This window comes from Dermacentor andersoni, chromosome 1 (assembly GCF_023375885.2).
Source record: "Dermacentor andersoni chromosome 1, qqDerAnde1_hic_scaffold, whole genome shotgun sequence".
In the NCBI taxonomy this organism is placed as follows: Eukaryota; Metazoa; Arthropoda; class Arachnida; order Ixodida; family Ixodidae; genus Dermacentor; species Dermacentor andersoni.
Window position 1 is genome coordinate 69,724,147 of NC_092814.1, and position 288,358 is coordinate 70,012,504.

Here is a 288,358-nt window from a genome sequence, read left to right on the forward strand (position 1 = left end):
CGACCAGGAAGCACCAGTGAAACTCGCAATGACACTAAATTGCTGTAGCGGTCATTCTTGGTTCATCGCACGAGTCGTGTCTGAATGATCAACGTTTCTCAACACCGACTTCGTCCTTCGCATTAACTTTTGCATCGCTTCTTGAAGGGTGCCAATAGGTTGTTCTTAATCGACTGTCACCTTGTCCCTTGAACAAGTCGCGCAGCTTTGCCGAAACGTGAGGCTTTATTCGCGGTGAGACTGAGGTAACAGCTGCTTATCGATGTGGAAAGCAACGAAGCCGCGAGGACGTCTAGATCTGTGAAAGCACGTTGGGTGCATCGATGGGCTGCTCGGGCGTGCATCTATATACCCTGCGCACAATGCGCCAGCCTTCTGTGTTGATCACCGCTTTGAAGAAGCGAGATGGCGAGATCCTCGTTCACACGCTGCTCGTGCTAAACCTTATCTTCGTTTCTATAGCTGCGCGTTCCTATACATTGCGCCTCCAAGGAAGCCGTGCCATGGTGTAGCGCGTAAAAGGCCGCCTTCTTGAACTCCCCCGTCGCCGTCAGCTGCTTGCTCCCACCACGTTGCAGTGAGCCGAAGAACCTGTCCACTGGACTTAGCGCGTCTGTTTTCTCGGTGGCTGCAGCTTCGACCATTCGATCGGCTTTCTCATGCCGTGACAAATTAAAGCAGCAGAGACCCCCGCAGTTTCGTGAAAAGTACGAGGAAAAGGAGAGATGCGAAAACGAACAAAAAAGAAGTGGCGAAGAAAACAAAGATGCTTGCTGTCCTGCCGAAGGTCACGAACGAGCGGTCGTTATTTATACTACGGGGTTTTCGCGTGGACATACCAGGCACACCTGGCCCAGTGTCTAAGCGGTGGCGGAAAAATAATTCAGGTTGTCGAAAAGGCCTCACCTCAGGAAGCCCAGAAACGCTCAACGTGTGCCAGCGCGGAAAGCGAGAGAAAAAAATGCTGAGATTCTTGTGAACGGCCTTTCGACACTCGACATCGGTTGCATGGCCGTCCGTTACGACAGCCATCGCTGAAGAACGAGGATCGCGGACAAAAAGCATTAACCCGACAGACTCTCCGGGGGACCGAGATTTATACTTTGCCGCAAGACAGAGTTGAGCGTCTAAAGCGGCACCGACACTTTGAGCTCTATAGGAGCAAAATCATACTTCAAGCTGGGAGCACTTTTCATCTCACCCTCACAGCATTGTTGTTTTCGCTTCTCTGATTTGATTTCCTGGATAATTTCACTGTCACAGCAAAACTTATGGTTCTCTCAGACAATATGTGCAATCCTTGTAGAAAGTGTGCTTTGATACAAAATTTTTGCGTTTGTTCTATACTTCCATTTAAATTCAGTGATATTTAATATGTTATTTTTTTTTCAATCAGCAGTAGCATTCACTATGTGTTTACCTTTAAATGTACGCATGTATGTTTACGTATGCGTGTAGGCTTCGTGTGGGCCACCCATACGAGCAGTATTGACCAGCGGTCTCCATACATGTCCGTGAATGCAGATGCGTCGCTTTATGAGTATTACGGCAAACAACCAGTTTTCCCGCTTCATCGATTTTTGGCGCTAACCGAGGCTTGCGCGCGCTCTGTTGCTAGCACGGGCCTCTGTAAGTAATCGTACCAGCGAACTTCCATGTGTGGAGTCGCGCTTACGAGGGACTTGGGCAAGGCGCTACAAAATCGGAACACGAAACGAATATGTGAGGCGCACTGCGTGATCATTTCGATACTGCCTCCCTGTTGTGTCCCGTGCGCGCCTTTCGCAAGTGCCAACCCTGTAGTTTTATCGTGCATGAATAACCACATTAGAAGCTTCAATGAACTAATGGCTGTAGTGTTAGTATTATTGCCAGGTGGACTTGCTTCATTCTTATTTTTCACAAAAAGAAAGTGGAAACCGAAAGCAAGATTGAGCATTCTACATTGGGGCGTATGTCGCGGATTACCGCACAGTAAGGTTCGCACGAGTTGGTTGACATTGTCCGAGGTTGCTCGCATGCCAAGCACTTTATCCGTCTGTAAGCAGAATAATTTATATTTCACTTTCAAGTTTCTGTTTTCTGTTTTTAATGTGTTGGACCAAGGATAGATGTAAAAGCATAATTATCTCAAGAAATCGATGCAGTTTAACGTTTATTAATTAAAGGACGTCATTTTACACAATGGCGGGAATTTTAAATTGCTACCGACTGAAGAGATTAACAGTGCTTGAGCGAGTGATGTTGCTGGAGTCAATGTTTTCACAAGGAGGTTTCTCTTGGTCACTGCAACAGCTGCTATAGTTTCATTGGAAGTGTTTATGTACGGGTAACTCAATCTTCCCCGGCATCAATGGGGGAGGAGGGGGATAATGAGCTGGTGCGCAGAGTAGGGTGTGGAAAGTCGAAGTGATCCAATGAACAAGAAATGTGAGCAAAGGCGAGAGGGGGTTATGTTATTTTTCTGTCCTCCCCCCCCCCCCCCCCTCCCCTATATATTTGGGTTTGAGTAGACCAATTCATCAGTCGTACTGGTCGTCTCGGTTAAATCGGTTGAGATAAAATTCAAAACATCGACACCATCGATGCCTGCTGGCCGGGCTTGCAGTTGTATATGCGGTGCTTCAGCTCATAAATTAGGAAACTCTCCATCAATGGTTTTTCTGCTACTACAACTCAGCCCCGCAGAGCTTACTCTGTTCGCTGTACCGTGAATCTCGCGAACAGTTTGTTTCGGCCATGAGAGAAATTCATCGAACACATTGTATTTCAATGGCTACCAAGTCACTGCGGTGTCATCGGAATTGACTGAGCAAACGCATTCGCTGGGCCTCCCCATGACAGTGCCGATCGCGTTGTTTTCTCGTTTTCTATATAATACGGTTGCAGCGACGAAGCATCACGCGCTTGCCAGCGTGCTTGCATGCGAGCTTACCTTGCCCCAATGGCATTCGGTCGATATTATAAACGAGGGCCTTTGTTGCTTAGGTAACGACCTACAGCTTTGCCTTCTGTGCTGCTTACCATGGTGTGGCTAAATTTTTTTGTCGTCTACGACTTGGAGTGTCATTTCCGCATCCGTACACCTCTACATGGCTGATGGTCCCGAATGTAAAGTTTGTGGGTGCAAAGAGGTGATTGTGCACCTTCTCTGTGACTGTCCTCACTTCAGTGAGCAAAGAAGAGCGCTCTCCACCAGGTTTGATGCACTTGGCAACCGTTCCTTCACAGAAAGCAGAGTACTCAGATACTGCATGGCCCCTAAGAGCATCCCTGTGTTGCATCGTATAGGACTGTGCCGTATCAATGCCTTCGTTGCACTCTGTTGCGGTAGACTGTGAACATTAATTGTTAGGCGCTTCATCGCGTGTGCACGGACCCTTAATCTTTTTTTTTGTTTTTTTGACATCTTCTTTCTTTCTCCTCATCTTTTCCCTATACACTTGTCTGTGTTGAGTGCAGGCGTCCAGACCCTTACTCCCATTAAAAGCTATGTCTTTCATTTCCTTCTCTCTTTTCCCCCGCTATCTCTTTTATCTTAATGCATCTGTGAAGATCTAATTTAGCCGGAAAACAACAGCGTCGAAAAGGAATGATAGCAAGAACTACTGGACGACGCGCTGCTGCCGTCCAGTTACTGCCCTGTTTTCCAGTTGCTATGCGTTAACCGTCCCGAGTACGTACCGTTTCTAGCAGCGTATTTTCTTATAATTTTATAATGTGGACGCACATTTGTTAGTTGCGCTTTGAAATTCATAGTAAAAACCTTCACCTTAGTATTGCCTCTGTTTAAACGTGTGCCACTTGCACAGCTGTACGCGTGCGCAAGAACAACTAACGCCACACTCACACACAAAACAACCTCTAGGAGGAATTCAGGATAATGAGTGATAGAAAACTTACAAATATGCGTGTACATACTACGATGCTGCGGTTTCTTCACCCATGAATACTGAATTCTTTTCCGGCTAAAAATAGATCTTCGAAAACGAATTTCGTGACTGTGTGGTGACCGAAGCTCCAAGATAGTTTCAGACTTCTTTACAATTAAAGGTAGGCAGAGAGAAGAAATGAAAGGCAGGAATGGTAAACAGACCGCCTCCCCCGCCCCCAGGCGGTAAGCTACCCTGCAAAGGGAGAATGGGATAAAGAGTCGAAAAGAAAACAAGAAAGAAGGAAGAGAAAGACCACCGTAGCTGCACTCATTCGTGATAGTGCATACAGATTCTGTAAACGTCTACAGAGACCTGTCGACCTAAATGTGAAAATTAGCTCCTTTTTACAGCTGTAATTAACCGTGTTGACTCTAAATTGGTTCTGATGTTGGGCAACAGGTCTTCACACGGTGCTTCTCGCATACAGTGTCGTCAGAACGGTCTCAGTCTGTTCCCCGGACGCGGCAAAGAGCTACACATGCGCGCTTGCGAACCACAGCGCACGCTGAAAAATCGGAGAAATAAAACGGTTGCTTGCGCAGGGGGGAGGAGGGGGGGGGGGGGAGTGCAGCCATTTCGCGCGAGGGAGAAGTGCGCTTGTACATATACGCACCGGCGGAGCATATCTCGTCTTTCTTCCGAGACGCGCTCCCCTCGACGCTTCGCCTCATCGGAAAAGTGCGACCACGAATGACGTTCTCTTTCAAGTCACGTAGCACAACTCCCCCGTTCGTCCTGCCTCGTTCTTGCCTTTTTCTCTTGATCCTAATGTAATAGTCTAATCACATACTGCTTTTAAAACCGACGCATGTTTTTTGAAAACTTGCCGCATATCCGCAGTCAGTTATGGCTTTCTTCTTGGATCTTGTAATTCCGGATTGCATTTTTTTTTCTGTTCCCCTCCATGCTCAAATCGTGTCTCGCTATATAGATATATTTTCCGAGAGTGGGCGAGAAACTAAAAGAACGAAGAAAAAAAAGGGGGCGGGGTGGAGGGGGAGCAGCAGGCAGCGGAGAGAGACAAGAAGCGCGTAGCCGGGTGAAAACGCCAAAAAAAAAAAAAAAAAAGCCGCAACGGTATACGTTATTGTAAAGTTTCTTCGAGTTGCGCCATTAAGTGAGAGATGGCTTTCGGAGCTGACGTAATAACTCTCACGCGCGCACGCCCTATAGAACAGTGATTTTTCTGTCCCTCCGTTTTTTGTACGTTTGTCCTGGCGTTCATTTTTCTCTCTCTCCGCTCCCGGAGGGACGTGGCGGCGCTAGCGCGGCGCTTGAGAGCCGCCGGCGGGGAGGATATGAAACGACCGGCATCTATGAAATTGGTAATGTGCACCAAAACGTACGTGTCACATTCCTCTATCCATTTTTTAAGTGGCTTCGGGTGCGCACGCGTTCGCCAGAGTGGATTTCGCGGCGCCAGCTTCCGCGCTCGCGAGCCGCGCGCCTATAGGAAGGGGGGGCGCGCTTCGAACAAATTTAATGCCCTTAAGCTGCAGCTATTTGCTTTTCGGGATTTTCGTTATTACGCGCCTCGTTCCTCGCTTTGTTTATTTGTTTGTTCTTTGTTTCCGTGCGATATAGTTGCCCGCTTCGCGCGCGCTGCGTTCCTCGTGTGTGGCAACGTGTATCGTTTTGTTTCGTTTTTTTTTTTTTTTTTCCGGGCGAGTTCTTTGATTGTCAGGCTGTGGTGAGATTTGGCCGCGATCCCGATAGCTGCCCTTCCCGGAGCACACGGCGCGGCCCGGCGCCGTACGTGCTCTCGGGCCCGGTGCGCTTGAAAACGGCGTTTAATTGAGTTAGGCTCGCGGGCCTTCGAGCTGGGCGCACAAATAAGTGGCAAGCAGCGCACTTGGTACTCGCGCTTGAACAGCTGGGGCCAAGCCACGTGTGGAGCGCATAAATGTCTGGGAGCCGAGTTTGCGTGCCCATTACGCACCCTCGCTATATTCCGAGGCAGCGCAGCCGCTGAGGTGTTCGCGCGGATTCTCCCTCCTCCGTTGACGACGCGCTCCACGGACGTCTCGCATACGCAGTGTAAAATGCATTTGTTGCTGCCAGCCGGCGCCAAGCAACCGTCATTCTCTTGTCGAAGCGCATCAGCAGTGGAGTGTGTGGGCGGCTGAGGTTGCGCAGCCGCGGTCGTGTGTTCAAGGGCAGTGCCCACTGGTTTACGTTTCTTTTTTTTTTTCCCCTCAAGGACGTGTGTATGTTAGCTATTCATGAATGCGTAACTTTTGTTAATAGCAGCGACGCCCCTTTGCAACCACGTTCGCATAGAAAACTGCTAACTGGTGTCGATGTAAGGACACGCAACTTGGGGGAACGGCAGCCCTTTCACAAGCAACAGTGTCGTTATAATATCCATTGATCACCGTGCAGCTGCAACAACGGCAGTTTGCAAGCGAGGCCGCGGCGTTTCCTTAGCCTTTCATTTTAGTCAAGTCCGGCAACTGCGGAGCTTTGCGTCAAACAGATTGAAAGAGGGAACAAGTACTTCATTCTTCAAAGCCTTGGCAGTGATAGCTATACGCTGCTATCACACATTTAAGGCCAATTTGGCTGAGCTGTTAATTTCACCGCACTCATTGGCGCTATGAAGTACGTAATTATTCTGGGTTCATCATACTTCAGGGCAGATAAATACCACCATAACAAGAGCTCCGTTTTGACACGCAAGATAAGAAAAAAAGAAGAAAAAGAGCGAGGGTGGATGTGTGTGTAGGGGTGAGGGGTCGGGGAGGGACCACGGAATGACCCAATAGGTCGCGAACGTATGCATTATTGAAACAATTTCATCGTTACGATCTATGGCTGGATAACACCTTGAAATAATAATAAATGACATTGCATATTCGCGGGTAAGTTGGCATTTGTTGGCGTATCTGAGCATGACTGAGAATTCGAGAATAACATCTGGTGGGAAATGTGTTTTTTCTAAGGCACCTAGAATATGTTATATTGCGGAGGTGCGGGACAACAACGGAAAAATGAGGCTGTCACAATACACTGGCATTGCCTACTTTTCCTTCTCTTCCTTCCTTTTCCTTTCTTTTCCTTCCTTTTTTTTTTTTGGGGGGGGGGGGGGGGTAGCTTGCGAGTATAGCACACTACGCGAACAAGGGTCAGAAGAAACACACCACGAAGGAAACGATGACACTTGTCTTCCAACTAAATTGTATTCCACAACAGTATAGGTTTATAAACGCAAAAAACAAGAAACAGAGAAAAAAAAGGGGCACTCTAAGACGACGCGGCCAAATGCATGTTGCTGACTTTTGTATGGAGCAAGTCACACTATTTCTTTATTCCGCTTAATTACATAATTAGTCAAGATTAATCATTCACATTCGGAAGCAACGCAGTTAGGCAAAAAATTTCGATTATAATGTTGTAGAGCGCTTTGCAAAACATCCGATTAAACAGCTTCTTACTTTCTATCTATTAGGTATTTCCCGCTTACTGCAAATTCCCGCGAAATAAAACAATATACCACGTGACATGTTCGCTTGCGCGCCGTCATTACAGCGCTCCCAAACGTTTCGCGTAGAAACGGACATAGCATTCAGCCAGGTGTGCTGCAGATGCGTCTGCTTATCGATATCATAGACTGCCGCGAAGAAAGCACATCGCTGACGTAAATCGCGCAGCCAACGCCTGCGTCACTGCACTGTCGCCTTTTAAGCGGCAGCACATCCGGCTAGACGCTACGTTCGTTTGTGCGCCGAACCTTTGGGAGCGCTGCAATCACGGCGCGCAAGCGGTCATGTACCGTGTTATCTTATTTTTTATTTCGCGGGCTTCTGCAGTGAGCGGAAGAACACTAATACTTAATAGATAGAAAGTTAGGAACTGTTTCATCGGACGTTTTTAGGACCGTTCTACAACTTTCTAATAGGAATTTTTGGTCTAACCTCGTTGCTTCAGAAGGAGGTCAAGTAATCGTGACTAATTATGCAATTCCATAGAGTCCTCCATAAAGAAAGCAACAAAATCCCAATAAAGAAAGGCGTCAGGCAGGCAGATACGATCTCTCCAATGCTATTCACAGCGTGTTTACAGGAGGTATTCAAATACCTGGATTGGGAAGAATTGGGGATAAGAGTTAATGGAGAATACCTTAGTAACTTGCGATTCGCTGATGATATTGCCTTGCTTAGTAACTCAGGGGACCAATTGCAATGCATGCTCACTGACCTGGAGAGGCATGCAGAAGAGTGGGTCTAAAAATTAATCTGCAGAAAACTAAAGTAATGTTTAACAGTCTCGGAAGAGAACAGCAATTTACAATAGGTATACAGTGAGGCACTGGAAGTGGTAAGGGAATATATCTACTTAGGGCAGGTAGTGACGGCGGATCCGGATCATGAGACGGAAATAATCAGAAGAATAAGAATGGGCTGGGGTGCGTTTGGCAGGCATTCTCAGATCATGAACAGGAGGTTGCCATTATCCCTCAAGAGAAAAGTGTATAATAGCTGTGTCTTACCAGTACTCACCGACGGGGCAGAAACCTGGAGGCTTACGAAAAGGGTTCTACTTAAATTGAGGACGACGCAACGAGCTATGGAAAGAAGAATGATGGGTTAAGGGATAAGAAAAGAGCAGATTGGGTGAGGGAACAAACGCGAGTTAATGACATCTTAGTTGAAATCAAGAAAAAGAAATGGGCATGGGCAGGACATGTAATGAGGAGGGAATATAACCGATGGTCAAAGCAGAAAGCTGGGCTAGTTGGTGTGTCATGATTATTCAAAAGAATAGCGCAAAGTAGCAGGGACAATGACAGAGAATACGACAGGACGAGCGCTAAACATCAACTGGTGTTTGATGTTTAGCGCTCGTCCTGTCGTATTCTCTGTCATTGTCCCTGCTACTTTGCGCTATTCTTTTGAATAATCATAACCGATGGTCATTAAGGCTTACGGACTGGATTCCAAGGGAAGGGAAGCGTAGCAAGGGGTGGCATAAAGTTAGGTGGGCGGATGAGATTAAGAAGTTTGCAGGGACAACATGGCCACAATTAGTACATGACTGGGGTAGTTGGAGAAGTATGGGAAAGGCCTCTGCCCTGCAGTGGGCGTAACCAGGCTGATGATGATGATGAATTATGCAATTAAGCCGAACACAAAAAAAGTGTGACTTACTCCATACAATAGTCAGCAACATGTATTTGATCGCTTTGTCTTAAAGTGCATGGGCATATATTTAATATCGGGCTAAAGTTAGCGGGGACACCCTGTATACATCAACTTTCCATCTAACTGGGGTATGTCGACGGCAACCTAAGTCCACTTTCCCAGAGGCTGAACAGTAGAACTCGATACTACTCGAAGAGACCCCGCGGCGTCACCGCCAGCGCTACACTCTTATACAAAATTACACCCTTTGGGTCGTATCTTGCCCTGCAACAATGACGCTGATAACGCGCAAGGCGTTCGTGACTTGGAAGTACCGGACTCGCAGCGTTGAAGAAAGGAAATGCGGGCAAGACAGGTGACGATTATTGCTGTGGTACAGGATACGACCCAAAGGGCGTAAACTTTTTCAAGAGCGTATATCTGTGGCGTAGCGATTAATTTTTTCAGGGGATGGAAGGTGGTCGAGGGAGGGGGGGGGGGCACAAGGGCGGGACAGGCGGCATTCCGGTACACGAAAATTTTGGGGGGAGGCGGGGGGGGGGCCACCCCCCTCTTCCTTGGCTACACCCCTGCTTTGGATGTTCTTGTTCGCCCTCAGGGTTACTTGAAGTGCACGCTAAGCGAACTTCTTTTCAGTCACTGAAGAGCAACGTGGGGCTGCATACACAAAGCGCTTTGTTCGCCAGAGCGGCTCGTAGTAACAGGCCCTATTTGTCCGCTGAGCACCGACCAAAGGTCCTTTCGGTTCACGGTGTATTAGATAACTTACGCGAATTCCATCGCTCGATTTGAAGTATTTCTGCGTGGCATTACTCCAGAGGAGGCATGCTTGTTTGGTGAGTTAGACGCAATGTCTAATGTTTTGCTGGCACATCCAAATCAGATGGCTCTAGCAGGTGATCATGTGCTTCCTACTACTCCAATTTTAGTTATATCTGTATGGCCTAAGGTGCTGTGAGTGATGAAAAATTACTCGAAATAAAAAATGAAATAAAAAATTCTGAATATTGAAAAAGTGAAAAAGAAACAAATAGTGGATGGTGTAATAATACATTAAGGCGCGAGGTTTAAAAACAAGTTAAAAACGCACTCCGTCAGTACTTGGAGGCTAAGTCACAAATAAGTACAATAACATCCGTGTTTTCTTTATATATGTATACATGATACGACTTGTATGCTCTGTCACTCCTGTGTGATGAGTGACCGTCTTGTAGGTATCAGAGAGAACGTTCGGTGCTGGTGCCCGAATATAGACACTCTCTGTGCGCCTGTGATTGTGTGTGTGCAATGCTTGTTGATATTCTTGCGTTTCCTTTTTTATTTTTACTTGAGTAATGAATTTGGGATTTGGGGATAGCCGGCTTTAACGCGCAGCTGCTTTCCTATCTTTCTACATTAGAACAAACAAAAAATTACTCATAGCACATAACGCCCTTCTTGCAATGCGTGTAGAAGGCCACGGTCTAAGGATAGTAACCAAAGAAAGCGCACGATTTCTCATTATTGTAAGCTTGACGCACAGTTCTCGGCTCTGCTGGGCACAAAGCGGACAAGTTAACAGCACATGTCAGGGCCGGTATTTTGTCGCGATGCCTTTTCCGATTCTATGCTTTTTCAGGCTTTTCGCGCTTGGCCAGTGGTCAGAGCGACGGTCTGCCCACATTATCAACAGGATCAGGAGGCCGTGTGTGGTGGATGATAAGAATAGCATAGAATAAGGCATAAGGCATCGCTACAAAATAGCGGCCCAGATGTCGACGAAACATGCGATCTTGTATCTTATCAACAACAAATCAGTTGCTGTCCTACATAAGAGCAGAAAAATAGCTGCTTCAAAGTGGGCATGCAGTGGAATTCGTCTTTAGAAATCGCAAGGACTTTCTTCACGAAACTTCTCTGACGTAAGCGCCGTTCCTGATTCGTCGAATCTTTGGCTATAGTCTCGTTGCCGTCTCGCTGGCTACTGGGCAGAGCTCACGCACTGATGACTCACTGTGCACACGCATGACAAGCTGTGGGAGTGCGGCCACTGATTGGTGGCTCGGATTGGTAGCTTTAAAGAATATCTTATTGGTCTTTTCAGGTACAAACATCGCGCAGCATAGTTGAAAAGAAAAATAAATACGTATACCCGAAGTTCTGCGTTCGACGTTCTGAAACTGAGCGCCTTAATGCTCTCTATCTCTCTCACTTTTTTTTTCTATTTCATCTGTTTTTGACTCGCGCATTATCCGACAACTTATGACCCCTCACTACCACCGGGCTTGGAAGGAATCAATATTGATCCTGCCGTCTTTCCCGTAACCTAATAGTTTGCCTCGAAATCTCGTTTTGCCTGTAAGCGCCTGATGATTGATGTAAGAGATTTTCACTAAAAATTATTCTTTTTCTTTTCTCCCTCTAACATGTCAGACGCGCGCTTTTCCGTGCGTGTGTGTGGATGCGTCCTCTAAATACGTATACGTATATAAAAAATGGGGGCAATACACAAAGTGAGGACGACCTCTGAACGATAACAGCATTGTATTTGGGAAAGGGGGGGGGAACAATCTTGGTTCTAATGCGGTTCATATTTTACAAGCCCTAGCGTGGTCCCGCCCCTTCCCGATCAATCCCCTCGAGTATGTGGACGTGCTGCCTCTGATGGACTGCCGGCTCTTCTTTCCCGAATAGGAAAGCGAGAGAGAGAGCGAGAGAGAGAGAGAGGTTGAGGGGTGGGAGAGGGGTGGGAGAGGGGATGCAAGCTCTCTGCAAAGGCCTTTCGACCACGGGGACTAAGCTCTAGCCGGAGAGTGAAGGGCGTCTTCCGTCTTGGGAATCGTCGGTCGTTTTATTTATTTGATTATTTATTTAATATAACCCTATGCAGACGAATCGTGCCTCGCAGATACGAATACGAATAAGAACATTCATTTGTAGCCTCTTTTAATCAGCTCGAGCAAGCGTAGATAATCTTCACGCGTGCACACGCGCGCACACGCGCACGCACTCACTCTCTCTCTGTCCTACACACGCACACGCGCGCGGATAGCGACCTTCTTTTCTTGCTAAAATAACCCGCGCTCGCGCGCTTAAACACATTTCACTGAAGCCGAAGGTGATCACATACAAAATTTCTCACTAACTGCTTGCTTCGGCATTGCTCGTGGTGCGCTCATGAAGGGCGAATGCCAGAACTTCGGCAAACAATGAAGTGTTGTTGCTTAAAAGAAGTTTTATGCCTAATGAGTCCACGTCACTTGAGGCTAATCAGTGGCTATGGCGTTTTGCTGCTAGAGCCAGGCTGAGCACTAGGTCCCGGGTTCGATTCCCGGCCCCGGCAGTCCGCGTTCTGCCGGAGGCGCACAATGCAAAAAGCGCCCGTCTACTGGGCTTGGGGTGCACGTTAAAAAAACTGCATGGGTGCTCAATAACAATAGGGAACCCTGTTACGCGCCTTCCCTCATAACCAAATGTGCAGTTTCGCGAAGTTCAAGCCTATGTTATTTGGAGCGGTGACGTAATAATAATAATTTCTTTATCCACTTTAGCAGAATACAAGACCAGGCCTGCCAAAGCCACAACAGCTGGTCGCGCACTGCCCAGCAGCTGACGACATCGCCGCTGAGCATCACTCTCACATAGAAAAATAAGAATACAGACATAAGAAATGCAATACCAGACATGAGCAAAACGAGAACAAGCTGAAAGCAGGAGCCAACGTTTCGACAAGCGGACTTCTCTTTTTCAAGGCGACATGTTGCATGTAAGAGGGTCGGTGTCGTACTCTGTATATTTGCGGCGGGTACTTGAAGTTTGGGTAAGGAGCTTAGCTTAGGCTTTAAAACGATTAGAAGCACCAGCGATCATCAGAACAGGGCCATAAGCTTTTATGAGAGTTGTAAAGCTACGCTCGCTTTTTTTTTCTTCTCCATATATACACTATAGACTTTGGATCTTTAGTTTTTGTATTTGAGAATGTCCTCCATCAGTTTAACCATCTTCCTCGACACATAGGGACTTTGACCCATCGCCTTCGAATGGAAGTGGCATGCATAAATTTCTGTACAGCATACGCCGCTCCACTTTTCCGGACTGCTACTGCATAGCTATGACATCTAGAATGTTTACCTCTATTCTTGAATGCCCAACATATACTGCGCAGGAAGAAGTACATTAACGAATAAAACTGGTGAGACTTGACAAGCGCCCCTCTAATATTAGACAAAATATACTCGGGCCACGGTCGACGAGTGAACTGCATCAAAGCTGTAAGCACTTCCTAAATAACTCCTTATGAGACGCAGTTTTAGATAATGACTTGTGATAAGTGTGACTATAGGGCAATGTGTGCACTGATGCCTATTAGAGAGAGAGAAAGGCTAAGGAAAGACAGGGAGGTTAACCAGAGATTATCTCCGGTTGGCCTATTATATTTTGTAGACTGTATTCGAACTGACTTAATCCTTTGTGCCTTCCTTGTATAGAGGGCTCCTTGACCAAGGGTAAAGGATGTGAAAGACATCCTGTATTTGCGTGTTTGCTCGGACACCAATTAGGGATTGATTAATATGTGTGAATCTGCGTCGTGGCCGCCACATCTTCTTTTTAAAGCGATGCTTTATTTACCTACCCTCCCTCCATGGCTTGCCCCCCCCCCCCCGCCCCCCCACATCTGTCTTTACAGTACACACACACCTCTCAGCGAATAAACCTTGATATTCAATGACTACTTCGTTTTCTTAACTCTTCTTTTTTTTCGGCTACCCTTCTCCTGGGCACTCGGTAAACGCCACTAGGTATGTGTCCACTCTTGGCCGATCCCACTTAATGGGTATCTGTCGCTGTCACGTGGGAAGTATGTAAGCCCTTAAGCCTATATTTAAATAAGCTTCACTTCACATATACTCCAACATGTGCGTTGTATCTGTGTAATCTTTATTTAATTTAATATTTATTTATTTAGTCTTTTGGTGCAGAACAGAAAAACTGAGCAGCTTTGAAACTCTCTGCTTGGTTATAACAGAACAGAACAAAAAGGGTGTCATCCTCAGAGCACCACCTTGGGTAAGTATTAACTGCTTATTCCCCACACTTATTCTCACCAATGGCAGTCGTTTGGAACGACTTGAAATTGCAGGAAATCGTCCCATGCCCGGCCCGGCCCCTCTGATATTCCCTGTGAGCGTTTTCTTATCCTTCCGATAGGCTCCGTGATTCCAAATGCAGCGTCAACTTGAACGTGTTGAAAATGATGACTATAGCCAATAAAGAACGGGTGCCACTGAATTCACGCTGGATACTGCTGGACTTGCTTCGCCAAGTTGTAAATATGAACGCGCATGTTTTCTTGCTATATAGACATGCCTCACGCACAAAGCGGGTAAGCTTTTTTTCATAGTATTATGGCGCGTTTGCAGACTGGGACGCCTCTAACGCCAGCTTTACTTCCTTCTGGCCTGAGCGCACCCTTCACGTAGGTTCTAAGACACAGCTCCGCGCTCCAACCTGTTTTTTTTTTTTCCCCTGTTTCTTCATGTTCTTGTTCTTCGTCTTCCTGCCTTCCTCAGCCACTTCAGTGCAGGAACGGCGCATTTCTATTCCCAGAACAATAATTCGCCATTTGTAACACCCAGACCGGAGAGGTGGGGTTGTGTGAAAATTACTAAGGCTTTTGCCGATTTATTCCTGAGGGAAAAGATTCGGACGACGTGGTACGATGATAGCGACCATGAAATATTACTAGCCCTGGAGGCAAACCACTTCAGTTACTCGGCGCCTTTGATTTTCTTGAGTGTCAGGGGCTCGCTTATTTTGCTTTGCTTTCTGATCCGTTACTCTAGAGGCGCGATCGATCGTGCGCTCGCTGGTGCTTCTTCTGCCCGAGTCAACGAGGAACTCTTCGGGTGTATAGTGTATCTTTTTTACTTCCAGCGTATATTAATCAAATGATCTTGGCACGCTTCGAAGCGGGGCTCGCAGACAGCAGCGACCATAGCGGGTGATTTCGCGTACTTCTTCAAAGTGAGTTTCTCTTTCTCGCTCTCTCTTGATTTCAGAAATCGTCCCGAAACATCATGAACCGTTGGCCGCCATTCACTATAACGACAGGTTCTCCCAGTGTCCACATTTGTTAAGCGAGTGTAACACGCAAGACTTTGTATAGTTAGAGGACGATTTCCGTATAGAAATGCGAAGTCAACAGTGCCTCTATCTTGAATGACACGATTTTCCTGTCGGCAAGCGATCCTATACTGTCAACTCGCACTTTTTTTTCCCCCGAGTCTACTTTTTTCTTGAGGGCCAGGTGCTGCAAGTATTGCGATGATTGCCCCCCCCCCCCCCTTTTTTTTTTGTTTACATCAAAGCTGTGCTTCTCGTACCGTGCTAATACTTTCTCTGAATACACCGAAAGTGGAACAATTTTAGGGAGAACATTTGAGCCTACCATTTCAGGACTCTTACTCGACGACGAAGAAAACAATCTTTTAAGAAAGTACGATTCTTAAATTTGATCTGACTTCATTCTTTTTATCTTTTCAAAATTTCTCAATAGTGCTTATTTTTGTACTCGTACAATGTTTTTCTTAAATTGCCCGATTCTTGGTCAATACCCCATAGTGGGTAGGAGCCATTCTCGGAGGTAAACAACAACCACCACCACAAGAACGTATACATCCGCACAGGAGATTTTAAACAGCCACGTGATAGCTTAAAACTAGCGGTAGTACAATGCATCGAATTAAAAGGTGCTTCCAGTGTCTCCCCTGAGCTTGCAAATGCGGATCTGCTATCGACTTTGTATCTCAGCTACGAACTGATATCAAGCACATCTTCAGTTACTATCAGCCACGGACGAAAAGCCTGTTGCCGGTTCATTTCTGTACAGCATTTGCACTGTCAGCTTCGTTGCTTAAGAAAATTCTCTCTGGCTTTATGACTGCTACTTGGGACCACCGTGCACCTGCTGCAGCAGACCTATTTGAAATAATTTGGCGTTTATTGAAAATAATGGGGCACCCCAATCAAGTGAGCAATAAATACAGTGGAAATATGCTAAGAGCAAACGCCCCTCCCATACCGCCTTCTTTCTTTATTCCTTTCTTTCTTTTTGTTTATCTCGTTCTTACCTTCCGAGCAGATTTCCTTTCTTTTGAAGAAAACTATGGCAGTATGGCAAACAATGCACTATGCATTTTCCAATGCATTACTGGAAAAGACGTACATCAATTGCATAAAAATCGCCACATCGTTGAATAGTTATCAGATGTTTCACTAATTAACTTTCTAATTATTCAATACAAGCTAAAACAGCTGCCGGGCAGTAGTGAAGTTATATAAACTTGGGTGGAAATGCTCCTCCAAGATTAGATCCCCCCGTAGCTTGTACCATGTTCCTCTTCCCCCTCGTCCTCCTGAGACCACTGGATTCCGAGATATCTATCTACAGAAATGATGATTATAACACAAGAATGATAAAAGTGCATTGGCATTCCAATAGGAGAAGGAGGCTTTTTTCAAAAGGTGTATGAAGATAACCGCTCCAACCCGACGACCTCTGTCCCTATCGCACCGACTGGCCCACATCTTGTAGAGCCGGACGCTACCACCCGGCAAGCAGACCGATGTATGCTGCTATAGCAGACACCTCGGAACCCTGCACCTTTACCGAAGGGTATACTTAGGGTGCCACAAATGTTGATACATTAGTACCGCGCCGGAGAGCTGCACTCACAGAGGATGTGCTGACGAGACGGCGTACCCATAGACCGAGAAGAAGACGGCAGAAGAGGAAGAATTCTCTTTAAACAACGCCACAGGTTGTTTGCATTACGTGCACTGCTGGTCAGCCCAGCTGCTCAGCATCTCGTCTGGGACTGCAATCAGCCTGCATAGAAAAAGCATCGACCACTTAGGTACCCGAATCATCTCTCTTAAAGAGTGGGTTCCTCGCAGGAACGACGTGCGTGCAAGAGCGACGCTAATCTCCCTGTGGGAATTAGCGCATTCGGCTGGCGTCGACCACCGGATGTAGAGTGCGTGGCTTCTCTTTTAAAGCGAAGCTTTCTTTGCCTCTTCTCCGGGGTTTGGCTTTCGTCGCCGTTTCCTCGTCAGATATATTTGTGAGTATATGTAAACAACTTGTATCACTGGGTATATGCTGGCTGGTGTCTTGCCGCGTAGACGACTTGAACCAATGGGGACGTTGCCCGAATGGACACACATACGGCACTACACATGTGCGAATAATGGCTATGTGCGACTCGATGTGTTCTTGGACGACAATCCTCCAGAATGGATTTTCTACTGGGACACAAGGGGTATAGAAACCCTAAGCCTTTAAGATGTGTGTCGTACTTTGCTGTGCCACCTCCCCCCCCCCCCCCCCCTCCACGCCTCTCATCAACATTCCTTGTTCTTGTTCTTGTTCCCTAGTGAAATGGAGCAACCCACTCGGGGGAATCGGCCATGAATCAGGCGGTGAAAAAACTGGTAGAAATTTTTTTTGATAGATTGGGGTGGAATGAAGTAAGTATCTTGCAAATGGGATTTAAAGTGTCTACTGTTAAAGATATGAATCATCAATTATCTATCATCAATTATCTAAGTATTACATTAAAAATATGTGAGCATAATAACTATTAAGAAGAATTCTAGCGTGCAATTCTTTTTGTCTCACGCAGAAAGTTGCAGAGGGCTTCACAAACGTTCCTGTGGCTGTAACCCATTACAGAAGCCCCAAAAGAAAGAATTACTGCAGGAAGCGTCAAATTCAAGCCGAGATTTTGGAAGGGTTCTTCTAAACATCTTTTCCTTTGAATAATGAAACGGTGGCTCCATCGCCTTCTTTCTCGTCAGGCAGACAGCCATGCCGGCGACGAGGCTGTGCTGGTGTCATATTTTACTGCTGCTACCTGGCTTGCTCAAACAATATAAACTTCGCGTCATATAGATTCCAACGTTGCCTTGTATCTGCGTGTTTCTTTTTCCTCTATTCTTTGACACCCTTCCCTCACAGAGGCCACAGTCTGTCTCAATAATGTGTTGCAAAAATTTTGTCATATTCCCCCAGAAAGCGATCCTTCTAAAATCTTGACTATGGTTCCTTATGCGACCTGAGGTTGTGCACATTAAGCACAGTGCTATAGAATCCCAGCTCTCAAAATGAAGGGTTTGTTTGTTTGTTTGTTTGTTTGTTTGTTTGTTCATATATATATATATATATATATATATATATATATATATATATATATATATATATATATATATATATATATATATATATATATATATATATATATATATATGAAGCTGGCTACAAAGCAACGCGTAAAATAAATTTTCGTTTACATTATCTGTACAAACATTTCCTTCATTATCGTTTCGTTCGATTAACATTTGGTTTAAAATTTGCGCCAACATCAAAGAAAGCTTCGCTTAACACTGATTCCCACGTTAGGATGCCATCCGCCGAACTTAAAAAAATATATATTTTTGGCCACATGCAATAGGAGTAGTTGAAAGCTGAACGAAAACATCTAAGCTTTACTAGCACGGCGTTTTGTAGTATATAGTGTTGCTAAGCCCTCGCGAACTGTGGAATACTGTTGCACATCCTTTTCTCCCCTACTTCAATGGCAATGTTTCACACTTGATGATTACAGAAACTCTCCCGTCGGAGTCGTGGGAAATGGAAAACCCGTTAGCGCCACCACCAACGCGTTCCTAACGGTGAATGGCAGCTGCACCTGTTGCTGCACTCTTTCCCCGTCTCCGGCATTTGTATTCGTTCTGCACGCCGATGCGAACCGCGGCTGCATACTTCAATCGCGCCACTTTTCTCATACGTTTTCCCGACGCCTAATTTCGCGTGTTATCGTTGCTTTGGTGAATGTCGGAGAGTTCGGATTTCCGCGTATCCATGACGCCAGGAAAGTAGCTTCTCGAATGGATCAAAGTGTGCAAGGACTTGGCACGGCACATCCTCCGCCACGCCGTCGCAGCAGCGCCACAGCCCGGACAGATACATACGTCCATCGGGCGTGCGCTTTGCCCGTCACGCTCCGGCAAAGCGACAGAGAGGGGCGCCATAGCGTTCGACCTGTGTCCCCGAGCAAGGGCGGTGCCTCGTCGGCTCTGGGTCGGCCGCGAAAACTGTGAGGCCAGACCACCGACGTGGATCTCGGCGGCCTAGGGCTCGCAGCGCCCACCGCTGAGTCCGTGAGCGGCCGAACAGCCTCGTGCCATACTTTCGTGCACCTGTCGGCGGAACGCGTGATCACCTCGGGTTCGTGCGCGCAGGCGGCGTCGCCACGGCGACTTACCCGGGGCCCCGCGCTCCGTGAGCCGTTCGGCGCGCACCGCGCCCAAAGCGGCGCGCAGATGGCGAAGCAGGCACGCGCGGTCACGACGGACCGGCCGCTCCACAGTCAGCACCTCATTGCCTCGCGTGAGGCGGCGTTGCTTCGCGCGCCGACAAGCAGGACGCCCTGCCGGACGCGTCCTGTACCCTCCCCTCCGGTGCGCGAGGAAGGCGACCCTCGGCTTGCCGAAGACGCCGCGGCCAAGATAGTGTTCCGGAGAACACTGCATCGCCGGCAAGCGCTGTGGTCTTAGTTGTCGCAATACAGGCAGTGGTGAAAGCATTGTGTTTCCCTCTTGCGATGCTGGGACGTATGCGTGCTCCTCTTTGACACAATAGCGCAAGCTACTGGCAGCGTGAGCAGAATTGTTGTTTGTGCGATGCAGTGAGGTATGCTCGCGACAATCTGAAGCTTGGAGAGATTAGGGCGGACGTCCTCCGCAGTTTACCCACAGCTTTGGAGGACGGGAATTGCTATATGAGCACCACCATGATCCTGTGCCATATACGGAATGTAGCCTCTGCACCTTCAGGAATTCTTCTCGTGCTCGAGTAAACTGGTTGTCTGTCACTCATCTGCGAAGTTATTGAAATTAATGCGAAGTCATTACATTCTTCTCTTTTTCTTTTCTTTTTACAGCGAAGCTGTTAAGGGGTACATTCCCCGCTATCGTGTCCGCGTGTAGAAAAAAAAATCCTGAAGATAGTGCAATGCCGGGCCGACCCACGGCGGAGGGGCAGTTCTACATTAAGGGACCCATATACACAACTTCGCTGGTCATCCTTCTTCACAGTGGAAGGGCACTGTTTTTTTTTTTTCAACATCTTCTTCCGCAACACTGTGCTAAGTATGACGTTGTATGTGCCTGGCACACTGTGTGTGATGATGTGGCGCCGTAATAGACTGCATGGGCGACTGCGCCCACACAATTCTTCCAATGTTCACTCGTAGCTTCTGTGCTTCTTTTCTCTCGTGTTTCGTACCCCATTTCCCCAACCGGAGGTATCCTCCAGTAAACATCCCTGTCTTTCTTTTGCTTTTATCTCTCTCTATTGTTGTTCGTACAAATTCTGTGTCCAATACTTCTGGATACATACATATATTCCGTCTGTGTAGGTTTGTATTGTGCCTCCTCCCGTAAAAAAAAGAAGAATAAAAGAAGAGAGAGAGAGAAATAAGACGAAGAAACCGTTCTTTTTGCAAAAACTTGCACCCATTGGGGCTTATCTGGTCCCTCAACAATAATTTTCATCTATCTTGCGTGCGCTTCCTGTCTTCAACGTTGTGCTCCCGGTACTTTAGATCACAAACGGCATAAGTGTGACATAGCACTCCCGACGGGAAAGTTGCAAGCACAGTGTGTGAAATAAAAGAAGTGTACGTAAGATTGATGATGATTATTTTTTGGACTCCCTAAGGGTGAAAATTTTTTTAGAGTGGATGTCTGCGCGCGTTATCAATCCGTACATAGCAATGACTTCACGCGGACACACAGGAGCCTTAATTTCTTTTTATCAGTGAGACAGTGTGTGACGCAATGCACGGAGATCGTGGGCGAAATATTGTGAAAATGGGGAAATCTTCCAATTGAATCAAACGCCGAATATCCATAATATGCTGCTTTCCAATATCACGTACAGAAGCGAATAGCCCAATCTTGACAGGAAGCAGAGAAAGAAAGACGGTGGAAGAAAAGATCAGCAAAGCTGATTTTATATTCCTCAATCACGCAGAGCTCTTTAAAGTAAAGGTGAACGAGTAAGAAGTGAAAATTAACCACAGTTTTGTCAGTATCTATCTATCTATCTATCTATCTATCTATCTATCTATCTATCTATCTATCTATCTATCTATCTATCTATCTATCTATCTATCTGTCTATCTATCTATCTATCTATCTATCTATCTATCTATCTATCTATCTGTCTGTCTGTCTGTCTGTCTGTCTGTCTGTCTGTCTGTCTGTCTGTCTGTCTGTCTGTCTGTCTGTCTGCCTGTCAATTGATTGATTGATTGATTGATTGATTGATTGATTGATTGATTGATTGATTGATTGATTGATTGATTGATTGATTGATTGATTGATTGATTGATTGATTGATTGATTTAACACATGGGTGCAGAAAATGCCGACCGCTGCTCACAACGCAAAGAAGTTGCAATGCTGATAAACCGAGATAATAAGTCTGAAGACAGCAAGAAACTGGGCACACGTGGGTTTACCACCAGTTGCTGTAAGAGACAACTGCTCCATGTTCTCTTTAGGCAGTCATTCCTTCTGCCTTATCAAGGATGCAGGACTACAGCCAAAAGTAATTTCTTGATAATAAAGGTTGTACTATGAATTTCTGCGAATTTCAGATTTCGCTGCCAGCTATTGGAACTTGACATTTATTACCACTTGCATAGGTCTTTGTTTCATTACACTCCAGTTATCGTGAAACACCCGTGTACGCTCGCATTCGATCATATACGCGACTGTTGGAAAACATTAAACGCCGAAATTTCAAATTTGAGAAATTCGTATATTAGCTCACGTTCAAGATTTAAATTATTCGCATAAACGGGTAATCTTCGCCCAAGTGGTCTTCGCCCAAGTGATCTTCGCCCAAAAGTGGCGTGCGAAAGGAAATGTTAACCGTCTGTTAATTTTACTTGCCATGCAACTTCCAGCTAGCTGTCACGGTTTGTTAGTGTCTTTCTACTGCGACGCTCTTTCTATACCCTCCTTTCTAAAGAGCATGGCAGGCGTAGTGTCAGCTAGATGTCACCGCATATACCAATACATTGCGTTTTGTGCAGACGTAGTGAGCTGGTTGCTTAAAAGCACACGAATAATGTCCATGAATGATCGCATGACAGATATGACTTGTCTATCTGCATCTAGTACCTCATCAGCAGCTGTCGTGCGTGTCAGAGCAGGGGCAACAAGCTGACTCCTTGACAATATGTGTAGGTATACAAAAATGCAGGCCATTGATCCTAAAAGCCAGGATAGCCGGCTTCCGTATATCCGGCTTGCCGTCAACGACGCCTGATAATGATGTCACGAAGATAGCAAATACGGTGGATCTCTATGCCTCTTTCATACCAACCGTAGTCCGCCTGGAAGACGGTAGGGGACGACATCGACGACGCCGGAGAAGTTCAGTGGCATCTCTGTGGTTAAATTTTCTTAACAATTTTTATAGAGATAGCGAACTTGTTCTTAAATCGGGGGGACAGTCTTTGGAAGTGGCGTCATGAGTAGCCAACACCGGACACATTCCGCTGAGCTTGTACGTACAGCCTTCACGTGTCCAATCTTCAGGCGCTCGGGGCACTGAAATGGTTCTGGAATGAATGGGAAAACTGTAGGCCGGCAGTGGCAGACCTTGACATATGCGGTGACAGAGTCCCCTCTACATATAACCTAGACACAGCGCGTGTTCTCCAGGCAGCCAATATGCACGACGCACACTTTCGGTAGCAGGCTATGTGATTATAAGGAGGTCCGCGTTCTGTACATCTACGTCAATACCACAGATGACGCTGGCTGTCGTGACACCATCCTCAGGTATGATACACCAAATATTGATGTTGCTCAGCTGCGTTATACTGCGCAGAGTTCCCAAGGTGCTGTTGTATATATGACGTCAATGACCAGGATGTCCTTTTTTTTTTTCTGATGTTAGGTCTCACATCCGTAATTTAATTCTACACGATATTTTTTTTTTAATGAATATACATGGCTTGCCTGTTCAGGACGCGCAGATCGTTCGTAGTTTCCTCTGGCACGAACAAAATGGCATGTGGTTGAGCCATGAACTTAAAGGCAGACACATACTCGATGCCGAGGATGTTTGAATAATTCTTCTCTTGGCCTTGCGATGCAAGACGGTCTCGATTTCATCGTCCGAGGAATCACCGCCTAAGGTGGAGAAGAAATCGGCATCCTTGCTGCCGCTGGTAACGTTTACCCGTTGCCTTGAGGCTGTTCCCGCGGAAGATTGCGAGCTTTGCGGGGTCTCGAAGGGCTGCAAATCCACCACTACAAGACGGGAAGAGTCCCTTCTGAGCTATTGCACCGAAAAAGAAAGACAAACGCGAATATCTCCTGACGTACTTGGGTGCGTTCTGCTATAAAAGCTCTTAGTCAATGATTATGAGAACCATAAAGGAATATATGGGCAAGAATGAGACTCCCGGACAGATGTAAGTTTTCTACATGTCTTTAATAAATTGTGCTAATCGATATAAAAACTGAAAATGCGCTTAAAATGGGACCAAAAGATGAAGTTGCTCGTCGATAACATAACGCTATGCCACACTTCATCTTCCAACCGCCATTTCGTCCGGCGTTCTCCAGGGGCTCCGTCTTGAGCCCTCTATTGCTCCTCTAGTCGTTAACGACTTGCCATCCCAAATAACGTCAGAAATCAGATTGTTCGTAGCTGACCTTGTGCTGTACAAAAAAAAAAAGAAAAAGATATTTCAAGCGGTCGTCATAGTGCACTTCAACATGACCTCGGCCGCATATCGTGTTGTTGTGTGCCATGTCAAATAAGTTTAAATACTAACAAATGCAAAACCAAGACTTTTAGCCGCAAGCACTCAAAGTTTCCCTTTACTTATTTCCTTAAGAACAATGTGTTATCCAAGTCTATTTTTGTGTGCGGAAGCTCCAGTCGGAAGCTTTTGTGGACTTTCATTAAGCAAAGAGGGCTCAAATACGCGAAATACAGCCAAATCCGTGACATCACGATCTCGCCACGGGCGCAGCTATTTAGGTGTGAGATTTTAAGAAAAATTTTTATGAGAACTCTAGAATATAGAGTTAGAGCATCACTCTACATTGATTTTATGTTTTTCTTGGGTTTGCTTAAATATGCAACTGCTACCATCGCTATTTGACATCGCTCGTAATGGCAGCTTTCGCCTGGCATCAATAGCGTCTTACGGATGCCGGATTTAAACCGCGATAGTGTCTCGTAATGCTGCTCAAAAGCAAGCAGTTGTTCATGCCATTACATTCGTGCATTAGGTTTCCACCAATCGCAAACAAGTGGGGATCCAGTTAGAGGTGAAGCATGGAAACGCGCCAAGCTTTTTGCCTCCTTCAGCCGGTGGCAGTAAAGAACAAGACAGCCGGTCCTCCTCCCTTCGTGCGACAAGCGTGTTTTACAGCGACCATCAGTATCGCACCACAGCCAACGCCCTCCGTGTAACCGCCCACGAAGGTTGCAGTCAGGTGGCACTGAATAAGACTTTCGACTAGCGCATCGACGCTTCAGCAGACGGCATGATAAAGAAAGCGACCGAAAGACCTGACCCTCAAGCATCATCAAGCGTCCCTCGCCTCCCGGGTGACGTCTAGCCGTGCCGCCGCCTTCGCGCATCTTTTCGCCTGTCCTTTCTCGCTACCGGGGTGCCGCATTGTTCTCTAGTTCGTTACCGCTTTTTTCTTCCTCCCTCGTTGTCTCTCTCAGCGCGATGCACCAGACAGAAAAATGCCGATGGGCGTTCGCCACCCAAGTTGTCTCCTGACAACGCTGTCGTCTTCGCGGGCTTCTAGGCGCGCAAAAAGAAGGAAAGAAAACCAAAGAAAGCGGGAGAGAGCTAGAAGTAACTTCAACGGGAGAATAAAGCCCCCCTCCCCTCCTCACATTTCTGTACCCTCTGGATCCAGAGCGAGAGAGAGAAAAAATGTCAGGCATGGGTCGCCCAGGCGTTCGCCAGTATGTACGCGTTCTTGATGCTCTATGGGCGAAATATTCCTTCTCTCCGGAGACAGGAGAAGAAAGAAAGAAAGAAAAAAGAAATAACCAAGTATAGCAGTGTGTGATGCCGTCTGCTATTTTATACGTGGCGGCTTTTCTGTCAGTCTTTCCTTCTTGAGCCCCCTCGTCCGCTGGCTTTCATTCCTGGCCGCGCGCTCGTTTTATTCGACCGGCTGGGCACACGTTTTGATGCGGCTTGGCCTAAAACATCGGGAAGACATGTTGTTTCCGACGAAGCGTGACAACACGCGATCATCTACGACCGCGCACGCGGGAGCTTTCTCGCCCCTCCCTGCCCCCCGTGCCCCCCCCCCCGCCTCCCGCACGCACGCACGCACGCACGCACACCTTCCTCAACGATCGTGGGGAGCAGCAGCGGAGGGGGCGGAGGGCTGCGGGGCGCGTCGCCTCGCTCTTCAAACCTAATAACATAGAACGCGCCGCTGGGCGCTGCACAAACAGACGGGGCGATGAACTAAGAACGGGCCTTCACGAGAAGCATAAAAGCGGCAGCGATATTTACGTCGATCTGCTTCTGTCTTGACGCACGATACAATGTTTTCGCACCCAAGAAGCTGCCTGTACGGCAAAACCTTTCATCTTCGCTTTTGCCGCGCTAGCAGCTCGGGCTAAGTTCGGAAACGCGGTCGTGGTGGCAACGTTGCAGACAGCGGGGAAAGAAAAAAGAAAAAAACAGCGTCTTTTAAATGCCGCGCACGAGTCTGCCTACGGTTAGCCAAGATTTAGCACGCGGTCGTGTAAAACGAGGAGCGCTATATATTACAACAAGCTCGCACCGGAATATAAATGATGCCGTTTTGATATGGCATATGAAATTAAGCCGTCACGTTGAAATGCAAAACAACGTTCGAAGGCTTTCGTTTTTCTACATTCCTTATGTTTTCTTTTTTTTTTTTACCTGGTGTATCGCATAGTGCCACATTCTACATCTTTATTTTTTAAGTAAATAGAAATGAACGAAAGCTAAAAAAATAATATTTGGTAACCTTTCAAAGAGGTAAGCCTGCTATCACTTTCATAGTTAAGGTAAAATGTCCGTTTTTTTTTTTTTTTTTCAGTAGTTACTTTCCTTTTCGGTAACGGCAGCATAGGAATGATTCTTCGGCATTCCGTTTACGAAAGACGATTTTAATCTTTTTAATTTACGTTTTTTTGTCCTTTACTATTGCACACGCTTACAATGTACTCGGAGGTTTTGATTATCATGTATGCTTGCAGTCAATGCCACCCCCCACCCCCCACCCCCCAGAGCATGGCTATATCTATATACAGGGTGTTCCAGCTAACTTTAGCCAAAGTTTAAAACATATTCAAATGCCACGTAGCTGGACAGAACAAAGGTAATGTTGTTTGCCGTCGCTTGGAGATAAACTATTTTTTCATTCCGCATAATTAGATAATTAGATAAATTAATCTTGATTAATCAATCACATTCTCAAATATTGTAATTAGATTAGAAGTGTCAATGACAAAACTGTAGAAAGACATGAAAACCTCCCAATATAGCTTTCTATTGCTCAATACGTGCTACATAAAAGTGTTTTTCCGAGCGTGAAACAAGCCCGCATAAACACCCAAAGTTACTCGAGCGGCCAGCCGCGCGGCAATGTTGCGTGCATTTGCGGGCTTCTTTCACGCTTGGAAAAGCATTTTTATGTCGCACGTATATGGAGCAACAGAAAGCTGTATCGGGAGGTTTTTCATGTCACTCTACAATTTTCTCATTGACATTTTTCATCCAATTGTAATACTTGAGAAGTTGATAATGTAATTAAGACTAATTATATAATTAGGCGAACTGAAACATGTAGTGTGAGTATTTTCAGGTGACGGCAAACAACATTACCTTTATTCTGTCCAGCTACGTGGCATTTGCATATCTTTAAACTCTGCGTAAGGTTAGCTGGGACACCCTGTATATACTTGGTATGGAGTTGACGCTTGGATGTGTCGCGTTGTGTCGGATGTCCGGTTCTCACAGCCCAGTGAGATTTGCCCATCTATTTTTCTGTAAAATCACGAAACATCCATCAACATAATATTTTAGTGAAATTACATAAAAAGTGGGAAACAATATGTAAGAAAACCAGATAGTGATTTAACTGAAATTGTCATACTTTGTTCTGTATTGTTTTTTCCTTTCACATCTTTTTTAGTGCCTTGTTTAACAGACATATAAATAAAATGAAATACAACGTATTGGTTATACTCAATAATATTTTAACTGAAGTTCGATTATGAGTTTTAATTTAAACTTAGTGGCCAATTCGTTATAACCTCCAAGTTACACGAAGAAAGTTCACTTGACACTCGGTTCATTCTATGTATGAAGCAAATAAAAAAAAAACTCGATCAGAACACAACAAATAATTCTGTAAGGACTTGCTTAATCTTTTTGTACGCAATGTAACTATGTATTGTATATAAACAGCCTCGTCCAGGTGCTGCCGAAGATCATCACGTGACGAGGAGCTGGTGCGGAAATTTCTAGGTATGGCGTATGCATAGCCAGCCATTTTTCGTTTCTATACATCCACACGAGTCCTCCCCTCGCGGTAAGATTAACCTACTTTTCAGCTCTGTAATGGTTCACTCTGTACCATTCTCGCTATTTCTTTTAAGTACCGCTTTAATTAAAAGCAGCAGCTTTGTACTCAGCGGCGGCCCTGTGGACAATCCTGTGTCGGTGACATACTGAGATATATGTTTTTGGCAACTTGCGGTGAGAAGCTTGAGATGTTGCAACCAACGTTCTTCAGATGAGTCTGCATCACTATACACATCACTATCTGCAGCACGACTCACAAACCCTAAGTGCTATCCGCCTTACAATATATACTTACGTTTCATTGCATTTGCAAACACGTAGATGTGCAGCCAATGTGGTACAAAGCGTGCATTTGCTAACAAAATTTTCAGTCACTTCCATTCTTAGATATATCTTTACACAAGCTTTGTTTGTTTGTTTCCTTGCTTGCTTGCTTGCTTGCTTGCTTGCTTGCTTGCTTGCTTGCTTGCTTGCTTGCTTGCTTGCTTGCTTGCTTGCTTGCTTGCTTTATGTATTTGCGTGTTACTTTCTCGTTTTGTGTGTGTGTGTGTGTCTTCATCTATTCCTCAGGTTACTCGCCCAATCATATCTTCTAAAGAAAATAGATTGTATTTTTTCTACCATGATTCACTTTGCGGCAGTTGCGTGCACGTTATGAGCAGAAAGTAGCGATTGTTACCGAGCAACTTCCACTTCAACTGAAATATTATTTTGCTAATAAAAAAATTTTATGCGTCACGTATTTCCCAAAATCATTCCTTTCTCACCGCAAGCACCGCAAAACGAACTGCAGCTTGTTACAATCTGCGTTCTTTGCATTCGGCTCAGCCTGATGAAATTTGGCTTTATTCATTTTAACCAATCGTAGTTTTCTAGCGTACTTTTCTCCTTTCTGCAAGCAAGCTGATAGCGACTTCCTTATCTTAAAGCAGAACTGAACCACTAATAAGAGAGCTGCAAACATCCCTTTCACCATTTAAAGACTAGGAACCGTTAATCACTGAATAAATATTTGTTTTCAGCGGCGCAAGCTTATTTACACTAAATACTTAAAGTAGGAAACGTTTGCAATGGGTCGCCCTTGGACTTTTCATTTGCGCGCGCACTATATGTGTTCTCGCAAGTGTTTTAATGCGGTTTCTAGAGCCGGCCGATCTCCGACACATGTGCACCCACACAATACGTCCTAGCATTAACCAATAGAACTAACCAATATGTGTATCCACCAGCAGCGAAACTCAACTGGTCTACCGGGAAGCTATCACTTGACTTTGACAACCATCTTCCCGTGGTTTCTGGCCAATATGTTTGTATGCTATTGTTTTCTGCTAGTACGTATCCATAAGGGTGCATAGACACGTCACTGCACTCCGTTCGTTTGTCTTTTATGCCTATTTCTCGTGCAGCCTCTAACTTCCGGTTACCAAGCTACGTTGCGTCTCTCCCTGACGATCCCATCCTCTCCATCTATTTCATCCTCCGAAGTAAATGTTGCTTCATACAGTGCAGTATTTGGACAAATTATACAGGCAAAAAAAAAAAAGAAGAGAGAAATTAAAAGTATCTGTTCCTCTCTTTTCGCGCTTCCCCCTCTCCCTGGGTAGGATAGCACACAATGGCAGACCTTTTTAACCTGCCTAATTTCATTCTCTCTCTCTCTCTTACATATTAAATATAGACAACGCATGTCGTTAAATTCCTGCAAATAAGAGCTGACGCCGACAAAGCAGGGAACTAAATACAGCAAATCAGTTAAGATATGGAACCCTCATTTATCGCATTAAATACTCATAGATAAGTAGAGGGAAACGCAGACGGCTACGGCTTCTGTGAATGTGACGGGGTATTGGTCGTGCCGATAGTTTCCACTACCGACGCAATCTCTATATGTGACTGAAAGGCGTAAAGTACGCGTTTTGGCTGACCTAAACATTAAACCGATGTTTGGGGTTGCTCATTTTGTGATAGCATACGCCTTTCTGTAAGTCATTCATAATCATGGGCGATACTCGTATGTATATATATATATATTGCGTTGGATTTTGTTACCCTGCTATTCACCCATAAAAATGCATTTACTCAACTACGGGGAGTGGCGAGGACTCGTCTCTGCGCCGCAATAAGACTCGCGTGTATACATACGAACTGTACAAGACGCCCATCAAGCGGCACGAAACAAGGTGCACGGCGCGCCTAGGCGTTCAGATTTATGGCACGGCTTCTAGAGCACAGCGGCCACTCCCTCTGATTAGCGAGACTCCCTTTCGAAACGCGAGAACGCGTTTTATATACAAAAACACTGCGCAACTTCTCGTGCGCGTAGCAGGAGGTCGCCATTACGCGGTCCACGCTCGCTGCAGTCCGTGCGGATGCGTTTTCACGGCGTGTATACCTGAGCGGGTCACACAAAAGCGCGCTCAGCGGCGACGTCTCGCGCGGATTGATCGATAGGTGCCATTTTGACCCGCGAGAGAGCTGTCAGCCGGAAGAGGAGCCGTATTTTGCGCCGACGCGCCGCTGGATGAAGAACGACGGGCGAACACACGGGCCGCCGCGGGGGCCGCGCCGCAAGTGACAAAACTCGGCGCGGGGCGCCCGGCAATCAGCGGCGGTTGCGTGGAAGCGCACCAATTAAGCCCCGCGCCGAGATTGCGGGACCCGAGCGAAGGGGGGACGACTCTCCCGGGCCACAACTCGTTCCGAAGGGAGCGCGTCAACCGTAACGCCCACAAGGCGCGCGCATTCCCGGGGGCGCCGCACGCGCTCTCGCGCTCCAAGAACCCCGGCGGGGTTCTCTTTTCCTCGGGACGGCTTGTTTCTAATTAGGCTCGGATTTTGGGCGCCCACACACAAAGCGGAGACGCAAGAGGGATGAAAAATGCCACCTCCGCCTCTCGGCGTTGGCTGCTCGCCGCCGCAGAGCTCGCGCAGCCCTGGCGCGGGAGGAAGCCGGGGGGGGGGGGGGGGGGGGGGGGGGGGGCGTTTAGCGACAGCCACACATCATCGCTCAGGCGGCCGCTGCCAGCAGCTCTGTCTGGCCTGCGGCCTGTGAGGCGCGTCCTGCAGCGGGTGAAACAAGCCCCCGGGCCTGCAATGCGAGCAGCACAAGTAACCCCTTCCGTCTGGAAGGGCCTTTCCGTTGTACCCCAGTTGCGGTGCAAGGACTCAACCAGGTGAACCGCTGCGTAGCTGACTTCAGCGGTACAGTCACCTGGTAACACGGTTTAGTTCCTCGCTAGTTCACTTACAGACTCGGTGTGTACCTATCTGGGTGCACGCGGATAGCGCTACTTCTTTCCCTTCTTTTTCTTTTCACGCCCCGCTTATCCGCTTCCTCATCATTGGACAGTAAACCGGACGTGCGTCTGGTTAACATCCCTGCCTTTCATTGCTTCTCAGTCTCTCTCTTTCTCTCTCTCAGCCTAGATTCACAAAAATAGTGTAAAGTAGCAGTGCTTCGGAATTCTACGCACCGTTATCGGCGGCGTCATTATACCAGATGATACGACAACAAGACAACGAAACAGCCTTCAACTCTCCAGCCACGTGCGCGAGTATACGCTGGAAAGGTCTACCTGTGTGTCACGATGTGTGTATGCGTGCGTTTGCGCGCGTGTATGCATGCGCAGCATGCGGTATAGTTTAGATGCTTAACGAGCGCAAGGGCCTCGGCGCCTCTCGGCGAATACAAGGAGTGCTTGCGTCCGCCTCTGCGTGCCCATCCGAAGCAAACTGCTTCGCCGGCGTCGAGCTAACGAGACACCTCGTGACTGTCACACCTCGCAGGGTACTTCACGTGCGTGTGCGCTATCAATTGAGCACTCGCGGAAACGTATGTCCCAGAAGTAAGTGGCACGCTTCTCGGTAAAGCATGGTGAGTCAAGGCAGGCTGAGGACCAGAGGACTGACGGAAAAAAATTGGTTGAGGGCAGACTCGGGAACTGGCTGAACGTAGTGCGCTCGTGTGTTCTAATTTTAGTTCCCTCTCACGTAAGCTGTCTTCTGCGGCGCATTTATTTTTATTCTTCCGTGGGCACTAGCTTTCAAACTTCACATAAGTACGGCAATCGATCAACTGGCTCGTATCGGTGGACGAAGTGAAGGTCTCGGAGAGGTCCTGTGAGTAACCCAGTTTTGTGATCATCATTAAGTAATTTGCACTCCAAGGGCTTGTCTTCGTGCACAAAAAGCTCAAGAGGAAGACGTTGGAAGATGGTTCTGCTCGGGGAAAGCAAATATTGTACGTAGCCCGAGATTAAATCGTGTTGAATATCATGCTAGGCGCACCCGCTTCAATGTGACATGGTATGTTCAGAAGTGCAGAGAAAGGGAGAAGTTGGTGTATGTACTTCCATGACTGTAGCATCGCGGCAAAACCACGACACAGAAAGAGAAATCGATGACCCAGACCAGTGAACATTCTTATCGGAACAACGAAGAGCATACTACAAATGAAATAAGTCGTCACGTGATTGGCACCCTCGAGTTGATTATACATGAATGGCGGTCAAATTGAGCGCTCATAACATCGAATATCCGCGTGCCTGAAACAGAAATAAATGTAAAAAAACATGGAAGGCCAAAACGTATCGTAAAGCAACGACACTGAACGTCAATACAACTCTCTCTCTCTCTCTCTATCTCTCTCTCTATCTCTTTCTTAATATCAGAAACTCTCACGATGACACCCGCCGTGGTTGCTTAATGGCTATCGTGTTGGGCTGCTAAGCACAAGGTCACGGGATCGAACCCTGGCCATGGCGACCGCATTTAGGGGGGGGGGGGGGGGGGGGGCAGAAATGCGAAAACACCCGTGTACTTAGATTTAAGTGCACTTTAAAGAACCCCAGGTGGTCCAAATTTCCGGAGTCCCCCACTACGGCGTGCCTCATAATCCGATCGTGGTTCAGGCGCGCAATTGCGCGCTTTGCGTTTGTGAAAAATGTTGCCCTCATCTATCGGTCCGGCAGTAGCATTTGTTCTCTTTTGGCTGTATGCTGACTCAAGTCACAATTGCAATGCATACTCACTGACCTGGACAGGCAAAGCAGAAGGGTGGGTCTAAAAATTAATCTGCAGAAAACTACAGTAATGTTTAACAGTCTCGGAATAGAACAGCAGTTTACGATAGGTAGCGAGGCACTGGAAGTGGTAAGGGAATACATCTACTTAGGGCAGGTAGTGACCGCGGATCCGGATCATGAGACTGAAATAATCAGAAGAATAAGCATGGGCTGGGGTGCGTTTGACAGGCATTCTTAGATCATGAACAGCAGGTTGCCATTATCCCTCAAGAGAAAAGTCTATAACAGCTGTGTCTTACCAGTATACTCACGTACGGGGAAGAAACCTGGAGGCTTACGAAAAGGGTTCTACTTAAATTGAGGACGACGCAACGAGCTATGGAAAGAAGAATGATGGGTGTAACGTTAAGGGGGGGGGGGGGGGGGTAAGAAGCGAGCAGATTGGGTGAGGGAACAAACGCGAGTTAATGACATCTTAGTTGAAATCAAGAAAAAGAAATGGGCATGAGCAGGACATGTAATGAGGAGGGAAGATAACCCATGGTCATTAAGGGTTACAGACTGGATTCCAAGAGAAGGGAAGCGTGGCGGGGGGCGGCAGAAAGTTAGGTGGGCGGATGAGATTAAGTTTTCAGGGACAACATGGCCACAATATGTCTATATAACAGATATTATCTGTAGATTTCATATTCCTGCAGTAGAAAGGTACTTAAATTATTGTTCCCCGAAAGTTAAATGTCGAAAGCTTCTGGCAGACGAACTCCTTGTGTTCTGCCTTTTTCGAAAAATTAAATGTACTTTGCGGTGAAACCTGCGCGAGTTTTATGACACCTTTTCACTTCTGCTTTCAGACACCTATGGATCAGAGTAAAGGAAGTGTGTGTGTGTGTGTGTGTGTGTGTGTGTGTGTGTGTGTGTGTGTGTGTGTGTGTGTGTGTGTGTGTGTGTGTGTGTGTGTGTGTGTGTGTGTGTGTGTGTGTGTGTGTGTGTGTGTGTGTGTGTGTGTGTGTGTGTGTGTGTGTGTGTGTGTGTGTGTGTGTGTGTGTGTGTGTGCGCGTGTGTGTGCGTGCGTGTGTGCGTGTGTGCGTGCGTGCGTGTGCGTGTGCGTGTGTGTGCGTGTCAGTTTTTATTTTGCTTCCACTCTTGCCTATTCTTCTCCTCACTATACTTTTTCCTATTGTGTCGTCCTTTTACCTCCATCCCACCTGCTGGTCGATGTGCGGGAGCCATTCGTCGACTGGCACTTTGTGCGGCGGCCCAGCACGATTTTTCTTTACCGTCGTTCTTGTTACGATCACACATATAAGGTAAAGAGAGTGCCTATATGGGTGCTTTTTTTTATTTACAAAATTCCCGCAACGCCGTAATGGCGTTACTGCAGGAGGAAGGGGGGGGGGGGGGGAAGGCGCATATACAATGTCGACATAGTTTAAACGCATTGCTAGAATAGAATACGAAAACAGAATGTAGAATGCAGAATATAGCAATAATGGCGTATCACTGCGCATTTAGTAGAATACGCAAATGGTAAGCCGATGGAAAATTGTTATGCCCATGTCACAAATCCCAACAATGAAAGGAAGACACTATTATCGGTTATGTTTAATGTGTCTTCAGGGAGTCAGTTCCATTCTCCAATTGTTTTTAAAGAGGAGTTAGCAAAACTAGTGGTTCTGAAAGAGTATTCTTGCACTCTATTCGCGTGCTGACAATGCTTTGAACGTTACTTTGGCGCCAAAATATATTCGGTTTTGCTAATTCCTCTTTGATTGTAACATATACTGTGCAAAAATTTTTATCGCAGTCACGTCATGGGTTGACGCTGCTCCAATAAGCGTCCCAACCTGAATCTGTCCGTTCGCGCGTCGCCGGCTCTATAAAAGGCGCATTTGTTTACATCACTCACGATCTAGTCTTCGCTTCTTCACACCATGTGCCCGGGACACAAAGGCCCTCGCGATGAGCACCAGTGCGGGAGCATTGGGCGTGAGGAAGTTTATGAGCGGCGGTGACGCGCTCGGCACGCGCGTCCCAGCGGCGGTCCGCGGTGCCCGCAGCCCAAGAACCGCCTGATTGCACGTCCATCTGTCGCTGTTCGCTCGCCAGGGAGCGGCGCCGCCGCTGTTGTGGTGGTGGTGCGGGGGGGGGGGGGGGGGGGGGGAATGGGAACGCGCCCCGGCGAGCGATCCAAATTGGCAAGCGCAACTCCGCACACCCCGGGACGACCGCGCGCGCTTCCGGGTGGCGCCAGCGCGGCCTCTCAGCGCGTCCAAAAATCGACCGCTAATTGGAGGCGCACGAGGACTGCGCTTGGCCCGATTAACATGTCACTGCTGGGACGTCCTAATCGGTCCCCGTAGGATCGGCCCCGTCTCCGGCGATCCCTTGGCGCTCAATCGGGCCCGCCGCAGAAGTGCAGCGTCACGGGCTTCACGCCCTTCCCCGAGGCTCCATGAATCTTCCCGATGGCGGTCGTGATCACAGGGCGGGCTTTTCACGGCTCTGTGCCGATCTGCGTTCGGCGTGAACGCGGGACTCGCGGGCGCGTGTGTCCATGAAAACGCCCCTCGCACGCTCCACAAACTGCCGCCCCGCTGCCGGTGGGTCTCGAGCGGCGAGTGCCGCGGTGAACGCCCCGCGACCTCTGCGATATACCGGCGGCTGCTGCCCGGCCCTACAACACAGCGCCGACACCTGTGCTGCTCCCGCCCGGCCCTACCACCGATGCTTCGACGACGACACCTGCCTCCGAGATCGGCTCCGTCGCTCGAGACTGTTATACCAATTACTCGAGTGGCTCAGGAAAACAACGACGTCTTTAAGAAACATTAGACATTAAGGTTTCAATTAAAGGAAATAGAAGAAAACGTATTTGCCATCTACCGACGAGTTCGAGGCAGCTTCTGTGGAACGAATCGGTTAAAGTTGTGGATGGTACGCCTAGATGTGCAAGCTTTCGCAAGGAAAACAAGCACAATAACAAGTGCAGGTAGTTCCTTGATGATGAAATGAATGAAATGATAGAATTCGTTACCATTGTAACAGGAAATGATAAGTGTTTGAGTGCAGTAACGGAGACAGGCGAGCTGGCGCACACATACGTTGCCAACAGAAAAAAACGTTTGTAGAATTTGTTGGGTTACAAGGGTGGTTCAGAGTCGTTTTAAGCTGCTTTTCCACTCGCCATGCGCGTAGAACCGCTCTTATAAGACGGAGGTCATGCCTCTATCCTGTGACAGACAGCGGAACTTTCCTTCAGAAAATACACATCACGCGCATTATATTACACCTCGACGAATACAAGTGAATGATAACTGCTTGCTGCATACAGCCTGCCAAACTGATAGATCATGTACGTCGCTCACTACTGCTACTTTAATCAAATTTATAAGGCCGGTATATTGTCGACGGATGATACCACATACGTGTCGTTTACAAATGTAGTTTAACTTCTCAAAACAACACACGAGCCAGGAAGACGTCGTATACTGCGAAGCTCTGTATTAACTCTGACTAACCGCAGTCCTGTGACGTGCAGAGAAAACACGGTACACTAGCGTTTCTACAATCCACCCCTATAGGCCGGGAGTAAGCTCAGATGAAGCTTTGAATTAAGCTTGGAAAATGTGAAAAAAAGAAAATGTCACTGCGCGTTGCGGGCTTGCATAGTATCACTTTCAGCTGTGCATATAACGACAGGAAACAAAATAAGCGAAACCAAAAGCTTTCTTCAGCCTTCAGCGCTGGCCAGTCGTCTGTCAGTTTCGACCATGTCGGCTCCTTATTTGCTGATGTGGGGGACTGGTTTACACGCTGGGTACAAGGGTTTATAGCTTAGCTTGCATGCTTAACATGTATTCGCAGTTTTCTTTAAAGTGCTTCGTGAACGCCATTTGCTGTTCTATCCTGTGATCTGGCCTTTTAAATTCGTGTTGTCCCAGGAAGTTCGAGCCGACTCATTCTTGCGAACAACGTCGACATGTACTAGTGCAGCGAGTGGAAGTCACGGCGCGACGCAGCCCCGGTCACCAACCGCTATCGTGGCGGAAGGCAGCTACCGATAGGCGAAGGCCTACCACTGTCGGCCATCACTGCGACATGGCTTCAAGCTGGAACCATCAGTGACCCTCACTATGTCCGGTTAGTCGCGAACTCATGTTATACGACCACCTACACTTGTACTACTGCAACCGACGCGGGACGCAGATATGTCTGATCAATCAAGCTCAGTGAAGAAGGTTAAGCTTGATGAAAACCCTGACGCCGCTAATGAGGAAACATCTACTCAATCACTCAGGTATTGAATGGGACGACGACGACGAGATATACGCGCGAGTGGCACACAAGAAGAAAGAGCTGAAGGAATTCCTGTAGTCTTTTGGCCAATCGAAAAGAATGGGAGTTTTTGGAAAGTAAACCCGAACGTTGTCGCCTCCGAGGTAGTTGCGGCGGCTAGAGAGGAAGTGAAATCCTTCAGAGAGAACAAAGATGAAAGCTCTTCGATTAATGTAAGTTCACTCCTTTCCATCAAAAGACTATGGGCCCTTGGTCAAGTAGCTGGCTTGCCTGTAAAGGCATCTGTATCAGAATCTTACACAAGAAACGTGGGAAAGATACAGCACGTCTCTTTGGAGTATACTGAGGAACAGCTTGTGGAACACTTGAGAGACACCGGGGTAACCTTTGGCCGGCGACAGATGTGATACTATCGACAAGGTTATGGCGCGGTGGAGACACGCCCTCTGCGTAGTGTGATTCCCTAATTACGTTACGATTGACCGATGCCTGGCAGACTATTCCTCGATTTTACGAGTCACCGAGTGGGGGAATATCCGGGTCCAGCCATCAGTTACAACTGCCAGAGATTTGGCCATTTAGCGAAGAACTGCAGGGGAACGAGACGCTGCAAAGTATGTACAAAATACCACCATTACAATGACTGCAAGTGGGTACGACAACCAAAGTACGCGTATCGCAATGGGTTCCCACATAGCGTCGTTTTCTGGTTCTCTACAGAAAAAGGCAGCATCACGACAACGACAACGCGAGCTTTTTTACGGACGCATACCTCACCGCGAAGCTGCCCTTCCCAACTTAGACACCATGAATCCAGTGTATCAAAAGAGGAGTCTGGAGATTAGCCACCAGCAAGGTACGTCTACGTCTAGCTACGCATAGTTTATGAAGAATTCAGGTGCGTGGACACAGACCTCAGATCACCGACCTGAACCCCACCCAGATCACTCACGTGAACCAAGTGATTCTGCAACGCATGTACGTGGCGCCTGGCAACACCCAAAGGGAACATTTGAATCAGCAAACGAGAGAACTGACTCCACCACTAAGTTTCGCGATACATTGAACAACAGTAAAGGAACAGTGCAACCAGCAAGAGAGAATACAGGCGGCATCACGACAACGCGAGTTTGCTTACTGGCGCATACCTCACCACGACACTGTACCTCCCAACTTAGACACCGTGAACCCAGTGTACCAAAAGGAGAGTCCGAAGATCACCCACTAGCAAGATACGTCTACCTCTAGCTATGCTAAGGTATACAATGAACAACAGTAAGAAAACAGTGCAACCAGAAAGAGAGAAAACACAAGCGAGTTCTGCCCCTTCCATTGAGAAACTAATACTTCCCATCTTTTCCGAGTCCTAAGAGCTATACTTGCCGCACTTCCGCAAGGTAACGGAAATCCAAGTTTCATGTAATGCAGGAACTTCAACAGCGCTTTAGTTGTCCGCATTGAAGTTGCAGTGTCAGGCCACGGGCCGAGAATAGCGCGTCCTCCGACACTGGTTGCCTGCCAACGCTGGCTAAGGAATTATCTAATGTCCTTCGCTCCAGCATATATGCTGGGCAATTGCATAATACCCGTTCCAGCGTTTCAGGCGTCTGACAGTGTTCGCAATCAGGACTGCTCGACTGGCCTTTGAGGTGTGCGTACCAACGGGTGAAAGCAACGCGCAGACGAATGCTGTGTAGCAATGACGCTTTGCTCCGCGTAACCTTCGGGGGCAAACAGAATTTGCAGTCTGGGTCTGTCATGAACAACTGTGGATGTTGTCAGCGTGAGCTCTGTATGTCTTTGTACGGTCCTGCATGAGTTCCTTGGTCATTGAGTTGGTGTCAGGTCGCGAGTAGGCAAGCCACACTTCATCAGAGGAAGAGAACGCAGATTTTGCTTCATTGTCAACGAGTTCATTGCCAGTCACACCACAATGACCAGGCACCTATTGAAATATGATCACCTCGCTGGGGACTGAAATCGGTGCACGTTAAATAAACCCAGATGTTCAAAATTATTCCGAAGTTCCCCACTAGGGCGTGCCTAATAATCATATCGTGGTTTTGGCACGTAAAACCCCCGCATTTAATTTAATTTAATTTAATGTAATTTAATAATGTTTTTCAGCTTATTTAAAGAGAATTGTCATCAATCATGGGCGCGTCAACAGGCAAAAATCTCCTGAGAGAAACGTGGCTTTGCACTTGAATTGAAATCTACATTGCGGGCGGGGCGATGACAATCCCAACGACGTGGGAAAGAAAATTCTGTCGTACACAGGTGGCAGTGGAAAACAGCTGCGACTGCGTGGACAACAGTCGAGCAAACTACTTTCAAACGCGTGAGGCCATGCCAAGGAGATGACTGATAACGCGAGTGTTATCACCGGAAACCAGTTGGCTTTGGTGAATAACGAAATGCACTCAGCAGCAACGATTCCGGGCTGCTGGATCTTTCCTATCGCCTAGAGCGCCCTTTCTTTTTCCTCTTCTCGTCACGCCAGCCAATGAAGATAGCGCAGCGAAAAAGGCGAGAAACCGAGGTCACCGCCGGTTTTGAGCAGGACGTTTCCGTGCGCGCTGATAAGTTCCATATTTCATTGCGACACGAGCGAGAAAGCGCGTCGTCTCCCTCCTCCCCTCCCCTCCCCCCCCCTCCCTTGTCCGCGGGGGGTGTCTTACCGGGGGCAGGTGGGGAGGCCTCCCTTCTTTAACGCTTGAGCGCGGATTCGTAATCCTCCTCGTGCCTTCCGCACGCCGCCGCCGGCAGCAGAGGCGCCGAATCCGGCGGTGCAACTCCTGCGGGAGCCATCATTACGCCCGCCCGGGTGTGCTGCGGCAGCAGGCGTCCATGAGTCGTCGTGTAATTCATGCGGCCGCGGAAGGAGCGTCACGAAGCACGCCAAGTTGGCCGTCGGTCACGAGCCGTGCCGACGCTTTGGCGCTACTGGACTGCGACGGGGGCATCATGCCTTCGAATTCGATATATAGCCATCAAATTCGAATTCACGATCCGCATGCTGCTCGTGCCGCTGGCTGTCCGGCTGCGCCGCCACCTTCTTGCGGTGGCGTTTTGCCACGCGCACTGCGCACGTCCCGGCTTCCTTCGCTTGGTTAGATTTTTTTTTTCTTTATCGGGCCATTGTGGCATCGGCTTTGCCGCTGGTCGTTCATAGAGAGCCATCGAGAAGCGGCAAACGGTTTCGAAACAAAATATGCAGCTGTGGTCGCCACTTTATGCTTGTGCATTGTTGTGCGAATAACTCTATTGGAAAAGTGATAGTTAAGTCAGACTGCTACTCAGAGAAGCTGAAGGTTGACTTGGGAATTGCCGATCAATCCCGAATCTGGAAGCTGTAATCATGAATTGCCCGTTTTATTCATTCGCTCTCAATGGACTCCTCCCCCCTCTTGTCAAAAGTTTAAAGCCTTCTCCGCATGTGACCGAAGCTGTTGACGGGTCATGTATTAATGGATCTGCTGTATCGTTGGTGGCGCTCACAGGTTGAAGACAGTTGGAACTGTCTTCCCAAATGCTGTATTTGGACAAATGACAACACTACATAATGCGTGCAACACGGCCTAAATGTAGTTTTTCTTACGAGTACAAGAAACTTTAAACTTTTGACGCGGATAACATACATGTATAGTTTCTCAGTGTTTTCTTCCATTTAGCGTATACCAGTACGCGGCATACTATGACGTTAGTGCAGCATTGTGGTTATGTGAAGAATAGCCGACAGCGCAGCTGCACACGTCATCGCATGTGTCGTGCTGGACGACTTCCTTTATCATAATACGTCGTCGCAACCTTATGCTCGAAGACAACTAGCGCTGTGAAAAAAAAAAAAAAAAGAAAACGTTGTTTTACTTTAATACGAAGCATTCATAGCGACACTAAAGTACACGAAGTAAGATTCGTAGTTTTGTCGGCCCCACAAATCGCAACAAACGTACCCTAACTAATTAAATAAACAAACACGTGCTCATGCGCGCACAAACATGAACATATCTCACTGGATGACCGCAAGCACTCGCTGACACAACGCTGGTGTGATGAAGAGCGCCTGCAGCGGGTGAGGTGAAGGGGATAGGGCGAGCGCTTCGTACTGCCTGTCGCTTGACCGCATCTCCGAAACTTGATATTACACGACCATCAGCACTAGGTGCGCAGTAAGACGGCACACTTGAAGGCACCGACTCACCCTTAGTCTTAGCACCCGCCGCCGATAACATCCAAGGTACGGCTCGCAGGCCGCGTATGCACTCAGCCGCACGGACACCCATGCGCAGCCCCGGCCGGGCTAGAGGAGGAGACGCGCTCTCACCTCCCCTAGCGCGCGCTTGATTACGTAACCTCCAACATTGGGCAGAAGAATGGAAAGAAGAATGGAAAGAAGAACATGGAAAGAAGAATGATAGGTGTAACGTTAAGGGATAAGAAAAGAGCAGATTGGGTGAGGGAACAAACGCGAGTTAATGACATCTTAGTTGAAATCAAGAAAAAGAAATGGGCATGGGCAGGACATGTAATGAGGAGGGAAGATAACCGATGGTCATTAAGGGTTACGGACTGGATCCCAAGGGAAGGGAAGCGTAGCAGGGGGCGGCAGAAAGTTAGGTGGGCGGATGAGATTAAGAAGTTTGCAGGGACGGCATGGCCACAATTAGTACATGACCGGGGTTGTTGGAGAAGTATGGGAGAGGCCTTTGCCCTGCAGTGGGCGTAACCAGGCTGATGATGATGATGATGATGATGAACATTGGGCGCGCGGGAAGAGTGCGCGCATCCAGCCGCTATCCTTCTCGGCTCACCATCGCATGCTTTCCCTCGCACCCGCAGCATCGGCGTAGGGGGAGCGATAGGATCTTATCGCAATTGGACTTTATACGGAACATCACGATGATGGCGGCGACGACGACGGCAATAATTCGCCTGCGGGGTCCGTATAATTGTCATTGCAGTAAAGGGTTTTCAAATAGCAATAGTCGCTCCTCAGTATAACTTATTGGGATACATAACACTGCCTGTGCGCAAAGTTGTGAAAGCTACTCAATTATTTATGCCATTTAGTTGCACCTTATCTTCGATCTAGGGGTGAATGCCAAAGAGCCCATTTACCATGCTTTAGGTGCACCTTAAGTTACCCCCTATGATCAAAATAATACGAACCCTCCTCTAGGGCGTCTTGCATTACACATGATTTGCTTTGGGACCGTTAATCAACTTTTTATTCCCTATACCCTCTTTCCACAGCATAAAGTAGCGAGCCTGTATTTACAATGAATAACCTCGCTATTTCCCTCTCTTTTTCTTCTTCCTTTTTGGAATGTTAAAGCCGATAGCTTAAGCTCCACCTGTTTGTATCAATACTAAGAAGCTGTTAATCAGTTCCACTATGATGCACATAACGTCTGAATTGGAAACCATCGTGACATTGCAGCTACCCGTAAGATCCTACCGGAAAGACCCCTCAAGGGTTGTTGTTGTTACGAGGCAGTCGATTGGACTAGCTGGTCAGCTGGGTGCCTGCCTTCTTTTTCGTCCCTTGCTGTTAGTGATGTTACAGAATCCTAAGAACGCGTCGTCGTAATCATTAATGTTCAACGTTCACCACCCTGTGGCTTGCGTCTGTGGGGACCCGCCGTTTTAATTGCCGTCTTCGGTATAATCTGTGCACGTGTACGAATTTCGCAATGCTAACTTGTCTACTCATTGACAGCCACGATGATTGATTGACAAGGAAGTGGAGAAACTAAAAATACGTCGACTGGGCTAAAACACCTATTTCGTTGTTTGTTGAATTGCGCTGAGGCAGAGAGAGAGAGAAAGAGAGAGAGACAGAGAGTTGGGGGGGGGGAGGGAATGTTAATAGAAGGAAAGAAGTCGGGTAGCTGGTGTCCCACTGCAGTCACAAATATGATGAAAATTCTCAGCGCTTTCTGACACACCGGTTGCCTAAGGGAATCTCAACAGCGCTTTTGTGGCCTTCTTGCAGACGCAATATGCGAGACCGTAATCCCAAGATCTTGTCTAACAAGAAGGGTATTCCGTCTAGCTGGTTTAGAGTAGTGCGAGGGGCAAACCTTTCCTTTTCAAAAGGATGGTGTCGCTACAATGGTTAAAGGACACGTTGCTCTTTAAACAGCAACTCTACAATTTTGTAGACCCCATGAAAATCCATGAATCGAGTATACGAACCTACACGAGTAAATGCCTCTACATTTATTTTCCCTTATGGCATATTCGACTGCACGGTTTAGAGCACTCTTGGGATAACGAGCGGGTCAAATAGCGATAATCAGGCTCTGTTATCATCATTTGAGCCTACGTATTCGCGCCGAAAAACCTTATTATCTGCTACCTTAGAGGATAGTTCAAGCGATGTCAGAGCGCTCTGAAACGACCAGTTGAATATGGCATTATACGTGCAGGTTTTCATTTCTTTGTTTTTAATTTGAGTGGTTGGAATGCCTTACAGAGGGCACTGATTGATTATAATGCACTGAAAATGCGCGACTTTCTTCGCCATTCTCCAATTCGGTATATATATATATATATATATATATATATATATATATATATATATATATATATATATATATATATATATGTTGCGAAGGTGTTTATTAGTCACCAGCATTTGGGCCAACTGTCAGAGCACGGCCCGGACTGCTGGAGAGGATGGCACACTATAGCGTTCCTCTGCTTCACCACAATTATCCCCGGGAACGTGAAAGGAGCCGTCCGGCGACCTAACAGCTCCTCACTATGAGTGGTTCATAGTAGGGCTTGGGGGGCTCGACGTTTACAATGTCTCCTCCACGACGGCGCATGTCCGAAGACACTTCAACGGGTTCGATCACGTAGTTGACGGAGAATGCGCGTTCTACGATACGGTAGGGCCCTTTATACTTGGGTACTAGTTTTGAAGAGAGACCACGTGCAGCGGAAGAAACCAAGAGCCACGCAGCGCTTCAGTAAGGAAGGTGGGCGCAGAAGTGGTGTCAGCGCGAGTGCTCTTTTGGCGCTCTTGGTCATTGGAGGTAAAGACCCGTGCGAGATCGCGGCACGCTTCAGCATGTCTTGCGTGTCAGAAATGGGCGCTGTTAAGGCTGCCACAGTTGTTACGGGAACGGCGTTTCGGCGGCCTTCAACAGCGTCTGCTTGAACCAGGTTGACTATAAGAGAAGGTTCGGCAGGGAAGACGAAGTGATGTAAAAACAATAACAGAAGTTTAATACATCATTACGGGTGGGCAGTGCGCTCCAAGACGAAAAAAGTACAGAAACGTTCGGCATGCGTGCTCCTGCACGCAAGGGCAGAGATGTGTCTTCACGGGGCGGCTCGCTGGCCTTCTTATACCCGCCACCATCCGGGCAACCTCATTCTCTCTTGGTAGACGGCCTTGTTAGGACACGTCGGGTCAACCCACACAGATTAATACGGAGAGAAACCACTCCCGGGTGTAGAGGGGCTGAACATAGCACAAAGGAAAGTAGGGTTTGTACTGGTGCATAATCCCGTCGCACACACCCGACGGGCAAGTCTTTTCATGTTGACGGGCGTGACGATTAGGCACGTCGTGTCTCAGGCATTTGGAATCCATTCTATCCATTGCCGCACAAAGTGAACCACAACAGCCTACATTCAGATGCATCCGACCGGCATGGTAGAATTGTGTCCATGGTGGGCGACGGGTACCGACCGTACAGTAAGAAAAAAAGGTGAAATGCCGGTGGTGCTCTGAGTAGCGGTGTTGTACGAGTAGGTTACGAAGGGCAGAATGACGTCCCAATTTGTGGGATCAGAGGTGACGTACGTGGCAAGCACGTCGCCGAGCGTACGGTTGAAGGGTTCTTTAAGACCATTGGTTTGAGGATGGTACACTGTAGTTGTGCACCGATCAACGTGGCACTCTTTAAGAATGGCTTCAGCAACTTCGGACAGGAAGACACGTCCGCGATCACTGAGCATTTCCTGAGGTGGCCAATGACGCAGGATGAATCGGCAAAGCAAGAAGGATACAACATTACGCGCTGTAGATGCCGAGAGGGCGGCAGTTTAGGTGTATCCCGTGAGGTGGTCGACTGCCACAATGACCCAGCGGTTGCCAGCCGGTGCCAGGGGAAGGCGCCCATACAAATCGATGCCGACATGCCCAAGCGGCCGGGTAGAGCCAAGTAAAGGTTGCAGAACGGTTGGCAAGCGGCGGGGTGAATAGAGAGCTATATAGTTCAGCGAGATAGCGGGCCAGCGGACCCAGCGGGCCAGCGCAGACGCCATTGCGAATGTTGTACCGCGCATGCGCAGTGGTGTCTACGCTGGCCTGCTGGACCTGCTCGTCCGCTGGTCCGTTGTCACGCTGAGCTATAACTCTAATATTTCCGACGCTGACAATTCGGGGCAACAGCGAACGAACTTCTGAACGTGGCTGTACATCCCTCGCCAGTATAGTACTGCTGTCGAAGGCATTGATAAGTTTTGAAAACTCCTGAGTGTGCACGCTGTGGATCGGCGTGGAACGCTGCGCATATTTCGGAACGCAGACTGCGAGCTACTAGTAACAACCACTTGCGCCATTGGGGGTTATATTTGCGTCGGTGAAGAAAGTTGTCCCGAATGGCAAAATGGTGAGATTGACGACGCAACGTGCGAGTGGTTGGTTGGGCCGATGAACCAGAAAGCAAGTCTGTAATGGAGGCAATCCAATGGTCTTTGCGCTGCTCAGTAACGATGGTGGTAAGGCCGAGTGAAGAAATGACAAACTGGGATAGTGAGCAGCAGGCATTGTCGCCAGGCAAAGGAGAGCGCGAGAGGAGCTAGGCATCACAATGCTGGCGTCCGTTGCGGTACAGTACGCGGGTATCGTAGTCCTGCAGGCGAAGAACCCATCGGGCAAGACGGCCTGAGGGATCCTTCAGGGACGACAGCCAACATAGTGCATGGTGGTCCGTGACTACATCAAATGGACGGCCGTATACAAAAAGGCCGGAACTTAGTAAGAGCCCCAGATGATGGCCAGGCATTCATTTTCATTCACAGTTTAATTTGTCTCAGCTTTCGTAAGCGTGCGACTTGCATAAGCCACAATATATTCAGAAAGCCCTTGTCCGCACTGGGCAAGAAAAGCACCAAGGCCAACACCGCTGGCATCTGTGTGTACTACGTCGGTAGGGGCTGTCGGGTCGTAATGGCGCAAAATTGGCGGAGACGTTATCAAACGGCGCAGCTTTGTGGACGCCTTATCGCACTCGGACGACCACGAAGTGAGGGGCCCGTTGTTTTAAGTAGCTTCGTCAGGGCCGATATGATGGCGGCGAAATTGCGAACGAAGCGTCTAAAATAAGAGCAGAGACCTATTAAAACTGTGCAGTACTTTGAAAGACGTTTCGACGGAGGGTATTCGGCGACGACCAGAAGTTTGGCTGGGTCGGGGAGAATTCCATCCTTGGATACGACGTAACCTAGAATTGTCAGCTGCCGAGCTACGAATCGGCACTTTTTTAGGTTTAGTTGTAGGCCAGCGTTTGTTAAACGCCTCAACACACACCGGAACCATTGAAGGTGCGTGATAAAGTCAGGAGCATACACAACATCGTCGTAAAGATAGCGCAAGCACGTGTGCCACTTCAAACCGCGCAGAACAATGTCCATCATGCCTCAAAAGTTGCGGGCGCGTTACAAAGTCCAAAAGACAATACGTTAAATTCGTATAAGCCGTCGGGTGTGAGAAAAGCTGTCTTTGGCCGATCGGGGTCTGCCATGGGTACTTATCAGGGCACTGAGCGCAAATCTAGAGATGAAAAGAATTCGGTGCCTTGTAGACTGTCGGTCACGTCGTATATGCGCAGGAGCGAGCGTAGACGTCCTTGCGAGTGGCATTGTTGAGGCGCCGGTAGTCCACACAAAACCACACAGAACCATCTTTCTTCGTAACAAGGACGGCAGGTGATGCCCATGCATTGTTGAAAGCACGTATCCCCTCGCGATGCAGCATGTCGTCGATTTTGTCTGTTGAGTACGCGACGTTCCAGGAGATACGCGATACGGACATTGACGCAATGGCGGTTGCGAGCCAGTGCCGATGCTATGTGTAACAGTTGGACCAAGGAAGATTGTCCTGCATCGAAAGGAGACAGAAATTCTTCTAAGAGACACAAAAGCTGAGGCCGCTGGACCGGTGTATGGTCATCGGCAATAGAAAAACCAAACACATCACTAGGTGATAGGGCACACGTAGAAACAGCACTGCGCGCACTGAAACTAGCACAGTAATCGTCATCGGGCACGTCCATAACTTGCGCGTCTTCGATAGCTTCTATTGCCAAGACATTCCCCTCGGAGCAGCATCGCAGGGTATGAGAACGAGTTGCAAACAAAAACGGTGCTGTAGCCCTGTGTGATGTCCACTGTCGCAAAAGGTTGCAGCAGACCTTTCCGAGTGAGAAAGCGGTCAGATGGAAACAGTAGTGCAACAGCGTCTGAGGTTCCGCTGCAGTGCATGGGTACGACCGTTGACGCGCCCGGAAGAACGTAGGTGTTGGCTTGGACAAGTAGTTTCCTCCCAGCCGAGGATAATCCAGCCAAGGGTAACGTCATGAGAGCAAGAGGAAAGGATGATGAATTCTATGGCGTATAGGACGTCGTCAATGACAACACGAGCAGTGCAAGCCGCTAAGGGGTGATTCTGCTGAGCACTGGCTGTGCGGAGGGACATCCCCGAAAGCGGCGTCCTGACTTTCAGAACGGCGAAGCTTAGCGTCCATAACACATACGATGGCTCCTGTGTGCACGAGTGCAGATGCGCGAAAACCGTCAACAAACACTTCGATTACGTTCGAGGGACTGCGTTGAGGACTTTCACATTTCGACGGTGTTGTAGCCTATGCCTCTTGGACTGCGACGGTTAGTTTTCCGCGTCCCGAGTGACGGGACTCGAGTGAAAGGCGGGTAGTTGGCGGCGGGCGCAGCATCGGTGACATAGCCGACGGGTAGTCGTAATATGGACGGTTGGCCTGGCTTGTCACGGGTGGTGTGGTGCTAGGCGGCTGCACAGGCTTACAATAACGTGCGATGTGACCGGCGTGACTCTCCACCGCTTTTCATTGAAGAAGGGTGATTTCCCCATTGCTCATTTGCAACTCTACGGATCACATTGAGACGCGGAGATAGTGATGTCGCAATAGAGTCCACAGCTCGTCGCCACTGTAGACGGTAGTCAATAATGACACCCAAAAAGCGCTTGTGCTTCAATTGACGAAGGCAAGATTGATCAAGGTCTACCTTCAGCCGCGCATACCGATCAGGCTGCACGATGCACTAGTGACGAGTCGAATAATGTACCAGCTCCCTTTAATTTCCCACTCGCTATCACAGCTGGAACGACTTGAGGTTTTGCACAGAAAGGGCCTAAGGAGGGCTCTTGGCGTTCCGCAGACTGATCCTAACAATGCAGTACTTTATGAGTCTATCGAGACCTCTTAGCCTAGTCGCTTCACAAAGGTTATTGATGCAAATTGGCCGCCTCAAACAGACGATAGCCGGGCGAGCCCTTCTACAGGGCCTTCGTAAGAGATCTGAGTCCCGTGCATACTTGGCCCTTAATACTCTTGGTTGCCTGTGTCTTGACACTAGAGGTCGAACTACGAGGTTGAAACCACCTTGGTCATTCACGAGCCTCGATTGTTCGTTGACAATTCCTCACGTTCGCGCTAAGCGGAGTTCTCCTTTGGCGGCAACGCGTTCGCTCGTACTGGAACATCTTGAGACTGCATATGCACGTCATCTTCAAATTTTTACTGATGGCTCTGTGGTCAAGGTCAGAGGATCTAGTGCAGCTGCTTTTCACATTCACTCTTTGAAGTATGATTGGTCGGTTCGCTTCACTGCAGTCGTGTTCTCCACAACGGCTGAAAGCCTTGCCATTGATGCAGCTCTAAAGAAGCCACGGTTTTGTACGCCTCAACCTGTTGTCATTCTCACAGATTCAAAATCCGCCCTTCAAAGGTTAGAGCACGGGTTGCCTACTGATGCCTTATGTCTTAGCTCCCTACGCTCGGTGCACAATCTCCATATCAAAGGCTTCTCCATACGTTTCCAATGGGTGCCCTCGCACATAGGTATCATAGGCAAAGAGATGGCGGACAGCCTCGCCCATAGAGCGCTGTCTGGGAATCCATTGAGAAAAGAGAGAGAGAGAGAAAGGCAAAGGAAAGACAGGGAGGTTAACCAGAGATTATCTCCGGTTGGCTACCCTGTACTGGGGGAGGGGAAAGGGGATGCAATAGGTGAGAAAGAAAGAAGGATAAAAAAAAGGAAAAAAAAAAAAAAAAAAACCTAAGCACACACACGCACGTACACACGAACTATTTCTGTGGGCACTGTCACGCAACCCGCAAAGGCATTCCTAGTCTTACGCAGTGTCACCGTACAGTCCTGCGCCACACAGTGTACTGTCACAATTTGTCAGAAAGTCCCGTGTCTTTCAAGTATCGCAGCAGCGCCTTCATAGCGGATCGCGCTGATGTTCGCGTAGGCCAGGTTCCAAGGATCTTGCTTTCTGTCATTGGGCGCTTGTCCAGTTTGTCTAAGGTGGCTGAGAGGACAGTTCTTTGTGGGTTAAAACGAGAGCACTGACAAAGAAGGTGCTCGATCGTTTCGTTGCACCCGCAGAAGTCACACAGTGGGCTGTTGGCCATTCCGATAAGGAAAGAGTAGGCATTTGAAAATGCTACTCCAAGCCATAGACGGATAAGAAGGGTGCAGTCACGTCGTGGAAGCTCGGGCGGAATATGGAGCTGTAAATTAGGGTCCAGTGTATGGAGGCGTGCACTTGTGAAATCGGATGAATTCCACTGGGCTAATGTCAGGTCACGCGCAAGTGCGGCAAGTTTTTTCGCTGCGTCGGCTCTCGAAAGAGGAATGGCAACGGAGTTGACGCCGTCATGGGCAGATCGGGCAGCTGCGTCTGCTCGATCATTGCCATGTATGCCACAGTGACTAGGCAACCACTGATATATTATATCGTGTCCTTCGTCAACTAGTCGATGGTGGACTTCTCTGATCTCTGCGGCGAGCTGCTCATGGGATCCATGGCGCAGTGCTGAGAGTACACTCTGCAGGGCTGCCTTGGAATCACAGAAGATTGACCATGCGTGGGATGGTTCCTCCTTAATAAAATGAAGAGCCGCACGCATGGCTACCAGTTCAGCAGCTGTCGTTGAGGATACATGTGACGTCTTTAGCTGTATCTTGACGGATCTTCTTGGTATCACCACAGCGGCAGCTGCGCTTGCAGATGTGACTGAACCGTCGATGTAAACGTGTACGCGGCCACTGTGCACCTCATGTAAAAGTTCTAACGTGGTCTCAAGAGCACAAGAGACTCTTCAGAGAAGCGGTGTTGTGCCACTTCAGTTCTTTGTGGAGCTCACCTCACAAGCCATGCGTGACCAAGGGTCTCAAAAGAAAGCAAGCCACTTTACTGCTCCGCATTCGCACGGGCTCTGCTCGTACCCCTGCGTGGATGTATAAGATGGCCTGGCGTTGTCTCCATTATGTTCAACGTGTGGTGTGTGCGGTGACATAGAACATTACCTTATGTGCTGTACTCTGTATAACGAGGAAAGGAGTGTGTTATTCGGGTCCCTCAAGAAGACAGGAATTCCTCACAGTTCTCTTCAGGACATTGTTTTCGCGCGCGGTAAACAGTTGTGTAGGAAGGAGGTTTCTCGCCTTCTTTTAAATTACCTGCATGACACGGATTTGGCTTCCACATGGTGACCTTAGGAGTGACTATTTGTAGTTGTGAGGTCTGTGTGTGATTTATGTAATTTATGTATTTTAAGTGTCGCTACGGTGGAGCAATTGCCGGCAGCAACTGCAAGGCTAATCCCACCAGTAGCCTACAAGCACTCAACTCAACTCAACTCAACTCTCCACCACTTGTAAAGGTGTTAATTAGGCACAAGTGTTTGGACCGACCGTCAGAGGAAGGCGAGGGTTCTTAATATACATATGAGCTTCATTGAAATATTTTAGCTCTCAGTTTGATGTTTAGTTGAGGAGCATGCATAAAGCAAGCAAGAAGGAAAAAATGTAATTCACGCACTAATTTGATCTTGTGAATTACGAGGATACAGTGCTACAAAGAAAATCAAGCCAATACACCGAGGAGGAGGATCGTTTGTTAGTTTCCTGTGCACATTTCGCTAAAATATACCCCCCTTCTTTCGATAGCGATTTTAATTCAGGAGACGTTCATGTCCCTGCAGTGCAATTTTATTCAATAAGCAAGGGTCTTGTTTTGCAGTAAAGCAGTCAAAATTACGTAGATTTGGTGTGTATTCCAAAAATAGGTGGAAGAGAGGGGGATAAAAAACAAACAAACAAAGATACCCGGTCGGCGCCACCAGAGCTTAGAAGGTAAACAGTTAACGCTAACGACTTCTTAACGAGTTGTCGCAATTACACCCTAATGCAGCACTCCAAAGTGTAGAGTTTATAACCCACCTTGATACGACCGCCTGCGTTTCGGACAGTGTTAATTGACTCATATATTTAGCCGTATAACTTATAATGAGTGCAACGTTATAACATAGAAATAAATTAATTATCCTCGTTTGGCTTGCACACAACCATTGCTGTGGCTACAATCAAAGTGCAAGAGGAGCCATATTTACGCGCGAAGTGTTTGATCGTTTCCTTCTTCTTGCTGTTATTCGTTTATCAGTCTGCTTAAACTCTCGAACGCATGCTTGAAACTTGGATCTCCTATATACCGTGGTAGCGGTTTCAGACCTACGAGCATCGAGAGGTCCTGATATCGTCCCCCGGACTCATTTTGCCGGCTCTCCGCTTTCCCGCGTCCCGTAATGGAGAATCATTAACTCCTCCGAGCCGCGCCCGCGACCGGCCACGTTTGCGCGGCTAAAATCCAGGCCCGTCGGAGACAGCCTCGCGGCGCTCGGCCCTCGCACGAGCGGCGAGACAGATTACGCGACTTCTCGGTCGGGCGTCGCGGGGCGCAGACACGAGGCGAGGTGTAGCGCGACGCGTCCGCCGAGACTCGGGGCCGCATCAGTCATCCGCTGCCTGATGGGCTCATCAACATGGGCCTGCAGGCCAGAGCATGGCTCCGGCGGCGCCCCGTTAGAGCCGGCGCGTTAGCGCTCGCACGCTAAGCGTCCCGTGGAGACAGCGCCCGCGCTGCTGCTGGCGCGGCTGAGCCTGCGCGCTGCTAGATGGCTCCTCCGATGCGATACGACGCGGCTCCGCGTGGTGTCACGTCTCGCCGCTGCGCCTTTTCAAACTCCACTCGGCGAAGAGCGCGGTGTTCCGCTAATGGCGCCGCAATACGCTGGTGCCGAAAATCTTCGGACGCGCTCGCAGAAGTTCGGCGAAAAACCAGTGGCCCCCTGTGTATATGGCAGTTCCTTTCACGGCGTGCTCGTCGCATGATAGTGGGCTATGCACAGCCGTTTGGAAGCCTCCCGTTTCCTTGCTTTCCGCCTGCTTAGCACTCGTAGTTAGCATGCGTACACATAAGCCTCTCTTTCCATGCGGAAGTCGTAAACAAGCGCTGCAGGCACGTGCGTTCGCAGTTTTTTTTTTTTCCTCTCTGTACACACGTCGGAAATGACAGTGCGCAGCGTTCCGGTGTATAAGAAGCAAAAGCTTATGCGCCTTGCGTGAAGATCGAGTTACCCGTAGTTGCTAGTTAATATCACTTCGTAAACGTTTGCCATCACCATCCGAACAAGTTTTTACTCAGTCGTAGTCCCCACTGACGCGGCCAAGGAAAGCGTCACTATGTGTACTAAATGTACTACAAGTGACTGCATCTCGTAAACTTTGTTTGTTCTCAATTCACTCCTGAAAAGAGAAGCTCGTCATATTCGCTATTCTAAATACTAACACGTTACTTTTCCCAAAAAGCACTACCTTCCTAGTAAGCGCAGGTCGTAAAATGATGGTTAATACTTTTCATTACCTGCTGAAGCTAGAAAAAAGCACTAACTTAGTACTAACTAAATACTGCCTCGGTAGTGCAGTTACTGACGCAACTGAAATATAATTACCAACAATACAAAGGGGCATATTCAATTTATAAGTGTTGCTTGCATTGTCATATGAAGTCGATGGTATTGTAAATTCATAAGAAAACAAGATAATAAATATATGTAAGAAAGAGGACCGCGTCCTTTCGCTATATATTAAGGCAACAATTAATCATATTTATATGCGTACTGTTTACCAGGGACATTAGGGCGCACTGATTGTACTACACATCTCCAAGCAACGATACACAATAAACACATACAGAACGACAAAGGTGCTGCGCGACACTTACTGAAAGAGCAACTTCAAAAGTATTTATAGCCATATTGTTTGAGGGAGCACATGTTGCATTGGTTAGCACCTTTATATGTGTATTTGGTGAAATAATCAGAGCTTTGTGCACACATTTCTAAAGTCTACTGTCTGCGTATATATGTGCTGCGACGTCGCACATAACGTTACGTAATACAGCTTATCTCAATTTTGCATAACACTGTCACAATCACACCATAATAGGCCACGGCCAGACGAGGTAGCATAGCTTAGTAGTCAGTAAAAAAAAACTACTAAGGAGCTTTTCTGGCTAATGAAGTCAGCACGTACTAGCTGTATACTAGGCACTGGCTAGGGCAGAACAACTGAGAAGGTAGTAAAATAGATAGTAATCTAGTGAACCCGTCCCTTTACTAGCTATTTACTAAATTTATTTTTAAGAGTGAAGGGCTCCGACGGAAGTAGCATCATTCGATAGTGCTGGGCGAAAAATTGACTAACCTTCCGATTCATCAATTAAAGCTTTAATCGCGACTAACTTTTTCGATCCCGATTAATCAGTTCAGCTCACACGACCAAAGTCAGGCAAGCGCCGGCACTGACGCCCCCGCTGCTCTTGCTGAAGACCAAGGAATCGGGAACGAGTTCCGACTGTATGCCTGTCGTGGCGGCTTAGTGACTTAGTACCTATGGCATTGCCCTGCTGAGCAAGAGGTCGCGGGTTTGACTGCCTGCCGCGGCGGCCACATTTTCGTAAGGCGAAATTCAAGAACACTCGTGTACCGGGTATCGGGTGCACGCTAAAGAACTCCAGGTGGCCGAAAATAATCCGGAGTCCCCCATTACGTTGCGTCTCATAATCAGATCGGGCTTCTAGCTCGTAAAACCGCAGAATCTAATTTAATTTCAAAATTCCAACAGCGCCCACACATGCGCGCTGCACTTGCGGCAAAATCTGTCGAAATGTTTAGTTTTCCCATTCATTCCTCTTTGCGCTGCATAGAACACGTGTGTGCGGCGCTTTTTCTTAGCCAATAAAAGGTGAGATAACCGGAGGCATCTCACTCTCTTTCGGCGCTGAACGAGGGAGGAGGCGTGGCCAATTGTCTAGAGTGTGGTCAACTTGCGCAGAGTGCCGTTCAAGTAATAAAGGCAATTGTCGATTCAAATAGCGCGTTTTCTTCTTATGTTTTTTTTTACTTTCTCCAAAGTGTATGGATGTTGCAAATCACCGGCTTTGATGGGTTTCGCTTATGTGCGTAAATCCAGAAATCCGATTAATGGATTAATTAATCAAATGAAATGCACCGATTAAGTGGCTTAAGTTTATTATTCTACGCCCAGCACTATGATTCATGGACTCAAGACGCCGGTACCATAGCTTTCCGTACTAGGGTTATTAGAGGGAATCCGCAATTGTTCAACCACCGTAGGGATCGTGAGCAGCACATAAATTTCTTCTGCGATTTGCAACAGTCACTTTGTTAAAGCACGTTGCGGCTTCTTTTTTTTTTTTTTAATTGATCCCTGTAAGCGAATTATATCGCATACTCGTCTCAGAGCATCGTTATAGAGTCGATGGCTGTATTGTGCTGACCTGTCGCGTAATTTAGAGCTTGTATGTTAAACCTTTACGCATGTCATTATGGAGGCCGTTAAATCATCTAGATTATATTTCGGCAGTAACGATCAGAAGAAGCAATTAATGACAATATTCTAAATAATTATTTTGTAACGTTGTTAGATCAGCCTAAAAAAAAGCTTAACTTGAGAAATAACAAACTCATTGAAGCCACAAGGGCGAAACAGAGACAAATCAATGCAAATCCCATTATTAACCCCCATATGCAGGCACTTCAGCAATAATTTTATTTTAATGTAGTATTCAGTGCAAAACTCGGTATAGGATTCAGCTTGTCATCGCAGTTGACTACTACACGTGTGCTTTTAGGAGAAGTACAATCAAGTAAGCAACACAATTTCGCTCACGGCTGTTGCAAACCCCACGAGATATGGGCACTGTTAAACAGATCACAAAGGACAAAGCCTTCGGAACTGTTGCGGGCACAGTCGATATCGCACCGTGTGAAATTGATATTTCGAAAAAAATATATATATGTAGAAAGGAGATGGGGCAGGGGAAGGATGTTCGATGTTTTGGGGATTGGCGATAAAATGGAATATTACTGTAGTCGCTATTACGACCGTGCGTGGAGGCTTGCAAATTATGGAGTACTAAGGAGGGTCGTGCGCGAGAAAATAATAGGTGCAAGCCCAACGATGCACTTACCTCGTTACAACAAAATTAGGCAGTCATCTGAGTCGTTCTATTGCTTTCGGTGGAAATTTCGAAGAAAAAAAAAAAAAGAAAGGTGTAACTCTCTGAGGAGCTAGCTCTCTGAAAAACCGATCCCTTGAAAGCGGGAACACGTGAATTAATAACAACACGTGAATTAATAACAAGCTTGAGGAAAAGAAAAACGAAGGAATGTCAACCGTAGAGATGATGTTAACACTGAGTAAACAATGCTGCGTACTGAGTACAGTGTGCTGAGGTAACCGTCAGCTAAAAGAACACACAAGTATACGCGGATTAGATATGTCTAGGTCTCCCACGCTGCACCTCCACCAAGGGCACGATTGCTGGAGCGCGTGTCTGCCCAATGGACGATTACCGCTCCGGCAAAGCTCTAAGAGTGTAGTTTCGACTGTCGACCCGCCACGAACATCACCCGCTTTCCACGATTCATATTTCACGTCCAGAGAGTGCTTTTTTACAATCTCTATTACATCTTGAGGGCGCCATTCCATCAGGTTTGGTCTCACCAATGTAGCGAGCGTACCAGCATGGACTTTGTTAAGACCTAGCTGTGGTGCCTCTCTCTAGGCCCGGAGTTTCTGAAAGGTCACGTATATCCCTCATGTGGCCTTAGGCAATTGGCCCTATCCCATATTCTTCCTACAGAATATGCCGCTTCTCTCTCCCTCTCTCTCTCTCTCTTATATATATATATATATATATATATATATATATATATATATATATATATATATATATATATATATATATATATATATATATATAGTAAATGGATTTTTCAAGGGACCAAACGTATTTAGACAGATGAGAAGCACAATTTGCGGCTTTGGTTTATTTACCCAATAGTTTCTGTCGCTGGACCAACCTTTCTTTTCTCTTTTTTGTCTTTTCCTTCTTTTTTGCATGTCTGTCTTTCTCTAGCTAAATACATAGACTGTTGTGGAAATTTGCTGTATCCTTTGAAACAGGTCGGTCCACCGACCGAATCTGTTGGCTAAACAAATCTAAGATAACCGCGATGTTGTGCTTCTCATCTCTTTAAGTACGTTTGGCCCATAAAAAAATCCATGCATATATATATATATATATATATATATATATATATATATATATATATATATATATATATATATATATATATATATATATATATATATATATATAAAGGTGCCTCGAGCGGCCAGTCGCGCAGCAATTTTACGTCCATTTGCGGGCTTCTTTCACGCTCCGAAAAACACTTTTATGAAGCAAGTATTGAGCAACCGCAAGCTTTATCGGGGAGTTTTTCATGTCGCTCCACAATTTTCTCAGTCATACTTTTCATCCAATTATAATATTTGAGAATCTCCAAGCGACGGCAAGTGGGGCTCCACAAGAGGGCCACACGGAGTTCCATCGTACAATAAAGTTTATTCTTCTCTTCATAAAGGCTCTTATCAAATTCATGCACTTGTGCGGTCTAGATTTGAGACTTTGAAGAGTCTTTGCTGTTCACGTTCACTCATCACGATCTTCATTCTCTCTCTCTTATCTCCCTTCTCCCTTTCCCTATGTTGAGTAGCAGGTCAGAACTTTGATTCAGATCGACCTATCAGCTTTTCTATCATAATAAATGTCTCTCTTTCTATTTTCTTTGGAACAGCCTACTGCAACGAACGATGACCTGCCCACTACTAGTTTCCCCCTTTTTGTCAAGTTCAACTAATCACCTATACGTGGTGCTGGAGGAGATATTAACGCTTGACTTTTGTTTCGGTGGTGCGTAAGATACGAGTTCATTTACATTAAAGCTACAAAAAGTCACGCATTGTCAGGCGGCACTTCTCCGGAATAAATTCTCAAATTTAGACATGCCAGAAATCAATTTATCAAAAAAAAGCTGAATATTGAAATCCTACTAAAGAAACATAGCACACTTCTTTTTCTGTCTCAGATTCAGTCTACATCTGCCATAGATTGCCATGACAAATATGACATCTCTACGCCGTTACTAAAACTACAGAGGCGACGAGAGAAAACAGCTATTTCAGCGTGTACAGCTATCGAGACTGTGCCAACATGGTGTCTAACCTATCTCTGAAAGAACACGCTTTTATTCAACCGCCACGCACCCGCCAATAACATATCTCTCTTTTTGACATCTTCGCGCATTAATACAGCACCGGTTACTCCTTGTCTCATGAACAAGAAGTGTTATATAAACATATAGGACTCGATGCACTTATGTGCTACATATTTTGCAAGCGTAAAACAAGTTTGTATGTGCGTTTGGGGGTGGTCGCGTTGGAGGGAGAGCATGGAAAGCACACTCATCAGCATTAAAACGTAGCGCTCCAAATAACACCGCAACCATCACGAAGTTGCACCGAAATTCTCCCGTCTCATTCATCCGCGGCAACATCTCAGGGCGTCTTTTATTTCCCCCTCCCCCCCCCTTTTTTTTTCTTCGAGGAGATGATAATCATAAGGGGGCTTGTCTCAAAGCTCCACCTCGGCGTCATGGAATGGGTAACTGTAAGGTTACCTAGATAAACAAGGTTATCTAGGGACCTTCGGTAGCTGGAGAATAATTATGAATGGTTCCGTAAAAGGGGCGGGGGGGGGGGGGGGTACACCTAAATCTAAACGCACACAAGTACCTCTGCATTGCGCTACCATCTGGATGCGGCTGCAGAGAGCAATGACACACTCGACTTGTCGCTTTCGGAAGCTCTAGCGCGCTCTCGCGGTGCGGTTTCCATTCGGCTAGTCGAAATCGAGCGCTCGGGACCTGTTCGCCTGATTCGTTCAGAGCTCCGCGCTCTACCTCATAGCGCTCGGAGCGGGGAGTGCGATCGAGATCCGATAGAATCCCGATGACATGACTCCTCCGATTGTTTAGGGTCAATTGAAAGGTCGGATGAGGCAGACCATCTCTCCCTGCAATCTTGAGAGAGCTCCGCGTCACTTCAAACTGAGTCGGAGCGTGGTAGGAACTACATGTAAGTCCAATGTGCACAATAAGTGAAATTGGCTGATTTGAGCGCAGCAGGACATCGCCATCATTACTGAGCCACTACGGCGCGCTATGAAATGAATAAAGGAAGGGCAAGGAAGAAGCAACAAAGTAACATTATGCACTTTCAGTGCAAATAATGGTTGTTCCAACGACTGGACTGCTCATGTCTGCGCACTACGGAAACACGTCGACAGTGTCAGATTTCAAGGCCGCTAAAAGCTGGATGCTTTCACTGGTACTTCTAGCGAAACAATTGAAGGATACGTCTACATACTGATCCTTCCAGAGAAGACAACAGCGCCTAAAAATTCATCTTGTTATTTTATCCTTGTCACGCTTGAAGTCTATAGTGACCCTTCTTTTACGCTTCCAACTCATATTGAATAGCACTGGATGCCGTAAGGTGCAAAGACCGTAAGTGAGCAGCTCAGGCCGCGCGATGGAGACTGGGCTGATTTTGCTGTATGTTTTGCCATTGCGTCTTTTTCAGTCTATTTAAATCCGTACGAATGAAAATTGAAATGAAATGCTGGTGTCTCAGCGAAAAGTCGCACCATGAGATTTACAGTTCGGGGTCAGTTTCCGTGAAATGCCTGATATTGTCGTCACGCGTCTGTGATTTGCGAGAGCGAACTTGATTTCCGACAGTCTTTCGTTATACACCGCGTTACGCCAAGCGTCTGGTAAACATGCGGAGGACCTGCGCCGCGTGGGGTTGTCGATGCGTGCAGCCGCGATCGCGAAACGAAAACAAATGACATGTGCTGCCCTCTCGGAGCGTTCTCGCCATTACAAATGAGGCTGCCGGTAAGCTCGACGAACATGGCTTTCTTCGCGTTCTTTTTTGCGTGCTGCAGAAGGGGACGCAGCCGCGGCGCAGAGAGCATCGGCGGGGTGAATAAAATGCGGCGACTGTCCTTCGTCCTGCCTCGGCTTATTTATCTGCCACCGCGTTTAGAAAGCCGGCAACGCTCCGCTGTCTCAGCCTGGTTGGCGACGGGGTCGTGCAGGCCACCGAGTGCGGGGCCCCGTGCCGGGGCTGCCCGGGGTCGGTGCCGCTCGCCGCAAACGGATGGCGGGGGCTCGCAGGGACCGCCAGAAGCGTCGCGGGACCACCGGGCGCTCGAGCGACGGGGCCGATTACTTCTCGTTGAAAGGTGCCGGCCAACCTGACGGACCAGTGCGCGCGCGTTGCGGCTAGCGACCCCAGGAAGCGATGAAGACGCCGGCAGCCGTGCTGACCTTGAGCCGAAGCTGCTGACAGTAACGGATTGTGCTGTTACCAAGACGCCGGCTACCTGCTGCTCGGGCCTGAGCGCCGGGGCGCTCGCGGTGATAAATCGAAACTTGGACTGACCCCGACGGGGACGGCCCAAAAGTAGCGCTCCGGGCAGCGCCGGACCATTTCTCTCCGGCAGGAACGCGCGGCGGCGGCGGTGGTCCGCGCTGCTCCACGGCGACAGGCTGCGGGACAACGCCTCCGCCGGGGCTCGCTCGACACGACGCCGGAGGGCTTCACGTCGCGAGGCGGTGCTCCCCTCGCGTCCGCCGCCGGAGATCTCCGCCTTTTTTGATTGCGTCGGCATCGTGCTTTGTTTGTCGGTGCGCAGTGCGACGGGATTGATGAGGGAAGAAAAACGAAAGTGAAGGAGTTCTCGTTCCAAGCCTGCGAGCACTAGGAAAGGCGGCAGCCGTCGCCGGACGCCGTGCCTTACATCTGTGCCGACTCGCGCCTTCGCTGCAACCGCCTCGCCAAGGAACCTCGCGGTTGTTGAACTGAGTTATGCTTTAAGCATGCCTTTGTTTCAATGGCGGCAACCATTATGACGAACGAGCACTAAGGAGCATTCGCGTAATGCCATCGCTAGGTCTGTCATCGCAATGCCGCTGAGAAAGTTAAAAACAAATAAACAAAAGGAACTCGAGCATTTTACAGCAGAGGTGTTATATGCTAGGTTCTGGCGGTTTGTGTGCGTAGGCAAGAAAGATAGCGGCCACCGCAGAGCTAAAAGAGCTAAAGCATAAAGCAAAAGCGTATCGCCGGGTATTCCCCAGATCCGTTTAATCGCGAGAAGTGTCGAAACGTATTGTGATAAAAAATATCGCAATAAAACGTAGTAAAACCGGAATATACACTGTTTAGTATGGATTTCGGTTTGACGTCACAGGCTCTATAAGCAAACCACGTAATCTTATATCAGTTCCCTTCCACTCGTGCAATGGGTAGGCCGCGTGCAGTGAAGACTGCAGAAGAATAGAGTGCCTACGAAGAACACCGTCGTGAACAGAACCGGGAATGTGCGCGGCGACGGCACATAATACAGACGAAAATCCTGCCGCAAACACCAAGCGTACGCGCCTTTGGTTGTGTCAACCCTACCCACTCCACTCCCATCGCGATTGTGGGTGATTTCAACATAGACGTGTCTCGGTCAGAGGGAAAGTGGTTCGTGGCGTTTCTCTTGGACACGCTCGGCATTCAATGTTACACAAACATCAGTGTGCCCACGACACGTCATCGGTCGTGTATAGACCACCCATTGGCCAAGAAACTTTCCAGTGTCGCCACCGTATATCATAGCGATCATAAGGCGTCAGTCACCTTGGTGACCAAATAATAAATAAAAAGAAAAGCAAACAAAAGAAGGTTAAAAATAAAATAAAAGTATTGAGTATGCAATCTAATAAAACAACAACAAAAATCGTGAAAGAACGAAATTGTGATATGTGCCTTTTATTTTCAATCAATATATTTGTTATCAACATATTTATCACCATATATACAGCTCCGCTCGTCATCCACCTTCACAGACTGGAATGGATCTAAATTTTTTGCTTATGAGAGCTAACGACATGCAATGGCGATAGCCCTAGGTGAACTCACGTTTCCTACTGATAAGTGCCTTTACAAAAACACTTTACAAGGTTTTTATCATATTTACAGCGCGTTGACAAATTGTTGAGGTGTGCATAGAGACTTCCTAATCGACATCCACAAGCGTTGCCAGGTTACTATTCATCACACGGAGGCGGGGGCTGCACACCCAAATAAATCAGCCTTTTCAGTGTAGTGCATATCTGTAAAGCCAGAATGTGGTCTTCCGCGAAGCAGTTGCAAGTAAGTCCTCACCGCACGCGCGTCGAGTTGCGTAACATGCTTTCACTATTCCGTCGCTCCCAAGGAAGTGCAGTGGTTAGAACACCTGGCTCGCCACCCAAAAGACACAAGTCCGAACACCACTAGGAGATGAGGATTTGATGGCAGAGCAACTGATCGCATTGCGCAAATACCGATTTGTGTCTTGTTTGCGCCTATGGAGGTGGCTTCGCGTGATAACAAAGCAGCTTGCAGATGCGCTCCTGTGTACATTCCATGAGACGCAAGCCTTGAAATATGGATGACAGGATCCACAATGCCACGTTCGTCATTGAGAACGTCCTCTCCGAATAGGCGCTGAATAAGTATGCAACATATTGGTATACATAATGGTCGTAAATGTCAAGATCCGCATTTACAAAGTACTTACGCTGTAGCCATGGGGCGTAGCCAGGATGGCCGGGTGGTGGGGTGGGAGGGTGGGGGTAGTTTCTGTGTATCCCCGTAATTTCGGTGATACCCCGCAATTTCTGTGTACCAGGGACGCCTGGCATAAAATGACGTGCGACAACACCCACCTGCCCCGCCCCCATTTCCCGGTTAAATGCGTGCACCCCCCCCCCTCCTCTTCCCCCGAAAAAAAAATAAAAAATCCTGGCTACGCCACTAGCTGGAGCATCATGATCGATCGTCCTTATCGAGCGTATTTTAAGCGACGGCTTGTCAATGACAAACAGCTTTTACAGAGCTGACGCCACAGTGCTGAATGAATGAAACGCGAAAATGCCCGACCGTGGCATTTGATACATTTTGTCCCCTGTATTTGAGCGTTCACAATTCTCAATCATGGGCAGTTTAAGCAAAGAAGTGCGATTGTCGTTGAGCTAATAAAATGTTTTTCACTATCTTCTGACATACAGTGAGCTAGAGAGAAAGAAAGACAGGGAGCTTAACCATGTTGCTACTGGTGTGGTATCCTGCAAGGGGTACAAGAAGGAAAAAAAAAAACGTGAAAAGAAGTTACGGACACGCGCACACGGCAGCGTTTGCATCGCATTCGAAGGAAGTCGCACAACCCAGACGTCTTTAAGAATTGCGATTTTGTTGTAGTAGCGTTCTACGAACATGGCGTGCCAATATGTTTCGTGAGCACAGTCCGCAAGCACAGAACGCCTTTGGATGCCAAAAGAACGTATATGTGGCAGAAGACATGTTCAATAGCGATGTCTCAACGGCAGATGGTGCATGAGGCATTCATGCCAGTAAGAAAAGTCGGCGTTTGTAAACGCGGCGCTGAACAGCAACCGAAGTAGGCTGTCTATAGCAACGACATAGACCAGACGCCAAAGAATCCAACAAATGTGACATACACTGATTATGGTGTTTCATTTATGGGGAACTGTGCTTGAAACAAATTACGCCAGAAGAACCACTGAGGAGTGATGAATTTTTTTTTTTTTGCGAGGGACGGGCGGACGGGAGGGCACAGCAGTGAGGAAAGACAACGACCACAGTATGCAAGGCGGGACATCCACACTTGTTTTTATTCTTGGTTCTTACACCATAGAATTCACATCTTTCAATCAAAATGCAAACAACAATTGCGATACTTATGTACAGCATGAATTAGAAGACAAGACATGTCACGAAGCGTGGTTTAAATTGTTGAGTCATCATACAGGACAAACCGCGCACTTTAGAAACCCCTGTTTTGCAGACATCTTGCTCGACTTGTATAGCGCGCTGCTTTCCTTGTGAGGAGAGCGGCTTGCACGGTCGCACATACGCGTATTTATTACATTTGTAACATTTTCTTTCTGCCTTGTATATGCGCAGCCGCAAGAATATGTGTGTACCTAAAGAATTGCGAATGAGAACTACGGAACCGCGTGATTTTTTTCGCTCCCAGTACTCCCCCTTTTTGTGCCTTTTCGTTTCTATTTCAGGAAACGGCTCTGCGATGGTTCCGTTAACGCATATACCGAGGGCCAGGATTACCAGACATTTTCTTTCGCAAGAACTATTGGCCATTGACTCACTTCTTGGTCAGCGCCTGGTTCGCTGTCACATTTGAACGACAACCATGCTTATGCAACCGTTTCGCCTTATGCATGCTTTTTTTGAATATGGACCCATGATCCAATTTGCTGAGTGAAATTATTCACGCAATATAACGCGCATACTTGCCCCTTACCTTACAGCGTTTAATGCTTAATTTCAAGTGGAGAGAACCGTTTTACTTCAGTCACAACTTTGGCATCGACGCTCATTAAATAAATATTGCAATCGTTCCAGTTGCACTCGTCATACGTTATCCACGTTTAGTAATACGGCCTTCGATTCGAGAGTATGTTCCTAAGCAGGAACCATTGGTGCCAAGGCTGCCGCATTAGTGCTGGGAAGTGATAGACTGAACGAGACGACTGCCAAGGTGCCGGAGAGTCACGAACCGCCATTTACGCAGGAACAAAAAATTACGCCTTGGGAATCTAGCCTTTGTCATGCACCATCATAGCTGCTCGACACAAAAATGGGCAAATAAGTTTAACTCCGTCCTTTCACTACAACGGCATGGAACGCATTTACGATGCCTGTGCCGGCATGGCGTCAGCTGGAGTCGTCGTCGCGTCGATGACCATGCTGCAATCGCGGACACGGTATATGCACCCCGAGGCTACCGACTGATGCGGACGCACCAAGTTCACTGGTGTACGAAGCCCGGTACATGTACAAGGAACAAAACGATTCACACAACAAAGGCATCCTCGCCGTCAATTAATGCGCCCGCAGATATGGAAGCTCGAATACATTCAGCACCATGCGCTTCAGTTTTCTGCTACTTGTTTTTTTTTTAACGCACCTTTATGCGAGACCATGTTCATTTATTTACAAGCCTAAGCGTAAAGAAAAGTCTGCACCAACAGACACCACAACGAATAAGTTTTTTGAAGACACAAATGATTTCTCTCGTGCCAGCATGCCGTAGTGTACAAACAGCACTGAACTCTGCCTACTGCTCAGAAAATGAGATCATCCTACAAAACAGGGGTCAATGAGAGATGCTCTGCAAAAGCCAGATATCACGTTCGGTGGCCACAGACTCCCGAAAAGGAGCCCGAGAGCTTCAGCCACACTTCTTATGACACGGTTCACTTGCCTACGCACACACGACAATTGCACAGTTTCGCACACTTCGTAGGCGACGTGAAAGAAAATCTTTTGGTTCCACATTGTGCGCAGCGAAATGCCTCCTCGTGTTAGAAAACATTCTAGTCTCCCCATATATGACATCACTTGGACCGCCATCGCATATCTTCGCTTCGTCACTCACAAAAAAGAAAAAAAAAAAAAGAAAGGCGAAAGAAAGCGTTCGCGCACACAGGCATTGCATTCAGACTTTTAAAAAAAATTGGGGCAAGTAAATAAGTTACAGAAATAAAAGTCTTCATTTATATATATATATAATATATATATATTTCATTCCAAACAGCAGACATTTCTTATGTACACAGTTTTACATTTAAATACCAGTTATCTCCTCGACGAAAAAAAAAGGGGGGGGGGGGCATTTCATCAAAACGCCAGGTGCCTGAAGCTTTACGCGGCTGGTGGGTGTCAGGCAGTACGCAAGCATACACGCACAAATCACATCGAACAGATCAGCGATGCGCTGTCCGCCAGGGGCCGGCCACCGCCGCCGCCAGTCCGCCCTGCGTGGCATAACCCGCTCGAAAGACACGACCAGCCGCGCGCCACAGACGTTACGAGCACATGGCTTGTCGCCGCCGTTGATAGCGCCGTCTCGGGGAACACGTGAGGGCGCAGCTCTCCTTTGGTTCGCGGCGCTTACGTGCGCGGCGTTCCGGATGAACCCCTTCCGTTTCTCACTGCGATACGCTCGGACAAGACAGATGGGACTCTCCGAGCGCTTTGTTCTTGCGCACGTTCTGTGCTTATCGCGAGAGCGAGTTTCGTTTCCCGCTTCCTCTCGAACTGCGGCAGCCTTACACGCTTTTCTCTTTTGTTGTTGTTGCCGTTTGCCGACGACCTAATGCCAAGTCGCTAATTAGCCCTAGCCGCAGCCGACCTTGCTTTCAAATATCCAGCGAGGCCACGCACCGCTCACCGGAGACATTCGGGATAGCGGCCACGCGTATTTGGTGAAAACATCGCGTGGAGCACAATAGCCGCGTTGTTGCGCTGTGAAGAGCTGTGAAGGTACTTTCAGAGAGAGAGAGAGAGAGAATGCAGCGATCTTGTGTTGAGAGCAGAGATGCGAGGGAGTCGGAAGCACCATCGCATGCTTGACACTGGCTCGAACCGAGCAAGGAAACTTGAAATTGAAAACATTTTTTTTTTTTCGTCCCACTTTTCGTGACCGTTATGTTTATGCATTCCGCCGATTCTTAGCTCGTGTGGGCCAACTAGAAAACATTAGAGGACCAGACTGCGAAATGAGAAATTCCATATTATGTAATTTGTTCTGCAAGGTTTCTCAAATAAATAGGGAAAGGAAAGACACCGCGAGTCATGAACTATTCTATCTTCTCTAAGCACAGAAATAGCGTAACTTGACAGCTCAGCGAACAACGCTGCTGCTGCCCAAAAAAACCCGTGTGCACTATTTCTTCCGTCATTTGAACGAAAAACAAGAAAAAAAAATAAGGAAAATGATGCCCTCCCCGACGCCTTTACATTAGGCACATACTTCTTTTGTTCGGTGAACATTGCACAATTCCAAAGAGCACAAATACAGTCGTGTCCAAGTACAGTTCACGCGTGTCGTCATAGTCCGAGAGGAAGTTCGTAGTTGCAGGGGCACTGGCACAAGCACACACACACGCCTTTCGCCGCAGCGGGAGCGGAGGCCGCCGAGGTGGACACGGCGGCAGCGAAGCGCGTCGACGGTCGCCGGAACGACCGGGGCCCTTCCGTTTCTCGGGGCGCTGTCGGGTGGCTCCGTGATCGGTGCACCCGTTCGCACAGTCTATAAATAATGGCCGCAGCCGATAAATAGGCCGTCGTTACGAGCGGAAGCCGCCCGGCGGGGAAGTGGGCGCCGCGTCGCTGGCGTCTGGCGTGGTGGCCGGCGAGCCCGCGGCCGACGGGCTGTCCTTCTTCGGGTACACGTAGGGCGCGTAGCGGTACAGTCCGAGCGAGTGCAGGGTCTCGGTGTGCGACGCCGCGGGCCGCATCATGGGCGGGAAGAGCGCGCCGCCCGCAGCCGCAGCCGCGGCGGCCGCGGCTGCCGCTCCGCCGCTCAGCACCGAGGCCAGGTGCGGCGGCAGGGCAGCGCCTGCAGCGGCCGCCGCCCACTGGGACCACAGCTGGGCCGGGATGCCCGCGGGCGGAGGGGCGCGCACGCCGAGGGCGTACAGCGACGGCTGCGCGTACAGTTCCATTCCGGGCGGCTTCCAGAGCAGAGACGCCCGCGCCACGGCCGCGGCCGCGGACGGTGGGCCCAGGCCGCCCAGCAGCCCCTTCTCGTGCAGGTAGGCCGCCGTCTCGGGGTCGCCCCCGTTCTCCAGGAAGGTGCGCAGGGGCGTGCGCGCGAACGGGTGATCTGTGATCAGCGATTCCATCGTCTCCCTGCATGCGAGGTTGCCAGCGTTAGTCTCTGGCCTGCCAGTTCGCTCGAAGATGAGCCGCCATCGAGCGCGGCAAACGGAACACCGGACACCGGCTATGTACACTGGTGGGGCCCCTACCCGTGCTTGTATACACTCTCTACACTTCACACGACACTCGTCGCAGTTTTTGGTTTTATATCGTAAAGCCAGGCATATGCAATTACGTGGTATTGTCAGAGACACAGTAATTTAATAAAGATGAACTCACACAGGGGCTATATGGCTATTTCTGTCCTGCCACCGAGCATGACGTGACTCAACGGTACCGAATGGCGCCGCGAGCCTCTTGTCGGCGGGGTGCACCGCTCTGCACGTCGTGATCTTGTGCTGGTGATTTACGTAAAGACTAAGTACTCAGACTGAATTAACGAGTCGCTCCGTCGTCAAAATGTACCTTCAGTAACAAAGCACTTGGGGGAAAAAAAAGCAGGAAACGCGAAAACGGCACCCTTGGCTATAGCAGCCGCCACTTATCTTGCCTACTTCCGGACTCCAGGTCATACGCTATTCGATCGCACGATGATACGTATAGATTTCAGATGATACACTTTCTGTCTTCGGGTACATGAATATGATTTTCGTCTCCATTGCTTTAACTGTAATTCCCGTCCACTGTTTTCCTCCGTTCTTCCCCCAATGCTAAGTCACCCTGGCCAGTATTCAACACTACCGTAAGGATCGCACTTCTATACCCAACTTCGACGAGCTGCGGCCCTTACACGGGACCGAACCACTTCGGTCCCCTCTAAGAGCCGCTACTAAATAGCTCTAGATACTATATGCCGCTACTAGATGGCTGTCGTCATCTAGTAGTGGCACGCGGAAGTACGCAGCACGCGAAAATTCGCCGGTGCGCGCACGCGGCATCGGGGCACCGAACACCATTGCTCCTGCGCTGGAAATTTTTTTGCCCCAAAATTTTGGCTGTCAAGTTGGGAGTGCGGCCCTTACACAGGGCGACCCTTACGCGAGTGTATGCGGTACTTTTCTCATTTGTACACGCGTGTTTTCCTTCTTAAAAGGAAGCCCACTACTTGGCACCAAACGGATTTCCGTTTTGTTTCTGCTTGCTAAACTGTCTTCCAATTGTCCAAGCCTCGCATTTCATACTTCGTAGGTTCATTACCAATCATAGTTCATGACATGGATCTTTACTATCCCTAACGCCGCACTCAGCATTCACCGAGAAGCGCTTCACCATGAGCAGACAGATACAGATTTTTTATTTATTTACTGATTTATTTATTTGTAGCGCTACAGACTACATCTGGAAATTTCTTTCCCAGCACTATATGAATACCCGCTGGATCTCATAAGTGGTTTTGAGGCGATGGTATAGGCGCTTCAATCAACAAAGCTGACAATGATGGGCCGCCCGAACCGGCGGGATCAATCGCAAAATCACAAACACGTGTTTCGGCAGGCTGTCGACTAGCTCAGCGCTGAGCACGCCGTGCTCGCGCCCCGGTTCAACGAACGCGCTCGTTGACAAACTGCCAAACGTGCCGTGCAGTCGGGCGGCGAACGTATAGGCGCGCGGTGCATTCCTCCGGGGCGAGCGGCGGGAAAGAAGCGCCGCCGGTAGGGTCCTCCCGCGATTTGCTGTCAGCGGTCGCCAGCGAGCGCCGCTATCAAACGGACGGCTTCTCGGCATCGTAGCGCCGCGCGTCTATATACGAGGAAGGCGGCCTCGGCAAATGCCGCTTGTAATCTCAACAACTAGCGTTTATCGGACGGCGCATCTACACTACATCTTGGGAACTTTTAAGTTGTATCCCTGTGGGGAAAGTGGCTCAGTCGCGGCCGCCCTCTAAAAACACGAAACTGCGAGGAGGGGAGCCGGGAGGAGAGGCATATAAATTGGAACAGATGTCGTGCGGCCGCTTTGCCCTTTCCCTTTTTATAGGATCACGTGCGTGTCCTTCGAAGGCACGTCAACGCGTAGTTGACGATTCCGCGGCCTGCCCAAGACTTACCAAGAGCCGGGCGGAATACCGTGATTTATTTTACAGCGGCCTTCGAGCACGGCGACACGCAGCGTCCGCGCGCGCACGCGGCGCGCCCGCGGACGGGGCCAGCCGCAGGCAGCGCCCTCGTGCGAGCCACGGCGCAGAGCGAGCAGCCGGCAACTGCGCGATCGCCCTCCGGGGGCGCGCTTCACGGCCCGGCGGCGGCACGACCTGTCTTTTCCCGGGGGCCACGTGCATGCTCCTGCAGCCGCAGCAGCGCGTTTAGCCGACATTTCGTGCCGTGTCGGCTTCATCGACCTGCACAGCGGGTAGCCCACCACAACAACGGCCCAGCGGCCGAGGCTCGCAGGTCTCGCTGGTCACCCCCGTCGACCACGCTTTGTGTATTTTTAGCTGTCCGCATTTTTCTAAACACTGAAGCTCGGTACGCAAGCCGCTTTCGGTCGGACCTATAGCACGGCGTCTGCCCTAACCCCTTACATGTGCACACACTAGCGAAAACCTTCAACTCTGTAAGTTTTGAATCTGAACACTATACACAATATAGCAAGTTTTCGTCTCAGTGCTTCCACTGAATAAAGTATAAGCGAGATCCTTACCTTTCAAGTTCTGTAAGCCGCGACGAATCTCTGAAGCCTTTTGCAAACGGGTTGCTGTCTATTTTTAATTTCGTTATCTGAAAGGAAACAAGAGAGACCTTTGTTTACCAAGACACACTAACAAATCGGCTAGTGATGTATCGACAAAACGGAATGATGCAAGGTGAACATTTACCGTATCCTCCAATTTTAGTGACTTACTTTGCCTCATCATACTAACACGTTAACATGATTTACACTTGTCATTTTAGGTAGCCTGCTAGTGTGCATTTCAACTTTCTAATTGAACTCTATATATTTGCGATACGTTTTCAAGAGCAACTTTTTTAACTTTTCCACGTGCAGTTGTTGGGGAGGAGTGCTAAGAGTGTACTTACCAGCTGATTTTGGTACGCCGTGACAGCTGTGAAGACCGTCTCGGGAAACACGTACGTCCGAAACTGTTCAGCTTCGAGATCGTTAACGGGAACATTCGGGGCGTTATGCCGACGTTTGACCAGATGTATACGGGGTTGATACTTGTGCATGGAGTTCAGGACAATCTGGAAACAGACATAGAAATTACAGTTGACACATATCCTTGCAAGCTACAACATGCCAAAATACATGGTTTCCGAAACGCAGCTTCGGCGCAATAACTAAGTGAAGCACGTCCACTATATAAATAGTTGCCGCTAATTTCAACAACCTTGTCAGATAGCAGCAGTAAGATATTGCTTTCTTTTACTGCTTCTCATCTTTCGTTCTCTCTCTCTCTCTTTTAGGCAGAACACGCAAGACAGCCCGACGAGACTACGGCTTCCAGAACACGCTCTTGAGTAAGGCTGTTATTTGATTGTGTACTTTTGTATGTGAAGAAACCAGACGCCGACGAGCCAGAGAGTCACGCTTCGTTATTTCTCCCCTCCCTTCTCCCCCTTTTTATTAACACTGTCTCCCCCTTTTTATTAACACTGTCCCTCGAAGAAAGCACTAAAAGAGTAGAGACATTCGATCCTCCTTGTTAAAAACCCAATGAAGCATATTCAGTCAGTCAGTCAGTCAGTCAGTCAGTTTATCAACTTATAAACCAACGCGACAAGTGCTTGCTCTCATGTTATCAGTCTTCAGGCGCTAGTAAAAGAAACGATAATCTGTGTTCTGGAAGACGCTTGTTCTTTTTTTCTCGGGTTTACGAAACGTAAGCGGCGTTTTCTTTATCCTACTGCACCGCACCCCCTCTTCTTGGTGTAAGTACCCGACCACCACATCATCGTTTTGTCTGTGTAGCTGACAACAGCAAAGTGCCAGCTGTGATGACTGTCAATATTACTTTTAACTTGTTTTGGCAACTAATCATTCCCGTTACCGAACGTGCTCTTCGTTCAGATGTTAAAAAGAAAAACGTTGTGGGAGAGGGGAGCCCAGCGACACACATCCCGGCTGCGGAGTCACGCGTAACACAGCAGTAGGTGCCGGCTGAAGACGGTGTGTGACTCACACCGAGGCAGCACACAGCGTATGCCCTTCGCTCGTCAGCTTCTCTGGATAGCTGTCGAGCGTTCTCCTCACAACGCAGCCCACAAGCTTAATCTGCAGGCGTTGTCAGTGTGGCAAACTATAAACTGACCAACAGATTGCACCCACGGAGACGAATGTACTCAGCGCTGAACACGAAGAATATATTTTCAGAGCTCATATGTTGCTTGCTGCGTGACAACTTCTGTTTTATTGTTACTAGTGCTAAGCCTACAGAGAACAACCGTGCTTAGCTTAAGCCAAGTCTTCGTCAAGTCGCATGCCACTCACAGAGACAAAAGTTTCGGTTCCACACTCGTCCGTTTTGCCTACCATATGCGGGCCGTTACCGCTTCTGTGGTATTAAAGCGAGAAGAATTTTCGAGGTGCGAACCACCCATCTGATGACCAAGAGCTGCTCCATCAGCGAAGTGAAAGCGCCAAGGTGTCCATAGACTTCGGACTGGCACAGCCTATACTAAATGCGTCTTGTACAAGATAGGACAAACCGACATCGCTGTGCGCTGTTGTGAGGAGGCTGAAGAAGACATAGAACATCTGCTCTTACAATTTCGTATATACGTGTTTCGCGTATTCGCTGACATTATCGCGCTCCTGTGGTTCTTGTGTGTGTGTGTTTGTGTGCACTGTGTTTTCCACCAGCGAGGACCGCCGTGCGTACGTCAACGTGAACACTCGAACACTTGTGAATAGATCAGAAACAATTGTTTTTGTTGTGTGCAAGTGAACATTCAAACTGTTGTTACTGTAATCATTTCACTATATTTTGTTTGAGGTTTTATTAATTTTTTTATTTTATATTATTTCTTTATTTTATTTCTTCAGCTCATCTATGAGTTAGGAGGAGTCGCTGGCGCCGTCTAATAAGCGCCAACATCTTCTTGCATGCAGCTAATAATATTTTTTTTCATGAGCAATGGCATCCATCAGTGGTGGTACTAAATAACACCACGTGCCTTCATTGCCATGCTGCCGCGCAAATAATTCTCTCGTGCTCAAGGCACGGAGCTATACGCCAGCTACACGTTTTCCTTTCGCCGGCTTTGTCGAACGCATGAGGTCAGCATGCGACTCGCACATCGCACAAAAAAAAAGCTCCCTGTTACGTTTCGCCTACAACGCGCGGTAATGCCGGCGCGGATGCAACGGACGCCGGGGCTTTGTTCAAAGCGGCGGACATTTTGGCCCGTTCAACGACGCCGCAACGCCTACCCGCCAAGCGTGTCCAGGCGTGTTTCAGTGCCACGTGTCTTCGTGTGTGCGTGTGTGTGTGTGTGCCCTCGCTTGTCAAAGCGCGGCAGCCGGGGAGCGGAGTTCCCCGAATGAGGGGCCTGGAGGTCTCTCGGCTCAACCGCCCGCGCCGTCGTGGGCCCCTGCTGCGCCGTCCCGTGACCTTCATCCCGTGACCTTCCCTCCTTCCCTTTTGGACCGCGACGCCGAGAGTATAAGAGCAGCTGCCCCCGGACGCCAGGGGAGAGGCTCCGATTTGTACTGTTGAGTTACGTGCTCTCCCGTCTCTCCAATTCGGTCGACCTGACCGGCCGCTCTTTTGCTATGTTAGAATAAACAAGTTGTTCTGTTACCAGTCTTCTCATGCTTTGCCGGGACCTTCGGATGCTTCCAGTGCCCCAGGCCGCCAGGCCAACGCTACCCTTGGGGCTTGCGACCCATTGGCAATAACGGGCGTCAGCACCGAGACCCCAACAAATCGTGCCAGCGGTACGATTACAACATCTGGTTGCCAGCGGTGAGATCGCGACAACGGAGGCCAGCAGCGAAGAGATGCGGTTGACTGTATGCTGAGCAGCACAACGACCATCCGGGAGCAGCGCAACGAGCCCTGTGTGATGACTGGTTGCCTGCAGCGGAACGACTGCGCTGAAGTCTTGGCTGCGAGGTTTGGTGAGTGCGGGACTTTCTTCTTCTGAGTTTTGCCAGGCTTTTGTTAGTGTTAGAAACAGAGCTGGTAATTGGGGTTGTCGTTGCTGCCGGGTTAGTTTGCGGCAAGACAATAGTAGGCAGTAGAGAAAGCAGCATTCAGAGCAGCCATGGATTTGAAGTCGTTGCGCAAACCGAAATTGCTGGAGCTTGCGAGAGAGTTGGGTCTGGATGTCTCAGACAAACTCAGAAAACCAGAACTGCTAAGGGCTATTCTTGAGTTAGAAGCTGAGGATGACGAGCTGTCGGAATGCCTTGAGACCATTGAGGAGAGGGAGGCGCAAAAAGAGAAACAGGAGCGCGAACTTAAAGAACAAAAAGAGAAACAGGAGCGCGAACTTAAAGAACAGAAAGAGAAAGATGAGCGCGAACGTAAAGAGCAACAAGAGAAAGAAAGAGAGCGCGACCGTCAACACGCTTTGGAAATGAAGCGTCTCGAGTTAGAGATGGAACGCGCTCGTAATGGAAGTCAGGCACACGGTGCAGGAGAACGAGTATTGTTCAAAATGACTGACCTGATGCGGCCGTTTAAGCTTGGAGAGGACATTGGTTTGTTCCTGGTTAACTTTGAGCGAACGTGCGAGAAGCAGGGGTTCTCTCGGGAAACGTGGCCACAGCGCTTGCTCACTTTGCTACCCGGCGAGGCGGCCGACGTAGTCGCTCGCTTGGAGAGAGAGGAGGCAGAGGATTTCGACAAAGTGAAATCGAGTCTGCTAAAAAAGTACCGGCTGTCAGCGGAGGCGTTCCGTCGGAAGTTCCGGGAAAATGAGAAAGGCAGAAGTGAGTCGTATACAGAGTTTGCCTACAGGCTAATGTCAAACATGCAGGAGTGGCTCAAAGAAGAGAAAGCGTTTGGTGACCACGAGAAAGTTCTGCAGTGTTTCGGGCTAGAACAGTTTTATAGTCGGTTACCTGAGAACGTGCGGTACTGGTTCTTGGATAGGCCAGACGTTAGTACGGTGGCTAGAGCCGCTGAGTTAGCCGAGGAGTTTGTGACGCGTCGGGCTCGCGGAGCTAAGGACGGTCAAAAGGGTGAATTTGGCTCCAAGTTTGAGAGGCCGAAGTTCACACCCATGAGAGCAAAGGGGGATACACGTAGTGCGGATGCGAGTGAAAGCAGTCCGACCGAACGTAAGGAGACGGCGGCAACCGAAGCCGAACGCAGAAAGCGGTTCGAGATGAGGCAAGCGCGCGTTTGTTATACGTGCCAGAAGCCGGGTCACTTTTCGGCGCAGTGTCCAGAAACAAAAACACAAGTCGTGTTTTTGTCTATATGCAGCACTGACGAGAACATGAAGCTTCTCGAGCCTTACATGCGAGACCTCCTCGTGAACGGGAAAGAGTGCCGAGTGCTTCGCGATTCCGCAGCTACAATGGATGTAGTTCACCCCTCTTACGTAGAACCCGATATGTTCACGGGCGAGTGCGCATGGATCAAGCAAGCAGTGGAAGCTCATAGCGTGTGTCTGCCGGTAGCAAAAGTGCTTATTGAAGGACCTTTCGGAGCACTTGAGACGGAGGCCGCAGTGTCATCTATGCTGCCCCCCCAGTACCCGTACCTATTTTCGAACAGGTCCGATCACCTCCTGCGCGAGAAGGGGCTTTTGTTTGGGGAGGCTAGCGTTCAGGCCTTAACCAGATCGAAGGTTCGGGAGCTCGCTGCAAAGGCGGTAGTTGCGGGGCCGACGTTGTTGAATGATGAGAAAGGGTCAGAGGCGCAGCAAGCTGGTATTCAGAGCACGCCCGAACGGGATAAAATTGAGCCTGTAGCGTTAAAGGCAGCAGATACTGGAGAGGAAATTCCCGACACGGGAAAGTTAGAAGAGCTGTCTCCAGATTTGCTCATCGCACCTACGTCAGACGGACTTAACAGGTTGCTAAAAGTCAGCCGGTCGGCTTTGATAGCCGAGCAAAAGAAGGATGGCAGCCTAGAAAACATACGCTGCATTATCAAGGAAGGTATCGCCAAGAAAAATGCTCGCTTTGTGGAAAGAGGTGGGGTCCTGTACCGGAAGTATCTAGACCGCAGAGGAGTGGAGTTCGATCAGCTGATCGTGCCTCAATGCTATCGTCAGGATCTGTTGCGCTTGTCGCATGGGGGTTCGTGGTCCGGACACCTAGGAGTTAAGAAAACTAAGGACCGTCTCTTGCAGGAGTACTATTGGCCAGGGTGTTTTCGGGACGCAGACCACTTTGTGAAGACATGCGACACCTGTCAGCGGGTGGGCAAGCCAGGGGACAAATCGAGGGCGCCGTTGAAGTTGGTGCCTATCATTACGGAGCCTTTTAGACGGCTCGTTATTGATACAGTGGGACCTCTGCCGGTAACAGCCACGGGGTACCGACACATTTTGACTGTGATCTGCCCAGCGACAAAGTTCCCTGAAGCAGTGCCGCTTAAAGAACTCAGCTCAGTTGAGATAGTCAATGCACTACTGTCCATATTTGCGCGAGTTGGTTTTCCTGCAGAAATCCAGTCAGATCAGGGTACAGTGTTTACTAGCGCTTTGACGACAGCCTTTCTCGAAAGGTGCGGGGTAAGGATGTTACACAGCTCAGTGCACCACCCCCAGTCGAATTCCGTTGAGAAGCTCCACTCCGTCATGAAGCGCGTGTTGAGAGCATTGTGTTTTGAACATCAAACTGACTGGGAGCTGTGTCTGCCTGGAGTGATGTTTGCTTTAAGAACCGCGCCGCATGCGGCTACGGGGTTTTCGCCAGCTGAACTGGTGTACGGTCGCTCGCTGCGATCTCCGCTTCGCATGCTTCGAGAATCATGGGAAGGCAGGGGCGACGACCCAGTCGTGGTAGAGTACGTGCTTAAGCTCCTCGAACGCTTAAGAAGGGCACAGGAGTTGTCAGGTGAAGCAATGGCAGAGGCCCAGCAGAGGGCCAAGGTTTATTATGATCGGACAGCCAGGGCCCGTCGTTTTGAGGTGGGCGATGAGGTCATGATATTGCGCACATCGCTAAAGAACAAACTCGACGTGCAGTGGGAGGGCCCAGCACGGATTGTTCAAAAACTGTCGGACGTTAACTACGTGGTGAGTCTGCCAGGAAAGCGGAAAGCACAGCAAGTTTACCACTGTAATCTGCTCAAACCCTATAAGCAACGGGAAGCAGTGGTGTGCATGATGGTAAACGTGCCCGAAGAGCTTCCGGTCGAGCTTCCGGGACTAGGCTCAGTGACGAACAGGAAAGACACCGATCAAGTCATTAGTGACTTAATAAGTAAAGCATCGCTGTCGCCTGTGCAGAAAACCGAACTACACCAGCTCTTACAAGAGTTTCAAGGTCTGTTCTCTGAGAGGCCTGGTAGGACTTCTGTCCTTACTCATGACATAGAACTTACCTCCCCAGAGCCAGTACGATCCAAGGCGTACCGGGTGTCACCCCGCCAGAGCGATATTATGGAGGCTGAGGTAAAGAAAATGCTACAGCTCGGTGTTATTGAAGCGGGTGAGAGTGATTATACCTCCCCTTTGATTTTAGTTGAGGTACCGGGCAAGGAACCTCGTCCTTGCGTCGACTACCGCAGGCTTAATTCCATCACTAAGGATCAAATTTATCCGATCCCTAACATCGAGGAGCGCCTTGAGAGAGTGAGTAGCGCTCAGTTTATTTCCACCCTAGATCTTGTCAGGGGTTATTGGCAGGTTCCACTTACAGAAGAGGCTAGTAGGTATGCGGCGTTCATTTCACCAATGGGGACATTCCGTCCTAAAGTTTTGAGTTTTGGTTTGAAGAACGCGCCATACTGCTTTTCAAGCCTCATGGATAAAGTGTTGCGGGGACAGCAAGAATTCGCTTTACCGTATCTAGACGACGTAGCGATATTCTCCGCATCCTGGCCTGAGCATATGGCGCACTTGCGGGCAGTGCTAACCCGCCTGCGCGATGCGGGCTTGACAGTCAAGGCTCCCAAGTGCCAGTTAGCACAGGCCGAGGTTGTCTACCTCGGACACGTGATTGGTCGGGGTCGTCGCCGCCCCTCTGAAATAAAGGTAGCCGCTGTGCGAGACTTCCCGCAACCGCGTACGAAGACCGATATTCGGTCGTTCTTAGGTGTCGCCGGCTACTATCAGAGGTACATCCCCAGGTACTCTGATATCGCGGCATCCCTAACGGATGCTCTAAGAAAGACAGAGCCGCAAACAGTCGTCTGGGACGAGACAAAGGAAAGAGCTTTTAGCGCCCTAAAGAGCGCCCTAACAAGCCAGCCTGTGCTACGATCGCCCGACTACACAAAAGGGTTCGTTGTTCAGTGTGATGCTAGTGAGCGAGGCATGGGCGTTGTACTGTGCCAACGGGAAAATGGAGAAGTAGAACACCCCGTCCTGTATGCTAGTCGTAAGCTGACGAGTCGTGAGCAGGCGTATAGCGCCACCGAGAAAGAGTGTGCGTGTATCGTGTGGGCCGTTCAGAAATTGTCATGTTACCTAGCTGGCTCGAGGTTTATCATTGAAACGGATCACTGCCCTCTCCAATGGCTGCAGACCATCTCTCCCAAAAATGGCCGCCTCCTGCGCTGGAGCCTCGCTTTGCAACAATATTCCTTTGAGGTGCGTTACAAAAAGGGGAGTCTCAACGGTAACGCCGATGGCTTAAGTCGAAGCCCCTAACGTGGGAATCAGCCTCAAAATTGCTTGTTACTGATGTTTTTCTTCCTGAGGCAGGATTTTTAACCTATTGCTTTTGTGTAGTGTTTCAAAGTGATGATGTGCTTTTTAGTGCAATTTTTCCGATTTGTGGACGCGTTCTGAGTGCTGCTAAACTACTGTAAGGAACTAGGCAGCAGTATAAAAGGGGAAAGAGCCTGGCAGGGCTTAGTGAGGGTTGTGCCGTGCTTGCTGACTGAGCGGTTGACTTTTGGCGTGGTTCTAACGCTTGCCGGAAACGAGAACAAAAATGTCAACTCTCCCGAAGTCACTTTGCAGTGTCCTGTGTGCACCTGAACGTGAGAACGAGGCCTTCTCTGTGCGCTGCGCTCAAGAAACGCCCAGGGACGCCCAACTTCGGTTATGAGCATCATCGAGCGACATCCCTCCGGACAGCGGATGCAGTCCCCTGACCATCGGGATCTCCTTCCCCCGGCGGGGCGGTCTGTTACGTTTCGCCTACAACGCGCGGTAATGCCGGCGCGGATGCAACGGACGCCGGGGCTTTGTTCAAAGCGGCGGACATTTTGGCCCGTTCAACGACGCCGCAACGCCTACCCGCCAAGCGTGTCCAGGCGTGTTTCAGTGCCACGTGTCTTCGTGTGTGCGTGTGTGTGTGTGTGCCCTCGCTTGTCAAAGCGCGGCAGCCGGGGAGCGGAGTTCCCCGAATGAGGGGCCTGGAGGTCTCTCGGCTCAACCGCCCGCGCCGTCGTGGGCCCCTGCTGCGCCGTCCCGTGACCTTCATCCCGTGACCTTCCCTCCTTCCCTTTTGGACCGCGACGCCGAGAGTATAAGAGCAGCTGCCCCCGGACGCCAGGGGAGAGGCTCCGATTTGTACTGTTGAGTTACGTGCTCTCCCGTCTCTCCAATTCGGTCGACCTGACCGGCCGCTCTTTTGCTATGTTAGAATAAACAAGTTGTTCTGTTACCAGTCTTCTCATGCTTTGCCGGGACCTTCGGATGCTTCCAGTGCCCCAGGCCGCCAGGCCAACGCTACCCTTGGGGCTTGCGACCCATTGGCAATAACGGGCGTCAGCACCGAGACCCCAACAAATCGTGCCAGCGGTACGATTACAACATCCCCCTTCCCACAGGAATCACTTGGTGTAAGTCGAAATCCAAAGTCAATATGTAGGAACCGGATAATTAATAAAGAAGGATGAACTCGCACCGTAAGGCACCTCAACAATGCTGGCCGATGTTTCGATTAGGTGGATCTACGTTCGTCAAAACCTGCCGAGGTGCATGGGTCAGTGACTATGGCGTCGCGCAGCTAAACCCGAAGTTGAGGGTTCGTTTCCCGGCCGCAGCGGCCGCATTTCGAAGGGTGCAAAGTGCAAAACCGCTCGTGTGCTTAGATCTAGGTGCATGTACAAGAACCACAGGTCGTCAAAATTAATTAAAATTAAATTAAAATTAACCACGTCTGTCATAGGCCACTGCGCAGTTGCGGGACGTTAAACCCACAAACTTTGCATATTTGTCAAATACATCCAGTCAACGTTGACCTGCTACTTTATGCAGTCAGTGGCACCCTGAATCTCAGCATCTGTAGTCGAAATATGACGGCGATGATAATCAAGGGAGCAGGAAGAGGGGCGCTGAGGGTGCACCTTACGCACAAGGATGGCGTACGACTTCGATATCTACGCAACGCTGGGCGGATTGGTTTGCGTAAATATGTTGTGCAAATACGCAAATGTGTTGAGACACATTTCGTGTCACTAAAGAGGCTTCTATAGATCGCGTCTGACAGCTCAGTTGTCACACGTGCGCTTGTCCTTACCTATATTCGGTGACAACCTAAGAATTACATGGTTATGTGTACGCTGTTCCGAGCACAATTTGCATAGATGCGCCAGCCAATATGGTTCGCTTATTTACCTGTCGTCAAGCGGTTTCGCGTGCTTAAAACAACTATTTTCGCCATACAGATCGGTATTTGTGTCACTGCTTTAAGTCTAAAACCTGAACATCTAGGGCGAATTTTATGGGTGATCCTGTTATCGCTGCTCAGCCATAACTAACATTTTAGCTTTAAACAACCAACTTTTATTGTCCACCTAGCCTAGCGTTTAAATTAGCAGTGCAAAATCATTAAGCTGTGAGCTGACTCCAGCTGGCTCGGCTCTCTTTGAGAGGTGAAGGGCAAGTGCACTGCGTTTTTTGTTGGAGGATCTTGTTTGTAATTCTTAGGTTGTCACTGACTATAGCTAAATGATTACAATGCAACTCTCTAAAATAAAAGCCACGTCGAAGAGAAATAACGGCGGCCTGCCGTGTCAAGCTGCTGGTGGACAATATGTATCAGTGCTCCACCTACATCATGTGCATCCAAGTGGACTTAATTTATTATCGTTCTTCCGATCTTAGATTATATTTTTATTCTTGGTAGTTTCTTGCAATTCCTTCTTGTATGCGCGAGTTGCCGCGTGTTCTTGCCATATATTGACTTCGACTGTATTAGCTGACAGTATCTGCATAACAAACTTTAGTTGGCTGTGCGCATCTACGTTTCTCGTGGTCAGATTTTCTTTCATTATTATTATTGTTATTATTATTATTATTACATTTCTTGCGCAGTTTTCTTGCGAGATTAAGTGCGTGTCATATTGCGATGGCTGACGAATATATGCAGTCGTATAGCTAACTATTGCCGTTTCCCAAATGTTCCCATGGCATGGATACACAGTCATGGCGCAATTAGGAAATATACGGCGCGTCTACGAAACATACGCTTTGAAGTGGTTAGGGCCACCGCCGTGGTTGCTAGTGGCCATGGTGTTGGGCTGATAAGCACGAGCTGGCGGGATCGAATCCCGGCCACGGCGGCCGCATTCCGATGGGGGCGAAATGCGAAAACACCCGTGTACTTAGATGTAGGTGCACGTTAAAGAACTTCAGTTGGTCCAAACTATTCCGGAGTCCCCCACTACGGCGTGCCTCATAATCAGGAAGTGGTTCTGGCACGTAAAACCCCGTAATTTAATTTAAGCAATTAGGGTCACGCTCAGAATGCGGTTGTAATTAGTCTTGGTTTCTAGAAACCTATGAATAATCTGGACGCCTGTCCTTTCGTTACTCCGCGATAATCAAGCGGCCCACGCCGAGATCTTGCACCCGAGATCTTGCAAACCAGGCACCACTGGGGGATGACGGCCGAACAAGCCACTCTCTCCTTATTTTCAATGACATCCCTAAACACTGCATGCTGTCACGGCGAACATAGAGGGAGCGCAGTAGAAAGAGCAAGAAGTCATCTTCCGTCAACTACAAACACATTCCCACACTCCACGAGGCTACACGCCCATCTACACCACACTCTGCACGCCCCTGTGGAGACACTGCGGCCAACTAGCGACGCTGTATCACATGGTCTGCGAATGTCCGAATAACCCATACCTGGGTCCAATACCCAGTCAAACAAACGAGCAGTGGCCAACTTGCCAGCTCTAGCCCGAATAGTCAACTATATGGATGACAGAAAGGTCGAAGGCGTCGGGTAGGACCAACGGAGTGCTGGACTACGGACCCCAGCTACGGCCAGCTGTTTTCCCATTTAACAAGGTTTTCGCTCCTCCCCTCGAAACATGACCTCAGCGTGTGTTGAGCTCAACGCGGCGCAGCAGAAATCACCAAGTTCTCGTGACAGTTGCATGTTGTAATTCTGGCAGCAGTCGTGTTCAACAGCTACGGCGCATTCCAACGCATACCTTCACGCTGTACAGGTACCAATAATGTTTCCTCTGAGTTCCGGCCTTTCCTTCTCTCTCTTTATGTCTCTTTGTAGTTTTTAAGTCACGCCGCAGTCAAAAGCTAGTTGTTTCATATGACTGACTTACATATACGCGTTATCTTGGTGCACATATCTACAAGCTTGTACAGCGTTAGAATGAATTTTCGTATGCCAAATAGAAATAAAAAAGAATCATTCGCGTATAACTTCCTGCACTTTGATTGAAGAAAAACTGCTATATTAAACCTGCCGGATGATATTGTCAAGCAAAGAAACTTGGACACCGTTAAAGGAAGCAAGGCTTCTCTGATACAGGCAATCGGACCGAATAGTCTAGTAATTGACAAACCTTTATCACCACTACGGCTGACGGTGTTTATGTTTCTTTGATGCTGAGGTATCATTGTATGTGCGTTATTGCTTACTCACTGTTTGGATTTCTTTTTGTATGTCGTATTCGAGAAATAAATTGTATGACTGATTGTGGATTTGGTGTTGGATACACGAACAACAATACCAGGCCTTTACTCTGCGTAATGTATTCTGAGAGAAAGATATGTCCTTTTATTTTGCGTTTACGGTATCGAAAGTTTAATTAAAGATATTGTAGGTGAAGCCCCATTCCCGGCATGAAGTCCAAAAAAGAGCAGCGGTATGGTCCTTGGGTTCAACTGTCTTGGTGCCACATACTACGAAGAGCCGAAGGAGCTTTTGTCTGTTTCAGAAGATATTCACGTCGCTTAACTTAAGAAAAATTCTTGTGTCGGATTTTACAAAAGGCAGAGAGGCATCTAAGACTACTTTATGTTCATTCTAGCAGTTCATAAATGCTTCTAGTTGAATTTCAATGCACTAGAACAGTAGGTGCTGGCAATGAAAAATGGCTTTTCAGACTTTTTTTCTTTTTTTAAGACGTTACTATTCGCGACACGCCTGATAACATTTATGCATAGCCAGCTCGTGGAGTGAGGTCGTTGTTCATAGCGTCAAGTGGTATACTATCCTTTTTGCTTCCCCAGCGTAGGCTAGCAAACCGCACGCTTTTCTGGTTAAACATCCTTATAGGGATGTTTACCAGAACCTTCTCCGTTTCTTCTACCTTCTCCCTTTCTTTCTTCCTCTTCACCCTTCCAGAAATTGAAAGTTAGTTCTGATACCAAACATATACCCCGTTCGCCCTTAGCTGCTTTTGAGACCTTCGAAGCCTGAGATTTGCCATCTCTCTGTAGCGTCAGGATGCTCGCCAAGGCGCCATTAAACATTAAAGAAACCGGCGGGCTTGTTTGAACGGTTAGCCGCAGCACGTCGACGCGGTGAGGGGTGAAAAGAAAATCACGCCGAAGGGAGCATGGCCTCGCAAGGTACTGCAGGCGTCACGTGCGTCTTCCAGATTGTGCACATTTGCAATAACTAAACAACGAGGGACTGCGAAGTGTAAGCAGACAAGGAGTCTGTTTTGGGAAACGTGAACCTCTCCACATTAGTAAAGTAGCTTAATGAAAACGGCTATTAACGCGATGTCTGAGCTGCCTATATTGAGAATCCATGGTTAAGCTTCCAACATAAATGTAAACAAACGTCCGGTGCCGTGACAACTGTTGACCACGCGGCTTCAGCGGGAGACAGGAAACAAACAAAAGCGATTATTCTGCTTCAAAGTGAAGAGTCAACCTCAAACTGCTTACGGAATGCCTAAGGACGATAATGCTCACAGACGATAATGCAGTTGCCAGGCGGTGCAAAAAGAACCGACACGTCTGAGAACCACAGCACGAATTTCCGCCCAAGAGCTGTACCCAGCAGCAATCTCTGCAGCTGTAGAACGCGCGAAGCAACAAGGCCCGTATTCACAAAACGCTCTTACGCTACAGAATTGTTTTACTTTTTTTTTCTCCATTTCTAAGCGAGAGGCAGTTGGTAATGCTGTGAATTAAGTTTGACTGGGAAATTCTTACTTCATCGCCACATCCGAGATTCGACGGTGCTTTGCGGCTTTCTTTCCCTTTATGTTTCTTTGAAATTATCTCGGCACCTTTCCTGTAAACAGTAAACGTTCCTGTGCACGGCGGTGTAATAAGAAAGAAAAAGAAGAGCCCTCAGGAAGTTTAGACAGCTTTCCTAAATTTCAACATTGTTACGACGTAAACGATCTCATTTGATGCCGCAGGGCGCACTCGCTAATATGTAGCCATTACCGGCCGTGGTTGCTCAGTGACTATGGTGCTGGGCTGCTGAGCACGAGGTCGCGGGATCGAATCCCGGCCGCGACGGCCGCACTTTGATGGGGGCGAACTGCGAAAACACCCGTGTACTTAGATTTAGCTGCACGTTAAAGAACCCCAGGTGGTAGAAATTTCCGGAGTCCTCCACTACGGCGTGCCTCATAATGAGAAAGTGGTTTTGGCACGTTAAACCCCATAATTTTAATATGTAGCCATTACAACGGTTCTCTGAATTCAGTCGAGTGGTCATTACTTGAGAAACGTGCGCACTTCATTGAGGATACACGCTGCACTGCGCACCGCGTCCGTAGCTGTAAGCTACAGGAACGAAAAGCGAAGGCTTCAGTCAAGAATATTGTCCGCGGCCGCGGGGAGGCGGGTTCCCTTCAGCTCATAATGCGCTTCCGAATATCAATTGAGAAAACAAATAGAGGGAGAAAATATGTATAGCCAGCGCGAACAAGACCTTGCTTGGTGCGGTGAACAGCTCGCACGATTATTTAAAAAAAAAAAAAAAAAAAAACCGTCCGCTGGATGGGGGCGGCGCAACCGCGCGTCGCACGACGCGGCGGCCGGCGCAGGGGACATGGTGTCCGAGCGCGGCATTCCGCCGTCGCGCCTGGGGACCAGCAGGGCGAGCCGCGGTCGACCCGCTTGTGGCACGCGCTCTGTTATGCCGGGTAATTGTTCTCCGAACAGGCTCCCCGCCGAGAGGGCCGGGTGTGCAGTCGACACGGTGCGCGTGTCTCATGACTCGCCAAGAACTGAGCCCGACGCGCACATCCATTTTCGTCAAAGTCGCCCCCCTCGTGACAGCTTGTTGTTCGCCAGTGCGTCGTCTGTATCATCTTCGGATATGTCACAGCGAGGCGGACTCCTCCTCGGGAATATGCATGCTCCGTCACGGCCCCGTTCGTCCCCTCAAGCCCCCCCTCCCAGTTTTCTGGGGCTGTCAGAGACTCGGCCAGGCGGCGTTTCAATGACCCTGGGATAATAGGTTTCGTGGCAGGCGCTTATAAATATGCAAACCGCGAATTACACAGCGCGGTCTGGTTCGGGCGAGAGACTTCCTCGCGTGACGCGAGTATTATGGCCCGTTTCGCGCGCGCGCGCCCGCCGCCCCCAGCTCGGCAGCTTTGCGAACCCCGAGGAGTGGACGCTCCGGAGGAATTCCGCACGAGCATTTCTGTCCAAAGTCATTACGTGCTGCGATCTGCTTAAGTGCGCCCGCTAATCTGCCCTGTCTCGCGCTCCTCTTTGGGCTGCGCGGCGGCGACGCCTGCATGCGGCGCGGCCGGTCCCCCCAGCTTCGCCGCGCGTTGTCACGGACGGAAGCGAGCGCTCATCAAAGTATACCGATCACCGCCGGTTGTCGCTCGGACAACGATCTCGAGCACCTGGTCGCACACCTCGCCGACATTCCATCTGAAACTTAGGCGACGTGCACTTCGGGCTACTCTTCAAAGCGACGTCGCGTATGTGTACAAATTGTTTCGAGGTGCACTTTTGTGCACATCTCTCCGCAATTACAGTCGCAGCCTTCACCGCAGTGCACACGTTTTCATTCAGCTCGATAACGCTTTTAATTTGGCGAAATACTTGGTGTTGTATCAGGGTTTTATACGAAAACCTCTGAGACGATCTAAATGAAAAAAAAAAAAGAATCTGCTGTTTTTCACGTAAGCCACGCGCTACGTATACATAAGAGAGAGGTGCACCAAATCACAACCATTACACTTATTGCTACGGCAACGCTGCCAGTATTCTCGTTAAGTATTATTGCTGCTTCCTTCTTTATTCGGGGCGGAGGGGGGAGAATGGTACAAATGATTAAATAGACAAATCCAGAGCATTTTCGAAAATATACGCGAGTAGAGCTATCTCTGATGGTGGGTCCATAAAGCTTCAAGTGTTACGATGTGAACGGTATACCATGCGGGTCAGTGCATACCTGACCGATACCGCATCTATACTGGTCACGTCGCGCATGCGAGTTGGGCGGTGGTCGATCAGTGTTGCACATATGATAAGCATCCTTGCAGTTACCGTAAAGCATCCATAAATAAACAAATAGCTGATGCACACGTGCCAGTGCTATAGTACTGCAACGCAAAAAAAAAATAATAATAAATTGTGAGGTTTTGGCACGCTGTATAGTGGGGGACTCCGAGTTCTTTTTGCACCTGCTGTTCATTAACGTGTACGTAAATCTAGATGCAGCACAACTACCTCATAGCGCAGACTGTGCGCGTAGAAGTGTGCGTGTTGGTTGGATGGAGCCTTTCCTCAAGCTTTTGTAACGTGTGAATTGCAAGCGAACGCTAAAAGGGACCGACGTTAACAGAAAGAAAGAAAGGGTAGCTGAGATTCGTTGTTAAGTTATGCAGGAATGGCGGAAACTCGGTCACTTGATATTATCGGTGCCACAAAACGGCTTGGTACGGTGCTCGTGCCTCCCAAGTCACGGGTTACTATACGCTGTACATGGCGGATTTACTTACCGCCCGGTAGTTTCCAAGTCAGGTTCAGCCTCGGGTAATAGTTTACTTTAAGTACGTTGTCAAAAACTGACATAGGCCAGTGGAAGCTGATCAGCGATTTATATGTACGCTGCCAATGTGCAAAAACGAATATTGTAACAAACATCTTTTTTTTTTCCTTTTTGCGTGGACAGTGGACTTTCTGTCGTCGACTGTTTGTTTCCCTTGTCCTATTTTTTACCTTGTCATTAAGTGTCATGAAAATTTTCATCACTCATGGAGCCTCAGCCCATTTAGAAGTAAAATGAAGCAGTAGGAAACAATTCCTTATATCATTTCCACCTGATCCCACATTAATCCCATCTATATTTTTAGATAGCGATGATGTCTGTCGGACGTTGTGTTTTCCTTCTCTTCCTTTCTTTTTCATTTCAAGTAGTTTCCGCTTTAGTAAAACATTAGCTGACACCTCCAATCTAATGCTCATCCCTGCAATTGCGCCTAAATCATGCTTGCGTACTCACATGTTTGTTAGTCACTAACCGCACCGAAACGTTCTATAAGTGAGGTAATCGCTGAAAGAATAAACGTAATTTTTAACAGCTGTCAAAGCTCCGTCACGCAAAACAGTTTTGGTCAGCCACGTTATAGTGCATGCGAAAATCGCGGAATTTGCTAATTTAGTGCTTTTAGATTGCAACCTCGGGTTCGAACCCTGCACATGTTCGTCTCTTAGGCCTATACCCTGAAATACCTGCTTAGACTGCGGCTGAATATTGGCCCATGGAGTTGATCGTACCACATCACGCCCGACTCTTCAGACTTTGACTTTCATTCCAGTCGAGATTCTTTGCAGCGGCAAGATTAGTAACTCACTTATGCAGACCAATGTGGAACCCTACCATCACCCTCGTTCCTGAGACCATTCACCGATCGCATTTCTTTCTGTGCGAGTCAAAATAGCCCGTCCTTCGTGCGATCTCTGAGCGCGCATGTGCAGCGGCGCCCTTGTGTCCTGCACCAGAAATAACACTTCGAACTAAATAGCTCTTCTATAAGGAAACGTTCCATCGCGCCTTATTATTTCAGGCACAAGGTTACTGAACCAATAACTGAGCCCGAGTTAATGGGCTATTGATTCGACATCTATGCAACGCAGCAGCGCATGCAGGGTGTAGACGAGGACGAAAGACCGCGAAAAAACGACGTCGCGAGCGCTGAACTATAACAACACAGTTTGATTGCCGATGATTCGACATTTATAGGTACAAATAATCGGTTATTAGAGCGCAGCTCTTAGGCGCCCGTTCCTGCGCTCACCGTCGGCGTCTCTCGGCCACACCGCGCCAACGCGCTCGTGCCGTTGCACTGCTCGCGCGTTCGTCGCCGTCTTCTTCCGCAGCTGGATCCGATGCCGCTCGTCATGCCAGCGTTCCCATACCGCACTTCCCTCTGCGGAGGCGCTGACGGCACTGGCCCACTGTCAGTCGGCGCGGTGATTCCGGTCCCAAATTCTTTGCCTCCGTATATCGCGAAATGAAAGTACGTATCGAGCTACGCTCAAATTTCGCATTAGAGAATATCTTAATCGTGGGACACTTGTTTTTTTGTACCGATTGTTTGTGCTTATAAATGTCGAATCATCAGCAATAAAACTAAGTTGTTAGTCCAGTGCCCCTGGCATCTGCTTAACGTTTCTTGTGTCGACGTCTCCCCTGTATTGCTGCCTTAGTATACGAACCAATAACGTGTGCTCTAAATCGTGGCGACGTACCGGTACCATCAACATGAACTTAGAGCTGCCCCTAAAACCAGGGTGCCCTTGTGAAGGATATCGCTGCTCCAATAAACCTGGGTGATCCAATGGCACTCCAAGGGCAGGAGCCGCATATGACTGCGTTCTTCAACAAATACAAGCCGCGTGAAGTCACCAATCCTGCCTCCGACGGCGTCGACGCATTGCATCGTTATCACATGTGGATAAACATCGCACCCGTCGCTTCCGCTGAACAATCGTCGCGCAGGTAAGGAGAGATTGCATTCATACAGTCATCGTCGCTGTAAGCACTCCCAGCACCATCGAGGACAGCCAGCAATAACGACCTCCATTGCCTTCGCCGCACTGGACCGTCAAATCACATTCCGCATATATAGGTGAGCTATAAGCGCAGCTGTAGTGGTGACATTTATTCAGCGTTAGCACGAAATAATATAAAACCGCCAAGTTTTTTATGTTTCTTCGTATGACACATGTCCAGTTTTCATCATCGACGGAAATGAAAACGCGTCAATCACATCAGAGGCTATCTCGCATATGCTTTCGACGAGTCGAGCATAAATTGGTCGACAGCATAAAGAGTGCAGCAAACGCCACAGATGTGTAGGTATATGGCGCACACGGCATTCGAAGAAACAGGTTGCCGCATTGAAGCCTAAGCGGTCTATACACAGAGCACTACAGAGGGGGAGGGGAGGGGGGAGGGCTACAGGAGGAAGACTGTAGCGGAAGCGTGCGCGCATGCCCTTCATCACGTTTATATCCCGTATGACATTGAGCAACCATTGCTCCAGCGAAAGAAAGAAAGCAGGTCGACTCACGTGTCCCTGCTTGTCCATCTCGTTGTTGGTGAGCTTGACCTTCTCGAAGGAGACGACCTGCTTGCGCAGCTGGTCCCCCGTGAAGGGACAGTCCGGGTGCGCGTAGAGGCGCGCCGGCGACGGAGGGTCCGCCTTGCCGGCCACCAGCCACGAAGACCGGTGGTACGCGTACCGGTACCGCTTGTTGTCCACAGGAACGATGTCCAGGAGCACAATGTACCGAGCGTCGGGCTGCACTCCGGAGAAGGAAACTCGTACGGTAGGGAACATCCTCCTGCGGCATTAGACAACGTGCGCGTTGTATATCATCCGGGGCTCGAACACGATCAACTTAGATATACTGGTGACAAGTTTCTTAATGCGGAACGCACTTAAGGCGTGATTTTATCGTTGCAGGGCATGCCGCTTGGAACTGAAAGGTGAGCGGATATACGTGTATACGCAGACCTTCCATCCAAGCTTCGCATGGATGGGTAAACTATGCAAGGAAGCTGAACAATTGTGTGCAGCTTCCTTGATTCGAAAACTCGCGACAGCAGCTGTACACTGCGTGCGCTGCAGAATACAAAAATGCACGCGTTCGCGTTATCGATTAGTTGGGATATCTCGCAAGTTAGAAGTGACTCTGACGAAACGGTGCAGTTAATGACGACATGGTTGTGCTAATGCTTACAACCGTTAGGAACGAGCGCAAAATATTAATGAACGGTTGCAAAACATAGCGCTAATTCAATAAAATCATTCCTTGTTGCCATGTTTCGACCTCGTAGGCGTAAGCTGTAAACGAATATAAGCCATCATCCAGCCTTCCGTCCGATATACCAGCATCTCAATTTCTCTCAACTTTTTTTCCTTTTCTTAATTAAACAAACCTATTTAACAAACCTACGCTTCCACGTGCAATTACTCAATGGAACGACCTCTCTGATAAAGTCGTCACATCAACATGGGTTCATGACCATGTGGGATTTAGAAATAAAATACTAACCATCTATGACTATTTGACCATATGATGACTCGAAATCATGTTTATAGATTTTATAGGGATATCATGTAAGCCCACTCGATTTTGTATAACACCTACTAAGTATTTTATTATTTCAATGTTACACCAGATGTACTACATTTTACCATTGTACAATACCTGGTTCTTGAATTTCTTTTGTTTGTTTTCGTGTTCTTGTTAAAAATTATTGTCTAGTCCCCCTCGCATAATACTCCTACATAGAGCCTGTGAGGCATGTGTAAATAAAATAAAATAAAAAATTAAGCCTTTGATCCCTCTTTATTAATTGGTACAGTGGAGTCGCAGACGACCGGTTCGAAGGGGTCCGCTACCGCCCACGTGATATGATTATAACTCCTCCGCTATTTTGATAAAAACCGTTCGCGAAGCAAAGATTCCTTGTTGTTCCACCACTTGTTAAATGCGCACAAAGAAACTCAAAAGTAGGAAAAAAAAAAGAATCCCAACAATTTCTGCAAAGGCACTGGCATATATACCCGACTTCAACAATAGTTAATGGTGCGTTGAGCCGCGCTTTTAGAAAAAGCTTATTTCAAGAAGAGACGATAAGAACACTGAGTCACAATCACGGCACAATTCCACCATGACGATAACACATACAAAGTACGATGCACTGTATACACGGCACGTTTTCAAAGTAGTGTCCGAGTCCTCACTCACTGACACATATAACCACATAGATCCACGGAAGCGCACAGTTACGCATGGACTAATTGTCACATATATAAAATTATGTTCAATATATAAAGTGTACGCGTCGAACACCATGGGCAATTCGCCACGCACATTCACATTCATGTACGCACGCTCGGTCACGCCCATTCGTGTGGCCAGCCGTCGAAGTGCGAGCTTTGCGAATGTGCGTCGCTACTCGCCTCATTTGTCGCCGACTAATGGACGCCGCCTCAATGCCTAACGATGTAGAGCTTTCTGGAGCGCGTGCACGAAATTACAGTGCAATAAGGCTATTCGGTGTATAGACCACTTACGGCTGTACACTCGACACGCGTCGTTGTCGCCGCACATACAGCGCTGGGTGGAACCATAGGTAACTGTGATATACCTATATGTATGCGAAACTATCCAAAATTAACGCCAAAGACAAAACAAAGCCGCGTTCGGTGAAGGACTCCCACACTACCAGAAAACGGAGGACGACGTGAAACGTATGCATATTATCCGCCACCCAAACCAAACGTGTCCTTTCTTTATCGCACGCGGTCTTGGGCCGCTCCTGTCTCCGTGTGTCCGCGTGCTGGCGCTTTTACATGCCTGTGCCCTTGAGCCTCTGTTGCACGCGTGTTCGACGTTCTCGTGAATGTGCACAGCTTACTGTCCAGATGTATGCGCCGAACTTCAACATGCGATAGAAACAAAACAACAGTTTCTTTTACGAATTTCGTCAAGTGGGACGAAATTTGTAAAAGAAAATTTGTTCATCTTAATTCAAATATGACTAGAGAACAGAGTTAAGGAGAAGCGGAAAGCGTCGAACATTTTTCCTGTTGGCGATAAATCCGCGCTGGGGAAAATCGAACAGAAGGATCAAAAAATGAAGGAGGGGAGAGGGGGAGGGGGCGTGATGCAGGTACACATGTGAGGATGCGCGCAACGTCGTCGCAATATGCCAGACCGTTCCGCTACCTTTATGAAGCCAAATCGCGTCTTATTAGTCGAAGAAGTATCAGAAGACAGCCAGAGTGGGTGTATGCTTGTATCGGGACCAACAGCCTCTGTTGATCACGAAAGGCTTTTGAGCTTATCAAGGACGGTGAAGAGCGTTTGTGTCTCTGCAGAGAGGTCAGGGATGTAGCAGCTTACGTGTGCGGTCATCTCAACACAACCAAATAAACGCAGCCCCATTCGGGCATAACGGACGGCGCTAAAAGTGATTAAGAGAGTGAATGCGACGCTGCGCTTTCGATTTATTTTGTTTGTTTGCGACCGCCGAAGAGATCGAAGCTTCGGTCTGAACCACCATACAGAGTGCCATCACAAGGGGGCGGCTCGCCCTAAAGTTTGTGGCAAGCGCAGTCGGGGGGTCCAGTGCCGACAGAGAAAAGTGGACACAAAGCTGCCTCGCGTGCGTCCATCTGTGAAAGGCCGGGAGGAGCGCGCGTCTGCTCCAACGCGACCGAATTGAGACCAGCGTTATCGATCGCGCCGCCTCGAACATTTGAAGAGGGTCGTTACAAGAACGCACGCGCAGCGTGACGCAATCGGCAACGCTTCGAACGGAGGATCTGTCCGCGAGGAATGCTGTCTGCTCCCACGGGCGGCCCAGCGAACTGGTCCCGGGAATGCCCCCTCCTCTCTCTCCGAGGCCAAGCTGGAGCTGTCGTGCGCGCGCGCCCTACACCTGAGAATGCGAGATGCCAGATAAACTGCTGACTCAGAGCTCCATCGCGCATCGCCGGTCGATGCTTATCGGCCGCTTGCGGTCCCAAGGAGAGGACCGACGGTGTGCGCCGTCTTCGGGCGCGACGGCCACCTCCCCGACATGGCGATGGTGACACCTGACAGCGCCCTGACAAGGGACTTGCTCGCATGAGGCCTCCGTGCTGACCTCCGCTCCCCCCCACCCCAACTTCGACTCGAAGGGCGGCCGGGCGCGTCCGCCGGGGGTCTGTTCGCACCTCGCTGCAAACGTGCGCTGCTTCCCGTCGGCTGCTTTGCACGACTCGTGCTCTGCCAAATGCTATCCGCAAGCGAAGCACACTCGCTCCTGGCCGCGTCAAAGTGGTATGTGCCGACACCGCCCTCTCTCTCGCAGTGTACGCGCACATACGTGTGCGCCTGCCTGCAAGCGTGTGTGCGTCTCGGGTGCCCTACGCATATGAAATCGCCGCCTGGCTACTGAGCTGTGTACTGTCACAGGGTAACAAAACGAGGTATCCTCCTAACTTAAGCGAAGACGCATACGTGTCCAATATTGTGGCACGCCCTGCGCTGGTATTTGAAGGGGGAGCAATGCTTCGGCAGAAATCCCTGCATGGAACGTAGGAAGAAGAAGAAGAAGAAGAAGAAAAAGAAGAAAAGGCGAGACCCATCGTATCGCTTTCCGCAGCGCTCCCGCGGCGTAGCGCGCGTTCTTTATCGTGCCTCTTGCCGCTCGCGTACTCAGGCGTATTTTATTTCCCGCGCGCGGTGAGCGTTAGCGTCGGGCGTGCGTTCTCCGGGGTGGTCTTCAGACAGCAGGGCCGGCAGGCGGCTCCCTCTTTTAGAACTCGATCCCCAAGATCTGCAGAGAGCTTACATTTTCTGTGCGCTTTTTCGCATAGCTTCCCCATAATACACATGTATATTAACCCCGGCTTCTCTCTCCTCCCGCAGGGGGATTTTTTTTAGCCCGCGCTGCGGAAAAACGGTGCTCCGCTCTCCAGTGGGCGTCCGTCCGTTTCGGTGTTACGTTCAACGCAGGAGGCGAAGCCACCGCAAGACCGCTCTTCAGTTGCGCTCCTTTTAGTCGCGTTCGCGCTGCACTGATGGACTTGTAGAAGTTACGCAGAATAGAAATGTCGTTTTACCATTTCTAGATCCCGCACAAATCGGCAAAGGCGGAAGCCTGCGCAACTATTGGCTTCTCGTGCATAACGCGGCCGTGAAGGACAAGCCTCGGACCAAAACAAGGTTTGCGCGCAACTTGAGCGCGTAAGAAGGGGACTAAAGATAATAATAGTTACAGAGTAAAATTTCGCTTCTGTTGTCATCCTATCCAAACGTGTCCCACTAAAATTGAAATTGTCATATATTATTATTATTATTATTATTATTATTATTATTATTATTATTATTATTACTACTACTACTACTACTACTACTCTCCCGTAGGTACAGAGGGAGTATAGGCGCTCCTCTTTCAGCGCAAGTCGAGGAGAAGAGTGGTCCCATACTTAGCCGTGGGCGTGTGCCCGCTCTCAACTCCGTCAGCCTCTCCAACGTGCTCCAGAATCTGACTCTGAGAAAGCGAGTTGCCTTCTCACCAACGATGAAGGCTACACGCGAAACGGCCCAAAGACGGGTGTCCCGTCCGCCTGTCGCCAGCATATAGCAGCGGCACACAATGATCGGCCGGAGAAAGAGCTTTAAAAAAAATCGCACCGTCACGAGTTTTCTCACGCCTTCGAGGCGTCCGAGGGGGGGGAGACCTGTTAGGAGATATGGTCGGATTGTCATTGGCTTCGCGATGACAGAAAGAGATTGCGGCTTCCCGGGAGCCGCGAGCGCATTTACATTAACGAAGGGCGCGCGCTCGCGAAAGGCCACGATCGCTATCGACGACGGTTTCGACATGCAGGTCCCCGTGCACATGTTCCGCCGACCGACAAATAGGCGCATCCTGCGCAGGCGTCGCCGCCAGGGGGCCTCGAGGAGGCGCGTTAAAGAAGAAAAAGAAAAATGGCGCGTTCCACTTGGCGGCGTTGACGCGAACAGCGAGTCGTGCGCGCGCGGCAGCGCAGCCCTTGTTATCAGGTTGGTTGCGTAAACAATACGCTCCTACTCGGCACCTCTATGGGGATGCGTGTTTCGGCCGATTCTGGCGAAGCCTCGAGTACCCTATGCCAGCTGTTACGAAACGCGCCGGTATACGGCGATTCCTTTCCCCGAGTGTGTATAGCGGAGGCTACGACAGAGACATAATAACCGAGCGCAGACAGACGCTGCGCAATACAGCCACGTTCGGGTGTACGTCGCAAGAGAGGTAATTTAATTACACAACGCCGATGGGGGCAGGTTCAGCGCGTCTTTAGAAAATGTTGTTTCTGAACATCTGCGGTTCCACTGGTCACTAAACTTGCATAAGAATTCCTCGTGTACTTCGCAAAGGCATACACGAATGCATTCTGCTGCATGTTTCGGGGACGGATTCATCTCCTTAAATCAGCGCTATCCAGGAATCCTAGTAAATGAAGATACGCCGAGCCGGCTCCGATACCACCATTGAAACTTGTGCACCGGTTGATTTGTGAATTCCATACTCTAATTGGTCAATTAAATAAGGTAACATAATTAACTTAATACTGGCCAATGTATGAGGGCGCATACGACAATCACCTGCTCATACAATGGCGTTCCACGCAGCACCTACGCTTCAGTGGATGTCCCTTTCTCTCTCTCTCCCCCTCTCTCTATCTGTCTGTCCTTGGTAAGGCACCACACGCGTCACGCAGAGAATGTGGGTTCGGACTCCACTTAAGTCATGCTGTCTCTTTTTCATTTCTTCTTTTGACGGACATGAGGAAGAACATGTAGCAGAATAATCCTGGGCGAAAAAAAAGACCGTTTAATTCCAATAAAAAAGGAATAGCTCCATTTTGCTTTTGCGTTCATCTGCCTAAGTGTCCGCTGCCTTAATATGGAGCTGACTCCACTAAAGCAGAGCCCCCCCGGTTCGCATACACGTCTCATGTATTGTGCTGTCCTCAGAAGTTTCCAGCAATATTAGCACCTGTCATATGCACGCTTACAGCTTGCCAATATCTTCAATTTTCAAACAGATGACACCTGCATATGCAGCAATGTACAACCAAAAAGAACTTTAACTGTGTCCTCCCACAAGGCATATTTTTTCAAATGCGTTCGTACTCAAAATGACAAGCGTTTGCGTGGAAATGCGTTCACAGTCCATGCCTAGAGAAGCAAAAAAAAAAATAAATTAAATTCTGGGGTTTTACGTGCCAAAACCACTTTCTGATTATGAGGCACGCCGTAGTGGAGGACTCCGGAAATTTCGACCACCTGGGGATCTTTAACGTGCGCCTAAATCTAAGTACACGGGTGTTTTCGCCTAGAGAAGCAGTCGCTCCTCTAGCGGGACAACTCGAATCACTGGTGTGCGAGCGGACGCATCGCGAGTCAAGAGCGCGGTCAGATCAATTACTGTCGGCTGGAAGCTGAGGGGCATCTCGTTAGCTGTCATCGCGCAAGTCGACAGAGACCAACTTGCGCAAAGTCGTTCGCGAAGTGTCGACATGCAGCTGCGCGCGAGAGCTGTTTTCCCACAGTCACCCGGCACAGTGCGTTCGTCTCGAACTTCACAAGCGCCGCGTACAACTCTCGGCGCAACATATGGTGCGGCCGTCCAGGGCGCGCGCGATGTGCTCCCGGGTTGCTCTGCGGCCCGTGTCGCGAAGTCGTGCGCGCTCGCTGGGCAACGCGGAGCGGCCCCATTGTGCGTCCTCCGCCCAGGGGCGGTCCGTGATAGTCGGCCGCCCGTGCGAGCGGCTCCGGGTCGTCGACGGATCAGTTTCGTTTCCGTTTGGCCCAGGCGGGTCGCTTTCGCCGCGGCCTCCCTTTGTGCTCGGCGGCCCGCGCGCACGCAGTGGCCAGTTGACGCCGCGGTCCGGTATAAATCAGCGCGCGTTTCCTTTTTCTTTCTTCTTTTTTTTTCGCGCTCACAAAAGTCACGGGTGCCGCCGCAGACGACCGCCACCGAGATCGTATTACACGCAGGTTACCAGACAAACCGATGCTCTCTCTTTCTCAAGTCAACAGGAACATCACGGCGACTCGCAGCTTGCCATTTCTCATTTGCAAACGTTTATACTGTTCAACAGGGCGTGAATGCAATCGTCAACTGTTACCGCGCGGAGAGCGAGAGGGATTGTGGCCCGCCCTCCGCCCCATCCAGGGCATTCCAGACCGCAACGGACGCCACAATAGCCGCTTAATGAACCGACACCGTTTTTGAGGCAAGAGTGCTGCCCTTCGGGGCGCGCTGGTTGACATTGTGGACGTTCACACCTCCCCGCAGCTCTTTGTTGGGTGCCTCCAGGCCCTTTGTCGCGCACGCGGGACAAGCGCGCCAGTGGGAGCACTGATGAAGCACGCTCACCCCCTCCTCACCCGAGGTGGGGTGCTCTCGGGGCATATGGCCCGCTCGGCGGCAGGCGGCCATTGTGGCGCGCTCTCCTCTCTCGGAGCTCTGTGTGCCGACGCCGCCGCCGGGACGCTAGGGCGCAGCGGAGGAGAGCACGCGCGGAAGCGGCTAATAACCGGCAACAACGACGCCGACTGCGCAAGAGCCGGCGCGCGGGCCGACCACAGGGTGCCCCGCACTCGGTCCCGCGGCAACCCCGTTTCAGAGCAAGAAGACCACAAGGAACACCGCCCGCAGGAGCCTCGATCCTTCGAAAAGAAAGACGCCAGTGGCGACATTTGTTCTTTTGCTCTCCACTCCAGCAATCCAGCGCTCTTCCTCGTTCGTCCCCTTATTTGTTTACCTGTTTTAATGGATCTCTATTCACCGCCTCTCTCTCTCTCTCTCTACTTTCTATTCCCATCCCCTAACGCAGGGTAGCCAACAAGACGATTTTCTGGTTAACATCAATGCTTCTTTCTTTTCTCTGTTCTTGAGGGATCTCCAAAACAACAACAAAGAGACACCAAGCGACGGCAGCAGCATCTGCGCTTCATGCAGGAAAAAAGCTACTCTTGCTGACGCAGATTCCGTTCTTGCGCACGCGGTGAAAAAAAAGAAAAAAAAAGAAAAGCTAATAAGAGGAGGCGCGCGTGGGAAGCGCGCCTGCTTCCAATTTGTCGTCTGAACCCGAACCGGAGCTCAACCGTCGGTCGTGTTGGTCGAGCAAGGCGAAGCCAGCCGCTATTTACCGCCTTTCAGCGTGGTGAAACTGATTTAGCCCGGCGCCTACAGCGCCTATTTCTGTGCGCGTGGCTCTTGGGCTCCTCACAACGACGGGCAATCCATCAAAGCGGCTCCTGCGTTGACAGAAACAGACACGCCACGACGAAAACGTCTGCCCCAAGCAAAAATCGCGCCTGGAAACAGAGAAGGAAAGAGAGAAATAAGTACACTGATGGAAAATAAAATAGAAAGCGGCTGACTCAAGAATAAGAGTCGCGAATATGCATAAAGAAACGTGTCGGAGCCGAGCATTACCCTCATAATTTTTTCTCTATTTTCACCTGACAGCGGGCATTTGTTGTACGTTCGTGTGTGTTCTGCGCGTGCGCGCGTGTTCGTGTGTGGTATATGTGAGGTGTGTGTGTGGTGTGTGTGAGGGAGGCGGGAGGACGGGAGTCCAGTTAGTTACTTATTATTTTCCATGCTAGTAACGTCGCCATTTTTTAAAGTTCTAATTTCGTTCATGCTCACGAGGACTAACACATTTCTACATTTTTTTTCACAGAAGCACAGCGTGTATTTGTTTTCTTGTTTGTTTGTCTTTTTTTCTTTTCCGCGAGGGAAACATGCGAGTAAGCTAAAATATCACTTCTTGTCGCTGAACTTATGGTTCGTACTTCTTGTGGCGGGATATACGACGCGAAACAGTTTAAAATCCTCAAAAAAAGAAAAAGATGTTATCAGTTAATAAATTACGAAAACAATGTGAAAATGTCGAAGAGCTACTTACGCTCTTTCCTGTCCCATTACACCACAACAAGTAAGCTGAAACTAGGCAGTAATCTTTCCACTATGCATGCAATATTTCCGTTTGAGGTTTCAGATAAACTGACAACGCGATCTGCACGCACGTGTTCTACAAGTTCGGTGAATATGAAAAAAATATAAAGGCAAACAACACCAGACGGTTAAAATCGAACCATAGCCTTTCACTGTATACTACGGCTATTAGAGCCCAGTAGTGGTCTTCGGACGTAAAGCCTTATCATTCACACACGTTATCATAGCACATCACGATATTGCGAGTCGATGAGTTAAAAGGAAGTAAAAAAATAATGCCCCGCTGAACGCGATTTATATATACGGCGGCCTTCTGGCGGTCCTGTACGCTCAACCGAAATACTGAACCAATACATATGAGCGTAACACGGGCGTTAAACGCTCGCGGGTGTGAATTAGACAGTGACGGTTCCCTGGAGCGTAATGAGCGTGGTTTATTTCCATTTCTGCCGGGACCCTATCTGGGCATTTCCGCACCCCGTTCGCCGGACGCCGCACGCACAACAGCTGCGAGCGCCGGAGCCTTCGAAAACAGGTTACGTTCTGCAACTCTGCCGACCGTTGGAGCCGCGCTAATGAGAGTGGCTGCGCCATGCATTGCATATCTCACTACCCTAAAGAAAGAAAGGAAGGAAGAAAGAAAGCGCAGGAAAACTGTTATTTCTCATTCTCCTTTTGTTTGTTTTTCGTTTCCACGTAAACGCGAAAAAATGTATGCACGGTCAACGAACGTATCAGGAAATTTTGATCACGTATCACTTAATAGTGTGGCGAAAGCAGCTTCGTGTACTTTTGCAAGCACTTTCTATGTGCATATGTGGCTCGCTGTGGGATTCGCAACTGTGAGTATATATATAGAAGAGGCTTCGTGAGCTTTGCAGAAGCTGTTTCCTCGCACTGAGGCGTCCGCATGCCAGATCCATGTGCGTGGTGTCGCTGTGCCATCCATCAACGAACTTTGCACGAACGCGAGCGCTCGCTAACACCACGTGACATGGCGCTACCTACAGTGTACGCTATGTATGTATCTGCAGCCAAATTCAGGGGCCCCCCTTCTTTGTGGCAATGGTACGCCCCGGCTGCGCAGGCGCAGCACTCAACGCACAAATTGCGAGCGAGTGTACTGAAGCCATCTTGTTGTAGCGAGCGCATACATAACGCAGTACCGGTGTTAGCGTTGAAACGCGCGACTGTGTGATATTATGCGGAAACTCGCCGACACACTTTCTGTTGTTGATGTTTTTTTTTTTGCCTTGCATCCGTCGTATCGCTTTCACTACATTGTAGACAGTATTTTTGCTTTCTTTGTTTCCTTCTTTGGTCATCCGAGTTCAGTGAAAGCCACGCACCATGTCTCTAGAAATTTTAATAATATGCACATACATACGTTAAGGCCAAGAATTACTATGTTGCTTTCGGCGTACGTCGCTGTAACGAATCAGTAAAAATATAGTGCTTAATTAAACTACCGTCTTAAAGTCCCAAAACTGAACATTGGGCTATAAGGGATACCGTATTGGAGAAACTCCGGCATCATTATTACTACCTGGGGTTCTTTAATGTCCACCCAACGCACGGTACACGAACGTTTTTTTTCTTCCTTTCTCCCTTTTTTTTTTTTCTTTCGTTCGTCATCCATATAGTATTTCCCGTCACATTTCTAGGTCAATCAGTGGTAATAGGAGCATGAAGTGCGCATTGCTCGCTTCACGTTGTCTCCTGCGATATACTACATATATATTGTTAGTATTTATTTGTCCTTTGTAATTTACGAAAAAAAAAGTTTACGGTGGCAATTCCAAAAGGCAATCAAGTTTACTGAGAAGCAGCGTGGCCCCCAAAGCAGCAAGTGTAACAATGCAGGGCAGCAGCAAGGAGCTGAGATAAAAATACTACCAACTCAGAATAACATAATGATTTGTAGACTAAATATACTTCCGGACGATGTGGCCGCTCAACATTGGAGCGCAGCTGCGGAGCTGTTTACCCGTTATAATATATGGGAACGGCTCAAAATTTTCACAGCGTCTTCTTTCTCTTACCGCCGCTAAAGGAAAGTTCCGCGGAATCGGTATCACGCACACTAGGCAGCTTCCTCCTCGTATTTGTGAAGTGATTGCACCCAGCCTTCCCGCAAACGTTGTCACAAAAACGTGCGCGCTGTTGAGTGGACCATAATTAGCGACATTGGAAAACGAAAAGCGAAGTAACGGCGCCAACGGCTCGGTTTTGCGCCAGAGATTCGCTCTTTCGCTCGCTTCCTGTGCTGCGGTCGCCACGCGGTGAATATTCACGTGATCCTTCATTGTACGTGACGCTCCCAAGTGCCGGCCTTCCAAAGGCTGTACTCGCGTCCAGCATGGGCGGCCTCGATAACGCCGTCATGTGAAGAGCGGCTATCAATTTTACAATAATGATCGTCGGCTATATACGATCTCAGAGTCGCATATATCAACTCCTCGCCTGTTTGTACTTATTTCTTATCTTATCTTATTTAATAACACAGTGAACAGGAGTAGCCATCGCGGACAAACGGCGATCAAGGCTCCTCTTCTTATTTTCACCTCAAAAAAAAAAAAAAAAAAAAAAAAAAAAAAAGAAGAACGGCACAGGCAGCTGCAGTGGCCTTTCCTTCAACTTTCCTTTCCCTCTTCCTTTATCAAGAATACGAAGCTCATCGCGCATGAATGAATGAATGAATGAATGAATGAATGAATGAATGTTTATTTCATCTTGAGTACACTTTCAAGAAAGGTGCAGGGGCAAAAGGCGCACAGCACCTGACAGGGGACCCTGTACCCGCAATATACGCTTTTATTATACATTATTTAGTGGTAATGCATTGGCAGTGAGCGGACACACATAACGTTACATATTTTAACACATTGTACACGAGTTTACACAAACTGAGAACAGAATTGACAAAATTATTGGGTTACAGTTTGTTTACTAATATAGACGGTGAAATAATAAAATGTTCCCCTTTTCCCCCCTCTGCCCCTTTCCTCTCCCGGTTCACAGGCAATAAAGTACAGGTTATACAGGTAAATTACCATAGTACACTAAAGTGCAGCATATAACCATGAACATGTATGTATCCACGTAAAACAGATAATATATTTATGCTGCAACAATCACTCTCTCAAACACTGTGTTAGTAACAATTCCTTCACATGGTTTTTGAAGGCGTTTCTAGTCATACTGAAATCAATTTTATCTTCTAGCTTATTTATTTATTTAACTTATTCTAGCTATATAAGCCTCATCGATAATTTATTATTTATTTATTAGCTTATTTATTTATTTAACTTATTCTAGCTATATAAGCCTCATCCATAACTTATTCCACAATACAGTTAATTTCCCCTATGGTTTCCATAGCTTCATTGTCTGTTGGCTTCATAAGGTTATTCCTTAAAAGTTGAGCCCCACGGTTCCGCTTATTCTTGCAGCTCTTGAGAGGCTATAGCATCTTCCAACGCAAGCAGGAGCTTCCGCTCCTATACATGGAGTGACACGCAGTCGCTGTCTCAGTCGTTTGTGTTTCATAATCCTGTATATTTATCGTTGGGGTGTGCAAATGGATCTCTCGAACGAATGAATGCAAATGAATGTGCGCTGCGTCAACGTCGGCCGTGACACTCAAACGTCGGCATCAAAGTCTCGGCGCCGAGCGGTATACAGCACGAAAAATGAATTCGTCACAAACGTCATCACTGTACAGTAAAAATGAGCGTTCAAGAACGCTCATTATTTCGCAGAAAGATAGGGACACAAAGAAGCAAGTGAAGAGTAGTGGCACGCAGTTACGCAATGCAGCTTCATGAGCGGTGACCGTTTCCTCATGGCAAAGTTCCTGCATGGTTGACGTTTGCTGGAGCCTGAAAACGCACGCAGGTGTCGGCTATCGAGGGCTCAACTCGGAGGCGCAACGATAACGCCGCCGGCCAACTAGCCTGAGAAGTGGGTTTAACATATTAAGTGCACATGTGAACTTGTCCAACGCCACATCCTGCTCCGCGTACCGCCGTGCTGTTGGGACTCGAGATTATAAGGGGAGATTATCTCGACTATACGGCGATGTATACGTTTCATCGCCACCTGTTTGTGCGTGAAAGCGACGTGTAAAACGCACGCACCGCAAATCCACGGAGAGGAAACGGGGAACGCGCAGGGCATGGAAAAACGGGCTGAGCGGCTCTGTGTAGTACAAGAGGTGGGGGGGGGGGGGGGGGGGGCTGTACAGCGGAGGTCGCTGCCGGCCGAAGACTTGGTGGTCAGCGCCACCGCATTGCGGCGGCCGGCAACAGGTGTGTCGTGGTCGTGCGGAGCATACTGGCTTTCTCTCTCTCTCTCTCTCTCTCTCGCCGCCCGACAAGCGTCAAGGAGGCGCCCCGACGCATCAGCACACTCATCTCGCTTGGGCGAGCGGCGGAGTCAAGCGACTCGTTCGCCCCCCCGCAGCTCACACTGTCTCCCGAACAGCTGCGTGAGGCTGCGCTTTCATGGGGACGTGTTGTTTTGGCTATCTGTAATTAGGTTCAACGGTGAAGCAGCCACGGAGAAAGAAGAAATCATCGTCCCGCGGCCACTGGAGACTGGTCGCCCTGTCAGTGCCATTGAATGATGGGGGCTCGGGCATCGCCGCGCGCGAATTTTCCATCGCCGCAGAAGCGGTATAGATATATTTATATACGCGAGCGAAGGCGTGAATACATATCCATACCCCCGCCTCGACCCGCCCCGTTCGCGTGGTCGAGGTTAATGAAACGCGTGATTTACCGCGCAGATAAATTGACTGCGATGCAGCCAGATTAAGGCGGGTCGTCCTAAAGCAGCAGTCGCATGAAAGCCTTTGATTTCTCGTGTGTCGTCTAAATTCGCGCGATGTCTGTGCACGCACGCACACAACTCAGATCCTGAGAAGTGCCTGCGTCACCGGCTCGGCTATTTCGAATCGCTACGCGGTGTCCCTGGCGTAATGGCACGAGACAGAGAAAGTGGGAAAATGCGCACAACCACACGAAAGCTCTTCTCCGCCAGTGGGTTCGCAGACACTAACGCTTCTCAAACTGCATACGCGGACTTTTCACTTGCCGACGCGTGCGCACACTCTGCGCTAACGCGACGGCTATTTACGATGGCAGTCTCCTCGTTCACTGGACGGTTAAGCGTTTGGCGCCTTGCCTCGATCGACTACCAGTATACACATAGCTATAGGGAGCACCGCCTCGCGCTTCTGTCTACGTCGCGCTTAAGTTGGTTTCAAGGCGAAGCTTCGCAGTCTCCGGCCGTATAATACTTCAGGGGAGCAGGCACGTCGTGCAAGTAACGTCTATATCGTCGGGCGGACGCGGTCGTTTCTAGGCTCCATGAAGCATGCAGAGGCGCTCACTCGATCCTTCTTTGCGTTCTGTGCATGACGTCAGCATCTTGCGTCAGCGCCACCACGACACGTCGAGTGACACCGAGCATTCTCGAAGCAAAACGTATGGACTGCTCACACAACCCCTATACACTTCATTACCGGACAAGGGTCACGTGATGCCATGCCTTATCCTTCCGACGTACGAGCGCGCTTACAAAGGGAGCCGACATAGCTGTAGGCTGGCATTTAGAGCGACTCCGCGATGTCTGGGCAGTTTGTGGCGCAATTACTATAGCGAGAGCGCGTCGACCGCTTGATCGATTGATCGCCCAGCTTGGACACCGATCGAAAAGTTAAATGGACGTTGACAAGGGGGCTAGCGCAGTTCTCCGCGGTCATGGCGCTCACTTCCACGTCTTAACGCCCCACCACGATAGGCGCAGCTGATTGGTCTGTTAGAAAGGGATGAAGTAAAGATATGCTGCTTATGTGGATGAAATAGCGCCAACAACGAATCATGAGACGGAAAGCATGACTGAAGATTTCTCATTTTGTGCTTTCTCCCGTTCCTCCTCGCCGAAAACGGACAACAAAAAGCGTGCTCTACGCGCAACTCGAACAAGGACGTCCGTTCGAGCAATGTTTGTATCCTGGCAGCGTTACTGCTTTGCCCACCTTCAAATCGAAGCATACCCAGTTGAAAACACATAAACGAAGTTTCTGAAGTGTGCAAATAAAATTAACTTGCTGAAAGGTATATATATATATATATGGCACCAAATGCGTGCCAGTGATGTTTAGTGATGATCCTTCGATGCCGCTTCTGGAACTCTAGCAGATCTCCAATAACACAGGCCGTCGAATAGCTATACAGAACTCATCGTCTATTTCCTAAACGTTGATCAGCATGATGACATTTAAGCGCGGAGCCCACTATCGTCACTTGAAAGAGCAACTTTATTGCTGAATTGAACTGTATTCTCACCCTTGCATGTAGATTCACAACGGCCTCTGCCTCCCCGTTCGCTTTCCGATGTACACGACGAGGAACCCGTATATGCAGGAGCGCATCGCGATTATTTTTTTCTACTCACATTCACTAAGCGACCGTCCATCGATAAACCGTTCGACGGGCGAGTGACCTGGCATGAGGCGTCACGAGGAATGGTTGATTTTGATTTTATTCATCACAACCATTGCAACTGGACCGCCCTTGGTCACACATTTTAGATTAGTATAACGCCTCGATGTGCTGTTATTATTTTTAAAATTTTAAATAGGTAGGGTATTTCAGCTGTGCTCAAATGCAAAATCACGTGCGCACTAAATCCTTTTATGGGATAACCAGATGCACTGATGGCTGCACCTCCTTTTCTTCTTTAGAACAATCTTTTTTTTTATTGATATGATATAAGGAGATGTTGGCGCGCAATTTAAGGCGCCGGCTACTCCTTATCTCTTGGGTGGTTCCGTCATACATCATTCAGGGTTCACGGTTACATATCAAATAATCATTTCAATTAGCCCGCTGACACGTAGTTTGCACCGTGCCCGCGTAGGCCCACACATGTTATCGTATTTCATGAATAAGTGTGCTTTTTGCCCTATATATTTGGATATACCTCTATTTCCTCTATTTGAGTTTGTAAGCACACTGTTTCTTGTGCTACATTGCTGCATGAGTGATGAGATGTGCCCCGCCACATGCACAACGAAATGAGCCCTGTTCAATTTATGAACCGTTTTCCTATAGAGGGGACACATGCACAGCCGAGAAATGCTCTCTCGCGACATCACCCTCTTATCAGGAAACATCTCGCGAGAATAATAGTTCTTGTCGTGAAGCACCGCCTATCATCTGTGCATTAAATTCTCTACCGAATATCCCCGTTCTCAGAGCGATCACGCAGGTTTTCTGGAAGAGTTCTCAAAGAAATATTACAGGTTCTGCAATCAGCGTGACAAGTAATCACGCACTTTACAAGGCTTGTCTGCAACGGTCGTAAGCTTGGGATGGCGAATAGATATATATGATGAGAGAGGATACAGTCAATTAACCAGCTAATTGGACAGTTAGTCGAAAAGGGGCTTCCCTGTATATATAGACAACAATGGAAATTATAAGCTCTGCAACGACGTCCATTCGCGCCAGCAATAGTGTAATCGGTATACGCGTGCAGCGGCAACACAGCGATAACGATGCACTAAATGAAATGCACTGTCATCAAACTGCGTGCTGCACTGATGACTCGTGGTCACTAGAATTGTTTACGTTTGCTTGATTCACGTCACAATCATATTGATTTGGATCATATGCTGCGAGGTGCAGCTGACGCAGACCTCATGTATTAAAACGTCTAAACATTCTATTTAATTTTTTTAAATATACGTTCTGATGACAAAACCTATGTCCTGATAAGAGAAACGAGCTCCGCAGCAATGTGCTACAACGCCAACACCGACCATCAAATAAAGTACATATCACCTACGCAACTATTACAGTGCCAGGTGCGTTGCGCTGTTTAATCTGATAGCGACTTATAGTGTTGATCGCTTTACTACTGGCTTGTTTACAAAGCGCAAAAAGCCGTGGAGAAAACGAGCTCGAAAAGCGCTATCAGAGGCGACCCTGCCGTTAGTACGTATACAGCGAACTCGGGACACGTCTACAGGCGAAGGCAAAGAAACAAAGCGGCGCGTGATTGCCTTTTTTTTTTTCTTCCTTTCTGGCGCATCGCGATCGTATACTGCGCTGTAAACGGTGGGCAATGTGCAGCGCCGGTCGTGAGCGAACGAGGCAGTGGACCACGTACGCACAACACAGCGCGTGCACCGCACACGCGGCGACGCTTTCTCGACGGCGGAGAGCGGGCGCCGCACGCGCGCGGAACCCATCGTCCCTGATTGTGTCGAAAACGCAAGGACGCGCACGCCGACAAGCATCCCGCCGCCGCCAGCGCTGCGTGTGCGCGCGACACGACCACCGATCCGGGTTAGCAGTGACACAGATGACGGTCGACGCTATTAGAATTGCAAGAAAGACGCCAGCGCCGCGAGCTTTCCCAGATGTCAACTGGTCGGGAGCCGCGAGACAATGGCGATACGTTTGACGCAGCCTTGGCAGGACACGCCTGTGCGCGCGGTCTGTCCTACTTTTAATGTCCCCACCGGGCGGTGACTTTTTCCGCCACGACTGGTCGGCTGGGGGCCTTTACGGCGGCGCGCTGACGTCATGCGCCTTTCCGACGCCCCAGCGAGGAGCTCCGAACGAAGAGTGCAGCGCGTAAAACTTGGCGACCAGAAGAAAAGGGGAGGAGGAGGAGGTGCGATCGAATGCGCGCCGATGACCACATGTAATTGCGCGCGTCGCCGAGTCGCACACGCCGCCGACGTGTTCGCAAGGCGGTGATTTCTGGGCAGTCCGTGGGCTGGTCAGAATCGCTGTAGGACCGGTAACACGGACGACACGGTGTGATCAAGTGCTCTGCTTTTAGCGAGCGCTATCAGCGCGAGCATACTTACAGGAAGTGGCACACAAAACAGAAAGGTTTACAGACAAGTCAACAAACTTTCAGAGGTACCGGGCAATGCCATTATCGTTGTTACTGCGCTATTTGTGGACCGCTCTAATTGCTTGACAGCTTGCCTCGCTCGGAAAGGATCGGAGAAGAAGCTCCGCAGACAGGCATATTACTTCCAGCACACGCTAAAGCGCCTATTTAGCCCTCTTCCGTGACCACACTGTTCATGGAGACCATTTCCTTTTGCTGACATTGCGATGTCGTCACGCCGCATTGAGCTCCAAAGCCGTTGGGTTGCATGTTAAACTGAGTATGCACAAAAGCGCCATCAGATTGTCCGGTTCGGTGGACGTGCGTGGGAAGTTGAATAAGCTCTGCGATTTTTTTACGGCTGCTCAGCACATGACGGTACGCAGTATATCGTCCATACAGTATCCACTGTGCTGGCTCGCGCAGAAGCCAGATCGCAAAATGTCTGTACATAAGTGAATAAAAAAAGTGTGCATATAGCATTTGCTGTGATGCAATGAGCGTTTAGTTTAACAGCGCTGAAGTGTACGGCATGCTTCATTGCATGCCGCTCAATATATTCACTTATATTCCCAGTCGTATCCACAGTTAAAAAGAAAAGAAGGAAAGAGACGACCAGATACGCATGCTGAGTAGTATAGCGAGCAGTTACATTGATCAAGTTTTACGACCATGTTTTCTACCATGTAAGGAAAGCTAGCGTGTTCGCAGTGTGTTTCGCGAGTAACACAAGCGCTAGTAGCACCGAAGTTTCCCAGGAGGTTCAGTTGATCAGCTGCTCGTCGCCCACGTATGTGGTAAAAATACGAGCGAAGTAAAAGGCGAAAGACGCGACTCGTGTACAGAGCGGGCAAGCGTAGATGGAGAGCCCTGCCGAATGACTTAATATGCGCCGCCGACACGCGCGAACGCCCAGGGAGCACGATGAGAACACCTGGCAGGAAACCAAGCCAAGTGGCAGGAAACCACCTTCGCGGTGATAATTATTAATAACCACGATCATTCCCGCCTGAGAGCCGCAGCGCGGATCCCCATTGGCATGTCCCGGTATACGCGTTAGGTCCCCTAATTAAAGGTCTAACCACTTCGTAACACAGCCGAGTCGTTCGCGCATGCGTTGTGAGACAAAAAAAAAAGAAGGGGGGGGGGGAGAGAAAAGCAAGGAAAGAGAGGACCTTCTTTGTTCGCACTGCTGATGCGCTCGTTCCAGGCATAGTTGCCATGCCTTCTTTCAGCTTTCTTGTTTCTTTTATCGGCCTTGTTCTTTAGAATGAACGCGCATATATTTACCTACAACGGCGTCCTCGCCCCCTCCAGCACCTGTCTCCTAATTCGGGGCCTTCGACAGCACGGGGAGGATAACGAATCAACACGGCAGATGAATTGGCCACGTGGGTCCCATTCTAATCGGCCGCAGCTGAAGAGCAACCGTTTTCGTGCTTGTTACACGGAGGGCTGATTTGCATTCCGTATAGTGGTGGAAGCAGGAGCGAAGGCAGCACCAAGAAGAAGCGTCGAACGCATGGGAATAATCACCGGCAAAAGCAAACAATATTGTCGAGGAAAAGCGGGACGTTTAAATGCACTCAAGCAAGATTCTTGGACGCGGAATACACGCCAACGCTATTGGAGGGAAATTCGGTACGTATACTCTATTCACAAATATCGAGTCTTACGTGACAAAAACACGATATGGTTATGTAATTCCGGATTAAATTTGATCACCTGAGGTTAATTAACTTGCACAAAATGCACCGTACACGGGCGTTTTTGCATTTCGCCGCCCTCGAAATGCGGCCGCGGTGGCCGAGATTCGATCCTGCGCCCTCGGGCTTAACAGTGCAACGCCATGCAAAGCCACTAAGCAACCATGGCGGGTATAGCCGGTGCCTTGCTTTGGAACGTTAAATCCCACGAATCAATAAGCCGAACCTGTCTGCTAACATACCGATGCTGTCTCTCTCGATTTACTAGTGGACGATCAGGCTCTGAAACTGCCGCATCCGTGGAGCGAACGCCATCGTCAGTGAAAGGACGGTGGAATCGGCGATGCGTATACAACAAGCGTTGGTTAAGCGTAAGTGGGCTCGTTCGAGTTGCGTAACCGACAACAGTGTCGCTTCGAACCGGAGACATACAGGTGCTGCTGTGGTGCATTTTTGAGGTATATATACGATAACGAAGGGTTGTAGCGCCAGCCTTGAGGTGGAGTTTTCATCGTACTTCTCCCACGTAATTAAGGAGCTCCGAGGGCGATATCGCTCTTGAGGACCGAGGTAATTCTGCTTGTCTCAGAACAATCGCCGTCGTTTCCGTCGCAGTAATTTATTGCTGAGCCGACAACAGATAAAATTTAGTTTGCTCTCCTGCGCGACAGGAAGGGACTTCAAGTGTTGATGAGAAGACTGTAATGTGTTGAAGATTCATGAGAGGGGATGCGCTGTTACATGTGAAGAGGGGCCAGACACTATCACAGTGTCCAACGTTACAGCGCGCAGCCTACGCGTCGAAACTTTGCAGTCGGAATCTCTGGTACTGCGAGCCATTCACATACCCGCAGCGGTGGCTTAGTGGCTGTGGCGTTGCGTTGCTGACTCACAGGTCGCAGGTTCGATCCCGACCGCGGCAGCCTAATTCCGATAGCGGTGGGATGCAAAAATGATCGTGTAACGTGCATTGGGTGCACGTTGAAAAGCCCCAGGTGGTCAAAATAATCCAGTCTCCCGATATACAGCGTCGCTCATAATCCACTATGCAGTTTCGGGACATTAAACCCCATATTTTATTGAACATTTCCATACGCGTGTGGTGTTACATTTTTGTCGGTGATATGTTTGATAGCTCTACCACTGTTATCATATTTTCGCTCTCGCAGAGGATGCGCTTACTCTATACCAGAACATGCGTGAACGGTGTCGCCAATTCGATAGCAGAACCGGAGTTTCTAATCACAAATTAAAGCGAAGCTTATACACGCCTTCCCCGAAAACACGCACAAAAAACACGCGCATTAATATTTATTGTTTTTCTGTGTTTATTACTTTCTGTACGAACAGAAATGGATCTTTCTTTTCCAGTGCAATTTATTCAGTTGTATTTTTACGCATAAGCAATGAAACTGACGTAGTGGTTGTACTTTCGATCGCAGACTGAATTAAAAAGCATGTTTAGTGCTTTATGAAGACCCGACTTGTGCGTTTTCCGATTTGTTAGTTGGCAACACTGTTACGCTCTTCGGGCGAGGCATTTTCCGGCAACCCTTGCAAGTGTAGATAGGCCTGTAGCCAACGACCCCTGCCCCCTATGTCCACCTGCCTCAACCCCCCCCCCCCCCCCCCCCTCACACACACACACCTAACCTAACTTGAACAGCGTATACTAGAGAAGCAAGCAAGGACGGAGAGAGCAGATGAATACAAACGCTAGTCTTTTCCTCTTTCTTCGACCTTCTCTGCTTCGTCGCTCCAGCAGTCGAGATATGCATCACCAACTGGTCGCGTGGTTTACGTTGCTCGGCTTTACGGCCACGATAAAATTAACGCACTGTTGCTCGAGGTTGTTTAGCGCATGCGGGAGATAAGCGGTCGACCATTTGTTAACCTCGCTACGAGTGACGATGGAGGAAAATTTCTCATTATAAAGTTGTACATAGCGTCACATCATACCGCTAACATCGAAGAGGTCAGAACAATGTCGCTGGCTGTGAACGCATTTCTCGGCTTTGGACAATACGCGGAAAAGCAGCGCAGCCAAGTGATTTTCAGAAAGCCGAGCACACTAGGACTACAACGCGAATGTTGAGTATTTGCAATTTAGAACGTCTTTACTGGTTTCCAACAATAAAAGCTGTTAACAAAATCTCGGTAGCTTGCTACTAAGAAAAGAAAAGTAATAATCCCGTTAGAGGGAATCGACTCCAACACGGAAACCCCTGCAACTGCCCCAACTGTATATGTTCCATGGAAGTGCGGTGCCAGGTTTTCAACAATGCGCGGCTGTCGTTACGTGTGGCATGCAAGTACCATTGCGTGCTGCTTCTTTCATGACACGCACTGCCAGAATCGCCACCAACAGGAATGTAGGCCTTGTAATCTCTTGTAACGACGCCGTTAAACGATAGAAAGGCTTCATTTTTGACGCCCTCCTTAGTGTCTATGCAGGGGTAAGAAAAATGGGGTTTATCTGGTTGCGTCTTGGTCCCACGTGATTCTTCCGGCTGGCGTGTTTTCCTTTCTGCGCGTGCACAAAAGTATTTTAAAACCTGAGTCGCCGCACGTTGGCGTGCTCCGCGCCAAGTGTTTTTTTGTCCTGTACGCTACCTGAGCACGACGGCGTTTTGCCTTTTGTTTCTTTTCTTATTCTTGGTTTCATTTTTTCTTTTTTTCTGTAGGCAAGGAACGCCTCTAGGGCATTATCAACTCTTCTTTGTAGCATTTTTGTGCGCTACAAAATGAAATTAAACAGCAGTCTAGTTTTTCCGGGAGGAACGACTAACTGGTAAAAAAGTGCCTCTTGCGTGTTTTTTTTTTATTATCCAACTTTGGCTATAGCAGAACTGAAGGTGCCGCACGACAGCGAACATATGCTGCTGAACACGTATACGATGATCTTAGACGCGGGTGCCTCGTTCGTCTCTTCTCATCTTTCTTGTGAGCTCATCACAATATGACTGCCTTTATAAAACCCGCCACGGTAGCCCACTGGCTATGGCGTTGCGCTGCTGATCGAGTTCGAAGTCGCAGGTTCGATTGCGCTCGCGGCGGCCGCATTTCAATAAGAGCGAAATGCCAAAGAAAAAAAAAAGAGAAAGAAACGCCTGTGTGCCTATAGGTTTAGGTGCACTGAGCTTTAGTTTCGATCATGCGAAAAACGCTGTCATATATAACATGGCCCAAACGAACATCCACGGTGGTTTAGTATCGAATGGCTTCACAAGCACTTTCGGCAGTATGCTCGCCGTATACCAGGCTGTCAGAAATTGTGTTACAACTCTGACTAAAGCGCGACACATCACTGATGTCGATTACACGACAGCGTTGCACAGAGATATGAACAAATAGCGAGCAATGACAACGAAAACGCAAAGGCCACGCACATCCCAATGTTTCGATACGCTGGTAGCCGCATGGTTTGCGAGGTTCGTGCCGGGTTTAGCCGGCAGAGGTCTGACGCTCGAACCACGCAGTACATGGACACAGCGCAGAGAGTCTAAAACGTTAACATCTGCTGTGTAACCCCACGATCCACCATAACATGGCTATGCGCCGCATCTATCGTTACTGCGAGTCTTTCTTCTAGTGAGAGCATGTCTCGTATTTTTGATTCATCTATTCTTGCTGCAGATTCGTACATTCTACTCATTGGCTTTTGCTCGCTGAATCCCGGTGTAGTATACTGAGCCGGTCCATTTGAACTTCTTCCTCCTTGAGTCATTCAATTCTAATTATGCTGGTTGTACTACAACTGCAGCAAGGCAAAATATGTATAGTACTTGACACGTTTTTATACTGTGAGTCGCTCGTACCAATGTACCAAACTTTTCGGTCGCGACAAATCGTTTTCGATATTGACGCCCTCGTTCTCATATACTTACACCAATTACGGGAAACCTTAAGGTCTAAGAAACCTGAACAAACATCGGTAGCGCAAATGTCACAGATGATCGCCTGTCAGTATGCTGACTGTTGTGATTTGACTGGCCTTATTAGCAGCTGCCATGGAAAAACTGCTAGTCAAGTATCCTTCTTTATTCTCTCCGATGTGTGCTCCTTTTCCTCATTGTTCTTAGTGTCGAATTCATGGCCACCTGTGACGCAGGTCGTCGTGTCTTCATGCAAGGCCAGGTTCGTCGCGTTTTCTACCAGGAGAGGCTTCGTCCAGACACACGCCCGAACGTTGTCTCGCATCCTGAAGCAATCGGTTGGGCACATGAAGCGTGCGTGTACGTCCTTAACAGGAAGATCAGCCCAGACATCGTCCGGTTTTTATCTCCTGTATACGTGTGCCTTTCACGCACTGGTTCCTGTACACAGTCGCTTTGTGAGCGACTTGTGACATGTTGTTTCACCTTGACAAATTCCTCCATGTTTTATGAGCATTAAGAAAACACTAGGGAAGGGATCCCAGTCAGATATGAAACGTGCCCTTCACCGAATGCTTACATTAGTATACCTATTCAAGCAGTTGCCTCAACTTATCAAACTAACGGCCGCTGCCAACATTCCTAAGGGAGAGAGAGAGAGAGAAGTCATAAGGGAAAGGCAGGGAGTTTCACCAGGCCCAGCCCGTCTGGCTACCCTGAATTGGGGAAACGGGTAAAAGGAGCTGAAAGATGAGGACGAAGAAAGAAGTTCACACTTTGCACGCACACACACAAGCAACAATGAAGCGTTCATAATATGACAGCTACAACTATGTCAGCACAATAGCTTTATGCCACATGTATAAGTGAAAAGAAACCAGTTACTGTTTCCGTGGAACTCTATGGCTCAGCGGCTTCAGCATTTTTCCACCGAGCATGAGGTCGCGAATTCAATTTTCCGGCCGCCGAGGCCACCTTTCCATGGAGAGGGAATTAAAAATACAAGAGAAACTAAAGAGAAAAAGTTTTATAGTAAGCAACCTCGCGTGCTTAGATTGGGGTGAGCGTTAAAAACCGTAGGCGGTGTTACGGTTCCCTTTGTGCGGCAATGAATAGAACAAATGCCAAACGCCTGGAACACGGTGTGCCTAATCGTCACGCTCGTCAACATGACAAGAGTTGTCCGTCCGGTGCGTGCGACGGGATTATGTGGGGAATGTGCAAATCTTACTTCCCTCTTTAAGGCGCTCAACCCCTCTACGATAAGAAGTGGATTCCCTCCCGTGCCCCTCTGTGTGGGTTGCCCTGACGTGTCCTACGCTCAACCCCTCTACGCAAAGGAGTGGATGCCCTCCTGTGCCCCTCTGTGTCATGACAAGGCCCTCTTCCAGGGAGCAAGAGAAATGAGGATGCGCGGACGGCGGAGCGTATAAGAAAGTAAGCGAGCTGCCACATGTGGTCGCATCTTCTCTGCCCTTGCGTGAGGTGCACGCACGCTGAATGTTTTTGTACGTTCCGTGGAGCGCACCGCTCACCCGTAGCGATGCATTGAACTTCTGTTGTTTGTTTTTACATCAGCTCGTCTTCCCTGCCGAACCCTCTCCGATGGTCGACCTGGTTCGAGCTCCAAGCAGACGCTGTTGAAGGTTCACAAAACCCTGTCACTTAACAGCGGTTAAATTTAATCCAGAATCCCCACTATATGTATATGACTACTGTTATATTCTACAGAGCATCCCTTAGGGGAGTTAAACCCAAATAAATAAATAAATAAATAAATAAATAAATAAATAAATAAATAAATAAATCCTACTGTTCGCTTTGTTACACTCTTCAGGTACGGGTGCGAATACAAGGGAACGTGAACATGAGGCACTTTCTATTGCACGCTGCATGCGGTGTGACGATCCGAAAGAAGGCTGTGTTTCACAAAACGCTTTGCAGAGAGAGAGAGACTGCAAAAAAAGATACCGTGGAAAAGAAAGCCGTTAGCACTTTTTTCCCACGCATCCTTTGGTTTGACATCCTTTGTTGTATTCACACAAGCAGATGCAAGCAACTGCGAAAAAACAGCCGGCACAGCTCATACATATATATGGTTTCAACTTTATCCGTCTCAGACAGCAGAACATGCGCCAGGGGGGGATATATATAATGCCAGTTTTATAGCTTTTTAATTTATTAGCCCCCAGCCAGTGATAGCACTGAGCTTGGGGACGGCTGCCTTTAAATAAAGATGCTTTCGCGCACGCACGCACAGACACATTCAGAGAGCGAGGTAGCCTCTTGCCGAGAATAAAAAAATTCTCTCACACAATGTATACGTCAACACCAGAAAAAAATGTAGGCTGAAAATATGTATCCACTTTTGGCAGCAGTATTTCACTAAAAGAAGTGGAGGGGAAGAAAGAAGCAGGCGCAAAGTCGTGCTGTCGAACGCAGCTCTAAGGGATTAATATTTTTGAGCTGATATTAAGTTTGTATTGATGCGGTGTCAAAGATCAGCCTTGTCTCTCTTCCACTGGTGGGAGAAGAAGGGACCTTAAGTTTTATAGCGAAGCAAAAATATTCCGGCCGTAAAATCTTCATCAAAGTAGTTTCCCGCCTGAGTCCTCACCGCCCTCCATCACGTCGCCCATCCTCGGTAAACAAATGCAAAAGAATCGATGAAGAAGAAGTAGAAGAAAAAAAAACTGCTGAGAAGCCATGCGGCGATCGGACCGGTTTGTGGTCGCTGCGGCGAAGACGCATAAAATACTGCCGAACGAATGTTCCCGGGGAATCGTTGTAGTAGTGTCTTTGTTGGCTCGCTAGTTCATGTGGCGGCCATAAAACCGACTGCCACCGAAGCGATATAGCGCATCGCGAACAACGCCGGGCCCTCGACATATTAGATGAATTCTTGCTAGAGATAGCGCTTATCTGTGAATGTATCATCACAGCGCTGATTGCATCTTCGGCTGAAGATCGCGTCACTGTTTTACCATGTTGTAAAGTCGGCCGCCGAACAGCTCTGAGAGCTGGCAGTTGCACAAAGAAGTGCCGACAGCAATGAAATTCCTAAAACGACGAAAAACGAGATATAAATGCCTTGTCCGAGGAATATCGAGCGTTCGCTCTCAGCATCCATAGCTGTTTGCCGGACCCAGATCACCAACACTCTAAATGCGCATTTTCGGAATGAAGGCTGGTTAGCTCAGTGCGTTGCGACGTTTAACCTATAAGCATCAGTGAATGCAGAGGCTTACAATCAGGTTTCATTGACTTACGTGGCCGCGCCGGAGTCACGTGATGCCAAATGAAGCAACTCGTAAAAAGTGCCAGGCGCACGTAGGAAAACAAAAACAATTATGCAATTCGACGTTTCGGGCCTGGGCCTGGGCCCGGCCTTGACTCTTAACAGATTATAAATGTTGTTTCTTTCTGTCGCCTGCACCTCTTACGGCTTACACCCCGCCCCCCCATATATATATATATATATATACACATAATGTATATATGGTGTGTGTGTGTGTGTGTGTGTGTGTGTGTGTGTGTTTATTTATTCAGCTATTTATTATGAACGAAAAGAAAGGGACGGGTGACCAGTTGACCAACATTGACCAGTGCCTTCTGCTTTTCTCTTTCCTCCTCCTGCCGTCACCCAAATAGATCCCGTACTCGTGACGCCTACGGCAGAAAGGATGTTCCACATCCGCCGCCAAGGTTTGTGAATGGTGGCGCTGGCTAAAACTCCCGGGTTTAGTTCTAGTAGTAGAACATAAATACTCCAGAAGGTGGATAGGAAAATGGCGCCGCGGTAGCTCAGTTGGTAAGAGCGTCGCACGCGTAATGCGAAGGCGTGGATTCGTATCCCACCTGAGGCCAGTTGTTTTTATGCGCTTTCATTTCCATTAATTTGTCATTTCTTTAATTCAATTAGTAAGCACAAGTAATTTCCACTATGTTCGTGGTGTCTGTTTGTTGGCTTCTTATGTATGTATGTATGTATGTATGTATGTATGTATGTATGTATGTACGTACGTACGTACGTACGTACGTACTGATAGCTAAGCGGCAAACATCTAAGAAGAAAAAACGAGAGATAGAAGTGATAAAGGAAATGCAGGGAGGTCAACCAGGATGAGCACGGTTGGCTACCCTGCACTGAAGAAGAGAGAAAGGGGACTGAAAATGAGAAGCAGGAGACAAGTTCTCACTTTTCATGGGGACATGCACACAATAAAGCGTGTCAACATAATCACCTGGTCTGTCTGCATGTACTATGCCCGCCTATTTAGAAATATGCAGCTAGTCTATATAGGCTTCCGGTACAATTACGAGCGGGGGAGTATACAGAAGCCCAGCTGTCTGAGCAAATAGCTTCATACACGATTAGTATACGACGACGAGATGCAAATTTTGTGATTTCTGTATACCGCGCCCATGAGCTTCCCCCGCGCGCTGATGATCCAATGTACGCACGTTCGCTGAGCAAATGTATACGTATGGCAGTTGCACTGGAAGAGAGAACTTACAACGACAGCGGGTGCCGGGGGACTGCCGCAAGAATTGCCACTGCTAGATCGGGTTGCCGCGCCGTGCGCTAGATGTCGGACGTGCAGGCGTCGTATACTTGTTCGGCGGAAAGGAGGCGCACGATCGGCGCGGCCAGGGGTCGGGAGCCGCGGCTGAGCCGGCGCCTGTCAGCGCAGCCGCGGCGGCGAGTGTGGGCGGCTGGGCCCCGCTGCGTGGCGCGCCACCTCCCTGACCGGCGCCGTTTCTCGTGGAACACGTGTAATTATGATTAACTCGGTGTTGCCGGCGCTGCAGCAAAGAAACGCCCCTGACAAATTGCTGGCAGCGGACTTGGTTCGCTCTTGTTGCTTCGCGGCGATCACCATTAGTTTCTTGGTCTTAATCGCGCAGCACGTGCCGCCGGGACGCGAGGGACGAGCAAGAAGTTGCAGCAGCAAATCAAGCAGTCGCATCGCGCTGTGGCCTCGCGAGCTGTACACAACAGGAGTCGCGGGAGACGCGCGGTAACCGCCGCCGCATTACTTATTCATCGGCCGAGGCGACTTGTTTTCTTCGCACTCGTCCCTCGCATGCCCCTGGCACCGGCAATTAGCATAAGAGGGGGGCCTGAATTCGGCAACGCCGCCTGGACCGGGTCGGAAAACCAGCCGCCGCCGCAGCTTCCCGTGCGCGGGGCGCGCGAGAACGGGGCCTGCCACTTTGTTTTTGCCTCCCCCGAGTTTATCTTTTGCCAGCGCGGCATTAAACGGTAATCGCGGACTCTAATGCTGGCGCATAACACGCGCCATGCCGTCTCTGTTTGGTCTGCCCAACAAGAGCCACGCCGCGCCGGGCAGCAGCAAGAGGAAACGAGCGGCGCAGCAAGGCGCGAAGCGTTCGCCATTCCTGCCACGCGCTCCTGAGAGGGCGTGAAATGAGCGCTCCAAGCTCCGGCGCGGCTCGCCCTTGGTCGCGGGAGCACGCATTCGCGCTAAGGCGGGACGTGGCGAGCGCTGCCTCTCCGGCTGTAACGTCACCTTAAATTATGCGCAGAGAAGTCTCCTACCACATTTCTCGCTTGGAGAGACAGGGACGGGCCGTTTGAATATATACTTTCCCATGTTCCTCCTCTGCTACGCTCGGGTTGAGCGCCTGGGTTGAACGCACGGGCGTTTGGCCGAAGCTACAGTGTCGCACAGGTGCCCGTACAGTGCAGTTGAATAATGAATTTTGAACAAGCAAAACAGTTAAACTCGTGCCCAAGAATAATGGGAGTAGTTTCCGTAAAGCCCAGTAGTTGTTATCAGGACGAAAATTATTTACAGAAATTCCCCTAAAGATTTCCTGAGAAATGGACAAGGGTCACGCTCCACGACGCCCAAATTGCTGGACAGCTCATTCGACCGGATCTTTCGTATCATTGTTAATTTTGTTTAAATTCTGGAGTTTTACGCACCAACACCGCGATCTGATTATGAGACACGCCGTAGTGGGGAATTCCGGATTAATTTTGACCACCAGGGTATCTTTAATGTGCCACGAATGCGCAGGAACCGGGCGCTTTTTCATTTCGCCCCCATCGAAATGCGGACGCCGCGGCCGGGATTTGATCCCGTGACCTCGTGCTTAGCAGCGCAACACCATACCCGCTAAGCGACCACGCCGGGTGCATATTTTTTTTTTGTTGTTCTTTCTATCAGACATTATGCTCTGTTAGAGTCAGCCCGCAACAAGATGCCCGAGAGTATTTATCTGTGACGATGATCCCAACCCGTCACTCAGCCAAGGAAAATGCGAGACGTGAAGCATATCGAAAATTTAATAGACAAGACAGACGACTGCATGTAAGACTTGACGCGGGCGACAACTACACTTGTAAGCTGGCAGCAAATTAAAATCCAATAATAAATAATGAGACCAGCATAATAAAGCACAGCTGTCAGGTAGGCGCATGGATTCAGCGACGCGAGTTCGACGAACGCACTCGCTAGCCCCTGTGTTCTGCAGCGAGTGCCACTAATTACAATAATCACAATAGTAGTGACACTGCCCTGGAGCGACAATATAAGTCGGTCAGTGCTATTGGCCCACCTCTGATTGCCTTTACACACATCTACTCCACATGTGAGCCATGCATTTCGCCCACGTTACCAGTACGGAGATGCAAGGGTTGTGTATCCTATACCAGAGGGTGTGGAGGAGCTTGTAAATGAGAAACAACTGAAAGGTGATCGTGTCTGGCGCACCCTGACAATGACGGGAATGAAACACAAGAGCAACACGTCGCCAGATGCTGAAGGCGCAAAATGCAATACTACAGCACCACCCATCGTTTTAAAGAGATGGAAACGCGGTGACCACGTCCGAATAATAAATTGCTTTGTGAATCGAGAAAACTAATTCGCAGGCCGCCCATGAGGGCATTCTTGCTGATTAAATTGTCATTAAAGCTACTCGATTTGTTCGCTCTGAAACTGGTGCCCCCACCCGCCGCCGTAGCAAGTGGCAGCTTCCCTGTAGCACAATAATTCGGAACAGTCACCACTTGCACTTGGCTTTCTACCTATCGACTTGAGGGCATGTGGTTATCCCTTATATTCGAACCGAAACAATATACTTGACAACTCCGCACAATAAACTCGCATTCGCATGCGAATCGATAGATTATACTGTTCGTATTATAACATACGAACACTCGCCCACTTCTGTACTGTAAAGCGATCGGAAGCCATAGATGCCCCGCCACTGCAAAGAAACGTTAGCAGCGTACTTCAAGCTCCAATCGATTGTTAGAGTCGCTGCGCTCACACCCGTTGAGCGAAATTACAGGCAGAACCACAAAAGATATCAGTATTGTTAGTCACCCTCTTTGTTTTCAAGAAAAATAGTATAATCAATATGCTGCCTCGAAGAAATGAGCCTACGAATTACTCGAAACAAAAGTCACCGCTCTTGAACCATGCGCGCCTGACTGAACGTTCCGCGCGCAGTGTCCAGGTGGTCGAGTGCAAGTTGTCTTGCGAATTGTACTGGTTTTGCGCCGCAAGGCACTTACCCCAAAGATGCACCAATACTGTTTCCTTCATACTTTCGCGTGATCAAGGCAAATCGCGGAAGCTGCTTTTTCGAGCACTGCACTTCGAGAAATCGTACGGGGCGGATGGCTGCAGAAGTACGTGGCACAGACCACTTCCGAAGTCGTCAGGGGGTGCATGCCGATGTGGTTTTCTTGTCTCTATTTCTTCTTCTCGCATATCTGTGCACGAGGCGAATAAGTAGTTGCCGTTTACGGCAAGAAATGGGGACTCACCGGCAGCATCTACACTTGTCATACTCTGTTTAGAGGTATATAGTCATTCTCTGATTTTTCCTACGCACCGCTTCGCGAATATTCTCGAATTCACACGGGAACCGGAGAGAGCCCCCGCTCGCGCAAATTGTTCATGGAAAATAATCTCTTTTCGGAAAACATGCACTGGCTACTCTCACATTTACGCATAATAAATTAATTAAATTATGGGGCTTTTCGTGCCAAAACCACTTTCTGATTATGAGGCACGCCGTAGTGTATTTACGCATAATAAACGAGTGAACACGTTCGAGAACGCTTAATACGTATAAGCCAACAAGCACTTTGCGGTGTAGAATATCTCGATGGCGAATGTCTCACTTATGAATCGTGCGCACGATTCATGCATGGTAGTACAGACTCACAGTCTCGATTGCAAATTGTTCTGCCTAAGAGTCTCTTTCAGGGACACAGATACGTGCAAGAATCCAACGTTTAGCACAGATAGGCCACTTGTCCTTACTCGGAAGAAATTAGTCTTAACTCGGCAATTTGTGAAGTTATACGTGTAGGTGATGCCAGCTGGTGTGTCGCAATACCTAAGTGCAGCCAGCAGTGCACGAAATGCCTGTTGGATAAATTAACCTATCCGCTAAAAAAAAAAAAAGAAAGACGGAGAAAGAAAAAGAAGAAAGGCACAAAATCGTCGGAGAAAACTTACTAAAGCACGCATTACACACTGACGTCTTGACCGCAAGTTCTAGCGCAGCCGATAAAGGGTCTTCGCCCGGTCGTAGATCCACAGCGAGAGCCATTGTGTATTGGAGAGCAGACGACGTGTTTGGGAAGAGCCCCTCGCCTTTCCCACTGTGTTCCCAACCACTTCACCAAACCACCGCGCGATAACCGCCTGAAGCGTCCTAGTTGCTTTCAAGTGGCGAGCCGTTAGGAAGAAGGATGAGTCTTCGCTACGGTGCGTCGGCGTGTTCGCAGAAAGGGCGCCCTAAAGGCGACAGGTCCCGGACGAAGCAGTTCTCGCCGGTAGCGCCGCCGCCTCGAGCCTCGGTGGCGGCGGGAGTGCACCCCGACGAGCGGCCGCAGCCGGAAGCCGTTAAAGGGCCCCGCTAAAGCGGCCCGCGCGCACCGATCTAATCACGCGGTCTGCGGCGTGACCAGCGCGCGACGCGCGCATCCGTCCGGATCAGCGGCGGCGGCAGCGGACGTGATTCGGGGAGACGTCTTGTAGCCGCCAGCCTCGCGCGGTCATAAACGACTCGGTGCATTAGGGCGCCGTTAATCGCCGGCCACGACCGGGGCCCGTGGCCGGACTCGCTCCGTTTACGCGGCCCTCCGTCTTGAACCAACGCAGGCCTACTGCGCGGGCAGACGCGCCGATACACAGTGGAACACATCACACGTCCCCCGGGCGCAAGGAAACAAAAAGCCGTCGATCTGTTAAGTTTTAGGCGCCAGCGCTTCGGAACCGCTTGAAAGGATCATTTATTTCGAAGGCCTCCGAAGCCGCGCAGCCGCCATGCGCCGCTGCGCGTAGAAAAGCATAAACAGGCAACAGAGGCCACGGCTGCCTTTTCTTTTCCCGAGATTGCATTGTTAATCTCTCTATATAACGGTTCCCGCTCGGTCCCTTTGTGCCGGCTTCTCCCGCGTTGCGGGCTGCAGCGAAATTTTGCACGCGTGTTCGCGACCGAAAAATACGTACTAGCGCTTCGCATCGTGTATATATATATACACTTGGGAGTGTGGCGCAAAAGACACAAAACGCGGGCGTGTATATAGCGATCCCTTTTTGTTGCCAGTGCCCCAGGAGTGAATTTGAGGAGCTGCTCATAGATAAACAAAGCTTCCTGCGCAGGGGCAGGCGCCGCTTTGAAAAATGACGCCGGGGATGCCTTTCCCTCCCGCGCCGCAGCAGAATGCAGCTTCTTGCTGCTTCGCCACGCGAGGGAAAGTCGGGACGCGCGAGGCTTCGCCGCTGCCTCAACAGAGCGCGAGCAGACTGGCAAACAAGACCCGCCCTGTAATCAGATTCCACTGCCAGACCATCACTCGCGTCCAACTACCTGTGTTTGCTCGTTATGGTCTCCCTTCTTTTTCTAGCGTAACGCGCTAATTTGTAAAGATGCGCCAGTCAAGCAGCAGGTTGGAACTGAAGTTTGCGCGCCTGTGTTCTCTAACGCACTCATGAGCCAGCGCGAACGCATGCACTGTTGCGCCTTCAGCTGTATACGCACTCCAATGAGGCCTTAAACTTGCACATTAGACTTCGCCGCTTATCGTTGCCGTTACCCGTGCATGGTGGTCAGGCTTCTTGCGAACTAAAGCAGCGTGGGCAAGTCCTGTGCCACCGTGCACCGCTTAATGGGCGCCGTGACGTCACACAGCCTCATTATTTAATGCTGGTGCGAGGTTGAGTCTATTTCGCTCTTCCCTCTTGACTAGGGTACAGGTTTGCAACCAGCTCGTTATCCAATAGCCGCGCTACGCGAATAGTAGCGGACATGGTTTCGTAAATGAATCGTTACCCGTGGTAATTAATGTTCACGTATATAAGCACTGCACCTACAAGTGCACACATTTTTCGATGCGTGCGTGGACCTGCTTTCGCTCCAACGAGAACGAATCAGCGAGAAAAAAGATTTATATAGATGACAAGTTATATAAGAGTTTGCTGCAATTTCTAAGCGATATGACTGTACCTATTCATTTAGACACGGATGGCAATCTGTTAAAAAAAAAGAAGAAAAAGATATTCCTGGCAAAAGCGTCGTTAGCCACGCGGCTTTGTGGCTTCAATTTCGGCGGCATATAGTGCAGGCTGGTTTGCATGCCAAAACAGCGGTTCTGCGGAAGTTATGATTTAGTATGCGTGTGTGCCAGAGAATATGTTTAAGGGCTTTTCAGCAATTATGGCGGCCACTATGCCGCTTTGTAACAATCGCTTGTACGTTTACACATAAATTCACTGAAAGTTTGAAAAGCCAAAACGTAGCAGCTTAACGGTTACTATTTTCACAGCCATAGCTGTTATAGGCTCACTTTTATAGTTCCTTTGACGTCCGCTGTTGTGCGTCGCTGGAATACCAAAGTGCTTTGCGAGAACTTAATAAAGAAAAAAAGCTGCAGTGCCCCTCGACGAATCCGGATCCACAGATTTCCAGTCGAAGGTTCTACGTCTCAGCCACTCCGCCGATGCTGCAGCAAACAATACTGTGCCTGGAGAATACGATGTCTGGCCTCTTGAACGCTCACTAAAATGATTGGCTGACGCCACCCGGTGCAGCTTATCCATAAAACAGCGCCGCCTAAGTGAAATAATATAAACGCAGCCAGTGGCAAGAAGCGAAATGCAGGACTGCAGAGAAGAGGAAGTAAAAGTCGTGTCCACCCACTTACCACCGGGGAGAGCCACCTCCGCAAACGAGGACGACTCCGACTACAGAATCGTGAACGAATTAAGTTTGCTTCTTGTTCCATGGAAAAGAAATTCTTCGTGCGCATTTGCGAATGTTAACTGCAACCGATGACGCACAAAACAGTGTAAGACCGCCAGTTATCCCGTCACTGCTCCGCATTATTAATTAAACCAACTTTTATTTCTCTCGTCCTTCCTTTCTTTATTCTTTCCCTCTTTTTCTTTCTGCTTTTCTTTTTTCTTTGTTTTTCGTGTGCTGGGGGGTACGGCAACGTAACTGGTTTTCGAGACTGGGCGTCTGCTGACGTCACACACACACACACACACACACACACACACACACACACACACACACACACACACACACACACACACACACACACACACACACACACACACACACACACACACACACACACACACACGCGCACGCACGCACGCGCGCATTTAAATTAGTTTAATTACTTAATTAAAAAAGCTGAGGATGGGATAAGGTGTGCCTGCCTTTCCATAAAGTGGTCACGATACCCAAACACGACAGTGAAAGGTTTTCTTTTTTTCTTTTTAAATTAGGAATATAAGGTACGTCACCTGTTTTAAAGACGCGCATGTTTCTCAATTAAGGTTACGTTTATCGGTAACTGGTTGAAGAGTTAACTAAAACAATCTATAATGTACATGCAAAAAATTCAGAACTATATACAACTGAAACTCCCCTAAAAGCGGCTTTCAATTTGACGCTACTAGCAACAAGAGCAGACGCACGAGTAACGGTGCTAACAAGTTAGAACGAGGCGTTACGTTACATGCCATATATCACGCTGCATTAGGGCCCACAGCGCGCGCACAGTGCATACATTACGCTATATCCCTGTAAAGATAGGACAGAGCGGACACAGGAAGACGCGCAACTAACTAATACAATGGTTGCTTGCGTATTTGACTAAACCAGACGCAAGTTTAGTCGCATGAAAATCCACATTGACAAGAGTTTTTCTCACGTGACAGCGCAAAAGGCAGTTGGCAGGCGATGTGCGAACCGCGGCGCGGCCGCGCCACCGGTCGAGGCCGGCGCCAAGCTGCACGCCCGCCGCCAGGGCGCACTGCACGCGGACGGCCGCAGCGCGGCGCCAGCGTCTCCGCGCAAGCAGCTTCCGCTCAATTGCGGGGTCAATTAAAAGCTTTACGCTCCACACTTCACGCTGCCTGTCTTGGTCTTCAGAGAGTGCGCGTTTTAACACCTGCGGAAGGCGCATGCAGGAAGCCAGTAAATATTTCAAAAAGCTCCAGTCCAACCACCATAATTGGCCATAGCGCGAGGGTCGTAAAGTAAATGCGCCTTCTCTTGTGCGCTCAAACAATGGGCGCCAGGCGGTTAGGCGCGCTCACGCTTTAGTATTATTATTCTTTTTATGGCTCTTTGAAGAGCGCGAGATTAAAACAAGCAGCGCTTGGGCGTGTAACGCGCTCGCGCTGCCGAGGGGAAAACGGAGTCCGACACGAGTCCCACGCCCAGGTGCAAATTGAAATGAGGAGTAAACGAAGAGCCTCGGCTGTAATGTGCCGACTATCCGACAGGAGGAAAAAGTTGGGACGCGCCCACGGAGCAGAGACATTCTGGACGGCTACACAGTCGCAAGAAAGCAGGAAGACATGCTCGTATACGGCGACCTTGACGGCGCGAGATTCGCGGGCGATAGCGTACAAAAGCGTTCGGACAATGAACCGTCATCCTCCGAAAGACCCGACTTTCCATTCTGCACCTTGCCCAACCAGTGCCTATTTGTCATGTTCCAGATTATTAAAGGAGCGACGCGTCATTGGCAAGCACGAACTATCCTGTCCTGCACCCTTTGGGGTCGCGCATCGGAGAGCGGTGGCGAGTGTTTGGCGCGCATTCGACAGCGTGTATTACGCCTGTTCGCACCCTAGGGGGGCTTCGAAACGTGTGTTCAAGATGGCGCCCACGCTATCGCTTACGTCACGGTTTGCTGCTGGCGCCGGCGGTGCCGCATGCATGCAGCGAACCGGCGGCAAATCTTTTTTTCCTTTTTTTTTTTTTTCTCCTGCCGCCCAAAACACCTGTGTTCGCGTCCGTGTATCTTCACACTGCGGTGGCCCCGATCACTTGGGCACCTGCAGCGCTGCGAAAATCCGCCCGACGGCCCGCTCGGTGAAAGCTGTTGCGCCTGGCTCAGCGAGAACCGCCATGCAATCGCTGTCACCACAGCGGGCTATGCGCTCTGCGAAAGTGAAAGCGTATAGTACTCTGAGCCTCGGTTAACCAAAATGGGACATCTGTGTCCAGCGGCTAGACGTCTCCAAGGCCGCTGCTCTCCGGAAACGTCCGAGATAAGGGAGCTTCAACTCTGCGACCAGGACGCTCTATACAGGACGCGCCTCCTCGGTCCAGAAGATGCATATTTACAAATACGTTCTTCACCAGCTGGCATTTGCCGACGTCATTTAACCGGCTTCGATATCAACATAATGCAGGTGGTACGGACTTGATCGTCCCAATGAGACCAGACGCGGTGACTCGGCGGATGTTGCGCCGCTACGTCGATACGAACTTCTGTCGATACGCGACTTTGTCGCGGTATCCCAACGAAAGCAGAATGCAAAAAAAACACTCGTGTGCTAAGTTTCTAAAGCGAGACGAAAGATAGAGGCAGACTTCAGTGGAAACTGAAGAGCACAGCCCTCCACTTTCAGGACTAGCTACTTTAGATGGGGATGACTGAGATGAAAGGAAGGATATAAAAAACGAACGAAAAGTGGAGAAGGAAACGGGAAATCAAGCCCAAGTAAGCAAATGTGAACAAGCGTTCAATAACTCTGAATGCTGCAAGAACGCGTGTTAAAGAAAAAGAAAAGGAAAAGCAAGCAAGACATACGGTAAAATCAGAAGCACCCCATACGCCATTATTTATAGCTTAAATGTAGCTTTGACGCATTAAAACTAATCAGTTGAGATTACCACCCGAAGGTGCACGCTTATGGCACGGCGTAAATGTTACAAAATATACAGAATTGTGTGCTGCTAACAGTACTGAAACGTGAAACATAAAGGAATATGAAAATTAAATGTGTATACAATTATCGTATTTCGAACATTCCGCTGGAAAAAAATGAAAGAAAGATATGCGTTAGTGTTTACTGCGTTCAATTATACAAGCTCGATGGGACAGTGTGGTGTACAGAAGGGATCGCTGTTCTTACCGTTCATATTTTGTCCTCAGATGTGTAAACGATTCCATCAGTAGTGGTTTTGAATTCTGCTGAAATAAACGCTTAAAACGAATATACCTGAACAGAACAATGATCATTGCCGTGTTCTGTACGAAATTTGCATAACTTGCAAGTATTTGCAAAGCATAAGAGTAATGTTCAGCAAATCTATACTTATTGCATTCATACATGGCAAGCATTTAGAGATAACAACGGCGTCCTTTGTGTTCCAATAGAAGAAAAACTATCGATACGGTAAAGTAAGAAACAGCAAAACAATTTCCTGGTGCTGCTGTACATGCTCAAATCGACCATCAGAACTTTTGCACCATGCGAAAAGAAAGCTTCCTCCCACTCAATGGACGCCATCGAAAATAATGTAAACGAATGATAAAGTTTGCGCGCTTTGCATTTCATCTCATCCAATACATCAAGAAAGCTTGGAGGACGCTTAAGCTTCGCCTTTAAGAGTGGAACGCGATAAGCATTCAAAGACGATTACTGCTTCTCACGCTTCCCGGCAACTGCAGCTTATGTAACCGAAAATGTTTTTTTCCGGGAAACGCTGGAGGTGAACGCTATGCACGAAGGCGAGCTTTCTGCTAGAAACGCGGCCTCTTGCGTGGGCCGACCCCGAAGGTAGTGCGCCAGAAAAAAAAAAACATAATTTTCAGGTTTCTCTTATATTGTTTCGCACTTCTAATATTTCAGTCTGAGAATATTTAACATAAAAGGCATGCGCTGTCGATGTTTTGTTTGATGGCGTTTGTTTGTGGGCTGTCAGTCTCAGAATTTCGAGGATGTCGAGAATGTAAGACAAGGTATGAGCAACTTCAGCGATAGAACGGAGTGGCAATGTAAGCCGCACATACCGCATGTCAAATAGCAATGCGTGGCTTGTACATATAAAATATATGCGGAAATTTTCGCTCACGGACAACTCCGCCGACGCCAATACCGGGTTTTCTGCGGCACGGGGATTTTAAGGCTATCGCGTTAAAATTGGCAGGCATGCATGTAAACCATAACTGCGCTCTTATATTTGATAACCGAATGCGTTCGCGCGTGACCGTATTGCCAAAAAAGCGCACGCACACCGAACGCAACGCAGTATGGCGGCCAATACGCAGCGACGCCTTGTCTCGAGGGGCGTTATCGTTATCCGCGCGTGAGTGCCTGTGTTTGCACATGTGCTCACTCATTAACCGGCGACTACGGCCACTCGAAGTGGGCAGGCCTTGCATGTGGGCATTATCAACGGACTCGATTTCTCATTTCAGAAGTCGTAAACCTCTTCGTGCCGTGCAAACGTTTGCTCAAGGAATGAGAGCAATCATACATGACGGAATCGTGACTGAATCACAAACGCACCGTGCGCTCATTTGTTGCCGAGAAGCAAGCTGTGCAATACACCTGCAGAGTAATGAAAAAGCGTCCGATCATTATGCTTCCGCGGCCAGACCACCGCAAATGCTATAGCTCTACGTCATACTCGAGCCGATCCTCTCTCTTTCGTTCTCTTTTAGCACGCGCCCAGGGTGTCCCGCGCGACCACTGTAGCTTAACTGCCACTGAATGAAATCGAATCGTGGGTTTTAACGTCGTAAAGCAATACCAGGCATATGAGAGGCGCTGTAGTCTCAGGATGTTTAGATTGCCTGGGGTTCTTTAACGTGCCCCTACATCTAAGTACAGGAGCGTTTTTGCATTACGTCCCTATCGTGCGGTGATCGTGACAGGCTATCGAACCTTCGACCTCATGCTCGGCAGTATAGAACGCAATAGCCAATGAGGCTTCGTGGTGGGTCTGCCATTGAAAAGGCTACAAGAAAAAAAATTTTTTAAACGAAAGAGGGGCAAGAAAATCACCCGTTTACAAGGTGTCCTCCAGCGAATGCATTCAGGCACTGATGATGTAAAATTCGACAAGTGTGCAATACACGTGGCACGGCAAAGGAGCGCTCTGCCCAGGCGCGTCGCATATGCAGGAGATTTGTTTGCCGGTTGTCAAAGTGAATGCCCAGCGGTACATATGCATTCAAGGGTGGTGCCTCAAAAATGTGCGCCACAAACGGCGCTCTTGTTCTCTGCCATTCTGAGACTTCCACCACTGGAAAAATTCCCCCATCTCGCGCCGCCTGCATTCTCGGCCTAATACCAACCTGGCCGCGGCGGTCAGCGTCAGTGCAACGCGCACTGCATGGCGCGGACAAACATCGTCGAGCAGTTGCAGGATTCCGCGGTCGCAGCCACGCATGCAGCTGCCGCATGCTGTGTCCAGCAGTGCCACGGTGTCCGTGGTCTCCTCGGCTGTCAGCCACCGTGCGCGTCGAGGAATCGGTATGCGGTAGCGCAACCGCGCTGCGCCCAGTCGAGCCAGTCTGACACCGCTGCGGTCTGCCCGCCGGTCACCACCACCACACAAATGCACAAAACACATCGGCCTACTCCTGCAAGCCGCATAATCTCTAATGCGAGAAACACGGCGCATGTGCCTACAACAATTCAGTCTTGCGCCCACAGATGGAAAGAGCATGCAACGTACGCAAAAAACAACGTCAAGTAAAGGATCACAGAGAAGAAAGAAAAACAAAAATCCACGCATAAATCATTTTCATGGCCCCCCTTGCTTTCTAAGGCTTCCTCCCGTCCCCCTTCGCAGCGGGCTGTTCTTTTTCGCTGTTATTTAACTTCAGCACCGCGGGCAGGCCTGGCGGCCCGGTGCAGGGGCCGCCCTTCACCGCGGGACGGCGCTCCAGCGACCCCGGGCGGCATTTCCAAGAGTCATATATTAGAATCATTGTCCGCGGCAGACAGACTTTCGATTGATATCGCGCTTTTTCATGATTTAGGCCTCGTGACCGCATCGCTACGTGTTTCCTCACCGCCACTTGTTTCTCGAAGCCTGCTCTATACGACGCTCGCCCAGTCTGGCATGGGCTCTTGAGAACGCCAGTAGCACTTCGCCATGCACGCCTCCATCTTTTTTATTTCTCTCTCTCTCTCTCTCTCACCAACTGCTAAATGCCCGACCGGCATTTTAGCAGCTGGACGGGCTTGTTCCAACCAGGAGTGGCCCTCTTCGCACTGGATCTATAACTTAGACTGGGCGCTATATGGCTTTTCTGAAGTTTTCGCGAGTCAAAGCAAGCCACAGCTGCTCGCGCCATACGCGTGCGCGATCGTTCGTACCGGTTTGTCTTCGAGCGAACAAAAGGTAATCATTATGCGCATGCATTTCGACGCGCGAACCAATCGTCTCTGGCTTTCGATAATAACGAGCTCCGTTCCTCAAACGGGCGATAGGCGTGATCCTGGATTTCCCCCTTTCTTTTCACTAGCGCATTAAACCTCCACGCATCTTTTACCTTTTCCTGTTCTGTTTTTTTTTATATGGATGTAGTTTTATTGAGCACTGCTTCCGAACCATCTGGTTCTCCCTTTAACCTCGCCTCCCGATCTCATGCGCATTTGAAGTAGGACTGGAATATTGTTTACGCGAAAGCAGGAGAAGCACGACCCGCCAGTGTGACCCCGCCATCCGAAAGAATTTGACGACTTACACCCTCCACAAAACCGATGCGTTCTTGAAAAGAGTAATTAGCAAGTACTGGGCGTAGGCCCATCTTCTTAAACTCCGCGCATGCGGAAAATTAAATTAAATTGTGCGGTTTTACGCGCCAAAACCACTTTCTGATTATGAGGCACGCCGTAGTGGGGGACTCCGGAAATTTCGACCACCTGGGGTTCTTTAACGTGCACCTAAATCTAAGTACACGGGTGTTTTCGGATTTCGCACCCATCGAAATGCGGCCGCCGTGGCCGGGATTCGATTAGGCTGAGCAGCCTAACACCATAGCCACTGAGCAACCGCGGCGGGTTGGGCGCATGCAGGTAAAATAAATGAGGAATCTTGCACAAGCTAGCAGAATCCTGAATACGCGACAAACACGTGATGCTTAAAGTTGAACACGGACAGTGATAATTGCATGCTGCTGCGAGACCCATTTTGAACGCATGCACGGAAGTCTGGCAGATAAACCCGAAAATCTTGGTGTGAGGCTACTTACTTATCCACCCGGCACGCAGCCTTATTTTGGCAACAACTGCCTTTCACCATGGCGTCTACATACTGCTTTTATTAAACGGTATTTATCAAGGTATATAATAATTATACCTACAATATGGGTCGTATTGATTGATTGATTGATTGATTGATTGATTGATTGATTGATTGATTGATTGATTAACGAAACGACTCGATTGACTCATTAAATCAAACGTTTTTTCATTACTCACTGACCGCGGCTGACATTCCGCGTGTATCGGAGTGTCCCGGACAAATAAAAATAAAGTGAATTCAAAACCAACCTGCTCCAACTTGAAGGAAGCGCCAACTCTTAATGCGCCGCATGCCTCAAGGCACTTAAAAGCTATGCGTAATGTCTTATACTTAAAGTACAAATAATCCCCTCGGTTGTTAACGAAAGGAAGTCCTGCATGGCACCATACATTATATCCAACAGTGGGTGCAGCATAAAACTGATCTTTTTTTTTTAATTGCCTGATGATGGCATTGTGTTAAATAGAATGGCTGTACCGAAAAATAACATTGCGGGAACGAACATCGTCCTTCCTGTAGAGAAATTAGTCATTTATTTAGGTTATATATAAAGAAAAAAAGGCACTCGCAAAATACGCGGCGTCAGCAATAAACAAAACAAAAAGAAAGGTAGTTTTACGCTATCACAAGAGATGGCGCTTGTTAGACGCTACAAAGCCTGAAGCAAGCCAGAATACACGCTGTGCCCATGTAACGAGTGGCAGCACTTCCTGCTGTCGTAAATGAGTAGAAGCGCAGCTGTTTCCTTTCACAGCACATTAATTCCAACGTGGGTTTGTGACTCTCTGTTAAAGAAAAAAAAAATAAAGAAGAGAGTGCAAAATGCAATATAAAAGCCGCTGTAGCGCGGAAGGAACCATTTGCACCTCCACGAACTGCAACTGGAGCCAGTGAAGAGTTTCGGGTCGTTTTCCGCCGGTCGAACACGAGCGCGAGAGGTGCTATCCGGGTGCGTATACCGTCCACGTGGCGTGCCGACCGCTACGCCGTTCCAGTGCACGACGGCGACCTCACGCATCTTTGGACATCGCAGGAGGCAGCGGGGGACGCAATCCTTTTCGGCTCAATGTACCGTCCGACCACGGAAAATCGTCATCAGCTATAACTGCAGGGGTGTGTAGGATTACTTTCAAATGGCGAGACACTCACTTTGAAAGATTTGCTGCGCAATGTATACCGGCCCCTACCATACACCTCAATGAGTACGCTTGCCTCAATTTATCGTGTTCACGTTATGGGCACAAAACGCGATCAGCTGAGCACTCACCATTCTTGTTTGTACATTCCGAAGTTGGGTGAAAGGTTGGTGACAAGGGAGTATAAAGAGAGGGAGAAAGACAGCTCCCCTCCATGCTGCCCATTTGTGTCGTTATCGCGAATGTAAACATGTTCGCGATTGTTCATCTCTTCTCGTGTTTTGGCCAGAAGCCAGCGCTTCTCGCCGTGCGGCCACTGAATCTCCGCTGACTGCGAAGCTTCACGTTTCACAGAAATGTTTGGGTAAACTGCAGTTGCCTTTCCATTACTTCACTCACACATTCACGCTCGCGCATAGCAAGGGCTTCTTCCCCTTTGATTCACCGGCTTTCATTTTTCAGAGCCTCAGTGAAGGGAGCAATGCTGCGCCGATTAAATGAAGTGCAAAGTAACTTCTAAGCCCTCCGCCCCATTTCCATTTATCAGTGCTTCTGCCGAGCCGTACAGCCACGGCGCCGGCTCCAGTACGACTTTCGCCAATGCACGCAGGTTCCTGAAAGTTCAGCGCGAAACGTAAGGTAGAGTGCAAAAACCTTAAAAACCCGCTGGCTGGCGCAAACTCTCGCGTCTCTATGCGATTTCCAGAGAGGACGGCGCGCCAGTTAATCTGGCTGCGGCCATCACGGTCGTCTGCAGGCGCAGTCCCTTCGCCCAACGACGCCACTAATTACATCCATTACAAGCCAGGCCGGTCGAGGGCACTCCCTAATTAGTCGCGTGAAGCTCAAGTGCGTCCCGGAACAAGGGTACACACACACATACGCGGGCAACGAGGGATTTTCCCGCTCCCTGCGCTCCCGTCCAAGGACCGCTCACTCAGGGCACACTTGGCAAACAGGCGCTATGGCGAGCAGTGCGCGAAGCAAGCGCTGCCGGACCTGGCTTTCATTGCGTCGCTGCCCGGCCGGTTCTCGCGGACGCGCGAACGCGTTATGTTGGCGGTGAACGTCGCCATGAGTTGGGACCGAAAGAGCTTGGAAGTCCTCCCCAAGTGTGCTCGGTGATTCCGCGATTAATGGTGCGCCGGCGGCGACGCCATAATTGCATACACAACAGCGCGCTGAGTTCCGAGTTTGGCGGTACGCATTGGCCTGTCTCCTTTCTGGTGATGGAAGAAGGTGAAGGATGGGCATTATAACCATGTTACTCTCTTTAGGTGAATTGGGGTGCACTGAAAATTGCGACCCAGTGCAATGTCATCTCTTGCACTTCCGGCCGAATTCCTTCCCAAAAAGCTGTACAAAATTTCTGAAAGCTTATTTTTCTTTCCTTGTTCCGCCGAATTTCTGCAGACCATACCGCGATTAGAAATTTATTGGTGTGCGCAATTTACTGATACCGTTGTAATATTACGGAAGGGCACTTGTTTCGAAGTGGAGGCTTCCCCTCGGAACACGTGTACCTTTCTCAAATGTTTGTCTGAATAGCTTATACAAAGTTTGACAGTAAATCGCCAGAGAAGGTGTGTCAGAGTCAAAACTCTACTGTTCGAAATGAAATTCCTTAAAGATCCTGGTAGCTCTGTACGTGAAGCTACCAAAGAAACGGTACCCGCCGTGGTTGCTCACTGGCTATGGTGTTGGGCTGCTGAGCACGAGGTCACGGGATCGGATCCCGGCCATGGCGGCCGCATTTCGATGGGGGCGAAACGCGAAAACATCCGTGTACTTAGATTTGGGTGCACGTTAAAGAACTCCAGGTGGTCGATATTTCCGTAGTACCCCACTACGGCCTGCCTCATAATCAGAAAGTGGTTTTGGCACGTAGAACCCCATAATTAAAGAAAAAAGAAACGGCGGCCTGGATAAGCATATAGGACTCATCTTAGACGATATCGGTACAAACTGCTCGGACGAGTACTGCCCGGGTTTGGAAGTCAAATGGTCACACAGCTTCCCCAAAGGTGGTGGGCGGCGACTTGCTGTCGAAGACGTCTCCTGTTCAAGAAGCGCCATCCTGGGAGCAGCTTTGCCGCCATGCGTTAAGTCAAGGTGCGCGGCGCGCCATGCCAGCGTTCGGCTGCGCCACCTTATCGGGCCGAGCTCTCCGCGTTCCTGCACAGCCGCGCGAGAAACCCGAGTGTGTAATACGTCCGCGTCACGGAGGCCCTTGTACGCGAATACGTGCCCGCCACAAGACCTGCCCCTATCGCCCGGCGGCGGCGGCGGCGGCGACGGCAGCAGCAGCAGCGGCGGCGATGCGATGGCGGCAGCGAACGCCTAAGTAATGTTTTTCGTCACGCGCAAGTTCCTTTTTCGATAACAGATAGACGCACCTACTTTTCTGATGTTATTCCGCGCAGCTAACGTACAACTTGCTGCTGACGGCCCCGGATGTTTCTTCCTTCGATGCAAGTAAGGATACTGCAACTATGTCGGCGCAGGAATTTCGCAGGTCGCAACCGCAAAAAAAAAAAAAAAAAAAAAAGTTCGCGGGATGCTGGCTTCACCCGTTAGTGACCCTGAAGCAACGATGCCTCTTCTTCCGGTTACGCACATCTTTACGCCTCGCAAGGGCGTCTGTGGCACTGGGATTAGCCGCTTTTCTTTAACGGCGTCAAGTAAAAGGAGACGTTGACGTTTGCAAGTGGCGCCGGGTACTTCTTGTCGCGCGGTGTGTAGGAAGAGGAACACATGGAAAGGAGTCCAGTAACTCACACTCGTGCTATCCGTGTCTACAGTTTACAGAGGGCGCAAGCTAGGGGGAGAGGGGGGGGGGAAGAAAGAAAAAAGAAAAAGCTGAATTTTCGTAGCCTCGGTAAACAACCTGAAATGCGGAGTTATGGTTAGCACTATATACAGGGTGTCCCAGCTAACTTTAGCGAGAGTTTAAAGATATGCAAATACCACGTAGCTGGACAGAACCAAGGTAATGTTGTTTGCTGTCGCTTGGAGATACTCTAATTATTTTTTCATTCCGTATAATTAGATAACTAGTTTTAATTAACTAACAAACTTCTCAAATATTATAATTAGATGAAAAGTGTCAATGAGAAAATTGTAGAGCGACATGAAAAACTCCCGATACTGCTTTCTGTTGCATAATACATGCTGCATAAAAGTGTTTTTCCGAGCGTGAAAGAAGCCCGCAAATGCACGCAATATTGCCGCGCAACTGGCCACTCGAGTGTCCAATACACGTATACGTCTAGTCATCTGAAAGGCATGCCGCCAATTTCTCCACCCGAGCGTCTAGTTTTAACGTGTCCGACATTAAGCATGCACGGCAAGGTTAAATGTGGCGTCGATCTCTCTTAGAAGAGTTATTCATACCACGACTCGCCCACTCTCTCGCTGCCCGCACTGAGCTGAGAAAGGTCGGGAACGTAGACGGTCAACACTCCCAAGATGGAGTGCGCCTAGTGGAGGAATATATAACGTCGGGAAAATGGGCCGTCATAATGTAACATTTCTATATCAATGCTATTCCTCACCCTGCTTCGCAAGTGGTCCGAGCGGCGCCCCGCCCACGTTATCACTGGGATCGACCAGCGCTGCATGACTGAAGAAAGGAATATATAATCCAGCGAAATGACTCCTTTCATTATAACGGCCCTGAAAGGCACGGTGTTTCGCAGGCCTCTTGAAACGCACAACACTGCTGACACTAAGGAACTGAATCTACTTTCATCGTCATCATTTATTATTATTATTATTATTATTATTATTATTATTATTATTATTATTGTTATTATTATTATTATTATTATTCAATATCAAAACTAACGTATACGGACACCACCGTTTCCATTATGTCAACTTATGTTTGTGTGAATGGAATATTTGTTAGCCAATGTCTACCTCTTCGGTCACGAGAGAAAGAGTGAGAGAAAAACTTTATAGAAAAAAACAACAACAATATTTGAGGTCCCGTGGTTGGGGCCCCTAGTTCAGGGCTCCACTGGCGCGAACGGGGGCCAACATAATTGCCTAGAAAGTCAGCCTGCCGACGCTTTTCAGCTCAAGCCGCCGCAGCAGCTCCTCTGCATCAGCCAATCAGTGCGCGCTGAAAGCGATATGTCACCGCGGGGGTGAAAGAGCGAATACTAGCTCACTTTGGCCCAGGAAAAACTTCACCGATGATTACGATACTCCCTAATGCGAAATTTGAGCGCAGCTTTATACGAGTTTTCATTCGCGATATATTGGCTGGCGCGGACAATTTGTCTCGCGCTGCACATTGCAAACGGAGCGAAGTGTAGCGCGACTGCCTCGCTAATCAGGAGATTACGAGAGGCAGCGCGTGGGTGACGCGTGGGCGCGATTCACAGCAGCCACCGCAGACTGACTGCTCACGCAGCGCTTTGTTTCCATATATGATATCGGTGGGCGCGCTCGCCGCATGCCGTCGGTAAACAGACGACGGCGCGCTACTCTGGCGCCGTCTCGTAGCGGTCGTCCCCGCAGAGCTCGTCTTGCGCGACACTAGGCTTTTCTTCTCACGCTTTCGCCATACCCTCCTCATCCGCTTTCCTCCTCGCACTCTCTTCGCTATCGCCGTCTTTGACTCAGTCAGAAAGGATGCAATCCTTAAATTCAGCAGCAAAATGCAGACTTGTATTTCGATATATAATAGAATAAACGAGACTGAATAGACTGTTCTGCACCAACGCCAAAGCTGCGTAAAAGAACACAACAGGTGGGAAATGTGGAGTTGTCGATAATTTCAACCACCTCTTTAACGAATAATTTCAACCTCATCGTTTGCCAGTATGCCCCGTCAGTGTATACGTAAGCTTCACCTTTATGTGTAAACAATAAATAATTGCTTTAGTTTTCGGGAAATCTTAAAGGATGAGGACCTGTCTTATCCAAGTGACTTTGGGAAAAGAAACCGTGTATCGTTGCGGATGGCGTAGTAAAAGTTAAATGGCCGAATTCACAAAATTATTAGTTTGCAAGCGCTTTTTGTACCAATGAACGACCGCCTTCGTTAATAATAAATGTAGCTGCACGCTTCATCTCTATTAATCCGCACGGCTATAGCATAACTATGATTAAACATGACGTCTGCATTCGACCATTCGAAATTCGCCGCACTACATCTCTTCTACGTCTCTTTCACAAATACATTTACAGCGCAAGATATCGCACACTCCCGCTTCAAGCTCCTACGCGCATATCACGTCTTCGACACAACTTCAGGGCCCATATTCACACACACATACAATAAAAAAAATAAGGGGGGGGGGGGGGGGGCGGACGTTTTTACGACGTTCGTACGAGCAGACGGCAGTCAACCGTGATGTTGGACATATATAAGCGAAGACGGACGACCAATGGCAAACCGCACTTCCAGACTAAATGCTTTTTTGAGTTAGGCCACCGCTTCACGCGCGCGTTCAGTAGAACACAACCATTCAGTTGATTGGATTTGCCTCGTCACAGCTTGCACTTGAGTGATTTTCCAGACGATATCCGGAATTATGTTACAGAAATAATCCAGAATGATAGAGAGAATCGGGATGGTTCGGATAAGGATATGGTCCCTTTCTTCTGATCGCCGAAGGAGGTGACCATTCTTGGTCTTCGGATATCTGACGATTATATCAGATATCCTCGTCGCTTGCGTTCAGCATTTTAGCTTGCTGAACGAAGCAAGTCCAGAAGTTTTCTTATCTTTCTCATCTGGAGTAGTGTGCTAGGCGTGCCGCCAAGCTAACCTCTCCATTATTCATTAGAGATATCGCCTCTCTCTGTAAGCCATAACACAACATAATATTTCAATGGCTTCCAGGACATTGCAACATCAGCGGGAACGAATACGCCGACGAAGCCGCCCAGTCTGAGGTGAAAGTTGTCAATGTGTCTTGATTCCGCTTCCGCGAACAGACCCTGCAGCTGGGCTGAGATTGATGTCCCATGAATGTACTTTGCCCCTGTGGGACGCGAACGTTTTCACTATGTGTCGTTTGCGTTCGTTGTCACCGGACGTACAGATGTATCATGTCTGGGTTGCCACGACGTGAACAGACCATGCTGTACCATCTGTGGCTAGGCGTCGCATTTACCAATTCTTATGCCTTCCTTTTGGAATGGCCAACATCCCCACGTGCAACACATGCAGCTGTGAAGAGACGCTCGCATACATTATCTGTGTCTGCCCTTGCTATAGTGCCGAGAGGCAAGTGATGTGCAGAGTGATGGACCAATTAGACAATCGTCCACTATCAGAACTAAAAGCTCTAAGCCACTGCTCCCAAAGAACACCCGTGCAGGTCTTATTCGCATTACTAAGATTCCTGCGGTCTGCGGGCCTTCACGATAGACTTGAGGACGTCGCCCCCTACCGCTCTATAGTATACGCGGTTTGCTTCTTCTCGTCCCTCTTTCTCTATCGTCCTTCCTCTCTCTTTCTCTTCTTATCTCCATATACTCCTTACCCCCGTGCAGGGTAGCCAACCGGAACTACGGACAACCTCCACGCCTTTCTATGCAACCTTTTCTCCCTCTCTAGGTATACTTCCATTTACGAGTAGGTGTCTCTAATTACTAAAGGTACTATCGCCGCCGATTGAAATGCGAACAATGGAGAATGAGGTTTCTGCGCTGCCTAACGAAATACAACGGGTATAATGATTTATGGCCAGTCCTGATGCGTCACGAGTTTGTCTTAGCATTAATATAACAAAAACGTCAGTATAATAGAGAGGTTAAAGTCCATCCGCGTCTTCTTATTCTATATTTTTCTTTCCCCATGGTTCCAACGTGAGCTAACGCAGGCACCCGCGAAAGTGCACACACGTGGGCACCCGCACACACGAAAGTGCATACACACACGCACACACACGCTATATCTCGGCACTGGACACCTTCCAATAGCTGTAGCGTGGCGATCACCTGACAATGCTGCCAACGACGCTGCAAGTGATGAATTTGAATCATATTTATTTATTTCTACTAACGCTCTGTACGAACACGGTCACGGTATTTTGTTTGAGACAGCACGAAGGACGACGCTTGAGTGCTTAACGCCGATTGCATTCTTTATATTCCGGCGTACAGCAATGTTCGCTATGCCCGAGAAAGAGATATCAACATGACCTCTGTCGCGATGAAGAAGCAGAAGACTCAATTGCGAAACCCGACGCTGGCAAGCGGACCTTTAAGACACGCCGCCTGAAAAATATGAAACAAATTTCTGTACCCCAGACATTCGCGTACTTTGTTTCTGAGAGCTTTTTCGAGAGAGGCTTTTACCCTTAGTGTCGATACATGTTCGGCTTTATTTGAGTATTACTGAATGCAAGGATTTATATGTCGTTTATTTTTTATCGTATATTACTAACCAAGTGAAAAGGTGTAGTCATCACAAGGAAACGGCCCCAACTCCTCAATTTATTTCCACCCAAAAAAGAAAGGAGAAAAATAGCAGTAAGTAAATGGCGAGGCCGCTCACCTTCCGGACTTCGTGATGATCATCTCGGTGCCGAGATCGTGAAACTTGTCCCAGAGGTCCTTGTTCTCGAGGTGACAGTCTACGTGCACAAGTTCCTCCGAATTGCAGCGCGGCTTGAGACCGGCCGCGTAGGGATTGTTCGATGCCTTGGACGAAGAGGAGCCGCCGCCTCCGCTGGTGCCCGCGCCGGAGTCTCTGGACGACGCGCCGTCCTCGCCTTGCGTGGACACAGCCGGCGACACCGTGCTGCGGCAGGGAGATGGCGACCGCGACTCGCACGGGCTCAGCGGGGCGTCGCTGGACGGCGCTGGCGAAGAGGCCGTCGCCAGCCGGCACTCGCCCGCACTTCCCGGGGACGCCTCCTCGGGCTCTTCCAGCAGCCGTTCTGCGATGAAAACGGAGAGTACATACATACAGTCAGTCGGGGTGGCTGCGAAAACGCCCGTCATCGTCACTGATGCATAACCTCCCCCCTTCTGTAATTCTGCATCCTCTCATAACTTGTTCACAAGTGTGTTGTAAATGTGTTCAACAAGCGTTTTTAGCCCGAGAGGGGACGTGTAAAGGTCACGGATTCTGAGGGCGGGTCACATTCTTGCATCTGGTATGTCTGTGCCAGCAATTTTTTTTTTTACTGCATGTTTTTCTTCGTGATGTAGGCTCGTTCTTTCTTTTGTGTTTTGTCATGTTCTTCCCTCTTGCCTCTTCTTTCTTTTATCTCTTTGTTTCATTTTAGTTAAGATTTCAAGACAGTAGGCTGTTTAGCGGTCAAGCACCTCATAGTTCCCTGTTCGCAAACTGTGTTAAAGTAAGAAGGAACGGAGACTAACGCGCTACCATTCACATGGAGGGCTGAAATCGCACATGCAACAATATTAAGCAACGTCAACTGCCACAGAGAGACGAAAAAAAAAAAAGAAAGCGTCTGGGCGGAACCGGCGGAGATGTAACGCAATACCGAAAGACACTCTTTTATCAGCAGCTACGCGTCTCTCGAGCGACAGCGCCTGGTTGACGTAGAGGAGAGTCTCTTTTATTGGTGCGCCGAATCGCGGAGTCAACGGAGAACTATTCTTGCCCATGGCGGGCGAAATGGCGCGCCAGACCGAGTGAGTCAACGCGCGCAGTATACTATCGCCGACGCCGTCCCGCGCTGGAATAAACGGCGGCGTGCCACGGGACCGCCCGAGCAGCGCGAGCGGCAGTCGGGGGCAACATAGCAGTCACACTTCCCGCTGCGCTAGTGCGCAGCATCTTCGGGGAAGAAGGAGCAAAAAAATGCGGCGCCCCCGGGGAAGAAGCTAGGCGGAACGGGGCTCCCCTTCCGACGTGGGCGCAGCGGCGGCCTAGGTGTGCGCGAGGAGGGACCCTGGCTGCCAGCGAGGCGCGCAACCACATCTGGTGACCTACCGCAGCCACGCCGGGCAACAGGAGACGCTGTGTCGCTTCTCGACCGTGGCGACAAACTCGCCATCGACTCCGGCTTGGGCGCCAGACCTCCCAGATGGTGCTGCCGCCGCTCTTCCCGGCAACGACGGATAACCCCGAGCTGTCGCTCTTTCCGCTATCGGAAATCCGCGGCATCGTCGCTCTCTCTCCCCGCCACCTTTTTTTTTTTTTCTTCCGGGGCCCTTTTGCCTCGCCGTCCTCCTCTCGCCGAGCGGCGTGCGGACGGTGAACGACCCGCCGCCGACGGTCAGCGCCTGTGCAGCCTCGTCCCGTGGCACTTTGCGCGATGTCCACATATATACACCGCGCGCTGCTGCTCATCGTGCATCTCCCCTCAGGGGACCCCACCGCGCGCTTCCAACGACAGCTATCGGAGCGGGCTGTGTGTGCACGCCGCACGGGCTCGCTCAGCATACGACACGAAGGCGGCAACAGGGACGCGTGTTACGCTCTGTCGTAATGTGATGTGCTGCGACATGTAGCATCACACACACGGGATGACGGCGAAGCGGCCTCCCCTTTCTTTTCTCTGCGTTCGTGTCGCTTCAGCGGGACGGTGCGTGCACGGCGCATTATGTGCTTGCGCGCGCTGCCGCGACGTTACCCGATACCTTCCCTTCGGTCGATCATATCGAGTGTATGGGTGCACACAAAAGCATCGATTTTAGATAGAAAAGGCAAACAACTTTACTAAACTTCCTTTCAGCCCCCTTTATGTGTTTTTATTTCTATTTCTTATTCCTTTATGACCAATATTAGTTGGCCACAGCGATTTCGCTTGTCCTTATCGCTAATTATGATCACAAGGCAGATGCAATGGCGGCTATGGATGGAAATGAGTTCAATTACTGAATTATTCTGGTATATATGCATCCAAGGGGGCAATAAGCTCATCACAAGTAAGCAAGTGTTCTGTCATCCTGAAATATAAAGGAGTAAACATGGTACTCAGTACTTCTGGTGGTATTCGAATAGTATTATTAAAGGAGGCTCAACAATGGGACCCTCTGTTGTGAAGCTGCAAGACGAAAACAGCGATTAGTCAGCGCTTTGTATCGTATAGCATCACTGAGTCAGAAGTGCTGAGCTTGACTGCTAGGAGGCGTTGAAGTATGTTTGCATTGAGCATCTGGGACTGTATTAACGGAAAGCTTCTTGCACTATAGAACTGTTCGAGGAGAAGGTGCCAGCCAGTCGTCGTGTTGGAAATATATCATTATCCAATGGCAAAATGGCAAACAGCACGTATACGAACGAGAAGCTTCGTGCATTTGGCCCCAGTTCCCGTATTCACAACATCACGTATTCAAAACATCACACGTAGGGCGAAGGAAAACGTCAGAAATAATAATAAAAAAAATCATAATCTAGAACCCCGCCGATAGTGCTTGGCATCACAGGATCGAGGAGTGTTAGCTTCTGGAGGCACGCGAACCTATATAGAATGAAGCGTTCTCTATGCAGTGCCAGTGACGGTGCAATTAAATAAAAAGCGCATTCGACAACGCAATCAGTCGGTGAGCATTAACGCAACCGATAAGACAGCAGCAGTCACACACCAAGAGAGAGAGAGAGAGAGAGCGCAGAAAGATGAAAGCAGCGGACGTGGTGGCGGCAGTGCAATTACCTCGGGGTGACATCTGTACCGGCATCATGCACACGAACGACGACGGCGACGTTTCGCAGTCGGTTCTGCCGCGACGCGCACATATAAATTGCCAGCGGCACGGGAACAACCGCGGGCCGGGAAGGACGGGCCTTTTGAAGAACTGTTCCCGGACACGGTATCCGATAAAACAGGTCTCATCCTATTATAGAGGGGGGAGGCAAACGCTCAGCGTGTACCAGTCTGTCAGCTTGTTCCTCGCCGCTCGGTATATTTACAGCGCGTATCGTCGGCGCGCCCGGTCGCGGAGGACGCGTCGGATATGCCTATCAGGGCGTGTGCCCGGCGGCAGCGAGGGGAATGCGAGATGAGCCGCTATCTTGGCGCGGACACACGACACAAAGGCCGGCCCAAAACATTTTCAAGTGCGCTCCCAAATGGCTTGGCACACTTTGCACTAAATGGATACCCCCAAGATGAGACCATCTTTATTCCATTCACTCGCGCCTCGGGCGTGATGGAAAAGCCAGAGACACGACCAGTGCCCATGCTCCCGCCGCATACATAACGGGGCGGCATACCGTCGGGCGAGCCTGTCGATGCCCAATGCGCAAACCGCGCCTTCGTGCGGTTTGCGCATTGTGCCAAAACTCCCCGGCATGCACGCACTGCATGCTCTGGAAATTTCTGCCCTTCCGACGAAGCCCGTCAACACAGAATAGCGACAAGGGAAGCAATAAAATACAGCTACGAACAAGCTTTCATTAGAAAAAAAAAAAAAAAAGAAAGTTCACGTTGCCTACTGCAGTATCCTAAAGCTAAAACAAGGCAGGCGGCGGCTGCGTATAACAATGCACAGCGCCGGCTATACTGCGGCTTTGCGAAACATAGGGAAGGTTCCCATTTTAAATCTGTCCTGCTATAATATGGGAGTGAGTGAAGCCTCAATATAGCCACGCGGGGCCGCACACAACCACTTCGCGAACCGCGTCTTGGCACCCCTGGCGTACTGCGCGCGCATGTCGCTTGATTGCACCGAACCATTTGTGTCAACAGCTTAAATTGAACCGCCGAACAAAAAATAGCCGATCAAAACACTCCTGTACGTGTAATTGCATACAAGTTCGACTTGTAATCGCTCTGTGGCTGTAATTTGTGACTTGTAATCGCTCTATAGGCATGAAGCCGTGCGAAGTGTGCCCCGTCTTGGACTCTTAGTTAAGCCACTGCTAAATATCCAGGTGAACATGTAACCGCAACAGTGTATTGGGGTAGTTTGGGAATTGGTGGAGCTTAAATTTATGCTGATCGTGCGCGCACAGCAACCACACTGAAGGCGATTAAGGTGTATTGGGATGTTGCCCGCGAAATCACCTCGCATGCGACTGCAGAGAAGAAATGCAGTGGATGAAATTAACCTTTCGTTTTCATTAATCTCCCTTAATTGTCACGTATAACGTCACGCCTGCTTCGCACATACCTTTTTCGTTTATATTTCTTTAATTTGTTTTTACACTAACTACGACTTTCTGCGTGCTTTTTTACCGTCACAGGTTTGCTTGTCATTAGGGGCGGGGAGGGGGGAGGGCCGACCTTGAATGTGGTACACTTAGTTTTTAGCCGCAAAGCTTCTCAGTTTGAAATCACGTGCGAACGTTCCATATACGACTAAATATATATAGGGTGCCAAGAAAAAAAAAGGGCCGGGCCTCAAGGTTCTGTTTTCCGACATTATGTCATTCGCATGTCGACATATGTGAACGTACGATAATTACTTCAGTGTCATATTTTTTCATCTTCCAGCGATAAACATCAACAAATACGATGCGAGCACGATTGCTTCCACAGAAAACGAAATGCGAAAGCACCCATGTACTTAGATTTAGGTGCACGTTAAAGAAACCAAGGTGGTCCAAATTATTCCGGAGCCCTCCCTCCCCCCCCCCCCACCCCTCACTACAGCGTACGTCATAATGAGATCATCAGATCGTGGTTTTGGCACGCAAAACCTCATAATTTAATTGTCTTTTTTTTTTCACAGACAGTTTGAATGGCCGGTCAGTCATTTCTCTTACTATACGCTCGCCACGTTGGTCAAGTGGGTATACAGCGTTCTGTTACTGTGCCCGAGGTGTGTAGGTTTCATTCCCAGCTGTGGTTGCCACATTCCGAAGGGGACAGGATACAACAACATTCGCTTATTCAGAATCCTGTGTGTGTGTGTGTGTGAGAGAGAGAGAGAGAGAGTGAGAGAGAGAGAAGAAAGAAATAAACAACTCGGGTGGGCAAAATCCATGCAGAGCAACCAACTATATACGGCGTCTCCCGTGATAGAACTGCCTACAACAATTACTAGAGGGAACTATGGCGGTGCGACCGCTCAGCTATATCATGGGAATGATGGTCAGTATGCATGGATTTGTCTAATCTTCGTGCTTGGCTTCGGACGTCCTTGTGGGGTAATTTTTTACGCTTTGCCTTTCTAAATTACCGAGCAATCGCGCTTTTCTAAAGACGATAAGGCAACACGTATATGCACGCACATGAGTATTCATTGCGAATTGCGGCGTTTATGATGCAATGTTTATTTCTGAAAATCGTTAGGTCGCAAAGCGCTGAATGTATGTCCCCACGACGAGCACAACGAGAGAAAGAAAGAGAGAAGAGAACGACAGGCAGGGATGTAAACGAAACGCGGTTTGCTGCCGTATACACAGGTGGCAGTGGATAAAGCAGGGAAACCTAAGTTTGCCGAATCCATATTTGAGTGTATACGGCTTTGTCATCATTAACTACCAATATTGCGCGCCAGTGTTATTATTACGAACGCATTGTACCACGAAGCTCTTTTTTCCAGCTGAAGTAGTGCAACCTACCATGAAGGAAGGTTACCATGCGGTAACCGAAAAAAGAAGAAAAGTTACAATGAGTGTATAGTTTAAACGAAGAGGAAGTGGCATTCATAGTTTAATCGAGCGGGCCCGAATCACAGAGAAAACGAAGCTGCGTGTAATGATGAAAATCTGCAAAGACATATTAAGCAGAAAGGGATAACGTAGCACGGCATAGGCTCCACCACAGGCGCATGAGTCCATGACAAGTAAAACCGGCTGCTTCTTGCCTAATCCCATATCCAGGAATTTCGGACTTTACCCCTGCGCCCTTCTGTCGAACTTCACCGCAACGCACCAGCGGACTCGATGTGCTATATATATATATATATATATATATATATATATATATATATATATATATATATATATATATATATACACACCACAGAGCGCTCTGTGGCGTGTGTTTCTCTTCCGTGTGTGTCGTCCAAATGTTGCGCAATCAAGCCTCTAATATGCTATACCAACACGCCCAGTCCTCAACCTTGGGGAGAAACGGCGTAACGACCAGGGGCCGTAAATACGCATGGTAATAAAAGGGCACGCCCTCTCGACGTTGCTAACCGAAATTTGTTGAAATTCGGGCGGCTTTCTGGAAATATTTCTTGAAACTGCTGCCCATTGAGTAACGGACTGTGGTCAAGTTTGACAGATAGCCGAAGGGGCAATGTCCAAAATTCCTGGACATGCCTGTCGCGGGTATGACCCACTGTTGGAAAACAAGAACAAGCTTGTATAACACTGCGGATATTCCTGCGGCCGAGACGCATGCCAAGGAACAGAAGGAACCACGGGAAGAGCGAAGATCCTCATCGTCTTCGTCTTCTTCACTTTCTTGGAAGCGTCGCGGTCCTGCTCCCGCTCTGTTCGATGCCAGCATAGTAATTATGTATTTGGTCCCGCAACTGAGACTTCTGTTGTTTGTCTTATTTCCTTCACGAAGCGAAGCTGGTAAACCAAGCGAGAACGGTTGGAATATTGCCACCCATGCGTTTGAGAAACCAGCATTTATCAATTAATTGACAAGCGCTAGCTATTTCGGACTTCGACATTTGTTTCCTTCTCCGGCAATAATTTACTTGCCATCCGTCTTAAGTACCGCCTGCTTTAATTTAAGCGCCGCATCCACGTGGAATGCGCGTGTTCGTCTACTCATTTGCTCTTGTCGCTCGCAAAAGGAGCAACTGAGCGCACGACGACGTCGACTTGTTCTTCACAATCTTGGCACCTGTCCTCAAGCTATTCTCGCGACGCTGAGAAGACATGTGCCATTCTACAGGTCGCTGCGTTCTACTCCAAAGTGATACCGCGCGGAGTGCATTAGTGCATGCATGCGGTCCTCTTGGCGGCTTCTTCTTGCCTCAGGATGGCTTGTCAACTGTTCATAACCACCAAATAGGGGAAGAAAGATTAATTATATGTATATTGCGCTCCGACGTATTTCTGTACGGTGAATTCATAATTCATTCCCGTTCCCGATTTCACGGACGCCTCGTGGCCTGGCAAAAAAAAACGCCGCACGCGCGCACCGTCCCGAGAAGAACGATGTGCGCGCGAAAAACCACCCAAGTTGGTCGTTTATTTCTACCCATTTTGGCTCCTTGCAGTATGCGTTAAGAAAAAGAGGAAAGGACACTGCACGGCGATCGCTATAAAACCCGCTGCCGCTGTAGAGTATAGGCCTCGGTCATTAACCCGTTCGTTTCTTTAATTATTTCCTCCTTGTCCCATTTCGGTAATGCTTCGGGGATGATAAAGTGTCGAATCGATGTAAACCGGCGCACTCGGCTCGTCCAAAAACCCCCCCCTCCCGAGTCGCGGAGGGGAGACTCGGCTGCCGTTGTTTTTCTTCTTCTTCTTCTTCCTTTAGCGGACGCCTGCCGTTTAACGCGCCCAACCGTTTGTCCGGCGCACAGCGCCGGCTCGCATCGACCCGGCCGGCAAAACAGAAGACAAAGGCGGTACTCGCACGCGCCGTGCTCTAGGCGCTGTGTTTTTACGGCCCCAGTCAGTGTCTAGGGCCGCGCCTTTCTGTAAGGCACTCGGCTGAAGGGGGAAAGGCTAGGTAAAAAAAAAAAAAAAAGAGCAAAACTGAGATAAAGAGTCGGAAGAAGTGAACGCCTTCTTTACCGAGCACAGAATGCATCTGCAATATGAGCGCGAGAGACACGCGCCTTTTTATGACTTCTATTTGGAAAACAATGGACGACTTCCAGAGGCACAAAATTTCCGAGCCCATTTATTTATGGGGGCTATTTGCGCTTTTTTTCCGTTCTTTCTTTCTTTTTGCGGCAAACGCTCGCAATTCGCGCACGGATCGCCGCCGTCTAGACGCGAATCGCCGGCGCCGGGTCGCCACCTCGAGGCGTCGCTTAGTTGCCACCCGCCCCCGCGAGAGCTCTACGTCAAGAAAAAAAAAGGCGAAAAAGTTAGAAGGGAAGAGTTTTAGGTAAGAGGGGGCAGCTTCGAAGACGTGACTCTTATAGCCGCGTTAAGAGGGTACGGCCGAAAGAGCCGGCGCATCTTTAGGAGCGACCACGGGTGTTTTCCCCATTAACGTCAATTCTCGTTCGCATAACAGCGGTCCCTCCTCTCTTGCCTCTCTCTCCCTCTTCGCGCAGAGACAGGACGACGTATTCTGCGAACGCTGTTTGACAGGAACGCGCCGACAGCCTTTCCCTCGTCTTTTGTTTTCTCCTGCGTTTAATAGCGTGGCCGAACAATAACATTTCCCGCGGCCATTGTTTCCATCGCCATATTTCCAGGTTCCGTCAAGACCAACGTTTTTCTTTTTTTTTTTTTTTTGCGCTGCTGAGCAAACGAAACAAAAACAAATGGAAAGGATCGCTCACAAGAGAGAACAACGACCGTCTCCTGCACGTTCTGTTCCCTCCGAGAAGTGCAGAGATTGCGCCCAAGGTGACTCTCCACGGCCCTGCGGTGGCGCAAATACGCGATCCGCACAGGTAACGACCGCTCCAGGACGCGATACATGGCCCGTCGTCTCAGAAGCGTACAGCCGGTGGCGGCGCCGTCTGGAGACGGAGCTTGCAGACGAACACACGCACAGACGCAAAGAAGGGGGGCTGCGTGCGAGCCACAAAGCCGGACCAGCCGCCTTCGGGCGCGTGCAAAGGAGCGCCGCGTACTGCTGCACACGCGCTCGCACGCTGCAGCGGCGGCGGCCGCCGACAAACGCGCGCGGGCGAGCGGCGGGCTCCTTTGCGGGTTTGTTCCCCCCCTCCCCCCGTCCCCCAACTTCGGCCGCGAGGAATACAGGTCGCAGCCCCGGGTCGTGTGGGAGGTCTCGCGAGGCAGTCATCCGACACTGGCGCGTAAACAAACGCCACGCTCCCAGTTCGGAAGTCCGTGTAATGCAGTCTTGCGCATCTGGCAGCTCGTCAAATGAGCGTCTGATGGGCGCGATAGCGCGGAGCTGCTGCCTGCCTGCGAGAACGCGAGGAAGTTGCGCTGCTGCCTCCGACGACGACGGTCGCGACATTGTTTTTTTGCCCGGGGCGCGCGCACGCGGGCGGCCTCGTGCGAGACAGAGACGCGGCTTTGTGCTCGCGTGCAGCAGCGGCTTGCCGGGACGCGGCGGTGGCGCAAGCCGCGTGCGCGCTCAAGTGCGCCGCCGCCTCTCGCACAGTCGGAGGAGCTGTCAGCCGCCGCTTCGCCCGATTCCGTCAGCCCTCACCTCTTTCCTATCGCACAGCCTCCTTGCCTGCGCGGTCCCGTCACAACGCCGCGAAGACCAGTAGTCGCCAAATGGAGTGTGCGCTCAACGTGCACTTCCATAATTCCCGCCAAAACGAGCGTCTGAAGCGTGGGTGCCGATATGTAAGCGTGGTTCGAGCTTCATTCGCCCTAGTTAGGCAGGCAGCTGTGTCAGTGTGAATCTGGGCATACAGCGAGAGGAATTGGACGCTTTACTGATCTCAACTGCAATCAGCACTGCGAAGAGTGTTAAGGATGGCGTGTTCTTTGCCTAGCCGCAGCGGAACAAGCGAGTATTTAAGAGAGCAAGCAAGCGTGAAAAACCGCATTTAACAGGGTCGACGGACGCAGAGTAAATGAGGCGAGTCCGGTTGGGCGTTCTTGGTAGCGAAGTGCCATTTGGCGCACTCACGCTTTGTTTTCATTATTGTTGCTATTTATGTTATTATGTTGTTTTTTGCTGAAGAGTGCATGATATAGTGTGCTTGACAGTGAGGGGGAGAAATTTAATGAAGAAGGGCCATGAAGCAATCACACCAGTCAACGCGGAGAACATTTGCACGGCAACATAAAGTATAGCCATAAAGCTAAAGAAAAAGCAAGAACGACAGCTGTCTGCATCGAATTCTGCATGCGTTATCGGCTCCACGAGCTCCATGGTGTTCATAAAATACGACTCGCGCCCGTGAATTCATTTCGCTTTCATTTTATAATCTTTATCTGTTAACCTGGACGCCTACAACGACCGCATCAATGCGAGATACTACGAAAGAGCGCACGAGTACCTGTGCGTCAATAAAATCCTGAGCTAATGAACAAAGTACCAATGATTCCATATGTACGTGCCTGGATTCGAGCTGCAGCTCGTCCGAGTCCGATAGTCTGAAACTATTTTTCTTGTTTCACTCCTGCACTCAGCGTCATCTCATCTTTTTCGGTTTAAAGCATACCCTTTCGACGATTTTTTTTCTTCCGTAGTATTGACACTGGTCGTAGCCGTTAGTTACCCGCGTCTTCCTTTGGAGGTTTCCCCGTGTTGTTGTGGTTGTTTTTCGCATAAAACTTGTTTCCCGAGTAGCGAAAATTCCTATGAAAGATGCAGACGCGGGAAAGTGGAGGTTCAAACACGGTGTGCCAAAGAGCGACGCGAAGCAGACGTTTGGATGACTATAATTGCGGCTGGGGTAAAGAAAAAAAAATGCTATTGTTCCTCATGATCCAACTTTTTCGGGTTGTTATTATCGTCTCCTCGTTTCAATTTGCAGTATATTGCGGCGAACATATCCGACAGCTGACAAGGCGCATGACAACAGTGTATCGCTGGCTGTCTTCCACGTATGTAGCAGGTTCATTATTTTTCCTCGCCGCGCTCATTTCGCCCAGCGCTTTTCATCCCAGCGGGAGCGCAGATTGGCTCGCGCGTGCTCGCCTGACCAGCGCTTTGCCCAGTGACATTTGCGAGGACAACGCGACGTGTGCCTAAAGTTGACAAGTGGCGCTTCTGAGGATTTTGTTTTTCCTCCTGCCTCTTCTCTCTCTCTCTATCTTCCGTTTTTTCCACTTCGTTCGTCAGGCACCTGTGCAGCTTTCACGGCTGCATCAACGTTTTCAGGCGCTCATCAGCGCTGAGTCCTGTTCGCAATTAGTTTCTGCTCCGTGACCGAATCGCTGAAACACGCGGCGCTAAGCTCCCCGCACGTAGACGCGCGCGTTGTGCCTTCACTTCCGAACACGAGCGAGGAGACTCGGCAAGGTTTTGCAGTGTGCGCACGGCACATGTACCGCGGCGCATAGCCACGCAGTTCCGTGTTCAAGCGCAATCCGTGCTACGCCCTTCTTTTGAAATTATGACCGTGCAGGCTTCGATGCAGCGTTGTGCTCATCTCATCTCATCTTTCTCATCAAATGTATTTGATGGCGGCATTCGTGTAATGAAAGATTCCAAATATAGCCAACATAGTAATGTTTCTTTGGTTACAATGAAAATAAATTACCGCTCTCTGCATTAAATATCGCTGCACGAGATGAAAGAAACAAAATGAAAGCTATAAAGTTGGAATGAGGTAACGTACTATTCCTGCATATAGTTCAAAATATGCGCAATGCACAGCTAAGTATACTTCGCTAGTGGTCTTATACGTTATACCTGCATCTGTAAAATATGAAACCATGATAACATGAACGCAGAAACACATAACGAATTGTTTTCTACAATCTTTCTTTCTTGATTCTTTAAGGAAGATTATGAACGGCAGACTGTATAAAGAGGGCAACCGCATGCCTTTTTTAGCTCACTTGTTGGCCATGGCATGGATTTTATTCTGGCTACAATACCTATAGTCTGCCTTCGTCGAGCTCCATTTCCCTCTCTCGTTACCTTTGACAAGTCCCACTTCATTGCCTTAGGTTAATGTTCTGATCTACAAGCGTACCGCAGACGAGCAGTCCTGCGTGCTGCAATGAAGACGGGAAAGTCGTATTTGGATAGGTGACTTAATCGGCCAAAAGTGGTAAGCGGATGAGGCATATGTGTTGACAAGAAAAAAGGCAAGAGGAAAGAAGCCTTAGAGCACCCTAATGTGTCTTATTATGGAGGCAAAATTAAAGGGAAAAACTGTTTTTTACTCGTGTGATGTACAACCATATGAATACACATTTTATGTATAGTTGTTATCAGAATTAAGGTATAAGACAGTAGAATCCTGCCTTACACTGTGCTTTTGTTTAACAGTGCTTTCGTTTTCCGTATAAGCCGCGTGTCTTTCTTGCACAGTTTGCTCCCTAGCCTGTGATTCACATAGGTATATATACGTGCCTCCTCTAGTCTGCAAATGCGCGGAGACTGTTTGCCGAGAAGACGGGGTATTGCCCAGCCGGCGAATATTTTCTCTTTTTTATTTTCTTCTTCAACATTTGGACATTGTCTGCAGACGCGGCCGTAATCCTTTTTAACAGCTTCACGCATGTTTATCGGCCGAACGAAGCCTCACTTTTCAGGAACCATAGCCGAAGCGTACACCCGTGAGCAAAAGTATACGGACCAGAGATGGCGCGATAAAACTCATTTTCTCATCTGTCTGTGAATGCAACTTGAAATTAATGACTGCAGTTCAAACTTGACATGCTGGATTTTCTATTGCCCTCGTCAGTTTCCGTTTATGCGTGTTTTTATTACAAAGAAATTCTGTTTTTCGGGCGAACTTGTGGTCCGTATAATTTTGCTCACGGGTGTACATATATACTCGAACAAGTCGCGGAGGCTGCGCGATTAGGGACATCCGGTTATTATCACGAGAACGCAGCAACAACTAAACTCATAGCAGCATTTTTATGAGCGAAGGTGAAGTGTAAAAATGACCGCATGCCATAAGGTTTCAATGCAGGTGCAATGAAAGGAAAGACACCGAGCACGTAGAAGCACACATGTTTCTCCCTCTGACTCCAATATGCCCGTGAACGGAAGGCATTGAACTTTTGGTTAGCGTAATCTGGCAACCTTTGCGCAGACTTTCTATCAACCGAGCGAGCCACCCGTGTGCTCCTTAAACGGCAACGCAGGCTCATACTAAACGCGCGGCTGTGAACGGGCATAAACCGGAAAGACGTTTGCTTATTTTCACGTCCCATTGCCGCGTCACCCTCATACCGCTCATTTGCTTCTTTTTTTCCAGCCCCTCTGAGCTGCATTGCAAGTTAAGTTACATTTACGTCAGTCCAACCTCTCTGCCTTTTCTTAAATTAGTTCACTCCATTTCTCTTTGCACAGTACAGCGCCTCGAGTTGATCCTGTTATAGTACATATACCACAGAATGCAGAGATCGCGCACAGTGAATAATCAATTAACATACCGCTTACGGCCCTGGCCTGTCACGTTTCAGCCGTTCGGCTTTTGTTTTCATAAGAGCGGACATTTGGGCGAGTTGGTGCATGATGGAATTACACAGCGCAACAAACGTAGCGTCACATACATGGAAAAGTTATCACAGTGCAAGCGTACAAAAAAATTAGATCAGGAATGCATGCGCAACAACAGAAAATCTGCATTTTGCACATGCCACACCGTAGCGCGAGCACATACAATCAACGCGTTTCGCATTTGTTAATTCAGATGCCGTATTTATTTTTCTATTAATGCGATTGATGGATGGCTGATGCATCTGTCATGTGCCTTCTGAATGTGGTAAACTTGAATGATCAAGCGGGTTACAGTGTGTTTATGTCTCGCAATGATGTTCGTCTTACTAAAATCCGGCACACACCCACATGCACGGCAGTGCAGGTTAAGGTGAGTCGGTTCGTTATAGTTGCTTCCATTTTCCCGCTCCTCTAGTCTGACATTCCTTATACATGTCGCTACGCTTTCAATAAACATTAGTTGCGAGTTCAGCGCTTGTGCGTATCTTCCTGTCCTATACGGTCTGCGTAAAAGTTGCGCTGTGTATTTCCATCATGTGTCAGGCTTTTGAGCAGCTCGAGTCTAACAAAAAGAAGGAAAATAAAAGGAAGGGGGCCTCAGGTTCGCGTTTAAACGGACGCGTGTCAAGCTGTTGACGTTGTTTACCCGCGCTACAGGTCGCATTCGTTCGCGTCACATGGACGAGCGTCAGGCACCGTTTTTTTTAGTTTTTTTTTTTATTTTTTTATTTTTTTAAGCATAGGTGCGATCACCGCTGCAAGACCTGCTCACCGCCACCTATACACCGCGGCGAGCACGAGCCCTGGCGGCTAACCTCGACAGATGGTCAGGGAACTTGAGACGCTCGTTCCGAGGGAGAAGACGGACGCCCTTCAGGCCTGTCATCAAGGCCAGGAGTTCCAGCGCTATACAGCCTCCTCGCGCATCGGTTTCACACCGTGTTCGGCCTCCCACAAAGGCGGCCAAAAACTGACTGATTCATAGCCACTGCTCGGAACATTTACCTCGACAGGAAGTACAGTTCAGCCGGAACGAAGTTCGGGCACCGCGGTGCACTTTGTGCCTTCTGAGGTGCCGAAAAACTGGCAACGCTGGGTCGGCCGACCACTCGGTCGCAATGCGCTACGCGTGTAGAGAGGGAGAGAGGGAGACAGAGAGGCCGCCGGCGCCTATACTGAAGTTTTCACCGCTTTTTAATCGCAAATTACGCTTCCAGGCAGCGTGAAAGTTCCCCACTTGCGGCTTCCAACGGAAATGGCGCCGCAGAAGAATATTCCAGAGCATCGTTTTTTCACGTACTATTTATGTTAGTTTTGTTTGTCACTCCTTCTTTTCCGGCAATCAATCTAGTGCACCCAGAGCGCGCCGCCGCTGCCATAACGCCATCGTCGCTGCTATAACAGAGCACACCCCGTCGCACTCGTAAAACAAAGCAGCTCGTCCCACTGCAGTTATCTGTCAACTCCTTTGTCACTGGCACGCAGGTAAAGTACGCATATTAGCCTGCGACCATATGCCGGCACACAGTGACTTCAACATGAACTGTTGATGTACATGTTTCGCTTAAGTGAAAATAATGATATCTTTAAAATGTACCTAACACGCGAGCGCGCCGCTATTTTTCTCAAGTACACTGTAAAATAATTTACACCCTTAAAAGTGAAAAAAGGTGTAAATGTGTGTATAACTCACACCCTTAGGGTGTTATCTATATAAAGGACATCCTAATGGGGTGTGAGTTGGAGACACATTTACACCCTTTTTCACTTTTTAGGGTGTAAATTTTTTTTACAGTGTATGCCCGTGCAGTTACAGAAAAGCTAGCATGATACACATGGCCGCTGTGAGCTGATAGAGCGGTTGTTGTCCTTCTTCTCATTATTATTATTATTATTATTATTATTATTATTATTATTATTATTATTATTATTATTATTATTATTATTATTATTATTATTATTCTCCTCCTCATGTTATAAGCGGAAAAAAGAGCTAGAGATCTGCACACTACGGTTCAAGAATTGCGCTTCCCAACACAAGTGCGTGCAAGATACGCCTGAAGTAAGTATCATTCTCTGCGTGCTACTATACGCGCCAGTGTTGCGATTCATCGGCGTAATTTAGTATACCCTTGCTTTCGAAAGTATACGCGTCCGTGTAACCGAACACGCCTCACTGCGCGCACACACGCGCGCTTTGATTTTGCCGCGACACCTCCTGCGCCGAAAAGGACGAGTGTACCGCCGCGGCCAGGCCAATCTCTCGTCCGACGAGCGCGCGTATGTGCGCCCGCGTTAATTCGGTGAGGATAATAACAAACAACTGCCAAGTCGGCAACACCGAGCGACGGAGCGCGAGGGGCCGCTTGCAGCTAACGACTCAGAAATGGACCACCCACACCAGTGCGCGCTCCCTCGCCCCGTGGTTTCTCGTTTCGGGCCGGGCCGCGCGACATGCTGAAGATTCGCGCGAGCGAGCGTGTGCTCAGCGTCACGTGCCCCCTTCTTCTTCTTCGCGTTTTTTTCTTTCGTCTACTTCTTTTCGCCCCCCCCCCCCCTCCTCTTCGCACGCCTTTGTTTTAGAGGCTGGGCCGGCTGCTTAATGGCGTGCACCCAGCGTCCTCGGCGGTCCAACGGGAGCTATACTGCGACGCTCGGGTTTCGCCTTCCGGGCCACGCATTCTTGCGGGCCCGCGGCGCACAGGGAAGTCGCCTTGTGCTCGCTGACCGTCCGTCCCCGGGCGCTGCCGCCTCCGCAGCCGTCTTCTTTCTGCCTGTCTACCCTGGCAGCGCTTGCAACGCCATTCCGCTTGAGAACAGCTGCTTTTCAGCGCACCCTTAACGACTCGAGCCGCCGAGTGAGTAGTGGCAGCACGGAGGTTCGCGCGAGGAGCCGCCGGTCTGCGCGTTCGCTCTCCTCCGAAGGACGACGCGAGCGGGCGTCGCCAAACGGCGCAGCTACAGCGGTTGGCAGGCGGAGACGCTGGTGCGCCCCGGGTTTGGTCGCGCCGGGATCCGAGGAACGGACGAGAAGTCCGAGCGGAAAGCTGCACCGTCTCCCTTCTTCAACAATGCGGAGGAGGTGATATCATCAGCGCACTTTTGCTAGTGCGATAGCGGGCGCAGTTTCAACGCCCAGGACAACGCAAGATCTGAAAATTAGTCATTAGACAACCATCAAGAGAGAGAGAGAGAGAGAGAACGCGGGTGTCGTTTTCTTTTTATACGTATATAAGAGAATACGACAGGTTTTAAATCTCGAAATATTCATGGTATATTTTTGGATGATCCATTTAAAGCTACACTACTAATAGATACAATGAGCAAGCTTAGAATCGAAGATTATTCCTTGAGAATTTTTTTGGCGTTTCATTTGTAAAACGAATGGTTCATTAGAAGTGTAGAATATGAACGCCAAGCCTCCATTTCTGAATATCGCACCCAAACATAAGCACCGGTGCACGTGCTTGACGGCAGAGATTTTGCCATATTTTCATGTTATCTATGCGTCTGTTGTGCATGAAGAGCCTACCAAAGTGCCAGGACGAAGCTTTCTTAAGGCGAAGTGTTACCTGCCTACGGACCCAGGGTATGGCTAGGCTGGGTTCCTATCTCGCCGAGTAGACTGAGCCGATCCTGGAGACGGTGCGATCAAAGGTGGTGACATGATGCGCCGATCCTGACAACCTGCAGTACAGGATATGTGTCCGAGCAGGGGTATTGTGGTTTGTAAGGTGGCCGATCGTTGCGACTGCGCAATCAAAGCTGTGAGTAGATCGATCCTGACAATGCTATCGCATTGCAGGACCTATAGCTTCTTATAGCCCTTTTCTCCAGCTTCTGCGTGGGTGTCACGCCGCGTAGACGCATGCAGCATGCGGTCTCTCACATAGCTGAGGCGCGGAGCCGGGAACGCACAAAGAACACTTGTGAGGCTAGCCTGGAGCAGTTTCGAGAGGAACCGTTTACGTATAGCAGCGCTGGTTTAGACGTCACAAATAGTGTTCGCGTAACTCAGTGGGACCATATTAACAACGCTCACCAATGTCTCGATTAGTAGGTGCAACCGACATGTACTTGCAAGGGATGTGGGCGCGTTAAACGGCAAGCGTTACGCAAGTTTCGTACTTCTCAGTATACACACAACCTGTACTTGCAACTCTACCTGCACAGTGAGACCACCAGAGCCTTGGCATTGGAAACGTGATGGAAGTTGCCGAGAAGCTTCGAGTATACCGATTCCTACAGCGCATGGGATTTGCATATTTTATTTTAAAGACTTATACGCACAATGTAATAATTTGGTAAGCAAGTAAATACGTAGCAACGAACGTCACATTGCAATAAGCAATGAATTTATGATTAGCTACGTTTTGGATTTCAAGGCGGCGCTGACGGCCCATTCTTCATTTCTGCGTCCTTTCTTGCTCACTAAGCATCCTTTTATCCGTAGGACCGTTCTATTCGCAGTTTCATGGAGTGTAAACCATCAAGGGAGGTTAAATCAATACTTCCACTTAGTTGTTCTTCTATATAGATCTCGTTAATTCAATTGCTTGCGTGTGCTGAGGTATGGTCCAATACACAGAGTCACAGCAAGTTAATAGGAGGCTTGGCAAGAAAAGTTTCTGTACGGAAGAACATCGACAAAGACAAAGACACCTCTGCATAATTAGCAGGCGCGTCAGAACAACCAACATCGGTCTAGTGGCTCGAGCACCGTGCAATTACAGCACTCAAGGTTATGCGATGAATTTCACATTTCATTTCATCTATATAGTCGCCCACGCATTTTAATGGCTGCAGTCCAGCGTTTGACGGAGATCCGTCTTGCCATGTCAACGTCAATTCCGTCGTTTTATGGCCAGAGACAAGATTTACAGTTATTATAAGATGTTTACGTCTCAATAAATTCATAGATGAGTTCAGTCTCCAGGAGGTTTAACGAATAGGTGACCTAGATGCTTAGAAGCAGCGGCGGCCGCGCCTCTATTTATTTTCCTTCGCCATGTTCCAAGGTGCCGTCAGCATTCTCTTCGCGCTGTCAGATCTAGCTGGCCCGCGGGAACACATTCCGACATGTGTTTGTCACGTTGTTCCCAAACATTCAGCGAACTCTCCATTAAATCTTATGGACTATGTAACCATCAGTAAATTTACTAACCCATAAGCTTAATAAATTGATATTAAGCACGAGAAGGACAGCCTCGGTGAAACGGAAAGCGAAATTCATCCTTTCAATTATACATCGCGTCCTAGCCGCTATTGTCATACGCGCGCGAGCCGTTTAAGTAGATAGGCATATATGACGAACTGGTTTTGTGTCCTGAAACTCTATTCGTTCCACCGTGTTGGCCACACAATTTATTATTTCAACATACTATCGTCATTCCTACATGTTAACCGCCGCCTTCACTTAGTGGCTATGCTTGAGGTCACGGGTTGTATACCGCGGCCGCATTTCGGTGGGGGCGAAATGCAAAAAGCCCTCGTGCACTTCCATTCAGGTGTACGTTAAGGAACCGCAGATAGTCAAAAATTATTCCCCAGCCCACCAAACGGCGTGCCCCACCATCGGATCGTGGTTTTGGCGCGTAAAAGCCCGGAATTTAATTAATTAATTCGTTCCCACATACCTCGGAAAGTGTTCAGTGCAAAGCTTGTCGAGTGCGGCTTGTGCGAACCGAAGAGTTAAGTACAGAAGGAAACAAGCTAAGCAAGCGCTTCCAGCTGGGCCTGTTCGTTGTTCATCGTTTCTTGTTTTGTTGCGGTGATCAGTCCAGAACTCCTGTGCCGGCAAAATAAACGTTTTGTTAGAAACGCCGTGCGTGCCTCCTTTGTGGCTCCCTCCGTCCGATTTGTGCGACAAGGAAACAAGCAAACGAAACACGCGATGCTCGTTGTGTGTGTGTGTGGCGCGGGTGCGTCGTTCTGTGCACCCCCCCCCCCCCCCCCCTTTCGCGGCACCGCAGAGCCATAGCGACCGGAGGCGCAGCATGCGGGCACGCTGAGGTCAGCGGCGGCAGTCAGCTATACGCGAAGAACCCATTAGAATAATAAAGTGCGCGCTATGTGCGCGCCGCGGCGGCCCCGTAACGAAGCGGGGCCCACGCATGTGAATACCTGCACGCAATGGCGGCGGCGAGAAAAAGGGCCTCTGTTTGCAGAGCGCACGCGCGCCGCGCAGCTCCGCCGAAAGGAGGCGTCGCGACGTAGCGCTTCATTAGCGCTCAGCGGGATGCAGCCGCGCAAGGCGAGAGCCGGCCGCTGTCTTCTTTGTGGCCCAAAAGCGGACCTCGCCAAAAGCGGCCGCCAACCTGGGCCGTTTGTTCTTGCGAATTTCATTTGGGCCCTGCTTTCTCTCTGGTCCGCGCGGGCCGAAAACGAAACGTGAGCAGAAGAAAGAAGGGAGCCGTGCAAAGCGGAGGCCGGGAGGGGGGGGGGGGGGGGAGGGCTGGCACGTGCGCCGTACTTGCAAAAACACCGGTGCCGCCAAGTGGCTCGCCGGGGATATATATACTATACGTCCCGGAGCGATGCCGCGCCCACGTGGTGAAACTGACGGAGGGAGGGGGGGGGGGGAGGCACCCCCGCAGCCCACCAGTTTCCGTGGCAGCAACGTGTGTGTGTGTGTGCCTGCATGCGTATAACGGAGACGAAAATGACAAGCTATTCGCCGAGGTGCTACAGGACCAGCGCCGATTGAACCGCTTCCGGTTTTTAACTTGCGCTGCTCAACCTTGACGCAGCTCTCTGCTATACTACAAACGGCCGTGCGCATTGGCTTCTGCATAAACGGCGCAACGCGGTGTGTTGAACTAGTGTGAACGTGTTTTACTTCCCGGCACTGTCATATCTTATGTAGTGCATAAATTTAGGCCATAGAGTGGCAGCAGTCACTTCTGCAAAGGCAAAAATGAATTAGTACTTCCTTCCGGCGATACTTTTCACCATGTGCATAACATAAATCGCCGCTAGAGACAACAGAAACATCAACACATGAAGTATAACAACAAATAGACGTTCATGCATGCAAATATAGACCGTTTGTCCTAGGTAACGTTAGCGAAGCCGTTCAACAACAAGAACAACAACAAAACACGGTGCAAGATGAAATTATAAAGCCTATACGGTGTTCAGTCGTCAGAAATCTGACGACCAAGCACCCTAGGTCTTGTAATCGTATATCGGTCTTGTACGTCTTGTAATCGTATATATCGTAATCGTATGGCTTTCTTGTCTTTCTTTTGTTTTATTTTATTTTTTCGTGAAACAGCCTGGCTAAGCTCAGCTGGGGCACCCTATTGAGGTGTCTGAATGCTGCGGCGATATGTGCTCACGAGAAACTAACGGACAGCGGCAGTAGTACCTCAATGGCCAGATCTTCCGAAGCTGTGTTTGTTTAGTTAAACAATGTGCAGTACTCCTCTGCCATGAGTCACGGCGTATAGTGCTTATCTGCTGACGTAAATGTTTCGGCAGCAACGTAACCTTACTAAAGAATTATTTTTGTTTCATGTCCTTCCCCCAAAAAGAGCAAGTCCTCAAACACAAGAATGTTTAAAACTTGTTGTAGTTGAACATATTGTCTGAAGATGTCGCCACTTGCGTTCCTGCTCGCGTCGCATGCATATTTTAACATCACGCACCAATGACGCTCATGAGAAGCGGCTCTCCATGATTCCCGGTTCATTTTCGATTTCGAGTTAGCGTTTTACTTACTATAATTTTTCGCTTATTTCAAAATTAACTTGAGCGTTCTTGCCGGAGTTGCCCTTATTGACATTCCCAAAAAGCACGCCAAGTATCTTACGCCCTAAGGTGTACTTAGCCCACTCGAGTACTCCGAAGAAACCTGCGTGATGGTGCAGAAAGAAAAAAAAAATAACGCAATGCTTCTCTGGTAAACAGGGTTCTTACGTACGAACATGTCCCTGGTGTAAATTACGGCAAGGCTTTCTGCTCTGACATCGTCCATGGAAACTTGCACTTTTATTTATCATGTGCAACGACTAAAAAATAATCTTTTAACAACGTATGATCACACAGCGAGAAAAAAGCACAACTTCTGATATGTTTCGGACACAGTATAAATTTATAAGAGGTGAAAAAGAGCAAGGAACTGAACATTCAGGCAAACATAATATGCGCACACGCTACCGTATGCAGTCTTCACGACATTGGTTCACAATGGAGCTTGACATTTCTACGCCCAAAGTTCATGGCAGCTGTATTGTGGTCTTTACATAACACGTAAGTGGTCTTCACCCCAAGAATGGCATTTAGTTTTTATACTCGCTGTCTGCTGAGCGTTTTCACGTTGTTTCCGTTTATTTTTATTCACACATAAGCGTTTCGCACAAGGTTCCAGGAATAACCGTGTGTATGCAAATTACTGTGCGAAAAAGCTAAACAAGCTGTACTGCAGCGCTTACATGCCAGGCAACAGCATTACAGTTACAATGAAAAACATCAGTACGAGAATTTTGATGTTTATGCCTTTCTGGTGCAGCGCAAAGGCCTTCTAGTGCCACACTAAAATCCAAAGCCTATATTACCATACAAATGCCTGACCTGAAACACGAGGTAAGAGCAATAACTGTATAGCGTTAGCAAGACTGACAAGAGAAAAGTGACAAGACGAATGCTAAACTCACGACTGGTTCATATCGGGAAGGAAGACAGCATTGTAAGTACACTTACAATGAAGGATCATGCGCCAACTAAATGACAGTATGTTATCAATGCGAGGTGCAATATTAAATTTATCATCGAAGGTAAACGCATCCCAACGCTCTGCCCACAAACGATCGGACGCCCCTGTATGCGCCTCTGCTGTGTATCATCTACATCCCCTGTAAAATCAGGTGTTCCACAAGGTTCCGTTTTAGCCCCTTTATTATTCTTAATATATATAAATGACCTTCCTGAATGTACTTCCTCATCCATAAAGCTTTGCGCCTATGACTGTGGTCTTTATCGTCAAATAACTAACCCTCATGACAACCTTCTCTTGCAATCTGACCTTAACGCTATCTCTAATTGGTGCAACAGTTGGCTTATGACTTTAAATGCTATTAAATGCAAAAGCATGACAATTTCCCGCCGTACTAACAAGCCTTCACCCTTTTGCTACAGGATTAACTCGATACCCCTTGAATATGTCACTTCCAATAAATATCTCGGTGTTTACCTAACAAATAACTTTTCATGGCATGTTAATGTAAAACACATCACCAACAATGCTAATCGCACCTTCGGTTACCTGCGCAGAAACTTTTCCCAAGCGCCAAAACATCTTAAGCTCACTTTGTATCTAACCCTAGTTCGACCTAAGCTCGAATATGCCACCGCAATATGGGATCCAGCTGTTTGGTACTATAATTGACGATATCGAAGCAGATCAAAATCGTGCAGCGCGTTTCATTCTATATCTATCTATGCCCGTACTGCGAGTGTTTCCTCAATGAAATCGCAATTAGGTCTACCTAACTTGCATGTTCGAAGGAAGCTCTCCCGTCTGTTTACTTCACAAAATTTATTTTACTAATCCATTTCTAAAAAGTGAACTCTTTTCCGAACCAGCTTACTTATCAACACGTGTCGACCAAACACATAAAGTTCACGCCCCATTCTGCCGTACAAATCTATTTATGCACTCTTTCTTGCCGAAAACTAGAACAGATTGGAACCACCTGCCCCCCCTCCATTGCCTGCATAGAATATCATGTGGCCTTCAATGGCGCGATGAAAAATTTTCTGCACTTGTAGATTGAACACGTTAGCTTATCTTTGTACTTTAAATGTTTTAAATGTACAGAACGCACTATGTGCGTTCTGTATGTGTGTGCTTTGTTTTTCTTTGTTTTTTCTTGATTTCATCCGCAACTTTACATTCTGTTCTTGTTCAACCATGTACCCACCCCCTCTGTAACGCCCCAAAGGCCCTGAGGGTAAATAAATAAATAAATAAATAAATAAGGCGCTGGCAAAATGTAAATTGAGGTCCCTACAGGAGGCAGTACGTTGGCAATACTTGGTCCACGTTGAATATCCTGTCATTGTCGCACATGCGCCCTAGATATGCAACACTATCCGCAAAGGAGTTCTTATACGCTAGAAATGTAAAACTACATATCAGCCAATCGTGACGTTGGGCACATATGTGAAGGCGGCCGGCAAATGAAAAACAACACTTACGACTGAAAGTATTGTCGATTCGGCATCCTGGTGGTCGAATTATTATTACTAGTATTTCTTTATCCGGAAGCTCTTTTTGTCACTGGTCGATCGCCTTCCCTATTATGATCTTCCTTTTCATGATTGACCGGCGTCTGTTCTTACGAACCACCCTGGCGCGGGAATTGTTTTGTGAATACGGGTCCTACAAACGAACTCGCAAGGCCCCGCCCCGTATTGACAAAGCAGCTTGTATGCTAAAGCGATACGCAAGGGCAGGTTCTGGCCAACAATGATCTGGAAAACATATCATTCGTCAAGGTGGCCGGCCATCAGACTTGTACGTAACGAATTACGTGTAATTATTTACTTGTCATCAATTACGTTTTTTCGTAATTCTATAATTTAACGATTACTTCGTTGACTTTTTTCAGTAACCAATTACATGTAAAAAATTACATTTTTGACGAAAAAGAAAGCTATAACAAGGGAAGCAACTTTGAGCTAGTGTCCAAAGGGTTAAAACGTGTAGTGCATGGTTTACCTCCTTCCCACAATCGGCGTCCTGCAGCTACGCCTCGATGAGCTGAACATGGCAGGCTTGCAGATTTGCACGCCTCCTGAAAGTTCGACCTCCGAGCTTCTCTCTTATAACCACTTGCTCTCTCTCTCTCTCTCTCTTTCTCTCCTGTAAGTGCTTTTAAACGACCCTCATAGGCGGTAAGAGCTGCTGCTCAATTCTTCGCTTAAGGCCATCTACGACTTCTGTGATTTAGACACAAGTTTTTGGCCGTTTAATGCGTATGTTTCCATCTGTCTGATATAGTGACTCATATATACACATAGCTTTTACGATTGTAACACGGTAACTACATTTCTAGGGCTGAATAATATGCAGCTTTATATTAAATTACACATTAGATTTGGCCACCTTCTTGAGTAACGTGAACGTTTGCTGGCGTCTGTTGCAATGAAACGTTTAAGTCTAAATGGCAAACGAGTGAAGGGCGCCCGGAGGAGGTCCACCAGGTGTTGGCCGATAAATTGAAACGGCGCTTCTATAGCGATAGCCACTTGGAGAGTGCTCACGGAATCGCTCACGGACGATTGTTTTTTTTCCACTGGCTCTCATCAGGAGCGCCTTCCCCTAGCCCCAACAACAGTCAAGAGATCTGCTTCACAGAATACCAAGACCCGATCGTCGACATATAGCGGCATTGAGTAAATACAATCACTGAGCAAGGTGTCCGTACGTTACAACACGGCCCTTAATTCTCTCCAGCGCGCACATCCAACGAGCTTTCAGTGTCGCTGCAGATGTCTTCGCAAGAAAAACGAGAGAAGATTAGTGATGAAAATTTTGAAAAGCAATTCTTGGCTAAGATAAACAACGCGTGAAGGGCTGCCAAGAACGTATTGAACGAGCCAGGCCATGCAGCTCGTTTTGTTTACTGTATTTGAGCAACGTTAATAAATGTAGAGAGGAAAGTAACATATAAAGTAATCGATTAATTTTTAGTAATTGCTGAATTACTTTCGTGGGGCAGCAATTGGTAAACATTGAATTACATTTTTAAAATAAGTACATGTAATCGGTTACTTCTTTTCTGTAACGTGTACAAGTCAGTATGCCAGCCGCTGACATTCTGCGAAACCATTTTTGTTCGCAATCACTTTTTGTCATGAAGTGCTGCTTAGCTTAGCGTATACTATATATACATATATATAAGAAAGCAATTAAAAGACATGATTCTGTCTTATGTACAAGCGCGAAGACGGAAAGTTTTGTGAGTCCTTCTAAATTTTCTGTAGCTGAAGAGTGCGTTGCGACTGCAAATAGGCACGCCGTCACAAACTCCCTATACTACGATACCAGAACTTAACGGCTTACATCGCTCGTTTAGCCCGTCACGTCACTCGCCGGAAAAATGCGGTGAATTCGCGTGCACAAACTCGTAGTCTGGCTGCAAGCCGGCTCAAGATGTTCGCACCGGCTTGGGTGAGGGCGCCGGGCGAGTGCTGGGTCCCAGCTGTCCCTGTGGCGCGGGCCTCCCCCAGGCACCCGCGCTGAGTTGGTGCAGTTCACACAAATTTCCCTTATCGGACGTTGGCGTCGGCAGCTGCGTATTGGCTAACCGTAGGCCCCCCTTCAGAGGGGCCTTAGCAGCCGCTGCAGCCAATGGCATTTATCCCGCGAGATTAAGGCGGCAAGGAGGCATCTGCTCATGGGGGAGGGAGGGGGAGAGGGCAGCCGAATTGAATCGTCAGCAAGAGCAGGCAGCGATATCGATGTCGGCTCCCGCGCTCCGTTTCATCCACGCTCAATGCAGCCCTCCTCCGGCCCCCATCCCCGCGCTCAGTCATGGGGAGGGGGGGGGGGGAGGAGGACGCGCGTTTCGATCGCCATCCCTCCCCCTCTTCTTCGTGGGCAGTACCGACAGTTGGGCGACAGGCGGCGCTTATTGAGCTGGTCTCTGTGTACACGAGCCGCCAGAAATAGCGAGTCCCGCACAGAAAATGACGCCTAGAGCGAGATGGAGCGAGCCCTTTAGCGACTGCTCGGGAAACGCCTATCAGACAACGACGCCGTACATACGTCGCAACGGCTCGCCGGCGCTCCCTTTACGATCCTGACGCCGCCGGATCCGCCGAGGCGGACGGCCATATGAGCTAAACATTGCACGAGGATCAGAGACCAGGGATCGAAGCAGACGTTATATCGAGGCAGGCTTAATGTTCCGCCGCTGCGTCGCCACATCATTGCGACGCGGCAAAAGTGACCTTTCAGATTGTCGGCCCGAGTGCGGAGAGAAGCTGTTTAGGCGAACGTGCACGGGTGGTCTATATATACAAGATGCGCTGCTCTGGCAAAGAACTGCGCCGTGGTACAGCACATACAGCAACACACATCCGCCAAATCCACCGCGTCGCGGCCGAACACCTCCAGGGGTCGCGACCATTCAGAATTGCGCCTATACCGAGCCGGAATTCGGGAGACCCCGCGCGTGGAGCTCCGGCACGGCGTTGCGCGGCGGCGTTCCGCCTCTGGAGGCGACGGCTGCTGCTACGCGGAGCAGCTGTTGCGCTGCCGAGGTGCGCGCTCTCCGGCAGCCGCCGTTTCGTGCTCCCGGGACACGGCTCGTTAGCTCAGGATTATTGGCTCGCGCCGGCAGCTCCGCGCAAGTGTGCTCCGAGGCGGCAGAGCCGCTCGCCAAGCGGCCGATGCCTCGCGCCGGGCGTTGCAAATTAATTAGCGCGCAGCGAGCGAGAGCGGGGGAGTGCGATCCATCGCCAGACCATCGATGGCGCCGCTTAAACGGCTGCACCTCTGAGGAAACCCAGCGCATCGCGGTCTGCGGCCTCGCTGCAGAGCCCACCAACGAACGCGCAATAGCGTACACCAGATATTGGCCTTGCCGGCCAATGGGGGGTCGAGGCTTCGGTTCGAATATACAAGCTTCATAAGCATCTACGCGAAAATCTTTCACACGTATAGAGCACCTCAGTTAGCTTACATATTCTTGCTCCTGCAATGAAAGTGGAACAACTGCAAAGCGTGCTGCGAAGCTACAAACTGGCTGAACATCGGCGCCAATAATTATATCGAATGTAGCGTTCTTCTTGTGGTTTCTCGTTGATTTACTTTTCATTTCATTCATTATTTTGGAACTTCGGCTTACTGGAAAATCGGGAGCACACGTTGCAAGCCATAGAGAAATCGCTCTCCAAAACGATGTGGGAAGATTACAAACACTGTGGTCTGGTTGGACACATGTATATTAATAAAGGTTGACCGTTCGGCTGTCCGACCAGCTTGCTGTTGTCCCACGCGTGTACATGGCGCCTATCAAGAAGATGGGTCATAAATAGAGACCGGATGTTTAGGCGCTAAAAATGCTGCCGGAGTCGCCTACAACAGGCACTAAAGCTGTCATCTGATGCATACACAGGCGCCTAATATTGGCGTTTAGCCTCCATGTATGGGCTCACCTAATGAGAACTTCCGCTTTGCATCTGGGGATAAATTATGGCATAAGGCTCATTGAACCCTTGTTTTGTGAAATTCACTTTATTTTCCCGATAAAACGGAATTATGCGAGCTGCGTAGGTTGCAACATTTATGCTAAATTTAATGTGACCAGACACCACGAGAAAAGCTGTGAAACGACGAACAGGCACCGTCTCAAGATCTGCAAGTTTCGTGTCGCGCCTTTTTTTTTTTTTTTGCTCAGTATTGATTTGTATAAGCAGAAAAGCAACGCTCCACATTCACCGAAGCTAGGGACACAGATTTGTACTTGAGAAAGTTTGGATGATCCAATGCCCTCTGGAATTGCGCAGTATGTTCGCCGGTCAGAACATTTAGCAGTTCTTTTTTTTTTCGGAACCTAGAACCTTGGATTTTTGTCAAAGACCGATTAATGTCACCAACTATTTCTATCAGCAACAGGTACATTGGGGATAGGGGCGAACCCTTCTTGACCCTCCAAAATGAGCACCACATTCCGGGTAAGGGTGGCGCCCCAGTATTGAAGTTTCCGAATGATTTATGCTAAAAGCATGAAGTGAGCGCACGAGTAGGCGAAGTCACCTTCAAGTGTGTCGTCGCGTAGCGCAGTTTGAGCCCTTCTCAGAGCGATGCTTTCATCGCTGCAAAGCTTTTAATAACAGCCTTTGCACCGGCAAATTATTTGTCGTAACAATCGGCTGCCTTTAGACAAGCTCCCCAGCGGGTGATAACAATGTAAACAAAATATGGCCAGCACAAAACGCGGGGAAATGCGTTCTTGCGTTCTGGAAAGGCAATATAGGCAGGATCATCGAAATAGGCATTTGTAGGCGCAGTAGAAGTACCCCTAAAATATTTATAGACCCATAATGTGTTCTTATAAGTTAAATAGGGACGATAAGGTCGCAAGAAAAAAAAAGAGAAAAGGTCATTTGCCTTTTCCAGTCTGTAGTCATAAACATGGCGTTAGGACGAGTCTTTCCGCACATTAGAAGTGTACACCTTCCATCCTTGTTCGAAAAAGGAAAGAAAGTCCACCCGAACCCCATAGAGAGTTTTGAAATAGGGGCCCCAAACATTCGGGGCCCCAAGGAAATAGCGTCGAAGCCACTGCGCATGCGCGAGACACAAACTGCGTTTGGGTTTTGCGTCGGGCACGCTATTTCGCTGATTTAGCGGCAACCCCAAAAGCTTTGCGTCAGCAAACATGGCAGCACCCATCAAAGCGACGGCTCTAACCTAGCACCAAACTGGGCTCGATTGGTGGTAACGCGCGAAGTTCGCAAGCTAGGAGAAGTGACTGCGGTTATCGCTTTCGCTCAACTAGCGTGTGTTATGAAGATTGATTCATTAGACACCGCTGATTCCGAATTCTATTGTCGATTTCATGGCTCATAGGCCCAACACGGCTTAACTTGGCTGGTGAAGGCACGTATAGTTGGTCGCTCAAAACTAAGCGCAACTAATTGCTTGCTATATATATATATAATTGCGGAAGATCTCATGCCACACATCCTTCTTCAATTTCAGATCTTCCGGTATCATGCGCACGGCAAGGAGGCAATTTTCATGCACTAAATGCCTCAAACGGCCCATGTTTGTAGCGGCGTGTGACGCTGACGGGCGGCCGACTTTGGTATCGTTCTACACCGAATATATGCCCTCCCGAAATCTTTGGTGCCATTCAGTGGCACGGCTTCTCGATAATGCTTCGTCACCATATCCTTACTGGATCAAGTTTTATGTCTCATCAGAGGTTTTCCCTGACTTAGCGCAGAACCCTCTGCCAGAAATTGCTGTCCAATCTGTGCATGTAACGTCCAACAAAATACGCGAACAAGTCAAACGGTGGGTTGCTGAAGACAGCTCTGCCGCCTAATGAGTTTACACGGAAGCCCTTCCGAGGGAAAATCTACTCTGAGCACATACAAAGCAACTAAATAACACTAGTTAACATTTGAATTAATTTGAATATCACAGAAAAAGAGATAAAAAATTACGCCCTGGAAATTCTTTTACCAGAGGTTTTTATTTATTTATTTATTTATTTATTCATTTATTTATTTATTTATTTATTTATTCACATACCTACATATAAATGGCTTTTGGTTAAAAAAAAAGCACTCGTAAGTTTGCACTCATTCGTTCGTATTTGTGTTCCTCCTCGTCGCGCCGTTCTTATACCAATGCATCTATACGTCACAGCCGGCAGTAAACGTATATTACCGCATCTGTACTTCAGTCAAGTATGTTCGAAAGTGGCCTACGGTACAGAGCTGCAGAACTGAGCTTCTTACTGTCTTGTGGTTTGCCGAAGAAGGCGTCTCGCTCCACTCAAGTCCCAATTTAGTCGTTGCCTAACCACCGGACGCGATACTCCCTTTACTAGCACCGCGCGTATTGAATGGAGAGGGAAACTTGAAAGAAAGAAACAAACATAGGGGCGCACAAGATGAACGTCCGGTTACATGCCTTGCACTCAGGACTAAGGGTGATAAAGGAAACAAGGGGCAAGAGAACTGATCCCGATGCCGGCAGCGGTATAGCTCAGTGGCTATGGCAGTGAGCTGCTGAGCTTGATGTAGCGGGTTCTAACCCGGACGTGGCAGCCGCATTTCCATGTGAACGAAATGCAAAAAACGTTCGTGTGCTTAAGTTTAGCTGCTTGTTAAAGAACCCCAGGTGGTCAAAATTAATCCACAGCGGCGTGCCTCATAACCTTTGGTACGTAAGAGCCCCAGAATGCTTTTTTTCCCCTTCTTTTTTTGACCGAGTCCAAATGCACAAAGCTTTTTGTTCCTAAGAGCAGTTTGCCATTGGCTGGCAGCGTTCACTAATAATATATATGATTGGTTGAGTGATTGACTGACTGATAAGCGGGAATTAAGCCTGCTGACCGCAAGGTACCGTATTTGCTCGATTGTAACGCGAGTTCTTGAATGATTTTCATCGCTTGAATTCGACCCACGCGTTACATTGGAATAATGGCAAAATTGATCATTTTTAAAGCAAATATTCTAAATCTCACAGTTTTTATTGTTATGTTGGCAACCTGGACGTCTCGATCCAATCTGTAAACAAGTCGATCGAAGTCAAAACTTGGTTTTTGTTAGAATCGACGCCATTTTCGCTGTGCATGTGACTGGTGTTACGGTTACAGGGCTGCAGCACTCTATGGGGGCCTTTCGCGCTTCGACTCCGTTTATTCGTGACGTTATGGCAACGTAGCGCATTCGGTATGTCGCCCGCTTCGAGAGGCGAGCAATTTTGACGGCCCAGAGGGCGGGAAACTCCGCCGTGGCTCGGCGGCTCGGCGTCAACGATTCAACGATTCCCGAGTGGCAAGACCAATGGAAGGCACTCTTTAAATCCGAGCCCGGCCGGAAGGGCTTTGCGGACCTCGTAGGGACCTGGTAGTGTCCCCAAATGAGATGGTTTTGTGGCCTCTTAAAAAGTACTTCATCTCAAACAAGCTCAGAGATGATGTGATTCTCGGGCGATCACTTTCGGAGACAGTTTCGCTTTCGCGATGCTTGGCTCGTCCCGGCACCGATCCCCTCAAAGTATACGGCTGACAGTACTCTTTGCGCTGATAGCGAGCTTGCACACAGCGCCAAAAACACTTGTCGGGGACGCTTTCGGTGGCGAGTCACGCGAAATTTCGCGAAAGTGAACCTATCTCTGAAAAGGATCGCCAATAAGAGAACTTGTTTGCTAATTGTGATTTCTTGAATGAAGGTCCCATTTCTTCTTCCTTTCGTCTCGCGTTACAATCGTGGTTTTATTTTTATTTTTTAAGTTCGCTTGTCTGGAATGTCGACGCTCGTAAAAGTTATGGAATACCAACATGCCCAAGCTTACACTCTTTCAAGTTACAATCGTGGCCGCATTACATTCGAGTAAATACGGTAATTGTCTAACGCACGGCTGGCACCTGAACCTCTGTGCGCAGTGCGGGAAAAGAGGAGAAGGTACTGAAAGAAGACAGAGATGGGAAGGAAGATAATTAATTGAACAGACCAGCTAATAATATGTTCAACATGACGACCTGCTCTTACGAAAAATTCTGGCGTATGAACTTTTTCAGTTGAACGGGAGTAGGAACAAGTCTGTTGATCTCAGCGTGGCGTGAACTTCGGTTGACGAGTGGGGTCGAAATTCGTCAAGCTCTGACATTCAGTTGGAAACGAGCGCACGGTCATTACAGCCACTTTCTTTGCCAACGCCGTGATTGTGCGTAATTTCGACGCTAGAAATGGATGTTGCAAGCCAAGCCACTAATCACTAGAGTTGAGGATTGGGCGAGTTGGTATGCATTCTAGAACTGGTACAGCGCAACATAAAAAGGAAGAAACAAGCCGAGCCGGCCAGATAAAGGAACAGAGCGCTGACTTCCAACTGGTTTATTGGCAAGTTGCAGGAAATATATACCTACAAGAAAGCATCAGGACATTTTGTCACAACACTTCGCAAAACGTCAAACCGATAGAAGGCTATACCATCATGAGTCCCTGCACGCCACAGAAACAGAAATCTTTGTGCCTATCTCCACAGGAAGCAAGATTTCTTGATCAGTTTAACCTTGCATGACAGAAGTGCGCGTTCTGTGACTCATGATGCTGTAGCCTTCTATCGGTGTGACGTTTTGTGAAGTGTTGTGACGACTTGTCCTGATGCTTTCTTGTAGGTATATATTTCGTGCAACTTGCCAATAAACCAGTTGGAAGTCAGCGTTCTGTTACTTTATCTGGCCGGCTCGGCTTGTTTCTTCCTTTGTATGTTGCGTTGTACCAGTTCTAGGAAGCCACTAATGCTTTCAGAAGAATACTTTCTCACTCCCATGCAGCAACATTTACAAGTTTTCCTGTTTATATTATTTTTCTCGGTTTTTTCTGATCGCAATACCAATACAACACGACGTAACATCATGTGGCGTGACGTAACACGAAATGGACCGGGCTACCGTAAAGACTGGGTTCCGCTGGCGCGCATTCGTCGGAGACCAGGAAGTGGCGACATTTGAATCGGAGATGGCATGCGGCGCGCGCCGTCCGCACTGGAGCGCATGCGCGGGCCCCGCTCACGCGCCCTAACGAGGTCCAGCCGGGAGGAACACGACACAACTCGCGCGGCGGTCTGCGGCGGCAGCAACTGCAGCCACGCGGCGCCCAAGCCGTCGACAGGCGCTCTGTCCGCGCGGAACCGTGGCCGAATGAAATTTGGCGCCGCAGCGCGGTTGCACATGTAAATAAGCCGGTGGCATCAAAGAGCGGCGCCGAAAGCGCGACACAAAGGAAGGCACCCCTTGCTGGATTACGGAGGCCGCGGCCTGCTAGGATACGCCAAGGGTGGCTCCGAAAGCAAGCGCTTCTCGCGAAGGCGCGCGGCAGCGCTCATGCGTTCGATGTGTAATCTGAGATTAGATCGACTGGCGTTAAGCACGTTCGATACACGCTGATGGATGGGAAGACTTACGGCCGCCCTATCCCACAGAGGCGCGGGGCCGCCGTTCCCCAAACGCACGGCGAAGCGCCGCGCTGGACGTACGCGACAAATCAGCGCGGTTTCGCTCGCCAGCCTCGCGGGAGAGCGTGCGCGCGGAAGCCCGTCTCGAAGACGTCGCAGGCTTCGAGTCACGCGCGGCGGCCAGGAAGGACCGACTCGTCGCTGCAGCGATCGCGAGCGGCTTTGTTCGCGCGCGCGAGTTTCGGAAAAAGGCGAATGGTGAAACGAAGGAGAAACGGCGAGGGCGCCGCAGCCCGAAAGGCCCCGTCTTCGATGCTGCAAGTCAGCCACTTTCTTGATACCATATATATGCTGCTACGTCAGTTTGGCCAAAAGCAATTGAGGAATTCGTTTATCCTTAAATGTACAGCAAAGTAAGATGGTGTGTTTCCACTGCAAGTACGTGGGAAACGTATACAGACGAGTACGGTAACTACAACGGTAGCTCTTTGATAAACATTGTGCAGGACCCGCTTCTTTAAGTTTGCTCTTCTTGAACAGTATAGTTCTCGTCAAGGAGAATGATTATCGTTCATCTTTTTTTCTACTCTTGCTCTATCATATTTACTCCAAGCATGAGTTAACAAAGTCGGTTGCCGTGTACAGGACGTGTGCAGTATTGCCAGGCAGCATAAAATGCAGGATAACTATCATTTTAGATATTATAGTGAGCGATGCGCTCTTACTATGCTATACGCTCATGCTTAACTGCGTTACCATTCCTCTTTCGAGAGCCGACGCAGCGAAAGAACTTTCCGCACTTGCGCGTGACCTAACATTAGCTCAGTAGAATTCATCCGAGTTTACAAGTGCACGCCTTCATACCCTGGACCCTAATTTACAGCTCCGTATTCCGCCCAACCTTCCACGACGTATATAACTCCACTCTTCTAGTCCGTCTATGGCTTGGAGTCGCATTTTCAAATGCGTACTCCTTTCTTATCAGAATGGCTAACAGCCCACTTTGTGACTTTTGCAGGTGCAATGAAACAATCGCGCACTTTCTTTGTGAGTGCCCTCGTTTCCACCTGCACAGAGCAGTCCTCTCAGCCACCCTATAGACAAACTGGACAAGCGCGCAATAACAGAAAACAACATCCTTGGAAACTGGCCTACGTGAACATCAGCGCGATCCACTATGAAGGCGCTGCTGCGGTACTTAAAAGGCACGGGGCTTTCTGACAAATTGTGGCTGTACCCTGTGTGACGTAAGATTCGACGGTGACACTGCATAACACTAGGAACGCCTTCGCCGACTGCGTGACAGTGCCCACACGCAGAAACAGTTCGTGTGTATCGTGTGTACGTTTGTGTGTGCACGTTGTTCGGATTTTTTTTCCTTTCCTTTTCTTTCCACTCTCACCTATCGCATCCCTTTGCCCCTCCCCCAGTACAGGGTAGCCAACCGGAGATAATCTCTGGCTAACCTCCCTGTCTTTCCTTTGCCTTTCTCTCTCTCTCTTTATTGCGCGCAGCGGAAGCAGTCAGCACAGCTTTTTAGCATGCAGAGTTATTATGCCAGGGTCCTTAGCACTAGGCTTTGCCAAAATATGAACCGCTCTCCTTAGAGAGGCATTAGAAGTCGCATCTTCACATGTAACTGAACTCCTTATTATTGCCTCTGCATTGGATTCACAGCATCAGTAGAGGACGCACACAAATGGACAGTTTCTGGCGACTTCCAAGCCGTACTTATGCCGCTAAAGCATGTGCACACAACTGCGTTCAGCGCACACTTGGTGTATGAAACCCTCGAAGAGCACACAAAATCTAGAGAGCAAAGAATCCCATTGTATAGCGTTTCAATAAATGACAGGAAACTACAATATCCCTGAAAACATTGTAGCCAGTGACGCTGTAAAACAGGCACGCGAAAATGATCCCCTCCCTCTTTTGAAGTCCGCCTGCTGCTGAGGAAGATATCCTGTTGACTTAGCGGGAACACCTGCTTTGATCAGCAGTCGAAAATATCCGAGTTGTTCTTTATTTGCCCTTACATTCAGTTCTATTCCGAGAAATCGAACAACAGAAAGATTGTAACTTTATTACGTCGTCTGCGGCTTGGCACACGCGGTACTTTCTCCTCAGACTACAATGCGTTGCTATAGAGTCCACAACACCCTTTAGGCCACGGAGACGATGATTTTCGCAACCATTTTCCCGAGCGCCCACGACAAACTACAGCAAGGAGAAGACTGAATATTGATTTGATCTTGTTATATCGTCGACTATTCACATTAAATACCTAAAAAAACTTGGCTAATGGCGAATAGCGGTGTTACAAAGAAGAGTGCTAGTCGCTAAAAGAAAAAAAAAATATTAAGTAGAAAAGAATTTGGAAAGCGGCAATAACTCAGGGTTGAATTAAATAATTGTGTCTGGGTTCATTGTTGTAAAAGGTTATCCTCTACAGACTGAGGTGTGTCACGCACGCTTAAGTTTGATATATGTAGTAAGGCACAGTTATGTAGCTATATGTTCGTGTGCGAAATTGTGCGCGTGCGTGTGCGTATTCTTGGACTCTTTTCAGTTCTTGCACTCGATTGCGAAAGTGTGCCTGTGCATGCCTCTTGCACTCTCTTCTCTGCCTTCCTTTCCTTTGCTTGGGAAACTTTGAACACAGTACGTGCATGTCTCGTGGCTCTCTTCACTTTCAGTGCTTTCTGTGTTTTCCTTTTCGGTTGCGTGGTGACGAGGAGTAGCAGGGGTAGCCTAATTAAAGCCGCTAAGCCTCTCCTTTAAATTTTTATAATTAAAGAAATAATAACGCATGAAATTCGCGAAGCCATCTCAGGTCAACCGCCTCTTTACCTCGGCAAAACCTAGATTGGCAAGGTGGCCTTGTATGCATGCATTTTATAGTATAAACCTCACATAAGCGGCCCTGAAAACCGAGGAGAAATGTGCAACATTAAAAATGAACTTCGCAAGTGGTAGGAATGAATGAATGAATGAATGAATGAATGAATGAATGAATGAATGAATGAATGAATGAATGAATGAATGAACCATTTATTTATCAGGATGGCTTATTAGCCTAAATGAGGAAGGGGTGGTAGGAGAATCCCTGAAAGGAAGGAATAAAACTTGGAAATTTGCAATTATTATGTCGGTACTACGTATGATGAAACAGCAGGACTTAATGTGACACAGCGTCCTGCTGCGTACTTAGCTGGTACACTATTTAAAAGAGAGGAGTACACAAAGATAACACTCTAAATTGTTCGATCAAAAGGCGGATCAAACACGCGATAGAGGGGGAGAGCGGTTTGTGAGATTACATTGATCTGAATATCTTCTAACAAGTGCGAAAGCATGTTTGAGAGATGAGCTGTTGCATCTGGAGTGTATAGTGCCTTGCAACCTTCCGCAGCGTAACTGAAGAAAGTTCAATATTTCACGAACTGAGAAAGTGCCTAAGTTATCAGGTAGAAAAGAGCACCTGTAGACGAATCACTGACGATATGACACATAAGGTATATATGTCGAGCAAATTTTGATTGTCGGTGTCGGCAGAAGTTGCAGAAGTCCCCTGCGTCTTCCAACTAAAAAGTGGCAGGGCGTCCTGTAAGTGACCGTCGAAAAGCCCTAACATTAGGGAACATTTCGCTATACTTGGGAGCACTGATTGCCAACGCTACAAAAAGAAAACATGAATATATTATCTCTTGTCACATCGATCTGCTTAGGAGGGAGTCAAACGTTGTGGAAAAGCACCCAACGAATGTAGCTGTTTCCAAACCCATCAGATCAATCAATCACATCGTGGATGCGTCAATGCTAAGACCGAATGGCTTTTACCCACGAAAAAGACCCACGTCCTGTCCAGAGTTATTGCCCCAAATGCGAAGCGATACCTTACCAGATACCGACCGATAACCTTATCATCTATGCTGAGACGTTGACCTTGCACACCTAGGGTGCGATCTTGTACGCGTTCTAAAATAGAACGGAGGCGGTCCGTTCAACCAAGCCGCACACGATTGGTCAATTTGAACCGTGACGAACGCCATGACGTCAATTGTGACGTGATATCTGCTGTCAATCAGTTCGTGTCGTCTGCTATCGGACGAACGCAACGGAACGGACCGCCTCCGTTCGATTTTGGAACGCGTACAAGATCGCACCCCTAAGTTCCGAAACTATACGCCGGATATACTTGGCCACGGCAACGAGACGCACATGTTCAACTTGTGTGCCTGCTATGCCGCACTGGTCTCAATACCGTATGCATTCGAACAAATTCATGCTGCATCAATCAAAACTATGTTTTGTGAAGATAAAAAACGATATTTGAACATAAACTTGCAGTTTTACCCAGAATGTGTTGCTATGATAGTGACAGCTTGCGCAATGTAAGGTACCTTTAGTATGAGGGACTGAAAACATGAGTAATCTTTGTTGACGCTATTGGTTTAGCGCGCGCACGAACTTTGTCGACTTTTGAGTGAGACGTAAGTTCCAATCGCACAACCTAAAATTTGGACTGCGTTATATACGCACTCATCTCTTGGTTTCCAAAGCAATTTCTGGCTCCTTATTCCAGAACTGTCGTTCGTGGGCATGCAGCGGACCCGCAGTTTTGTGTGTGTGTTGCAGTGAACGGTGTCAGCGCTGCACAAACAATGCACGCGTCACTGTCTGTCTGTCCGAAGTCTGTCACCGATTGCAGCCCGGTTGTCGTATACAAAGATAACTTGGTTCGGGCTCGTCCTAGAGTCGCTGGCCCGTGCCTCGGCACGCGCGCTGAGCGATATATGGACTTTTGAATCAACCTTAATCTGTGCAGAGATGTGCGATAGAGAGAACCAAAAACTACAGGATGCCACGTTATATTCGCTACTGTTTTCCTTTCATTGCGATCGCTCACCTCCACAGCACCCTGTTTCTGCACCACCGCATATGTTTCTTCCTTCTTCTTATCCTTCACATCATTTCGTGGGCCTCCCTTAACTCCTTTGTCCTCGGCTCTGGTTTGTGTCTGACTCGCACCGCGGAACGCACACGCACAGTTGCCTCCCGAGGTGCTAATCCTGTCCGCGCTTAAACTTCGCCAATGTCATCATGGCGCGGTCGGTTGGAGCTTGTTTTTCATAGCGGAAGATATATATAGACGCTCGAAAGTGGCTGCGGTGCTTATTTTCTTCATCTATCCACGTTATATTTGCGTATGGTTGCCACTACCATGATAACATGATGATGATAATTACCGGCAGATTACCGCAGCTCTTGGCGAAGGCGGCACCGCGAATGCACGCTGGAAAGCCCCACGAAAGCTATAAAGAATGTTTGGTAGGCGAATTGTGGCAAGCTGGAAGTACCTTGTCTTCTTCCTGCCCTATGTCAGCAGTCTTTTATACCGTGCATGATGTATTCTCGCGGGATCGAATCCCGGCCTCGGCGGCCGCATCTCGATGGGGATGAAATGCGAAAACACCCGTGTAATTAGATTTAGGTGCATGTTGAAGAACCACAGGTCGTCCAAATCATTCCGGAGTCCCCCACTACGGCGTGCCTCATAACCAGATAGTGGTTTTGGCTCGTAAAACCCCATAATTTAATGTTAATGTATTCTTTACTGAAGTGAGAAACTATATGCTTTGTTGAAGGGGTAAAAACGCACGTCTGATGCCTTGTACGCGCAGCTGCCAAGAATCTATAGAAAAAATAATAAGGCATCGACGACAAGACTTAATAACTTATTAAAGTCGTTGAGCAAAACGAGAACAAGGTAAAAACGGGAGCTAACGTTCCGACAAGTGGACTTGTCTTTTTCAAGTCCACATGTCGAAACGCCTCTCCCGCCTTCTCCGTGTTTTTCCTAACTTGCTAAAGTGTTTTACTACGACCTTGCACGGCCGTAGAGGCTTCATGTACTATATGATCTGCTTTCGTGGGCTCTAGTGCCCATGCAGGCGCTCTATTTGCTTTCTTCCTTTTTTTTAATGACAGTAACAAGCTATATAGGAAGGCGCAGAATTAAAAGGAGGTAGCACCAATGATCCCTAAAGCTCTAAAACCACAGAACTATGGTGGAGTCTTCGATGCAAAACGATTCTCGAAAAGTGCGCAAGCCATTGCGTGTTATAATAAGCACCGTTTGCCTTAGCAGAGATGACCCGCCCGTATAGTCGCAAAACTTCTCTCGCGTAAAAGCATCACCTCATCAGTTGTCGTTCGAGCGCCTTTAGGACTCATGGCTAGGATCACCGTGATAACGTCACAATTCGCTGGTCAATGACCAATCGCGGATGGCGCTTAAGCTATAGATGTTGTTAATATGGACCCTTCACCCGATATCTTGAAGTATAGCAGCCGAATTCACAAAGCTTTCCGTTCGTATGCACTATATATATCTGTCATTGGTCGGCTGCTTTCTCTAATATTATGTTATCTATCATAATATCTCAGTGCCAGTTCTTGCGAACCGCAATCGCGTATGAAGTGCTCGTAAGAATTGCTCATATTCGTAAGAATAAATATCAAACAACAGTGACAGCGAATGTATCGACTAATGGCGATCGACTAATGAAAAACCATCCTTACGAACGAAAAGCTTTGTGCATCGGAATCGTTTCTATAAAATTTATTTTTAGCAATTCCTCTTCCAGCGACCTTAGACGATCGTGCATAAATTAATTAACTTTTGACCCATGACATCGCTCTTTTTTTCTTTGCCCTCATCGATTCCACTTCTAACGCTACCGCTTGTAAACATAACTATCCGGTTATAAGCGGCGTGCCGCCCATTTCCTTATATTAGCTGTCTGAATAATAGCGCAAACAAGACAGAAAGAAAATTAATAAACACCCCCATACTTTATCGCCCGATATCTAGTGACGCGTGAATATTTGCGACATCAAACGTTAGCAAATGCTCAACGGGAACATGGTGGCCACTTCTTTTTTGTTTAGTCATTCCTTGCTCTGCTCAACCAGCCGATAGGGGCTCCGTGTCCTTGACGCTCCAGCATCTACGCGACATTGCAAAGAGCAACGACGAAAGAAAGACACGCGACAAGCGACAAACCACGGTAACTCGGTTCTGCTGACTTTAACGAACGACCGAGCCCTAACTCGACGCTCGGTCCTCGTCCCGACGTCGACCTTTCTGGCGAGCGCGCTTTTAACAGCGCGTCAAGAAGGCGTTTCCTCCTTTCCCTATTTAAATAGGGCTGGCTTCTTGCGCCTTTCCCTTCCCATGTGGCTTCCCCGGCGACGCTGATTGGCCGCGGGCCTCGGAGCCCAGGCACGTCTCCGCGGAATGTGCTTGCTCGTCGGCGCGCGCAAGACAGCCCGGTATGCGCCGGACGGAAAAAGATCCGAGGGTGGCGACGACGCGCGCCGACTTCACTCGACACTAGCATGTTCCCCGGCGACGCATAGCTGCGCGCCCGTCAAAAAGGCGGCCTATTCCTAGGCGCATGCGTCAGGAAGCACCAGGCGCCGAACAAAGCCAACGCAGATGCATACGGCCGGCGGCTATAGTGCTCGTTTTTTTTTTTTTCTTTTTCGTTTGAGAACGCTCATCTCCGATGCTTCCTCACGGACCACGCACTTTCAACTTCGCATACGCCAGCGGCGGCGCCCCGAGCCGTATAAATAACCCCGGGAACCGAAATTGGATTCTTGTCGAATGAGCGCACAAGCTTTTTCACAGATGAAGCCCGTTCCCCCCTTTTCGCATGCGCGCAACTTTGTCCGTCATTCCTCCGGCCGCGCCACACGTCATTCACACTGACGGCTGCCGCGTCCCGACGCTGACAATGCGCACGCTTTCCTGACGCTTCCAATTAATTGCGGCCCGTATATACTCACGCCAGGGCAAACACTAAACGACGTGTCACCAGCCAGCGGTGAGACGGCGCCGCCAACAACTGGAGTGGAGATGGAACGCGAATGAGACGCACGATAGTGCGCCCCCACCTCACTGTCCGCACCATACCTCCATTTCCTCGACCACGTCCAAGCAGCGCTAGATCGAGCTGCGGTGCTTGAACAATGGCTTACTGTCTGTTTAATATCCCGCGTACTCGGAACAAATGATGGTCAGATATCAGCCCTATATAGAGCTCGTGCTTGGGCGAGGGTTAGCTAATCTTTTTCTGCATGTATTGGATTCACGATTCGCCCGAGCAGCAGCAACAACGAACGCCTGACATAGATCGAACGTTTCAGTTGTGTACAGCAGCAACACAAGCGCGAAATAACAGTGCAGACAGAGCTGCAGGTGCTACATCCTGCGGAGTGCCTGTTCGACTCAATGCTATAGTATACGCCCGCGCAGTGAAAGCGCGGAATGGCTGCGAGTGCGAAATACGACTTGCGTATACGCGTCACATCCTCTGTTATGCGCAATGTGCAATTTCGCTTTCTGCATTTACTTGCTGGCAACAAGGACAATGTCTGGTGTGGCTGGGCGGAAATGAAACGGTTGCTCAGGGCGCATCGAAGCGGGAAGTGTGAATATGGAAAAGCCATAGCGGCGGACACAGACACCTCATAATTGCCGCCGCTACATGCGACTGATGAACACTGAACAGCATGCGCCGCATAATGAAGGCCCAGGGAGTACAATAGCGTCGCCTGCACATACAGTCAAGCAGCGCGTTACGCGCGGATTGACTCCTAAACGCGTACACCTCGCTGGAGTAAATACGTGCAACTGTATACCGTAAAGAAAACTGGGCAGAGCATACTGCATGCTGGTATGCCCTATCTCTACGCAGACGCGCGCAATAATTGAAAACAGCGCAAAACGAACGGTTTGGTTGATTTTGTTCAAAGAGCAGGTCGCATTTGACGCATTGTACACAAGTGTCGCGACGATTCGCGGGCCGTTCCAATGGCCGACACGTCTTCTCTGTGAGACATGCAGATCCATTGTCAGCGCCGCTACGGAAGTTGCCACCGCAGTGAGAACCTATTCATACCGCTCGTTATTTGTTATAAGATGCACATAAATTGATCTTCATCTCCGTATATATGTTCAGCGCACTCGCACTATAAAGTGTTATATCATTACCGTGTTCGCCATACCATAGCATTACCGTGTTCGCCCGTGTTCGCCCTAGCATACGGCTAGCATATCCGGAAGGTCATCAGCGTGTGTGCGTCCCGGTATACTCGCACGCATTTGGCACCTATCTAGGGCAGGAGCTGTTTTCGTAGAGCGGCAGAAGCAGGCTGAAACTCCCTACGAAGAGGTGAGCAGCGGCCCTTCCATCGAGCCTGTAGAAGTCATCGCAAATGCGAGTGAATGAATCTGCCAGCTTCACCTCGGGGCTTCAGCGCGACGTACACGTGCGCCGTGACTGTCTGTCGGCACGCCATCCTTCAAAGGCGGATGCCATCCTGCTCCAGTGCGGTCTCACGGTGACGGCTATGGCTGGTGGCGAACCGTGACCGCCATGTGTGGTGCGCGCCTTTAAAGGGGAACGAGCCGGCTCGACCGCACACGCGCAAGACGTGCTCGTATAGGCACTGAGCTAAGCGCCCTTCAGTGAACGCCCCCTCGTGTTGTCGCGAGCGGGTAAAAGGCGCGCAGGGACACACGTCGCGGTTCGCACTTTCCAGCTCAAATGATCTCCGCGTCGTGCGACTCCTCGTTCCCCTTCAGTAAGGAACTCGCCCCACCCCCCCCCCCTCCTTTGTACGCACACACCCTCTGTCTGTCTTCTGACTTGGTACCGTGGAAGAGCGCAACGAAACAGCGTAAAGAGGCCGTCTCTGATGATTCTCTAGATGCGCCCCGTTTAACGCCTCAAGGGGTATCAGAATACGCCGACATGTTGCTCAATATATATGTCCAGAAAGAAGAGCGACCTAACCGCCGTGGTGGCTTAGTGGCTGAGGTGATGCGCTGCTAAGCACGAGGTTACGCAATCAAATCCCGGCCGCGGCGGCCGCATTTCGATGGGGGTGAAGTGCAAAATCGCCCGTGTCCTTTGTGCACTGTGGGCATATTAAAGATCCCCATGTGTCTTCATAAGCATATCGTGGTTCTTGCATGTAACACCCCTCATTTTTTTTTTCTTCTTTAAAGAAGAGCGGCTTCATCCATGCATGGAACACATTGAAAGCACCCCTAGTTATCAGTTAGCGATTGCACATGGAACATCGCAAGCATGGCTGAAACGTGAATACTAATCAATAGCTTACTGTGGCCCATAGTTCCAAATGGAACCCGTTTCTATGTTGAAACGACGTGAATAAGGCTCCGTTAGGACGGTAATGTCGTTAATCGGGTTTGTGTTTTGTATATAAGTATACGTAGCCGACGTTCTTTGGCGTCATGGCGAAGCAGCTGAAACGGAAGCACGGCGATTGCGATGTTCTCGTTCAAGTCTAGTTGAAGGGCCATCGTTGAACAATTATTTCTTCCACAAAGGGCGTAGACGGCTCACATCTAAAGCAAGCGACTGCGTGATACAGAAAAAGAGATTGCGCCGATTTCCCTTCGTGCCATATACTACACGTTCCCTCAGCCATACCCGGATGAGAGCCGCCGTGAGGACACACTCTCGTAAGATGTGGCCTCCAGGCCAGCAAACGCCCGGCGCCAATGGCCGCCAATAGAAGGCCGTCAGGAGAATAAGATGATGGCGAAAAGGTCCGGCCCGGGGGGGGGGGGGGGGGGGGGGGGCGCTCGCTGCCGTTGGATGAGAGCGAAGGAACAGAATGGTAAACTAGACACGAGGGGAGGGAGAGAAAGAAAGAACGAAAACCGGGTGCCTGCGAAAGCCCGGCTTTGAAAAGCACGGCAGCGGGGAGGCGGAGATTGGACGCAATTAATTGGGCGTCCCTTGAGGCGCGATAACGGCGCTCATCTGGCCTCCGCGCCAGCCCACCCGCGTTTTCTCGAGGAGCCCCTCGTCGTGCGGACAGCGGCCTGCTGCCTCTGCGCGCGCACCAGGCGTTCCCGCGGCCCGGTGCGTTTCGGGGGAAACGAACGCCTCTCCATTGACCCCGCCGGAAGACATAACTCCTACGCCATTTGCTCGGAAATCGGGACGTGCATTATATGCCAGGCCCCGCCATGTTACGCGTCTACGGCGCAAACCTCCAGTCGGCTGCGAGAAGGCGTTGACCAACAAAACTCTTGTGAGATACTCGATTTTTTGTGACGTACAGTTGTTCGCGGGCGTTCAGCTCGTCGCGTCAGTCGTTCTGGCTTTCCTTCGATTTGGCGCCAGAAACAGCGATAAGAAGCAGCTGAACAGAGTGTTTTAATTAGTTAACAGTGGATCGTCGAAGAAACCTGTTCCTCACATACTTGAAGGCAATGCTACAGAAGATACCAGCCATGGAAGGCGTTGCCGATCAAGTTGCAGCACTTATACTGACAACGGTGGTGCTGTTTATCACAAATAACACTGCCGAAGGACAGCGGTACAGCGCAGTAACGTTTGCGACCTATTGTGTAAATGTGAGGTATCTTCAATCGTTTTTCAACGCACAGAGTTCAATCGAGATGGCGCATTTCTGAAATGCATGTTCGGGAAACAAGATGCAGCTAAACTGGACGCATTCGTGCCGCTATAGTTGTGCAATTGGGGGATAACGTTTCTTCGAAGACGTTGTGCACATGCAATACACTGAAGTTCTCAATGTCCAAAAGCATAAAGTAGGTGACTATAGACATTGATGCGAAAAACCGGCAAGCAATTATGCATTCAGCGAGCGAAAATAAATTTCATCCGTTAATGTCATGAACAGAACATGCACTCAGATCAGTGTAGGAAAAGGTAATCCTGTCAGAGACACTGGCAGAGACAAATCTGTGATGACAACAAAAAAAATACCCATACTTTCGTAATTATTTGATACCCTTGGCTTAAGCACTGCGAATAGCTAGTATGAGGTCCCCGCTCGGGAATACTTCTGTAAAGGATCCAACACGCACTGTAATATAATTTACACCCTAAAAAGTTAAAAACGGTGTAAATGTGTCTAACTCACACCCTTAGGGTGTCAGTGATATAGATAACACCCTAAGGGTGTGAGTTATAGACACATTTACACCCCTTTATCACTTTTAAGGGTGTAAATTATTTTACAGTGCGATCTATAGAAAATATCTCAACCAGTATTCGTGGAAAACATGGAGAAAATACCAGTACATCCAGAAGAACTCGTGGAAACTTCTGGACAACACAAAAATTCTCCCCACAATCTGAAGAAGCTGCGAGAATGCAACAGCAGACGCGCTCTGTCCACAGCACCATCCATTTAGAAGGACATGCGAGACACGCCCTGTTAGCGAGCCCTTCGCGAATCAGCCTTTACTGACTTTACATGTTTAGTGCTGCCGTGTTTGCTTAACGAAGCCGCGAATCTCGCAGAAAGAAGGTGCAACGCAATGAAAATCCTGGTGAAGCGAAGGAAGAAGGCGCCGTGCGTCGACGTCGCAGGTCTCAATCAACGCTGTGCATGGCGAGGCGCTGTGGTACGGTGTACGAGATGAGCAAACCTCGCACGTCTGTCAGTGAAGCGAACGTTCCCGCTATCGGGACGCTTTGAACAATATGACTGCGATGTCACCGACAACGCTTCATTAAAACATTGGAGGGACTATATAGTGTCGATAAAAATGGCTAACAGTTCGGCGATCAGTCGCTGTCAATGGTAACCACGGGCCATGATGTCAAAATTCTGAAGTGTGCCATGAGCTCCAGCTATGTGGTGTTTCTTGTGTTCCACAAAGTTTTATAGAAGACACGAAATGAGAAAATGCGCAAACGAGCGTCACAGACTTCGTTATAAGAAAGTGGAAAAAAGAAATATACGAAGGCTAATTTCATCTGCTTTGCTGTTCATGTTTTGCTTTATTTTGCATCATACCATGTTCGCATTATAAATCGCATGTGATGCTCATTTCACTGATATTCTACTATATTTTCGTCACGCTTGGTACCCAAGCGCGTCTCAACTTACTCTATAGTATTACCTTTATAGCAGTAGATGAGAAAGCCACTTTGCCTTCCTCCTCACGGGGTATAAATCCGCTATAAATGAATAATTATACTATTAATCTGAAGATATTCATCAACGCGTGGCAAAATTTTGCCACGCGTTGCAAAGTTTTGCGCTTTTTGGGCAAAATAAGGTAGTATGTGAAAGTATAGTTTTTTTACCGATTTGTTAACTTCGTAACAAGACTGTTCGTTCTGTGCGCGTTTTTTTATTATTTTAATATTTACTCATGGTAAACACTCGTCATGCATGCACTCATTTTATGGACCTAATCGGAGAAGCTGACAAACAATTTTTCACTGAAATCGCCGTCTTATCGCATGCACCTTTATCGCAGAGCATGGTGCACGGTGGTTACGTATACCGGTAAAATTTTGTATGGAAACGTGCCGCACGCCGCCAATTGCCATTGTTTATATAGTGCCTTACTTATGGCGTAAGGAATGATGCAGTGCACTGCAGGGAGGTATATAGAGTGCGAGGTCGCAGAATCAATAACTGTGCCACGAGATGTTTGAATCTTACGCGATGCTTATAGGCATACTCGATGATTTGCCTGGAGCTAAGCACGTGTCGGTTTAGACTCTGTAGCCCGGGCCAACCGGTGCAGGGCTGGACACGAAGCTGCATTGTACCGTGCGCCAATGTGCACCGCGCAACAGGTAAATTATGTTAAAATTACGATTCGTACACTAACTACAAACGGAAGCTCACTTTCTGCTACTTGCAGCATAGTTCTCGTGATGACAAATGAGCCTCGGGACACATTTCGGATTTCAGCTCAAGAATGAGGAACATTATGAGCGTTGAAGGCAAATCTGCTGTTGACCCTTTGACATTATAGCGCACTGTGAACAGTGCTATCCTCTCTGTGGTGCCAGAGGCTTGGATTTTGACCTTTAGCGAAGACAGAAAGCGCGTCAATAGAAGAGATTGCTTTACGAGGGGTCTGGCGGGGTCCGTATATGGCTCCACCCTCTTACTTCAAGGATAAGAGCCTGGCACCACTGAATACACAACGTCATGCACCTTCTTGAGCAAACGAGAGGAGAGATGCTTCCTTCATTTCTCCCAGCTTACATCAAGCCCAACTCATACTAGCAGTGGGTAGAAAAATATGCGAACCAATTGATCAACCTCATTTTCCCCCATGCACAGGTTTTGCTATATGTTTCCATATTAGTCTCAAAGCTTGTACCCTGTCTGTACACACACATAGTTAACTGTAGAAAGCGTGGCCGGGTGGTGCAACACGCGTGCAGAGCATGTACCATGCACCGTGCCTTATTAAACGGAGCATTTTCGCTCATGCGGATGATAAGTTCTAACAAACTATAAAGACTAATGTATGCATTGTTGCGCAAAAAGGGAGACACTAATGTTTTGTCCGAGTTTAAGGCCGATTAAGCTGTGGAATCCTTAACTGCGCAAGAATGACTTAACGTTACTAAATAAGCTGACAGGGGAAAACGTAAATAAAGAGAACCGCACTGTAAGATAATTTGCACCCTTAAAAGTGAAAAAGGGTGTAAATGTGTGTATAACTCACCCTCTTATGGTGTGATTTATATAACTGACACCCTAAGGGTGTGAGTTATACAAATAATAGCTGTAATAATAACTGTAATAACTGTTGTAATCGTGTGCATTAACGGCGTAAGAACAAAAGTAAAGATGCGATATTTGTTTACTGACGAGTATGGTATTGACGTGATTTAAAGACCCTGCACCTCATTTAGTGCGACATGTGTCGCATTGACAGCAAGTTATATTAAATGGAACTGTAAGTATATAATGAAGAGGCGTTGCGTCATAATTTCTTGTTCTGGTCGAAAAATTGAACGTCTTCATTTGCTGTGAAGCCTGAGTAATAACACCGTGCATGCAGCAGGATGGAACAACGGAGGTTTTAGCTGGGCGGTATACCTCTGACGTCCTGCCTTGCTCTGCATTACCGGTCTTGCAAAATCGCTGTAAGTGATATGTCTATTATTGCCTTAACATGATACACTGCATTTTCCACACCCAATGCAGCTATTTGAAAACAGACAAGCGGCACGACAAAATAGTTGACGTGTAGGCGGCCTACTGATGTCGCAGATGTTTGATAAGAAGCCTTGAAATGGGTATAGGAGTGATTTGCATTATCCCCTATATACGCCTGTTTTGTGTGTTGCTTGCTGTTAAGTGCTTCCTTCCGAAACTTCAATGTGTTTCACGACACCAGAACAAAAGCAAACGGTTGTTAACGACAGCGAAACGAAATTGCAACGAATCTGCATGGCTTGGATATGCACCAGGAAACCTTGGAACAGCGTAAACGACTATATACCTTTTTCTATTGACAGGTCTCCTCCACTCATTTTGACATTGACATGCTTTACGACTGTTTATTATACGGCTATGGGTCGATATTACGAATGTAATATATTTTGGCATGCCGCGTGGCCTTATATAAGCGCTGGTAGTGTTTTGCGCACATCGATGGCCCTCTTAGCCTTTCTCAGAGACACATTGGCCCGCCCATGGCACTCGACTTAGTTGCTATATTGTGTGCTTGTGTATGTTGTGCACGTGCGTAGTAGTACGGGTCGTTTACTACAGGTCCGTCGTTTAATGTCACCCTCATCATATGGAGCAGCATGCTAGGCTAGGAAAATAACTCCAAGCATCCATTGAACAGTGTTTCTCTTCTCTCTCTTTATTATACCTTCGAATGGTTTATTCGCCCTCTTCAAGCAACTCCCGCGGCACGGCGGAAGTTCTAACAGGGCGCGTTAAGTGTACAGAGTCCAAGAGAACAGTCGAAAGCCTCACGAGGCATCATCACCTCACTGTAAAATCATGACGGTTCCTTTCTGCGCTTAAAACGAAATCAGATAAGCTTTAAACGAAATCAGGTCAGATTTACAGCAACACAGCTATGAAATATGTGTTGCAGGACGGTCTTCTCTTTTCAAATGACACATATGTCACTTACGTCGATAAAATTTCAGCAAGAGGTGATACATAAGCTAAATACGCGCGACGCTGTTCCTTAAAGGTTTAATTAGCCTAAAAGAAAAAAAAAACATTTATTTACGCCAAGAGTCTGCTGCCGAGCGATTGTGTACACGAACGATTGGGCTTATACATATGTGGCTGCTATGAGCTGTTCTTATCCATGTTAGCAGCGTGATCAAGATCAGGCGTTTACTTCTAAGAATGCATTACAGTTAAATATATAGATGCCACGTTTCATAAAGAAACTGGGAAGTGTGCGTTTTTATAGGCTGTAGCATCTTGTGATGCAGGTACCAAATCGTTATGAGGAAAGCATAGGGCGAAATAAGGGGAGAAAGTTTGGAAGGGGGCAATCATCTGCATAAGCTTAGGCGTCGATAGTGAGAAAATCATAGCTTACGTGGTAGCCGTAACTTGTCGAGAACTGCATAGATCAAGAAACAAGCATTTTTTTACTCGCTGTATACGTCGACGCCCGTCCCCGGTAAAAGCGGCTACCGTTTTTTCCTCGGCAAGAAATGACGTAAAATATTTTCAAAAGTTGCTATCACGCGCCTAATATACGTTTTTTTTTTCAGCAGAACAACCTAATTATCATAAGAGAGTACACCGATACCGCATCATTTCATAGAATCTTTTAAAGTTTTGGGGCATGGGGACGATATGGCCAATAACTGACACATACCGTTTCTGTATTCGGAGCTACATCATTTATGTAATATTAATTGACCGACAGCGTTGAGTATCTTTTAGTTGACAGTATAGGTATATAGGTATTTGATAGTACAGCCGCTAACCGAGGTCGCTGTCGAAAACTGCGTTGCTAAGTAAGCGAACAGGGAAGCGATCGACGACAGCTGCACTGTAAAATAATTTACACCCTTAAAAGTGAAAAAAAGGTGTAAACTCACACCTGTAGGGTGTCAGTTGTATAACTCACACCCTAAGGGTGTGAGTTATAGACACATTTACACCCTTTTTCACTTTCAATGGCGCAAATTATTTTACAGTGTATGTGCGTTCTCACCAACAAAAAGTGCGGTATAGACTCACGTTTTCTCTCTCTCTCTTTCACTCCCCATACCCCTCCCCACGTGTAGGGTAGCAAACTTGACTCAGTCTGGTTAACCTCCCTGCCTTTCCTTCTTCCCTTCTCTCTCTCTCTCTCTCTCTCTCTCAACACAAACGTATATATAGGCGTATACACTCTGTGCGCGTCACTTCACGGGAGCAACCAACTAGCGCGCAATAATATATTCTGTGGGCAAGTACCTTTAGACAAAAACAGCGCAGTTAATCAGAAATTTGGTTTAGCATCAGAAATTTTGAGGGCTTGTTGCTGGCAGTGAATGGGCATCCATGGACTTATACACTGCCTGAAGCAACAGTAAAAGCTATACTGGATTTAGTGTAAGGCTTGCGCTCAAAAAACGGAGCTACATGCATCGCTCACTAAACGTTCCTTAATTAACGCTGTCGACACGTAAGCGGCAAGGGCGAAATCATTCACCTATAGAACTGCTGCATTTCGACTATATACGAATGCTAAGCGACATTGCGGTATCGTAGCGGTCACTGTTAGGCCTACGGATGGCATTCTAGAGGGGGACGTTTACACGTCTTTGTCGCAAAAACGTGACGCCTCACAATTTCTTCACATCGCATTTGCCAAAAGAACGGAAGCTCCCGTATACTACTGATAGCACCTTTCGGCCGCACCGAAGAAAGGTGATGTCGAACCACTTATGCTGCAGCCGGCTTCGCTACGCATTGACACTGTGGTGCCCGTACATGCAATGTTGACTATATGCATGGTGATTCTATATAGCTGCATTGACTATTGGTTGAGCAGGGTAATTCCCGCTGCTGCCGGAATGCCGAGGGACATGAAGGACGTCTTACGTTTTGTTCAACAACGCCATTCAACGTAACATTCAACAATGTCACATAACTAAGTTCACGATGCGACTTACGGCAAGGACGGAAGTTACGTAACGCCAACTAACCGCAATACTAAATAATGGGCTGCTTCGACTAACTGCTATGGTTAAGAAGTTGCCAAACATAATTACGACAGAATTCTTCACATTGTCGATGAGATAAGTACGCCGCCAAGTTCGCGTTGATCCCCAGTCATGCAAAGACCATTTACATTGGAACCACATTGGAACAGGTACGAAACAAGTCCAACTTGGATGTGTTATTGGCTTTGTATTTTGAAGAGTAAAAGTTGCTTGCTAATGCTTCGCGATGAAAGAGCTTATTATATAGGAAGTTTTGTTTCTTGGACGATGCACCCCCTAAAAAAACAGGGATCGAAAAGTTCCCATAGTCTTTGAGTCGTTCAGTTTGCTTCAACGTAAAGGCTGGTATGGACTGCTCTAGTGTCATGGAAAACTCGAGGAACTGCCCACTCCGCGGGTTTACTATACTGAATCATATCCGATAGACTATTGGGCAGACGTGTAGCCGTGATTTCTTTTAGCTACTATGTGGTAAGAATTCTTGGCGTATATACAGGCCGCGACGGCGACCCCGCTATGAATACAAAGGGCTGAATCAAAGCGCAGTTTCGTTTATGCTTACATATTCTTGTACTTCCTCCACCTTATACAAGCGTAAGGTGCCCGATCTTGAAATTTGAAACATCTACGTGAATCTAACGGCCATGTTCGCAAATGATGGCGCCAAAAGCACTTCTCAAACGCACCTGAATATCACAAGCGAGCGATGTACACAGTGGCCGTAGTACATTTTACTGCATACTCCTAGTTTCGCTGTTTGAACTTGTTAGCATACTGTGTTTACACCCTGAATTTGACACATTTACGTCGTGTGGGTGCATGCTTTCCTTAGGTGGGGGGAAAACACTAAAAGGACAAAGGGGGACAAGGAGGAGGCTCTTGTTAAATGGAATCTTTTTTTTTTTTTTTTTTTTTGCTCCGGAAGCAACAATCGTTATATGAGGGAAAGGTGGCATAAGAAACTGTTAATAACTTGTTCATTTTCCCATTTATTCGATTTGTTATTGTGATTTTTCGGAATGGCGTAACGTCCCTCGTAATTAAGCGCATCCAACTCAACCAACCTTTGTCGTTCAAATAAAAACAGCCATATTTTTACTTAAAAAAAAAGAAAACAGACAGAAAGTAGAAAAGAAAAAACAAAAATAAGGAGGAGAAAAAAAAAAGAAAACGTCTACGTTCGTTTCGGGCAGGGCAGTGCCCCTGCATAATCGTTGGCCGGCGTACGGAGCTCTTCCCCCGCCTCCTCGACGCTGACGTCATCGGCGACGCGGGTCTCTACAACCAATGAGCAATGTGTTTAGCTCCTCGCGGCAGGAGTTTATTGCTTTTTTCTTATCGGGCACGCTGTCCGCGGTCGCCATTCGAAGGCGCCAGAGCCACTGGCAGTGAAATTCACTTATCACTTCTATACTAAAGCAAAGGTGTTTCCTCTCCTTCTTGAGAGCGAAATCCACGAGCCTCACTTTAATCACGAGCTATTTCACTTTTGTGAATTCAGCGCCGCAGCTGATCGAGTAATTAAGCAGGTAATTAAACGCTGCGAATCTCCATCCCAAGAGGAGAGGTTATATTTCTTCTCTTATGAGCCTGTGCAAGGAAGGGGAACCTGCCGACCTCTGCCTTGACAATTATGTTATGCAGCTCGCGCCTGCATTGAGTACCACCGTGTACAGAGCGGTGTCTACACCGTGCATCCTCCTAATCATTATCTTTTTGTCCAAGGTCTTGTGTACGGTAATACTGATATTGCTGCGGTTGTATCCAGAAAACGTTCCTGAATGTTGTTGTCGCCCCTTTTTTTTTCCATTGCTGGGCCAATTCGCATATAAACCTTTCATGAAATGCAGTGACCGCCATGTGCAGCAGTGAAATGACAGACCCTTCTATTTCAATAGAATTTTGTGGTTGTAGCTTTGCTGTGGTTGCTACCACATAAAAGAGTCGTACGGTTGCTCACATTGTTAGACAGGCGTGAAGTGCCAACGCATGGTACCAAAGTACCTAAAATAGTTAACTCGAAAACTAAACGTCTGACGCATAGAAGGTTGTTCAGACGCCTCGAGGTGGGTGCATTTAGCCGGGCGCACCTACAGTGTTTCTTACAACCACGAGTGTTTATACAGACATTCAGCACGCGATGAATATTACAAATCTGAGATGGCCTGAGCGCGATTTGTGATTGTGGCTCCATCGGCTGTTTAAGACTTTAATTACATTTGCAACTTGATGAGTTATCCTGGGTCATAATTATGACAGAGTGTTGGTTATGGCTCATTTTATCCATGCATCCGTTAATTAAGATGCACTGTGACTATCTGCCTATCTGCATTTCACCCCAGCAACTCACTAGAAATATCGTCGTATAAGGCAGGATAAATATTCGGTTGGCTACCCTGTACCGGAGCAAGGGGAATAAGCGAAGAAAGGGGATAAAGCAAGACTGCATAAGCTTTTTACGGGGAACGTAGTCGTGTGCCTGCTCGTTCGCCAATATACGCGCCGTCATGCTGTCTTTAGACGAATTAAACACACATGATTTGACGTACATATCATATATCGCTAATCCACCGGTTCCGACTATACATATTCTACAAAAAACCAACTACACCTGCAGGTTTGAATACGGCTGACTATAAGACAGGCTTACAAAGCAATGCGTTCCAATATTAAAAGCTATTATTGATAACACATCGCGGATGTGTGTTACTAATATGCGGCATGAAAAGCACCGAGTATACCGCTACATGCCAGCGCCTGCAAAGGGCCATCCGCGAAGGTTGTGTAAGGAACATCCTTTCTTGGTTACACATAATTTTGGTGCATGCAAACACTAAAAGGCTGATGAGAGAACATGAACATGTATACCATTTCAATAAATGTGAAGACAGCCTAATCTCCACGCGACTTGCGAAAGCTTAGTGCCGCATAGATGCGTTTATACAAAACTTGAGTGCAATGGGCGAGTTGGTTACCGCTCTCCTGATGCTTGACTTGGGAAAGGTTCTGTATCCCTGACAATACTAAGGAAGCCAGTGGCTACAACTTATAAACCTGTGCACAGATTAGAACTGGAGCATTCGCGGTTGAGATTTCTGGGCGATGCCTTAAGATAGATATATATATATATATATATATATATATATATATATATATATATATATATATATATATATATATATATATATATATATATATATATATATATATATATATAGTTTCCAAAGCCTCGGCTTCGGTTTGTGTACAGAGTTATTTGACAGGCAGTGAGCACTGCACGTAAGCCTCATGTCGTTTGCAACACGTACAACGTATACTGAATTGTTTATGTACATAATGGAAGGCTAGCATGAAATTAGTGAGACGTTTACAGGAATGTTCGTTTGCGTTTCTTAGTGTAACTATACGCCAGACTGTGGCGCATATGTGTTTCCACGAGGCTGCGTGTCTACTGCTCCTGGCCTGTTACAAGCTGTTACATGCAGCATGCTTTGAAAACGGTGGCCCAGAAATGTGTACCATTACAATGAAAAACTATGACACTGTGTCTGCACATTCGCTGCCAATTGACTCTTGTATGTATGAAATGCACCATCCACTTTATGCTGCAGGACAGTTGTCGAAATTATAAAATAACAGCGTCAAAACAGCTGAAAATGCAATGATGCTTAGGTATGATGCGCTGAAGTTTATGCCGACCGATATGCGAGCCGAAAAAGTCTGCTGTCAATAAGCAGTGCCCACAAACAAGGTTGACGACGCGGGTTCGTGTCATTTTGTGCTAAGGACCTGTAAGTTCCCTCGTACATTTATGTAGTAAAGGGCGAACAGTGAACACATGCAAGCCCAGACCAGGAGCAGTGGATTGTTTACAGTATACTCTGTGTTCAAAACAAGGCAGATGGTCACGAGCTCACGTACTTCAATATGTACCGATGGTCACGTTATCGGAGCGTTGACTGTAACCAAAAGCTTAGCAAACCAACACAAAGTGCCCATAACCTTCTTTTTAATCTATACTAAACGTTGATATTAAAAAAATGTATGCTGTATGCAATGCAGCACTGTTGCCTGCTTGTATATTCAGTAAACAGTTTACTATACACACAGCGCGAATAGCACGCTGCTGTGAGAATACTTTATTCATCTTAAAGGTGATCGGTGCAATTCAGTTTCAGCTGAGCTTTTCACTGGGCATATGTAATCAGCTTCGAACGTAGCTTCTCTTAATCTGCACCTGCATAATATACAACAGTGCAAATGCTAAGCGAAATTCATTCTGAAGACTACGTGACGTGTATATTGCGTCAACTGCAACCACAAGGGCTTACTAATTCTTAATCCTAGCAGTATTGAGATCATCAAACGTTATAGCATATATCTTGGAATCCAGAGATTTGCGTTGCTTTGAAACTGTAAGTAACGCCCCGTTTTCCCGAGATCACGCAACATGCTCATTTAGACGTTTTCTATCTCCGTATGCAAGACTCTGATTCCTACAAAAAGGAGCGTACAGACGCCTACAGTACAGCAAAACGTTTCATGTTTCGGAGCACCGTTCATTGTATACTGCCGAAGGATGCCTATGCGCGTTCCCCCCACATGCAGTTGGGGAGGTGGAAAGGGGCCCACTACTGTTTCAAAGGTGGCGCTGACGAGCCCTCAACCTAAGGAGTCTCGCACATCCTGTGACCACGTGCGTGCAGGGCACGACCACCCACACCGCCTGCCTGGTGCTCGCAGCACAGACAGGAAGGCGGCCTTGGACGGCTTTGTACACGTCGAACGACCATACGCCCGCTTTCTGGATTGAGGGCCGAGCATATATCATCACGCAGCATCAATTTTGTACCGCTGTCAACACTGACGGCGGATGTAAAAGCTGTACACTGGAGCTCTACGGCCTGACACGTCATTACCTGGTTTCCCTTGACCTCATACGAACAACGCTGAATCGCTCGACAACTCGAAAGAGTTGCCACCTGACAGCACTGCAGTGCATTATTATTAACAACGCAAGTACAATGAACCCTATCTCAGGTGGATCAGAAACTCCATGGGCAATAAAACCGTATGCACACGGTCGATCGGATGCATGCTACACGCACTGCTGGAACGGCTATCGTAAGAATCATCCTCAGAATCACATCACGACCCACGGATTCGCCATCGACTGCCGTATACCCTGGGCACGGTGCACATAGGCTCATGACACGGAACACAGCGAAAAAGACGTCCAACACATGTCACAGAGCGTCAGTGGCACTCTCACACGTCCGCAGCACGGGGCGCATACGCGTGAGCATCGCTCGTTTGGTCATGTCAGTGCCAGTGCAAGTGTTCACGCGGCTGTGTGCGCGACACCTGCTCGCACGGGGTTGGCGAACAGTGCGGCCTGCGTGCAACCACCACGTACGCAGTGCGCGCTCGGGCGAGCCTCGCTGCGACGCCGCCGGGACGGCACGCAAGCGCGGCAGCCGGCGCACGGTGGCGGCCGTTTTCAAAGGTCTGCCGGAGCGGCGAACCCGTGAAAGCGGCCGTCGAGCAGCAGCAGAGTAGCAGCGGCAGCGAGACAGACGACCACTCACCGGAGCTGGCGGCTGCCGAGGGCCACGAGGCGCTGGCCGGCTGGCCGGGCGACTCTCGCGCCATGATCGCGGCGATCGAGAAGTCGGTGGCACGCAGTCCGCTGCTGGCCGTCGATGGCGGAGGTTTGACGGCCTCCTCTTGCATCATCACCACGTCGCGCTCAACAGACAACAGCATCGGGCTCAACTCGGGTCCGCCGCCGTCAGGCCCACACGCGCGTCGGGCCCGCTGGCCGCCGCTGGTTGGCGCAATTAATTAGAGCGTGCCGCCGGTGCGTTCGCGCTGGCCGCTACAGAAACGGGCTCTGTTGCCGACAGCCGGCCGAGGGCGCCGCGGCCGCCGCCAGCTGCACGGCCCGCCGCCCGGCACGCCCCGCGGGGAGGCGGGCGCGCGAGGCCCAATGGCGGCGCTGCGCCGCCGTCAGCGACACCTGGACGGCCGTGGGCAAAGCGCCCGGCCGCGCGGGCCAGCCACGCAGAGGCCGGCCCACACCGGATCGCATGGGAGGGGCGTCGGCCGCCGCGGGTCCCAAGCGCTGCGGCCCCCTCTGCTATCCCCCCTGAGAGCCGCCGGCTCGGAGCGGCGGCTCATTTTGTGGGCCCGTCGAAGGCGCTAAACCATCCTTGTCAACGTCGACTCTGACTCGGCAGGCATGCGGCGAGCCCGCCGCTCCTCCCTTATTTGCCACACGGACCGCTCACAATGCCACTCGTTATGCCCAAGAATGCCGGGCTAAAACGAAGTGCTCAAAATCGCACCGGCAGAAATTTTTTCCATGAGACATGTTTGTACGAGGGAGCAGCGAAAAGCTGAGGATGCAGAAAGGCGGAGGACATACGCACAAGCCTGAGCATTTGTGTAGGGGACTCCCCTCCACGCTGCGCCTTCTCGTCGGCTTTCTCTCGCCTGCGGCTCCGAGTTCTCTTGTCTGGCCAGTACGATGATGTGCTTACGCTATCAGGCTATTACAATAGCTGAATTTCGCTTTGATCTCACCGATTTGAACAACATTGTGGGCATTTCACAGGACGAGCTCCCGTATGTTGAACCTGCACAGCGCCCGTACAGCTAAGCATTACATATGCTGACCCCACTTGAGTCGTGCACCATGTTTCAACAAACACACATTCTAACCCAAAGCAACCTTGCAGTAGAGACACTTCTTGCGCCTTGTGTAATCGGTTAATAGGAGCATCGTTATTCCACCCGAAGCAACCTTACATAATTCTCACGTGCTACCAGCTTTTACTGTGCTTTGTAAAATCGGTTGTCGAGATCGTTCTGAGTGTGCCTACGTCGTCGCAGTGCTACCACGCCGCGATATCTAATGAACTACAGCAGCGTAGTCTTTGTCTTTTACTCCTGAATTTAGTTTGTAAATAGATGCAATGCTATTAGTGAATGGCGGAATTATTACAGGTTCGGCCTTAAGTATACCGGTATTATAGGGTGCTGGCAGTAAATAATTTCACATTAGCTTTCATTAGTGGTGATACAACAATAATAAAAAAAAAAAATCAAGGGTGTATGAGAGAGGACGGCGCGGGGGACCTCTCATCCACTCTAACGCTACCACGAAAAAAATACCGACTTTGCGAGGCCATCGTCTCTGCCAGTTTCGTCGAATAAGATGTCAGTCTTCGCGCTGTCACGAGGTTGACGGGCTCAGGCCGCGGGATGCTACACAAATGAGATACGCCCCGAACGGATTGGATCTTCAGACCAATATTTAGACCATCTTGTTCCCGTTGCATTTGATTTGTGAAGGATGGTACTGACTTCTGCGTTGGGTACTGACTTCTGAATTCTTCCTTGGACTGAAGAAAACTCAGGTATCTACCTATAAGGAAAGTTTACTGTTGCATTTTTTTAATGAAATAACCCGCATCTGTCAGTGTATACTCGCCGCCAGCATTCGCTGTCTCATGTGCACATTAAGCCTTAGTCTTCACGGCTAGGTATCAGCCAGAACTCATCAAACGCGATTAGCTTTTCTTTCTTTTCTTTTTTTCTCGAACCATCCCGGTGATGCCCCGTTCCATTACTGCAGCTGTGAAGATTGCCGGTACAAGGTCCGTACTCACAAAGCAGCTCGAATACGCTACAGTGCATCGTAAAAACAGGCAAACTGGATCGCACACAGCGCTATGACTATACTGCCTCTTCGTCCTGTATTTTACGCACTCTACAGTTAAGTATGCCATACTAACAAGCCCAAGTACCAAGCCTTATGAATTAGGAAGGCTGGCTGCCCGTGACAAAGTCCATATATATATATATATATATATATATATATATATATATATATATATATATATATATATATATATATATATATATAGATAATTTTTGGCGGTAAGAGGACAATTACATAGAACATGAAGGATATGAGACTCGACTCTCTTGCATTCAGACGTCTGGGCAGAAAGCAGCTAAACAATAATCAAAAAGAGGAAACAATTATTTCATTTGTGTTCTTAGCTTACACGTTTGACTTTCGGTTATTGGGTGTGATCACGGAGCGTCGCTTGTGAGCCAAAATTGCAATGGAGCTTCTTTCCTTCATCGGACACAGTTATGTTCTGCAACACATTGAGATCCGCGTATGTTCTCATATCACTTCAAAAAGAGAGGGTCACGCATACTGCATATCCTTAAGCTGTTTTTTTTTTGTTCCTTTTTTTACCTTTGCTACAATCATATTTACGTAGTTATGTATATAAATGCACTGGTGAAAAGAAGCAAAAATAAATAGTAAACTTCAATATCCCTCGATGTGAGAGAAATTTTCGCAGTTCAGCCCTCCACCAAGATGGCGCATTGGTTGTTTTTGATGCGGTGGTTAACAGCTTTCACTGGGGCGAGGATTTTGGGGGGGGGGGGGGGGGGGTAAACAAGGATGTCTATACTTGGCAGGGGTGCGTATTAGAAGGGGGAGGGGGGAGCGTGTTGAAAGGGGCGCGTGTGGCGGGGAAAAGGAGAGAGGGGGAGCAGGCAGCATGACTGGGAGTAGGCGACGACTTCTTGATTTCTATTGTACTTTCCGGCTAGCTTGGCTGCAGACCAACCACCCCTGCAAACTAGGAAAGCGGAGGCAGGGGTAGAGGAAACACCCATGTAACGCTCCTTTATCTTTTGACGCCTCCTGCGGTAAAGAAGTGATTGAAACAGAATTGATTGATTCACTCACTTATTTGATGATATCGGAAACGTTGCCAATTTTCGTCACTGGATTCTCAACAACTTTTTGGTTGTCAAATCAACAGATATGAATGGCGTGAGTAAATGGGCGAACAAAGCACGCTTACACACAGTAACGAGCAGTTAGCGTCGACGTGCTTGAGTCGAGGAGTATAACGTATCGTGGGCGCGGCAAGATACCTGGTAAGTATAGAGTCAAAGATCAACATGTAATTAGGGAAAGCAATAGAACATACTAAAAATAATAAGAATTGATCACAAATGTGGGTAAGCGTTGAGACACACAATAAAGGCACAATGAGAGATGGCGATACAAGCCGTATACATACCAAAAATGCATATACACTAATGAAGACATTAATGAGCCATGAACAAGTAAACGAAAATCTGAATATAGAAAACAGAGAAAGTATAGAGAGCGGTCTCAATAATCAGTTAAAATGTCGCTGTTCGTTAAAGTGATCGAGAATCTGGAAGAGAATGGAAGTGACAAGAGATTTTGGAGTCAGCTTTTCTGGCCGATGCAAAACTGAGTGATGCATGCAGTCTGCATTTGCGTTAGTACGTGGCCCCTGCAATGCGCCACTTAACGGTATGCCTGCAACGTTACAGGTCGCAGGTTACAGGACCTCAGTAAAAGAACCTTTTTCGAGACAGCCGCGCTTCGCCAACATCTTTTATTCCCCAGTACGCCCATATCAAAAAGGCACGCGCAGGTAATCAACTAATCACAGATATACGTGCAACATTTACATTTTCCGACAAACAAGTCGGAGCACTACGAACAGTATATGACCTGGTAACTTTGCCTCCAAGAGAACTCAGTAAACATACGAGGAATGAAATGGCTGGCTGTCGTATCTAGTAACTCTGAAGAAATGAGGTTTACCATGTTTTATGTCGTGTCCGGAATTACTTGCGCTATACTAGAAGCGAATACGCCTCAAGCACAGACTTTTTTCCCTCTGTATTACTAGATTTCCTCTATATTACCAAAATGCTGACAGCAGCAGCAGCCGTTTTCGGATTCAAGCGTGGCGAGTGACTTCCAACAACCTCGGCCTATCGATATCGAGGCTCTTAAGAAAAAGCCTCACCTCTGGAAGCTCACATATCTAATCCGGTTAACCTATCTTCTTTTCCCATCCCGTTTATATCTGTCTCTGTACGTGAAAACGGATACATCGCTATTCTCGCCCCTGAACCTATTTTCATACGGTTCGTTGCTTTTCAAAGCGAAAGTTAAACTCTATAGCGACGGTTAGGAGCAGTGGGTTTAATTAGGACTCGCTTCTTTTTTAGAAAAATTGCTCAGAAAAGGCAATTGAGGAATGAAGTTTATAACTCTACAAATCAGCAATAAACGCATCAGTGTGCTGTACGCTGCATCTGATTTTGGACACATAAAGCGGACAAAATGTATATATTACGCCCAGCATGTAAGCATACCACCAAATTGCGAGTGCATGGTCAAAACAGGACAGAGGTATATACGCAGGAAGATGGATGCTTGTGAAGTGGTCAATTACAGTGGTCGAACAAAAGATGTCTCCGAAGTCGACGTTTGGACAAGGGCACTTGCCTTCGTCAGGGCGAAGTCTATAGGGCTTTCTCAGAAGTCGCGTAGACAACGTAATAGCAAACAAGTAATGTGCTACGCGAAATACAAGAAAAAAAAAAGATGGAGAGAGAGAGAGAGAGAGAGAGATGCATAGAAAGTCAGGGAGTTTAACCAGAGGCAGTTCCGGTTGGCTACCCTGGATGGGGGGAAAGGTGAAGGGGGGATGGAAAGAGAGACGGGACAGAACGCCTTTCCGCAGGTCTTGATGTATTTTTGCGCAGTACTATATGTGTGCAGCAAGAACCAACTAGACCGCAGCAAAGTGCTTCTGGAACGTAATAGTTTCACGCAAGCTGTAAACTAGCGCATCGTACTTGTCCACTTCAAACGATCTAATAGACGCAATTTACAGAATTCTGATAGCCGTCTTGTGGTACAGAGTTACATGTAAATACGTGCCTAATTATTTTATTCTACCAATTTTTCAGGAATTTCTGTAAAAGAAATTAAAGCTCGAAATAAAAATTTCTTCTCACAATGGTCAGCAGAGTTTACGTTTCGCTCTTCAATACAACAAATTTTAATTAAATCAGTTTGGAGATTATCTATAATGAGAGCATTTCTACGTTTCGCATGTAGCATTCGAATAAGGAAACCGGATTTGTACGGAAGATAAAGCTTCCTGTTAGGTCTAAAATGGTCCCGTGGTGAGTTTACTTCATGCTTATTTCGAGAAAGATAAACCACATTTTTCTTACCTTTTAAGTGCAATGTAGTATCACAAAACGAGAAAACAAGAAACGCCGTGTCGAAACGCTTCTTGGAATCTCCATATCCAACGTGTCAGAGCTATTCTGGTGAGCGTCCAACTTTTCCAACAACAATTTTTGTGTACGTCCGCGTTTCCCTAAGGCGACTAAGACGAATGGCTGTCAAAAGTTGGCTCGTGTTTATGGCGACGCAGCAGAATGGAAAGGAAGCAAAACGACCTGTCTTCGTACTCGCACAGCACTTAACTGAGTGCACGCATCCACGTGCGCCCGGTCAAGGCGCGAAACTCGCAGAATATATTAGGGGGGTATTTTGTGTACCGAGTTCAAATCCTCACGACACGTTGCTGGGCGAGCTGCATCGTCATACTTAAGAAATGGAAAAAAAAAGGGAAGGCGTAAGAAGAAGGACACGGACCAGACAAAGAACACTATCTTGGCGCTTAACAATTGATATTTCGACAAGTACGAGAACCACTGGTGGTCTGCACATGCCCAGAAAAAAAAAAAAAAACCCGTGGTTTTAAAAACAACACTAAGCAGCCTCCTTATCAGTGGTTAAACAACTTGCAAGCAAAATAAGTCTTTTGAGCAACCTATTCTCGCCCTTCCTCAAGTTAACAAATACGCCATCAACGCAATCACCGCGCCAGACTGCACGCCCGGGGAAACTAACATCCTCAGGCTATATGCGTCCCTGAGTCGCTTATGTCTATATACGTATACTTCACCTTCGTCCGAAAAAGCGGAATACGTGTCCGCTGAGCGCAGCACTGCACGGCATGGGAGGGTTTAGGCGCAAGCACAGCTGAGAGCAAGCACGCATCACACGAACGCGCGCCGGGGCGCAGCTACCGAGCCCGGTCGCGCGCAGACTGGAATTGCGTACGGTAGTACAAAGGCGGCTGCAGAAGATCACATATATACCGTCTTCGTCGGACACGAACACACAACTGCTCTCGCCCGCGGTGAAGGGAAACTTCGCACTTGCAATGGGAGGCAGGTGAGAACAATAACTGAAGCTTTATGCAGGAAACGTGGATTAGCGAGGAGTCGCATAATCCTCGGTTAGAGAAGGTGCCCTTAGTCAACAGCGCCGCGTGAAGTCGAGTCGGCAATGACAAGGATTGACTCGCGACGCCGTGTCCACGATAACCGCGTGTCCTAGGAAGCGACAGGTGATGCAAAAAGTTGGTGTGCCATAAGCAACAGCTTCCGGTAGGCGGGCTCGTCGATCATTCAACGTTGCATTTGGCCACAAGAAGGTATACGCTTTTGCTTTAAATAGGTGAGGACAGAATGTGTAAGCTAGAACCTTTACTTAGATAATTCACGTTTGTTCGCATGCCGAGTTGTTATTGACTGCTGCCTTGAAAAGCACAATGCAAGATTTGTGTGTTTTCTAGTTCTAGGGAGATTTATCTTTTGTGTGTCTTTGTGCTGTAGGAGAGTTCTAAAAACAAACCTGCACATTTATGACTGTCAAGCCACTGTGGGTTTATATGTCTGGTGCATGATTGCTGGAGATTCAAAATTTGTTGCGAACAAAATACACAGGACAGAATAGCTTATGATTACAATGTAGAAGTGTGATAAGCGAGTAAGCGCTTACTGAGTGAATAACAAATATTATATTCTATGTTGGCTTTTCATTTCTCGTTGGACGTCCGTGAAATGCCCCGGCTAAATGGAACGCGAAAATGAAAGTAATGGATGGCGAGGGAAGCGCCGGAAGGTCTGGAAGATAGTTTGGCCCCTCTAATGAAAAGCTCTGCGCACATATTTGAATACTACCACCCATATATATATATATATATATATATATATATATATATATATATATATATATGTCAGAATAGAAAACGTTCCGTTTGCATACAATTCTTGCCTGCGAACAAGATTGGTCGGAGTCCCGGGCTTTTCAGGAAAACAACGACCTGCGTTTCTGTATATTCATTCCGAAGGGTGCATCGGTAGCGTGCGCTGACTAATCGAGGTTATGAAACGCGTGGAACATCTGGATATTACATGCACACAAAGGCAGAGGTTACCTCAGGTGCAGCCAACATTTCCCATAAAATCCGGCGGGTCCTCCTCAAGTTCTTCGGTCCAGCGCACGTGTATATACATACGCATGCGTCTCATTCAATGCAGGGTTTTCGCGGGCGTAATTTCGTTCTGCACTGCATAGACGAGGCCACGTCAAGTATCCGCCCGCGACATCAGCGCTGACTGCTCCCCTATAGCGGGCAGACTTGAACGCGTCAAGGCCGCGCGTCAAGGCGTGCTGCAGCGCGTGCTGCTTGTGGTTGGGTTTGCACGTCTTCAAGCGTTCCCTCGTCATCTTGCAAGCCTGGCACGCAGCATTGTTGTGTCTTTCAGGGCCACAACAGTTTCGAGAACACGAAACACCGGGACCCGCCGGTGAAATTCTACACATTTCAGGAAAATTTGTCAGCGGGACAAGCGCTGAACTGTACGCATGCAGAGTTAAATTGCGCATCTTTATTTTGGAGTGCCCTCGTTTCATCCGTGTCGTGTGCACTGCAAATAGAGTGGCCCTTACTTGCTCAGCGATACATGTTTGCAAGCTTCGTGCGTACGAGCAAGCCCACTCTACCATGCAGCCTCTTCCAAGGTGAAGTGTGCTGCAGGACCAGCTGATGAGAAACATTGCCGCGGCTGCGTGCGCAATGCGCTTCTTTTTTTTTACCGAGACGTTGCAATTTCGATAGCAGGCATTGGTGGCACTTGAAAGGGCGCATAAGGGTATTTTCCGTGATCTGCATCTTCAGTTTGTGAGGCAGCCGCATGTCGCAATAATGACATGACTAGTATACAGGGTGTTCAAAATTAAGCTTTATGGTTTTCTTAAAGTTAGGCACTGAAAGACACACGAAGACTACCCGGGTAAATAAGTTATGTGGCCCGGGGGACACAAAGTGAGATTACAATCATCGCTGTCAGCAGCCCAATTAACTAAAATTGAATAATTACCTTTTTCTTGACTGCAGTAAGTGGTTACGTTTGTATTGAAAAGTTAGAGTCAGTCGTGTTTCTACACAGTATCAGTTGGAAGAATTCTTCTCGCGTGTCTGTGCTCCGAGATATCCGGCTCCAAATTTTAATTGTCCTTCGCATGATTACGCATGCAAAAGAGTGAGGATCGGCGCAAAGCTCCTCCCTGATGTGACGCGGCTATGGCGTGCGGCGTTTAGTCTGACAACAGGGCGGAGGCATAGGCAAAGATGATAACTGACCCCCTTCCCCTCTCGACTGGCGAAATAAAAAAATCGAAGAACCCGGAACGGCTGTCGTAATACGCGACCGCGCAGACTGCAACGATGGCGGCAGCTGCCATGCCGAGATAATGGCGCGAGCGGAGAAGCCGGAGGCCAGTGCGCGTGCGTAATGGCGACTGACGAGCGGGCATGGTCCTTCCCTGGGCTACGCAAATAAAGTGACTACTGATTTCCAAGTACGGTAAGTTTTATTGAAATCAAGAGAAACAACTGCACGGCACACCGTTCTGTCATATCTTGATTTCGCCAGCCGAGAGGGGAAGGGGAACAGTTATCTTCTTTGCCTATGCCTCCGCCCTGTTGTCAGATTAAACGCCGTACACAACAGCCGCGTCATATCAGGGAGGAGCTCTGTGCCGATCCTGATACTCTTGCATGCGTAATCATGCGAAGGACAATTAAAATTTGGAGCCGGATATGTCGGAGCACAGACACGCTAGAATTCTTCCAACCGATACTGTGTAGAAACACGAAACTGCCTCTAACTTTTAAATACAAGCATACACACTTACTGCAGTCAACAAAAAGTTAATTATTCAATTTTATTTAATTCGGCTGCTGACAGCGATGATTATCATCTCACTTTGTGTGCCCCTGGCCACAAAACTTATTTGCACAGGTGGTCTTCGCGTGCCTTCCAGTGCCAAATTAAAAAAAAAAAAAAAACCCATAAAGCTTGATTTTGAACGCCTGCAGTATAGTATAAACAATTGGCAGTTGTACGCGTTTTATCATCAACCATTCTGTTTTGTAAGTTGTTATAACCTTTTCTGCAAGCCTCTTCACTAACAGAATGCAACCGTCGCCAAAATAAATATTATTTGTTATTTTGCTAAATACATTGTTCCCCTACCACAAGTGATGAAGTGCTTTTCAACTATGCAACGAACGCAAGGTCTTATATCGGACTTATATATTGAGGTGTGACTACAGCATACCTCTCAAATTGGCTGCACAAACCATGGCGCCCATGTTTCTGACGGAGAATAATATAAAAAAAAGCATCAACGTTTGCATGTACGTGCACCTACCTAATGAAGGCGGACTTAGCACAACGGAAATGTTCTTTGCGTGCTTCACAACGGAACGAAATGAACAGCACTCGTTTTTGTTTCACATATTTCGCAGCTTGCGCTTGGTTCTGTCGCATTGATTGGCGTATATACATCTCAAGCTCGACATCGCAGATGATCTAGTCGTTGACGTGTGGAACACACTTGGCGTTTTCAATCACGTCTTACGTCCAAACATCGTTCGACGTCGTAAATGACGGACACATCATATACGCTCATATGTTTTGATGTTCCCGCCGCGAAACAAAAAAAGAGTATTCTGCGTCGTACAGTTTCTGCAAAACGGCCCTGCAGCCTACTGCTGTACATTGCCGTTTCCAAACACATTCAGGCGCTGCCGCTCAAAAATACAGCGCGAGCGTCACGAGCAACGAGCGACACAGCACGCAGCCGTAATGTAAACAAAACGCCGCCGGGGCGCCGCTGCGACCACCGAGGCGAATTTTTCCAACAAGAGGGCGCCTTTTAGCAAGGCGCAGCAGGTATATCAGCGATATATAAGAAGGAAGAAGAAGCACGTGCTTGGGCTGCGGTAAAGCTAGGGAAACGGTGGAGCACGTTTTATTGGAATGTGAAGATATCTGCCCAGCGGTCGATTTTAGGCACCACTGGACTCCTTGAAGCCCTTGGGTTCAGCGAGAGCAGGGGGAAAGTAAACATGTCTGCAATAGAGATTAGTAAGAGGCAATTGGAAGATCGGTGGAAGTAGGGAAACGACAAAAAAAGAAAGAACAAAAAAAAAAAAAAACAGAGACGTACAGAAACAAAGTTGACAATAGGGGGTGAGAAAATTTGGCTATGGGAATTCATCGTGCGGTTCTTTTCTTTTTCTTTTTTTTTTCTTTTTTTTACCTAGGTAAGCCATGATGCAGTATAATAGCAAGAGCTTGGTGGCGCAACCCATCGCCCCGTTCCAAAGCGGGCGCTCATAACATCCATCCATCCATCTGTCCATCCATCCAGCAGCGTCGTCTGGCAGAGATCGGATATATAGTCTATGTGGTGTACGCACAAAGAGCGAAGGGCTGCGCATCTCGCTATGCGCCTCGTCGGAGGACGATCTGATTCCTACAGAGAGCCAACGTCTGCTCAATTGTCCTTGCGCCGCGTTCCGGTGGTGTTAGGCCGTTTCGGTAGCACGTTATTGCCTTTTGGACATGAGTAGCAGCGAAACAACAGCACTCAACACAGCTGAACCACTTCGGGCAAGGAACTAGATGTTTCTTCGTCCCACTTTCGTTCACTGCTACGCGCAAGAATTTACTTTCGCTTGACATCGCAGATTTTCGTTCGTTACTTCAATTTTGCACCTTTTGAAGTAGCTTTATTAAAGCTATTTGACGTGTATAGCGTAATATTCATTGTGTCATTGCACAAGCACGTGTCACCGTGTCATTCGACAAACTCCAATACCTAAAAATAGTTTTTACACGTCCTCCTTTGCTTCCTCGCTTCTTCTCTGTCTTACATTCCGCTGCTCTTTACGCATTCTGCTCTGAGAATGGTTTCTTCTGAAAAAACACATTTTAGCTAACCTCACACTTTCATCACGCAGAAATGTTAGTCCATTAGTATCATTTTTTCCCCCACAGAAACTGGCATGATTTATAAATCTCGAAAGGCAAAACTTAATTATTCCAGCTAATTTAGCCAAACTTAAAGTACATTCTTTTGAAGCGTTGTTCGCCGATTCTGTGCACTTATATTTCGCCAGAAAGTCCAAAGGACCGCAAAACTTTCCTTTCGTAACCGTTCGCGATTGGCCATCGCTGCGGCGATCGTCTCGCAATCATGCCGATCACTCCCACTAGCGGCGGGCGTCCGAACGTTGACCAATGACGAAAACGCTCTTATGTGAGAGAGTCTTTGCGAATGCGAGCCCAGATGTCTGATGCGCACAATCGCCCTGCATGTTGTGGTCATGCACTGTAACAAAGCACAGTCGGCCGTGAACAGAGTAAATCAAGACACAAGATGTGAAACATTACAATGGCACGAACTGCTAATATATCTAACACAAAACATAATGCAAGAAAAAATGTATTCAAAATTGTGTTCACATCATTTGTATGGCCGTGACGAAATGCCTCTTCTCCATGTCCTCGAGGAAGCAGATTATGCAAGGGGACGCAGCTCTCTTTCCAAAGCATGCATGTCGCGCAAGGCGACGGTAAAAAATAAATGAAGGGCAGGGAACTTTCAGACGCAGGGGTTAACACCTCTGTATATAACTAACCGTGCATCGTTGCATGCACTTTGTATCACTGAAAACTGGCAGCGTTGTGCAAACTGTAGAGCATGCGCCAATGAATCAAGTGTGATAAGCTGACAGAGATGCTGCTCGACTGTGAAAGCGTTTGCGATTGCAACCACCCGAGCATGCTTTCACTAATCACGCTAGCTCGAGACGCAATCGTTAAACGTTCGCGACCACTCACGAAACGTTCTTGCGACTGAAAAGCTTGGCAAATCAAATGCTTGGTTTACTGAAGCGATGACATATAACTTGCACTTCACTGCCAAGCTTTAGCGAGAGCGGCCCAGACACCAGCCTGCTCCTTCGAATGCCGCAAGTAAAATGGCTAGGTGGAGCTAAACATGGAAAACATTATCTGGCACTGATCTAGTTATTTCACAACACAAAGGTCAAAATCTAGGGCTGCTATAAGGGTGATCTCTATAGGGGTGCTCACGCGCAGGACGGGGCAGAACAGAGCAGGACGCTACCGGACAGCTTGTGAGACACCCAGCGCAAAATGCCGTGTCGACCTCCACCTCTCTTTCTTTATTCACCCTTAAATAGACCAGCTGACTGTTCCCACACACGGGTTTTGAACGTATTGCAGTGTTCCTCATGGTAACACCGTGCCCTCTACACTGCACACCATGTGGAGTGCTACAACGCTGAAATTCCTCAACTAGACTTCCGTGCTCTGTAGCGACTCCAGGACACCCTAAAAATTAATGGTCAACATCCCCGTGAGTCCGACAATCAACACATAACGGTGAAGCGACGTGTCAGATCATGCATCGATGCCTAAATACTCCGCTGACCTCGTGAGGAGGCGATGCAGAAGGGAGGCCTCAGACCTGCCTGTAGTCCCTTCGTCGAACAAGGATAGTGAAATATGGCGACCACAATCTTTTCGAGGGAGGCTAACTTAGCAGGACTCTTTGAGGAACTATCAGGCATTGTTTGGGATATCATCGGCCATAGTGAGATTAGAAGAACTGGTGAGGCTTATACAGTGCTGACTAACGGCCCCGTCCTCTGCTATAGAGAACTCCCAGATAGGAAGTTACACGGGGTAGGATTCCAAATACAAAAGGACATAGCGGGCAACATTGACGAACTTTACAAAGCATTAATAAGAGGGTAGCAGTAGTCGTAATAAAGCTGAATAGGAGGCATAGAATAAAGGTAGTACAAACCTACTCTCCAACCTCCAGTCACGATGATGAAGGAATAGAACAGTTTTATGAAGACGTCGAATTAGCCATAAGAAAAGTGCAAGCTCAGTATACTGTAGTAATGGGCGACTGCAATGCAAAAGAGAGAGAGAGCAAATGATAAATGAAAGGTAGGGAGATTGACCAGGACTGAGCCCGGTTGGCTACCCTACACTGAGGAAAGGGAAAGGGGGACGGAAAGATTAAAAGAAGAGAAAGTCCACTGGGGATATCAGTCGGTCACTCAGTCCGGATCACAGACGCTGACTCAATCCGGTAGCTTTCAAATATCGCAGCAGCGCTTTCGTGGCCTTTTGTAGCTGCGATATGCGAGGCCATGGTCCCAAGATCTTGTTCAAGGTGAACGGCTTTCCATCTAGCTGATTGAGAGCTGTGCAGGGGTCTTGCCTTTCATTTTCAAAAGATGGGCAGTAGCACAGTAGGTGTTCTATGGTTTCCTCGACACCGCAGGCATTGCACTCGGCGCTGTCAGCCATTCCAATCAGAAATGCATATGCATTGGTGAATGCGACGCCCAAACGTAAGCGGCACAGCACTGTTTCCTCATTACGTGGAAGACCTGGTAACAGCCCCAGTTGCATAGAGGGATCGACGGAATGCAATCGATGTTGAATGAATTCAGGTGTGTGCCACTTCTCCAATGTCAAAGAGTGCGCTAGCTTGCCTAAGTGTTGGGCTGCGTCGGTCCGCGATAACGGTATAGAAACAAAGGTTGCTCCTTCGTGTGCTTTCCTAGCAGCTTCGTCAGCGAGGTCGTTGCCGGAGATGCCGCAATGACCAGGCAGCCACTGAAACACAACGTCGGGGGGTGCTTTCGCGATCATGCGATGGTGCATTTCTCGTATCTCCGACACGAGTTGTTCACATGACCCGTGACGAAGAGATGACAGAAGACATTGTAAGGCCGCCTTCGAATCGCAGAATATTGCCCACCGATTAGCCGGTTGGTTAATAATATAATCAACGGCACCTCGGAGGGCAACAAGCTCCGAACCGGTCGATGTTGTCAAGTGAGAAATCTTGTATCGGATGCTTAGTGATCGTGATGGTAAAATCACTGCGCTGGTGGAGCTGGTCTGAGTGGAAGAGCCATCCGTATATATGTGTTCTCGATCAAAGTAGAAAGTGTGCTAACAATCCAGAGCTGCTTGCTTCAAGGCCAAGGTAGGCAGGTCGGTCATCTTTCTTATCCCTGGAACCGTAAGACGAACTTGAGGTTGTTTTAAACACCACAAAGCTGAGGTTGAACGTGCTGAGGGTGTGAAGCCCGATGGTAAGGAGGCACGATGGATGCTGACCTTGTAGGAGAAGGACGCCTGTGGTCGTCATTCTGGCAGGCACGCAAGAGAGCTTGACTGCATCCGTGAAACATGACGAACATGGGCTCTAAGCGTTTCGGTGCTAATGTAAGTCGTGATCGGATGGTCTTGAGCCATTATAATGGTTCCTGCTGTTGAGGCGCTCCGCGGAAGGCCTAGGCAAACACGTAGTGCCTGCGCCGGCACGCTCTGAAGTTCTCGAAGATTTGACTTGCATGTTTTAGCAAGCACGGGAGAACTATAGCGCAGGAATCCGATGAAAAGTGTTCGATATAACTGTAGCATGGAGCCCACTGACGATCTCCATGTTTTGCCCGCGATGAACTTGAAGACGTGAACAATAGATGTGAGCCTCTTCTTTAAGTGGGCAACCTGAGGGCTTCAAGCGAGGTCCCGGTCTACAATGACGCCCAAAAACCGGTGATTTCTCTTGTAGGAGATAGGCTGACCATTGATGCATACTGGATAACGAGTCATCGCTTTTCGCGTAAAAGCGACTAACGCACATTTTTCTGTTGAGATGGTAAGGCCTTGTGTGTGAAGGTAATCAGATGCCTGTGTTGCTGCTTTCTGTAGCCGTGCGCGAACCTTCGGGCGAGTGACCACTGATGTCCAGATGCAGATGTCGTCGGCGTAGATTGAGACACTCACTGTTTCCGGTAGGGATTCGGCTAGCCGAAGAAGCGCGAGGTTGAAAAGAATAGGGCTCAGAACATCGCCTTGAGGAACACCTCGGCATGTGTAGTGGTCGGTAGTCGGACCATCTTCCGTACTTACGAACAAGGACCTTTGTGTCAAGTAGTTTCTGATCCATTGATATACTCGCCCTCCTAGTTCAATTGTCAAAAGTGCGTCTAGAATGGTTTGATGGGAAACGTTGTCGTATGCGCCTTTCACGTCAAGAAAGAGTGCTACTGATAATCGCTTCCGAAATTTTTGTTGTTCTACAGATGATACTAGATCGATGACACTGTCGATCGATGAACGACCGCGTCGAAATCCCGCCATAGAGTCAGGGTAAATATTGTGGTGTTCAAGGTACCATTCGAGACGCATGACGATCATACATTCCATGAGCTTCCTGACGCAGCTGGCAAGAGCTATAGGCCGATACGATGCCAGTTCGAGCGGTGACTTTCCTGCTTTTAGAAGCGGTACCAGGCGGTGGCGTTTCCATTCCTGTGGGACGACACCATCTTGCCATGAACTATTGAAAAGGCTGAGGAGTTCTCTTCGTGTTTCTCGACCTAGGTGGCGCAAAGCAGTATATGTTATGCCATCGAGCCCTGGTGCAGACGAACACCTGCATAGCGCAATAGCAGCTTCTAACTCTTCCATAGGGAATAGAGCGTCCATACTTGCATCTCGTGAGCCGGGGATGTTGCCTAAAGCCATGTCAAGGACTAAAACTGTGCCGCCGGCGACTTTCGCGCAAAATTCCTCTGCAACGTCTATCTCACGGCGGTTTTGATAGAGAGCAAGCATTTACCCACTTTGCAATGCAAAAGTGGGGACAAAGCTGGCTGGTGCACAAGCAATTCGCTACTATGGCGTCGGCTCTAGAAAAACTAGAGGAGAGACGTTGGTAGACTTCGCGGAAAGGAATAAGCTACGAATAATGAACACCTTCTTCAGAAAGCGTAGCAACAAAAAGTGGACCTGGAAAAGCCCTAATGGTCAGACAAGGAATGAACTCGATTTCATACTTTCTGTCGATCCCAGCATAGTGTAGGATGTAGAAGTGTTAGGTAGGGGAAAGTGCAGTGATCATTCGTTAGCGAGGTCTAGGATTCACCTCAATTTGAAGAGAGAAAGAGTAAAATTGGTCAAGAAGAAACAGATCAACCTAGGGGAAGTAAGGGTAGAAGCGGACAAATTCAGGCTGGTACTTGCAATAAATATGCAGCCTTAGAACAGCGAGATGTAGATGACATAGAGGTAAGGAATAAAACCGTAACGAGGCTGGCTTCAGAGGCAGCAATTGAAGTGCGAGGCAAGGCACCAAGGCAACCAGTAGGCAAGCTCTCCCAAGTAACAAAGGACCTAATAAAGAAACGACAAAGAATGAAAGTGTCCAACTCAAGACATAAGGTAGAATTCGCGGAACTGTTAAAACTGATCAACAAAACGAAAGTAAGCGATATTAGAAATTATAACGTGAGAAAGACTGAAGAAGCTGTAAAAAATGGACGCAGCATGAAATTAGTGCGAAGAAAACTTGCGATGGGAAAATCAAAGATGTATGCACTGAAAGATAAGCAGGGTAATATCATCAGCAATTTCGAAGATATAGTAAAATCAGCGGTAGAATTCTATACTGGCCTGTACAACACCCAGTGCAGCCAGGACACCTCCTTTGAAAGTTGTAAACAACAAGTTACGGAGGCTCCTTCTATAACTTGCGATGAAATTAGAAGGGCTTTAGAAGACATGAAACGAGGAAAGGCGGCAGATGAAGATGGAATAACAGTCGATTTAATCAAAGATGGAGGAGACATCACGCTTGAAAAGCTTGCGGCCCTTTATACAAAATGTCTCACGATTTCAAGGGTCCCAGAGAACTGGAAGTATGCCAACATTATACTAATCCACACAAAGGGAGACGTTAACGAATTGAAAAATTATAGGCCCATTAGCTTATTTCCAGTATTGTATAAAATATCCACGAACACAATTTCCAATGGAATAAGGGCAAGGCTTGACTTCTTCAGTAAACCAAGGGAACAGGCTGGCTTCAGGAAAGGATACTGTACAATGGATCGCATACATGCAATCAATCAGGTAATCGAGAATTCTGCAGAGTGCAATTAACCTCTCTGCATGACTTTCATAGATTACGAAAAGGCATTTGATTCAGCAGAGAGATGCCAGCAGTCATAAAGGGACTGCGTAATCAAGGGAAAGAGGAGGCTTATGAAAATATCTAGGAAAATATGTACAAAGATTCCACAGCTACCCTAATTCTCCACAAGAAAAGTAGGAAGATACCTTTAAAGAAAGAAGTCAGACAAGGAGACACAATTTCTCCAATGTTATTCACTGCTAGCTAGGAAGAAGTATTCGAGCTATTAAATTGGGACTGCTTAGGGGTAAGGATCAATGGCGAATACCTCAGCAACCTTCGGCTTGCAGATGACATTGTCCTATTCAGCAACACTGGGGACACGTTACAGCAAATCATTGAGGACCTTAACAGAGAGAGTGTAAGAGTGAGGTTGATGATTAATATGCAGAAAACAAAGATAATGATCAATAGCCTGGCAAGTGAAGAAGAGTTCAGGATCGCCAGTCAGCCTCTAGAGTATGCGAAGGAATACGTTTACATAGGACAATTACTCACAGGGGACCCTGATCATGGAAATGAAATTTACAGAAGAATAAAATTGGGTTGGAGAGCATACGGCAAACATACTCAGATCTTTACGGGAAGCTTCACTAAAGAGAAAGGTGTACAATCAATGCATTCTATCGGCGCTAACATATGAGGCAGAAACTTGGAGACTGACAAAGAAGCTCGAAAACAAGTTAAGGACCACACAAAGAGCGATGGGGCAGAGAATGGTAGGCGTAACGTTAAGAAACAGGAAGAAAGCGATGGGGATCAGAGAGCAAACGGGCATAGCCGATATTCTAATCGACATCAAAAAAAGAAATGGAGCTAGGCAGGTCATGTAATGCGTAGGTTATATAACCGGTGGACAGTTAAGGTTACATAATGGGTGCCAAGAGAAGGGAAACGCAGTCGAGCACGGCAAAAGACTAGGTGGGGTCATGAAATTAAGGAATTCGCAGGCACAAGTTGAAATCGGTTGGCGCAGCACAAGGGTAATTGGAGATCGGAAGGAGAGGCCTTCGTCCTGCAGTGGACTTAAAATAGGTTGATGAGGATGAAAGATCCAAAACATCTGGCGACGGCTTCTTTGAGGACATGGTTAAGTTCTAGAGGTGCTTTCTTTGTTGGCCTGAGTTGTAAGTTATCGCGATCAAAACTATGAGCTGTCGTCTTCTTTTTTTTTTCTTTTTTTTCCCCAACAGTAGCTTTAGGCACCGGATGCTGCGCTGCTCAGACGGACGACAACAATAGCAACAGCCTGAGAAGAACAAATCCATAACGATAGAAAAATAACTTTTGGACGAGTTCCCACGCACAGTTCACAATTCACGACTATATCAGTGGCTATACTGTAAAGGTAGGGTTAAATGAGGTCTACATGTGGAAAGGTTGGAATCGGTACTCCTCTGGCTATTCATTGGAATTATATACAAAAAATAACCTCTATGAAATGAATAAACTAAAAATGTTATGATAGCAAAATCGACATTTTAGCACATGCAAACACTACAGGACATACAAGAGGAAGAAAAAAAGAACGAAATGTCAACAACGAAGGCGAGTCACTGCATAAAGTCGTCCCTAGTATTTCGATCACATGTATGCACCTATAAAAGACGCCTGTCATTGTACTGAAAGCTCTCTCTTCAAGGCCGTTCACTGGCTATGGTCCATGTGACAGTTTGCCCAAAGCCTTGTCCAAAGTGCACGGCTGGACCCACTCGGATAGGACGTCCGGCTCGGTTGCAAGAGGTGTGTGCGTCGATCCTAACTGCTGAACACCAATTGGCTTATAATAGGAGTGCGAGGCAGGCCCCTTATCTGACATCCGGGTTTTCAGGGGTGCTCTGATTAGGAGACGTTCACACGGACCGCTATGCCCGTTGTGCAAGAACTAAAACATACAAAGCTCTCAAAAACTTTACTCTAAAAAAAAAAAAAAAAAAAGTCCGGCCCTAAGTTTGTGAATCTGCGCAAAGCGCACATGCATCTGCAAACTGAATTACCGCAGTGAACCTTGTCGCTTCCACAATTACGCACAGTTATTCGGTCTTCGGTGTGGCAACAAGACCGGGCTTAAACACGCATTGTATTCTTAATATCGTATAGCAAAAGCACGTGCTGAACTGTCTTTGCTGCACGAGCCATATCGGTATACACTTGCTCTCCACCGACATGTTGGTTGTATGTAGGAAGAAACTGATGCTCAAGCTAATGCGCTGTGTATATCGCAGTCAGACAGGTATTATTAATAATAACTATCTTATGGAACCAGCTTACAAACCGACTCGCTGTGATAACGATAAAAAATTTCGGAATTTATTTTCAGAACATAAACTTTGCATTACTCCTTCTTCCCCAAAACAACATGACAATGTAATCATTTGTCAGACGATTTGGTAAATCTATCAAATAAGAAATAATTTTATTTTTTATGCTGTGATGTCATTCTTCAATTACAACTGTCTTTTTGTCTGCCGTATGGGCTTTTCTTGACTGTACATTGTCCAGTACATTTAATTTTGACAGTCCATTATAGTGCTACTAGGTATGTGATGTGTAAGCTTTGTAATGTGTAATCTTTTCGGGCACAAAAATGTGCGATCTCTGTTACTGCACATGTCTCCTTAAATAAATAAATAAATAAATAAATAAATAAATAAATACAAATTTCTTTACTTTTTTGTTTACTTTCCTTCATTATTTTTCTCCTCCCGCCCCCCCCCCCCCCTTTTTTTTTGCCGTCTGGAAAAATCACCAAATCAGTACCAATACAGAAAAAAAAAATGAAAAGAAAGATAATAGTGGTGATCAGTTTAAGGCCATCATTTACCCGCCGTGGTTGCTCAGTGGCTATGGTGTTGGGCTGCTGAGCACGAGGTCGCGGGATCGAATCCCGGCCACGGCGGCCGCATTTCGATGGGGGCGAAATGCGAAAACACCCGTGTGCTTAGATTTAGGTGCACGTTAAAGAACCCCAGGTGGTCGAAATTTCCGGAGTCCTCCACTACGGCGTGCCTCATAATCAGAAAGTGGGTTTGGCACGTAAAACCCCAGAATTTAAAATTTTTAAGGCCATCATTTGTGTTTACTGAGATATCCTTCATATACGAGTACATAACAAATGACCCTTTATTTATTTCCTTCGTTCTTTGACACAACGATATAAGGAGACGTTAGCGCCAAGAGATGGCCCTGGCCACTGGATCCTTTCAGCATGAGAAAACTAGATATGTATCACAAATCACACGGCATGATACTCGTATTTGTGCCCAGTATTGTGCATCAAAATGAGGAGCACCAACGAAAAGGGGTCATGGCTCCTCAAGCTGTTCTCACCGCTTTTACCTGTCCTCCTCGTAACTCCTTTCTTGTTGAGGAATAAACTTCGAATAAATTGAATAGTACGGATCACATGTGACCTAGCGCCAAAGTACTGTGCCTCTACTCTGCCTTTGAATTATTCTATTTTCTTTGTTTTTTTCAACCTCGCGTTTAAGCGTGACCTTACGTCCTCCATGATTCTTTACAAAATTTTTTTCTTTCGCCTTTCAGTACTTTTATCTTTATTTTAGTTTAAATAATATTCATCACATATAGCGCTTTAACCCATATAGAAATGAAATAAGTAGTAGAAGTACACCTGTACACAGGTACCCACACGAGCGTTCTGTCTCAGCATATTTCGGAGCTTATCAGCTCCGGAAAATATTGAGGCAGAACGCTTGTGCCGATATTCATCAATTAACGCGTTAGGTCACCGAATCAAAGTGATAAGGGTACGTCGAGTTGCAGCAAACTTTGTTTTTAATGTACATAAGTGGTGCTTATTTATGCGCATCAAACTGCCCGAGCTAAAGCGAGGCTTCACTAAAGAAACTTGTAAAAGCGTGTCCGGACGCAATCGCGTGATGCCCGCGTACTATATGTATATTGGTTGCGCACTAATCAGTCGAATTTAAACTGCTGTTCTCACGGTGCACGCAGTTCTGTTTAAGCTATCTGCAAAGAATGCCTTCTTTGCGGGAACGTCAGTGCATTTTATGGCAAACTTTGGAGGCTGTGATCTCGAAACTGGCCGTAAAGTCCTCGAGCAGGGTTTCGAACCGAAATTATTTAGTTCAGGTTTCTGGCAGGTTCAGAGAAAACCGTTCAGCCGCGGCTAAACTGCGGAGCGGGAAAAACAAGAACAGAAGACAAAACACAACAAATAAAAAAATAACGTTAAATGTCGTTGGAACGGGTTTGTTTCAATCAATACTCTCATCAGTACAGTGCAGGACCGGCGAAAGTGACAGTCCCTGCAGTGCTCTCACCTTCCTTGAATGAAGGAAAGTACCTGAAAGCCAAGGACTCGCAAGTTCTGGAGAAGAGCGACAGAGACGCAAATATCAACGGTGTCTCAGCTATAGCATTAGCCAAGTTATTTAAAAAAAGTTATTTGAGAAACATGGTGCAATACACGATTTTAAGACCTATGGTGTTCCGTTATCATAACGCTGACGACGGAACACCGTAATTGTATCTTGTACCATGTTCTTTAAACCATTGTGTTTTTCTTTCTTTTATTTCTTTTTTTCTTTTGTTGAACAGCTTGGCTATGTTGGCTGGGACAAAAAATATACATGCACAGTAAGTAGCGCAAGCTAGCAGCGGTTGCACGGCTTCAAGCCGAACGCTCGAATCACAGCTCCAAGTCCGCATGCTATTGCGATCAAACCTGATAAGCCATATATGAAATGAGCTGAACGTGTCCTTCTCCGGCTGAGATTTCCCAGGCTACGCAGAACGACGCGCAGTGCGACAGTGGGTGTGAGGCCAGGCATTAGTATATATATATAAATAGAAGGCTTCGCGCCGGGTTCATAAAAATATTGTGGTGGCGTTGTAGGTGGTGGGGGGTAGCGGTGGTGCACAGAGGATCCGAGGTGGGCCGCGGTGGGCGCGTACTTGAGGAGGTGTTTCACCAACAAGTTAAGGGCCACGTGTGTGTCTGTGATGGTTTGTGGTTCCTGAACATCGTGGGTCCACCTCCTCTTTTGTGCTCATCAGATCATGCGCAAATCAGTTTCAGTTTCAGTTTATTATTCTTTAAATACAATGAATTGGTAAGAGACAATATACAGACGAGAGTCCCAAAGTCAAAGACTGCAGCGTGACCCTCGGTTAATAATAACAATGGAGAGGTGTATTAAAGAAGAGCAAGCTAACTAAAACGAACAATCACAATCGCCAAAATACAAAATAGAAAAATAAAATCAACGAAAACAAATTGTCTGTATACAAACCTATAGTGCATAAAAAGAACTGTCAATACATACAAATGGCAAATGTAGTGTAATGAATGACGTAAACTTAGTTATACATATAAACAGCTTAAGGGCACGGCTAAATGTGTGAAAGGATGAAGATTTAATGCTGATGGGTAAACCATTCCACAGTTTTATAGCAGCGAATGATGATGTCATTTTTCCATAGTTAGAATGAACCATAGGTAGTAGAAAATTGGAGTTACGTGCAAACCTGGTATTATTGTTATTGATGAGGTGCCTGGAATCAATGAATTGGTATGAGAGCTGATTAGTAAGCAACTTATAAAACATGATTATTAGATTATAGTTGAACAAGTTCGTCACAACAAGGATGTTATTTTCACGAAGTAATAGAGTAGCACTCGTGAAAACCCACTGTTAGTGATAATGCGTATTGCTTGGTTTTGTAAGTGCTGCATGGACGAGATATGACAGTTATTTGTGTTTCCCCAGGAAACATTGCCATAATTAATGTGACTGTGAATGAAGGCAAAGTATAATGCTAATAATGTGTCTTTGGAGAAATATGCTCTTTATTTGATTAATACTCTAATACCGAAGGTACACTTTTGCTTAATGAAGGCAATGTGTTGAGAAACCTTTAGGTTAGAATCTAATTTGATGCCCAAAACGGATACGCAGTCTGAGACGGGAATGTGATGACCATCTAGAGTTCTCTCAGGCAAGCCAGGTAGTATTCTTTGGCTAGAACGGAAAATCATGAATTGAGTTTTTGAAGGATTGATAATTAAATGATTGGACGAACACCATGCAACAATATGGTCAAGGTCATTGTTTAGTTTAAGGATTAAGGTTGTTAAATAATTGTCACGCAACGAGATAGTAGTATCGTCTGCGATAGTACACAATGTGCCAATCTAAGACACGTGGGTAAATCATTAATATATATAGACAATCGTAAGTAACCTAGTATGGAGCATTGTGGTACACCTTGGTTAATAACTTTAGTATCAGAATAAATACCTCCATAAAGAACTGCTTGTTCTATATCATGCAGGTAACTTTTTAGAAGTTTGAGTACTGGACCGGTAATTCCCAGGGCTTCTAGCTTAGTAAAAAGTATGTTATGATTAATTGTATCAAAAGCTTTTGTGAAGTCCAAGAATACCGAACCGAAGTCGCGCATAGACAAGTCCGGGACTCGTAAATGCGCAGAAACTGAGTTAAGATAGTGGAAGAGTCGCTGGAGCCTGCTACGTTGTTATTTTACACCAGTGTCGCACGTACACTTTTGATCGCGATAGGGGCTGATCCGGATTGAGCTTGATCTGGATCGAGTGTTGCTAAACGATCATATGTGATCGCGATCTTGCGGGATGCAGATCCGGACAATCGCGATCCATGAATTGCGATCAGGCCTCTTGATCGCGATCGCATGCTGACGTCTGCGCCCTCTAGCGCAGTATTCTTAAAACGCTAAAAACAAAAAGTGAAGGCAGCTCAATAAAAAAACGTTTAAACACCTTTTCGCCAGCAATAGTGAGCTGTAATATTGAAATATTGTCCAAATTTAACCATAGTTTGCAAATCTGAATTTGTAGCCAAGGCAGTATGCAGTTCTGAGAGTTTCCAACGATCAGCAGACAATAATAATTCGATCCTGATCATTACACCGTGTAGCAGAAGCTATTTGATCGCAATCAAGAAATTCAAAACGGATCGGCCCCGATCGCGATCAGAAGTGTACGCATGACACCGGTAGTATACTATGCCGGCAAAGCAGGCATAGTTGTTACTTATGTTGCACGAACAATATTCGATTACTTATTTTTGTTCTTGATAAATTCGTGCAGATCTGAAGCGAGATTCATAAAATTCTTCGTTCGTAAGTGCTGTTTGGCATTGGCGGGCTGTTTTCAATCGTCAATATTTGTCCAACATTATGATTGACTGGCAGCTGCTCTTACGAACAGTTCTAGCATAAAAATATTCTTTGTGAATACTGGCCCTGTTTTCGAATTTAAAATTGAAATTTCAAGTAACGTTTCCTAATGTGTCATACAAATATCTCATGCTAGAGCTTAATATTTCGGGGATTATCAATGTCATTTGGTGCGGTGTGACCTTTAGGCAAAATGAATTATAAAATAAAAAGGAACAGCTGTCACGGAATAGAATGTTTGCCGCTTTCCATATGCAACGTTAGTCGTGTATGGGAAGATTCATTGGCTCAGGAGTACTCAGGACCGAGGCAGTTGAAAAGAGAAACGAGCATAGATGTCTTTCAGAGAACCACGTGCACTATTGCCCCACGGGTAACACATAATCAGTGCGATATTCCTTTTAACACACCATAGCTTTAAATATGCATCTCGGAGGATGATGAGAATCAGCATATACGACCAGAATCACTACAGATCGGCGCCGCGCGGAAGCTGACTGTTTACTCAGCCAACTGCCGAAAAGCGATATAATCACGTCGAATCCAATCTACATTACCGGTAGTGCAATCTAGGACCCCTATTCACAATATATATATATATATATATATATATATATATATATATATATATATATATATATATATATATATATATATATATATATATATATATATATATATATATATGTTACACATAGAACTGTTCGTCAGAGAAAATTACAGCCAATCCTGGCGCTGGACATGTCAGCGCAGGCACGGCTGGTCAATAACAAAAATCGCTTACGAACGAAACGCGTTGTGAATTCGGCCCTTGGTGACATTGCGGGCCAAGTAACGCGAACGAAAGCTGGAGAGACGCGACAAAGTGTGACAAAACTACAGCAATTGCGAAGCGTGCACAACGCCATTATACGTTGACACTGGTGTAAAAGGTTGTCGTCGCGTGTACCTCTCGACGACGTCAGCATTCGTTTTTCGAATTCGTGAAAGGCTTTTCATCGCTTTGTTCAGCAGGGTCGGCTTCTGCAGCAAGTGAATGGCAAAGAGTGAGTTAGGACTGCAGCTGCGCAACTGTATAACAAACGAAGCGGAAGGAAATCTTAGTAGAGCGCTCACGAGCCACGGTTTGCGCCGCACATTTAGTATGAAAAGCAACTGAGCAAACAGGCGTAATTGCCTGCTACTTTTGCCTAAGGGTGCACATTCTTCTCAAGTACTGAAATTATGCTGCAGCATAATGCTATTCGAATAGCTCGTGGGAGCTGTCAGTGCAATCATTGAACACACCAAAAGCAACCCTGGTGCAATATCTGGCGCAAAATTCAAAGCCTGTCCACCATTTGCTACCATATTAAAATGGAGGCTGAATGTAATAAGCAAGCTGTATACACTCAGGAGAACCCGTCCAATAGTTTCGATGGATGTGGTGAGGTGCCGTAATAATTGCCTAAAATGATATTATTATGCCAGATATAGTTTTCGAAGTAAGAACTGGTTGACGTGCGAAACGAAGATACACTGAAGGCAGTTAAAAGGTTGAAACTCATCATAAATTGCTTATCTTTCAGTTTTTGGCACAAGAATACTTCGCATGTGTTTGTTTATAGACAGCTAAAAGATACCGCTTGTCCATATATAGAATGCCGCACGACTCAGATTTTGTTGGCATTACTGAGCAGGTTGTGACATTAATGGGGTCCTTCGTTTTCGGGTAACACCGGGTAATTCTCTATTTTTGCGCCCCGAGCAAGCTTTGTGAAAATCAGATTAGAAATAATTTCAACCCGTAGGCTGCTCTTTCGTAAAGGTTACTAATAAACGTAGGTACTACAGACTAATAAACTCTGCCCACCTTGTGTGAGCAAGTGGTCAAGATACCTCACATTATTAATATTATGCATATATGAGCATAGCATACGACTGCTTTTCGGTTAACACTTAAGCGAAAACCAGCATACATGATATGCTCAGCACCTGCCAATCTTCAGTAAACGAAGACTTGTTAAGTCTTTAGTAACCGCATATACGTGACTACGACAATGGCACATTGCGTCGCATTTCCACCCCGTCACATACATGTAAATTACAGTCTCTCTCTCTCTCTCTCACAGTAATACGTTAGAAAGCGAACGCATCGAAGAGGTTGCTCTGCATTGCAAATGGTAGCTGTGGCTTTGAGAGGACGCTTATTCAACTATTTTACATTCAAACGATGGATGACTCAGCTAGTTGGCATTATATTTATTTTTTGCAAGAACGCATGGAGGCAACCTGTAAAACAGGACGACAACATGCCAGGACGAAAATCCCGACAGCTCTAGGATGGACACAGAAATGCTCGGAATGATCACGATAATGTACGTCAACCGGGGCTTGTAAGATAACCAAAAGTATCCCACAGCTCTTGCGAAGCATGCCCGTGTGCACTATACTATTTGGTTTTTTCTTGTTTTTCTTTTTCCTTTGTTAAAAAAGTGCAAAGAAAAAAGTAAAAAAGGTATCGCCAAACCAGTCTCTATTTGTTGTTGCTCCCCATGTGCGTTCTTTTAAACATATAGTTAATCATGCCTGCGTGCCATCGAGGATTTGTATAGATAAGGTAGTTACATGATTCGTGAGCAGCTCTTTATTTCATTGCATCTTCCTGTGAGTGATTTTGCTTGTTTCAATGTAACCGTCTGTGAACAAAAAGAAAAAAATACCATTGCATGAGTCTTACCGCAAATTTGCCACAAAAATCCAGAACTTTGGCGTGCCAGACAACCAAAAACCCCTGATCCCCCCCCCTCCCCCTCCCCTATTCGGGTTCTCTCTTTGAATATAACACCGAATTTTTACTACCCAGATATAGAGGACCCCATAAAATATAAATGCACCCTACGCGAAATCCCTGAAGGCCGCTTTTCCACACGCTTCGTCGTACAACCTACATGTCAGGCCTCGAGACTAAAGCGCAGAAAGAAAGCTTTACTGAGAAGGCTATAGTGCCACCGTTTCCTGTCTTATTCCTTTTCTCGCTCGTCGCATACAACCATCAATCAGCTTCGAAGGGGCCTATATGTTGCTGTGTCGTCCATGATGGCCAGGACAACTCGAGGAGCTGTTCAGCTGGGAAATGATGATAGGTTCATGGGCTTTGAAGACGGGAGCTGAGCAATTTGCAATTTCGTAAGAAACGCGTGTACGAGCATCAATGAGCAGCTTTTATGAGCTTTGTGCTCGACACGTGCCACTATTTATTCGCAAATCTTTCTGCTGGTAAACAAGTTGTTTTTTTTTGGGCGGGGTTTCACAGAACACAGCATCTTGAGCAATTAGCGTCTAGATCATTAGCCAGAGGCTACTTAAGGACCGACACACTTTTGCAAGTGGAGATAGATAGATAGATAGATAGATAGATAGATAGATAGATAGATAGATTGATAGAAAGATAGATAGATAGATAGATAGATAGATAGATAGATAGATAGATAGATAGATAGATAGATAGATAGATAGATAGATAGATAGATAGATAGATAGATAGATAGATAGATAGATAGATAGATAGATAGATAGATAGATAGATGCAACTGAGAGAAAGGCAGACAGGCTAACCAGAGTTAAAGCCTCCGGTTTGCTACCCTTCACAAGGGGAAGGGAAAGGGGAAGTAAAGGCGGAAAGAAGAGCGGGGACAAAAAGAAAGGCGTGAAAAAAATGGACGGGATGAGATCATTATAGTATTTCTAATAGGCCACTGCCACGCAAAAAGGTCAACAGAGGCCTTGACCGACTTTTGGTGCGACGACAGTTCATGTCGGCATTCCAAGACTGTCTGTTCTGAAAATGGCCTGTCGTCAAGGCGTGCCAGCACGGCCGCTAGTGAGAGCCGGTGCGCGCTGTATTGAGAGCAGTGGCAAAGTACGTGTCCTATAGTCTCCTCGCCGCCGCAGTCACTGTAAGCCGCGCTCTCGCCTACACCGACTCGGAAGGTGAAAGATCTTGTGAAAGCGACACCCTGCCAAAGTCGGCAAAGTACTGCTGCCTCGAGTCGAGAGAGTCCAGATGGGGGTCGAAGTTGAAGGGACGGGTCCAGTCGGTGTAGAGGTGTGTGCTTCAAGTTTGGTGTGTTCAATAAAGATCTTATGGCTTCATTTGCAAGCACACGAATTTTAATTGCTGCGTCTGTTCTTGGCAATGGAATGGAGTCTTGCAAGCCCTCTTCATGTTCAAATCGTGCTTCTGCATCGGCATGTTCATTGCCCATTATGCCACAGTGGCTTGGAATCCACTGTAACGTGATGTCGTGTCCTTGCTCGACGAGGTGGTGAAGCAGCAGTCTGATTTCTAGAACTAGTTGTTCGTGGTGTCCGCGGCGTAAGGCAAAAAATGAAGAGCACCCTTAGAGTCACTGAACACGCTCAATTTCTTGGGTAGTTCATAAGAAATTACGCGAAGTGCACAATGAATAGCAGCGAGTTCCGCGGCAGTCGATGTAGTCTGGTGAGATGGTCGAATCTTTACGGTGGAGGTTTTTGCAGGAAAGATCACCTATCCTGCAGACCGATTCACCGTGGTTGAAGCGTCAGTATATAGATGATGATGCTCGTTGTATGTCTCGTACAGCAAAAGCAGTGAAAGCTGCTTGAGTACGGGAGGCGAGAGTTGTGCTTTTGTTCGTATTCCCGGTACCATTAGTCAAACTTTTGCTTGAGCCAAGCACCATGGGGGAAACGCAACTCTCGCTGGAACTGTATGGCCTGACAGAAAGTATACACGATAGGGCAGGACTGTCTCACAAAAGGAGGCACGTGGTCGATCCTCTGGCAGTGAGGCTAGATGATGGGCAGGGGCTCGAGCAAGGTGTCTTACGTGTGCTCTGAGCGCTTCCATGACTATGTGGTTCTTGGCTGGGAAATCGTGTTCAATCGCAATTGTTTCAGCTGTTGACAGGCCCCGCGGCAATTCAGGACACACTTTAAGTTCCTGGGCCTGGATGCTTTCGAGTTTACGGATATTAGTTCTGCAGGTGTTGGTCAGCACAGGCAAGCTGTATCGCAAATACCCAAGAAAGAGCGTCCTGTATAGTTGCATCATTGCATGTACTGACGTACCCCAGGCTTATCCTCGAACAAGCTTGAACGCATTAGAAACATCGACGTACCTAAATGAACAAGGCCTCAAGATCCCGCAAGAAAAATGCGCATTGATCGCGTTTAGCCGAAAGCCAATGAGATCATACGATGTCTCTATCGACGGTCAACGCATACCATATGTCAGGACGCACCGATTCTTGGGCGTAATCATTGATCGTGACCTCTGCTGGAGTCCTCATGTGGCCTACCTAAAGAAGCACCTGACGGATGTTGCAAGTGGAATTAAACCATATGGGCATAGACACAACTTTCTTTGGGGGGGGGGCAAAGGCGAGGTTTGAAGCAGGAATGAAGCGAAAATGTCATCGCTCTCGGCCGGAGCACTAACCAACCCCAGTACCTCAGTGTACTACTACTATACTGCTATACTGCTACTGTTATCATCGTTGCCATTACCACTGCAATCCAACCACCAAGGATAATAGCGCCGCAAAAGTGGTGCTGGTAAAATAAACAGGATGATGCCACAACCGTGCGAGGTGCTGTCTCGGTGTACCAGTGGCATTCTATGATGCCGGACGTTGGTGAGTGCCAGCTATTTCCGGAAGTTCAATGGACATTAGATATAATTTAAGAGTGTTCGTATTTAATGTACGTTTGCTGTCAGGATACCTTGGCCGTGTTTAAACTGTTCCCTCGTGGTTCTCGCAGTCGATTACAGAAACTGGAGTCAATGTTCATCGGACTCGCCAAGGACTCGCCAGATGGAAGTCAACACATGCAAGACTGCAAGACATATGCACTTGAAAAGAATTGTGTGGATGACACCATTTACGAGATATGCGCCGTCAAACTAGCGGTAAAGATGCACTGTTTTTCCACTTACTTCCTCATTAAAACGTCGTTTTATGCATTGAAGCACAAAAGTAACTGAAACGCCCATGCATTTCTCTGCTAAGTTCGAGAAATAATATCTCAAAACTGGTGTCATTATGAGGATTCGTTCCAATAGGGCCCGCCTTACGAAGACCCCGGCTATAATTTGCAAATTTCAATATGTGCCACAAGGTAATTAGTTAGGAACGTAATTAGCGATTTTTTAAAAATTAGTCAATTATGCATTTCAATTTTTTGTGCAAGTAATGTCCGCCAGTTCGAGTAGACCAGCTCATGGAGTAGAATTGTGCTATCTGCATCACGCAATTAAAAAAAATATTTGAAAGTGTTTGTTGAAACACCCGGTATATGTAACTGTGTACATGTATATCTTTTGCAGGCTTCTGGAATCATGTACAGGCGCCGACAAAAGTGGTATACTCCACGCAGCGGGAGCCGGAGCAGCGGCACACTGCATCGCGACGCCATCTACACTGACACGAGTCAAGCGACATGCCTGCAGATAATAAAGGGCACCCATTGGCTGTCTCGATCCCAGATGCTGCTTGTAGATGACGCTGCGATGCGGTTTGCCGTTGCTCCGGCTCCCGCTGCGTGGAGTATACCACTTTTGTCGGCGCCTGTACATAACTTTGGGCCCATGCTGACTGAATGTACTTTTGTTATAAGTTCGTGAAACATTTTACTTCCAATTTCGAGATAACACTTTTCTTTGCCAAGCGACGAGGTGTACAGCTGGTGCCACAAGAGGCGCCAACCTCTCCTATTACGTCATGTAAAGAAAAAGAACGAAAGAAAGAACGACACCTCCACACCACGGACGGGGATATTAAGCTCGTCGTTGACCAAATGAACATTTGCTAGCTGGGTGACAAATCAGCAGGTAAACTTGTTAATTTCGGCAGCTTTAGTCACTCTGCCTTCCACGGAAACAGATCATGGTAGTTTATCAATTACAATCTGCCTACACCATTGTATACACGGAGACGCCACTGGAAAAGCTAATAGACGATGACTTGTTACGTGCTCTCTGCCATATAAATTGGCTTGAAACATTAGAGTTCAGAAAAGAGTGATTAAAGCATTTAAACAAACGGCTAGGTGCCAAAAAAAAAAAAAAGCCGCCCTAGCACTCCGTAGAAATGGTTAACCAGCGAAGCTGAAACAAGCGGCCCCGGTGTTTATCACTGGGTTAATGCCGACAAATTCCTTAAACGACTGCTTGGTAGGCTGCCGGATCCACGGTACGCAGTTTCTGCTTGCACTAGGATGCACGAGCCTGTTTTTGTGTCCGGGCTGCAGCAGCATTGACACGGCGTAGACGACCTCGTTCCCGGTTCTGCTCGCGGCGTTGCTGATCGAAAGCTGCCTGCTCCTCAGAAGTACGTATGACGCGTGGCCTACCCATTTCGGAGCCGGAGAGAAACTGCTGCGAGCGCGCTCGGCTGCGTCGGAGAGCAACGATGTCACTACTGGCGCAGTCAATCGTGCGCCTCTCCTTCTCTTCTTTCTTTTTTTTGCGCATGCGCATGGGGTTGCGCCGGAGTTCTTGGCGTACAGGCGACAGACCGACGGGCGAATCAGCTAGCCATATACAGATTTGTTGTAATAAAAAAATAAAAGGATACGCAGAACAATTGTGTTCTAATAAGGCATCCGTACACCATTAAAACGTCAAGCGTGGGAGAGGGTGGTGTAACTTCGATCAGAAATTATAAAAAAACTGAAACCCGCCGCAAAAGAAACCTGTCCACAAAAAAGAAAACGAATTTCAGGTGCTTCTTCGGTGTAGGATGCAGGCCAATTCCTCAGTCCCACCTGGCTCGTCCGAAAAGGCAGTTGTCTCATGGAAATAATCACGCAGCCCAACGATGAATGGTACAGCGATTAAGTTTAACAACGAATCTGGGCCTGTATTCACGAAAATCTCTTGCGCTATGTAGAATCGTTCGTAAGAGCAAATTCCAGCCCAGAGAGAGAGAGAGAGAGAAAGAAAGGCAAATAAAGACAGTGATTATCTCCGGTTGGCTACCCGATACCGGGGGAGGAGCAAGGGGATACGATAGGTGAGAGAGAGAAAAATAATTTTTAAAAAACCACACGCACATACATACAATACAGAACTGTTTCTGCGGGCTGTGTCACGCAGTCTGCGAAAGCGTTCCTAGTGTAGCACAGTGTAACCGTCCCATCCTACGTCACACAGTGTACAGTCACAATTTGTCACAACATCTGGTGTCCTTTAAATAACGCATTCCCGCCAATCCTGATGCTGGACATATTAGCGATGAAAGTCAACCAATGGCAAAGAGCACTTGCGAACGAAAAAGGTTTGCCTTTTCGGTCCGGGGCACTTAATACAACGCACATACTGTAAGATATCGCATGAACGGTCATTAATTATTTCTTTACAGGGGCTATACAGAACGTCCTTGTCGATCAGCCATGCCGTCATGCGAAGGTAAATGTCACGCACTTAGTAGGTCACACCAGCCAGTGCTTCGAATTTGAGTTGACGTCATTTACGCGCGGCAGCACGTCCCCTTAATGCGATTGCTACGCGGACGCCGATTGACCGCTTGCACACAAGAGGCCGCGCCGTGACTTACAGGGGACCTCCCCTCCGCGAACCTGGGAAGAGTCACACAGGTACGACGCGACCAGCCAGAACCTGCTCTGACGTGTCAATAACACGATCCGTTGCTTCTCTGTTCGTTCCTTCGGTGTTGCGGTGCGACTCCTCGAATCGCGCGCGTTCTCAGGAGCAGCATAGAGTGGCGCTTCCTAGCGCCTCGAATGCTCCGGCGCGGGGGGCTAAAAGGCCATTCGCGAGGGAGCAGCATGCGCACGCAGTCCCCCCCGCTTCCCGCAGTTTGTCTGCAGCATGTTCTTCTGACGGATTATTCAGCGGCCTAGGCGCACTACCATTAAAGGTAAAAGAAAAGGGCATACAGCTTTCAGGAGGGAGGAAAGGGCAGGGAAGGGGGGGACATCCCCGCGCACACGTCGAATCCGAGGGAGCGGCAGGAGCGGTGCATGGTCGCGCGGTTATCGCGCGAGGTGGCCGCGCGCGTATAATGGCGCGGTTTGGATGCAAGCTGCGGCGCGGGTCCTGCCACTTGCGACGGTCGCTGCAGCGTCTGCTCTTTGTTTGTTGACAAGGCCGGCGCAGCGCATTGATAGGCATAAAGCAAGCGCCGCGCCGAGGCCCGCCTGCCTATCTGCGCGCTTCGCCGACGGACGGCACAGCGGCGAGCAGCGGGGTCCCCCTCTCCGACCAATTTCCCACATATCGTGCACGCTGTCCGCCGCAGATGCGTGTCCCAATCTTTCTTGTGCTGTGCGAAAACAAGTCCCCTCGGCCGCGCGTTATCGGAGTGAAGTCGTAAAAAAATGCCCAGGCACGCAAGGCCCGCGAGGAAACAAGCGAGCCATGCAGGGTACGTATACCGCGATGGACGACTCTCTCCCTCCCTTCCTTACTTGGCTTTTTTTTTTCTTATTCTTTTCTCTCTTTTCCTTCTCTCTCTCTTTTTTTTTTTTTTTACTTTCGCTAGATTTAAATGACGCCGATACTTGGCTGGGGCCGCGGTGATTTGGCGAGGAGGAAAATAAACTTAAAGGGAGCGTTTTAATTAAGGCGCACTCGTTCTCCGCCACTCAAGCGGAGGGCTCAAAGCCGATGCCTTCGGTCTCGCGGGGGGCATCTATTAGGACACCACTGCAAGTGCAGACGCCGGCAACATGATGTCGCTCTGCTGTGTCGCACGTGCGTCCTCCGCGCTCTCCCCTACGCGTACGCCTTCTCTCATCTCTCCAATCCTTACCTCCCCTCCAATTCGCTTCATATACCTGCTTTAACTCTATACTGGTTTTCAATCCCTCACTTCCTGTGTGGCCACGGCGGCTTTAATTGAACCCGCAATGCACGGGGAATTGCTTTCTCACTGTGCTGTGTTCTTCCATTTCATTATTTTTCTCAGCTGTTTTTTCTGTTTATTTTTGTGTTTGGTTGTTCTTTATTGAATTAACAGCTAACTGCGAGTTTTCTTCTCATATTCATGAAAGTAAACGCAAGAAATCCTTCTTGACGCGACGTCGATACATCCCTTCGTTTTCACCCACCGCGGTGACCGCATTACGATGGGGAACGAACACAGAAACAGTTCATCCGCTTAGATTTGGGTAGACGTTCAAGAACCCTAGGTGGTCTGAAATTTTTCGGGAGACCTCCGCTACAGCGTAATTCATAGCCCACTGTACAGTTTTGGGCACTATAACCCCATCAATTTAACCTGGTCCATTTTCTTCTTTTTTTTCTGAGCCCGAGTGCCCATTTACACAGTGAAACGTTGTGACAGCCCTGCGACGAAGTCGGCGACCACAACGAGCATCGTTGGAAAAAGGGCGGCAGACAATAAAATCCCCCTGGGGAGCCAAGTGCTCGTTTAAGTACTGCCGACTTAACCTGCAATGGACTGACTGCTACAATGTTACGACATTTAGGTAACTCGCAGTACCGGGTGGTGCGATGATGGAGCCGGGTAGCATTATTCAGGCCAGCCACGTTTCTCGCTGAGAACGAAAGACGCAGCTACCCCGCCCTCCGCCATACAGGCTTTTCTCTACCTCTTTCTTTTTATTCATTCGTGTAATCGACTGTCACTGCGGCATTCAAGTTATCGGGACTGCACTTATAGGTTCTTGGTCCCCGTGCGTTAGTTACATTATCGATAATCAGTTCCGGCGACGTTCTCAGTGCAACCAAATATGAGCCCTACACAGGTCGACGCTCTGTACTTAAACTCCATATAGCCTACGGGGATCATGCAACAGCAGACATCAAACAGAAAAAAAAAAACTTGGCTTCATGTAGTTGTTATGTATGAGTTCTTTGGTGGTGGTCTGCAAGAGCAAATTATTTTGTTTTCCTTGCTTTTAGTTTGAAAAGCCCATAGATCACAAAATGACGAGACAGTTGGACGATATACGCTTCTTCAACTCCCACCTCCGACCTGAAATAAATGTTTGCATGTATAGTGCTTCGGTTATCCATTGCTGCCAGCAAAAAAAAAAAAAAAGAAGAAAAGAAAAACCAGATCAACGACAGCTACAAAATCGGAATGCAAGTGCCGAAGACTTAAAAAGGACGCATATGCTGACTACCCCCACGCTCTCCCGAGTTGATAACTGATGAAGTGTCCTTTATTTAAGTCATGGGTCAAATGCCGAGGCACTAGTAGGAACATGAAGATAACATCATAGTGATACATTGTGTTTTATTCTTTAGTCCCTGTCTTTCCTTTGCCTCTCTCTCTCTCTCTCTCTATCTCTCTTCGTCTTTCGAAGCTCAACTGTAGAGGCTATAGGGGGCTTCGGCTTACTATAAGGAAGGCGACACTTTGCGCCCCGCGTACACTAAGAGTTCCGGTTGTGATAGTCAGTATATTCCACCGCCATTATTTCTGTGGGAACGCAAAATCCCCGTTTGGCATATACGGAAGCCGTTTACGTTCGCTATGTATAAATCTCTCTATTGACATGTGCGACGTATGTCAATAGAGAGATTTGCTGTAGAGAGATTTACAGTATGTCAGATGTGTACCTGACAGAATATTTCCAGACATGCGCGTAACACAGCCTCCTTAGACTACCAATGGCCAACTTGTCGTCAACGAACTTCCTCACCCTGTCGAGCCGTATCGCTTAGGAGCGCAAATGTTCTATTCCCTGTAAAGCAATGGAAGGAAAATAAAAATAAATGTTAAGCTTTACATCTAGTAGTGAGCATTACGAAGAAATAAATGAACATGGTTATTACGCAGAAGCGTGTATATATATATATATATATATATATATATATATATATATATATATATATATATATATATATATATATATATATATATATATATATATATATATATATAGGAGAGAGAGAGAGAGAAGAAGGGCGGATGCAGAGAATTTCATGCAAAAACTATCGACGTTGGTCTTCAATGTCAGCGAATAGCCGAACCCATCTAGGAAGCTATTCGATTGATTGAACGAATGATGCGCTTGACGGCGTATATTTGTTGCAGTGAGGATATTTAGGTGGCACTTGTTGTTTCATCGCATCATTCCATAACAGAGGCTGTTCACCAGCACATCTGTAGCGATAGTATCGGTGGCTATAAATTATAAGCTGATTCGTCATGTGTGTTGTCACCACTGGCGCGAGCGCCGGCGCTGAATAAAGCCGACTGCCATCCTCCTCTCCCGCCACAAGGGAGAAAGGGCGGAGGGAGAAGAGGAAGGCCGTGCTTCCCAAATGTTCCACCGCAGCATCTAAGCCTCCCAAATCGGGCTAGGTGATGATAGTGAGAGATATGAACGCGCACATGGATTATTTAGACGGATATACTGACTACAGCGTTTCTCTAGTGCTGGATCTGCGTGATGAACAGAACGTTATAGCAGTCAACAGAAATAATAAGTGTCATGGACAGGCAACGCGGCAATGTGAAAACAGGCAGTCATGTATAGACTACGCCTTCGTCTCAGAAACGGTCTACGAATAACTAGACCAAATGATAATAGACGAACATGAATAAAATAGCCTGGGTAGCGATCATATGCAGTTTGAGAGAGATACTAACGCAAAACACGAACCAATAGCACGAGAATTTCTACAAAATGAATGAAGGCCAAATAACAGATCGTAAAAAACATAGAGAAGAAAATGGAGGCTTTCCCTACAGCAGTCTGGGAATATAAGGAACTGGTAGAGGTTATGCAGCAGGAAATAAGACAGACACGGTAAAAAAAAAAAAAAATTGTTCGATTGGAAAGAGGAAACCACGTAAGTGGTGGAACAGGGATATAAAACAAGCTATAGAAGAGCCTAAGCATGCGTCTAGGGATCATCGAGAAGCCAAAAACTTGGGGTTACACGAAGAAGAGGTGCTCCTTAGATGGAAAAAACACCCAGAAAAAAAAAAGGGGGGGGGGCGGCGAATGACCTCGTGCAAGAGAAAATTAAATGCGCAAGTGAACGCCGGGTGCACAACATTCGTAAAAAAAAAAGCACCCCAAAAAGATTCCGGAACCATATAAAAGCACTAGGAATTCCAACTAAAAATTCGCAAACGACTATAAGGGGCGAAGACGGTAACATCTACGAAGGAGACGGTGCGCTGCGGTACATCAAATACGTGATTAGGGATAACTTCGGCACAAAAGAAAGCGTATTTCAGACTCAAACAAATCCAGCAAGAAGAGAGAAGTCTGAGAGACCGAAATTTAGCATAGAAATCTTTTATTGGAAAGAAAGCGGAAGGAAATGTGCCCAATAACACGACAGCAGGACCAGATGAAATCACAATACAGTGAACTAAAAATCTCGGTCTAAAGAGCGAGGCACTGCTGACTAATGCCATAGAGCAAGTGATTAGAATGAAGAAAATTCCGGTTGGATGGCGTGAAAGAAAGATGAACCTCATCTACAAAGGCAAATGCGATAAAGATAACACGAGTTCATATTTGACCAGTTACAGTTACATATAGAATGGCAATGCAAGCCATGAAATAATAGCTCGAAATGGGTGGAGAAAAATTATGTACTGGGGGAACTGTAGAATGGGGGGTTCAGGCCAAGCAAATGCTTAGAGGATAGTATGTTTGTACTAAATCAGTGCATAGATTTTAGTAGCTCAGAATAGACCTTTAAGGATAGCATTCCTAGATATTAAAGAAGCCTATACGACAACGTAGACGGGGAACTGTTATGAGATATTCTTAGTCACGAAGGCATAGAGGACGATTTCGTGAGCTGCTGAGGGAGATATATAGAGACAACCGAGTACAAGTTGTATGGGAAGGTCGAAAAGGTAATGAAGTAGTGGGAATTCACCAAGGACTGAAGCGAGGATGTCCTTTGTCTCTATTGTTGTTCACACTTTATGTTAAGGACATAGGAAGACGACTGGAAAACAGGGAATTTGGGTTTGACTTATCCAACATTCGTAATGGACAAATGGTGAAACAGAAGCTCCCTGGACTGATGTATGCGAACGACATAGTGCTACTAGCGGACACTAAAAGAGATTTAGAGACACTTGCGAATATCTATGGCAACGCAGCGAGAAATCTAGGCCTCAAGTTTAGCGCAGAGAAATCGGGAAAAATGATCGTTAAAGAAGAGACGAGTAATTACGTGGTGTCAATTCAACAGCAAGTCATACCCATAGTCAAGCAATATAAGTACCTCGGCGTATACATAAACGAAGGAAAGGCTCACTCAAGCACCCACCAAGAAAATCTGAAAATAATGGGGAAGCGCAGTGATGCAATAATAAAACACAGATCACTGTGGGGCCACAATAAGTGTTAGGTGGTGCGTGGAATCTGGAAAGGAGCCATTCTATGCCTAAAATCGGATATCTTGTCGGGGTTGGAAGTTAAACAAAGATCGGTAGGCCGGTTGGCTTTGGGAGCCCACGGTAAAACCGCAAATGAGGTAGCGCAGGATGACATGACTTGGGCCTCTTTTGAAGTCGGAGAAGCGCAGGGCAAAATTAGTTGTGAAGAAAGACTCAGGAACATGGATTAAAATAAGTGGCCAGCTAAAGTACACAAGTATCTGTACTTGAAAAACGTGGACACAGAATGGAGGAAGAAGTCAAGAAAGTTGGCAACCAAGTACAGGATAATTGAAACTGTAAATTGACAACCAAGAGTCACCAGAAAAAAAGTGAGAGACACAGATACAGTTAATTGGATACAAAGAATGGAAACAAAAAGGGCGATGGAGATTTACAAGAATTAGAAGAAGAAAGAAATTAGAAGGGAAAACCTGTACGATAACACAAAGGACCGTGCCTCGCTATTTGAGGCTCTAGCCGGTTGCCTAAGGCCAAAAAAACATACCTGAGCAAATATTTGTAACTAGATTAGGCATGTGTATGCTGCAGCAAAAATCCGGAGACCACTCAGCACATTCTAATGGAATGCGAAGGGATTCACGCAGCGAGACCAGTACGTAACGTACAATATCCAGAAGAGCTTGGATTTAAAGTAGACGGAAGTATAAACCGGACAGCAGTCGAGATAAGCAAGAGATGTTTAGATCATCGATGGAAAAAAAGCAGAGAAGAGGTTGATGCGACCGTATCTCTTGCAGTCAAAGCTAGCGGTACAAGGTAGATATTGAAGGAAAAAAAAAAGTTAAGGCAATGCATACAAAAATGCTAGGTGAAACATGGTTAGCATGCCTGATTAAATCAATCAGGCTACGTGACTATTTGTCACGGCCACGTTTCAAGGGGATGCCACTAAATCATCATTATCATCATCTTCTTCTTCTTCATCATAATCATCATCTCGAAGCTCTCGCGCAACAGTGCACGTGCGCATCTCGAAGAGCTGTAATAGTTGACGGTCGGCGAACAACGCTCCTTGCAACTAGGTTGCGCGAGAGCACGCACCCTTTTTATCGGCGGTGAAAGTCCGACCCCCTCGGAAAGCTATTTGCTTTGAAGTTCATGATATGTCGACGGTACGTGTATTCTTTAATTGCACGTGCTTGATGGTACTTATGTAGTTATTATTATTATTATTATTATTATTATTATTATTATTATTATTATTATTATTATTATTATTATTCGAACTTTGTTAAGTTTGCTCACTTAGATCGAGCTGCAGTTGTCTTTCTTTATTCTACGCGATAGATTTAAGAGCCCCGTGTCGCAGAAAATCTGGTGTCGGCGTCGGCGGCGTTGTCCGTGAGAGAAAAACCATCTCCAACCATGCAGGCCCTCCGCGTGATGCATGGGCGTTACTGAACTAATTGGATTTCTTAAAGTATAATGCATCAGAAAAATCGTAGAATCTGCTAGGAAAGCTGCTAGGAAAGCGCACGAAGGAGCAACCCTTGTTTCTATACCTTTATCGCGGACTGACGCAGCCCAACACTTAGGCAAGCTGGCGCACCGTATGACATTGGAGAAGTGGCACACACCTGAATTCACTCAACATCGATTGCATTCCCTCGATCCATCTATGCAACTGCGGCTGTTACCAGGTCTTCCGCGTAATGAGGAAACAATGCTGTGCCGCTCACGCTTGGGCGTCGCATTCACGAATGCATATACGTTTTTAATTGGAATGGCTGATAGCGCCGAGTGCAATGCCGGCGGTGTCGAAGAAACTATAGAACATCTACTGTGCTACTGCCCATCTATTGAAAATGAAAGACAAGATCTCTGCACAGCTCTCAACCAGGTAGATAGAAAACCGTTAACATTGAACAAGATCTTGGGACCATGGCCTCGCATATCGCAGCTACAAAAGGCCACAAAAGCGCTGCTGCGATATTTGAAAGCTACAGGATTGAGTCAGCGTCTGTGATCCGGACTGAGTGACTGAACGATATCCCCAGTGGACTTTCTCTTCTTCTTTTAATCTTTCCGTCCCCTTTTCCCTCTTTCCCCAGTGTAGGGCAGCCAGCCGGGCTCAGTCCTGGTTAGCCTCCCTACCTTTCATTTATCATTTGCTCTCTCTATCTCTCTCTTGAAAGCTATCGCGTTCCACTCTTAAAGACGAAGCTTAAGTGTCTTCCAAATTTTAGAACAACAGAGAAGGATAAAAGGAAATAGGCCTACACGGTGCCGTCTTGCGAGTATATAGCCGAAAAATTTCTGCAATGTCATCGCGCGTTGCCGACCGAATTCGCTCCTTGCATTTGTTCCTCTTTTCCTCCTGCGCGTTGTATCTCGGGCGTTCTTTACGTCTGACGTCGTGCTTCCAGCATTAATTCCTCCGCATATTTTCCTGCATGCCAAACATCACCAGTAAAGCATCTCTGCTGGCACACACTTGAATGGTCGAGCACTTAAGCAGTGATCACCTCAAGGCGTCCTTAATACGCCCATCAAAAGCGTACAGCTTCTTCGTTTACCTACTTTGATTTTAGAGCCAGCTTTTCACGTCCAGATTCTCTAGCTTGGACAATTTGGAATAATCTTGCTACGCCAGTGTCAGTTCGGGTTCCCATTGTAGCGAGACTGCTGAAGGCCGACAACTTTGACGCATCATGGGCGGCCCAACGGCATTAATAATAACATAACCACCCGCCGAGTCCCTTCTTATTTAATGAACTAGTACTAGAAACTGCCGCCCGCGAGTGTCGGCCATTTTTGACGTATAAGTACTTCCCTCCGCGCTCCCCAAGATTTTCTGTTTACAACACCTGTTTTACTCAAATGATCCAAAATTACAGGTAATGATCTCAATAGAAATAACAATTTTCTACAACACGCTGCAACAAGAATTCCAACAAGTCCTTCAATATGAACTTATTCTATAGTACTCGCCCCCAAATATTCAAACGTATATAATATACATGGAAAAAATTATAATAGAGAGAAAAATCGCTAAGAGGCTAAATAGAATTGACGCAAAAATGACATCTATTGTCAGAAACGTTTTTAGGCCAAATATCGATCATATTTGGGGCAAGTTTACTTACAATCGCCTTCAAACTTCATCCCAATTTTGTCCGGGTGCAATAAATTGTGACAAATTCTAGCTTATAGTCACACTAAACAATGCCGCATATAAAGAAACTGAGAAAAATCCGCGCTATTGCTGTATGTTCATGGCCGCAACATCACAGTTGCAACCTTAGGAACTCCGTAAAGGCGGCCCTTGTCGTCATTACACCAAAAACGTCACTGTCAAAAAAAAAAGAAAGAAAAAAGAAAAAGAAACAAAAGAAAGCAGAGCATCACACAGACAGGCACACCTTCGTTTAAAAAGAACACGACACGTAATTATATGCCCGCTCAAGCTCTTGAAGAAACTGTTAACTGCGACGCAAGGGAATGAAGGACCGCCAGAACAATGGCGGCCACTGCGTTGACTTGTCGTCATTCGCTTGCGAAAGTCGTGTTGCAAACGTGCGATGAATGCGCGCATCGTGGCTGTGTTCCAAGAAATGCCAAGGAAGTTGACGGTATCATACGGAGATGATGAAGACTTTCGATAGGGAGACAAGTCAAGGCCGCTTTTTGAAGCGTCTGTATTACGCCATCATTGTTTTTTTTTTTCAAGGTGGCGACGATTGATGGACGAAGCAAATAAAGTTTGTCGAGAGAATGCATTTAACACCTGCTTCATCGAAAGTGAGAAAGACAATGACAATGCTGTTGGCATTCGTTGATCAATCAATCAATTTTTATTTATGTGCCCAGGAACAACCGGAGGTCTAAATACTGGCGAACAGAAAAAAAAAATTCATTAGTGTTTCATGACTATATGCGTTATTGCGAAGCGGTAGGTGACTTGAGTGGAAATGGAAACAGCGCAAAATGACAGGATGGTAGAGAGGGAGAGACAACGGCGTCTCATGTTCTCACGTCTTATTAAATCTTGCGCTGTTTCCGCTCAAATCGTGAACCATCAGCACAAATGCGTACGCTTCGGTAGGTAACTGTCATGTTACGTCTCGTTTACCTGTTACCCGGTCTACACGATGTTGCTTGCCCCCGCGCCTTTGGTGATAACAACCTCATAACAAATACCAAGCCAGTCGCTCGTTATTTCTTTTTCTTTTTTTCACGGAGGTTTCATTTAAGCACCGCATAGAAAATAAACACATGTTGTCTGGAATAATGGACCACCAGCGTCGCGAATTACTAAGATGACAGAAAATGTCCAATTCTGGGCAAAGAGAAATTCGAAGCAGAAATAGTAGATCAGACAAGTTGTACATCGCATGATTTCGTAGTTGAGTAGCAGCAACCCCATGTAAGGCTGTAAAACAATTGTCAAAGATAAAGGTATTCAGGCAAGATAATTTTTCGCGCTGCATTTTCAGGCAACGATACTAGAATATTAACCAAGTAATCACAGCCTGCGTTGACTTCAGAGCTCAGTTCAAGGCACGTTCTTAGCGCTGTTTGCTTTCGAAGTGACGTACTAACTAGTTCATCAACACGCGTTATTGCAATCAATTTAAGGACTTCTCACATTGGGGATCACATTAACGACTGCGAAAAGACACGAAAGCGCCATTTACGCACTTGACTGCATGGTAAACGCAACCGCGTCCACAGTAGCGCCAGCAGAACAATAAACAGAACGCAGTCAGTGCCCAAGACATTTCCAAATGAAATGCTATGCAAGCGACATGATATCTGCGTATGTGCACGCGCAAAATTTAGTGTTCACGAATATCTTCCCATGAGCGATGAATGAAATCGCGAAATAAATAAAAACTAATAATAAAAAAAATAAAAGCCGGTTGACAAGGCAGTATTGCCCAAGCAATGGCCAAGTATATGATTTTAATAGACTGATACTGCATATTGTACACATTATAAGCAAATGCATTCATTTGCGCGTGTATAGAAACAGGAATTTTTTTTTATTGAATTGAATATTAGGAGAGGTTGGCGCCTTTATGGTGGCACTGGCTACTCCTTGTCACTTGGCAAAGGAAACAAATTTGCGTAAGAAGGGAGAATAGCGACACGAAATATGGCACTCAGTAGAACACTGGATGAATAAAAAATATACAGTCCAACAGTACATCAGTCGCAAAGTTCTGTGCATTAGTTCAGTCCACGTACGCATATATAAAGTCAGATATTTTGTACAGCCGAAATACACAACACATGTAATAAGAACAGAATTATACATATTGCGTAAAAGTTGCGATCAGGAATAAAATATTATTATTGGTTCAAGCAAACGTTGCTTGCTCTACATACGCTCGCAAATGCTATACACTCTCGCCGAAAAGCTTAGCTCGACATCGCTGTCAAGCTGCACGGAGGACACGCGGGTGGCTCTGCCAGCGCCGGCCAAGCGCGTCGACGCGTCGTCGTCGCCCGGTGGTCGCGTCGTTCGCTCCGAGCGCTGGTTGCGGGACTGCTGGCGCCGCCTCGAGGCAATGTTGGGCGAAACGCTCTCGTCAGGACCGCGAGCGCGCCTGCGTAGGTGCCGCCAGCGCGCTCCGGAGGCGCGATGTTTGGCCAAGGCCGAACGTGCAAGGGCGAAACAGGTGCGAACATAGCGGGTTTCCTTTGAGCAAACACATTGCCTAAGCAGGGCACGTTTTCTCCTACGAGCGTTTGTGGCCCTGAGCGACAGCGTCGTTGTATACAATGATCTGGAGCAAGCTATATGCCGTCTCTCTCCACAGGGACAGCAGGCGGCCTCCGCATCCGCGGCCTGACAGCGTCGTCGGCGTTCACTCTCGGCGTCGTACTGTTCGCTCGTCCATTACAAAGAGGGAACGGGGGGGAGAAGGCAGGGTTGCGAGAAACTTGACAGGGACGTGGCGCTCGCAACACTATACCTCGTCAGCTTGCGCCGTGCGCAATTTATCGCTAGCGCGGTAATGTAGAACAATGGTATCGTGCACACTTTCGCTTCAGTACAGCCAAAATTGTCACCTTCGCTTTTGTGAGCTTCACGAATTACTTAAACAATAAGTGCTTTTAAAAAAAAAGTCTAGGTACCACTCTTCATCAGGCGTCGCTGCGACGCGGAAGCGCCGTGAAGGTTTCTGATATAATAATAATAATAATAATAATAATAATAATAATAATAATAATAATAATAATAATAATAATAATAATAATAATAATAATAACGCCTGCACTATAAGCTGTACGGTATAATGTAAAGGAAAAACTTTTTTGTTGGAGCAGCCTTATATTATTGTCTGAGTCGTTATGGCTCAGATAAATCATCATCATCATCATCATCATCTTTTATGTCCAGTGCAGGACGAAGGCCTCTCCCCGCGATTTCCAATTACCCCTGTCCTGCGCCCGCCGATTCCAACTAGCACCCGCAAATTTCCTAATTTCGTCGCACTACCTAGTCTTCTGCCGTCCTCTACTGCGTTTCACTTCTCTTGGTACCCATTCTATCACCCTAATTGTCCTACGGTTATCTAATCTGCGCATTACATGACCTGCCCAGCGTCATTTCTTTTTCCTAATATCAATTAGAATATCGCCTATATCCGTTTGCTCTCTGATCCAGACCGCTCTCTTTCTGTCTCTTGAAGTTATGCCTAGCATTCTTCGTTCCATCGCTCTTTACGCGGTCCTTAACTTGTCCTCAAGCTTCTTTGTCAGTCTCCAAGTCTCTGCCCCATATGCCATCACCGGTAAAATGCACTGATTGTATACCTTCCTTTTCAATGATAACGGTAAGCTTCCAGTCAGGAGCTCACGATGTCTGCCGTATGGGATCCAACCCATTTTTATTCTTCTGTGAATTTCCTTCTCATGGTCAGGGTTCCCTGTGATTAGTTGACCTAAGTAAACGTACTCCTTCACAGACTCTAGAGGCTGACTGGCGATCCTGAATTCTTGTTCCTTTGCCCGGTTATTCAGCATTATCTTTGTCTTCTGCATATTAATCTTCAACCCCACTCTTACACCCTCTCTGTTAAGGTCCTCAATCATTTGTTGTAACTCGTCCGCAGTGTTGCTGAATAGAACAATGTCATCGGCAAACCGAAGATTGCCGAGGTATTCGCCGTCGATCCTTGCGCCTAAACCTTCCCAGTTTAATAGCTTGAATATTTCTTCCAAGCACGCAGTGAATAGCATTGGAAAAATTGTGTCTCCTTGTTTTACCCCTTTCTTTATAGGTATCTTCCTACATTTCTTATGTAGTATTAAGGTGGCTGTGGAATCTCTGGAGATATTTTCCAAGGTATTTACGTAAGCGGTCTGTACTCCTTGATTACGCAATGCCTCTATGACTGCTGGTGTTTCTCCTGAATCAAATGCTTTTTTCGTAATCTATGAAAGCCATATAGAGAGGCTCATTATACTCTGCGGATTTCTCGATAACCTGATTAATGACATGGATGTGATGCATGGTAGAGAATCCCTTCCTGAAGCCAGCCTGTTCTCTTGGTTGACTAAAGTCCAGTGTGGCCCTTATCCTATTGGAGATTATTTTGGTGAATATTTTATATAATACTGGGAGTAAGCTAATAGGCCTATAATTTTTCAGTTCTTTAATGTCTCCCTTTTTGTGGATTAGTATAATGTTTGCATTCTTCCAATTTTCTGGGACCCTTGCAGTTGACAGACATTTCGTATAGAGAGCCGCCAGTTTTTCAAGCATTATGTCTCTTCCATCTTTGATTAAATCGACTGTTATTCCTTCTTCTCCTGCCGCTTTTCCCCGTTTCATGTCTTGCAAGGCCCTTCTGACCTCATCGCTAGTTATAGGAGCAGAGTTTAAATGCTACGTCACCACGCAGCATGGTTCTTCCTTGTGAGATGAATTAAACCCGGAGCCTCTGCTCTAAAATTGCAGCATAGTGCCGTTAGATGCAGAATGGTCTCGGTTATTCTATAAAAGCTATCATTTTCCAAAACAAACAAACAAACAAACAAACAAACAAACAAACAAACTTAGGTTTCTCTCGTCATTTTCTTTCTCGAGGCGTGTCTTCTGGGCTTACTTCAGCCACAGGAGTGTTTGTCATGGGTAATCGTATCGCTTTATAAGCCGACCGGACGAAGCAGCGTTCACGACAGGAAGAAAATCGGGACCATCTACTCGACCACCAACTCAATGAACGTAAATTTCGCGGTAATCGGTTGATTATCGGAAAAGAAAATTAAGGTCCAAGATCCATTTTCTTTTTTAATTTCGCGCCTAAACTCGAGCGTCTGTACGTCAGTAGAGGTCACTGATTTCGAAGTACATTTTTTTTTTCGTATTTGGGCCATTGTGTCTTAGCGATCTGCGGAGCATCTTACCAAGGCGGCGGTCAGACCTGTAACGCAGTGGAGGGTCCTAAGAATATCTGGGTCCGGACAGGCCGCCAATGGAAGCTCACCCTTGCAACGTTTAACACACGAACCCTCTCGAATGAGGCTAGCTTAACAGGGCTCTTTGATGAACTATCAGACATTGTTTGGGATATCATCGGCCTTAGTGAGAATAGAAGAACTGGTGAGTCTTATACATTGCTGAATAACGATCATATCCTCTGGTATAGAGGTCTCCCAGATAAGAAGCAATACGGGGTGGAGTTTCTAATCCATAAGGACATAGCGGGCAACATTGACGAATTCTACAGCATTAATGAGAGGGTAGCGGTAGTAGTAATCAAACTTAATAAGAGGTATAGATTAAAGGTAGTGCAAGCCTACGCTCCAACAACCAGTCACGATGATGATGAAGAAGATCAGTTTTATGAAGATGTTGAATTAGCGATCAGAAAAGTGCAAACTCAGTTATACTGTAGTAATGGGCGACTTCAATGCAAAAGTGGGGGCAAAGCAGCCTAGTGAACAAGCAATTGTCAACTACGGCGATGATTCTAGGAACGCTAGAGGAGAGATGCTGGTAGAATTCGCATAAAAGAATAAGCTTCGAATAATGAACACATTTTTCATGATGCGTAGCAACAAAAAGTGGACCTGGGAAAGCCCTAATGGTGAAACAAGAAATGAAATTGATTTTATGTTTTCTGATGATCCCAGTATAGTGGATGATGTAGAAGTGTTAGGTAGGGTAAAGTGCAGTAATCATAGGTTAGTGAGGGCTAGGATTCACCTCAATTGAAGAGAGAAAGAGTAAAATTGGTCAAGAAGAAACAGGTCAACCTAGAGGCAGTAAGGGTGAAAGCAGACAAATTCAGGCTGGTACTTGCATACAAATGTGCAGCCTTAGAACTGCGAGATGAGGATGAGACAGAGGTAATGAATGAAACCGTAAAGAGGCTGGCTTCAGACACAGCAACTAAAGTGGGAGGCAAGGCACCAGTAGGCAAGCTCTCCCAAGTAACAAAGGACTTGATAAAGAAACGACAAAGAATGAAAGTGTCCAACTCAAGAGATAAGATAGAATTCGCGGAACTGTCAAAACTGATCAACAAGGCGAAAATAGGTGATATTCGAAATTACAACGTCAGAAAGATTGAAGAAGCCGTAAAAATTGGACGCAGCCTGAAATCAGTGAGAAGGAAACTTGGCATAGGACAAACGAAGATGTATGCACCGAAAGATAAGCAGGGTAATATCATCAGCAATCTTGAAGGTATAGTAAATGCAGCGGAAAAAATTCTATACTGACCTGCACAGTACCTAGAGGAGTCAGGATACCTCCATTAGAAACAGCAATGAACAGGATACAGAAACTCTTCCTATAACTAGCGATGAGTTCAGAAGTGTCTTGCAAGACATGAAACGAAGAATAGCGGCGGGAGAAGATGGAATAACAGTCGATTTAATCAAAGACGTAGGAGAGATAATGCTTGGAAAACTGGCGGCTCTATATAAGAAGTGTCTATCAACTGCAAGGGTCCCAAAAAACCGGAAGAATGCAAACATTATACTAATCCACAAAAAAGGAGACGTTAAGGAATTGAAAAATTGCAGGCCCGTTAGATTACTCCCAGTATTATGTAAAATGTTCACCAAAATAATCCCCAATAGAATAACGGCAACGCTTGACTTTAGTCAACCAAGGGCTTCCGGAAGGGATACTCCACAATGGATAACATCCATGTCATTAATCAGGTTATCGAGAAATCCGCGGACTACAATAAGCCTCTCTATATGGCTTTCATAGATTACGAAAACGCATTTTATTCAGTAGAGATAACAGCAGTCGTAGAGGCATCACGTAATCAAGGAGTACAGACCAGTTACGTAAATACCTTGGAAAATATCTACAGAGATTCCACAGCCACCTTAATACTACATAAGAAATGTAGGAAGATACCTATAAAGAAAGGGGTCAGACAGGGAGACACAATCTCTACAATGTTATTCACTGCGTGTTTGGAAGAAGTATTCAAGCTATTAAACTGGGGAGGCTTAGGAGTAAGGATCGACGCCGAATATCTCAGCAACCTTCGGTTTGGCGATGACATTGTTCTATTCAGCAACACTGCAGACGAGTTACAGCAAATGATTGAGGACCTTAACAGAGAGAGTGTAGGAGTGCGGTTCACGATTAATATGCAGAAGACAAAGATAATGATGAATAGCCGGGCAAAGGAACAAAACTTCAGGATGGACAGTCAGCCTCTAGAGTCTGTGAAGGAGTACGGTTACTTTGGTCAAGTAATACAGGGAACCCTGATCATGAGAAGGAAATTCATAGAAGGATAAAAATGGGTTGGATCGCATACGGCAAACATTGTCAGCTCCTGACTGGAAGCTTACCATTACCATTGAAAAGGAAGGTGTACAATCAGTACATTATACCGGTGCTGACATATGGGGCAGAAACTTGTAGATTGACAAAGAAGCTTGAGGCCAAGTTAAAGACCGCGCAAAGAGCGATGGAACGAAGAATGCTGGGCATAACCTTAAGGGACAGAAAGAGAGCGGTTTGGATCAGAGAGAAAACGGGTAATGCCGATATTCTAATTGACATTAAGAGAAAAGAATGCAGCTGGGCAGATCATGTAATGCGCGTTGGAGCATTAGGGTTACATAATGGGTAGCAAGCGAAGGGAAACGCAGTCGAGGACGGCAGAAGACTAGGTGGAGCGATGAAATTAGGAAATTCGCGGGCGCTAGTTGGAATCGGTTGGCGCAGGACATGGGTAATTGGAGATCGCAGGGAGACGCCCTCGTGCTGCAGAGGACATAAAATAGGTTGATGATGATGATGATGATGATGATGATGATGATGATGATGACGACGACGACGACGACGACGACGACGACGCCTTCGCGATGCTTCTTCGAACGTTACGAGTTCAGTCTTTCGCTCTTTTAAAACACGATATAGTCGATCTTTGCTGATGAAAAATTACCTGATGCGAGAATTTCCTGGGAGCGTCGCCCCCGCAAACTGTCTCACACTTTTGCGTCTTCTCTGGCTTATCGAGCTTCTTCTCACGTTAATAGCGGCTTGTTAAAGCGAAGCTTCTAAGGGAATGCTTTCTTTGGGAATCCTCCCTAATTTTTCTGACCATGGCTGCTACTGTTGAAGTCTTGCAGAATAGCTCCCACACAGAAAATAAAAGAACTGAGTGCGCTACAGGTGGTATTAAACCTCGGTATTCCAGCGCCATAGCTCGATGCTCTAACCATTAGGTGACAATTTTTATTTCGTGGTGTCTATTGCAGGGCACAAATGAGCCTTGCGGGTAGCAGTGAAAAGAGCTAATGAGTCTCCTCCACCCTCACGACGACGCAGACATATACAAGGAGCGCTATAAAGTTCCTATTCATCCTTGAGACATGCTGCTCAGGCAACGGTCAAGCTTTACAAGAAACACAAGCATGGTGGTAAGGATAAGTACCTCGCTGATCTTAAATAGCACTCTAGATGAAATTCAATTTGATCATATAGATCCTACAGTTGGATGGTCATTTGGCCGTAATGAGTTGCCGAGGAAATTATAAGTTCGGCGCTTCCTTCCAACGTAGCTTTCCGATAAGTAAAAGCGTACCAAATGGTACATCGTCACAACTAGTGAACACCAGATATTGCCCAGAATGTATACACTTAGATCAAAGTAATTTGGAAAGGTTCATCGAAGGACACCCCGATATAGTATTGCACCTCTGCAGCTTATAAAACGACGTCCAATGATTTAGGGCGCATCGCGCCGGTGACAATTAATGGATGACACGAAGATGCTCTTGTACGTTGTCGAATTCTGACAGGTAAGGTTTCACAATGCAATTGATAAAAGAACGTTTTTGTAGATGGAGACGGGGGCATGTCATGCACACGAGTTAGTATATCCGGTCCTGGCAGGCCGAAGTATATGTCGCGCGGTAAAGTGGTGGCGAAGCTTGTATACTTAAGCCCTGTATAGAGGTTTTTTACTCGACACACACTGCGATAATTCCTTTACAAACCTTGCTGTTAAAGACAAACCGAAAACTACGCTTCAGGCATAAACCCCCGATAGACATGGTCGCAAAGAAAAATTGGATGAAACCACTAGTTTAACGGCTGGCCCGTGAGTTCCGTCGCGTATATAACACGCGCGCCTTTTCGTCTATAGACTTTTCGTCTATAGGCCATAGAATGAGGAATGAAACGGGCGAATAATAGTCTACATTACCACTACCTTTCACGTATTCTCTCTACATGCACCTCTCCTCGCCATTCTTCTCTCGAAAAAACATCCAACAATATCTTCGTCCTCGTGACATCACTATACGTCGACGCCTCACATTGTGCATTCGCATGAACTGCAATTTGCATTTCGGCATAGCTAGTGAACGGTGAATCGCATAAGCACACACAGAAAGAGAGATAATAAAAGGAGAAGCAGGGAGGTTAACCAGCGCGCGATATGTAGTTTGCGACTCTAAACAGCGGGATAACAGAAATACTGCACGAGGTTACACATTGCAGGATGATAACAAAAAAGAAAACTGTGCGCATCGCATTTAATTATTAGAACATTTATTCAACCCTTTCGCAAAAGTTTCGCTCAGCATAGATTCCAACATGTACGTCGGATCTGCATGCTTTTTATTGCTATAGTAATTATATGGACTCTCCAGACTCATTTTTGCCGTCGGCGTCGCCGTGAGGTTTCGTATAAAGTACAAGGGCGTAAAATCGTCGCCGCGCGCCCTATCCTGCATGTGCGAGTGAAAGCGTACGAGGGTGAGCCAGCGATAGCGGCTCAATCTCGCGCACGCAACGGATGAAAGTGGGCAGGAAGGGGAGGGAGGGGGGGGCGTCCTACTCCGAGAAGGGCTTTAACTCCGAGCGGTCCGGGCTGCCGCGCGCGCCCGGCCAGGCCGCTGTGTCCTGAAAGCCATTAAAAGCCATCTGCGACGGGTACAAAGTCCGCGTTGCGCAGTGTTTTCGCGACTTAGTTCGCGTTGATGCGAGCGGGATCACGAAGGTGAATTCGCTCGCTGCTACTGCAGCGTTTTGACAGCGAGTTTATGCGGTCATCGAGTGTTCAGGTTTGCTTGTGCGTGCGTGACACCATGCTTGTTAATTTAGTTAGTATGACAATGTTTACAAATTTATACGGCCGATAAAACTACTGTCCTTACTTCATATATAGCTGTCCACTAATTTCCTATCTCAATCGATGCTTCGTTTCTGCAGCAAAACTGCGACTTTCCTAATATTTGGCAATGTAGAAGGGTAACTTAGTAATGCAACGAAATATTTTTATCTTGAACAGTTTCCCTTCATTGAAGCTTGTAACGCGGGATGATCCCGGATTCAGGCAATGAAAGGTTTAGGTAGGCCCGTCCTATTAATGCCATCAGGCATTGCAGTCGCTCAGACGTAACATGTGGATATATATAGCTTCGTAGCTGAGTAGACGTAGTGGATGGTCTCTCACAAAGCCGAGGCGCGGAAAGGGAAAGCACAAACAGTTATGACGTTGCCATAGCGTGTAGGAGTTACGAGAGGAAGAATTTGCGCAGTGAAGATAGTTCAGTGCGACTCTAAAGTAACTGGGAGTTGCGATTGATGATGTCTTTCGAAGGAGTGTAGACGCGGTAAACGTGAAGCGTTACGCTTCGTACTTCTTGGTACATACAACCCGTACTTGCGATTCTACCTGCACAGTGAGACTGCCAGGTTTGGGCATTAGTTGGTGGAAGCCATCGAGAAGTTACGCACGTGCCGATTCCCATAGTGCCTGGAATCCGCATAATTTTTGCTTTCCATTTCCCCCCCCCCCCCCCTTCAGTTTAACTTTGTTTTTGCAATGATATAGTATGACGGCTCAACTAAACATGCTTTCCAGCGCTCCATAATTAGTTAAACTTTTGTGTGGAGTTTGAGTTCCTTTTTCTTTTGTGTATGTTATTAAAGCGAAGCATTCTTTGAAGCTCAATCGTTTTGCCTTCTCAATTGTTTGCCCGCTTCGGCAACTGCAGAATTCAGGTAGTTTCGCTACGGCACTTCTGGAACCAGAGGCGATTTTTCAAGTGCTTTTTTTTTCACGTGTTTTTTTTCGCGCAGCGATCGTGAAAGTGTCTTGAGGGCATTGAGGTGTCTTTAGGTAAAACAGATTTGCAGAGCGACGCAAACATGTGTGCCGCGGCACCTTTCGCTAGGTGTGGTAAGTTCCTTTCTAAAGTTACGTTCTTGCCTTTGTACTAGGGCGCGCACCGTGCTTCACCCGGGGCGTGTTATATAACACACCACGCTAGTTCAACCATTCTTAAAAGGCGCGGACATCAAAGTGGGCGACGGAAGGCCGAAGGTGAAACAGGGCATGCAGGCTGTTGCATGGTCGCCGGAATCCCCCACCTCCGAAGCCGGTCTGAGAGTGCGGCAATTTGGGCCTACATGTGGGAAGAAGGGGAGGGACGGCGCATGTCGAAATTTTGACACCCTCCAATTTAGAGTTCTGCGTAATACCTGCTGGCCAAACTCGGCACGTCGGCTGCTGGGAGGGTGATGGCCCGGGGTGCTTTTTACTTCGCGGATCACGAAATGAGTGTGAATCAGTGGGAACGAGCTGTGCCTCCTTGCGTGCATAGTTACACCGGGGGCGGATCAAGGGCGCAGCGTTAAAAAAAATAAGAGAGAGAGGAAGGGGGGAGGGGACTCACCAAAACATTCAACGAATTGGGGGGGGGGGGGGGGGGGGTAACCGGGAATTGCTAACTGCACACACAATGTTGTCAGCGCTCAAGTGCCGATATGTCTCGCGGTTGGGGAAGGCAGGGCCTTTTCTCTGGATCCTCCAGTGGGTTACACGACGTAACACCACGTGACCCGACACATAGCACAGATGACGAGCCCTAAAGCAAACCAAGCTGTGCGCACGCGCACTCAGCGATATGTATACATGCTTAAGGCTTGGACAAAGCGTGATATTTGTAAGCTTTTCAGTACACGCGCTGGCTGCTGCACCGGTTGTCATGTGGGCTCTTGAGGTTAGCCACGTTGCGGAGTCCCAAAGACGGGGATTCTAAATATTAAATTAAATTTTGGGGTTTTATAGGCCAAAACGACGATGTGAGTATGAGGCACGCGTTAGTGGGGGACTCCGGATTAATTGTAACCACCTGGTGTTATTCAACGTGCACCTAAACCTTAGTACATGAGCGTTTTTTTCTTAGTTTCGCGCCCCATCAAAATGCGGCCACCGTGGCGGGGAATCACACCCCCGTCCTCGTGCTTAGCAGCGCAACGCAATAGCCGCGCTAAGCCACTGCGGCGGGTCGAAGTTCCAGTTTAATCTCGGAATAATGGATGCTACACTTCCCACTGCAAGTCGAAGGTCCATTCACTTGTACAGCGTAAGCTTGCAGATGCCCACTCACTATATAACTGTTCAGCCGTTTCAGCGGCTGCGTAGTGGAATATGTTTGCCAAGAGTTTAAATATCTTGCGCAACGAGCGTAAATGTACGATTAAAACAAGGATTAGGAAGTTGACACACTATTTCTTTTTTGCCATGTACTACGTCTTAATTTGAATATTGAGCACGTTCTCGTTCGAATTATGCATACAGATGTAAATGAACGAGAATCAGCACCGGATCTATTGGGCGAGACGATCGCTGTGAGCCATGCGCCACGCCACTTTGGGCCACCAACATTTCCGTGTTACAGTTGGTGGCGAATCAGCAGTCTAATTCGACGGTCAGTGAGCCATAGCAACGTGCCTAGAGTTGCTATTTGTTGGGCGTATTGGTAAACTGACTTGGAAAGCATATTTAGTGCCAGGGAACTAGGACAGAAGGGAGACGACACCACATTATGACACCGCAATGTGCCTAGAGTATTTTCTCTGCAAATCCAATCTGCCTAGCGTATTTTGTCTGCAAAGCCATAGGCAACTTCGTTAAGGCATAATTAATTGTGTGCGGTGACGTAATTGTGGCAAGGCAAAGGTAAGCCCTTCATGCAGTAGCCAGCTGCGTGGTGGCAAAATACCTTTGTAACATAATACAGAGCATCGTTCCAGTTCAAGCTTTCGGCCCTTACTACACACTACCCGGTTCCTGTGTCTTATATCCGTCTTTGGAGACTCTTCAGCGTTCCTGCTGGAGAGCTAGTACATTGTGGTGAAACCAGCGTAGAGCGGTTGCTCAAAACAAGCGTCTATATATACGCTTACAATGTCCGCTACTAGCACTAATGTGAAGATTCATGTTGGTGCATTTGGAAAAGCAGCTTGTAGTATTAGGTGAAATAAAGTTACTAAAAATATAGTAAAAATAGTAAAAAATTGGAACAGGCCGAAATACAAGCTAATATATGGCTAAGAAAACTATCACTATTCTTAGATGCAAATAAGTTACAGTTAAGTACAAGTAAAACGAAATATGTCATCTTCAAAGCCCGAAACTCGCATATAAAAAATACTTTCAACCTGCGTTTTGAAGACGCGGTGCTTGAAAAGACGAGCAGTGTAAAGTTCCTAGGTGTATTTTTTCAGGAATATTTATCGTGAAATGACCACATGTCCCACCTCCAAAGTAAGCTATTTCGAACAATCGGCGCACTATGGAAAATAGGTTCTTTAATTCCAAACAGATTAAAACTGGTTATATGTAATGCACTAACTCAGTTCCATCTGCAATATTGCTTACTGATATGGGGCTCTACAACGACGAGAAATTTATATAAACTAGAGGTTTTACAAAAGAGAGCTGTTCGGGCTCTTGAACGAGTCCGCTTCAATGATACCACATCTCCGTATAAAACGAGGTATAACTTAGTTCCACCAAGTCTTCTTTATACAGAGAAGCTCTCACTTTATGTGTTCACAGAAATTAAAGAAAACTGGGCAAATTTTGAGTCTATCTTCAAACGACCACAGACCGCAACGTTTGTGTGATTAACTATAAGCTACCTAATATTAGAACTAATTATGGGATGCAAAGCTTGAGGTATAAAATTCCAGAGCTCCTAAATGAAAACAAGGAAATGTTAGACCTAATAGAGCAATCGCCTTCAATAAAGTTGTACAAAAGATATATATGTAACCGAACATAGCTTGTTGGTGTGATGTGTGATTTTCGTGCGAATTCTGGGTGTTTTTACGAAGCGACTTTTAAATGCTTATTCATGTCAGTTTGATCCCAATGAATACTGTTGTTGTAATCGCACCGCTGGCACGAGTTGTTGGGGTCTCGGTGCTGACGCCCGTTATTGCCAATGGGTCGCAAGCCCCAAGGGTAGCGTTGGCCTGGCGGCCTGGGGCACTGGAAGCATCTGAAGGTCCCGGCAAAGCAAGAGTAGACTGGTAACAGAACAACTTGTTTATTCTAACATAGCAAAAGAGCGGCCGGTCAGGTCGACCGAAGTGGAGAGACGGGAGAGCACGTAACTCAACAGTACAAATCGGAGCCTCTCCCCTGGCGTCCGGGGGCAGCTACTCTTATACTCTCGGCGTCGCGGTCCAAAAGGGAAGGAGGGAAGGTCACGGGATGAAGGTCACGGGACGGCGCAGCAGGGGCCCACGACGGCGCGAGCGGTTGAGCCGAGAGACCTCCAGGCCCCTCATTCGGGGAACTCCGCTCCCCGGCTGCCGCGCTTTGACAAGCGAGGGCACACACACACACACGCACACACGAAGACACGTGGCACTGAAACACGCCTGGACACGCTTGGCGGGTAGGCGTTGCGGCGTCGCTGAACGGGCCAAAATGTCCGCCGCTTTGAACAAAGCCCCGGCGTCCGTTGCATCCGCGCCGGCATTACCGCGCGTTGTAGGCGAAACGTAACAGACCGCCCCGCCGGGGGAAGGAGATCCCGATGGTCAGGGGACTGCATCCGCTGTCCGGAGGGATGTCGCTCGATGATGCCCATAACCGAAGTCGGGCGTCCTTTGGCGTTTCTTGAGCGCAGTGCACAGAGAAGGCCTCGTTCTCACGTTCAGGTGCACACAGGACACTGCAAAGTGACTTCGGGAGAGTTGACATTTTGTTCTCGTTTCCGGCAAGCGTTAGAACTACGCCGAAAGTCAACCGCTCAGTCAGCAAGCACGGCACAACCCTCTCTAAGCCCTGCCAGGCTCTTTCCCCTTTTATACTGCTGCCTAGTTCCTTACAGTAGTTTAGCAGCACTCAGAACGCGTCCACAAATCGGAAAATTGCACTAGAAAGCACATCATCACTTTGAAATACTATACAAAAGCAATAAGTTAAAAATCCTGCCTCAGGAAGAAAAACATCAGTAACAAGCAATTTTGAGGCTGATTCTCACGTTAGGGGCTTCGACTTAAGCCATCGGCGTTACCGTTGAGACTCCCCTTTTTGTAACGCACCTCAAAGGAATATTGTTGCAAAGCGAGGCTCCAGCGCAGGAGGCGGCCATTTTTGGGAGAGATGGTCTGCAGCCATTGGAGAGGGCAGTGATCCGTTTCAATGATAAACCTCGAGCCAGCTAGGTAACATGACAATTTCTGAACGGCCCACACGATACACGCACACTCTTTCTCGGTGGCGCTATACGCCTGCTCACGACTCGTCAGCTTACGACTAGCATACAGGACGGGGTGTTCTACTTCTCCATTTTCCCGTTGGCACAGTACAACGCCCATGCCTCGCTCACTAGCATCACACTGAACAACGAACCCTTTTGTGTAGTCGGGCGATCGTAGCACAGGCTGGCTTGTTAGGGCGCTCTTTAGGGCGCTAAAAGCTCTTTCCTTTGTCTCGTCCCAGACGACTGTTTGCGGCTCTGTCTTTCTTAGAGCATCCGTTAGGGATGCCGCGATATCAGAGTACCTGGGGATGTACCTCTGATAGTAGCCGGTGACACCTAAGAACGACCGAATATCGGTCTTCGTACGCGGTTGCGGGAAGTCTCGCACAGCGGCTACCCTTATTTCAGAGGGGCGGCGACGACCCCGACCAATCACGTGTCCGAGGTAGACAACCTCGGCCTGTGCTAACTGGCACTTGGGAGCCTTGACTGTCAAGCCCGCATCGCGCAGGCGGGTTAGCACTGCCCGCAAGTGCGACATATGCTCAGGCCAGGATGCGGAGAATATCGCTACGTCGTCTAGATACGGTAAAGCGAATTCTTGCTGTCCCCGCAACACTTTATCCATGAGGCTTGAAAAGCAGTATGGCGCGTTCTTCAAACCAAAACTCAAAACTTTAGGACGGAATGTCCCCATTGGTGAAATGAACGCCGCATACCTACTAGCCTCTTCTGTAAGTGGAACCTGCCAATAACCCCTGACAAGATCTAGGGTGGAAATAAACTGAGCGCTACTCACTCTCTCAAGGCGCTCCTCGATGTTAGGGATCGGATAAATTTGATCCTTAGTGATGGAATTAAGCCTGCGGTAGTCGACGCAAGGACGAGGTTCCTTGCCCGGTACCTCAACTAAAATCAAAGGGGAGGTATAATCACTCTCACCCGCTTCAATAACACCGAGCTGTAGCATTTTCTTTACCTCAGCCTCCATAATATCGCTCTGGCGGGGTGACACCCGGTACGCCTTGGATCGTACTGGCTCTGGGGAGGTAAGTTCTATGTCATGAGTAAGGACAGAAGTCCTACCAGGCGTCTCAGAGAACAGACCTTGAAACTCTTGTAAGAGCTGGTGTAGTTCGGTTTTCTGCTCAGGCGACAGCGATGCTTTACTTATTAAGTCACGAATGACTTGATCGGTGTCTTTCCTGTTCGTCACTGAGCCTAGTCCCGGAAGCTCGACCGGAAGCTCTTCTAACTTTCCCGCATCGGGAATTTCCTCTCCAGTATCTGGTGCCTTTAACGCTACAGGCTCAATTTTATCCCGTTCGGGCGTGCTCTGAATACCAGCTTGCTGCGCCTCTGACCCTTTCTCATCGTTCAACAACGTCGGTCCCGCAACTACCGCCTTTGCAGCGAGCTCCCGAACCTTCGATCTGGTTAAGGCCTGAACGCTAGCCTCACCAAACAAAAGCCCCTTCTCGCGCAGGAGGTGATCGGACCTGTTCGAAAATAGGTACGGGTACTGGGGGGGCAGCATAGATGACACTGCGGCCTCCGTCTCAAGTGCTCCGAAAGGTCCTTCAATAAGCACTTTTGCTACCGGCAGACACACGCTATGAGCTTCCACTGCTTGCTTGATCCATGCGCACTCGCCCGTGAACATATCGGGTTCTACGTAAGAGGGGTGAACTACATCCATTGTAGCTGCGGTATCGCGAAGCACTCGGCACTCTTTCCCGTTCACGAGGAGGTCTCGCATGTAAGGCTCGAGAAGCTTCATGTTCTCGTCAGTGCTGCCTAATGAAAAAAACACGACTTTTGGTTTTGTTTCTGGGCACTGCGCCGAAAAGTGTCCCGGCTTCTGGCACGTATAACACACGCGCACTTGCCTCATCTCGAACCGCTTTCTGCGTTCGGCTTCGGTTGCCGCCGTCTCCTCACGTTCGGTCGGACACTGCGCCGAAAAGTGACCCGGCTTCTGGCACGTATAACACATGCGCGCTTGCCTCGTCTCGAACCGCTTTCTCATGGGCGTGAACTTTGGCCTCTCAAACTTGGAGCCAAATTCACCCTTTTGACCGTCCTTAGCTCCACGAGCCCGACGCGTCACAAACTCCTCGGCTAGCTCAGCGGCTCGAGCCACCGTACTAACGTCTGGCCTATCCAAGACCCAGTACCGCACGTTCTCAGGTAACCGACTATAAAACTGTTCTAGCCCGAAACACTGCAGAACTTTCTCATGGTCACCAAACGCTTTCTCTTCTTTGAGCCACTCCTGCATGTTTGACATAAGCCTGTACGCAAACTCTGTATATGACTCACTTCTGCCTTTCTCGTTTTCCCGAAACTTCCGACGGAACGCCTCCGCTGACAGCCTGTACTTCTTTAGCAGACTCGATTTCACTTTCTCGAAATCCTCTGCCTCCTCTCTCTCCAAGCGAGCGACTACGTCGGCCGCCTCGCCGGGTAGCAAAGTGAGCAAGCGCTGTGGCCACGTTTCCCGAGAGAACCCCTGCTTCTCGCACGTTCGCTCAAAGTTAACCAGGAACAAACCAATGTCCTCTCCAAGCTTAAACGGCCGCATCAGGTCAGTCATTTTGAACAATACTCGTTCTCCTGCACCGTGTGCCTGACTTCCATTACGAGCGCGTTCCATCTCTAACTCGAGACGCTTCATTTCCAAAGCGTGTTGACGGTCGCGCTCTTCTTTTTCTTTCTCTTTTTGTTCTTTAAGTTCACGCTCCTGTCTCTCTTTCTGTTCTTTAAGTTCACGCTCATCTTTCTCTTTCTGTTCTTTAAGTTCAAGCTCCCTCTCCTCAATGGTCTCAAGGCATTCCGACAGCTCGTCATCCTCAGCTTCTAACTCAAGAATAGCCCTTAGCAGTTCTGGTTTTCTGAGTTTGTCTGAGACATCCAGACCCAACTCTCTTGCAAGCTCCAGCAATATCGGTTTGCGCAACGACTTCAAATCCATGGCTGCTCTGAATGCTGCTTTCTCTACTGCCTACTATTGTCTTGCCGCAAACTAACCCGGTAGCAACGACAACCACAATTACCAGCTCTGTTTCTAACTTTAACAAAAGCCTGGCAAAACTCAGAAGAAGAAAGTCCCGCACTCACCAAACCTTGCAGCCAAGACTTCAGCGCAGTCGTTCCGCTGCAGGCAACCAGTCATCACACAGGGCTCGTTGCACTGCTCCCGGATGGTCGTTGTGCTGCTCAGCATACAGTCAACCGCATCTCTTCGCTGCTGGCCTCCGTTGTCGCGATCCCACCGCTGGCAACCAGATGTTGTAATCGCACCGCTGGCACGAGTTGTTGGGGTCTCGGTGCTGACGCCCGTTATTGCCAATGGGTCGCAAGCCCCAAGGGTAGCGTTGGCCTGGCGGCCTGGGGCACTGGAAGCATCTGAAGGTCCCGGCAAAGCAAGAGTAGACTGGTAACAGAACAACTTGTTTATTCTAACATAGCAAAAGAGCGGCCGGTCAGGTCGACCGAAGTGGAGAGACGGGAGAGCACGTAACTCAACAGTACAAATCGGAGCCTCTCCCCTGGCGTCCGGGGGCAGCTGCTCTTATACTCTCGGCGTCGCGGTCCAAAAGGGAAGGAGGGAAGGTCACGGGATGAAGGTCACGGGACGGCGCAGCAGGGGCCCACGACGGCGCGAGCGGTTGAGCCGAGAGACCTCCAGGCCCCTCATTCGGGGAACTCCGCTCCCCGGCTGCCGCGCTTTGACAAGCGAGGGCACACACACACACACGCACACACGAAGACACGTGGCACTGAAACACGCCTGGACACGCTTGGCGGGTAGGCGTTGCGGCGTCGCTGAACGGGCCAAAATGTCCGCCGCTTTGAACAAAGCCCCGGCGTCCGTTGCATCCGCGCCGGCATTACCGCGCGTTGTAGGCGAAACGTAACACTGTAGCGTTTTCATGTGCAAGACATAGTAAAGTACTATGTCTGTTTTTGTTTCCTGATTCCTATGTTTGTTACCGAATGCGTACTGCTGCAAATCGTGACGTTAAGAACTGAAATAGCAGTACTACAAATATGGTTAATTACGCTTTTTTATTGTTCGCCCAAACTGTATTGTTCATGCTGTTTTTTGGTTGCACATCGTGTGCTTGTCTTTCTTAGCTTGTAGTGTATAATTTTTCTCGATCTTGCCTCATGAATTCCTTGTTCAAATCCCCCCACCCTCTTATTTTTTCCTTTTCTCCTCATTCTTCACTTTCCCGATTCCTTCGCTGGAGCGCAAAGTGTACGGGGGTCAGGGCCTCAGTCAGGCGCATGCTAGCGCCTTTAATCCTGACCCTTCTGGTTTTCTGTAAGCACACTGGAAAATTTGTGAATAAAGTTACTGCGGAGCTGCTCGTGCCGTTATACTATATCTGTCCCCCCTGTACCTCTCTGTAAAACTCCCCAACTGGGTCTGTGACACAAGCGTTGTTAGAATAATACGGAGGGTGCTATTCTAATCTGCTGACAAATGTGGTGAATTTGCCAGACATTAGCGAAGTTCCCAGATCCCTAACAACTAAATGGTGGCTTACAATGCTTCGCTTTCGGGTATGTGTGGGAATTTATTGAACTTTTGTATACACCTAAGTTGTAATAAATTCCCCTTCACAGAGCCCCGTCGGGCAACTCCTGCCTGTTGAGGTTTGGGCCTCTTTCTTGCCCTTTCTGATATGCGGTGAGTGCTTAAGCTCGTTCCCTCACCTCCACCGTAGGTTCGCGGACTTCCACCAGGTCCTAGAGGTCCGGGATTAAAACCGTACCGCTCTGCCCCCCCCCCCTCCCCCCTCCCCCTCCCACTCTTGCTTCTCTTCACGCTTCATTATTCTTCCCTAGCACCTCCACTCCCCAATCTAACCTCCCCCTCCGCCCCCTCCCCCCACCGCCCCCCTTCTTTCAACCACTTCCTAAAATACCAAAAGCACGATAACAGTTACGCAATTTCGGCATGTACTTCCCGCAGAGGAAGGGACACCAAGGTGGGTGCCTGCGCGGCCCAAAGCAGGTGTTTCAGCGTGAGGTCGAACAGGAGCGTCCGCAGTTTGAGGCACCGGACTCGTGGTGACACTGGCCTCAGTGAACACGAAGATGCGGTTCCGCACTAGTCCTGCGCCACTGTCACTTCGTGGGAAATGAGTGTGCGAGATATGACGAGGCAAGTGTAAGTGAGAACAAATCTAGAAAAGAAAGAGGCCACAGAGTTACAGAATTTTCAGATCTGTTTGTGAAATATAGCTGAAAATATCTGTGATCTCTTGAGTGCGACATTTATTTAATTTGATACAGGCTAGAACTAACTGTCAGCCCACGCGTTTCCTCAGATTTCACAGAATCATCAGTAGCTATGCATATAACAAGAGATAGTGTCAGCGATACCATTGAATCTGGTGCCCAGGACGACGAGGCAGAGAGAGTGAGAGATTTGTTATTAGAGAAAAGCTGAGTGGTCAGCCTGAACTACTGTGTTTTAGGCTAAAGCGATAATATTGATTAAAGTACCGGATGAGAGGAAGCACTGCTCGTTAAGGGAAATGAAAAGAAATTAAAAGCAAATTTGGTTTTCTCTTTTATTTTTCCTTCCATTTGCGAAAGCTGGTTTATTTATACAACGTTCGACTCTCTATAGGCGGGATTTTGTTAACTGATATAGCTCACATCGGCAATTTGACAAATTTTGTCCTAAAGCACATGCTGGTGGGGTCTGAGTGAGTGAGTGAGTGAGTGAGTGAGTGAGTGAGTGAGTGAGTGAGTGAGTGAGTGAGTGAGTGAGTGAGTGAGTGAGTGAGTGAGTGAGTGCAGCCTTGCACTTTCAGGAGTGTTGCTCCGGCTCGACATGATATGTTTAAGCAGTAGTTCATAAAGTTCGCAGATCAACAAAGAAAACAAGAGTCATTAAGCTGGCGTAGTAGCGGAAAGTCAAGAGCGATCTCTACACATTTCTCCTTAGTTCGCAAAGAAAAATAGCAATCTCAAGACTGTCGCACTAAAATCTATAGCTGCCGCACATTGCACTGAAAGACACGTTTTTACACGTCCACATGGTTACAGCCATTGTAAACGTTTACGAGACAGGATTCACATAAGGCACACGAATGCCATGCTACCTCGTATATCCAAGCGTAAGTGAATGCAGAAGTGTGATTACAGAGTAAAATAGCCTCAGTTTATTACAGGCCGTTTAATACATTAAATTTAGATATCGGGGTAAACCCAGGCTATTACGCTTCAGGGAGCTCCAAGACAGGGTGCAGCTTCCTGAAGTGTATTAAGGTGCGCTCTATTGCTGCTTGGGGATCTACTTGGACTTTCACCGTCAATAGCGCTGTGACGTGTATGCGGTCTAAATATGGTAACCTTTACAAATGAGAATATTTTCGCAGTTTAAATGTAACTGGCATGCATTCCTTAAATAATGATAATGTGCACCCGAGATTGGGCGTTTTAACCATTTTTGTCAGGCCTAAAGCTGACATAAATGGAAGCAAGCTTAACAGGAGCGAACCATAGGTATAATGTGGCGCCAGGTATCATGCTACACCCTATTGTCACGCTTAGATTGTTTTTTGCTCTTTGCGGGGGACCATTTCTTTTCTTACCAGATTATCAAGTTATCACTCGGTGCAAGATGCGCCCATTGTATTGGAAATTTCTTAAGTGCTATCGCCGATTCCGTAGCGAGAGAATCTCCTCTAATCACATTGCGCGCGCTACGCGAATAGTATTATACCTTCTAGGATGTGCGCGGGCATCAGCGATCACTCTGGAATGTACACGGTGACACACGTAAAAGTAGCGGACGGACTTGACCCTTGAGTTTAGATTCGATGACTGTGCTTGGCCGTTATCGTGGTTCCAGTGTAGCTTTCTTTCAGGGCACAAGTCCATTTAACTGCCATTAAGGAGGTAAATTCTTATATCACACATTTGGCAGTATTTATTATTCTTCAATAACCAGAAGAATAAGAATGGGCTGGGGTGCGTTTGGCAGCCATTCTCAGATCATGAACTGCAGGTTGCCATTATCCCTCAAGAGAAAAGTGTATAACAGCTGTGTCTTACCAGTACTCACGTACAGGTCAGAAACCTGGAGGCTTACGAAAAGGGTTCTACTTAAATTGAGGACGACGCAACGGGCTATGGAAAGAAGAATGATTGGTGTAACGTTAAGGGATAAGAAAAGAGCAGATTGGGTGAGGGAACAAACGCGAGTTAAAGACATCTTAGTTGAAATCAAGAAAAAGAAATGGGCATGGGCAGGACATGTAATGAGGAGGGAAGATAACCGATGGTCATTAAGGGTTACGGACTAGATTCCAAGGGAAGGGAAGAGCAGCAGGGGGCGGCAGAAAGTTGGGTGGATGGATGAGGTTAAGAAGTTCGCAGGGACAACATGGCCACAATTAGCACATGACCGGGGTAGTTGGAGAAGTACGGGAGAGGCCTTTGCCTTGCAGTGAGCGTAGCCAGGCTGATGATGATTATGATTATTATTATTCTTCACCGTCACTGTAGGACACGACAATATACAATATATGACGCCTGGCGCTGACATTAAGTGTACATCGCCCTAATAAATTAGGTACCTTCAAGCCTAACGAAATGCCACATACAGTGATGTCGTCCACGGTGATTGACCATTTCGGGAAAAAAATTGCTTGAAGAATCAGCTTCAGGAAGGCCGGCAAGACAATATGAAAGTTTATTGGAAAGGCTATTATAATCACACAGTGTCTGCCTTGCTGGACACCTTGTGTGATTACATTTACGCGACTGAACGAATGGCTAAGGCGAATTCACGTGACTTGCAGAGAGAAGAAGAAATAAACTTTATTATAAAGTGAAAGGATTGCTGTAGTTGGGGCCCTTAGTCCATAGCCCCGATGGCTGCCGCCACCGCTAGTGCTCGTCGTATCAGGGCCAGTTGCAGAAAGAAACTTAAGGCGAAGGTCAGAGTCGCACCAGTGACCCACGTCATTTGCCACCATTCAAGAATAGACCTTTTCAATGTTCGACATTGTTGCTGGACGGAGGGAAGGGGGGAGGAAAGAGAAAAGCAGAAGGCAGGGAGGTTAACCAGAATAACGTCCGCTTGGCTACCCTACACCGGGGGAATGGGAAAGGGGAAAACAAAGATCACAGGGAGAGAGAGGAGGGAAGGAAAGAAGGAAATTGCGGCAAGTTCGCTGACGCGTGTGGTTTTACAGAAATTGCATTAATAGTCAGAGATGGTCGCACAAACCCGTCGTCCTTAAGAAACACAAAAGCGCCTTCACCGCTTTATGGGCCGACGGGCGACACGACAATATTCTCGAACGATCACGACGTGGCTCAGTGCCACTGCATCACACACAAGGACACTGCAGACGAGCTGCTGGCGCGCGATTCATTGTAGCTCAGTCACGTCGCTCTAGTTTGCGGACGGAATGATCGACCCGGCTCATCGTGAGCATCCAGCTTTAAGCGACTGGCGCAAGAACAGCGGCAGGTACAGGAAATACGAAGAAATTGAATCACGGGGGAAACCACAAGAAAGAAAATGGAAATAGGTATCGTCCGAAATTTTCGCTGAGTGAAGGATCCTTTTACGGGCAAAAAGATTATTATTGAGCTGAATGCCATGGTAACGTGAAAATGTGAAAATGTTTACACGTTCGCTCAACAGTGCTTATTTACGCTGCATCCCCATATGACCAATACAACTCTCTGTCCCACTTTTGTAATCACGTTTTGAGTATTTGCACGTCGCCACTGTTCCTCGCTTTGAATAGTCTTTTACATCACGATACATCTGTTGCTACTCAATCTATACCACTTGTGCGAGCAATATGTTAAGAAGTAAGGTGGGGGAAGAAGACGCGGTACTGAAATGAAAGTGTCCATCTTGTAGGCATTCTGCGGGAAAACCATTATTTAGTTTGACGTAGCTATATATACCATTCAGAAAAATAATGTTAGATTGTCACAGCGGGACCCATTCGACCGCAATAATTACTAGTGCAGTGTGGATGGACAGGTGGGTTAAGGAGATCGGGTAAAAAAGAACGAGAGAAAGGAATGTGAATTGCCCAAGGCGGACGAATATGACGCAAAAGGTGTAATCTGTATGACATTCACTTCACCGCAGATAGCATGCGAAACTGGCTCGCCCATTGCCGACACCTTTGCATTAACGAAAGGAAGCGTCGGAGGTGACGGTACATGGAGCGGCGAAGGAGACCTCCACGAAGCGCTTATCTCGACTATGAAAACGCCCCCTGGCTTCCTCTGCGGCCGCAGAGAGTTTCGATAGGCGCGCATTTAGGAGAGCGAAATGTCGGCAACTGCGCCACAGAGCGTCCTCGCACAGATCCTCCGCGTTCGAGCTATTTCGAGACGGGCCGCTTCAGATTCCCGGCATTCCCAAAGTTTTCGCCGCTCAGGCCGCCTTGAACGACTTAGCTGACAGGCGTTCCGTCTGAAGAGCCGCTTCGCAGAAGTAGCATGGGAATAAAAACGCGGTATTTCAGGCACGCCGAGAGCACGCAGGCGCTACTGTACAACTTTTCTGCTGCACCAACCTCCGCCGTCAGTTGGCAGCGAAGCGGCGGAAAGCTTCAAGACGCTCAAAGAAGTGCGGATGTGCGTTTCACGCATGCGCGGCCATCAAGCGAATATAGGAACAGCAATATTCGCCGGTAAGGCACTCGCGGCGAGTGGAGCCCGCTACGAGGGCTGCTGCGGCAGAAAAATGAGCGCCCTCATTTTTCAAACTTTTCCTTCAAAGGATCCTAGCCATAGCGGTTGTCGCTCGCCACAGTGACGCCGAAAGCAGGCAGAGACAGCGGGGTGCTGGCCTGGCGCGCGCTGCCTTGGCAGAGGAGCTATACAGGAAGCGCCTCGAGAGTCAACGATCAACCAGAATCAACAAGTGTTTTATTAAAGCACATCACGTTATTATCTTGGGTATAGGCAAAGAAGGTGGACAAGAACAACGTCCATCAAGCCTAAGGAACTTCTAATTAACGCATTTAAAGGAAAACGACTTGTGCTTGGTATTTGTACAGATATTTTTAAAGCATTTGACCAGCTCGACCGCGACCTAATCAGACAAAAGCTAAACCGTTATGTGTTAAGGGGAAACAGTCACGCCTTATTGGAATCGCATCTAAAATGTCGGAAACAAATAAGTATGCATAGTCACTATTCATTTAGCCCATAGAACCTCCGATGGCAGGTTTACCTTGAGGAAGCATTTAGGTAATCTACGGGGTGATCATTCTTAAGTTTACGGAATTTAAAAAAAATGACCTGTTGCAGCTAGATAACCCAATTATAGTCCTTGAACTAATTATTCAGAGAGGCGGACATTACTTGAACGAGAAATCGAAACACATATGCAACTTATTCACAAACGTTCACTAATTCACTTCTTATATGTTATTTACCACACGTATTGCAATTTACGAATTGTAGCCGGCGAGTTTGCAAGGCGTATCCAGTAGGAATAAATTTCCAGAAACAACATATACAATGAGAACAGATCTGCGGCGGGCCTTACTCGCAAATGTTTGCGTCCCTAAGAACTGGTTCCATCGGATTGCGCTTCATCATACCAGCAAATTATCAATGTCCGTTCTGTGACAGACGCTTCAAACTAGAACTTTCCCTACTTAAAATTTGTCTTCGACTAGCCGCTTGGTTCGCTTGCGTGACGTGTCGGTTCCTTGGTTCCCCATAGTTGGCTGGTGGTCGCTGTTTACCACGAGACAACGCACTTTTATATAATGAGAGTTTAGAAAATTTGAGCCAAGATTTTCAAAGTTAATGTCGCTTTAATACATATATAGCTCAAGTTTGCTCTCTTTTAGCCAAGGTCTACCTCTCAGAAACTGCATGATAGTCGACATATATGGCTCAAACTAACGCGTTCCCTACCAATGCACAGCCACCTTCGCCTTCAGACATTTTATTTGGTAGGTCGACAAAATGGCATCACTCACACCTCGTGTCTCCCAGAAAGCTTGAAGTGTCGGCCGGGCGCCTTAGTCTTTTATTCGCCAGTCGAAGTGAAGAAGAAGTATACAGCGCTGCCCAAGCAGCACAGGAAAGTCAATTTCAGTGACCAGCTTATACCTACGAACTTTCACGTACACAGAAACACGCGCGCACACACAATAAATACACTAAGAAGAAAGTAAAGGTACAGTACATCTGCAGAAGACACACAGCCTATATACGTATACTTTGCAGCTCTGAAAGGACGCGACAAAGCCGCACGGACGGTTCGTGGCGAGACGCTCTTCGCCTAGGCATTGTTGAGAGGTAAGACTCGTTTTCTGCTGACGAACTGACGACGGTAACCCGCTGCGCGCAGGAGAGACCCCGGGCCCTCCTGGGTGGCCTCGGGGCAGCACTCGCGGGCCCGTTCTGCGGTGCACCGCCGCCCACTCGGCCGCTGGACACAATGGTCCCGCCGGACCCTTTCCTCGAGGAGCTGCTTGGCGCCTCGCTCTCACTCTCGTGACCCGAAACAGCGGGAGTCCGACGCCGTCGCTCTTCACCCGCCGCCTACCGGCTCCGAGATGTTCCTGTGCCGCTCGCCTTCGATGCGCCGTCGCGAGCAGCCCAGAAAGGGTTCCTTATCTCGCTCGTGGCGTTATTCTGCATAGAGCTGTCCCCCGAGAGAGTCTGCCTCCTTGATATACGGGTAGTCGCATCAGCAGCGTATATCAACTACAACTCGCGAGCGACTGAATGAGAAAGCCAGTAGCCCGAACGCAGATCGCTATGCGTGTATCTGTAGAAGGTAAGTGTACCAGGCGCCAACTGTCAGAAACAAAGATATCCGTCACGCGTTCCGTTACATCGTGCATTTTAGGTGTTTTTGCATTCAGAGGTGCTCACACCAGACTGTCGAACCATTAAATAGTTAAGTGCCTTTGTTCTCGCAATTACTTCATGTCGTGGCCGGTTCTCCTTCTAACCCCTTTTCGCTTCCCTCCGTGAAGGGTAGCGAAATGTTTCTTCTAACGTCACTCGACTTTTTTCTTTCTGTCTCTATTTCGGTCGTATTTGTCCATTCATATGGACAATTACAGTGTTTTCAGTGAAACAATCATTATCAATCAATTGAGATTTATCAATTAAATTTAAGGGTGGGCGAACATTTAAAGCTTCGAATTCGAATCGAATATTACACACTAGCAGTTCGTATTCGTAATCGAAATGGAACTATAAAATTTTTTTCGAACATTCGAAACTAACCAAATATTTTGCAACAACCAACTTTTAAAGTCCGACTACTGTTCTCGGTATGCTGAAGAAAGTATCGCAAATTATCAGAAGTAAAAAACAACAAATGTTTTCGAAACAGTGCAGAAATGAAATGGGTAATGCGAGCTCTGTTTTGCGTTTTGTGGCGTAAGCCTGCATGACAACCTGCAATAATTGCTTGTAGTCCGCCATTTAGTTTTTTGGGCACTCTAGTCATGTTGCAACTTTATTTTTTACGCTACAACTAGTGATATTCTTTTCCTTCAGCAGGCCCCTTTACATTTGCCTATGGCAAGAAGCCCTCCAGCAGCGTTTCCTTTTTTTCCGCAACTTAAATTTTTCGGGTACCATGTATTTAGCGTTTTCGGAGAGCTATTCATACAGCAGCAATTCATCCTGGGAAAACGTGTTTGCACTCAAGCCTATAACGATGTTGAGAGGCTATTTATGTAGTTTCTGTAATGACAATGAGTGATCTTGTGTTTGAGACTGATGCATTGTTCCTGATAATTAGCTGTGTCTTTGCGCTAGTCAGTACAGGCGTGGTACCTAACCTGCCGTCGGGAAGAGAAATCTGAAGACCACGGTTGTAACAAAAAAAAAAGCAGTTTTCAGCTCTCAAATACAGCCTGAAATGGGCTGGCACATGCGCGCTTTTGTGTGTGACGAAAAGAGTTATCTCCCATAACTAGCCTGTGCGCCCAAGCCGCCTGGAAATGTATGGCTTTCTCGCTTTTATGGTATTCAGACTTTTGCTCCATATGCAAGTTCATATTCACAAACGCATAGGTCTGTAATTTAGTGCGTGTGTGAATGAGGTGGAGCCACCGTACTAGTACTCTTTCATTAGTACTAATGCAGTTAGTTGTCAAAAAAGAAAACCCACACAGGCCATTGCATGTGTGAACGTTTAGCTTTTCCGGTCACGTATGCCTAAGAAATGGCCGCTCAAAATTTATCATATATAGCTATAGCCTCAAATGTAGGCGTTCCCAGAATGCGTGAATGTTTTGGTCTGTGCAATGTGTCATGAACAAATAAAAAGAATCCAACCCCATAATGCGATAGATTGATACGACGATCGCACCCGATGATGTCGTTAAACCCCAACCATCTTGACTGAGTGAAGGAGAAAGCTGACCGAGGAAGTTAGTCCGAGCGGTCGAGAAACAACTTTAGTGTGCCGCTTGTGGCTGGGCGTGACATTCACGAGCGCTTATACATTCCTAATCGGAATGGCCAATAGCGCCCCATGCCATTATTGGGGACGTGATGAAACTATACAAGGTGATCATTTTTAAGTTTGATGGAAGTTTTAAAAATCGCCTGTGGCAGATGGCACAATATTCTTGTCGTTGTGCTGGATTATTCGAAGAGGCAGACATCACTAGCACAAGAAATCGAAACACATATTGAACAAATTAAAAAAAGGACTAATTATCCTCCTAAATAATTACTTTGTGGCATATTCTGCAATTTACGAATTGTAGCCGGTGAGTTTGCAAGACTTGAAGTGAATTTCCAGGCTGACAGCAGCTTGGAGATATTATTTTCCAAAGTGTGGGACGAAATACATGGGCATTCCAATCAGTTTCGTTCTCTAAGGCACAAAAGAGTGTTTTGATAAAAAAAAAAAAAGGTATGTGGAGCAACAACGCATTTTTACGGCGAATTTCATGGCACATATCTTCTAACTGGTATCATTCAGGACAATCATTCTAAGTGAAGACGCCTGACAAACACACCGGTTACAATTAGTAAATTGCAATATGTGCCGTAAAGTACTTAATTAAGAACTTATTTAGTAAACTTTCCTAATTATTTGAATATGTATTTCGAGTTTCCGTGCAAGTAATGTCCGCCTCTATGAATAATCTCTATGAATTATGTTATCTGCAACAGGCAATTTTTAAGAATTCCATAAAACTTAAAAATGATCAACCCGTATAGTAAAGCACATTCTGTGCCACTGTCCATCCTTAGACTTTCAACGATAAGCATTGCGCCACTTTGGACATTAGTTCTATTGTTTAAACATTGTTTTAATAGTCCATCCTGAAGTTATTTTTTTTCCTGTTCTTACTGCCGTGCATTCTTTGTCATTGTTTTACTTCAGAATTCGTGATCTGGTCATCTTGTTCTTTCTTTTCCCGTTCTTTCCCTTCTTTCTAACTTGAATTTCTACGCTTTTATTCTTTTTACCTTAAGAGTAAGCAGGCAGGCGTTGTGGCTCTTCCAGTGGCAGTTGCCAGCCAGGCTCCCTTACTTTCTTTGTGTCAATTGTAGTTATGTTTCAAACAAATTATTATTATTATTATTATTATTATTATTATTATTATTATTATTATTATTATTATTATTATTATTATTATTATTATTACTTGCCATCTAACAATCTCAGTACACCAGAAGGCAGGCCCGTCAAAGCCAAGGAAGTGGCTTGCGCGACTTGGCCCGGCACGTCGGAAAACAAAGACAAGATAGCAACATGTGCAGCAATGAAAAGCTGGTGAAGCTCATCACAAAAAAATGGACCAGAAACTCAGCTGAAATCAGTGACAACAGAAGTACAAGAAACGAGAAAAAGAAAACATTATTTAGTATTATACATAGCTTATAGTGCCTTCAACAATTTTTTCAAGTTTCGTTTGGTGGTTGCAGTAAATATATGATCAGGTAGGTCACTGAATATTCTTGGGATATAAGCATACCTACTAGCTTTACCAAATCGTATGTTGCCGTAGAGTGCTATAAAACGCAATATTTTCCGTAGGGCACGGGGAGCAATATATTCCTGTTTGAAATCCGGGTTTCAAAAATGTCTTACCACAACCATTTGAGTGAACAAAGTTTTAAATGACGGAAGACCCAGACGTATAAATAAGTTCGCATTGTCGGCCGCGGAAGAGTTATACGCAATGGACTTCAAAATATTTTTTTAGAATTCTGTCAATTCGACACAGCCATCGAGATGAGCAAAACCCGAAGAATGTGATGCCATAATGTAACACACTGTATGCTAAGGCGTGCATGATAGTGATTTTTACAGGCATTGGAACAATGGATTTAATGTTAAAAATCAGCGATGAAACACTTCTGAGCCTGCCGCCAATATATGTCATGTGACCATTCCATGAGAGGTCACTGTCAAAGAAAACATCAAGGTAGCTAATAGAGTTTGTAAACTCTATTAAACTCTATTATGGTAAACTCTATTATTGTAAACTCTATTTTACGGGGGAACACTGACATAATTGGCAAGTAGGACAGTGCAGAAACAGTGATAAGTCTGTAACAGTTGTTTTAAGTTAATTTCTAAAACACGACATTTTTGTTTTTGTTTTCTTGTTCATTGACAAACAGTTGTTAGCAAAGCAGGTCATTGCATCGTACACGCTCTCTTGAAGTAACGCAACTGCTTTTGAGTAACAAACATGTTTAGTTAAAAGGACAATATCATCTGCATCGTGAAATATCATACACTTCGGTACAGCTGGCGAAAAATCATTTATAGATATGTTAAAAAGAAGAGGAGACAAAATAGAGCCCTGAGGCACTCCAGCTTTCAGAGGTAATTTGTTAATGATGAATAACTTGTTGTCTAAAAATATCACCTGTGAGCGGCCGTACAAATAGTTTTTTAGGAACTGGTAAAATGGCCCCCTGAAATCGAGCACGTATAGTCTTTCAAGCAGGAGTTCGTGGTTCACAGTATCAAATGCTTTAGAAGCATCGAGAAAAATGCACATGCAAACATGTTTTGTTCTAAAGCTGTGTTTAATTCGCTTGAATAATTCCTGGAGTAGAGCAATGGTACCCCATCTCGCCACAAAGCCAAACTGACGGCTCCATATGACTGAAAACATCTAGAAATGACGTCATGGTTTCTAAAAAAAATTTTCCTATTATTTGTGACATGATAGGCAAGATCGAAATAGGCCGGTAACTGTCCATTAGCTTTCTTTCCTCCTGTAAATAATTGCGTTACAATGGCTGTTTGTAATTCCGCCGGCAGTGTAACCATCTCTAGGAATCCATTAAGTATGACAAGAAGAATACCAGATAGCGCGTTGAAGTTTCGTTGGAGCAAAGATACCGATATACCGTCTATACCAGCTGGCTTATGTCGCCTGAACACACCAAATATTCTTGCGAGTACGTCAAAACATTATCGTCGGTAAGAACGCTGAAGCTGATATGATTTTTTTCTTTTCCAGAGCGGCCAACTGGCACCGCTGAGGTTCCTCCCGAAAACGCGTGCAAGTGTTGATTGAATATTGTGGCCGTCTGCGCAAGATCACCAGGGAAATCGTCGGCTAGCTTTGAATTGGCAGTGTCTTTACCGCGTAGGTGGTTTATCAGTGACCACGTCTTCACCGGGTTTGGAACAGATAATTGAAATTGATGTTGAAAGTAGCGTCGTTTAGCGCATCGTGTAAGGGCGACGACTTCGTTCCTTGCGATTCTGTAGCTAGCGCGAAGCTCAGCATTGCTCGGAGTTCGCTTAAGCCGTTTCCACTGCAAATCTCGGTAGGTGATTGCGTTCATGATATCCACGGTAAGCCAGTTGTGATTTCTTCTCTATTTAGTTATAAAAATACGAGTACAGGCTTCTTGAAAAGCTGCGTATTTGCAAACAAAATTGTTCATAAATCAACACTGGCGTCTGGAAACAATCAGTGAAGACCAGTTGAACCTGCCAATCATCTCATCCAATTTGCGTTGATCAACGAAGGAAACGCGCGTTCGCCTACCTGAGCTATTTACTTTCCAACCGTGAGGTGTGTTAAAAAGGCGCCTCAAGCTAAAATGACAGACAGTGAAGTAGTGGTCTGCTAAGCGCTGCGTGATCACGGATGAATGCAGATCGTGATTAGGCGCCCGTACGGTGATGTGGTCTAAGCAAGAATGCGTTGCTCGGCCATTCGCAACTTCTTCACGTGTGAAGGTGGCGACCATGCTTTCGAGGCCGAAAGCAGAAAGGGGAGATAAATAATCCTACACTTTAGTGTTGCCTAGGCATAATCCGTCAATATTTAAATTACCGGTGAGGCAAAACACCTCCTCATAACCGAAACGCTTCAAACCAGTTTTTAATTCTAGTATAAAGTGACTGACACTGTTTGCAGGAGGCCGGTAGATCGCTAACGAAGTGAGAGTGGTCTGAAAAAAGCTTACATTTAAACACAGGCATTCCGCATGAATCAAATCTACATCAATGCATGATGCAGTGTATTTTTCGTTGGCAAAAAATTCCACTCCCTCGACGGTGCGAACGAGTCACAAATTCTGCACTGTAACCTTTTATTACAAGGAACTGTGCGCTTGATTCGGGAATATTTATTTCGGTTAGCACAAATACTTCTACAAAATTTGTTGCATCTTCTGCAATATTTCTAAACTCATCCCAGTATTTACGTAGGGTGAGAATATTTATACTGACTGAAGTAAAGGCTAATTCAGAAGTCGGACCGAAGCTGTCCTTCAATATCGAAAGTTCGGAAAATCAAGTAAAATGGACGGAGTCATATTCATTGGATTTCTTCAACATCCGTTTCATTGCTAATGCGAATGAGTGGAGAGTCTTAGTCCTCCTGAGCAAAGATTTTGTCTCCTCTCACCCAAACGAAATCGTACTTGTGTTGCTTGCCTGCGGCCCTTGCAAACCAAAAGAAAATTAAATTGTGGGGTTTTACGTGCTAAAACCACTTTCTGATTATGAGGCACGCCGTAGTGGAGGGCTCCGGAAATTTCGACCACCTGGGGTTCTTTAACGTGCACCTAAATATAAGTACACGGGTGTTTTCGCATTTGGCCTCCATGGAAATGCGGCCGCCGTGGCCGGGATTCGATCCCGCGACCTCGTGCTCAGCAGCCTAACACCTTAGCCACTGAGCAACCACGGCGGGTCCTTGCAAACCAGAACAGATGCGGATTTGCCTTGGTTAGATTGTCCTTGAAGTAGACATTCGGAAGCAGTTTCGATTCACAGAGCTGTCGAAGTTTTCCACGAACTTTGATCCAGTTTTCTCTCATGTGTACCGTTGAAAAACGAACCAAGACCAACGACGACAGCAACGACGTCAGCATTAACAGAAAATGCAGGTAAGGTAAACAGGCACGTACCCTGTGGGGGGTGAGGGGGGGCACCCCCCCTCCCGAAATTAAGCGGCCGACCCCCCCCCCCCCCTCCTTTCCATCCACGCCACCGATACTCACACACATTCCTAAAGCGCCGCCAAATCAATGTTGAGACTTGACAGCTATTCGGCGGTCATCATTATGCTGCCTTTTTCACTCCTTTTGGATAACGTTATTTATCGGCATCTCTTGGGGTGGGAAGGCCAATTTTCTAATCGATTCACCGTGCGATTAACTCGAGATGCGTTCAGTTGTCACCATCTATTCAAAGGTCACGCGCCTAGCTGTAGCTTCGTTAGTTCAACCTTCTTTGTTTAGACTGATCCAGGGAGCAGGAAAGGGATTCGGTTCGTAGCCAGCTGGTCTGTATGCTTGAGGAACGAGTTGCAGCCGGAGAAAGCGTCAGTTGAGTTTAACTTTTCCTTTTGCTTCATTATTCACTCGAGTGGCGGCTCGCCGCAACGCTGGCAGATCGTCGGAACCATATACCGGTGCAAATTAAATAATGCGAAAGAGCGTCCATCATCAAACCCTGCAATAACCCTTAAACCCATAAGCAATATGACTGTCACCCGTTACCTCGTCTGGTTTTTCCCTAATTGTACAGCACTTTTTATGCAAAATTGGCCACTGGAAACAAGAGTCGCAAGGAGTTGAGAAATTAGGCAAAGGCAACAGCCAAACAGGAAAGAAACGCGAAAATTACCAATTTAACCATTGTTTATGAAAATATTTATGGACCAGGATCTTTTTATTTAAAAGGAAGTAGTGAAAACACTACCGGAAGTAGAGAACAATTCTGTGTGTTTTGAATGATGCAGCTACAGTTTTCAGTCGAGCCTCCTGACGTATAGCCACTTCTCTGCTGTGCTTATGTAGGTGTCTTTCTAACCTTCCGCGGTGGGCGCAGTACGTTTAGAACCGCAGCGTCCTGTGCTCTACGCGGTTGTACGGGACTGTCGGCCAAGCATCATTACGCAACTTCCCAAATAACAATACGAGCAGTTCATTTGGTAGAGCAGTAAACGAGGAATCCAAAACAACTGTGATTGTTCTACAAATATATATTTCTCTATAATTCTTCCAGAGCTAATTAAAAAAAAAACGCCATTATAGTCGGATACAACTGAAGCCTACAGTGAAGCCCCGCGCACGCCCTCATAACCACCAGCCACTGTTCCTCCGCGAAGCTGCAAATAATTCGTTACCCAAACAAGGCGGTAACCACAAAAACAATATTATTAGCGCGTAATTTTATACGTTTTCCCTCGCCTATTACAGTGGAAATGCCGAACGCCTAGTGATTTATTGAAGTGAAATAAAATACTTGCTTCGCTGCAACTATTTATTGTCAAGTTTCACTTCAGTTGGCAGTGATATTTCATTTGTAAAACGGGCCAGCATTGAAATGAGCTGTACCGCAGACTTTTGAAGATTTAATTAATTATGGAGCCTTTTGGGGGGGGGGGGGGGGAGGTGCCAAAGCCACGATTTGATAATTAGGCACGCCGTAGTGGGGGACTCCATAAAATTTGGACCACCTGGGGTTTTTTAACGTGCACCTAAATCTAAGTAGACGGGTGTTTTCGCATTTCGTCCCCATCGAAATGCGGCCACCGTGGCAGGGATTCGATCCTGCGACCTCGTGCTTAGCAGTCCAACACCATAGCCACTAGCCAACCACGGCGGGTAGACTTTTGAAGAGTGAAATGCTCAGACTCCATACGCATGTCTATTGCACACCTCATTGCTTCCATCGATGAAAAGACTTCAAGAACAGCAGACGCTCCGAAGGTATCAAGTACGACGCCATTTTGAAAAGGCCGCATGACGACGATTTTGTTTGCTTCGGTGATTGGCTGGCGGAGTAACACAACCCCGCGCAGTCCGTGTGCCTTGGTTGCCAACTGCTGTTTTTTTTTTTTTTTAAGTTGTATGCTACTATAGAAATCTACTATAGGGAGAGGCCTTCGTCCTGCAATGGACATAAGATAGGCTGATGATGAAGATGATAGAAATCTTTATTTTGCACTTTCCTTTGTTTACTTGTTATTGGCAGTGTTCTTCCTGCGCTTCTTTCCTGCGCGAGTCCATTCGATGTGGTTCCTTGTTTGCGAAGTAAAGAAGAGGTGTATCTCACAGGCGCACTACCTGTGAGATAAACCTTATTTCATTTCTCCTTTGAGAGTTTACGCGTCTTTATGGCAAACGGCGGGCGTTATTCACATTTGTACTAGTAAAGGCACCCGCCCCCTCATTTGCATTGAAAAGTTACCTTGGGTTGCCCCCCCCCCCCCCCTCCCGAAAAAAAAATCCTGGGTACGTGCCTGAAGGTAAACCAATTTTCTCCGCAAGATCATTCAGTATTTTCTTCAAATCTTCCTTATCAGCAACCGGCAAACCACGAATGACCAAATTTGCTTTTCTGCTGTGCTGTTCAGATTCATTTTGATCACGTTGTAATCGTTGCAAAATCTCAGCCTGAACACGGAACATTCAGCTTCTGGATTTCTTTGTCTCTGATCCTTGCGGCATCTTGAGACAACTTGAGCTGTTCGTGTGTGGTCTCATACTGCTTGATGGCGTCTTCAGGTTCAGAGACGGTCTTCGTCAGCTTTAAGGGGGCGAGGGGGGGGGGATTCTGCTTTCAGAAGCAACAGCGAGTCAGAGAAAGAGAGAGAGAGATGAAGAGGAAAGGCAGGGAGGTTAACCCGATATCAGTCTTCAATTTGCTACCCTACACTGGGGATGGGAGATAGGGGTTAGAAAGATGACAGAGAGAAAAAAGCTAAGAACACACAAAAAAGAAACATGCGCACGTGGAGACACATACACAAAAAGGCGTTCCAGTTAAATACTCGTTCTGTGCGGGAGTCCCAGAGCCCTTTTGAGTCCGGAGCGTATAACTGCGTTTAGCTTAGCCTTTTTTCCTTTCCCCCAGTTCAGGTATGATGAAATGTACGTGAAATGACTGATGAAGAATGTCTGATATGCTCGGATGAGATTGTCCTCCTTGAGGTCTGCATTTCAATTTGAGACCCTGCCCAGGAGCCTTAAAGTACTGTTGGCCTGCCCTGTGAGACGGTTTAGGGCCGTAGCATTACAGCTCCTTGCGTCAATGAGAAGACCCAGAATTTTGATTGTGTCTACTCTGGGTATGAGCCGTCCTGTGTTATCTGTGATTTTAATTGGCAGAGTTTCTAAAGGCGCAAAGTTTCTAACACCCTGTCTCCCCTGTCAAAAGAGCAGCAGCTCAGATTTACTAGGCGATAGCCTGAGTCCGGCGCCCTTAAGGAAGGATTCTGTGGTGTCTACGGCTGCCTGTAGTGTCTGCTCTAGTCCTGCGAGTGACCCCCTGGGGACCCGCACTGTGATATCGTCAGCGTATATGACGTGCCCCAAGTTCGGGATTTTGGACAATTCCCCCGAGAGCCTGTGAATGGCAATGTTAAAGAGGAGTGGGGACAATACCAAACCTTGTGGTGTGCCGCTGTTGCCTAAATTGTATGGGCTGCCTGTGACTATATCGAGTTTGACCCGAGCTGTCCGATTAGCTAGAAAGGACCTCACATAATTGTAAAAATTGCTTCCCAGGTTCAAGGTTGACATTTCATGTAGGATATGTTTATGTGCCACTGTATCAAATGCTTGATATGAATATTTGCATTCGGAACACGCCATAATCCGTCCATCACTAGGCAGGCTTTTTTGGCAGGCACTACAAAGGCTGTCTTCAGACGTCGCGACAGGTGATCAAAGCAGCGCTTGACAGTCGGCAGCACTTCACACACAACGAGAAGTAAAAGATTACAAAGAAAACTATACCTGTTGAAGTAAAGGCGATCAGTTTAACAGGCCAATGTATCGCTGCCAAATAATAATAATAATAATAATAATAATAATAATAATAATAATAATAAGAAGAAGAAGAAGAAGAAGAAGAAGAAGAAGAAGAAGGCAGACCGTTCTCGGAAGCTAATATCCTGGGACTTTTTTTAGCCCTCGCATCGAGCGAACTTATCTTCACCAAACAATGTAATTCTGTTTGAAGCATTTATCCATCTACAGCTCATAATAAAGGCAATTGCACATGAGCCTGATCACTGTTAGATGAACAAAAGCAATATACCACTATGAGTATTGAAAGGTCATGACGTTCCCGATATCACCATAGAATTGAGATTGATCAATCGTAAGTGAACAAAAAACAACATAACCCTATAAGCAGCGATATCGCTATTCAGCAGATACTTCTTTTTTCTGATCACCCGCTCACTAATTACTACACACTGTTTAGCTATATTAATCCATATATAATGTTAGTGACAAGGCAGAAGAAGCTGAACATAGCTCGTGGCATGAAACACGAGTGCATGAACAGTTGGCGTCAAAATTTTTGGGATGCGTGTCTCGTGATAAAGATGCACCATCACTTAGTTTCTTCCTGCAGCCACTCAAATGGCAGATAACTGTGTTGGTCGCATGTACAGTAGATAAGAGTATATAACGTCTTGTAATCTTTCTAATCATCGCAATAAAAACCGATCCTGATTCCGATTCTACGCTGCATGTCTAATCATCTAACTTCCAGGTTCTTCCATCTAATACCGAGGTTCTTCCGAGGTATCGCGTCCCGTTCACTGTACGGGCTCGCATGTATAAACACCGGACATACTAGATCCCTGTGTTTAAATTTAGGACGTGGAAGCACGGTTGTTCAATATCCATCCAAGATCATCCGCTAGGTGATCTAGTGAAGTGAGGTATTAAGTGATCGAATGCGTGAGCCGTTCTGCGCATTTGTTCATTCACAACACTCGTGCTAGCGAGCATTGATGTGTGAAATAAATGACACATGGTAAAAGTATTTTTCCGTTGTTGTAATTCAAAAAACGATGATGACTAAATGTTTAGGTGTTTACTATAATGAGTATATATTTATCGTTCCCCATTCCAGTAATATTATTTATATTTCAACAAATAACAGCAATATACGGCCTCTCTCGTGGCCCCTGTGTTGCTTCGCAATGTTGAACTTCATCAATCATCAGCCTAAACTATTGTGCTTTCTTGGACTTAAGACTATTTTTATTTAAGACACCGTCTCACCTATTCTCCCGACGGATCGGCAAAAAAAAAAATTATAGGCACCGGTATTGTTGCTTATAATCTCTGCGTCCTCCCCTACCTTGGTCACTAAGAGCATACATATAAAGAAGAAAAAAAGGGGGTGGGGGTGCTCAGGTATATATGGTAAATATATTGGGTTGGTGATTTGGCTCAAACGTATGGTCATAATGGAATCATAATGATTCTTTTCCATTCCCAGCCCATGCTCACGATAATGATCCCGTGCTACTAAAGTCGGCATGACTATGCCGAAAAAGGAGTTCTCTACATTGCTTATACAGAGGCGGGTAACTTTTACTCGCTGCAACAATTCTTATTCCTTCACAGTGGTCTACGACAAAGTCTCCCCGTTCATGTATGTGTGTTCAGCCGCTCTGTCTCGCGTTCGGTTGGCTCTCGCAGTTCGTTGGCAGTTGAAAGCAAAGCCCGTCAACTCGTGGAATCCACACCCGCGCCACAACCCGGCCTCACATCCAATATCCTCGCGGAAGCGCGTGCCCCCGCGGTGCTCGCAGGTTCCGCGTGCACGTGTAATTCTGGTGGCGGCATCCCTGCTTCGTGTCTCAAGTCGGCAGGCATCGACGTTCGCCCTGCCCCGATAGGAAGAACGGCTTCTTCAAAGGCCGCCGAGCCTCGGCGCCTCTCGACATTTTATGCGCGCGCTTAGCCGCCAGGCGCGTCCCTAAATCGGGACGACTCCTCGCGCGTCGGCGGCGGCTCCCACTGTCCCGGCGGGCGCCGCCAAAAGAGCGGGACAAGGCGGCGGCAAAACACTTCCCGCGGTGTTATGGCGTCCGTAACCATCTGCCACTGCTCGCGCGGCGTTATCTCAATGGCAGGATGCACTTTGAAGCTCAAAAGCGGAAAAGCCAAGTGGTCGCGGCCGCCGTGCGCTGAAAGAGAGCAGGGCGCCGTCGCAACGTGTGCGCGCGCGGGAAGAACGCCAAGGCGCCAATTGCGACATCAGCAGATAGGCGCGCCGGTGGTGGCCCTCCTCTGGCGCGGCCGGTGCACGAGTTGGTGGACGCTGTCACCGCGCCGCGGCGACCCTCCTCCCGATCGGGCGCCGCGGGCGGGCCTCGGCGGCGGAACTAATGGCGTCCGGCGGCGATAACACCGCGATGCAGCGGCGCCGACACTTCGGCCCTAAGAGCACCGGTGCCAATTAAAGGCTTCGCCGTTGCCGGCGGCCATTCTGCGACGCCAGCGTCTCGCAGAACGGAGTCGGCGCTGCGCTCGCCACATTAGGGGCGCCTGCGAGCGCGACGGATCGGAACCAATGTCACCGACGATTAAAATGAATGCCCCGGTCCAGCCTTCAAAAAGAAAGAACGGCTAAATACACCGTCTAAATTCATTCTGAAATGAGAACCACAGTCAGCACGTAAACTTTAATGCGTTTACATTGATACGGGATTGAAGGTCGCAGAAGTGACTGGAAAGATCTCTTCATCTCCGGGCAAAAAGCAGCGAACGTCAAAATAAATATGAATAAACAAGACCCGCGCGCGAAAATTTATGTTCGTTTTATGCGACTATCAGCTGTGGCTGTATGCTGCTCCGCGCTTTATAAAACGCTCCCCTTTCCAATAGATCCAGTTCCCGTATCGCGTGTCGCTTGGAGCATCGAGAGGCCAATCTTAAGATTGCGCTAGTGTAGCCATTCTTTCCTGAATACCCTCCACCCCACAACAGCCTAAATCAGCATGAAGCAACCTCTTGGAGGAGGCTGCAAACAGGAACGTACCCAAATCTAAACACACTAAGCAAGATGTTTCCCACCCAGTATAGAGACATTTGCCCCTGGTGCGGTGCCAAGCCACCTTATACCACATTACATGGGGATGTGTTCAGAATCAACAATTCCTTCAAATAAAAGACCCGAGTGCGGAGCAGTGGGAGAGGGTGCTCTCCAGCAAGCGACCCGAAAGTCCAGCATGGACTAGTAAGGCACGCTCACCGAGTAGCCACCCTCAGTGGCGCCCTGGAATAGGGGCGTCGACCCTGCGCGGATGGGGAAGAAGACCGTGAAGACGGCCGACCACATCTGCCACCGCTAATTTCTAACCAATTAGATCAAATAAAGTTTTTCCTCCTCCTCCTCCTCCTCCTGAATTTGCGTGTATTTCATTAGGACTTTGCGCCTATGTATGGCATGCCCTTCTGGCTCCTGCTGTCTCTGGATAAGGTATATGGTACGTATGGGCGGCTCTAAACGACAATTTTCTCACGTGACGCATGCAATTAGACCACACACATATTTTTTTGCATGGTTTCCGCAAGTATGCATCCGTTGGCATGGGCAGTGTTGCGCGTAAAAAAAGAATGTTTTTTCAAGCACTTCTCCTAAAAGGACTCAGTTTTGTTCCTTGTTTCTCTTAGTGCCAATTTGTCAACAGTGGACTTGAACATTTAGTGGCTTGTTCTACACGTTGCATTCCCAGCTCAGACGGATGCAAATTTTTTACCGGTGCTGTCGAAATGGTATATAGTAGTGGTCGGGTATGTGGCACGGGGTAGCGGGTGGTGTCAAAAATGTAGTGCGCACAGCTGGGAGATAGTGAATGCGAGAAAGGGTTGTACGCAAATGTATATACCATATTTTCCACTTTCTTTATTCTCTCCTTTCATAAAACTAAAAGCAAAAGTGTTTTCAGCAGGATGGCCCATTTCCTTACCTTTCATGTGTCAAGACTTCCTGGTCGCAATAACCTCTCGCGTTGTCACCTCAAGCGCCAGCTAAACCCGTATGCTCGTATGTTCGATGAGAAAAGACGGTTGTGCTAGTTGGTGCTTATTACAAACTTGAGACATAATTAACTAGCGTGAAGAAGACATCGGACAACAGCGAGAAGCACAAGCCCACAGGGCAACTATAGCGTTCTGTTCTGTGTGCTTCTCGCTGTCAGCCTATGTCTTCTTCGCGCTAGTTAATGACCTGTCACGTCATACGTTCCATTCAATCCTTTGCCTGAGGATGCCAGATAAGCTGTTACGTAAAATAATACTAGGGGTGTGCGAATAATAATTTTTGAAACCGAACCGCATACTAATCAAATAGTGCTGGAAGCAGATCAAATAGAATGTCGAATATCTGTCGCAAAATTTTCGAATGGTGAAGGGGCTTTTATGTCATGAATGTAAGGAAGTGATGACATCCTACATAATTCAGAACGCTAGCATGTTTATTCTCATTACACAGCACAACATACAGGGTGGCTTACTTGAAGCAAAAAGAAAACAACAAATATTGGCAGTACATAAGCAGTTAGTTAAATTGCAGAGGATTCTTCGGAGTATATGTGGTCATGCATTATCGGGAGGAAGTTTAACAAAAAATTCTTGGAGCAGCCGGCATTCATTTGTACCCTGGAGAGTAAATCGGGCATACGCGTCGCTTCGGCGACGGTGTAGAGACAAATGCAGATTTCGTTTCTCTGGTAGGAATGGACGCGAAGATTGATGCCACTATTGTATTAGCTATTGTTCCGGCGGTGTTTTTGATTCATACAAGAGGGAACACACACGCAAGGCATCCGTAAATAATACCAAATAAAGCCCTTTGCCGAGCGCCACGTCTCAATAATATTTCAGTGCTAACGATGAAGAGGTTTAGCCTAAGAAGTATGGTTTCGTGACCGACGCAATGTACTTACACTGCTGCGCAAAATTTCGCATTTATATCCACTGTGGTTGGGATAAATTTAACGCTGCCGCATTGTTGTGACGTCCTCATTTTGATTCTGGAGTATTTGAAAACATTTTATTTTAAACCGTTCTATTGAAATACAAACTTGAACAGGACGGCGTTCGATTTCATGTTTCAGAAATTTGCATACTCGATCGTATGCGTCTGAAAACTACATAAGTAAAATTGCCTTGTATTAGTCCATTCTGGCTATGTTGTAATGACCTCGATTTAGGACGTTCGAATACCAGCTGGCGAAATGCGCAGCTATAGTTTCAGCTGCGAAAAAAAAAAGTTCTTTATTATCTTTTTTTTTAGTTTTAATATGTGCGTAGGAAAGATCTGAGCTCAGCGTGGACTCATTCCGGGAGAGACGACTTATCGGAACTGAATCTCCCGCTTCTGTTGCACCTAAATCCAAGAAAATCACGACGTCTGGAAGCTCTGTAATCGTACGAGAGTGTCAGCCTCATTTAATAATCGAAACGTTACCCTTACAATAAATCTTTATGGAGTCTGTATTTAGTTCCATCTTTCATCATGTTCCGTCCCGACCAGACTGGATTCTGCCATACTATATGTTTCATCATTTCCGTGAAAATTCCGAACATTCGCACCAGAGGCCTCACAGCTCCGTTTATTCCGAAGCGACTCTGTTGACAAGGAAAGTTGGAGGTAAAAAGACGAACAGTTATTATGAAATTATTAAGAAGAGGCGAGCAATTTATACGCAGTCCATAACTAATAAACATCTTGAATTCTTTCCTCGTGCTATTAGTCAACAGTCTTGGAACCACGTTTTTGAGGCAGACAGCAGTGATACTGCTTACTATAATTTTATTACTACATTTAATACCATCTATGACGCGAACTTTCCACTGAAAAAAGGGACCCCGTCATCAAGGGCGCGGGAACCCCGGATGACGTCTGAGTCGCTCCACATGATTAAGCATAAGAATAGCTCGCACGCACAATCCGTAAAATCAAACGACGAAAACTTGTTTCGCCAATTCGAAAAGTACAGAAATAATCGTACATTGAAACTAAAGATGACTTGGTATGCTTAATTTACAAATGTATTTTGGAGCCCGACTGAACAACGATCGGATGTTATTTGGCGGAAATTTATTTCTTCTTTGCATCCAAAAATTCCTGATACTCTCAATAACTTTCAGCATGAGGGAGAGCGAATCTCTAGCACTTGCTTAGCTGACGCTTTGAAGAACTTTTTTTTTATTTAACAGGCTTCCAGGTGTCAGGTAAACAGTGACCAAATTACATTAAATTCCTGAAAGGAAGCAGCAGTCCAACATCACCTTTCTGTACTCCCACAAACTGTGCATAAGTTTTCTTGTGCATCAACGCTATAAAAAATATTCAGTCCGTATATGAAAGTGGCCTTCAGATAGCGCCCATTAAACATGTTCTTCATTTCATATGTCCGGCAATTACACACATTTATGATCTGATATTATCTACCGCTGTATTTCTGAAGGCATTATGAACTGCTAGAGTGATACCGGTCCTTAAAAGTGGCGACAAAAACTTGGTTAATAACTATCGTCCTATATCTATAATACCGGTATTCTCAAAAGGTGTAGAGAAATTAATGCATGGTAGGCTATGATAGGTAATGCTATCATTTTTTTAATAAACATAACCTTCACCTTGATATTCAACACGGTTTTCGAAAGAATCTATCCACAGAAACAGCACTACTGTCGCTAAAAGAAAAAATAATAGAAAAGTTTCAAAATAAGTAGATAGTTGCAGGAATATACATAGATTTTGCCAAAGCTTTCGATTTCATAAACCACAGAATCCTGTTACATAAATTGGAATCCCACGGTGTTCACGGTAAAGCACGAGACCTTACGAAATCCTATCTCTCAGGGAGAACATATTATGTAGTTCTTAAAAATTCGCTGACGTCAACAAAAAACATTAGTGTAGGAGTCACTCAGGAAAGCATTTTGGGACCGCTTTTGTTTTTGATTTATGTAAATGATATTGTGCATTCTGCAACTGACAGTAAATTTGTGTCTTACACTGATGACTGACTGTATTACTCTGTTAACTGGCTGTTCACATCCGGGAAATCAGAAAGTGATATCGAAGAGAAAGCTAGTAGAACACTAGATGCATTCAATACACGGGCGAAAACAAGTAGTCTGAAGGTTAATTAAAGACAAAAATAGTATTACACTTTTCAAAAGGGAAGGTAATATCCAGACCGCTCAATGTATTTTTAAGCTATGATCTTGTAGAAAAAGTAGATTCTGTCAAAATCTCTGCCGTCATATTTTCTAAGCACTTGGAAATGTCATGTTGATTATATCAGATCAAAAATATCTTCAGAAGTCGGTGTTATGTCCCGCCTGCGCGTTATTGTTCCTGCTAAAGTTAGGCTGCTGGTTTATAACTCTTTAATTCTCGCTCTTTTAGAATATTGCAGTACCGTTTGGGGTACTACGAGTATCACTAATTTGTCCAAGTTACACCTTCAAAAAAGAGCTCTGAGATGAATTGCTGGTTTGAAAGTTTGAAAGTTTGAAAGTTTATTTAACATAATGAACGTATACAATTGCAAAGTACACACTTTTGGGACCCAACAAATTTGTTAAAGGGTCCCTACGGACCTTAAAGGGCATTACTGTTTCCCAACACGTGACCTCTTCTTGTAAATATGAAATCGTACTAGCTTCTGATTTATACAATTCCAGACTTTTAATGAGTTTCAAATGTTCACGAAATGATGAAAATTATATTACTCATCTCGCAGAACTTCAAAAAAAAAAAACATCCCGCAAACAAGACATAATGTGGTTAGTTCTGACACCTGGAGCATATTACACTGAACCATCTATTTAACAATCTACCTCTTATGCTCTGCCAGTGTTATTAAACAAGTTAAACAAAAAAATGATTGACCCTTTTGAGCATTCAGATATTCTTATTAAAAGATCTTTTCTGAACAATTTTATGTGATGATACCGTATGCATTTTATAATTATGTTGTTTCTTTCTTTCCCACAGCATGTTGATATTTAATTTTCTATTGCAACTGCAATTAATAGCGCTGTTTCTTACCTAGTGTTATCTATTCTCTTGTCCCTCAAATGTTTGTTTTTGTGAAAAATTATCTTTTGTTCTTGGTCTGCTATACTGCCAAGTTGAAGAAGGGAGCAAAACCTCTATCAAGCTTGCGAGCTTTTAGTCGTGTCTCCTTCTCTATTTCAGAAAAAATAAAACATTTATTTATTTATTTATTGATTGATTGATTGATTGATTGATTGATTGATTGATTGATTGATTGATTGATTGATTGATTGATTGATTGATTGATTGATTGATTGATCATTGATTGTATAGTGCAGTGACTCTTTATGCCGGCTCTCAGAGTATCACAGGCTGGGAGATTTGACCAGCGTCCTGTCCTCTACGACGTGTGAAGGTGTTGCCGTAGAACCAGCCTTGCGAAGAGAAGTCTTGCCGGCTACAGCCTGTTCTCTTGGGACATGGGCAAAGCACGTTTTTTTTTTTTTACTTACCACTCTATATCTTTTAACGGCGCCGTCTAGGTGGCGTAATATTTTGCCTACTGGTGTGCCTACGTATCTAGTTTGACTACAAAACTGTCGTGGTCGAGCCATGGACGTTAGAGGGGAAGAAATGCCGACTGAGTGCCCGTGAGTCGGAGGTCTCCCCAAAAGGTCCAGAAATCAGCTCACTTATTTTTTCGAGCGAGTGCACCGCAGTCCCGGTACAGTTCTCAATCAATTAAACTTTTTGTTTTCCGGATTTTCTTCTTTTCACTAGCCACGCTCTCGCCAAGTTTTTGACCCCCTGGGGTTGTTTAACGTGCGCCCAATGCACGGTACACGGGCGTTTTTGCATTTGACCCCTGTCGAAATGCGGTCGCCGCAGCCGGTATTCGATCCCGCGCCTCGGGCTTATAACAGCGCAACGCCTTAGCCACTACGCCACCGCGGCGGGTTACAGTCAAACGCCTTTATAACGAAGTGCTCGGGGCCTCCAGAATTCTTCGTTGTACAGGTAACTTTGTTGTAAAAGTCGCGCACCGTACCGCTTACGCTAGAGCAGGCTACTTACGTCAATAAAAAGAAAATATTTCAGTAACATTAATTCAAGAGAGACTTCGTGAAATAAGTCGCTAATTGTTTTGTGAACACTTTTTCTGGCAGAATGTGCGACTGCAGCCAAGTTTATTGCACCGAATTTCACGGCATGGGGCTTGCTCCACAGCCAGACGCTGGAGCTATTGGCAAACTAAAGCTGCAGGTCGTCGAATGTCACTATCACATCCCTTGCCGTCGAAATCCTTCGTTTGTTTACAGGATCTTCATTATTGTTGCCTTCGTTCACATTGGCGTTGTGTCCGCTGTAGCTGGGTTGGAAGACGTCGTCAGTTACGGTTGCACCATCACGCCGCCATCAACTGCGATGTGTTCGTCAGCCGTCGTACCCGCTGATGCGCTACAAAAAAAAAAGAAAAGAAAAAAGAAAAAAAAAGAAAAAAGAACGTACGAGTTGAGCGATTCCTGGAGCAGTGTAGCAGTAACTCGGACAGCGGCACGGTCAAGTGCGTCCCTGGCGCTACCATTAGCGCCAGCTCGGAGCGCAGCTTGGTACCATCTGCAGGGAACAGCGGTAGCACCGCTACGTGGCGTTCTTATAAAGCAAGAAATTGGTCTTCGGAGTCGTCTAAATTTCTACGTAGTACAGGCAAATTTTTTTAGAGGTGTTTGCTGCTGAGGCGTTCACAATACATGCATACAAAAGATAGGAATTCGGCCGGGACGTAAGAAATCCTTCGTTGTACAGGTCCTTTCGCTGTAGAGACGTTTGTTGTAAAGCTTTGGCTGTAATACCCTAATACCCCAGTCAGACGGGCAGGTTTAGTGACACTTCGACCGAGTCCACTTCGCCGTTAGTGTCATTCGACGGCTGTCAGACGGAACTCAGTGACACTTGCCGTGGAGTGCACTTTACCAGCGAGTGCGTTCAGCGAACTCACTTCGTTGTGATGAAGTGTGTGACGCCGACAACAGTGCTTTAAGAATAAATAAAAAAAGTACTCAATGCCGAGTCGGCACTATTTCTAAGGCCACTTTTTTGGGCGTGTGATTTCAACTGTATTAAGCGTCGCGTACAATAGGAAAGGAAATTTGCCATTCTTTCTCTGTTTGCCTTGGATGCGATGATGTCTTGTCTTGGCTCATGACGACTGCACCCAGCTTGCATCACGTTGGTAACACGCCGTCATGGCGTCGGAGTGTCCATCGTCAGCGCCGCGGGAGCCGTGCTGCCTGCTAGAGAGAGGGAGGTTTTGCTTCGTATCAACGCTCGGCAATGTCATGCAGATCTCTACAATACCCGCCCTTTCGTTTAGACCATTCCCGCCCCTACCGGCATTTCACCTGGAAGCCTTCACTCCTTGCACTTCCGCTCCAAGTATGTTCACGGAGCCCAGCGGTGCCGTCACCACATATGTGTATAATTAGTTTCGTCACCCGTTCACCCGTGGCAGGCACTGCCCTCGGGTATACGGCTCGCCGTGTCCCCTTCTGCATTTCATTAGGCTTTTCGTTCATTGCAGTTTCAATTGTCCCTCTGCGGGTTATCTCCGTGAGTGTCTCCTTTTCTTTACAGATGCCGACAGCCATACGTGGAAGCTGCCACGCGGAAGTGAGCAATTTGTAAAATATACGTTATTTTCTGTACGTGTTTCTTTTTCTTTTTTGGCTGCTTTTCACTTCTCGCTGTTGTACCCCACCTTTTTGGAGATAAAGCTT

At 47.5% G+C, this 288,358-nt stretch overlaps 1 protein-coding gene across 1 annotated transcript; it reads right to left on the reverse strand.

Moving 5' to 3' along the window:
- Window positions 1-63,333: 63,333 nt before the first annotated feature.
- LOC126545635 (uncharacterized) lies at window positions 63,334-197,571 on the reverse strand. The gene is made up of 6 exons (XM_050193559.2): window positions 197,212-197,571; window positions 140,347-140,731; window positions 89,167-89,440; window positions 70,394-70,558; window positions 70,017-70,093; window positions 63,334-67,406 (listed from the first exon to the last, which is right to left on the reverse strand). Exons 1-6 carry the CDS (start codon window positions 197,387-197,389, stop codon window positions 66,842-66,844), a joined length of 1,644 nt encoding a protein of 547 aa, XP_050049516.1. The 5' UTR covers window positions 197,390-197,571; the 3' UTR covers window positions 63,334-66,841.
- Between the last annotated feature and the right edge of the window lie 90,787 nt (window positions 197,572-288,358).

Excerpts from the sequence above, each read along its gene's own strand:
- LOC126545635 (XM_050193559.2), bottom strand. The coding sequence starts at position 197,389 with ATGCTGTTGTCTGTTGAGCGCGACGTGGTGATGATGCAAGAGGAGGCC. Across the intron at positions 70,094-70,393 it reads CGGCGTACCAAAATCAGCTG|ATAACGAAATTAAAAATAGA; the intron begins GTAAGTACACTC and ends GTTTCCTTTCAG. Across the intron at positions 67,407-70,016 it reads CGGCTTACAGAACTTGAAAG|GGAGACGATGGAATCGCTGA; the intron begins GTAAGGATCTCG and ends CCTCGCATGCAG.